The sequence below is a fragment of the Siphateles boraxobius genome, unplaced genomic scaffold, assembly GCF_051911475.1.
Source record: "Siphateles boraxobius isolate OS27281-9 unplaced genomic scaffold, OSU_SipBor_1 12, whole genome shotgun sequence".
Classification (NCBI taxonomy): Eukaryota; Metazoa; Chordata; class Actinopteri; order Cypriniformes; family Leuciscidae; genus Siphateles; species Siphateles boraxobius.
Window position 1 is genome coordinate 21178967 of NW_027508722.1, and position 215180 is coordinate 21394146.

Here is a 215180-nt window from a genome sequence, read left to right on the forward strand (position 1 = left end):
ATCTGGCCATCGTATTAGAAGGTCTTTCCCTAGCTCCTCTTGAACCTATCGAAGAAGTTCCTGAGAAGTTTCTCATGTTTAAGACTATCTTTCTTCTTGCTATCTCCTCACTAAAGAGAATCGGAGATTTGCAGGCTCTGTCGGTTTCACCCTCGTGCCTGGAATTTTCGCCTGGCATGGTTAAGGCTTTTCTGCATCCTAGACCAGGTTACGTTCCCAAGGTCCCTACTAATGTTGTTAGACCTACAGTTCTGCAGGCCTTTTGTCCTCCTCCATTTCTGTCGTCTGACCAGGAGAAACTTAATTTACTCTGCCCTGTTAGGGCGTTAGACGCCTATGTCCACAGAACTGCCCTGTGGAGGAAGTCAGAACAACTATTTGTGTGCTTTGGGCCACCCAAGAAGGGGTGTCCCACGTCTAAACAGAGAATGAGCAAGTGGGTGGTCGAGGCTATCTCACTTGCCTATGAGTCGGCTGGTCAGCCTTTATCTTTGGCTGTACGAGCCCACTCTACCAGGAGTATGGCGGCTTCTAAAGCCTTACTGTCAGGAGTTTCCCTCAGTGACGTTTGTGATGCGGCTGGATGGTCTTCACCGCATACTTTCATTAGGTTCTACGACCTAGACTTAAGTTCTACCCCTGGGGCACAGGTGCTCTCGTCCTCTGTGCGCTAGTTCTCACATGGCGGTCACTTGGTCCTATGGCGACGTGGGTATTAGCGTTCCCACAGCGTTTGACGCAGCTCGAGTTCCCTTGAAAGGGAACGTCTCGGTTACGTATGTAACCCTAGTTCCCTGATAGGGAACGAGACGCTGCGTCATTCCACCATACTCCCGGCATTCCCGCTAGCGCTTCCTTCAGGCCTATCAGAAGCTGTTGCGCTTGTGTTCATGGGGTGCTTTATAGTTTCCTAGTCGATGACGTCATCCGCCTATGACGTTCCATCTCTCCATTGGGCTGATTCCATACGTGCTTCATGACGCACAACGCAGGGGCGTTCCCACAGCGTTTGACGCAGCGTCTCGTTCCCTATCAGGGAACTAGGGTTACATACGTAACCGAGACGATTGTCACATTTGTCATATTGATACATAGGTTGGAAGAGGATGCAATGAGCCTATTGTCATCACTTATTTGAGTGCAAAAACAAATTGGACTGGAGAGTTTCGAGATAATAAAAATAATAATTACATACCCCAAAGTTGACTTGGTATTATGTTTATTCTTCCAGTTTTTTTTATTCATTATTGATAGTGCACTCAACTGTCATGCTAGGCCTATATAATGAGATAAGTGAATGAGGGAACTAGTAAATGATTCTGATCATTAGCTTCTCACTTCTAAATTACGTTTTCCTTTTTCAAGATGCGCTAAAAAAAAGTCATTAGTTTTAGAAATGACAAGAATTCTTATTTTGATAGTCTCTCATGTCTAATCTCAGAACACTTAACAGTTGAAACTGTTGATGACTATAATTCCATTTTGTCATCTGCTTTGGACGTGTTAGCCGCTAGGAGACAACGTATTGTTTAATTTATTAAATCCAGTGTTGTGCAAGTTACTTCCAAACTGTAATACATTATATATTACTTGTTACTGTTATTTAAAAGTAATTCATTACCTTACAATATTACTGTCTCAGAATTGTAATGCGTTACATTACTCCTGTATTACTTTTGAGTTACTTTCACCAAAATAACTATACAGAAGTAGAACTTAACGTTCTAAAATGACCAGGGCTGTATGCGATATGAAACCGAAATCGCGACACTCAGATTAACGAACCTGCAGAATCGCGACACACCCCTTCCAACTCCCAGCGTTATCCATACCGTCCAGATCCAATGCTACCACATCTTTAAATTACTATTAGTATTATTTGAAGTTAATTATAAAATATGTAGACCTACACCACAAAACTAGTTGAGGATAAATTATTTAAAATTTGGGAATTCCATCCTTATGGACATGGCATTTGCAGACTTGCAGTCAAAACTTATATAATTATATAAATTCTCAGAAAATGCATTAATACCAAAATATTGAAACGTCTGTTTATCCATAGGCTCCTCCCAGAAAGGAGTCCAGACATTAGAAAAATATCAGTCTACACATGCGTTTTTTAATATAGGGAAATCGACAGTCATGTGTGACAAAAAAAAATCTTTAACTTTTAGGAGGCAACGATTTTTGGTTGTAATTCTGTGAATTACACTGCGCAAATCTAATGAAGAAGGGCTCTCCACAGAACATAAAATATTCATTTTATTTTATTTTTCGTGTTCGCATTTATGAGGAAAAAACAATGTTACAGACGTGACAGTTCTCCGTTACTGACGCGACCGCTCTGAAGCGGCACTAAAAGACTGCTTTAAAACTTTCACAGACACCTTACACAGAAGACACGAAGCCTTTCTTTAAAGTGAATTTCGTTTTGTATTAATTGTACGGACCTGAAAAATATATCTATATTGAAATGTCTACTTGTAAACAGAACAATTCAAAACGAAAGAAAACAGACTGCTCTCTGCTTATGAAATTAAATGTGCATCTCTCTCTGGTGCATTCACTACTGCGAAGATCGGGAGTCAGCATCGTCAACTTCATCTTGACTTTATTAATAAACAATCAACATGTCTCCTTGCTATATTTGACATATTCATAATCATTGCTTTTGCCGGTTCTTTGTGACAGCTTTTAGGTGCTTCATCGGCAGCGCCGCCGCCCTTACATGAACGCGTCACCACGGCATCAAAAACATGATTGCGTGATGAAAACATGAAAAATACCACATAAACATAGCCTAACTGTTTATAAAGAAAACACAGAACGAATAGCCTAATGCTCATACGTCCATCTCGCGAATGTATAGTCTTCTTCATGCCACCTTCACCATTAGCCGCTTTTCCTCTGGCCAGCGCGAGCACAGAGGCCGAAATCATACCTCACGGCACTCCTGTAAAAAATAAATCGCTATACAAATATATCAGCCGCTGCCATTTAGTCTTTAATTACAGACTTGGACACCACACGCGGCTATTGACTGACCACGAACAGGTAATTTAGCCTACTTGCATCTTTCATTCGTTAATGTCTGGCGGTCTTGCTGTTTTTTTTTTTTTGGTTTTTTTTTGGTTTGTTTTACAATTAAAACTAAAAGTCTGTTGTAACGCAAGCCTTACCGAACATGTACCGAGTAAAATATTACTGAAAATTGATTAGTAATGCCTTACATTACTGCGTTACAGCAAAACGTAATATGTTACTGTAATGCATTACTTTTGTAACGCGTTACTCCCAACACTGATTAAATCTCCCCCTTGGTACACCACTGAGCTCAGGGCTCTTAAGGTGAAACGTAGGAAGCTTGAACGTCAATACAATAAATCAGATTTACGGTCCATAAGCTTGTGTATGATGAACATTTGAGTTAATACACTAATGCCCTTAAAGCAGCCAGAAGAACTAGGCCTACTTCTCTTCTATCATTAGTAATGGTGCTGCAAACCCCAACAAGATTTTTAAGACGATCAACAATATTCTTGCACCAATAAGCCATTCCTCTGTGCAGGAGTGTAACAAGGTTATTAGTTTCTTTATGGGAAAAAAAATCAGTCTATCATAGGCGGTGACGTCATAGACCAGGAAGCTATAAAGCACACCAGAAAACAGACCGCGACAGCTTCTGTTGCCTTCAGCAAGCGATCTGTGTATTCTGTCCTTGTCATATTTATTGTTGTCTGTCAAGTTGCAATATATATATATTATGGCAAAAGAGAGCAAGCAGCTTTTGTGTTGTTCCCTGCCCACGTTATATCACGGGTGGGGACACACACATCAGCTTTTTGTTACTATTTGGGAGTGGAGCATGCCACAGTCAGTTCTCGAGGGGGCTGACTGTGAGCATTGCGAGAAACTGTCCGTGAGGACGCTCCGCTCCCGCCGGGCGTTCTTTGAGGAGGACGGTTCAGTTCGCGCTCCCCGCGCGGGTCCCGCTGTTGCCGATGCACGGCGGCGACTCGCATTTTGGGGTTCGCAAACGGATCTGACAGCGGGGGTTGGGACGGGCTCTGCCCTATCTCAGCTTTCACCTGCCAGATCCAGTGCTGGCGATTTCCAGTTCCCAGGAATTGGTATCGTTAGTGTTTTGTTTAGAAAAAGAGAACAAAACAAATAAAGATATTAAGAAAAGGCAGATGTTTGAGTTTTCAATAAATGAATAAATAAGTCAGCTCATAACTGTTGAATAAAGAGGAGCTTTAAAAGGAGGTTTATCTAGTGTTGTTGCTAGTTAAATATTTTCTGGCCAGCTGAACTTTATGAGAGTGAAAATAAGGAGTTTATTAGATTAAATAAATCTAAAAACAGAAAAACTCTGTATCTCAGCCTCCTCGTCGGGGACTGCCGTTTTTCCCTATCTCCACACCACACTGAGGTGTCAAGATCGTGGAATAAGTCGGTTTCTATTTTATGTGTTTAATGCCCTACGTCTAACTATAGTAATGCTATGGGTATTAAGTATCATGGTATGACAGTGCCTCGGGTTAAAGAGACGCTTGCTAGCTTTCTCTCTCCCGAGTCGGCGTCATAATTTTTAACCCCGACGTTACCCACCAGCCATCTAAATAAAAAAATGTTTAGGCAACGCTGGTGGGTAAATTATAAAGACATGGATGAATGTGAGGTTGTCAGCACTGACGCTATTCGAGAATTGCGTCGTGCAAAAACAGATAAACTATACTGGGGAGGGACGGTTTCGAGAAATCGTTTCTCCTCTGCGTCCTCTGGGTGGCGACTCTCTGAGGAGGGTCGCACACGGCCAGTTCGGTTGTTTTCCTGCTGGTGGCCACGGACTGATATATATATATATATATATATATATATATATATATATATATATATATATATATATATATACGTTTTTCTGATTTAAAAGTAAAGAAAAATAAGATAAAATTATGTCTGTTCTTCTGGATGCTCCGCTTTCAAGAAACTAAGAATAAACCATTCAGCGGCGCTCCAGAGGTTTCTTCCTCACCAATCTATGTTCCTGAGACTGCTGGGCGGAGCAGTCTCAGTCTACTAAGCTCCTCGCAGCACAGCGAGCATCGCCATTTGGGCTCCTCCACAATCAAAGGGGACTTGGGTGGCGGTAGCAGTCTAGCCAGTTAGAGATATGCAAGATCTGAGGACTATTTTATCTCTAAAAAAGCTTGGACAATAGGAAGCCCTGATGCCGAGGCTATCAGGCTTCAAAAGGGTTGTCCCCTCCGGGGTAGGGATGGTTTTTGAGAAAATCGTTTCTCCTCGGCGCCCTCTGGGGTGCGACTCTCTGAGGAGGGTCGCAGCGCTGCCAGTTCGGTTTTCCTGCCGGTTCGCCGTTCAGGACACCAAGGTGTCAGTGTCCCCAAACGATCCTCCGAGGGGGGTCGTAGAGCAGTCAGTTCGGTTTCCCTGCCGGTTCGCCATTTCAGGGTGCCGAGGTGCCTGCTTTTTCCAATGATCCTCCGAGGAGGGTCATTGGAACTAAGTTATTTAAAGGGAGGCAAGATCTGAGGACTGTCATCTCTAATAAAGCTTCTGAGGGCTCCTCCGGGGCAGGGACGGTTTTGAGAAATCGTTTCTCCTCTGCGCCCTCTGGGGTGCGACTCTCTGAGGAGGGTCGCAGCGCTGCCAGTTCGGTTGTTCCCTGCCGGTTCGCCGTTCAGGGCACCGAGGTGTCAGCGTCCCCATACGATCCTCCGAGGAGGGTCGTAGAACGGTCAGTTCGGTTGTTCCCTGCCGGTTCGCCGCTTCAGGGCACCGTACTGACTGTTCAACCAAATCCAGAGGCCAGTCTTGAGAGACTGGTTCCCCTAGTAGAATTTCTGGCAGCGTGGAAACTACTGCCACATATTTCTCGGTGGGTCCTGCACACTATAGAAAAGGGTTCAGAATTCGGTTCTTGTCCGCCCAGATTTCTAGGGGTCCTCCCCACTGTGGTGGACCCCGAGCAGGCTTTGGTTATGGAGCAGGAAGTACTGACACTTCTGCAAAAGGAGCTGTAGAAGGGGTTCCTCCTCCCGGCAGACAGTCAGGGTTTTACTGCCATTACTTCATTGTTCCGAAAGAGGATGAGGGGTTGCGTCCTACTCTAGACCTGCGTCAATTAAACAGCATATTATGCTTACGCTAAATATGATTGTGTCACAGATTCAGTCCGAGGACTGGTTTGTCACAATAGAGTTAAAGGACGCTTACTTATCTATCCATCCTCATCACAGGAGGTTCCTGAGGTTTGCTTTCAGGGGCGAAGCATACCAGTATCGGGTTCTTCCATTCGGCCTAGGTTATCACCCCACACCTTTTACAATATGCGTGGATGCAGCTCTGGCTCCTCTGAGATTCCAGGGCATTCGCGTATTAAATTATATCGACGATTGGTTGATTTTTAGCTCAGTCCGAGCTTTTGGCAGTTCAACATCGAGATGTCGTTCTGTCCCACATAAGGAGGTTGGGGTTGCGGCTCCACACCAAAAAGAGTGTACTCCTCCCAGCTTGAGGACCACTTTCTAGGTGTATTATGGGATTCAACAACAATCCAAGCACATCTGTCTCCTGCACGTATTTCTGCGATTCTCACAGCCGTAAAGAATGTAAAACTAGGTCAGTCACTCACTGCAAACAGTCTCTGAGACTGTTGGGGCTCATGGTAGTTGCGTCTAACGTAGTTACTTTTGGCCTTCTGTACATGAGACCCCTGCAGTGGTGGCTCGGGACCAAGGGGTTTTCTCCGAGGGGAAATCCGTTTTTCGCATGATCAATGTCACGCGGCTATGCCTTCGTGCCTCGGTCATGTGGAAGAAACCTTGGTTCCTCGCCCAGGGCCCAGGGCCCAGTGCTGGGTGCTTCTTGTCGACGCGTCACGCTATCGACGGATGCTTCCCTCACAGGAGGGGGGGCGGTCATGAGTGGCCGCTCGGTGAACGGTCTTTGGCTGGGGCTCATGGCAGTTGCGTCCAACGTAGTTACTTTTGGCCTTCTGTACATGAGACCCCTGCAGTGGTGGCTCGGGACCAAGGGGTTTTCTCCGAGGGGAAATCCGTTTTCGCATGATCAAGGTCACGCGGCTATGCCTTCGTGCCTCGGTCATGTGGAAGAACCTTGTTTCCTCGCCCAGGCCCAGTGTTGGGGGCTTCTTGTCGACGCATAATGCTATCGACGGATGTTTCCCTCACAAGTCGGGGGCAATCATGAGTGGTTGGTCGGCGAAGGGTCCGGACAACACACTGATGGTCTCGTATATCAGAGCAGATATCCTGTTGAGGCAGGGGCTGTGGCCCGGGGAATGGAGACTTCACCCCGAGGTGGTGGAGCTTCTTAGGGAGAACTTCGGTCAAACTACAAGTCGACCTTTCGCATCGCTTGTACAATGCATTGCCCTTGTGTTTCTCCCTCACGCATCCAGCTCCGCTTGGAATGGATGTAATAGGTGTGGTTGCCACTACACCTATACGCTTTTCCCGATATCTTTGCTCCTGGGAGCTCTGGAGTTGTGGATTCTGTGGGCTCGGCCTCTGAGGGGGCCCAGCTCATAGATTCAGGTTTCTCGACCGAGGTCGTGGAGACCATACTCCAGTCTAGAGCTCCCTCCACGAGAAGACTAATATGCTGTTCTCTGCCTGGTGCAGAGAACGCCTTCTGAATCTCGATCCGCCCTTTTTGGTACAGTACCTGATTTCTGTAATGAATGTTTCTTTGCTGGGCTATCTCTGAGGAGAGATCCCTAATTTCGTCTACTCCGTGGTACATGAGGCTGAGGCCTGCACGTACTTGGATTTGCACCTGGTTGGTGGTAGTATTTCTTCACCCCAGATCGGGTTGTATTTCTAGGTCCCTACTAAATGTGCGGTCATTTGTGCTCCAGGCCTTCTGTCCTCCACCTTTAATACCCCAGATCAGGAAAATCTTAAATCTGTTATGCCCTGCCCGGGCTTTGGATGCTTAGGTCCACAGAGCTGCTCAGTGGCGTTTATCAGAACAATTATTTGGCTGCTTCGGGTAACCTAAGATAGGTTGCCCTGCATCTAAACAGATAATGAGCAAGTGGGTAGTTGAGGCTATCTCACTTGCTTATGAAGCGGCCGGACAGCGTTCACCTGTGGCTGTTCAGGCCCATTCTACTAGGAGTATGGCTGCCTCTAGGCTTTAATTTCGGGTGTTTCCCTTCAGAATATTTGTAATGCGGCAGGCTGGTCCTCACCTCATACATTTGTCAGATTTTATGACCTACACCTCTCCACTCCCGGGGCTAGGTTGCTTGCTTCTAGTGTGCGCAAGGACTTCACACAGAACGGGCATTTGTCTTATGGCGTAGTGGGTATGGGGTTCCCACCGCGTCTCAACGCAGCTCGAGTTCCCTTGAAAGGGAACGTCTCAGGTTACGTAAGTAACCCTGGTTCCCTGAGAGGGAACGAGACGCTGCGTTCTCCCGCCATACTTCCTGCATGCCCTGATCGACTTGCTTCAGGCTTTTTCAGAAGCTGTCACGGTCTGTTTTCTTGTGTGCTTTATAGCTTCCTGGTCTATGACGTCACCGCCTATGACGTCTCGCTCTTCCATTGGACTGATTATACACGTGCTTCACGACGCAATCACGCAGAGCGTTCCCACCGCGTCTCAACGCAGCGTCTCGTTCCCTCTCAGGGAACCAGGGTTACATACGTAACCTGAGATGTTTGGTCCCTTGCTCCAAAATTCCTGAGACCTATCCACTTAGTTTTCCTGAAACTGCATTCTCTAGCTTCAACATAGTCACTATTGATTGTATTTTGAAATTAGTGATGGCAATGAATACAACTACATGTACACTCGACCCAATCCCAGCATCTGTTCTTAAGGGGTGTCTCTCTTCAATTAGTCCCCTCATTTTGAACATTAAGAACATCTCAAGCTTACTACTGATATTGTTCAGAAAGCCCTTAAGGTTGCAGTGTTTACACCAGTCCTGGATATGATAAGTCTGAACTGTCAAATTACAGGCCTATCTCAAATCTATCCTTTCTTGCTAAGGTTTTGGAACGTGTCATTGTGGCACAACTCAACTCACTCTTGTCATCCAACAAGCTTTTTGAACCTTTTCAGTCTGTTTAGAAAGGGACACAGTACTGAGACAGCCTTGGTTCGAGTTATGAACGACCTGCTTGTTTCAGCTGACTCTGGAGCCTCTACCATCTTGGTCTTGTTAGATCTCAGTGGAGCATTTGACACAGTGTGCTGTGCCATCCACCATTCCATCCTGCTAAATAGACTAGAGAGTTGGCTTGGTGTCACTTGTAATGTGCTTAGCTGGTTTAAATCTTACCTTACTGATCGTTCCCAGTTTGTTGTCTTGGGAAACAACAATTCTGAAATTGGACAGGTCTGCCATGGTGTTCCTCAGGAATGTTAGGATTGGTGTTCCTCTTGGGTCCTACGTCGTTTCGAGTTTATATGCTTCCTTTGGGGCAAATCATTAGGACATATGGTTTAGGGTATACTTTTATGCTGATGATACCAAAATTTACATCAGCTCCAAATCTGACCATACTGTCACCTCTACAATTCTCTCGTGTGTGCAAGAAATAAAAATGTGGATGCACCTTAATTTTTAAAAGTTGAATTGTTCCAAGACAGAGGTTGTACTTATTGGCACATCAGCGGCTTTTCACAAAGGTAGCTATTTTAATTTGATTATAAATGATAGTGTCATATCCCCATCTACTCAAGCTTGAAACCTTGGTGTGATTTTTTTCTCACTCATCTGACACTAGTCTCACTTATCAAGAGTATTACAAAATCTGCTTTCCATCATCTAAGAAACATTGCTAGAATTAAGCCTTACCTCACTCTGCATGATGCTGAAAGGCTTAGTCATGTATTTGTTACATCCAGGATTCATTATTGTAATGACCTAGTTGTTGGATTACCTGCTAAATCACTCAAACGGCTCAGTATATCCAGAATTCAGCAGCACATGTTCTTACATATACTCTACTCCATCATGTCAGTACATCACAGGCATGCTTTACAGTTTGCATTGGCTTCCTGTTCAATCGGGTATTGCTTTTAAAACTCTCACACCAATATACAAAGATATGCTTCTTATATCTGTGATCGCTGCACCCAGGTTATGGAATGCACTTCCTCTCACTGTTGCTCCCACATTAGCCAGTTTCAAGAAGTTGCTAAAAACTCATCTTTTTAAAATTGCTTACACAGATTTACGCACAACCCACAGATTTCGTCACCGGGTGACGAAGGCGGAACTAAAAATCAGCGCGTGATTCCTTTGGCGAGCACTTCGGGGTAACACCAGGCCGGTTTCGGTTCGCTGTCATGGCCGACCAGAAAGGTAAACAGGGAAATTAGCAGCAGCTGCACTAAATCGGAGTTGATTATGGTGGCGATTAGGACGCGCATTTCCAGAGGGGATATAAAAGCAGAGATTTGAGATTCTAAAAGGGAGCGAGTGAGTGAGAATACCAGAGCTGGCTGGGAAGAAGATTGTCATTCTGAGTGTGAAGACCATCATCTGGAAAGAAGTTAAGTACATGATTCCGAATTGTTTTAGAAGCACCGTGTCTGTGTTCATGGAGGCATTATGATATATTGGAGGGCTCATACCTGTATGCTGTTTCTCTCTTTTGTATGGTTGAAGTTGGTGATTGGAAAGCGCGTTCATTTCCTCGTATAAAGCTCCATGCAGTCATAATAATGTTATACCCCCTCCTGTCTGAATGCGAGCTGCTGGTGGAATGATCCAGGCCAAATGGAGTGACGGCTTAAATCCACTGTGAGGTATTTGTAGAGTTGCAATGCTTACGAATTGAAGTGTTCACGTGTGGGATTGTGGAGGGATTGATATATGCACAAGTGTGAGGAAGATTTAAATATTCCGCCGCTCCAAATCTTCCATGGGATCGTCCAGCCCCGTGGGGTGTGGGGAGTGTTTTTCAATTTGACTGTGTATAGATGTGTGCAGGTGCCCATTCACTCCCATATTTAAGAAACAGAAAACCAGTCACTCACACCGCCTTGAGTTCACCGACCTCGAAGACCGCCACATCTTGAGCTTCCTGGTAGTTCCAAAGACCCCGCACCTCAGGTATTTCGAGCTCCATTGCTGTATTGAAGAAAAAGAGAAAACCAGTCACTCACGCCACTCTGAGTTACTTACCGGAAGGCCCTCGTAGTCTGATCATTCTGAACTCCACCGTGATCCTGAAGAAGAGCAAGCCAGCTCCTCCTGCTGTTCTAGGTTACTCACCTGAAGATCCTCGTAGTCCGAGCATTCTGAACTCTACCGCTGTCCTGAGGAAATGGAGAAAGCAGTCACTCGCGTTGCTGTGAACTACTCGCCTGAAGATCCTCATAGTCCGAGCATCCTGAACTCTACCGCTGTTCTGAAGAAGCAGAGCAAACCAGCTCCTCCTTCTGTTCTGGGTTACGCACCTAAAGATCCTCTTCGTCCGAGTATTCTGAGCCCCACCGCTGTCCTGAGGAAATAGAGAAAGCAGTCACTCACGTTGCTCTGAGTTATCCACTTTAAGATCCTTGTATTCCGAGTACCCAGAGCTCCACTGCTGTCCTGAGGAAATAGAGAAAGCCAGTCACTCACGGTGCTCTGGGTTACTTACCTGAAGACCCTCATAGTCTGCTTCAGGACAACGGTAGAGTTCAGAATGATCAGAGTAAGCCAACCCTTCCTGCTGTTCTGGGTTACTCACCTGAAGATCCTCTTAGTCCGAGTATTCTGAGCTCCACCACTGTCCTGAGGAAATAGAGCAAGCCATTCACTCGCGTTGCTCTGAACTACTCGCCTGAAGATCCTCGTAGTCCGAGCATCCTGAACTCTACCGCTGTCCTGAAGAAGTAGAGCAAGCCAGCTCCTCCTGCTTTTCTGGGTTACACACCTGAATATCCTCTTAGTCCGAGTGTTCTGAGGCCCACCGTAGTGCTGGGCGGTTTGACCAAAAATATATATCACTTTTTTTCAAAATTATGCCGGTTTTTCCGGTTTATGACGGGTTTTTTTCATGCATAATCAGGTGTTCAGGTATTCATAAAGATTCTAAGAATCCTCTCAGAAAACTCTTAATTTAGCTTAATAACTTTTATGTAGGAGTCTTAGCTTAAGAGCGATTCGGGACCGATCTGAGAGCAACTCTGAGTAAGGAAAAGACAAAAACTTTTATACTAAATAGCACACATACAACTTATAGGGGATTTTTGCGTCATATATGAATACTGTAAAAAGTCTTATATGAGTTGTACATGTCAAAAGTATGCAATGGTGTATGGTATTAGTAGAAAACACCCGATATTCATATACAAATCATTTAAAGTTCTTATATTGAATCATATGCTAGTCAAATTAAAGTCATATAGGATTTATACACATTTTGTGTCATTTTTTTATACGTGTTATATAAAGTGTATCATACAGATTTCATGTTTAGATGACCAACATCACTTATATGAAGTTTGCAAATTTGGAAATTGTACGGTGCAGAAGCTGGTTGGAGGATGTAGTGTCAAAATATCTCTGATCTCTGATCTTTATGAGGACTGGTCATTTTCCTTCAGGATTTGGACAGTACATTTGAAATCTCAACACTTTCAAAAGTGTTTCCTCTCGCAACACTGACACAGTGTTACAATATGAACACTAATGGCGCTTTTCCACTACACAGTACCAGCTCGCCTTGGCTCGGCTCGGCTCGACTCGACTCGCCTTTGTTTGGTTTTCCACTGTGTAAAAGTTGTACCTGTACCTGCTTTTGGGTACTTTTTTTCGTACCACCTCCGGCGAGGTTCTAAACGAGCTAAGGCGATACTAAAATGTGACGTAATACAATGCCGACTGCTGATTGGTCAGAGAGAATCGTCACTATTCACTGCGTCATCATTGCACGCGGCAGACGGAGTATCCAGAATAACCAGAGAATAACCCCGCCATTTTTAAATAGTTTGCCCAGATATACTAAACTTACTATTATGGCAACTCGGAAGAATACGCCATGGTCAAACGAGGAGGTGCAGACTTTTCTATGTTTGGTTGCCGAAGAAAGGATCCAGCGAGAGCTTGATGGGGCAACGAGAAACGAAAAAGTTTATCAAGAAATCTCCGAACTGCTGTCCACACATGGCTACAACAGGACTTTCCAGCAATGTAGGGAAAAGTTAAAAAAACTGAAAAGTGACTACAGAGCTGTAAAGGACCACAACGGCCGCAGTGGTTCAAACCGAAAAAGCTGGAAGTGGTACGAACAGATGGACGGTATCTACGGCCATAGACCGGCGAGCAACGGGAGGGAGGGTGGACTTGACTCGGCCACCAGTTTGTTGGAGTCGCTGATGGAGGATGGTAAGTGTTTAAAATTTACATTACATTAATCATGTAGGCGCACTCTGCTTGAGAGTTTTGTTCTCTGTAGGCTGGCTTTTGAAAAGCTGAAGCTCACTTATAACATCGAAGACTGTAAACTTGTGTCGCAGATAACAATTGCTGCTACCGCTAACTATCTGCCATTGCTATTTTCGTATTGTGTTGACTTTTGTATGATCTTTCTATCTAGATTCCTTTTCGACGAGCGAGAATGGTTCAGTGACTCCCACTGATGCCACGTCGGCACCGGAACCAGCGGCACCATCGACACCAACAAGATCAGCAGCGTCGACACAGAGACCCGCAGCAGCGTCGACACCGGCAACCGGTTAGTATAATTGGAGAAAAAGTAAACTCTTCTAGCCTGTTGTCTGTGAATCTATACACACTTTTTAATATATCATTAATCGTATCAATAACTCATTAATATAACGTAAACGTACTTGCATAACAACAGTCAGCATTCCCAGTTATGGGAATGCAGGATTCATTAATAAACCTGTTCAGTATTTTTATAACTTTCCAGACGTACACCTATACTGTACACATGGTATTTTAAAGTTGACATTTACTAAAATAGTTGGGCTCAGATGTTAAGTCGTTATATACTATATAAGTAATAGTAATTTGTGGGCTTGTCTTTTTTTATGTAGAAGCTGTAATGATAATACATGTGAACAATTTACAACACACACAACCTTTGAATGAAACGTGACTTGTCCGTTTTTCTTTATAACTCATTCATTGTAATTATTTTTTTGGCCAGGACGGAGGAAACGAAAGAGGGAACAGGAGCATCTGACTGTCCTGAGGGAGATGCAGACATCGGATGTCGAGCAGCTGGAATTGAACCGGGCACAGCGGGAGCGCCATTTACAGATGGCACTCGATGATGCAGCACATGCCCGAGAACTAGAAGCGGCTTTAAGGAGAGAGGAGATGGCTGCAATGTCGTCCTTCAACCAGGCCTTTCTGGGAACCCTGAGCCAGCTTGTCCAGGCACTGAACCGGCGGGATGCTGTTCCACCGCCCCTGGACTGAAACCCCTTTGTTTATTTTAATTTAATGTTTGCACTACATGTAACATATGTATATAGTTGGATGTGTGAATTTATATTAATATTATATTTTTTTCTATTTGTATGCGTGTTTAAATAAAACCTTTTTGAAACTTATTACAAACACTGTCTTTTTTTGATGGTTTGCTTTTTTACAAGGGTTTAAACAAGTATTTTCAGATTTTATACTGTGATAACCTTTAATGAAAAACAGCAGAGACAACATATTTAATGATAATGTATTTATTTAGCAATTAAAATAACGCATCAGACCCTCCCGTACATCTCTGCCCTCCTCCTCAACACCCTGTGCCACTGGCACCACAGGCTCTGCTGCTGCAGGTGCATCCCAGTCATCGTCATAGTCCTCTCCATGACTCTCACAAAGGTTATGCAAAGCACAGCAAGTAAGAATCATATATTTCACGATTGTAACATCACAGTCATTTCTTTTCATGAGGCAACGCCACCTTCCCTTCAGTCTACCAAAAGCGTTTTCAACCACTACCCGTGCTCGACATATTTTCTTGTTGTAGATCTGCTGTTCTACTGTCAGCCGTCCAGTGTCAGTGAATGGCTTTAGGAGCCAGTTCTGCAGGGGATAGGCAGAATCTCCCAGGATGTAGTAGGCAACATTCACCCCACCAATATTTCTGGTGTAAGCTGGAAAGTGGTTGCCACGGCTGGCCAACTCCCACAATGTGGACAGTCTTAAAACACGAGCATCGTGCAAGCTGCCAGGCAGTCCTGCAAACACGTCCCAGAACCGTCCTTTTCCATCTACAACACCTTGAAGGACGATGGAGTGCCAACCTTTACGGTTGAAATAGTCACAGTGGTACTCCTGTGGTGCCAAAATGGGTATGTGTGACCCATCAATAGCACCAACACACTGCGGGAGCCCCCATCTGTTCTCAATGTAGGCAGCCATTTCTTCAAACTTCTCCTGGTCTGGGTAACGGATTTGTTCGGGAACCAACAACGTTTCTGCAGCAGCAGTGAACTCTTGAACACACCGGCAAACAGTTGTTATGCTTACTCCGAAAAGATGGCCGACAGTTCTGTACTCTGAACCGGTCGCAAGCTTCCATAAAGCGATGGCCACTCTCTTCTTTAGAGGAACACACTTGCGGAAGCTTGTGTCTTGTCTCTCCATCACTGGACGCAGTTTGTTGTACAAATATATGAATGTTTCTTCCGACATTCTGAAGTTCTGAACCCACTGCGCGTTTGTGAAACCAGGAACAATAACATCCCACCACTCGGTAGCTCGGTTGAAAGCCCAAACAGACGGTTTGCCGCGGCGACTTTGCAAAGCTAAACAGATCTGAAACACATAAACCATGCACATTTTAGTACGTAATACTGGTAGCTATAAAGTTGATTAAATACTTTGCATATAGTATAGTATTTACACATATGCAAACGTTAGCTATGTTAGCATAACTTACCCTCTTGCGTCGGCTTTGAACAACCGGATTCGTCTCGTAGTCTGAACTCTGTAGTAATTCCCAAACTCTCCTGTTTTTTTCAGCAGTGTTTCGTTTTTCTGCCCTCAGCCTCTCATGAAACAACGTTTGTCTTCTTGCTGTGAGAAACAGCCACATCCCGAGGATCAAAAACAGCATACACTCGATTTCCTCCATTGTCCTGTGTGTGTGGGTAGCGGATGTGTGTCGCGTATAAGATTACGTCACGGCAGTTTCCTGCGGCGTCGCTATGACTACCGGGTACTATTTGTGGCGGTACTATCTGCAATGGAAAACGGAGCGAAAAGCGAGCCGAGTCGAGGCGAGCCGAGGCGAGTCGAGCCGAGTCGAGCTGGTACTGGTAATGGAAAAGCGCCATAAGAGTAAAATATGACCACCAATGCAGAGAACAAAAACACTGTCACAGAGCTGGGTGCAGCTTTGTAGCAAACACTGGCAGAGTTACAATTCTACACTGTTCGGGTGTCGACCTAACACTTTAAAAGAAGATGAAAATCATTCATCATGGAATTCTTCTCAGCCTTAGGAGTCGAGTATTACACCATCCTGGTGTTGATAGAACACCTTTTTACAAAGAAAAACAACATTAAAGGAGTTACCAGTTTCCTTTCGTTGTCACTCCGAGTTACGTCGGATGACGACGAATGGGGTTTCGCTTAGAAAGCCTATCAACTTCGAGTATTACAAAACGAGCCAATGGCAAGGAAATGCCATGGGTCTGCGGAATTTGCATGGCGTAACTCCGCCCCACCTCGTGGGTATAAAAGGAGGAAGCCGGCAGCAAGCAGATATGTTTTCGCTTCGGAGCCAAGTGTATTCTTCTCTCCACAAGCCATCTCTGAATTGTCAGCTTTACAAACGAGTACCTCGAGTGTTGGTGTGACGGCGATCTACGGCGAGAGCGTGCTTCCTGCTGATCTGTTGCAGTGGTCTGCCAGTCGGTGCGTTTCTCCCCGGGTGCTTCAACACTTGAGTTTTCTCTCACTAAAAGAGCTTACACGTGGCACGTCTTTTTAAAGATGTCTCGCCCTTGTACTTCTGGTTGCGGCAGATTGGTATCGGACTCTGATGGGCACGAGCGTTGCATAGTATGTCTGGGCATTGATCATGCTAGAGCAGCGCTCGTGGATGACTCATGTTCTCTCTGTGGGAACATGACCATCGCGTCATTACGGTCGAGACTCCGTGAACTCGCAAGAGTGAGAGTCCCCTCATCCAGCCCCCGTCCTGCGGCTGGTGGCCAGGGTGACCTGAGGGTTACGGTCTGGAACAAGGCGCCGACTATGTGTCCGCGACCCCAGCCCCCCTCTTCAATGACGGTGCCCGCTAGTGAACTGCTGATTCCCGCGGGTCTACCCTCTGGTGGCCCGCGTGCTTCAGTTGAAGCTACAGAGGAAGATGCCATGTCTGTTGCAGCATCACTAGGCGGGTTTGACTCTTCTGGAAGTGAGGGCTCGTCACAGCTGCCACCTTCCGGTGTGCATACGGCTGTGCTCGAGTCTGATCCGGAGATGACGGCCATGCTTTCCCGGGCAGCCGCGAGCATCGGACTTGAGTGGAGGCCTCCACCCTGTCCTGAGCGCTCGCGGCTGGACGATTGGTTTTTGGGTAAGGCCGCCGACCCTCGTCCTCGGCAAACCCCAATACCTTTCTTCCCGGATGTGCATGATGAGATCTCGAAGTCCTGGAAGACCCCCCTGTCTTCTCGGGACCGCTCGCTGGTCTCATCCGCCTTTCCTCCCCTCGATGAGGCAGCTGCCCGTGGGTACACTGGGCTTCCCCCGGTTGAACGCTCTGTTGCCATGCAACTATGTCCTCAGAGTGCTTCTTCTCGGGGCGAGCCTAAGCACCCATCCAAAGCCTGTAGATTTTCGTCGACCCTGGTGGCGAAGTCTTACAGAGCGGCGGGACAGGCGGCTGCTTCACTGCATGCTATGGCCACTCTGCAGGTCTACCAGGCCCAGATGCTCAGAGACATGCACGAGGGTAGGACAAACCCAAGGCTCTTTGATGAGCTGCGCGCCGCGACCGACCTTGCTCTCCGGGCGACGAAGGTTACCGTGCGCTCCCTGGGTTTGGTGATGTCCACAGCTGTGGTCCAGGAGCGACATCTGTGGCTGAACCTGGCTGACATGCGGGACGCTGAGCGGACCCGTCTGCTTAACGCCCCCTTGTCCCAGGCCGGCCTCTTCGGCGGTGCAGTTGTAGACTTTCCCCAACAGTTTTCAACTGCCCAGAAACAGACCGAGGCCATCAGACACATTCTGCCCCGCCGGCCCGCTGCTGCCTCCACCTTGCCGGCCGGGCAGACGCCTCGACCTGTTTCCCGCCGAGGGCGCCCTCCTGCGGCTCCCGCCCCTCCCGCCCGGACCACGCAGCAGCCTCCACCCAGGGCCGGTCGCGGAGGAAGCCGTAAGAAGGCGCCACAGCCCTCTCCTGCCCCGCCCCCCGCTAAACGCCGGGCCAAGCGGCGCTCCTGAGACGGGCTGCTCAGGGATGATGGTTGTTTCTCAGGAGGTGGTAGCAGGACCACTCCTTCCCCCGGTGGAGGGCCGGGGGAGAATCTTTTGTTCTCCACTCCCCGCTGCTCACCCACGGGTGGGCAGCACCCTAATGTGGTTAAAGTCAGAAACAATCCCCTCTTCCCTGAGCTCACAGAGTTCTCGGGCGACACAGAGCGCCGCCCACAAGCCGTGCTCTCCTCGCCCTCCTCGCTGTCCCAGAGGCGGTTGACACGGCGTGCCGTCCACGGACCGCTTCGCCCCTGTCCCCCTCTGTCGCCAGACCCCTGGCAGAGCAGGCCCCCGCGGGACGACCAGCCTGGTCCTCCCCTGGCCCCCTCTGCCAGGGCGCGGTTGCTAACTGTGCCCCCTCTCCGGGCCGCTATGCCGTCCACATCTGGGCCAGTTACTCCGCTTCGCTGCCCCTCCGGGGGGACGCCTGTGGCTCGCATGATCCCGTTGGTTCAGTTCCTGGGAGCCTGGCTAGAGCTTCCCCGTCTGTCCCACTGGATCGCGCGTACCGTCAGGCTCGGCTATGCGATTCAGTTCGCACGGTCTCCTCCCCGCTTCAGGGGAGTCCGCTCCACTTTGGTCGGTGGCAATGCCCCTATCATGAGAGCAGAGATTGCCACCCTGCTGGCGAAGGGTGCAATCGAGACTGTCCCTCCAGCCGAGATGAGGTCCGGCTTCTACAGCCCCTACTTCATTGTCCCCAAGAAAACCGGTGGGTTACGGCCAATCCTGGACTTGCGCGTTTTGAACCGCTCCCTTCACAGGATGCCGTTCAAGATGCTCACCGCCAAACGCGTTTTCGAATGCATACGGCCCCAGGATTGGTTTGCAGCAATCGACCTGAAGGACGCCTACTTTCATGTCTCCATTCTTCCTCGACACAGACCGTTCCTCCGGTTTGCTTTCGAGGGGCAGGCATACCAGTACGCGGTTCTCCCTTTCGGGCTAGCCCTGTCTCCTCGCATCTTCACGAAGGTCGTCGAGGCGGCCCTTGTTCCCCTGCGAGAACAAGGGGTTCGCATCCTGAGTTATATCGACGACTGGCTGATCCTAGCTCACTCTCGAGATCAGGTTTGCGAACACAGGGACCTAGTGCTTCGGCACCTAGCCCGTCTGGGCCTTCGGGTCAACTGGGAGAAGAGCAAACTTTGCCCCGTGCAGAGGATCTCTTTTCTCGGTATGGACATCGACTCGGTCGCCATGTCCGCGCAGCTTACGAGCGAGCGCGCGCAGTCACTGCTGACTTGCCTAAGACAATTCGAGGGCAAGAGTGCGGTTCCACTGAAACTTTTTCAGAGGCTCCTGGGGCATATGGCATCTGCAGCCGCGGTCACGCCGCTCGGATTGCTTCATATGAGACCGCTTCAGCTTTGGCTTCGCGACCGAGTCCCGAGGTGGGCATGGCAACACGGCACGTAACTGTGCAACCGACGAGCTCTCACGGCTTCAGCCCCTCCCTGGAGAATGGCGACTCCATCCCCAGTCGGTTCAGCTGATTTGGGACCAGTTCGGGGACGCGCAGATAGATCTGTTTGCCTCTCACGACTCGACCCATTGCGCCCAGTTCTATTCCCTGACCGAGGGCACGCTCGGCACGGATGCTCTGGCGCACAGCTGGCCGCAGGGCCGCAAGTATGCGTTTCCCCCAGTGAGCCTTCTTGCGCACACTTTGCGCAAGGTCAGGGAGGACGAGGAGCAGGTCATTCTGGTTGCCCCTTACTGGCCCAACCGGACCTGGTTCCCCGAACTAGTACTCCTTGCGACAGCACCTCCCTGGCCGATCCCTCTGAGGAAGAACCTTCTTTCTCAGAGACGGGGCACCCTATGGCACCCTCGTCCCGATCTTTGGAACCTCCACGTGTGGCTCCTGGATGGGACGAGGCAGGTTTGAGTACCCTACCACCAGCGGTGGTGGCTACCATCACTTCCGCTAGAGCGTCGTCCACGAGACACGTCTATGCGTTGAAGTGGAACCTCTTCGTCAACTGGTGCTCTTCTCACCGAGAAGACCCCCGGAGATGCTCGATCAGTGTTGTGCTTTCCTTCCTTCAACAGGGGCTGGAGCGAAGGCTGTCTCCCTCCACCCTGAAGGTCTATGTTGCCGCCATTGCCGCACATCATGACCTCATCGAAGGTAAGTCGGTGGGGAAGCACGACCTGGTCATCAGGTTCCTGAGAGGAGCGAGGAGACTAAATCCTCCTCGTCCTCCTCTCGTTCCCTCTTGGGACCTCTCAGTGGTTCTAACTGCCCTGAAGAGTGCTCCCTTTGAGCCCCTGCAATCAGTCGAGCTTAAGTTCCTGTCTATGAAGACAGCGCTCCTGGTTGCACTGGCCTCCATCAAGAGGGTTGGGGACCTGCACGCATTCTCCGTTGACGAAGCGTGCCTGGAATTTGGGCCGGCTTCCTCTCACGTGATCCTGAGACCCCGGCCTGGATACGTGCCCAATGTTCCTACCACTCCCTTTCGGGACCAGGTGGTGAACCTGCAAGCGCTGCCCTCGGAGGAGGCAGACCCAGCCTTGGCACTGCTCTGTCCAGTACGCGCTCTCCGCGCCTATGTAGACAGAACGCAGTGTTTCAGGACCTCAGACCAGCTCTTTGTCTGTTATGGTGGGAAGCTGAAGGGAAAGGCTCTCTCCAAGCAAAGGTTGTCTCACTGGATAGTGGACACCATTGCTTTGGCTTACCAGCAGCAAGGTCGACCGTGCCCCCTTGGTGTGACTGCCCACTCCACCCGGAGTGTGGCGTCCTCTTGGGCTCTAGCGCATGGCGCCTCGCTAACAGACATCTGCAGAGCTGCAGGCTGGGCGACACCTAACACATTCGCCAAATTCTATAATCTCCGAGTGGAGCCTGTGTCCTCTCGTGTACTCGCTTCAACCAGCTAGTACCGGACCCGCTCAGGTGTCTTCGCTTGCTCGCCATTCCACTCCACGGACTGGATACGTGCGATATTTTCCTCAGGTGAGCTTCTCCGAAAGCCCTGAGCTCCTCCAGCACTCCTGACGTCGGCGCCAGTGTCTATTGCCTGCGCGTCGGCTAGGTGCCTCCCGTGTGCATGGTCCCTCCTCTGAGCGACCCCCACATGTGTATTTCCACTGTAAGCCTCTCTGAGCGTGTGTCTTTCCCTTGGCAAGCCACCTTGCCACCCCTGGGGTTGAAATATTCCACCTGCGGCTGGACACCCCAGTGTTTTCCATATGCTTCCTTCGGGTCATATGTGTATTCTCTAAGTCCCCCCCCTCCGGGCTGGCATTAATTGCATACTTCCCCTAAGCTTGGGATATGCTTCCCAGTGTACCTTGGTATTCCTGTGATAAATGGAGTCCTTTGTCCAGGCTGACAGGGATCTCGATTTACGCAGGGCACTGGAAGACAGCTGAGAAGGTGGCGTGATTAGACTGGTAACCCCATTTGTCGTCATCCGACGTAACTCGGAGTGACAACGAAAGGGAACGTCTACGGTTACGTATGTAACCCTCGTTCCCTGAGTAGGGAACGGAGACGTTACGTCTGCCTGCCACTTTCCGCTGTACCGCGGGGATCGCCTGAGCTCAGTCTTGGCTCCTCAGCGAAGAAACATATCTGCTTGCTGCCGGCTTCCTCCTTTTATACCCACGAGGTGGGGCGGAGTTACGCCATGCAAATTCCGCAGACCCATGGCATTTCCTTGCCATTGGCTCGTTTTGTAATACTCGAAGTTGATAGGCTTTCTAAGCGAAACCCCATTTGTCGTCATCCGACGTAACGTAATGTAAATGTAGGGTTACATACGTAACCGTAGACGTTTTTCTTATTAGGGCTCTGCATTACCTACTTTAAAGAACTGTAAAATAAATTGACAAATCATTTAATCTGAAAAGAATAAATTCACTTTGAAATAAACATCACTCTATATTACTCTTTCAAAACTTTATTTCAAAACAATCCATAAAGTTAAATCGTAACCTTAGTCTGGGATTATAGCGGAATTCTGTTCATTGTAAAGTAAAAAATAAAGGCAAAATGCAAACAGTGGTTTTAACAAACTATTTATTTTATTAACGAACAAGCCCTTTACATCATAGGTTAACCTTTAAAATAAAAAATGAATGCACACTATAGGCATTTCTGTCATCAGAATTATATGAAAGCTGCTTATCAAATGGTCTGTAATACTTCAAATCCTGAACATGTCAGTGAATGTAAGTCCTGTGTCAGTGAAGTTGATTCAGTACCTTCGACTCTGCAACAGTACAGCAGTGCTCGAGTCAACAACATTCAGCAGATGAAGAACAATAGCAGGATACGAGTGGATCAGTTGCAGGATACGAGTGGATCAGTTGCAGGATACAAGTGGATCAGTTGTGTCCATTGAACAGACGCGACAGTCTCAGGCGAAGCCTTCTAGTGGTAAGACTGATCTGAGGACAGTCATTATGGCTAGGAAGGCTTCGTCTAAGAAGTCCTGACGCCACTGGTGTCAGGATGCTGAGGGTGGTCCCCACCGTGAGAGGGAGGTGTTCACCGCTTCAGACGGTGCCCGTTCTCTCACGGTGCCCTCAGGGGTCCCTTCTGCCAACCCCGCCTTCGTGTCGGGGCACAGACGGGCCCAGTGAGCGCTTTCCCGAGGGACGCTCGCCCCCTCTGAGGAGGGGTTTAGAGCAGTCAGACCAGTTGTCCCCTGCCGGTGCGCCGTTACAGGGCACTGTGTCTGCTGTTCAAAATATTCCAGAGGCCAGCCTCGAGAGGCTGGTACCCTTAGTAGATTTTCTGGCAGAGTGGAAAGGTCTTCCAAAAATATCTCAGTGGGTTCTGCATTTGATAGAAAGGGGTTATGCCATTCAGTTCAGATCTCCTCCTCCTCGATTCAACGGGGTCCTGCCCACCGTGGTGGGCCCCGAGCAGGCTCTGGAAATGGAACAAGAGGTGAAAACGCTCCTTCGAAAGGAGGCTATAGAACGGGTTCCTCCTCCCAGCGAGGAGTCAGGTTATTACAGCCGATATTTCATCGTTCCAAAGAAGGATGGGGGTTTGCGTCCAATTTTAGATCTGCGCCTATTAAATGGTGCTGTAGCCAAGCTCAAATTCAAGATGCTTACGCTAAAGCAAATCGTGTCACAAATCAGGTCCGAGGACTGGTTTGTCACGATAGATCTGAAGGACACATACTTCCACATCTCCATCCTTCCGCAACACAGGAAGTTCCTGAGGTTCGCTTTTGGGGGCGAAGCGTACAAATATCGTGTTCTTCCTTTTGGCCTAGCTTTATCTCCCCGCACGTTCACAAAGTGCATAGACGCAGCACTAGTCCCGCTGCAGCTCCAGGGCGTTCGTATACTGAACTACATAGACGATTGGTTGATTCTCGCTCAATCGCAGCAGCAAGCGGCTCGGCATCGAGATGTCGTCCTCGCACACATCAAAAAATTGGGGTTGAGGCTGAATGCCAAAAAGAGTGTTCTATCTCCATCACAGATAACATCTTTTCTGGAGGTACTATGGGATTCTGTGGCAATGCGGGCTCGCCTGTCGCCTGCCCGCATCGCTTCGATTCTCTCAGCTGTAAAAAGAGTAAAGCTAGGCCAGTTGCTCACTGTAAAGCAGTTCCAGAGACTGCTGGGTCTGATGGCAGCAGCGTCCAGTGTTATACCCTGCGGCCTGCTTTACATGAGACCATTACAGTGGTGGCTCAGGACCAAGGGGTTCTCCCCGAGGGGAAACCCCCTCCGCGTGATCAAAGTTACACGGAGTTGTCTCCGTGCTCTGGTCATGTGGAGGGATCCTTGGTTTCTGTCCCAGGGACCTGTGTTGGGAGCTCTTTGTCGTCGTGTAACGCTAACGACAGATGCTTCCCTCACAGGCTGGGGGGCGATCATGAGTGGTCGCCCAGCCCAGGGTCTGTGGCAGGACCATCATCGATTTTGGCATATAAATTGTTTAGAGATGTTGGCAGTGTTTCAGGCTCTGAAGCACTTCCTGCCAGACCTGAGAGGTCATCACGTTCTTGTCCGGTCCGACAACACATTGGTGGTCTCTTACATAAACCATCAGGGGGGTCTGCGCTCTCGCCCGTTATACAATCTGGCTCGCCGGATCCTTCTATGGTCCCAGGGGAAGCTTCTCTCATTGAGGGCGATTTATCTCCCAGGGTATTTAAATCAGGGAGCGGACATCCTGTAGAGGCAGGGGCCGAGGCCCGGGGAATGGAGACTCCACCCCGAGGTGGTGGAGCTCCTTTGGATGCAGTATGGTCGTGCCGAGGTAGACCTATTTGCGTCCAGGGAGACATCACACTGTCCACTGTGGTTTTCTCTCAGTCATCCAGCCCCGCTGGGGTTGGACGCTATGGTGCAGGCGTGGCCGAGGTCACGCCTGTACGCCTTTCCCCCGATCGCTCTGCTCCCAGGAATTCTGGAGAGGGTTCGCCGGGACGGGGTCAGTTTATTATTGGTAGCCCCGTTTTGGCCGGCCCGAGTATGGTTCACGGACCTAGTGTCTCTTCTAGACGGCTCTCCTCTGGAGATTCCGATCAGGAGGGACCTTCTCTCTCAGGCGAGCGGGTTGATACTTCACCCCCGCCCAGAGTTGTGGAAGCTATGGGCTTGGCCTCTGAGGGGGCCCAGTTCGTAGGGGCTGGTCTCTCAACCGAGGTTGTTGAGACCATCCATCATTCCAGAGCTCCTTCCACGAGGAGGTTATATGCCTTGAAGTGGAGGCTCTTCACTTCTTGGTGTGGAGAACACCTGTTGGACCCAGTTAACTGCCCAGTGGGTGCAGTGCTGGAGTTCCTGCAGGAGCGTTTCTCCTCAGGGCTATCCCCCTCCACACTAAAGGTGTATGTGGCGGCACTTGCTGCTTACCATGTCCCTTTCAGTGGAGTCTCTCTGGGGAGACACCCATTTATAACTTGCTTTCTTCGTGGTACTTTGAGGCTGAGGCCTGTAGTCCGCACGAGGGTGCCAGCATGGGACTTAGCTATCGCCCTAGAAGGTCTTTCCCTAGCTCCCTTTGAGCCTATTGAAGAAGTTGCTGATAAGTTTATTACTTTGAAGACTATTTTTCTCCTTGCCATTTCTTCTCTTAAGAGAATCGGAGATATTCAGGCTCTCTCGGTTGCTCCTTCGTGTTTGGAGTTTTCACCTGGGATGGTGAAGGCTTTTCTCCACCCCAGGCCAGGTTATGTCCCTAAGGTTCCTACCAATGTGGCCAGACCTATAGTTCTGCAGGCCTTCTGTCCTCCTCCTTTTACATCATCTGATCAGGAAAAACTTAATCTGCTCTGCCCTGTTCGGGCTTTAGATGCTTACGTCCACAGAGCTGCCCTGTGGAGAAAATCAGAACAGCTGTTTGTTTGTTTTGGACCACCTAAGAAGGGGTCCCCAGTGTCTAAGCAGAGGATGAGCAAGTGGGTGGTTGAGGCCATCTCACTTGCCTATGAGTCGGTTGGTCAGCCTTCACCTTTGGCTGTCCGAGCTCACTCTACCAGGAGTATGGCGGCTTCCAAAGCCTTATTGTCAGGAGTCTCCCTCCAGGACTTTTGTGATGCGGCAGGCTGGTCCTCACCGCATACTTTCGTCAGGTTTTATGACCTAGACCTCAGCTCCACCCCTGGGGCGCAGGTGCTTTCGGCTGAATTTAATCTTTGATTCACACAGTCGGTCACTTGCTCTTATGGCGACGTGGGTATTAGCGTTCCCGCAGCGTTTCACGCAGATCGACGTTCCTGAAAGTGAACGTCCTGGGTTACGTATGTAACCCTAGTTCCCTGAAGGAACGAGACGCTGCGAGTCGTTGCCATACTCCCGGCATTCCCTTGATCGACTTGCTTCAGACTTTTTCCAGAAGCTGTCGCCATTGTGTTCAGGGGTGTGCTTTATAGTTTCCTGGTCGATGACGTCACTCGTGACGTTCCGTCTCGCCATTGGGCTGATTCCATACGTGCTTCATGACGCACAACGCAAGAGGTGTTCCCGCAGCGTTTCACGCAGCGTCTCGTTCCTTCAGGGAACTAGGGTTACATACGTAACCCGGGACGATATATAGCTTTCATTTTATAGTAATTTTATAGTAAAAAATATTTTGTAAAATATTTTATTTTATATTAAAAATATATATATTAATAAAGTATATTTGATTTACTGTAAATTTTTACTTCCATAACTTTTTCATACTTTAATTTTTTGAAGTGCTTTCACTTCAGTAATAATCTGCTGATTGTTTTCTTTAAAACAAGACCAAACTTAGGTCTATACTCCAAAGCATTCTTGAATTACAACCATTTAGGTTTGTATAGTGCATTTTAATGTCAATTATCAAAAGGGGGGGTGACAGCTATTAAACACCAAGCCTGGTTAGCCTTAGCCACTCGCTGCATCATAGAAATGCTCCTAGCAAACACAAATAGCTAAATCAATAAATTTAAACATGAAAGCATAACCACCAAACATCAATCAAAAGTTATTCTGATAAGTACATTTTGTATAAATATTTAATCTGAAAGAATTAATTACCCATTATAAGAAAATAGGTCCTCCAAAAAAGGAAATAAAGTGACAATTTCACGTGCATTGTTGGTCTGCTGTTTGTGGAGTTGTTCTTCTGTTTTTCAGTTATACTAGGTGTGCTGGTAAACGAGAGTAAAAGATAGTTTGAGGATAAATACATACTTTTAATATTTGCACATCACAAATATTGTCATAAAACTATATAAAACACGTATTGTAATGAGTTAAAACACTTACTATTTGTTTTTACTGTTAAAAGCAAAATCCGTGTCAGCACTGTGTCACGACTCAAAGAAGATGCAGGCCTAGTCGTCTATGGGCCTAGTCTGTGAGAAAGGTTTAGGCGCGCACATCACATACATATCGTTACAAAACAATATAATGCCATGAAATACATGTTGTAAATTAGGTTAAAAACACTTACTTTCGGTGTTTTTCCTGTTAACGTTACAAGCCAACCTCCCCGTCGTCAGCTCCGTATTGAGTCCAAGAAGATCGTCGCCTTTGAGAAAAGTTTCGGCTCGTTTAAGCGCGCAAAGCATTTAAATATCGCTATAAATCAATATATTATAAAAAACATATTGTAAATTAGATAAAACACCTACTTTCGCCGTTTTCCTGTTAAAAAGCAAACCCATCCTGGTCTGATCTGCATCGCGCGTCAACGGAAATGCCCCCCTGAGAGCGGTTTAGCCGTGCACAGCACATACACATTGTTATAAAACAATAAGACGTTATAAAGTTCATATTTAAATGCGATAAAACACTTAATCCATGCATTTTCCATCATCGTATGCCTTGCATCGCAAATCAAAGAAAATGGCATCTGTGAAAAGAGTCTCAGCTCGTTTCGTCGCGCTCAGCGCGTAAATGTCCCGGATGTAACTCATCAGAGTGTTATTTAGATCAGAGGGTGCGGCAAATTAACAAAGTTGAGTCAAATATGTTTCTAGAACAGTGAATAAAATGTTGAAAATTGGCTGGAATATATTTTTGTATATGTGACATGAACTCTGGTGGTGATATTGTAAAGCCTATATGGTGCACATTAAAATGTCCAACCCAGTTGTCGTTTCAATTCAATTTATTGACAATCACATAAATAGGTTTAGATGGCAGGAAGTTGACAAGTTAAAAGGGTTCATACACCTAAGTAAATCAGTGCAGACCTTCATTATTTGACTTGACTTTAGGTAATTCAAAACAGTGACAAAGACCAGCTCCTAAAACAGAGCCAGAAAAACACCCTTATTATTTGTGCTAATAATATTCACAAACAAAACATTTTTTAAAACAACATTCCTCAAAAACACACATTCATTAAAACAAACATACATTTCAACCATACATCACGTACCTGGCAACAGCTTACAATAACTATTTTCCAAACCAGGAACAAACCATCACTACAACCTGCACAATATTTAGATACACATGATTATCATGCATTTAAAACCCATTAAATCAAACATAGCTGATGAAAGTTTGATTTACCTCCAAAAAGGAAAATCCCTGCCACCTATCCGGCATTATTGTACCATGCAACAGCTACAGCTTACAACAACTGTTTTGCAATTTAGGCACATACTCACTGTCTGCACAAAATATTTGAATACACATGATTGTACAAAATATTGCATTAGAAACAGATACATCAAACATAATCAATGAGAGTTTGATTTACCTCAAAGACAGAAATCTCAGCAGCCTATCTGGCGTTGTCTGTTCAGCGTGCACGCCGCCATTACTACTGAACTAACTACTCCATTCATAAAGGGGACATCGGATCGGAAACTACCGTATTCACCCTACCACAAAGGACTACCGTAAATACTATAGTGGTTACAGCCTTCACCTCATCACAATATGCTTAAGAATCACTTCGACATTAAGGAAAGTTTTATGTTTGTACTAGGTTAAGGATACTATCTTGGTACTGTGATAAAGTTTAGAGAAATAGTCACAAATGAAAATGAAATCTGGTGATGCAGAATTTAAAATAAAAAACTATTGATATGTAAAATATTCAACTGTATCTTGTAGAATACACTCTAATAATTACTTTTTGTAATTAAAATGTGTGCTTGTGTGTGTAGTTTTAAATATTGTGTTTCATCTAATGTTGATAAACAGTATATGACCATGATTGACTAGGCAGAGGACTCCACTTAGGGCTCCACAAGATAAGAGCAAGAGCATGAGTGAACTGCAGCCTTACACTGATTGGTAAACTGCACTGTGTTTTATTAGTTCACTTTCAAAAAAAAAAAACATTCTGATAACTTACTCACCCTGATGTCATCAAAGATATCCATGTCTTTCTTTCTTCAGTCGAAAATTAATTAAGGTTTTTGAGGAAAACATTCCAGGATTTTTCTACACAGAATGGACTTCAATGGTAACCAAATATTCAAATGTTCAAAGAAGATTCAAATGTCCATCTCAATGTAGCTTCAAAGTCTCGACACGATCCTAGTCGAGAAATAAGGGTCTTATCTAGTGAAACGATCGGCCATTTTCTAAAAAAAAAAAATATATATAGACTATACATTTGAAACTTTTGAAACTTCTTTGAACATTTGAATAGTTGGTTGCCATTGAAGTCCATTCTGTGTATAAAAATTTTAAGAAAGAGAGACATGGATATCTTGGATGACATCAGGGTGAGTTTGAAAGTGAGCTAATATACGAGCGTATGGGACACTCAAAGGGTTCGGTTAAGCACTAGTAGAAATGGTATTAGAAGTTTCCGGTTAGAGAAACTGGAGCAAGAGAGAGGGGGTCCCAGCAGAAGGATTTTATTCAGATTATTTTGGCCTGTATTAAGTATTACAGGTATACAGTATGTGTGTGTGTGGTTTCTTAATCAATCACTCACAGGAACAACAAACATGCATCAGTCCGCTTTGTGTAAGAAGCAGTCAGTCTCTCAACCTATGTACTGTATATGAACTGCCCTCTTATCCTAGTTCAGACATGCCCTGACTTGTCCATGCCCGTGCAAGCACCAAAGTCACATACATAAATATACCTACAGGGGGCATTGTTGGGCTTTCGTACATAGCCGCCCCAAAATGTTGCGCGCAACATTTGAACCTGGTAGAAAGCCCATCCTAAGTGACAGGATTGGCGTTGTCATCATCCATAAGTTCGGGAAGTGGAATTAACCGAGCCACGGGTCTAACATAAGTCCAATCTTGAACCTGAACTGCAACAGTCCTTTTACGTCCATCAGGTCCAGGGAAAGTACGGGTCACCTTGCCCACTGGCCAGAGGGCTCGTGGAAGTTGTGGGTCAATGATGAGTACTACCTGGTCAACCCTGAGCTGGTCAGTATCCTTTAACCATTTTTCCCTTTCCTGGAGACTTGGCATATAATGACTAATAAATCTAGCCCGGAATTGGTCTGCAAGTGTTTGGCTGTGCCTCCATCTCCTTGTTCCCAAAAGATTGCTGGAGTCATACATTACTGGTGGGAGAGAGGAGTCATGGCGACCCATGAGCAGAATGCTGGGTGTGATTGGGTCTGGGTCTGCGATATCTGATGATACGTAGCCTAATGGCCTGGCATTCATGATGCCCTCCACCTCAATCAGACCAGTGCGGAGGACAGTTTCAGGGACTGTCTGTTCCTTTAGAATGACTTTCAGGGCTTGTTTCACTGATTTGACTTCTCTCTCCCATATACCACCAAAATGCGGAGCACTGGGAGGATTAAATCTGCAAGGATTTTCTGTTTGGCTAATTGCTCCTTTAATCGGGGTGCCATAGCTTCATATACTTCTTTAATTTCTCTGTTCCCTCCAACAAAGTTGGTACCATTATCAGAGAAGAGCTCGAAGGGCTTGCCTCTTCTAGCTATAAATCTCCGTAGAGACATCAAGAAGGCATCAGTGTCGAGACTCTCAAGTAGATCCAGATGGAGGCATCGGGTGGTCATACATTTGGAGACTATCCCCCATCTCTTTTCAGTTCGTCGTCCTATTTTTACTGTGAATGGGCCAAAACAGTCCATTCCAGTGGAATAGAAGGGGGGCTTGTAAAGCCTAAGACGAGCTGGGGGGAGATCTGCCATCTTGGGGATGCTAGGCTGGGCACACCACTTTTGACATTCAATACAGCTGAGTTGATGTTTCCTGATAGCTGCTCTGCCTCTCAGAATCCAATAGTGCCGTCTGAGCTCTGCAAGGACTCTTTCTGGCCCAGGATGAAGGAGATTGGCATCATATTCCTTGATAAGGAGTTTTGTTATTTGCTGATTAGGATCGAGAACTATGGGATGAAGGGCATTCTTGTCTGTATATGTTCAGCACGACGTAGTCTCCCTCCAACCCTAATTAGTCCAGCATCTTTATCATACTCGGGAGACAAAGACATTAACGGGCTATTTGATGGTAAGGGTCGGTTTGATGAGAGAACCTTAACCTCCTCTGGAAATGAATCTCTTTGGGATTGTTGGAGAAGGAGCCTTTCTGCAGTAACATAGTGCTCAGCTACGTCTGCTTGAAATGTGGAAGATTGAGCCGCCCCGTGTTGGTACGCCACTGCGGCCTTTACCAAGTCTTTCCAGGTGTTATACTGCTTTGCGTCTGGGAGTTGTATATCAGGACTAGTGCGTATGTGCAGGCTGTAAGGGGTGTACAGTTAAAGACCCAGAACCAGATATGAAGAATGAAGACCCAGAGTCAGAATTATAAAAAATTAAAGAAAATATTTACTGAAGATATTTTGCAGTTTCATCAGCAGAAGTCAGCTTCAATACTCGCACAGGAGTTCGTAGGCCGCCCCCCTTACAGTTACAAAGATCACAGCAGTTATACGATTTCCAAGGTCTAAGCTACGCCATTGCTTACAGGATGAATGATTCTCATTGGCTATGAAATAGATAAACACAGTAATTTTCCACACATATACAGATAGACTGAAGCATATCTCCATCGATTATGCAGCTGAAGTTAGGCACTTCATGACCTTCCAGGTCGCAGATTTGGGTTGCTGGGCGCCAGCATGTCCAGAACAACAACTCAGTCAATGTCCAATAATGCCAGTGGTTCCTTAACCTGTAACCAAGAAGACTAACACACACACCGACACACAGCTTTTCCAAGGTTGGATTTGGCCAGGCTCTCACTATAAACAGGAGAGTCCTCTCAAAACATCAAGATAATGCGTTCTTTCTCTCAAAGATAGCTAAACTTTAGTCTAACTGGAAAGAAAGGCTTTAACAAAGAAATGGTCCCTTAAACTATTGGCTTCAATGACCCCTATATGTTTAAACGCATTGAAGACCTTTCTCAAACACAAAACAAGTCCCTATTTCATTTCTGGAAGCTGGGTTAAATAAGCAAGCACTGCATTCAGATATCAAATACAGACATTAAAGAATACATGAAAAGAACATTTCAGTAATCACAATGGTAACTTGTATAAATAAAGTAAAATGAAGGAAAAATATTGATTAATACCTTAATTATAATCAATCATTACATATACATTGAAGCAGCAGTGGATTCCAATCCACCGCCTTCAAGGCAGAGTGCTGACTTCTTTAATTCAGTATCTGGTTCAGGGTCAGCAACTAGCATGATTGGCCAGAATGCTTCTGATTGATACAAGAAGTCAGGTCCCTTAGCCCAACGGTATGATTGTGTCAACTCCTTTAAAGACTTTCCGCGGGTAATGTCGTCTGCTGGGTTATTGCCAGAATCCACATACCTCCAGGAATTAACATCTGTGAGGGACTGAATTTCAGCAACTCGAGTTCCCACAAAGACCTTATACCTGCAGGAGTCAGCCAGCAGCCAGCGAAGGACAGTGGTGGAATCTGACCAGAGAATGACTTGCCTGATGGTTACTGTGAGTTCTGTTTGGAGAACTTTAGCTAATTGTGCTCCAATAAATGCTGCACTCAACTCAAGTCGTGGCATTGACATTTGTTTCCTAGGGGCTTAAATTTAGAGCAAGAGTTCAGGAAATGGTCCTTATTGTTGCAATATGGACAGTACGGTTGAAACTTGGGTGTCTTGATTCCTGCTTGTCCTTGAACAGGTGATGTACTGTTAGTGGAGTAAAGGATTGAGGTGGATCTGTCCTTGGTACGATAAGGTGTGCGTGGATCCTTCTTAGTGGTCCTGGTTACCTCACTTTGATAAAGTGCTGCTTTGTTTGAAATGCGCTTAGCCTGAGACTTAAGCTGTAGCCATGCATTGAAATCAGATAAGGTGCGGCACCGATAGGTGCGGTCTGTGCCAGTCTGGAGAATGCCATGGCTAAAAAAGTACTCCACAAAACTGTCACGGTATGATGGTGGCATTTTGCTCAAAAGGCGATCAACATGAGATCCACATCTTAACTCATATCCATTCGGGCCCTCCAGAGTCCTGAGCATCCCCACAAACGAATGTATTGATAATGCGAAGTCGTCGAAAGTTTCAGCATCTCCGAACTTTACAGCAGGAGCATTCAGAATGGCACCTAGCTCACACTGGACTAGTTGGCGTGGTTGACCATATTTATCTTGCAGTGCTTGTAATGCAACTGTGTATGGCCTGGGATCGTGCATGTATGCCTTTGCAAGCTGGAGAGCACTGGGAAGCTTTAAGTGACCCAGAAGCACTTGATACTTGTACTGTTCACTTAAGTGTTGTTGGTTGTTCATTAGATTGTCCAGTGCCATTTAGAGCAGTGCAAAGTCACTTTCACGTCCAGATTCAAAAGTCGGTATGACAGGTTTTGGGACACCATAGGCAGAAGAAGCTAACATCTCTATCCCTGGCGGCTGGGCTTGAGGGATATACATTGTTGTCTGAGCTGGAAAGGCATGAGATGGAACTGGATGAGTGGCTGGGAATTCCATTTGAGTATGAGGATACAGTACTTGGTATGGTTGAGGATGTACTGAAGCCCCTAAGGTTACAGGGTCCGGAGGTGATGCTATTGTTGGAGGCACACTGACAGCTGGTATCTGATGGTGGGTTACAGTGTTGACAGGAGGGGTTGGCTGCACTGTAACTGTAGATGGGTAAATGGGTGCAGAAAAAGTGAGAGCAGTTCTAGACTCTGAAGTGGGCTGAGCTGCTGCAAGAGGGGGTGATGACCATGTCACTATGTTAGGATAGCGCACCTCAGGAGTAAAGTCTGGAGCACTGATGGAAGTTTCAGTTGCTAATGCTGTGGTTGGTAACACATGTGGTGCTGGAGGAGGCAATACTGATGCATCGGATGTAAGAAAGACAGGTTATGGCATGGAATGTGCCTGCATTTCCTGGTCAAAGGATATGAAAATATCACTAGTAGAGGCTCTCTGTTGAGTTGGGGTTGCTTCAGGTAAGTTACTGGTAATGTTAATTTTTGTTCCAGATTTGCTAAGATCATGGGTGTCCTGTTTAAGTAGTGAGGTGACTAGCTTGGCAACCTCAAGCTCATTTTGTACTTTCTTGAGACGCCTTCGTGTAGTGATTTGTTTAGCCAAGACTTCTCTGGCCTTGAGTGCTTCTCTGGCTTGATCATCAAGTCTCTGACATTCTTCATCTGCTGTAGTATCCTCTGCGACCTGACGTTGTAGTTCCTCTAGTTCAAGAGCCTTTAATCTCTCCTCTAGCATCGCAGCTTGGATGTCAGAGAGGGCGTGTCTTGGAGATCTACTTAATGCACTGTGGCGTGATCTGGACGTATCGTTGGAGGGTGTACCAGAGGAAATGGACTTAGAGGAATGTCTAGAAGGTCTCTGTGAAGAGGCGTCAGCGGAAGGTGGAGCTGAGTGCAGGTGTGCAGGGAGCTGGACTTCATATAATCCTCAAGATGGGCTGGGAGATGTCGCTCTCTTTGTGTGCGGGGTCGGGCCGCGGGATCTGCTGTGCTGGCAGTATCAGGATTCATCTCTACTGAAGTACATCCGGCTCGAAGGACCATATACGAGCGTATGGGACACTCAAAGGGTTCAGTTAAGCACTAGTAGAAATGGTATTAGAAGTTTCCGGTTAGAGAAACTGGAGCAAGAGAGAGGGGGTCCCAGCAGAAGGATTTTATTCATATTATTTCGGCCTGTATGAAGTATTACTGGTATATGTGTGTGTGTGGTTTCTTAATCAATCACTCACAGGAACAACAAACATGCATCAGTCCGCTTTGTGTAAGAAGCAGTCAGTCTCTCAACCTATGTACTGTATATGAACTGCCCTCTTATCCTAGTTCAGACATGCCCTGACTTGTCAATGCCCGTGCAAGCGCCAAAGTCACATACATAAATATACCTACAGGGGGCATTGTTGGGCTTTCGTACAGCTAATACTTTAATACTTTAAGATATATGCTGGACATGAATATTAAATTTGCATTATTTTCCTACATTTTTACATCAATAAAAAATGGCTTTTGTACATAGGACATACAGTATATGACATATATGATTAAAAATACATTAATATTAAGCAATTTATATATGTGGATTTTGCAGCATATATGTCCCTTACAATATTCTGTTGGAACATATAAGAATCACAGGTGTTTTTAGCAAACCTTTTCCATATGAGATTCGCGATTGCACTGAACACGTTTGAAGTGCAGGATTCTCTGAGCGAGCCCAGAGAAAATAGAACTGTATCTGAGAGCCCGACACATTATATTTCGCGCGCGGGCAAAGAGATTCGCGCTCGCGCATTATATTAATGTACTTTCGCGCTACAATAATGCGCTCTCGACATTTGACAGGAAAATAACGCCATAGTTCTGCAGCATCCATCTTAGAAGTGGGCGATATAGCCTCAAAATTCTATCACGATATTTCAAGAATATTTGCGATAATGATATTTATGACGATATAGACATTTTTTTGTTGTTGTTGAAAATTTTCTTATTATGTTTATCTCGCCTAAATGTTTGCTCACTCATTGCGTTTTTACAATGTGGTAATTTTGTTGTTAAGAGTTTACACAACACAAGGAAGCTAGTCTTTTAGGTGTGTTTCCTGATTAAATTAAATTCATAGGCTAATAATTCTCATTCATTACAATTAAAGCTATCTTTTGTTGTTTTGACGACAACATTAATGACAGACGCATAGCCTATGGCTGCTGTCACTTTTACAGCCAGTGCATGGATCCATTACTGTTTTCATTATAGCCTACTGTCTGTCACACTGTCACATGCGTTTTATACATAACCGACTCTGTTTATGAGTATACTTACCAAGACCGGAAGTTTTACACAATTTTGCGGTTTTACCCCCATTAAAGCGATATAATCCGCGAAAAATAACTTTAGTTTCTCGCGAGCTGTAGTCTTTGAATGCACGCAGTGCAACTCTCTCAGAGAGTGCGCGAGTAGCTTACTGGATAGTTTAAAATCGCTTGAATGTTTAAACTGATAAGAATTAAGAAGACTTTAAAATTATAAACTTTAGTTACGATGCACTGATGGCCCGATTGTGCCAGAGACCATTCAGTCATGTCCCGACTCCTAAACGCGCGCGAGAGAAGACGCGCGTTGGCAGCCCCGCTAAACACTCAAGTTGTTTGTGAATTTGCTAAATCTTCATCGGAGGCTGACAGGCTGCTCTCGCGCTCAGACAGGTGTTGTTGTTGTGCGCATAGACATCATATAGGTAGACGCCCTATCGACCGCTACTGCCTATTGGCACGGACGAGAATTGGAGCCACCATCTTAAACCGGTCACCCGCTCCGCTCAGTGTAATCTGAATGGCAGGTGAAATGAGCTGTCAGCGCATTAAATTAATCATATCTCACTGAATACTGTACTGATTTTCACGCGTTTTTTTTTGCTGCAAAGGTCATTAATTTAGCTATGATACAGGACACATGGTTCGGCGTATTTTAATATCTATAGTAGGCTTAACAGTAATATAATATTCTGATATAAGATATAAAGTGACCAGACACATGTGTGATGAAGGATATAATGTATTTTATAAATCACACACTATAAATATAATAAAGAAGCAGAAACAGATAGTTGCAGTAAAGTAAGATATTTTAATAAATTGAAGAAACAATTTATGATTTGTGACACGCACATATACACGAACAGACACACAAACAAACACGAACAGACACACACACACACTCTCTCTCTCTCTCTCTCTCTCTCTCTCTCTCTCTCTCTCTCTCTCTCTCTCTCTCTCACTCACACACATACACTTTCACACACAGAACGCAGCCACCGAATCCACCAAACGCAGCCACTTGTAATAAAAATTGAGAAGAAGCTTTTCAACGTGTTTTCATCAGTAATTTCTAAAAATTTAATTCGGACAACATTAAGCCTATACTTTTTTTATTGTATGTGGATGTGGGAGGGGAAAATGTCGAGACTAAAGCCCTATTCGGATTAACTTTACAAGGGTAGATGGAGTAAGTTAATAATGTAATTTTACCACAGGACTTCTGTAATATCAATAGCCAAATCGCATGTGATAAGATATAGGTTATCAATAACACTAGAAGTTGGAGGGGTAACTCAATTTGCGCATCGCTGTCATGCGTGTATTACATTGCTTCCTGATATCATGTGCGCAAACACAAATAACCTATACAACAGGGCAGTTGAATGCTTTTCTGATAACCTAGAAGCTCTTGTAATTATTACTTTAACAGTTACCCCACCTCTCCATGCCGGGTGAACACCGGCTGTTGCAGTAAACCGCATTTCACAACGATTTCAGTACAGTAATAGCAAATATCCTAGCTCCTTCTCGATTATCTGGTAATATTCTATTCACAAAATACAACCAATAGTACGGTAATTTTAAGACTTACTTGTGAAAAGCCCTATTTTGGATGGTCCGGCGATTAGAACAGGAAAATGCTCCACAATGCTCTGGCATCTTATCTGTTGCCACGCAACGAAACTAGGAATACGACCGATTCAAGATGGCGGCCGGATTTCTCGGTTTCCAGCGGCCAATAGGGTATCTAGTCTCTATATGATATCTATGGTTGTGCATGCTAGGGAACGTAAATGTGCCATACGTCATCGCGTCGCTATATCATTGAAATCGCGATATGACACTTTTTTATCATGTTAAAATGTATACCGGTATTATCGTGGACGGTATGATATGGCACACCCCTAATCCATCTTCCCTGTAACATAACACCAGAGCACTGCTGTTTACCCTCACCTCGCAGTCGCTGCTTAGAAGTGCAACATTGTAAAGGGTCTGAAACAGTTTCGCACGGTGCAGCGTAACGTTCGTTCCGAACGTTGTGCAATTAAATACATCGGTATGGCGGTATATAAAAAATTAATATCACAACAAAAATATACACCGGTTTTCGGTATGAACCGGTATACCACCCAGCACTAGCCCACCACTGTTTTGAGGAAATAGAGAAAGCATCTGACTGCAAGTAGTATGATCATTTTGAGTTTTTAACTGCTGTCTTGAAGAAACCGCGCAAGCCAGCTTCTCCCGCTGCTCTGGGTTACTCGCATCCTGAGCACCCTGGTCGCTCGTAAGAATAGAAAGAGTTCAGTTTTCCATGCTGATACTATTTTAAGTATGTTTTAATATCTAATAAAGACAACTCATTTAACTTATCTCGTGTCCAGCCTCGTGCTGTTGCCTCGGTGTAGCTCCTCAGAGTGGTAGTTGGTACGGGTGGTGGGCTACTGGGCTCTGCCCCCACCCCGGCCGGTGACATTTACATGATTGGTATTGTGTTGTTTAGTTGTATTGTATTGATTAGTATTTTATGATGTATAGTTTCTTTGTATTGTTTATTTTTGTACCTCTATGTTTTGTTTTATTTGCTACTGTTTGTAGCGTTTTGGATTTTAGAAAAGCACATTATAAATCAAATGTATTATTATTATTTGAACATAACTTTTTTGACACAAGCTTTTAAACCCTATTGTCAGCTGTCACATCACTGTTGTGCTGTAACTTCAAGTGGCATGTGCCAGCCTCAAAATTCAGCTGAATAGGCCACAACTTCCAGTGGCACGTACCTCTCAAAACTAGGTATGTCACCGGAGATGCCACAACTTCCAACAGCATCTGCCAGTGGCACCAATACAGAAGTTACAGTACCACCAAATGTTAAAATCCGATTAATCTTTGATTTAATTCTCACTTTAGATATCCATAAGAAAACTTAGGTTATTTTCTTGATTATCTGTTACATGTGAAAAGTTGTTTTGTCTCTAGATAAGTGGCAGCACTACCATATACCACTAGATATCGTCAAAATATTTCAATAATTTGGCATAGCTATTGCAACATTTTAAATCAAACCTTAAAAGAGAGAGTGTTTGTAACATTAAATAGAAATATACATGTAATCATTAAATTTAGAGTTAAGATTAATGTTGATTGCCTTATCACAGGCAAGTGAATATAGATGCATTCTGTGTAAAGAGCTTAATTAAAATGCACATTCAAATGCACATTACCCCTGTGATGGACTGGCCATCCATCCAGGGTGTTTCCCTGCTTATGACCTGAGATTCTGGGATGAGCAACAAAAAGGTATAGGCAATAATGTCATGCTCCATTCATGTGGGCCATCAGTTTGACCAATCCTCGATGTAGATTTGTGGAAACACCAGACTCCACTTAATCTACAGGTCATAATGATTTCAGAAGCATACAGAATAAATCAAATATAACATTTTATTTGTCAGGTAAAAATGTATCATGCCAATTACACAATTAAATAAACAATTAGAATGCAATTCAAAAATGATAATGTAATTGCGAATCACATTGTAGCCACCTGGCAATTATATGCTCCTGTCCATGGTTTTACTGCAGCTATATAGCAAATGGCAGTGTTCCACATACAAGACAAACAAATTCAACATAGTCACTCGTGTAACTTAAAATTGATGGGCAATGCCAATGTTAAAGCCAATTCACACCCCACAGAAAACGCCAACAAACAAGTTGACAGATGGATTTAGACTTTTCTAAAAAATAACTCATGTTCACACTGCCCAAACTGACACGACAAACGTTGATTGAAAATGTGTAGTCAGGTGAAAACAAACCCCGACCAAGGCCAACAGGGTAACACACTGATCCGTTTTGTCTGTGCGGTGTGAATTGGCCTTTACATTTATTCCAATTTACACAAGAAACATGGTCTATAGAATGCATAGCATCCACAACCTTTAACCTAAGTACTGCATACAACACTTACAGTAAAGCAGTGGTGTGTTTTAAAGAATACACTCAACTACTCTATGTGTACATGTAGTATCACAAACAACTATAATGTGTGTCCTATGAGCACAATGTGTTTAACACAATTACACGTTTGAAAATACAAAGAAATGCATACATGACAGCGGGGAGACACACAGTGGTACAGTATGCGAGTTCTAAAGACTCAATTTCCCAATGACTGTTCTGCCAATTTCCCTTATACCCAGACCAGAACAAAAGAGTTATAAATATTTACTACACCAATTCTATATTATGGATTTGTTGAACCTACTCTCGTGCCCCAAATGAGCCATGATTATCAGATATCTTGAGGAGACACCACCCAAAGGAGAACAGAATCTTTCAATCTTTCACATAATGTGAAATTGAGACCATTTTACTAATCACAAGAAGACATTTAAAATGATACCGAGCATGAAAGGGAAAAACAAAAGATTCACAAGATACATCATGTGTTTTATATCGCCATTTTTGGTGTACTTTCAGTGACTTTAGTCAGGGGGAAAGCAGGGGAGTAGGAAGAAGGGGATGAATAGATAAGTGAGGAGAGAAGTCTGGGCAAGGCGGTGTCCTATACTCTTTCTTTGAGATCTCTCCAGATTAATGAGCTTTATTGTTTTATTACAGGTTTGGATTCTCAAGTTCAGTCTTAGTGGAAATCCAGCCTTACAATAGATGCAGGGCTTTGACAATGACTACTACTCTTGTTTAGTCAGACGGCAGTGATTAATAGTGGCTTCTCATTTTTAATTCACCAGCAAAAGTAAACAAACCAACAAGAGGATCAGAGAAGAAACAGTCTTGGCACTGGAATTACGAAATTCGCTAAAAGAGGAGAGAAATACAGATGTGATAATACATACAATAAATTCAAAACACTCCCTTCCTACACAATAGCCCCTCAATGGAAAATATTCATTTGATTGCATATATTTTGATACTGTACAGTTCATACTTAACCCTCAAGTGGTGTTCGGGTCATTTTGACCTGGAGAGGATTTTCTTTTTCCGGAAAATGCTAGTTAACGTTACTGTATTTGAGCACCCATTGAAATTGAATGGGGGAAATCGAAAATAAGAGATATATTTAGTGTTCAGGAGCATGTTTGTCATGCTCATGTTCTCACACACACACACACACACACACACACACACACACACACACACACACACACACACACACACACACACACACACACACACACACACACACACACACACACACACACACACACACACACACAAAAGAGTTAATACGCTGAATACACTTTGATATGGAAACCCTAAAGGGACATTTTTAAAAGCAAAAAGCTTTTAACGAGAAAGTTTGCATTCGCTCGCAAAACTTTATTTGTTCTCTCACAAAGATATTTGCGTTTGCTTGAAAAACTTCTGCTTTTTCTCGCAAACCCTGTTGTGTTCTCTCGCAAAACGTGTGTTCTTGTGAGAGACTTTCCTTTGCAAAAACCTTTGCCTTCTCCTGAGAAACTTTGCGTTCGCTTGCAAAACGTTTGTGTTCCCTCGCAAAACATATGTGAAAGAACACAAAAGCATTTTACTTTTGATTAAAATTTTGATTATTTTTCCTCCCATCTTCTTCTGCAGTTTTATTCTTCTGCTGGAGGACCAAAAGTTATATAGTGTAGCTTTAATGTTTTGTGGTAACCGTTTTATAAAAGCTACTATTCACTTGTTTTGCTTTACTGTATTATGAATATAGCCACAGCTGAAGGGTTTCTGCACATTGATGATTATATTCACACAAATATATATTCACCTTGTAGCACATGGTTCCTGCTGGGCACTTGCATGAGGAAAAATGTTGAAGTTCTTCACTGTCACTTTAGAGCAGGGTAGAGAGTCATTCTGAAGGAGCCCTGAGATATCTATGAAAAGGTATTCAGGATTAGTACAACATTTATTAGGGGTGTGACGATAAAATTAGCTCACGAGACGATAAACGTTATTGGGTCCACGAGAACAAGACAAGACGATATTTTAAGACTTTTTTAAAGAAATCTTTAATGACAAAATATGTGACTGAAAGTCACAAAATGCAAAACAATTATGGTGTATTTCGAAATGTTTGAATTGATCTAGGGCTATCATGAATGATTATTTTGGTAATCGAGTAATCGATCGATTATTTTGATTGAGTAATTGGATAATATTTTTTTGTGGTAATAAATATAGACCTATGTAGACATTAGCCTTTAAAATTATTTTAAATAGGCTACATATATACTTTTTTTTAAATATTGTCTGAACTAACTTAAAGTAGACATTACATTTGTTTTTCTGTAGTAGAATATTGTTCCAAATATAAGGCGACCCTGAATATAAGAAGACCCCCCCTTTTCAAGATGTACCTTTTGGAAAAAGGCTTTTTGATACCAAATCTTGTCTTTTAAAGAAAATACTTTATTTGAAACATATTTTTTCATATTTATTTATTTTTATTTTAAACACTTTATGGCATAGCTAAGTTCTCATTCAGTAGATTTAACTATGACAGATTTCTCACCTTTTTTATGCACAGTGACAGAGGCTGGCATTATCCGCATTGCCTGTAACCTATCTGATCCAGGGGGGATATGAATGTTTTTGGGCATGCCATCTTAACATTACACTCTGACACCATATTTCTTGGCTTAATGAGAGTTGTTTGATGACTCGTATTGACACGTATATTGGCTCCCTACTGCTGCAGGTGTAGGCTATTATTGACATGTAAAAGCTAAATCCCGAATATAAGATGACCCCATTTTTTCAGATGTACTTCAATGAAAAAAACATCGTCTTGTATTCTGAACAATAATCAAGCTTACCGTTAGTTCTGGCAGGTCACGTTAGTCAAGCTCGAATCAGCCGACTCTCAGCTGATCCACGTCTACCTACGACGCCTATCACAGCATTCATTTAGCTCTTTCAGTATTATCAGCAGCTATCGCGTTTCTCGGGCGCTAATTACCCTCCTCCATCCCCATCTCCTCGTCTCGTCAGTCAGGATATGGCATTCTGATTCCCCTCTGAATCAGACTAAATTCTCGAAATATGTTGTACATTAAAATATTGAATTAATCTGCAATACATTCATGTTGCTCTCCCTGCTCTTATCCATGCTAGGCTGCATGGATGCGCAGGGAGTTCTTGCCCAGAACAGAACTATACCGCCAATCCAAACTGTTTGCTAACTGTCAATCGAATTTGCCGATAGAGGTCCTGACAGAATGATTTTTACTTCACCACATAATTATTTTTTTATCAGATTATGAATGCAATCTGGGCTGCGTCTAATTTCATTTTTTATGCCCTTCCCTCGCTAACTTCCCTCCGTTTCATTCACTCAGATGTACAGTGCTTAGCATAAATGAATACACCCATGCTAAAGTTGACCAAAAAGAGGAATAAAAAAAAATCATCTTTTGGAAATTGATCTTAATGTCTTAAAGCTGCTGTAGGTAACTTTTGTAAAAAAATTTTTTAACATATTTGTTCAACCTGACATTATGCCCTGACAGTAGAATATGAGACAGATAATCTGTGAAAAAAATCAAGCTCCTCTGGCTCCTCCAAGTGGTCCCATTGCCATTTGCAGAAATACACTGCTCCCGGTCGTCAGAAACAACCAATCAGAGCCAGGAGCCTGGTTCACACGGCAGGATAATAAGGCCGATTTTAGCCCCGATTTACCCCTTCCGACAAACTTAAGGATGCTCCGATTATCGTAAAATAATCTGATCAGACATTCCTGCCGTGTGTGATGTGTTAAGACTGCTCTTGTCTGCTCGGAAGGACATCAGGACCGCTCCGATCTCAAATTGGGGATATCCAACATGTTGGGTTTTTTTGGCTCGATTTCTCCTCGTGTGTGACAAACGAGCACGCAGCCTGTGGACTGTGGCGTGTAGCCAATCAGAAAGCAAGGTGACGAGGCGCAGAGGAAGCACCGGGAAAAAAAATCAAAACAGCCAGCGGCATGGCGCACCAGAAAGTCTGGTGGACGTCGGAGATGGATTCGGTTAAAAACAAACTACAAACTATCGCCACTGCATCCTTTTCGTCCGCCATGATTGTTTACTCTGAAGTCACGTTTGATCTGAAAGGATTTTGCGAGATTTTCCGTCTGACCTAGGAATGCTCCAGAGTCAAATCGTTTTTTGTGTGATGTGTTGATTTTGCCGTGTGGCTGCGCACCACACACTGTACGACCAAAACTGTTAGACCCGTGATTTTTTATCGCCGTGTGTGGAGACTCTTAGGTTTGGAAAAATCGGGCCGACAATTTTAAAATCGTCTCGTGTGAACCAGGCAGTGTCAATCATCGGTCTTTTTCCTTTTACCTCTTTGTTTTATGAGCAGGTGCCACTCGAGAAATTGCCAGTTTAGGTTGTTTCTCCGCCATTAGCACAGCTGCAGCACACCGGCAATCTTGAGTTTGAACGACGGTACGCACTGTGCAAGAGAGGGGTGTGATCACAGCGCGTACACAAGCGTTTGTGTACGCGCTGTGATCACACCCCTCTCCGAGTGGCACCTGCTCATAAAACAAAGAGGTAAAAGGAAAAAGACCGATGATGATAAACAAGCGAAAAAGAAAGAATTAGACAGCCCATTGACTCGGTGTCAAAACTCTAGACGCATAACATGTTGATAAAATGTATTGCAAAATACATAATGATTTGAGGACCAAGTTTGTAGTCAAAGTATGGGCAGGCTATAGTCAATGTAAAGCATATTGTTGATGTTTCTTCCCTATTATTGAATGTGCCATAACTGTTTATCCGCCGTACTCGATGGCCTGCTTACTAGCCTGCTCGTTCACGACAGGCTCTGATGTGGGGGAGGAGCTGGGGAAGGAAGGGCTGTAGCGCAGCAGAGAGCAAGGGGGTGGGACCTGTAAGTGGTGCTTGTTCAAAATTTCAGGCTAAGTCAACGTTGTCTCAAAACTGTCTATTGCAGCTTTAATTTAAAAAAATTAGGAAAATTCCTACCTTTAAGGACACCAATTTTCTTTGTGAAAGAATAATGTATCGTACATAATAAAATGTTCTTCCTTAAGATACAGGGTGCATAAGTCAGTACACCCCTATTTTAAATTCCCATAAAGGCAGGCAGATTTTCATTTTTAAAGGCCAGTTATTTCATGGATCCAGGATACTATGCATCCTGATAAAGTTCCCTTGGCCTTTGGAATTAAAATAGCCCCACATCATAACATACCCTTCACCATACCTAGAGATTGGCATGGGGTACTTTCCATAAGATCATCTCTCAATGCAAATCAAACTAGCTATTAGGCTAACTGAAATAAAACAATGCAAATCTCTAGGTATGGTGAAGGGTGTGTGATGTCCGTAAAGGTTGGATTTTTCCTCATTTTTTAAATTAAGTCATTTAGATAAATTTCCAAAAGATGATTTTTTATTCCTCTTTTTAGTCAACTTTACCATGGGTGTATTCACTTATGCTAAGCACTGTACGTCACTGCCTAAGTTGCACAAGTGCCCACTACTGACGGAACCCTTGAAATGTGTTTAAATGTGTTTAAATCACTTGGAATCCGATATGGAGCTCATTTGTTATTTATAGTTTTTTTTCCTTAAAAGTTTGTTTACGCAGCATCCTATAGGCCAGTATGTATGCTTGGGCTGTTAAAATATATATAAACAGATATGAAATATTAATATATTTATATTTAATATTAAATATAAAAAATACACAAACAAAAATGATAATAATACAATAAACTCTCTGTGTTTAAAGTGCCCCTAATATGCTATTTTAAAGGCTCCTAATTTTGTTTTGGAGGTCTCCTACAACAGGTTTACATCCAAGGTAATTTCACATCACCACATTTTTCAATGATTCTCAAACAACTCAATGGATGAATCAGTCTCTCCAAACCCTTCCTTTCCACGAGCCTACTCTGCTCTGATGGGCCAGATGGCACAGTCTGTTGTGATTGGTCTATCTATAACCTCCATCGCAAGGATGACTTACTCTATACCCTACTAGGTCTAAGGTATATTATGAGATGTTGCAACTGTAATTCCATACCATCAGCATTAACAGGTTCAACAAACCTATGTGTATATTTCGAATTTATTGCGGTGTATATCCGGGATCTGTATCAATAACAGCGCACTAACATGAATGATTGATGTAACATTGTACAACAAATCTTCCTCCATCCTTTATCTTTACTCAAAGTAGTAAGAAAGACAGATAATCTGCATTAGAAACAGTTTAAGGTCATAGTGGCCCACAACTGATTAGGCATAGATAAAAAGTTTGGTTCCGGTTGGTTGTCAGTTGAGGTCATGGGTCGGTAGGGACATTTTTTTTTTTTTGTCCAGTGGCAGCAAGGGATAGGAAAGAAATTATTAATTTTTTTTTTCAATTTTTATTTACAGTAGCGATGGAAAAGCTACTTAATTTTTTCATAACATAGCCTACCTGTACATGTACTCTACCACCTTGTGTGTCCCAGCATGTTACACACACACACGCTGATTTTAAATGTGTGCGCGGGGGCAAACGGGACGTCAGACGTCTCGTGAGTTCAGTGTGGCTGCAATTCATTAAAACTAATCGGTTCAAATGCGTAATTAGTTCGCGAATTGGACGTGTCATTATCGGACGTGTGCGCGTTGTGTGATTTCCCGGCGGTTAGGACATCCCACAAGATTTGTCATCACAGAAAACATTTCATCACAGGATAGTTTTTTCGTTTATTTAAAGTGTGGTTTATATATCAGCTGAATGTGTGGAACGCTTTTCAGAGAAGATAAGGCAACGTATTTTAGCACGATTCCCACCCAGCGGTAATTTAGGAAAAAAGAAATCTCCGAATGCTCCACATGAAACTTCAGTCTGCCGACCTTGCCATCGTGTCGATTTATTTTGATTAATATGTGCGAGGGAGAGAGAGCAAGACAGTGCTCAGTTTTGAGACGGTGAAGCCTATACTTTCACCTGGCTCCACAGAGAGACCGCGCGCGCGTGACCGGGGCTCTCTCTCTATCTCTGCTCGTTCAGTTCATGCACCCTGTCACAAGCGCAGCAGTGCATCTACATGAAAACAACGATGTGTGAACGCCCATGGCTGCCTCGTTTGTTCGCATTGCTGGAGGACAACAGGCTATACAAATACTGTGCTGTACAAAAACATAAATTATAGTTCGCCTCAGAGTTTTTTATTTGTGTATTTATTTAATTTGTATTATTTCTTCCCCTAGCTCATAAAATAAATTTGGGTCGCACATAAATTGACAGGGTCGGTGGTAAACCGTAATCAAACAATTTTTTTTCTTATGCCTTAGCAGAAGTATTTCAGAAAGACAGAAATAACATGAGTTAGCTGGTTAGCCGGAAACTTAGACAATATAAAACACAAAACGTCCCGGGTTACGTATGCAACCCTAGTTCCCCGAAGGGACGGATGCTGTGTGTAATCGCAGTGGGAACGCCCCCCAGCGTAACGCATCTGAAGCATGAATGAAATCAGTCAAAGGAGAAAATGGAGCGTCACAGCAAGTGACGTCATTGACCAGGAAGCTATAAATATCCCCTGAATACACAAGCCGCCAGCTTCTAATGTTACTGAAGCAAGCGACCCAAGGGGACGCCGGGAGTATGGCAGGACACTCAGCGTCCGTCCCTTCGGGGAACTAGGGTTACATACGTAACCCGGGACGTTCCCCTTCAGGGACTACCGCTGCGTGTAATCGCAGTGGGAACGCAATACCCACATCCCCATACGAACAGGTCCCCGTAGTGTATGACTAGAAGACACAAGCCGAAGAGAGAACCTGAAGCCCAGGAGTGGAGCTAAAATCGAGAGAATAAAACCTGACGAAAGTGTGCGGTGAGGACCAGCCTGCCGCATCACAAACGTCCTGAAGAGAAGCCCCTGAAAGAAGAGCTGTAGAGGCAGCCATACTCCTGGTAGAATGGGCCCTGACAGCCAAAGGTGAAGTTTCACGGCCGAAACGTAAGCGAGTGAGATGGCCTCGACCACCCACTTGCTCATCCTTTGCTTAGATGCAGGACACCCCTTCTTAGGTGACCCGAAACAGACGAACAACTGTTCCGATTTCCTCCACAGGGCAGCTCTGTGGACATAAGCATCTAAAGCCCTAACGGGACATAGCAAATTCAATTTTTCCTGGTCTGACGTCAAAAAAGGCGGAGGACAGAAGGCCTGCAGTACTATAGGTCTAACGGAAGTGGTTGGCACCTTAGGAACATACCCTGGTCTAGGACAGAGAAAAGCCTTAACCGAACCAGGAGCAAATTCCAGGCAGAAGGGAGCCACCGAGAGTGCTTGAATATCTCCAATTCTTTTTAGAGACGAGATAGCCAGAAGAAGGATAGTCTTAAGTGTAAGGAACTTTTCCGAAACTTCCTCTATGGGCTCGAAGGGAGCTAGGGAGAGACCCTCTAAGACAATGGCCAGATCCCAAGATGGTACCCTCGTGCGAACTGCAGGCCTCAGCCTCAGGGCGCCACGAAGGAAGCGAGATACAAGTGGGTGTCTCCCGAGAGATCCTCCGCTTAAAGGAGCGTGGTAAGCAGCTAAGGCCGCCACGTACACCTTCAGTGTGGAGTGGGATAACCCTGTGGAGAGACGGTCCTGCAGGAAATCCAGCACTGTACCAACTGGGCAGTTAACTGGGTCCTGCTGGCGCTCTCTGCACCAAGAGGTGAAAAGTTTCCACCTTGCGGCATATAACTTCCTTGTGGCGGGAGCTCTGGATTGGAGGATGGTCTCAACGACCTCAGTCAAGAGACCAGAGTCTACGAGCTGGGCCCCCTCAGAGGCCAAACCCACAGCCTCCATAGTTCTGGGCGGGGGTGAAGGATCGACCCACTCGCCTGAGAGAGTAGATCTCTCCTGATCGGTATCTCTAGGGGAGAGCCGTCGAGGAGAGACACTAGGTCCGCAAACCATGCTCGGGCCGGCCAGAACGGGGCTATTAACAGAAGACTGAGCCCGTCCCGGCGAACCCTCTCCAGAACTCCCGGGAGCAGAGCGATCGGGGGAAAAGCGTACAAGCGTGACCTCGGCCACGGATGTACCGTCGCGTCCAACCCCAGAGGGGCTGGTTGGCTGAGAGAGAACCATAGTGGACAGTGAGATGTCTCTCGGGAAGCAAATAGGTCTACCTCGGCACGACCGAAATGCTCCCATAGGAGCTCCACCACCTCGGGGTGGAGACTCCATTCCCCGGGCCTCGGCCCCTGTCTCGACAGGATGTCTGCCCCCTGATTTAAATACCCCGGGAGATAAATAGCTAGAAAATAGAAAGAATTTTATAGAATAAATAGAAAGAATTTTCCCCTGGGACCATAGAAGGATCTGACGTGCCAGTTTGTACAGCGGGCGAGAACGCAGACCCCCCTGATGGTTGATATAAGAGACCACCGACGTGTTGTCTGTTCGGACAAGGACGTGGTGGCCCCTTAGGTCTGGGAGGAAGTGTTTCAGAGCCTGAAATACTGCCAACATCTCTAGACAATTTATGTGCCATAGACGCTGATGGTCCTTCCACAGACCCCGAGCTGGGCGACCACTCAGGATCGCTCCCCAACCCGTGAGAGAGGCATCTGTCGTTCGCAAAACGCGACGACAAGGAGCTCCCAACACAGGTCCTTGGGACAGAAAGCAAGGATCTTTCCACATAACCAGGGCGCGACGACACCGTCGCGAACTCATGATCATGCGAAAAGGATCTCCCCTCGGGGAGAAACCCTTGGTTCTGAGCCACCACTGTAATGGTCTCATGTGCAGGAGGCCAAAGGGTATCACGTTGGACGCAGCCGCCATGAGACCTAACAGTCTCTGGAACTGTTTTACGGTGGAGGAGTGGCCTAGCCTGACCTGATATACTAAAGGTGGTTCTCTGTAATGGAGAAAGAACACTCTTCTTGGCGTTGAGCCTCAACCCCAATCTTTTGATGTGAGCAAGAACAGCATCTCGATGCCGGACCGCCTGCTGTTCAGACTGAGCTAAAATTAACCAATCGTCTATATAGTTCAGAATACGGATGCCCTGCAGCATGAGCGGAGCTATAGCAGCATCCATACACTTCGTGAACGTGCGGGGTGACAGTGCTAGGCCAAACGGAAGAACCCGATATTGGTACGCTTCGCCCCCGAAAGCGAACCTCAGGAACTTCCTGTGTTGAGTGAGGATTGAAACATGGAAGTAGGCGTCCTTTAGATCTATCGTGACAAACCAGTCCTGGAATCTGATTTGTGACACGATCTGCTTGAGAGTGACCATTTTGAATTTGAGCTTCCCAACAGTGCGATTTAAGAGACGCAGATCTAGAATGGGACGCAGCCCTCCATCTTTTTTCGGAACGATGAAGTACCGGCTGTAATAACCTAACTCCCTGCTGGGTGGAGGAATCCGTTCTATAGCCTCTTTCTGCAGCAGAGTTTTTACCTCCTGTTCTAATACCAGAGCCTGCTCGGGGCCCAGCACAGTAGGCAGAACCCCTCTGAACCGAGGTGGACGCGTTCTGAACTGAATAGCGTACCCGTTCTTTATGATATTCAGGACCCACTGAGAAATATTGGGAAGCATTTCCCATTCCGCCAGGAACTCCACTAAGGGAACCAGCCTCTCGAGGCTGGCCTCTGGATGAACATCCCGAGTGACAGACGCAGCGCCCTGTAACATACTGGCAGGAAACAGCTGGTCTGAGCACTTCACAACCCTCCTCAGAGGGGGCGAGCGTCCCTCGGGAAACCGCTCGCCGAGTCTCTCTACGCCCTGTATAGGCAGGGTTAGTAGAACAGACCCCTGAGGGCATCGAGAAAGACAGGGCACCGTGATCTTGTGCGGTTTAACTCAAGTCTTTCCCGATGGGGACCACCCTCAGAGTCCTGACGTTCACCACGTCAGGATTTTTTCGACGCGGCCTTCCTAGCGACAATGACTGTCCTCAGATCAGTCCTGCCCCGAGACGGCCGCGCCGGAGAGCGCCCCGCCTCGTCCCTCCAGTCTCTCTGCGGGGGGGCACGAGACGCAACACTCCGTTTCTGCTGTGCTCTTTTGGAGGTCGAACTCGACGGCTGGGACTGCCCACGTTCAGCAGCCCCAGTGACACGCACTTTAAGAGGGATGTATTTATGAAAAGCAGCTGCCTGTTTTTTCTCTTCCTGGAACCTCTCCGTGACAGAAAGAAGAGCGTCACCGAAGAGGCCCGCAGGCGAAACGGGAGCATTTAAAAGGAGAGATTTGTCTTTCTCTTTCATGGAGGTCTGACTCAACCATAAGTGCCTTTCTGTGGCCACCATGGCTGCCATAGACCGACCGATAGATTTTGCGGTCTCTCTGGTAGCACGAAGAGTGAGATCGGCAGTCTGCCAGAGTTCGCTAATCATATCAGCGGAAATTTCCCCCCCCTCGCACGCATCTTTTAGCAGGTCGGCCTGATAAGCCTGCATAATAGCCATCGTATGTAGACAAGCAGCCGCCTGCCCAGCCGCCGAGTAAGCCTTGCCCACCAGCACAGAGGTATTTTTTAGTGGTCTCGATGGAAGAGCCGGTGCTTTAAGTGAAGATGACGAAGCCGGCGAGAGATAGCTCGCGAGCGTCTCCTCTGCCTTCGGCATCGTAACATAACCAACAGATTTAGCACCAGAAATGTTACCATAGGCATTAGACTGATTAGTGTAAATCCTGCTAGAAACCGGTCTAACCCAGGACTTTGAAAACTCAGCATGAAGGTCTGGGAAGAACGGTAGGCACCGGCGAGAAGGTTGAGGTGATGCAGACAGAAATCTATCGTCTAGTTTACTTTTATTTCTAGACTGCTGTCTATCAGCTGGCCAATCGATACTAAGTTTTTCAACAGCCCGAGATAACACATCCATCAAACCTTCATCATTTGCAGTATAATGTGGCAAACTAGTTTCCTCAGATGCAAAGCTTTCGACATCCAGCTCCTCAGAACTGGACAATCTTAAATCAACATCATCATGTGCCTCCACCCGGGCAGAAGTAACCGCCGCAGCGCGTGCTTCCAGAGCCGGGTGAGAGGCACTGGATCCCGCCGGAGAAAGCTGAGATAGGGCGGGGCCCGTCTCAACGTCGCCGGTGAGATCCATCTGCGAGCCCCAAGACAAACACAGCCGCTTTGCCTCAACAGAAGCGGGACCCGAGCCTCGGGGTGCTCGCAGCATACCGCTCTCCTCGAAGAGCGATCGCCGCGAGCGCAGAGTTCTCAGAGGAAAACGCTCACAATGCTCACAATCGACTCCCTCGAGAGCCGACTGGGCATGCTGAACTCCCAAACAAGCCACACATAGCTGGTGTGAATCCCCACCCGTGATGTATCGTGTACAGGGGGAAACACACTTCTTATACTGCTCGCTCATATTCTTGGTTTTTTATATATATATATATATAGTGATAAACTCCTGACAGAACAGACAAACACAATCGAGATTTCAGTTCACACACACAGAGCGCTGCTGAAGTAACAGAAGCTGGCGGCTTGTGTATTTAGGGGATATTTATAGCTTCCTGGTCAATGACGTCACTTGCTGTGAAGCTCCATTTTCTCCTTTGACTGATTTCATTCATGCTTCAGACGCGTTACGCTGGGGGGCGTTCCCACTGCGATTACACGCAGCGGTAGTCCCTGAAGGGGAACTACGTATTTTGAACACCAGATATACAATATATACATCAATGATTATCCATACTTACAACGTATAACACTGGCGGGCATTATGCAAATGTATTTTCTAGTGACGTAGAACCGTAAGGCAGTAGGATTCGAAACACAAACGACTCGTTAAGGTGGTTCAGGGTCAGTTCTTTCTTTTGGGAGAGAATAAATGTATTTATCATGCATTTTCAACTTTACAGAACGTTTACATTCAGAAACAGCTATATTAAACACTTCATGAAAGGGAATATTCGAAAAACCATAATAGTGGCACTAAAGTCAACTTAAGGTACAAGTATTAAACATGGTTAAATGTCAAAATAACACCATCTAGACTAGAATTGTTGGGGTTGGGAGTAAATTAAGCGCAAACTGCTTTGACATCACAATCATGGTACATTATGGTCTATGGATCTGCCTGAAGTGTACATGTTGAGTAGGCTCCCTCAATCAAAATCGAGAGGTCAAGTGTCTGTGCAAATAAATTATCCTCGTCCATTTGACGAATTTGAACATCCTTCAAAATGGCGGTGAGGATTCCCCATGAGGGGAATTGCTTAGGGAAATTTGCGAGTGTTCTAAAAGTGGAGTTAAAAACGCAGCCCAGGACTACATTATCATGTGACCTACCAGCATCAATTGTGTCTCATCAACACTTTTCACAAATCCTCTCCTGTGGCCTCATCATATGCACCACAGTATGCACACTTCAGAATCTTGCCGGAAGAAATAGGTCATCCGGGTACTTTTTGTCTGCTCTTTTATGAGTAGGCTACTGTGAATTCAGAAATATTTTTTTTGTCAAATACTGTTTTTCGCCTACTATATAGTAGGGAAGTATGTGAGTTCGGGTGCAGCCCATCTCTGACTCAACTCCTTTGTGCTGATATCACAAGACAGCTTTCACCTCGACGAAAAATGTCATCACGATTTAATATCGCAGAATATTTCAGCTGCTGAATATCACAGCCGCCCATTTCAATTCTTGTCATCATAGCCTCACACAGAACGTGTTCATGAAGTGCAAAATAAGTGGAAAAGACCAGTTTAAAGATGATGAATATCTTTTTGATATGAGCATGGCATTAATGCTCAAAGTGTGGAAAAAGCAGTGAGATACAGAGGTCACAGTCATTTGTCTAGCACGTTTCCATTTAAAAAAAAAAAGAGTGTTAGGCCCATTTTGTTCTTAAAACAAGGTTTCTCTGAGGTTACTTAATAAAACATACCTTGCATGCTGAAGAGAAATATGATGTCACCACCCTTGATAAACTCTCTTAGAGTCAGATCATCTTTCATAATGACATATGGATAGTCCGAAAAAATACCCACATATACAGTCTCACTGCCAATGGTGACTCGAGTTCCATTATTTCGAGGATTGTCCCAGTAAAATCTGCCATCTGTTACAACAAAATGTGTCTTTTAAAGAGCCATTTAAAGTTAGAGATAACAATGTATTTGATCTTTAGCCAAGTAAAATTCTGCAAATAAACACATGTGACAGAAAAATAATCAAATTCTCACTGGGAGATGCCGAAGCAGGGTCAGTGGTAATGCTTTGTTCTAAGGACATGCGTTTCTGCATGTGTGGATTCTGGTCAAGCATCTGGAAGGTTATTTGTCTCCATCGACAAGGCCACTGCAACTGGTCATCATGTGCACCAGATACCAGACGAACAAACATGGCAAGAAAATTCTGATCCACCACTAATGCAGCCTGAAATCGATAACCATCACTGGAGTAATACAATGGACTCGCAAATATCCCGTTGTTCAAAACCTTTTCAGAGTCCCTTATCTGCCATGTGTGGGGACACTCCGTCTCTGAAATATTGATATCATCCAGTGAGAAGCCTCCACTGGAGTTTCCAGCTCCTTTACGGACTTCAAATACAACTTGGAAGGTTTTATTTGCATTCAGTGACACATGATGCAGTTTCCAGTAATTACCAGGGAGTTCTGCAAGAAATTAAAATATAAAATTAAACATTTTAGGAACATTTTAAAAGCAAGGTCAACTCGTGTTTTTTCCCCTTTAATATTACAGTACTTGTTACAGGAAGAGACAGACCTGTGATCTGATCCATAAGTCTGAGAGTTCCTCTGTTGTCTGTTTCATTCTGGTACTCTCGGATCCAGATGTTGAGCTGGTCAGACTCATTGCCACTGTGATAGTAGTAGAACTGCAGGCACTGGACTTTGCAGTCTCTTTTAGGGGTCATTGTCTTGCTATCAATTCTTGCTGTGTCCCCTTCCTTTCTCCCCTCAGCGCTGAAGTGCATGAAAAAAGACGTCTCTGCAGACATGAAAACAGGAGTATAGTTGTGTGGAACTGGGTGGTACAGTGACTGCAACTGTGGATGGAAGTGAAGCATTTCTTTTTGGGCAATTAGTATAGTAAATAGTAAAGTATAGTTGTAGCAATGTTCAGGGAAGAAGGAGGCGGGAACCGGCAAAGATTCTAACAAACTTTATTTAAAATAAAACAAACAAACCAAAATACCGCCAGCAGCCCTTCGCTGACGACTGCTGGCAACCGAAAATAAACATAACTGCCAGCAGCCCCTCGCGGATGACTGCTGGCTAAAATAAAATACAAATACAAAAACCAAAACACAACGTAAAACCAGGCCTGTTCCTCTCTCGATCATCAACGTCGCTCCTCCTTTATGCTTCCGCTCCTCCGTGAGAGATGCGAGACCGGTGTGCTTCACAGGTGTTGCTCATTAGCAATCGCACCACCGGCCTCGCGCCGTTCTCTCACGTACCTCGGCCATCCTGTTCGCCACAATAGTATTAAAGTCTCTTCCTGTGATGTCAAAACCGACCTTTTCCATTTATTGACTGACTGACTGTAACGGATCTCACCATTTTGTTCTTTGCTCAAGTAGGTGTGGTCAGTCACATCGATGCCACTCACTGACTCAACTCTCTGCCAGCCATAAACAGCAGAACATACACTCATCTGACACAGAGATTCATCATCAAAACTGCAGTGTTCAAGGAAAGAGATGGAGGAAGCTGTAATGTAAACAGACAAACACTGAGACAAAATCAATTCATTACAACTTCCCATTCATGATGACATGTTTCCCTGGTCTCCCTTACATCAGACTTCAAGCTCTACTGAAATATTTAACAACCACAAACTGCAAAATGAAACCAATGTGTGTAAAATACTCACTGCATTTATAGAGTTTGTTGAGGTCAATCGCATCATATTCACTGATGTCCAGGCGTTGACCAATCACATCTTGGAACTCAGGAAGCTTGGTAATGATTGTGGATCCATTACCATTACTGAAGGCATTTTTATCATAATGCATCACAGAGTAATAGTCATATGGGGAGGTGGTAAAATTATCGCTGTTTTTATTGAAATCTGTCACATGCCCTGAAAATAAAGACTCTTGCCGTTATTAATGTAATTGTTCATAAAGAATGGCTTATTTAAATGCTGATAGTTAATTGGGCACTGCAGTCAGTATGTTAGTGTATGTCTGTATATAACTGTTTTACTCTTTTCCTTAAAAACAAATAAAGTTAAAAACAAAATAGTAAAAATACATGGCAACCTTTTATGATATTTTTAAAGTTGATGGTCACATAATCATCTCTGTCATATCTTGACTGCTCATGCCAAAATCCTAGTGCATGGAGAAACTCATGCTCGACAATGCCTTTTTTTCCACAGTTATTTCCAATGGAAAGAGTCTGGCCTCCAGGAGATAAGCGGCCGACATATGACCAACACCTGCAAAATAAGCGAGAGATAGCGGTACATTCACGCAGAACATGGTGCATTAATATTTTGACTGGTAGTGTAAAAGAGTTTATTAACTCATGAATGTTTTATACTATACATTATAGTTTAGGCTGTATCAGAGAACAGTGTATAATACCACATAATAAAAATAAATAAAATATATATAAGAAGCCAAAACTGATAGATGGATTCAATAAATATACAACTATATTGCTTGTTCAATTACAAAAAAAAAAGGCTGTATTACTGTAATAGCTAACATTATTTTGCAACATATTGTATTGTTGCCACAATTGATAACTTTTGTCTTTTTTTCTTATAATATGTTTTACTATACTATTAGAGATGTAATTTCTGTTTCTCGTTTTTTCAGCCAATATATTCAATCTTTACTATCAAAGATTTCAGGTACCATCCAAATGTAAGGGATTTAAATTACTGTAATAAAACCTAAAAATAAATGTGGATTACTAACTGGAAGCATACTTTACCCTTGAAGACTCTCCACAGAGATGTAAAATTCTTCTGCTGCTCTGGGCTTGAAGTCAATACATGATTTCAGTCTGAACTGCTCAAAAGCTCTCAGAATGACTCCTTTATAGTTCATACCTACACAATCAAAAATACATGACGGATGAAAAAAAGTCTAACTAATTTAAAAGCTAATTTATTAAACTGTAAGTGAGAAATCCATGTTTTCTTACTGAGATTCACACTCAGCTCATAGGGGACGGGAATATCCCACCGGTACTCATTCCCAAGAACGGCACTCTTTTGATTAGGCTTTAAAGCAGATTTTTTTTAAGTATCCTGAGAAATATTATAATTTTTCTGAATTATCCAATATTCAATGTACTTTGAGAATTTCTTAGAACAGAACTCACCACCATGATGTCTCCTTCTCTGAGATTTAAACCTAGCATTCAGTTTTAAGTAAATATGCTTGCATTCAGTTTACAGTATTCAATTTAGAATAATGATTTATGAACAAAAACAGAAACTATGTTAGCTTACTGCTAATATAAATGTACTCTAGTTCTTGATATGATATAGTAGTTTTACCTTTGTTTATATCTGGAATGTCCTTCCATTCCTGAGTTCCTTTGAGAAAAATATAATGAAGAAAACAAGACGACAGAGAGGAAGTCCAAAAATAGAATTGAGTGCTAGACAAAAACATAAATTTAGTGAAACAGTCTGAAAGTTAAATGAGAAAAAAAGAGCAACCAAAAATTTCAGACTGTAATCACAACAGGATCTTTTACACTGTGCAAGACATATTACAATAACATACAACAGATTCATCTCAGTGATTGTGCTGTACTTACCATTTATATCAGATTGTGGCTGAGAACATGAGATATGAAAACAATACTCAGACATCAAGAAAAGTGTTTTTAAAAATCAACAACTGCATCACCTTTAAAACGACAATGTATTATAACATAAACCTATCCAACCTACCATTGGTGATGCAACACAAAGTGCCAAAGCCAAACTCAGCAGAAGAAAATCACATAACTGCATTTTTCCTGGGAACCATAATGATCACGTTTTATGAATGATGTTTTATTATTTGCATTAAAAATTGCAAGCAAAATGCAAGGGATACCCAAAGTATTTAATAGCGTTGATTAAATCTCAATTACATTAAAGACCACGAAATTACGTGATTAAAAAATAAAAGGGAAATACATACCAGTTTTCGGTCATTAACGACTCAAGTTAAAACATAAAACTGCTTGACCACTGAGCTTGGCAGGTAAATACCAAGTCAGTGTCGCTTGAAGTCTGACAGGTTATTTAAACACGCAGTTTTATTTTGTTCTTCCTTATACTGAGCTCCCATTGGAAGCCAGACACACACGCATGCATACGCATGTAGCTACGCACACGCCCGCACATACACACACGCACGTACACGTCACAAAATGTCAGAACAGTGCATTCATAGGCTTAATTTGCGGGTGGGACATGTCCCCACCACTTTTTGCCAGGGTCGATTGTTTCCCCACCACTTTTGAAACATCTCGCGGCACGGATGTACCAATACAAATAAATGAAACGTTTCCAGTTAACTCCAGTAGAGCATTCATTTTGTTCGTTTTTTAAATAAGAGGCGATCTGACATGTGTTGTTTTTAAAATCAAGTGACCAAAGTGCTTGTTGCCGCTGCTATCAGTGGCGCGGATCCAGTGTTCTGTTGTGACTCGTGTAGCCTATACAGTCTTCACACGGACGCGCGCTTCATCCGCTGCGGAAAGACTCTCTGTTCCAGGGGTCACCAACCTTTTTCATTTGAGAGCTACTTTTAAAAAAAGATAGTGGCCGAGAGCTACTCATGTAATAAACCTCTTAAATAATGTTCATAACTCTAATATTAAAAACTAGCTGAATCTAAACTGTAGACCTAAAATAGTTTGTGTTGGCCTATAGGCCTATGTTACCCTTAAATGTCAGAGAAAATAACCGAATCAGAGATTAATGTTTTTTAAAGAAAATTGTACTTTGCATATTAGGCTATACTGTAAAAACACAATTATAGTTGATTTTATAGTGCATCTTAACTAGAGATGAGATGGCATGAAAAATTAATTTCATGATTATAGTGACCAAAATTATCACGGTTATCACAGAATCCTGTTCAAAAAGTACAAATACTACACAATAAAATCAATTTACCATGTCACAAACCCCCAAATAACAAATATAATTACCATTAATATGCACTTTTTGTTTACATAAACATTAAAATAACAACATTAAAAATGATGGACAGATTTTAAAGGAGTGTCTTGCATATGCGGAGTTTGACATTCGAGCCAGGGGGGGCAAAAAAAAAAAAAAATCATTGTAGCAGCTGGGACCTGCATGGCCTATCAATTGGGGAACTCAGCACTAGCACATATTGACAAAACAAACATGCTAAATAAACACATATTTATTTTTAACCCAAGAAAAAACAGTACAACAATACAATCATATTTGTAAACAGGCAGAACTTGGCATAAACAGCCACTTGACTTCGCATCGCATCTTCGTTCGGACACAATTAGGATCAATGAAATGTGGACCACTTTTGCACTGTTAAAATATTATCTATATTATCTATTAAACGAAAATATTTTTTTAAGTTTTTCTTTCCTTTTTTCAAAACATTGTGGCAATGAGAGTGATTAAAAAAACAAGCTATATTTCGCATTTTGTTGTAGGCCTACTTCATGAAACATTTAAAACATTTTGAGAGGAAAAAAATTAACAGTCACACAATACTTTCAACTTTTGAAACACATTGTGGCAAAGTTAGGCTATATTTCACATTTTGTTGTAGCCTACTTCATGAAACATTCAAAACATTTTGAGACACGGGGAATGAACAGTCACACAATATAGTCTCCACATTTGAAACACATTGTGGAAATGAGAGCGATTAAAAAAACAAGTTATATTTCGCATTTTGTTGTAACCTATTTCATGGAACATTTAAAACATTTTGAGACAAGGGAAAAATGACTGTTGTTTGTGTTGTAGCCTTTAGATCCCGATGACTGACTATTTAGCGCCTTTCACACACCGCGTTGATCCCGGGAAAGTGCCGGTGTCGTGCCGAAAAGTGATGGTCCGCCGAAAATTGATGGCCGGCCGCGGGAGCGCGCGCAGCGTGTTAAAGATGTATCGCCCATTCTCTTTACGAATGCAGTTGCTTTTATGTGGATCAAACAGACATAACGTGCAAATAAACATCACTCACCCAGTACTTTTTACCTATTAAAACACCTGTAAAGGGCCAATACAACCATTATAATGCAGTATTTCACCTGCCAAAAAGTGATTGAAGCCTCTACTTATTTATTGAAAGGTTATTCCTTTACATAATTCCCTGAAATTAGTTGATTATAATCATGAGGGTTAAATCTGACTGATTATAACTCACCTACTACTTTTTACCTATTAAAATACCTGTAAAGGGCCAATAAAACCAGCAGTATTTCACCTGCTAAAAAGTGATTGAAGCCTCTACTTATTGATTGAAAGGTTATTTCTGCCCACAGCTGTGACAACAAGCTTGGCCCCCCTTGTGGTCCCCCTAAATGTGGAGTTTGAAATAATTTTTACAAAACGGTTTTTTTCCTATCGTTGTTATCGTTGTATGCGTATTATTTTTTTTATTATTCTATCTTTGTGGATTTGCTTGTTCACGTGTCAATTAGGATCACATTCGCGGGAATCGCGGCAGAATAATGTCTGTCTCCCTGCACGCGAGAGAGGAGAGAAGGAGAAAGCTGGTAAATGTCAGTTCAGTTGCAAGTTCATTCTTTATGTGCGTATCTGGTGTGCGATGTATATTGTCTATTATGATATTGTTATCAATGTTTTAACAGTATACGAGGCACTATGAGCTGAAATCGCATTTGTCTATCGTCCTTTCACTGCTGTGTGCGGTTCATAGGTAGGCTATGTCCCCAAATTAGTTTATGTCTTATATTTATATCATATTATGTTCTTATATTAGAATATCATATCAGCAAGAGTTCCGTTTTCCCGTGCACAATTGCAACTGTGAATTTGATCTTATACAACAGTTAAATTAACAACAAGTTAACATTGTGAGTTACTTTTTAGACACAATATTGTCAATATTGTTTGTTTTCCCTTTATTTCGCCGACTAGAATTTCAAAATGAAACCGTAGCAGAGTCTCAATGCAACAGACAGCGATGATTTATTGACTGAAATCCGCGTTTTGAAGGAATCACTTGCTCCTTTCCCGAATGAATCAGCCGTTTGAACAAATCGGTTGAATGAATGAATCCCTCAACTCGCTTATTAAGACTGTGACTTGCCGCCGCCTACTGGCCGTTTTAGTTTCATATTTAAAGTACCCTTTAAAGGTTGTATCAGTGATTTCTGGCCCAAAAATAAATGTCTAATCTTTCCTAACGATCCCGCTAGCTGCTCGCCCCATAAGCATGCCGTCCAAAAACCGCGTCTCTGTAGGCAGCCTAGGCTCTGAGATCTGCACACAAACAAATGGGTACAACCACCACTCAAAACCAAAATAAACAGTGTTCCAACCAATCACTGACAGGGGCGGGTGTTGCTCCGATTTCGCGTCCAGCCGTGCACGAGCGCAAAACCTCACAACACCCGCCCCTGTCAGTGATTATTTTGGTTTTGAGTGGTGGTTGTACACATTTGTTTTTGTGTGCAGATCTCAGAGCCTAGACTGCCTACAGAGACGCGGTTTTTGGACGGCATGCTTATGGGGCGAGCAGCTAGCGGATCGTTAGGAAAGATTAGACATTTATTTTTGGGGCTGAAATCACTGATACAACCTTTAATTAAAACGTTAAAATTAGAAATCATTTCATATTTAAATATTGATTTAAAAAAAATCTCATAGCTTTATTTATGCAATTGTAAATGGAGTGTAAATATATTAATGTCGCTTCTGCGTCACCTCTAGACTGCACTGCAAAGATGGATTTTGATTGAATGAATTAATTTGACTGGTAACAGTGGTACTTTATAATTATTGTATAATTAAGTATTATTGTATAAATAAGTATAATTACTGTATAATTTGAATGTTAGTATTTGACATAAAAGGTGATTCATAAATCCAAATAAGTTTAGAAAGAATGTCCATATATAGGTGAAAATGCCGATGGAAATCAATTTAAGGTGGCAAATTAAAATAATTAAAAATTAATTAAAAAAATAATTTCGGTCCCTGCTGTTTACTGACCACTGCATAGAATATCAAAAAATATGAATATCTTTGTGAGTCTGCTGTCAACAACAGGCCTATACCAGCCATGGCACCAGCACAAAAACACAATCAGTAAAATATCATCTAATTATCAACAAAACATTGAAAATATTGATATATATTTTTGTCAATATTGCACACCCCTAATGTACGGTATGAATTTTGATTTCTTCAGGTCTTAAAAAGCCTTAAATTTGACCTTAAAAAGTGTGCAGGAACCCTGTAAACGGTTAGACATAGTCAGTTATTTTCAGTAAATTAATTAATAAGCTGCTTGGTCCCCATTGCTTTTGCTCTATAGTTCTCTCCAAAATGAAGAGAAAGAAGGACATCATGTCAATTACAGTTACTGTGACTAATACTGAATATGTAATGCAAATGTAAAAATATAATGGAAATGCAAATACATTGTTGAATGATTAGAAACATGGTATTTTGCCTGTTAATGCCTGCAGTGCAGTGCAGTGCAGTGCAGAAAATGATATGACAACAATAAGGTCTATATGTAACTGGCCCCTCTAACAGTAGGCTACAACTGGCCCCAGCTTGGCCCCCCCAGTTCAAATGGTCTAGAAACGCCACTGATGATGACGCTGAAGTGAAGTGAAAAGCAGGCGAGTGAAACGGTATAGCCTACGTAATGCGCTAGTTTATGATCGAATCAGAGAAAAAATGCACAGGGGTGGTTTCTCGAGATAGAAATCGCAGCTCATAAGCAAAGACGTTGCGACATTACATGTCACATCGATGTCGACTCACGTGTCTTTACGGGATTTTTACGGTTTGTGTGTGAACGCACTCTCTTATTCCGGAAAATCACTGGCAGTGTGAATGAACCAAAGTCAAACGAACCCAGGTCGAATCCCGGGTCACTTTATCCGTGTATTTTCCGGAATCTCTCGTCCCCCGCACTTTTTCATAGGGCAAGTGTTTCAACGACAAGCTGAGGTTTTCACGGGTGTGTATACATCGATATTTAAAATCAAAAGAGTCAAGGATAGTCTATACGTGACTTTCACGTTTCCATGGTAATCAGTCACTCGTGCATTAGCTTACGACACGCCCGCATCCGCGCCGAATCCATCAGTTTCGTAGAGTTCAAAATGGCAAAAAACTCTTCACTCCTTTTTCACGAAAAAGTCAAGCACTGTAAGTAAGTTGTCATGTAGTATCTAAATTGTGTTGCACAATAATGAATAACTCCGCCTATTTCGCTTGTTGAATAATTAACAGGTTTTGTTGTAAATTCACTACCCGAACAAACATGCAATATTTTCAATCTTTTTTTTACTCGTAATGCATTTTATTTTCACAGATATGTTATCAAAGCCCTTCAATTTAGAATAAACATGTTGAATGTTAATGCTGAATTTGTATTTTCATGCATTAACAGCCATGATCTGCTTGAATCAGGCAGCGTTGTAACATGTGTACATGATGTTTATCATAATTTGGTAACACTTTACAATTAGATAAAAAAAGTTTGTAGACAAACATTAAGTTCTCTTGAAAAAGCCTAACTAGAAAGTTTGTTTTAAAAGCTTGAAGTTTGAAGGTTTTCAATAGGAAAGTTTTAGTTTAGTAAAACAGACTTTGTTTAGGCTAGTAAGAAAATGTAATTTTGCCAAAAGAAGAACTAGAAGTTATTAGTAAAGAAGTTATTTTTAAATCAGCTTCAGTGTGATATTTAACCATATTATCATGCTTAACACTGACAATTTGAATAATTGTAATGCGATGATCAGATATCTAAATCAGAGAATATCATATGTTTGGGCAGTTGGATTATTTATTTTTAACAGCGGATTCGAGGCACTCAAAGTCCACCAGATTAGTCAATTTATCTTTAAAATGTACAAAATCTTCTTTCAGGGGGGCATGCCCCCGGACCCCCTAGAGGTACAGAGATCCACCTACGAAAATACTGTGGTAAAACAGTAGACTATATGATGGTCTATGAAAAATACACATTTTATTATCTTATTAAAATACATGATCAGGATTTTACCACCTTCGCCTAGTTTTAAGCCAGGAAAAACCCTGCATGTGCAATATAAAGTACTTGTCAACTTTCTTTCTTTTTTTCTGCTTTATTGCTTTAAAATAAATAGCATATTAAGCCAATTAAGCAAAAATCTGTCAACAAAAGTCTGAAGAAAAATAAAACTGGTATTACACTTGACATTCTGCCCCCCTCACTTTTGAAATGATGGCTACGGCCCTGGGCTTTTGTGTCATTTGGAGCACGACGTTTTAAAAATCTCCTTATGTCCATATTCTGGTGTAACGAGTCCGACCAGACCGACCAGATAACTACAACGCTATTACATGTTAGTTGAGAATCGCTGGACTTACGTTAGCCTGTCACTTGTCACATGACCCAGAGCCCTGAATTTTTTTTTTTACTAAAGCAGTATATAAAATCGGATGTATTACCTACCACCATGTAGTTGTTTTGTGTTATTTAAAATGTTTATAATATATCTTTTTTTTAAACAATGCAATTTTTTTGTTGTTGAAAAAATGCAATTACCCCTTTCAGACAATACGGGGGGGGGAGCAATGCTTCCCCTGAACCCCCCCCCCAAACTCCACGCCTAGTGTCTTGCGACATTTTATCTACTTTTCCACTTCATGGTACAGCTCGGCGCGGCACGGTTCGGCTCGCTTCGCTTTTCCACTGCGTGGTATGACTCGGCGCGGCACGGCTTGGTTGGCTTTAGCTCGGTTGCTTTTCCAATGCAGTTAGTACCGCTTCAAAGTGGGTGGGATTATGACTGATCGTTATCATCCGCTCCTCAGCAACCAACAATAGGAACGTCTGCTCTGCTCGTCCACTGACCACGATTCAGCCATTTCTTTTTTGGAAGTTTTATTTTCTTCAAGCAAGTAGTTTTAAAACAGGTGCTACAGCGGTGGCTGTTACTGGCTATTTAAATCCAGCGGGTTTGATGTCTCGCAAATACAATGACGCTATTCGGGATGATTTTGTCCAATCACTGATCTGCAGTGTTTTCACGTCACAATTTAGTATCGGTACGGTATGCTTTGAACCTCAACAGAGGTGGTACCATTTAAAACGAGCCGAAACGAGCCGTACCGTACCGTACCATGCAGTGGAAAAGCGCCTCAAGTGAGCCGTACCAAGCCGAGCTGTACCGTACCATGCAGTGGAAAAGCGCCAAAGCGTGCCGTACCGAACCGTACCGCACCATGCAGTGGAAAAGCGCCATAACATGTCTAGCCTACAAGTTCAAATAAAGTTTGAGCATATTTCAGCCTTTAATTCATTTTTTATAAAAAAGAATGAGTCAAAAAAGATAAATTACTGACATTTACAATGCACATTAGCTTATCTTTTATTATTAATAGTAAAATTCTGTCCGATTTTCCCGTGGCATCTGTCGCAACCATGCACTTCGCTCTCCACAATGACAAAGAAGTTTTAGTAGCTAATGGATTTTTCATCTCGTTGCACCTGGAAAAAATGAGCGCGTCGCTTCAATAATGAGCTTTCTACATTTTAAATAACGAACTTGAGCGAGCAAAAGACGCGATATGATAACGACTTGGCGAGCTACCTCCAATCAGGCAACGTGTTGGAGACCCCTGCTCTATATGTTACGGTGAAATCACAAAACATAATGCACAAAACAAACATGTCCATGCTTGATATACAACCTCTAATAAACAATTGGTTTTAATGAGGGGAAAAAAAACGATAGCCTACTACCAGAGAATGTCTAATATGGGGAGAACGTTCACTCATTTAACTTCCGGCTTCTGAGCTGGTTGCAGTTCCATCCTGGTTCCATATGGGGGCGCTCACAGGACGAGTGCAGAATGAATGGAGGTCTATGGAGCTATAACCCTCAAAATCCCCTTTTCTCAGAATACAATTTTTGGTCTAGTAATTTGAATGTTGTATTCGAAAGGAGATGCAAAGAAATTACTCATTGCTTGGTGTTAGATTTTTTAGAGTCACTCATTTGCTTTAAAAGGTCTTTTAAAATGTCAGTAAAGTCATACACATCGTTCCACCAGAAATACGGCTTTACGGCAATCCTTCAGTCACTTTGGTGCTTTCGCACTTTCTTTTCTCTCGAGGCATCGACAACACAGCTGACACAGGTAAATATACGTGCTAGAAGCGTTTTTGTTTTTTTTGTTTTAAAAGACCACGCCAAAAATACACACACATTCTTCTCCTGCTTCGGATGCAATGATGCCATCAAGCGGTATCTCTGGTTGTAATCAGTCCTTCACCTACCAATCAGCGTTCATTAGCAGAATGCTAGCGTGTAATGGGCAACAACAACTCAACCTCTAAGAAATCGAAAGGACATAAGTACTCGTTCATTCAACTTTCGACCTATAACCCATGTTGAACTTGCAAAATCTACAATCAAATCTGAGATTTATCAATGGCAATCGGGTGCAAGAGACAAATTTAACCTTCTAGCTCCATAGACTCCCATTCATTTTGCACTCAGGGCGTTCGCCCCCCAGTGGAACTCTGGTGGAACTACAACCCAAATTCGGTACAATAGGACTTAATAGGGAGTGGCCAGGCTTTCCGTAGACGGGCTTTACTACTACTTTGTGCGGATTAGAATCCAGAAACTCTGACACACTTGGCAAAGGTTCTGCCACTGGACCATTAAAGTACATGGGGATAACAGTCGGATCTATCTATTTATTCACGTGAAAATTCTCGCCACTAACAAAATGTATTAGATCTCATTAAACGACAAATTAAACACAATGTACTATTGTAGGCTATACTATGTACCACCACCCCCCAACCACACACACACACACACACACACACACACACACACACACACACACACACACACACACACACACACACACACACACACACACACACACACACACACACACACTTTTTAAAACAAAGTTACGACATTGAGTCCATTATTATTATTATTATTATTATTATTATTATTATTATTATTATTATTATTTTTAAAATGCTTCCATAAGTGGTAGCCTACCTGATGTCCACTCAGTGAAACCATTCACTCATGTACCTAATCTTCAGACCAAGTCTGCAAAACTGCAGGCATAAAGACTCAATTGTATGCAATTGTGCAATTGTAAAACAAACTTTTTTTTTGCAAAACGCTAAACACAGTTCCTAGACACATCATTCAAAACTAACAGCTCTTTTTTTTTCATTTGGGAAACACTGCCATTTAAATGCCACATTAATTTACCAATTACCTACACACAATGATCATGTATTAAAAAGCTAATACATAATTTGTTCACTTAGAAATCAAAACTCAGACAAACAAAGAAAATGTTCACTCTTTTTTGTTTATTTTGTAAATATATACTGAATATACATAAAAGCTGCCTTTATTTCTATAGCGCTTTATATAATACAGATATTTTCAAAGCAGCTTTATAATAGTGAACATTTCAAATTCTGCTGTAAATCAGCTATAATAAGCCAATAGTGGCATTATACAGCTGAAGTCAATTCAGTGTTGATTCAGTCCAGTTTAATAACTCTAAAGTTCATAAATTGTGCACACATACTGTATATGCATTACAGTTTTTTAATATTGCTGTAGGACTCTGGTTTTCATGCTCTCACCCTGACTCAAGTCCTTAAAACAACAACCAACTATGAGTCTATGGTTTCTTCCATTTCATGTTTGTTATTTTAAATGTCTCACTGTGATTGGTAAAATGGTCTCAAGTTCACAGCCGTGAATAATCATGTACTAATATCTGAATTAATACTATTAATTTTATATTACCCGCTTTATTAATTCACCAGTCACCTCATTAATTATAGCATTAGTTCTAGTCTATTTATATCCAGAGTTTTAGTCCTTTATCTGGTCTCATCTATGATTTACGTGGTTGTGTTCTCCTGTATTTGAATTGTTTATTAAAATACTATTTCCTTGTACTATTCCTGTCGTGTGCTGCATTCAACACACCGTAGAGTGACACATGTTAGTACATGTTTGATAGTCAATGCATTAATTAACATTTAGGGGTAATCTAAATCAATCAGGCTCCATAAGTGTTACGGATCAGAGACTCACAACAAGGATAAGGTTCATAAACAGTTTATTTGAGATCGGCAGGTATACGGACATAAAACAGGTATGCATCACTGATGTTGACAAACAGGAATAATGAACGAGATACTGACAGTTTGTGTTGTAGAAGGACGAGGGAGACGATGAAGATAGAGGATGCAGGTAGACGGAAAACGTAAACAAAACAAACAACACTGGAGGTAAGTGAACATAAATGAGAGTCCTTACTCAAACAAACCAGACAATGTCACGATGTGTGTGCTTATATGCTGCCTTTGGTGATGAGATGATGATGTGCAGGTGATCATAAATGATTTGCAGGTGCAGGTGATGATTAGTAGGCTAGTCAGGTGATAGCGCTCTCTGTGATTGGTGGAGCCTGACTGATCCCTGTCAATAAGGGATATTTTGACTAAAATAAATTTAAACATTTTATCATGGTCATAATTTAAACAACTGACATCTGCAGCTTTGTCATTAACAAATGGTACTGGATTAGCTTGTCATTTGTTTCACTGATCCTCCTTATCAAATGTAGAAAATACTAAATCCACTAATTGAACTTAAAGGTCGTTGGAGTTTTTGCCACCTGCTTTTTAAACCGCTTACGGTGCATGTGTAGGCGTTTTTACACTTCACTTTAAAACCAAATCTTCCGCCATCAAATTGTCAGTCAAGAGTGAGGTGAAATCTGACTCCTGCTGTTGACCTGTGCTGTGACTCTTGTTCGGTCCATGCTGAATTAAGCAGTTTTTAATTGTATGTTCTCTCACTGAACTAAATGATTTTTATTACTATTAAAAATCAAAACGATGGTGCTGTGGTAGGCAAGTGATGTAACCGGTGTGCGGCTGAACATCTTATAACACTGACTATTGCAGCAAGCCGAGTAGAAACACAACTAACGCACCAATAAAGTACATAGAGTGTGCCACTAATGAGTTTCCCACCAGAAACAAACCCTATTGTAGTTTCAGGATGAAAGTAGCTATGAATAAACATAAATGACCAATTGAAATCAGAAAACGGTTGAGATCAAATTACATTTATAAGTGATAATTATTAGTCTATATGCCACATTTGATTAGAGTCTCATCAAATGTGACAAACAAACAGGGGTTCTCAAAGTCTACATTCAAAGGTCCAAATCTGAATTTTCATAAGTGACAAAGGTCCGGAACTATTGGTTATTACAAAACTTATTTTTAATAAACATGCATAACAAATCAACACTCATTTTATGAAAAAATAAGGTGCTTTTTGCATTCAAAATACATTAATAACAAGTTCAAAAGTGGCAAAACAATTAATTTGTGTCAGCATTTTTCTTAAAAAAACACAACAAGAGGTAGGCCAAAAGTCCCGTCTCTCCTTTCCCTCAAACAAAGCATCTGCTATCCCCACTAAACACTCCTTAACTATATCTGCATCGGAGAATGTCTACTTGTTCCCTTTCAAGGGAACTCGAGCTGCGTTGAGACGCGGTGGGAACGCTCTGCGTGATTGCGTCGTGAAGCACGTGTATAATCAGTCCAATGGAAGAGCGAGACGTCATAGGCGGTGACGTCATAGACCAGGAAGCTATAAAGCACACCAGAAAACAGACCGCGACAGCTTCTGTTGCCTTCAGCAAGCGATCTGTGTATTCTGTCCTTGTCATATTTATTGTTGTCTGTCAAGTTGCAATATATATATATATATATTATGGCAAAAGAGAGCAAGCAGCTTTTGTGTTGTTCCCTGCCCACGTTATATCACGGGTGGGGACACACACATCAGCTTTTTGTTACTATTTGGGAGTGGAGCATGCCACAGTCAGTTCTCGAGGGGGCTGACTGTGAGCATTGCGAGAAACTGTCCGTGAGGACGCTCCGCTCCCGCCGGGCGTTCTTCGAGGAGGACGGTTCGGTTCGCGCTCCCCGCGCGGGTCCCGCTGTTGCCGATGCACGGCGGCGACTCGCATTTTGGGGTTCGCAAACGGATCTGACAGCGGGGGTTGGGACGGGCTCTGCCCTATCTCAGCTTTCACCTGCCAGATCCAGTGCTGGCGATTTCCAGTTCCGAGGAATTGGTATCGTTAGTGTTTTGTTTAGAAAAAGAGAACAAAACAAATAAAGATATTAAGAAAAGGCAGATGTTTGAGTTTTCAATAAATGAAATAAGTCAGCTCATAACTCTGTTGAATAAAGAGGAGCTTTAAAAGGAGGTTTATCTAGTGTTGTTGCTAGTTAAATATTTTCTGGCCAGCTGAACTTTATGAGAGTGAAAATAAGGAGTTTATTAGATGAAATAAATCTAAAAACCGAAAAACTCTGTATCTCAGCCTCCTCGTCGGGGACTGCCGTTTTTCCCTATCTCCACACCATACTGAGGTGTCAAGATCGTGGAATAAGTCGGTTTCTATTTTATGTGTTTAATGCCCTACGTCTAACTATAGTAATGCTATGGGTATTAAGTATCATGGTATGACAGTGCCTCGGGTTAAAGAGACGCTTGCTAGCTTTCTCTCTCCCGAGTCGGCGTCATAATTTTTAACCCCGACGTTACCCACCAGCCATCTAAATAAAAAAATTTTTAGGCAACGCTGGTGGGTAAATTATAAAGACATGGATGAATGTGAGGTTGTCAGCACTGACGCTATTCGAGAATTGCGTCGTGCAAAAACAGATAAACTATACTGGGGAGGGACGGTTTCGAGAAATCGTTTCTCCTCTGCGTCCTCTGGGTGGCGACTCTCTGAGGAGGGTCGCACACGGCCAGTTCGGTTGTTTTCCTGCTGGTGGCCACGGACTGATATATATATATATATATATATATATGTTTTTCTGATTTAAAAGTAAAGAAAAATAAGATAAAATTATGTCTGTTCTTCTGGATGCTCCGCTTTCAAGAAACTAAGAATAAACCGTTCAGCGGCGTTCCAGAGGTTTCTTCCTCACCAATCTATGTTCCTGAGACTGCTGGGCGGAGCAGTCTCAGTCTACTAAGCTCCTCGCAGCACAGCGAGCATCGCCATTTGGGCTCCTCCACAATCAAAGGGGACTTGGGTGGCGGTAGCAGTCTAGCCAGTTAGAGATATGCAAGATCTGAGGACTATTTTATCTCTAAAAAAGCTTGGACAATAGGAAGCCCTGATGCCGAGGCTATCAGGCTTCTAAAGGGTGGTCCCCTCCGGGGTAGGGATGGTTTTTGAGAAAATCGTTTCTCCTCGGCGCCCTCTGGGGTGCGACTCTCTGAGGAGGGTCGCAGCGCTGCCAGTTCGGTTTTCCTGCCGGTTCGCCGTTCAGGACACCAAGGTGTCAGTGTCCCCAAACGATCCTCCGAGGGGGGTCGTAGAGCAGTCAGTTCGGTTTCCCTGCCGGTTCGCCGTTTCAGGGTGCCGAGGTGCCTGCTTTTTCCAATGATCCTCCGAGGAGGGTCATTGGAACTAAGTTATTTAAAGGGAGGCAAGATCTGAGGACTGTCATCTCTAATAAAGCTTCTGAGGGCTCCTCCGGGGCAGGGACGGTTTTGAGAAATCGTTTCTCCTCGGCGCCCTCTGGGGTGCGACTCTCTGAGGAGGGTCGCAGCGCTGCCAGTTCGGTTGTTCCCTGCCGGTTCGCCGTTCAGGGCACCGAGGTGTCAGCGTCCCCATACGATCCTCCGAGGAGGGTCGTAGAACGGTCAGTTCGGTTGTTCCCTGCCGGTTCGCCGCTTCAGGGCACCGTACTGACTGTTCAACCAAATCCAGAGGCCAGTCTTGAGAGACTGGTTCCCCTAGTAGAATTTCTGGCAGCGTGGAAACTACTGCCACATATTTCTCGGTGGGTCCTGCACACTAAAGAAAAGGGTTCAGAATTCGGTTCTTGTCCGCCCAGATTTCTAGGGGTCCTCCCCACTGTGGTGGACCCCGAGCAGGCTTTGGTTATGGAGCAGGAAGTACTGACACTTCTGCAAAAGGAGCTGTAGAAGGGGTTCCTCCTCCCGGCAGACAGTCAGGGTTTTACTGCCATTACTTCATTGTTCCGAAAGAGGATGAGGGGTTGCGTCCTACTCTAGACCTGCGTCAATTAAACAGCATATTATGCTTACGCTAAATATGATTGTGTCACAGATTCAGTCCGAGGACTGGTTTGTCACAATAGAGTTAAAGGACGCTTACTTATCTATCCATCCTCATCACAGGAGGTTCCTGAGGTTTGCTTTCAGGGGCGAAGCATACCAGTATCGGGTTCTTCCATTCGGCCTAGGTTATCACCCCACACCTTTTACAATATGCGTGGATGCAGCTCTGGCTCCTCTGAGATTCCAGGGCATTCGCGTATTAAATTATATCGACGATTGGTTGATTTTTAGCTCAGTCCGAGCTTTTGGCAGTTCAACATCGAGATGTCGTTCTGTCCCACATAAGGAGGTTGGGGTTGCGGCTCAACACCAAAAAGAGTGTACTCCTCCCAGCTTGAGGACCACTTTCTAGGTGTATTATGGGATTCGACAACAATGCAAGCACGTCTGTCTCCTGCACGTATTTCTGCGATTCTCACAGCCGTAAAGAATGTAAAACTAGGTCAGTCACTCACTGCAAACAGTCTCTGAGACTGTTGGGGCTCATGGTAGTTGCGTCTAACGTAGTTACTTTTGGCCTTCTGTACATGAGACCCCTGCAGTGGTGGCTCGGGACCAAGGGGTTTTCTCCGAGGGGAAATCCGTTTTTCGCATGATCAAGGTCATGCGGCTATGCCTTCGTGCCTCGGTCATGTGGAAGAAACCTTGGTTCCTCGCCCAGGGCCCAGTGCTGGGTGCTTCTTGTCGACGCGTCACGCTATCGACGGATGCTTCCCTCACAGGATGGGGGGCGGTCATGAGTGGCCGCTCGGTGAACGGTCTTTGGCTGGGGCTCATGGCAGTTGCGTCCAACGTAGTTACTTTTGGCCTTCTGTACATGAGACCCCTGCAGTGGTGGCTCGGGACCAAGGGGTTTTCTCCGAGGGGAAATCCGTTTTCGCATGATCAAGGTCACGCGGCTATGCCTTCGTGCCTCGGTCATGTGGAAGAACCTTGGTTCCTCGCCCAGGCCCAGTGTTGGGGGCTTCTTGACGACGCATAATGCTATCGACGGATGTTTCCCTCACAAGTCGGGGGCAATCATGAGTGGTTGGTCGGCGAAGGGTCCGGACAACACACTGATGGTCTCGTATATCAGAGCAGATATCCTGTTGAGGCAGGGGCTGTGGCCCGGGGAATGGAGACTTCACCCCGAGGTGGTGGAGCTTCTTAGGGAGAACTTCGGTCAAACTACAAGTCGACCTTTCGCATCGCTTGTACAATGCATTGCCCTTGTGTTTCTCCCTCACGCATCCAGCTCCGCTTGGACTGGATGTAATGTAATAGGTGTGGTTGCCACTACACCTATACGCTTTTCCCGATATCTTTGCTCCTGGGAGCTCTGGAGTTGTGGATACTGTGGGCTCGGCCTCTGAGGGGGCCCAGCTCATAGATTCAGGTTTCTCGACCGAGGTCGTGGAGACCATACTCCAGTCTAGAGCTCCCTCCACGAGAAGACTAATATGCTGTTCTCTGCCTGGTGCAGAGAACGCCTTCTGAATCTCGTTTCTGCCCTTTTTGGTACAGTACTTGATTTCTGTAATGAATGTTTCTTTCTGGGCTATCTCTGAGGAGAGATCCCTAATTTCGTCTTCTCCGTGGTACATGAGGCTGAGGCCTGCACGTTCTTGGATTTGCACCTGGTTGGTGGTAGTATTTCTTCACCCCAGATCGGGTTGTATTTCTAGGTCCCTACTAAATGTGCGGTCATTTGTGCTCCAGGCCTTCTGTCCTCCACCTTTAATACCCCAGATCAGGAAAATCTTAAATCTGTTATGCCCTGTCCGGGCTTTGGATGCTTAGGTCCACAGAGCTGCTCAGTGGCGTTTATCAGAACAATTATTTGTCTGCTTCGGGTAACCTAAGATAGGTTGCCCTGCATCTAAACAGATAATGAGCAAGTGGGTAGTTGAGGCTATCTCACTTGCTTATGAAGCGGCCGGACAGCGTTCACCTGTGGCTGTTCAGGCCCATTCTACTAGGAGTATGGCTGCCTCTAGGCTTTAATTTCGGGTGTTTCCCTTCAGGATATTTGTAATGCGGCAGGCTGGTCCTCACCTCATACATTTGTCAGATTTTATGACCTGCACCTCTCCACTCCCGGGGCTAGGTTGCTTGCTTCTAGTGTGCGCAAGGACTTCACACAGAACGGGCATTTGTCTTATGGCGTAGTGGGTATGGGGTTCCCACCGCGTCTCAACGCAGCTCGAGTTCCCTTGAAAGGCAACGTCTCAGGTTACGTATGTAACCCTGGTTCCCTGAGAGGGAACGAGACGCTGCGTTCTCCCGCCATACTTCCTGCATGCCCTGATCGACTTGCTTCAGGCTTTTTCAGAAGCTGTCGCGGTCTGTTTTCTGGTGTGCTTTATAGCTTCCTGGTCTATGACGTCACCGCCTATGACGTCTCGCTCTTCCATTGGACTGATTATACACGTGCTTCACGACGCAATCACGCAGAGCGTTCCCACCGCGTCTCAACGCAGCGTCTCGTTCCCTCTCAGGGAACCAGGGTTACATACGTAACCTGAGACGTTTTTGCCTAGTAAGTTACCCAGGCCACTCGGAAAGATCCTTCTGTAGCTCTCTCTTGCTGTATCACAGCTCTCACAAGCAGTTTTTTGTTGATACATACGAAGACTTTAGCTGTCGTAGTTTTACTGTCCGTTCCTCTGTATTTTTTGGATATTGCCATTCAGAATGTCTGCATTTTGTTTCATAATGTCGTTTGACATTTCCACTCTTCACAACTCCAACTGTCTCGTTACAAATCAAACAGAATGGCTTCGTGCTGGATTGTGGCAAAATGGACGCTTAGCTCTCTGTCCAATCATCTTTGAAAACACTATTTTCTTCGTCAACTTTTCTTTTCCTGGACAATGACATCCTCCACACCCATTCAAACGCTTACACCCGTTTCACACATACTCCGTGTGCAGTGCGTGTTGCGGTGCGTATACGGTACAGGAGCAGCACGTGCTATAGTGCCTTCACATATGCTTGGTAACACTTTAGAATACGGTTCCTTCGTTAATGAATAACTACACAAGAACCAATGAGTAACACAATATTAACAATCTACTAATAAACTATTATTAACTAACAAGAAACTCTGATTAACGAACTGGTAAGTAATAGCACAGATGAAAGTGGTAGTTCACTATTAACTAATCAATAACTACTATATTTTTTATGCTTCCCAGAGAACTACTGAAAAATTTCATAATTCATAAAAAACTAATCAATAACCAATGCATGATAAATGACTAGCACTACATTAACATGTGAACTGCTACTGTAAACGAATACACAAGGTTGTTTACATTATCCATATGTAATAGCACAGCAGAATTATGATGTTAATAATTGGCCTATGCTGTCTATTTATCAACTGAATAATTTTAAAGAAATGGATTTTTAAATACAGTAGTCTGGACCTTACTTGTCCTGTGGCCAATTTTCCGGCATTCCTCTGGACTGGCATTGAATCAGAGTCACGGTGACGACTGGAACATATTGAGTCATCAGCCATCCAAATACCATATAGAGTGAATTTATAATTTAACTTACCTCACAAAAAAATATGTTGTTATGTATGTCTCCTAGCTCATATATATATATATATATATGTGTGTGTGTGTGTGTGTATATCTTGTGAGTGAGAAGATTCTACACTTTATTGGCTTTTCATTAGTAACCAGGGGCGTAGCACCAAATTCTGGGCCCTGTATACTCTCAATGTCAGTGGGCCCCCTACACATGCCATTGTACGATGCGGGTTAGCAAAATGAAAAATCAATTTTGAATGAATTTTTTTTTTAATTATTTGAATATAAACAAGTATAAATAGTGTTTAAATCTATAATCAAATCAGATTACTTATCAGACCGTTACCATTTTGTCTGTTTAAATGGGGAAAAATCAAAGATAACGTCAGTAGACTATGGAGTGCCGCAAGGATCGGTGTTAGGCCCTCTGCTATTCTCAATATACATGCTGCCACTTGGTAATATTATAAGAAAACATGGAATTAATTTCCACTGTTATGCTGATGACACTCAATTATATATCTCATCACGACCAGATGAAAACACTAACTTATCTAAATTGACAGAGTGTCTAAATGATATAAAATGCTGGATGACGTGTAATTTCCTTCTATTAAATTCAGATAAAACGGAGGTACTACTTATTGGTCCAAAAAACTACCCACAAAATCCCTTACAATACAACTTTAATTTAGAAGGATGTCCTTTTACTTTATCCACTACAGTAAAAGACCTGGGTGTTATACTAGACCGCAACTTGACTTTCGAAAATCATATTTCATTACAAGAACAGCCTTTTTCCACCTTAGAAACATTGCTAAGCTACATAACATGCTATCTGTTTCTGATGCAGAAAAGTTAGTTCATGCATTCATGACCTCGAGACTAGATTACTGTAATGCTTTATTAGCTGGTTGTCCTGCATCCTCAATAAACAAGCTACAGTTAGTGCAAAATGCAGCCGCTAGAGTTCTTACTAGATCAAGAAAATATGATCATATAACACCTATTTTATCATCTCTACACTGGTTACCTATTAAGTTACGTATCAATTACAAAGTATTCCTACTGACCTATAAAGCCCTAAATGGTTTAGCTCCTGTGTATTTAACAGACCTTCTATCGGCATTCAATCCATCGCGCTCTTTAAGATCACTAAATTCGAGGCTTCTGGTCATTCCTAGGATATCTAAGTCCACTAAAGGAGGGAGGGCGTTCTCACATTTAGCTCCTAAACTCTGGAATAGCCTTCCTGATATTGTTCGAGACTCAGACTCGCTGTCCCAGTTTAAAACTAGATTAAAGACGCATCTCTTTAACCAAGCATTCACTTAATGCTTAACCTTTAATACTACTGCTGAATCAGTTCGAATGCATTAACATTATGAAAATCAGCTATGCTAATTATTTCCCATCTGCCTTTCTGCTGTTATCTCGGGACGCTAGTCCTGAGGTAAATAGCGTTCGTCAGCTCCAGTTTGTATCCAGCCTCTCACGGAGACTTCAGATGCCCCAACGCCTGTGAAGAGACGACTATACGCCTGTGAAGAGACGACTCAAAGCCGGCGATATGTTATGCCATAAATTAATACATGATTAACTGACTGTATTTTTCTATGTACATTTCCGAAATGCACTTTCTGTAAAGCTGCTTTGAGACAATGTGTATTGTGAAAAGCGCTATACAAATAAATTTTAATTGAATTGAATTGAATTATAGTAATGACTGGTTCTTTCATTCACCACCTGAATTGATGCATTTGGCCTACTTGTGCTCAAATACCTTTAAACCTTAGGCTACATCGGGTTTGTGTACTAACATTTTGATCCATGATACTGATGCAAGTTTTAAATTAAAAACATTTATTTTTGAACAGGAGATCACGAGAGACAACTGTACCCTTAAAAAACCAATCAAATAAGTTAAGCCTGCCATAATGAAAAAAAAAAGTAAATTACAAAAAAATAAAAGTTAAATGAGATGTAATCTACATCCTAGTAAATCCACACTGACGAGTCTTTTTGTTTGCGAAATCAGTGATGAGATCTGTAAAGTCCAACTGTTTGGCCAATTGGCTTTCAATTGACAGAATGGCAAGTCTGTTTAGTCTATCCTGGCCCATTGTTGATCTCAGGTATTTTTTTTTACCAGTTCTTACTTGCTGAAAGCCCGTTCAGCTCCTGCAACTGTGACAGGAAGTGTGCAGAAAATCCTTAAAACAATGCAAAGCTCTCCAAAAATGCTCTGCAGCTGCATCTTCCAGATGGCATTGAGGAGCTCAAGAGAGGACAGAGTTTTTGAAAATGTAGCATCATAAATGGTGCGGAAGTGTAGCACTTCATTTTCAAATTTTTCTGAGAGTTTTTTTGACAGTGTCTGGCATGCTTCTTTTATTTACTCTGCAGTCATATCTGTCAGCTTCAGAATAGGTGCAAATGTTTCACATATCTTTGCTGTGATCTGAAATCTGACACTCAATGCACTGATGATGCTATCCATTGCAACAAAAAATATTTTGTTCCTGAATGCATTTTCAGCACTGTCTTCAGTAGTTGCATCTTCTTGTGTCATCGCATCAGGCATGCGTTTCCTTTTGAGCTTCCGTCTCTTTTCAGTCCGAAAATGATCAGGGACATCCATTGTTTGCGGTACTAGGTAGGCCTCTGCAAGCAGTCTATCTATCAGCCCATCTATTACGAAGAGCCTGCATTTCCTCTTGTAGTGCCTTGATGTTTGCAGCCTGAACATCCAGAGAAATATCTCCTGCCTGAAGAATTACATTTCGGTTTTCAATGCACTGCAAAATCTTTACCCACACATTGAGCAGGACGATAGCGTCAAAGGTCTTGAAATAACTTATCAAACCATTTGCCTCAGACTTGGCTTCACTTGCTAAACTACAGGTGGCTAAGACACATTCCAGTGCCTCAAGGATGGAGGGCAAGTGCACTGCCACAACTCATACTGCAGCAATGCGGGCACTCCATTGAGTGTCAGAGAGACGATGAAGAGAGAACCCTGTCTTTTCTTTCAGGATTGCCCATCACTCTGGGCTAGCACTGAAAAGATTATAGAGACGGTTTACAGAGCCAAAAAATGTTGCAACCTCTGGACATTACTCAGCTGCATGGACACCAACCAGGTTGAGGGTGTGGGAAGCACAGGGAGAGAGTGTAGCAAGCAGATTGACTTTTAAAATCTGAGATTGTACTCCTTTCACGTTTCCAGACATGTTGGCTCCATTATCATAGCCTTGTCCTCTACAGTCTTGTAAAGGTATGCAATTGGACTGCAACACTTCTAGAATCATTTCAGAAATTTCCTGGCCTGTCTTTTTGTGATCTTTGAATTCAATAAACCTCTAACTATCTTCCAAACATCGCTGTCTTCTTTGTCTTGATGTACATATCGTATCAATAGCACATTCTGTTCTGTATGAGATATGTCTGGTGTTGAGTCACATATGACAGAGTAATATATTGCATCTTCTCTTTCTTTCAGGATAGTGTTGAGCACTCTCTTGCCACAGATCTCAATGAACTCGTTCTGGGTGTCTGGACTTAGGTAGTGAGTTAAACGTGACCCTTTCTTTTTTTGCCCTACTTTTTCTAAGTGCTCTTGTAAGAGGGGATCATAATGGGCCAACAACTCAAGAGTTCCAAGAAAATTTCTTTCTATAAATTTTTTGCCATTTGATGTCTGCCAACTTAAGTCCATCCTTGCTGTTCAGTGCACTTTTAGATGGCCTAGTCTGCTCATGTGAGAACAGAAGGCATGGGATACAGAATAGAGCATTTGCACTGTCATTGTGAATCAGCCAGTCCCTCCCAATCTTCTCCCGCCCATTGGCCGACTTAACGTATTGAAGATAGCTAGGGAATGCTTTGCCGTCCTTGTCTTTGGGTGCAACTTTGGTCAGGTCTGCACTTTGACTAGCCAGTCTGCAAACTAGAGTATCCCTCTGCTGAGCAGTTAGCTTCTCTGGCCACAGTCCTGGGTCCTCTGACAACTCCTCTTCATTTCCCTCACTTTGCCCTTCCTTTTCTCTCTCCCCAGTCTCTTCATTTCCCTCACTTTGCCCTTCCTTTTCTCACTCCCCAGTCTCTTCATTTCCCTCACTTTGCCCTTCCTTTTCTCTCTCCCCAGTCTCTTCATTTCCCTCACTTTGCCCTTCCTTTTCTCTCTCCCCAGTCTCTTCATTTCCCTCACTTTGTCCTTCCTTTTCTCTCTCCCCAGCCTCCTCACTACTCTCAAATACATCTACAAGCATGAAATATACATTATTTATGTTAGCCTCAACCTCATTGTAGTCTCACATGTAATAATTCATCCTACTTGATAATAGTACTATAATAGTAGTATAATAATATTAGTAGTATGTAGTAGTATGATAGTAGTATGATAATAGTAGACTGCTGCTCATTTCAGTTGAAACTGCTGCAGCACATGATTGCTGGTAATAACTTAAAGTTGCCTCTATGAGCTAACCTTCTCTCACATCATCAGACTCGCACCCTGCCTTGTCTCCTGCATCAAGTGTAGAACTATCTTCATCAACAAGGACAGAAAATAGGTATTAGCCTCTTAACGTACAAAAAAACCAACCTACTTGTTAAAGAAAGCTCACTTTGTATTCCAAGAGCCATTTCAGTGCAAGATAAAGCGCTAAAAATAATTAAACATGTGATCAAGCATTGCGTATTATGTTGACAGTTTGGACTAAGCTTTAGGCTGTCAACCATTGTCCAAGTACCCACAATAGGGCGCTTAACAGAGCTTGAAATCTACCATTACGAACAAGTAAAAAGATAACATAACTATTAATTGGTAGGGTTGCAAAGGGTAGGAACATTTCCGGTAAACTTCCAGTAAATTTCCAGAAACTTTCCATGGGAAGTTAAGCTGGGGAATTTTGGAAATATTCAAATTTGAAAACTTTCCACAAAAATGATGGGAAGTAAAGGAAAATAATAGAAATTAACTGGTATTTGGTGATAATTTCAACAAACTATCATATCCAAACATAAATTAAAAAAATATTTTTTTAAATAGTAAAACAATGTAAACAACATGATCTTTTATCAGATTTATTTTAGAGTAGAACTTTAAAACTTTAACTCTCGTACTGATCCATTAATTGTTCCACGGAATAACAAAAACATGAATGTTGAGTAAAATATTACTCATCATTACACTTTATGTAGTTTGCAAGCTCAAGTGTTTCCTCACTCTCAGTACTCCAGGGTTGAATAAATCATCAGTGCATGTGATGGAGGAATGCACAGTGCATGTAGGGGGCTTGGCCTCAGTAGCCCTGCAGTGTGCATGAGATTTAATCGCAGAGATATTTAAGTGTGCTGCATTAAATCTGCTTGTTTTAGCCAAGATTATGCTACAATATATTTTCCTCAACTATATTTAAGTTCCCTGTTAAAGGAATAACCTTTCAGTTTTGTAAATTCCCATTAAATTCCCTTATATTCCTGTTAACTCCCATGGAAATTGAACTCCCACTCAACTGAGACTGCCCTGCTCCCAGTAATTGAAGCTCTGAGACTGGCAAGAGCAGCTTCCAAATCCTCAGTCCTCATCCTGCTGGATCTGTCTGCTGCTTTTGACACAGTTAACCACCAGATCCTCCTGTCAATCCTAAAGATGAAGGGCATCTCGGGAACTGCACTCCAATGGTTCGAGTCTTACCTCTCAGGTAGGTCCTTTAGGGTGTCATGGAGAGGTGTGGCATCTAAGACCCAACATCTAGCTACTGGGGTGCCTCAGGGCTCAGTGCTTGGACCACTCCTCTTCTCCATCTACATGACATCACTAGGATCTGTGATTCAGAAACATGGCTTTTCCTATCATTGCTATGCTGATGACACACAACTCTACCTCTCATTCCAGCCTGACGATCCAACGGTAGCTGCTCGTATCTCAGCTTGCCTAACAGACATTTCTGGCTGGATGAAGGACCACCACCTTCAACTAAACCTTCCGAAGACAGAGCTACTTGTGGTCCCGGCCAACCCAACACTTCATCACAACTTCTCCATTCAGCTAGGCTCGTCATCCATAACGCCATCAAGGTCAGTTAGGAACCTTGGGGTTGTAATTGATGATCAGTTAAAATTCACAGACCACATTGCTAGAACTGCCCGGTCCTGCAGATTTGCCTTGCACAACATTAGGAGGATCAGGCCCTTCCTTACAGAGCATGCTACACAACTCCTTGTCCAAGCACTTGTTTTATCCAGACTGGACTATTGCAATGCTCTCCTGGCTGGTCTTCCAGTTTGCTCTGTCAAACCTCTACAATTGATCCAGAATGCTGCAGCCAGAGTAGTCTTTAATGAGCCAAAGAGAGCACACGTCACTCCTCTCCTCACTAAATTGCACTGGTTGCCAGTTGCCGCTCGCATTAAATTCAAGGCACTGACGTTTGCCTACAGAACAACCACTGGCACTGCTCCATCTTACCTAAACTCATTACTTCAGACTTACGTGCCATCCAGAAACTTGCGCTCTGCTAGCGAATGTCGTCTTGTGGTACCATCTCAAAGAGGCACAAAATCTCTTTCTCGGACCTTTACCATGACTGTTCCCTGTTGGTGGAATGATCTGCCTAACTCAACCAGAGCTTCTGAGTCAGTAGCCACTTTCAAGAAACTGCTGAAGACGTATCTTTTTCGACAGCACTTGATTCAGTAGTACTAACACTTTCTCTTCACTTTCTCTTCTCTTCTATTCTATAAAAAAAAAATGCACTAAAGTTAAACTGAGAGGGGTTATAGCACTTGCGTATTGTTGTCCTACTGTTAGTTTAACTGCTTCTATTGTTCTCATTTGTAAGTCGCTTTGGATAAAAGCGTCTGCTAAATGAATAAATGTAAATGTAATGTAAAATGGAAATCTTCCAACTTTGAAAATTCCCACAATTTTGGAACCCTGTTCATTGGCTTTGATAACATCATGCATTTATTGATCATTGACTATAGCTTTTAAGCACAGCACTGTGCTGCAATGCTAGGGCTTTTCAACAAACAAAAATGATAATTTGCTTTATTGCTCGAATCAATATTACCTGTGTGCACTTGAGAACACAGTGATATTGGTAGGCACATCTACATGTGCAGAAATATAGGTAGATAATTTATTAAGGAGTTTGAGAATATATCACACGTTATAAGCAATAGTAGGGCTAGTAACTTTACACTGTGCTGCCACTATTTCCACCACTCCAATAGCACTAGGCAATAGCACACACATTGAATCAAAAGGCTTACTTATTTAAGGTAAACAACTCATAATTAGGAAGCAAGGGGGAGCTCGCCCTTTGAGCAATGATGTCACCTTGTCTTACCGCATTTCTGATCTCAGTCTCAGCCTCATCTCCAGAACAGCAGCCAGGACTGGCCAGTGCTGCTACTGCTGGTGTGTCAGAAGAACCACTGGTTGTTTCTGAAACTGGTTAATGTTGGCAATCTGACGTTAGCTGGCCTGGCCCATAATTTACTTAAGCAGCCTGGTTGACAAACTAAGCTAAAGATCTAACATTAGCATACATACATTAGCAGCAGCTGTCTGGAGTTGACTACGTTAACTTTAATTGGATGTAGGTGCATAACAAGCAAACTCAGTTCACCTTTTGTAAAGAAAGCAGTCATCAGCTGCTTCCCCTCATTCTGCCTCCTTTCTTTTTCCTTCCTGTCTTTCTTTTTGCGCAGCTGTGTTACTTGTTTGCCACCGGCTGCCGTCTGTGGGCGGACGAGGACTAAACCATTTGGAAGGGGGGGGGGGGGGTGTCCAGAGTGTCTGGCACTGAGTTCGTTCTCTCAGTTGGTGTTATCAGTATATGTTGAAATGAGTAATGACATCAATTGGAGGGCCCAATTAATTCGAATTAGGTTACAAAATTAAAATTAAAAAAAAAAAAAAAATTTGATGGGATTTCAAAGGGCCCTCTCCCTAGACGGGGCCCTGGGTAGTCAGGTCAACTTTTCCCCCCACTACCACGCCCCTGTTAGTAACTACTGTAAGAATCATGGGAACAAACTAGTAATGACTCAAGTGTTACTACATACTTCTATGGGTATTACTAATTATTTGGATCCGTATTCTAAAGTGAAGATCATGGGAACTAACTAGAAATGACTCAAGTGTTACTATACTTCTAAAGAAATTTTCTAAAAGTATATATACTAAAGTTCACCAAAAATCTCAAACGCTTGAAATGACTTTTGTGTTTGGTTGCACAAATCATGACTATGTAGTAACACTTGAGTCATTACTAGTTAGTTCCCATGATCTTCACTTTAGAATACGGATCCGAATAATTAGTAATTCCCATAGAAGTATGAAGTACCACTTTCATCTGTGCACTATTACTTCCTAATTCGTTAATCAGAGTTTCTTTTTAGTTAATAGTAGTTACTAGATTGTTAATAAACTTTTTCAGTAGTTCTCTGGGAAGCATTAAAAAAATAGTAGTTATTGATTAGCTAATAGTGAACTACCATTTTCATCTGTGCGCTATTACTTACTAGTTCGTTAATCAGAGTTTCTTGTTAGTCAATAATGGTTACTAGATTGTTAATATTGATTTACTCATTGGTTCTTGTGTAGTTATTCATTAACGAAGGAACCGTATTCTAAAGTGTTACCATATGCTGCGTTTGCAGTGCGCAACTTATCTGCAGTTTCTGTGTGCCACTAAATCAAAAATGGCTAAGTAATTTTGATTTTAAATCTAAGCCTTAACTTTGACATTGTTTAAGACATTGAAACAGTATGAAAATTTTAATCATTGTGATTCTTTGTTTTACATGTAGTTTCACCCCATCCCCTCCCCAAAATATATATCATTTATTTTTTGAGGGGAAAAAAATCCTATATCATGGCATTTTGCAACTTTTGAGACTATAATCATACTTTTTTGTTTTTCTTGACCCTGTAATTCAGTAACTGTAGAACACATTAACTGCAATTGTGCGTATATGATGAAATTATTACAGTTTCTTGTTAATCTATGGCTATTTTAACCTTCATATTGTCTTCGTTTCCTGTTTACAAATCTTGGCTTTGGGGTCCATATGACCCCAACAATTGATAGAGTAGGCTAATTGTACAAAAAATATACATTTTTAATCATACAAATAATATATAAAAAATTTTTTGTTTACTTCTCATCTATTCATTAATGTGAACAATCCACTCCCACTTTAATTCAGTGCGGTGCAGCACAGCAAAAATAGACTCGGTGGGGAAACGATCGCTGCACTGCTGTATACGCACCGCACCTAGAACGGATCGCCGGACCGCACCCGCTTGCAGTGTGAAATCTCTAAACTGTTAACATGGGTACGTAAAAAAAATACGCACCGCATACGCACTGCAAACGGAGTATGTGTGAAACGGGCGTGACCCCTTATTTACACTGCACAAGTCTGTGGCGTATTACGGCCCCGACAAGGTTTTATTCCATTCTTCACGCGGTACCAACTCACACCAGGAGCATTTCAGAAGCGAAACGAATGCGCGAGACCACGTGATTTGCCTATCCGACGTGTTTTTATTTTTGGGTTTCTACCTTACATTCTATAGCTTCTTGCAAGGGATATATTGGTGTGCAATACAATTGGAAGTCTGCACAAGGTGTTTATTTTGAAATTGACAGTGTTTTTTTACTTTTATTTTGTATTTACGGTGTGGCTTGGACGCGGCGTCAGTCGAATATAGACTAGGCGCCTATCTTTAGCGAAGCATCTAAGGGGTGGAGATGGGTAGGATTAGGGGAGGGTTTAGGGATCAGGGGGTGGAGATGGGTAGGATTAGGTGTGGGTTTAGGGATCAGGGGTGGAGATGGGTAGGTTTAGATGTAAGGTGGGAGGAGTTGGATCTGGATCCAACTCCTCCCCCTGGATTTCATGTTCTGCTCCCCGATTACGTCAAAAGTCATACACTCACTGGATGCCATGGCAACTAAATCACGGAGGAAAACTTTAAAAATCTCACCTTCGCTTTAATTTCGGACCATCTCAAAAAAGACAAAAAATTAAACAAATGATCTTAACATGCGTTTATCAAAGTAGGAAAGGGCATAACAGATTAAGTTTTTCCTGATCTGGGGTATTAAAGGTGGAGGACAGAAGGCCTGGAGCACAAATGACCCGCACATTTAGTAGGGAACTAAGAAATACAACCCGACCTGGGGTGAAGAAATACTACCACCAAACCAGGTGCAAATTCAAGTACGTGCAGGCCTCAGCGTCATGTACCACGGGATCTCTCCTCAGAGATAACCCAGCAAAGAAACATTCATTATAGAAATCAAGTACTGTACCAACAGGGCAGAAACAAGATTCAGAAGGCGTTCTCTGCACCAGTCAGAGAACAGTTTCCATGTCAATGCATATTTAGTTTTCTCGTGGAGGGAGCTCTGGACTGGAGTATGGTCTCCACGACCTCGGTCGAGAGACCTGAATCTATGAGCTGGGCCCCCTCAGAGGCCGAGCCCACAGTATCCATAACTCCAGAGCTCCCAGGAGCAAAGATATCGGGAATGCGTACAGGTGTAGCGTCAACCACACCTATTACATCACGTCCAGTCCAAGCGGAGCTGGATGCGTGAGGGAGAACCACAAAGGGCAATGCATTGTACAAATGATGCGAAAGGTCGACTTGAGTTGACCGAAGTTCTCCCTAAGAAGCTCCACCACCTCGGGGTGAAGTCTCAATTCCCCGGGCCACAGCCCCTGCCTCAACAGGAAATCTGCTCTGATATACGAGACCATCAGTGTGTTGTCCGGACCCTTCGCCGATCGACCACTCATGATTGCCCCCATCCTGTGAGGGAAACATCCGTCGATAGCGTGACGCGTCGACAAGAAGCCCCCAGCACTGGGCCCTGGGCGAGGAATCAAGGTTTCTTCCACATGACCGAGGCACGAAGGCATAGCCGCGTGACATTGATCATGCGAAAACGGATTTTCCCTCGGAGAAAACCCCTTGGTCCCGAGCCACCACTGCAGGGGGCTCATGTACAGAAGGCCAAAAGTAACTACGTTGGACGCAACTACCATGGGCCCCAACACTCTCAGAGACTGTTTTGTAGTGAATGACTGACCTAGTTTACATTCTTTACGGCTGAGAAACGCAGAAATACGTGCAGGAGACAGATGTGCTTGCATGTTGTCGAATCCCATATTACACCTAGAAAAGTGGTCCTCTGAGCTGGGAGGAGTACACCTCTTGGTGTTGAGCCGCAACCCCAACCTCCTTATGTGGGACAGAACGACATCTCGATGTTGAACTGCCAAAAGCTCGGACTGAGCTAAAATCAACCAATCGTTGATATAATTTAATACGCGAATGCCCTGGAATCTCAGAGGAGCCAGAGCTGCATCCAAGCATATTGTAAAGGTGCGGGGTGATAACCTAGGCCGAATGGAAGAACCCGATACTGGTATGCTTCGCCCCTGAAAGCAAACCTCAAGAACCTCCTGTGATGAGGATGGATAGATAAGTAAGTGTCCTTTAAGTCTATTGTGACAAACCAGTCCTCGGACTGAGTCTGTAACACAATCATATTTAACATAAGCATACTTTGAACTTAAAATTCTGAAACCTGCTGTTTAAATGACGTAGGTCTAGAGTAGGATGCAACCCCTCATCTTCTTTCGGAACAATGAAGTAATGGCCGTAAAACCCTGACTGTCTGCCGGGAGGAGGAACCCCTTCTACAGCTCCTTTTGCAGAAGTGTAAGTACTTCCTGCTCCATAACCAAAGCCTGCTCGGGGTCCACCACAGTGGGGAGGACCCCTAGAAATCTGGGCGGACAAGAACCGAATTCTGAACCCTTTCCTATAGTGTGCAGGACCCACTGAGAAATATGTGGCAGTAGTTTCCACGCTGCCAGAAATTCTACTAAGGGAACCAGTCTCTCAAGACTGGCCTCTGGATTTGGTTGAACAGTCACTATGGTGCCCTGAAGTGGCGAACCGGCAGGGAACAACCGAACTGACCGTTCTACGACCCTCCTCGGAGGATCGTATGGGGACGCTGACACCTCGGTGCCCTGAACGGCGAACCGGCAGGGAACAACCGAACTGGCAGTGCTGCGACCCTCCTCAGAGAGTTGCACCCCACAGGGCACCGAGGAGAAACGATTTCTCAAAACCGTCCCTCCCCCGGAGGAGCCCTCAGAAGCCTGATAGCCTTGTTTTTTGCGACAGGACTTCCTGTCTAAGCTTTATTAGAGATAACGATAATCCTCAGATCTGGCCTACCTCTAAATAGCTTAGTTCCTACGACCCTCCTCGGAGGATCATTGGAAAAAGCAGGCACCTCGGCACCCTGAAACGGTGAACTGGCAGGGAAACCGAACTGACTGCTCCACGACCCCCCTCGGAGGATCGTTTGGGGACACCGGCAGGAAAACTCTCCTCCTCAGAGAGTCGCACCCCAGAGGGCGCCGAGGAGAAACGATTTCTCAATACCATCCCTACCCCGGAGGGGACCACCCATAGAAGCCTGATAGCCTCTGCGTCAGGGCTTCCTCTTTGTCCAAGCTATTTTAGAGATAAAACAGTCCTCAGATCTTGCATATCTCTAACTAGCTAGACTGCTACCGCCACCCAGGTCCCCCTCGATTGTGGAAGAGCCCAAATGGTGATGCTCGTTTTGCACTCTGTGCTGCGAGGAGCTTAGTAGACCGAGACTGCTCCCGCCCAGCAGTCTCGGGAACATTAGTTTGGTGAGGAAGAAACCTCTGGAACGCCGCTGAATGGTTTATTTCTTAGTTTTTTTGAAAGCGGAGCGTCCAGAAGAACAGACATAATTTATCTTATCTTTCTTTATTTTTAAATCAGAAAAACGTATATATATATATATATATATATATATATGTCTTCTCTGGCACAAACGGTTCTTGAGATATAAGCAAAATAGTGCAATTCTATTGTTTTTTGCGCTATAGCGCCACCTATGGGCCAATCAGGCTCATACTTTGATAACCTCTCCTCGATTTTTGTACTACCATCTGACAAACTTTCAAGTCTCTAGCACTTACGGTTTGGGCTGCACGATGCATTTTACGGCAGAATAATAATAATAATAATAACAATTAAAGCTGCAAGCAGCATTTAGCGGTGTTCAAGCAGTTAAGGCAGTTAAGGCATTTAAGCTCAAAAGCATCAAAATACATCAAGTTTCATGTAGCAAGCATTTAACCACTGACATCATAGATTTACCATGATATACCAAATTTTAGTGTGATTTTTCATGATTTACCATATTTCAGTATGATTTACCATGAATCTAGCATGATTTACCATAGTTTACCATGATATACCAAGTTCTAGTATGATTCACCATGATTTACCCTGCTCTAACAAGGTTTACCACAATTGAACACATTCTAGTATGATTTAATATGATTCTAGCATGATTTACCATGTTATAGGATGATTTACCATGATATACCACATTCTAGAATTATTTAAGATGGTTTTGAACATTATGATATGAACATTATATGATCGTAGATGGAAAATACCATTTACTAATACAGGCAATTTACCATAGGAAATACATGGTTTTGTACTCTCTGAGGAGGGTCGCAGCACGGCCAGTTCGGTTGTTTTCCTGCTGGTGGCCACCAGCAGGAAAACAACCGAACTTGCCTATAACATGGTAAATCATGCTAGAATCATATTAAATCATACTAGAATGTGTTCAATTGTGGTAAACCGTATTAGTGGCTGGTGGCCACGGAGTGATATATTTAGTATAGTTTATCTGTTTTCGCACAACGCAATTCTCGAATAGCCTCAGTGCTGACATCCTCACATTCATCCATGTCCTTATACTTTAAAAGGTTAAAAACGATGACGCCGACTTGGGAGAGAGAAAGCTCGCAAGCGTCTCTTTAACCCGAGGCACTGTCATACCATGATACTTAATACCCAAAGCATTACTATAGTTAGACGTTTGGGCATTAAACACATAAAATAGAAACCAGCTTATTCCACGATCTCGACACCTCAGTGTGGAGCTAGGGAAAAACAGCAGTCCCCGACGAGGAGGCTGAGATACAGAGTTTTTCTGTTTTTAGATATATTTCATCTAATAAACTCTTTTTATTTTCACTCTCATAATGTTCAGCTGGCCAGTAATTATTTAACTAGCAACAGCACTAGATAAACCTCATTGTAAAGCTCCTCTTTATTCAACAGAGTTATGAGCTGACTTATTTATTTATTTATTGAAAACTCAAACATCTGCCTTTTTCTTAATATCTTTATTTGTTTTGTTCTCTTTTTTTAAACAAAACACTAACGATACCAATTCCTCTGAACTGCAAATCACCAGCACTGGATTTGACAGGTGAAAGCTGAGATAGGGCGGAGCCCGTCCCAACCCCCGCTATCAGATCCGTCCCAAAATGCGAGTCGCCGCCGTGCCTCGGCAACCACAGGACCCGCGCGGGGAGTGAACCGAACCGTCCTCCTTGAAGAACGCCCGGCGGGAGCGGAGCGTCCTCACGGACAGCTTCTCGCAATGCTCACAGTCAGCCCACTCGAGAACTGACTGTGGCATGCTCCACTCCCAAATAGTAACAAAAAGCTGATGTGTGTGTCCCCACCCGTGATATAACGTGGGCAGGGAACAACACAAAGCTGCTTGCTCTCTTTTGCCATAATATATATATATATATATATATATATATATATATATATATATATATACATATATATATATTGCAACTTGACAGACAACAATAAATATGACAAGGACAGAATACACAGATCGCTTGCTGAAGGCACAGAAGCTGTCGCGGTCTGTTTTCTGATGTGCTTTATAGCTTCCTGGTCTATGACGTCATCCGCCTATGACGTCTCGCTCTTCCATTAGACTGATTATACACGTGCTTCACGACGCAATCACGCAGAGCGTTCCCACCGCGTCTCAACGCAGCTAGAGTTCCCTTGAAAGGGAACCACACTTTTAATCCCTTACACACAATTAGTGCTCTTAAAATACGAGGTGGGTCCGGATTGAATTCGGATTGAAGTCCGGATTTTGAGAAGTAGCCTACTGGATTAGACCATTGGTTCCCAACAGGGGGGTCTCAGCCCACAAGGGGTCTCAGCGCTCTTTGGGGGATTGCGTCATATTTTGAAAAGTGTTGAAAAGTGAGAACAGGGCCAGACTTACCCTTGAGGATGATCTGTCTAAGATCTCTCCACGCATTGACCAAATTACTCACTGCCAGCAGCAATCCTCACACTGATTGATAAAGCCTCACAAATAACATGCAAGTATTGAGGTCCCAGACACCAGTCATTTTGTAATAGCTAGCTATTAAAGGTGCAATGTGTAATATTTCTGAGGATCCATTGACAGAAATGCAATATAAGATCCATAACTATGTTTTCAGTGGTGTATAAAGACCTTGCATAATGAACCCTTATGTTTTACTACCTTAGAATGAGACATTTATATCTCCACAACCGCGGGCACCCCCTTCTATGGAGGTTGATATGTTGTGTTGTCATGTTTCTAATGTAGCTGGCAGCGAACAAACAGCGCTACAGAGCGTGTTTCGTCACTACCTTGAAAAATAAGTTTTCAGTGGTGTACAAAGACCTTTCTTAATGAACCGTTATATTTGTATTACCATTGAATGAGCAGTTTCTATTTACATACACCGCGGATCCCTTTACATTGAAATGCGCCGACATGTTTCTACTGTTACAGTAGCCCTAAATCCTGCTGGATCTGTCTGCTGCTTTTGACACAGTTAACCACCAGATCCTCCTGTCAATCCTAAAGATGAAGGGCATCTCGGGAACTGCACTCCAATGGTTCGAGTCTTACCTCTCAGGTAGGTCCTTTAGGGTGTCATGGAGAGGTGTGGCATCTAAGACCCAACATCTAGCTACTGGGGTGCCTCAGGGCTCAGTGCTTGGACCACTCCTCTTCTCCATCTACATGACATCACTAGGATCTGTGATTCAGAAACATGGCTTTTCCTATCATTGCTATGCTGATGACACACAACTCTACCTCTCATTCCAGCCTGACGATCCAACGGTAGCTGCTCGTATCTCAGCTTGCCTAACAGACATTTCTGGCTGGATGAAGGACCACCACCTTCAACTAAACCTTCCGAAGACAGAGCTACTTGTGGTCCCGGCCAACCCAACACTTCATCACAACTTCTCCATTCAGCTAGGCTCGTCATCCATAACGCCATCAAGGTCAGTTAGGAACCTTGGGGTTGTAATTGATGATCAGTTGAAATTCACAGACCACATTGCTAGAACTGCCCGGTCCTGCAGATTTGCCTTGCACAACATTAGGAGGATCAGGCCCTTCCTTACAGAGCATGCTACACAACTCCTTGTCCAAGCACTTGTTTTATCCAGACTGGACTATTGTAATGCTCTCCTGGCTGGTCTTCCAGATTGCTCTGTCAAACCTCTACAATTGATCCAGAATGCTGCAGCCAGAGTAGTCTTTAATGAGCCAAAGAGAGCACACGTCACTCCTCTCCTCACTAAATTGCACTGGTTGCCAGTTGCCGCTCGCATTAAATTCAAGGCACTGACGTTTGCCTACAGAACAACCACTGGCACTGCTCCATCTTACCTAAACTCATTACTTCAGACTTACGTGCCATCCAGAAACTTGCGCTCTGCTAGCGAATGTCGTCTTGTGGTACCATCTCAAAGAGGCACAAAATCTCTTTCTCGGACCTTTACCATGACTGTTCCCTGTTGGTGGAATGATCTGCCTAACTCAACCAGAGCTTCTGAGTCAGTAGCCACTTTCAAGAAACTGCTGAAGACGTATCTTTTTCGACAGCACTTGATTCAGTAGTACTAACACTTTCTCTTCACTTTCTCTTCTCTTCTATTCTATAAAAAAAAAATGCACTAAAGTTAAACTGAGAGGGGTTATAGCACTTGCGTATTGTTGTCCTACTGTTAGTTTAACTGCTTCTATTGTTCTCATTTGTAAGTCGCTTTGGATAAAAGCGTCTGCTAAATGAATAAATGTAAATGTAATGTAAAATGGAAATCTTCCAACTTTGAAAATTCCCACAATTTTGGAACCCTGTTCATTGGCTTTGATAACATCATGCATTTATTGATCATTGACTATAGCTTTTAAGCACAGCACTGTGCTGCAATGCTAGGGCTTTTCAACAAACAAAAATGATAATTTGCTTTATTGCTCGAATCAATATTACCTGTGTGCACTTGAGAACACAGTGATATTGGTAGGCACATCTACATGTGCAGAAATATAGGTAGATAATTTATTAAGGAGTTTGAGAATATATCACACGTTATAAGCAATAGTAGGGCTAGTAACTTTACACTGTGCTGCCACTATTTCCACCACTCCAATAGCACTAGGCAATAGCACACACATTGAATCAAAAGGCTTACTTATTTAAGGTAAACAACTCATAATTAGGAAGCAAGGGGGAGCTCGCCCTTTGAGCAATGATGTCACCTTGTCTTACCGCATTTCTGATCTCAGTCTCAGCCTCATCTCCAGAACAGCAGCCAGGACTGGCCAGTGCTGCTACTGCTGGTGTGTCAGAAGAACCACTGGTTGTTTCTGAAACTGGTTAATGTTGGCAATCTGACGTTAGCTGGCCTGGCCCATAATTTACTTAAGCAGCCTGGTTGACAAACTAAGCTAAAGATCTAACATTAGCATACATACATTAGCAGCAGCTGTCTGGAGTTGACTACGTTAACTTTAATTGGATGTAGGTGCATAACAAGCAAACTCAGTTCACCTTTTGTAAAGAAAGCAGTCATCAGCTGCTTCCCCTCATTCTGCCTCCTTTCTTTTTCCTTCCTGTCTTTCTTTTTGCGCAGCTGTGTTACTTGTTTGCCACCGGCTGCCGTCTGTGGGCGGACGAGGACTAAACCATTTGGAAGGGGGGGGGGGGGGGGTGTCCAGAGTGTCTGGCACTGAGTTCGTTCTCTCAGTTGGTGTTATCAGTATATGTTGAAATGAGTAATGACATCAATTGGAGGGCCCAATTAATTCGAATTAGGTTACAAAATTAAAATTAAAAAAAAAAAAAAAATTTGATGGGATTTCAAAGGGCCCTCTCCCTAGACGGGGCCCTGGGTAGTCAGGTCAACTTTTCCCCCCACTACCACGCCCCTGTTAGTAACTACTGTAAGAATCATGGGAACAAACTAGTAATGACTCAAGTGTTACTACATACTTCTATGGGTATTACTAATTATTTGGATCCGTATTCTAAAGTGAAGATCATGGGAACTAACTAGAAATGACTCAAGTGTTACTATACTTCTAAAGAAATTTTCTAAAAGTATATATACTAAAGTTCACCAAAAATCTCAAACGCTTGAAATGACTTTTGTGTTTGGTTGCACAAATCATGACTATGTAGTAACACTTGAGTCATTACTAGTTAGTTCCCATGATCTTCACTTTAGAATACGGATCCGAATAATTAGTAATTCCCATAGAAGTATGAAGTACCACTTTCATCTGTGCACTATTACTTCCTAATTCGTTAATCAGAGTTTCTTTTTAGTTAATAGTAGTTACTAGATTGTTAATAAACTTTTTCAGTAGTTCTCTGGGAAGCATTAAAAAAATAGTAGTTATTGATTAGCTAATAGTGAACTACCATTTTCATCTGTGCGCTATTACTTACTAGTTCGTTAATCAGAGTTTCTTGTTAGTCAATAATGGTTACTAGATTGTTAATATTGATTTACTCATTGGTTCTTGTGTAGTTATTCATTAACGAAGGAACCGTATTCTAAAGTGTTACCATATGCTGCGTTTGCAGTGCGCAACTTATCTGCAGTTTCTGTGTGCCACTAAATCAAAAATGGCTAAGTAATTTTGATTTTAAATCTAAGCCTTAACTTTGACATTGTTTAAGACATTGAAACAGTATGAAAATTTTAATCATTGTGATTCTTTGTTTTACATGTAGTTTCACCCCATCCCCTCCCCAAAATATATATCATTTATTTTTTGAGGGGAAAAAAATCCTATATCATGGCATTTTGCAACTTTTGAGACTATAATCATACTTTTTTGTTTTTCTTGACCCTGTAATTCAGTAACTGTAGAACACATTAACTGCAATTGTGCGTATATGATGAAATTATTACAGTTCCCTTTCGTAGTCACTCCGAGTTACGTCGGATGACGACGAATGGGGGTTTCGCTTAGAACACCTATCGACTTCGAGTATTACAAAACGAGCCAATGGCGATGAAATGCCATGGGTCTGCGGAATTTGCATAGCGTATCTCCGCCCCACCGCGTGGGTATAAAGGAGGACGCCGGCAACATGCAGGTATGTTTTCGCTTCGGAGCCAAGAATATTTCTTCACTCCACAATCATCTCTGACTTCGCTCTATGAGACGAGCTTCTCTCTCCGGTGTTGGTGTGACGGCGATCTGCAGCGAGCTCACAGTGCCTGCTGATCTGTGCAGTGATCTGCCAGTGTGTGTGTGTCTCCCTGTGCGCTTCAACATCGCGGAGTTTTTTTCTCCTCTCATAAAAGAGCTCGCACGCGGCACGTCTTTTTAAAGACGGCTCGCCCGTGCATTTCTGGTTGCAGCGGACTGGTATCGGACTCTGATGGGCACGAGCGCTGTCTAGTGTGTTTGGGCTTTGATCATGCTTGAACAGCGCTCGTGGATGACTCATGTTCTCTCTGGGAACGTGATCATCGCGTCATATATAGGTCGAGACTCGGTGAACTCGCAAGAGTGAGAGTCCCCTCATCCACTACCCGATCTTCGGCTGGTGGACAGGGTGACCTGAGGGTGTTGGTCTGGAACAAGGCGCCGACTCTGTGTCCACGCCCCAGCCCCCCCTCTTTAATGACGGTGCCCGCTAGCGAACTGATGATTCCACGAGTCTACCCACGGGTGGCCCGTGTGTTTTCATTTGAAGCTACAGAGGATGATGCTGTGTCTGTAGCAGCATCACTAGGTGGGCTTGATTCTTCTGGAAATGACGACTCTTCACAGCTGCCACCCCTTGGTGTGCATACGGCTGTGCCTGAGTCTGATCCGGAGATGATGGCCATGCTTTCCCGGGACGATTGGTTTTTGGGTGAGGCCGCCGACGCGTCCACGGCATACCCCAATATCTTTCCTCCCGGACGTGCATGATGAGTTCACGGGTCCTCTCGTTGGTCTCATCCGCCTTTCCTCCCCTCAGGGGCCGCTGCCCATGGGTACACTGGGGTTCCCCCGGTTGAACGCTCTGTTGCCATGCTACTGTGTCCTCAGAGTGCTTCCCGGCGCAATCCTAAGCACCCGTCCAAGCCTGTAGTTCTTTTCGTCACAGTAATCTGTGGCGAAATCCTATAGTGCCACAGGACAGGCAGCTGCCTCACTGCATCCCATGACCGTTCTGCTGGTCTACCTGACCCAGACGCTCATGGACATGCAGGAGGGCGGGACTGACCCGAGGCTCTTCAGTGAGCTGCGCGCCGCCACTGACCTTGCTCTCCGAGCGACGAAAGTGGCCGTACGCTCTCGGAGTCAGGTGATGTTCACCAGTTTGGGGCTGACCGGTCTGATGTGCAAGATGTCGGGCGGACCCGTCTGCTCGACACCCCATCTCCCAGGTCGGCCTCTTCGGCGGTGCGGTTGAGTGCTTCTGCCCACAGTTCTCAACCGCCCGTGAGCAGATTGAGGTTATTCTGCCCGACGGCCCGCCGTCCGCTCAGATCCCTCAGTCTGCCCACCGCCGAAGGCTCCCTCCCACGGTTCCAACCCCGCCCGTCCACCCGGGCCTGGCTCTGGAAGACCGTAGGGGGATGCCTCAGCCCTCTCCAGCCCCGCACCCCGCTAAACGCCGGGTTAAGCGGCACTTTTGAGATGGGCTGCTCAGAGATGAGACTCAGTTCTTTCCAGGAGTTGGTAGCAGGGCCACTCCTTTCCCCGGTGGAGGGCTGGGGAAGAATCCTTATTCAGGAAGAACTGACTCTCTCCTCTCTGAGCATACAGAGTTCTCGGACGACACAGAGCGCCGCCCACAAGCCGTGCTCTCCTCTTCCCCCTCTGCCCCAGAGGTGGTTGACACGGCGTGCCGTCCACGGACCGTTTCGCCCCTGTCCCCCTCTGTCGCCAGACCCCTGACAGAGCAGGCCCCCGTGGAACGCTGGTCCTTCCCTGGCCTCCTCTGTCAGGGTGCGGTTATGACCTTGCCCCCACACCGGGCCGCTATGCCGCCCTCGTCTGGGCTGGTCATTTCCGCTTCGCTGCACCACCGGGGGGACGTCTGTGGTTCTTCACTCCGCTGGCACAGTTGGGAGCCTGCACTAGAGCTCCCTATCTGTTCCGCTGGGTCGTGCGAACCATCGGCTCGGCTATGCGATTCAGTTCGCACGGTCTCCTCCCGTCTTCACGGGAGTCCGCTCCACTTTCGTCGGTGGCTATGCCCCTATCATGAGAGCGGAGGTTGCTCCCTACTGGCGAAGGGTGCGATTGAGACTGTCCCTCCAGCCGAGATGAGGTCCGGGTTAACAGTCCCTACCTCATTGTCCCGGAGAAGTCTGGTGGGTTACGGCCAATCCTGGACCTATGCATCTGAACCGCTCCCTTCTCAGGCTGCCGTTCAAGATGCTCCTGGCCAAACGCATTTCTGGATGTGTGCGGCCACAGGATTGGTTTGCAGCGATCGACCTGAAGGACGCCTACTCTTATGTCTCCGTTCTCCTTCGACTCAGACCGTACCTACGTTCTGCTGTCAGGGCGCGCGCATGTCAGTACGCTGTTCTCCCATTCGGGCTAGCCCTGTCTCCTCGCGCCTTCACAAGGTTGTTGAGGCAGCCCTTGTTCCTCCATGGGAGCACGGGGTTCGCATCCTGAACTATCTCGGTGACTGGCTGTCTTAAGCTCACTCCTGAGACCAGGTTTGTGAATACAGGGACCCAGTGCTCCGGCACCTAGCTCGTCTGGGCCTTCGGGTCAACTGGGAAAGGAGTAAACTTTGCCCCGTGCAGGGGAGCTCTTTTCTCGGCATGGACTTGGTCGCCTTCTCCACTCAGCCATTAAACAAGAGTGCGGTCCCACTGAAATTGTTTCAGAGGCTCCTGGGGCATATGGCATCTGCAGCTGCGGCAACGCCGCTCGGATTGCTTCATATGAGACCGCTTCAGCTGTGGCTTCGCGATCGAGTCCCGAGGTGGGCATGGCATCATGGCACGCTCCGAGTTACAGTAACTCCGACCTGTCGTCAGACCTTCACCCCGTGGTGGAACCTCAGTTTCTACGGGCCGGTGTTCCCCTAGAACGAGTTTCCAGGCATGTTGTTGTCTCCACAGATGCCTCTTCCACGGGCTGAGGCGCCATGTGCAACGGACATGCTGCCGCGGGCTCCTGGACAGGACCCCAGCGCCTTCTGCTTGTCAATTGCCTCGAGTTGCTGGCAGTACGCCTTGCCCTGCACCGTTTCCTCACGTTGCTCAGGGGTCAACACGTACTAGTCCGTTCAGACAATACCGCGACTGTAGCGTACATCAACCGTCAGGGTGGTCTACGCTCCCGCCGTATGTCGCAACTCGCACGCCACCTCCTCTTATGGAGTCAGAAGCACCTGAGGTCCCTTCGTGCTATCTACATTCCGGGAGATCGGAACTTTGCAGCCGACGAGCTGTCACGGTTTCGGCCCATCTCCTGCGAATGGAGACTCCATCCCCAGTCGGTTCAGCTGATTTGGGACCAGTTCGGGGACGCACAGATAGATCTGTTTGCCTCTCACGACTCGACCCATTGCGCCCTGTTCTATCCCCTGACTGAGGGCTCTCTCGGCACGGATGCACTGGCGCACAGCTGGCCGCGGGGCCTACGCAAATATGCGTTTCCCCCAGTGAGCCTTCTCGCACAGACCTTGTGCAAGATCAAGGAGGACGAGGAGCAGCTCATTCTGGTTGCGCCGTATTGGCCCACCCGGACCTGGTTCTCCGAACTGGTACTCCTCGCGACAGTACCTCCTTGGCCAATTCCTCTGAGGAAGGATCTCCTTTCTCAGAGACGGGGCACCCTTTGGCACCCTCGACCCGATCTCTGGAGGCTCCACGTGTGGCTCCTGGACGGGACGAGTCAGGTTTGAGTTCCCTGCCACCAGCGGTGGCGGCTACCATCACTTCCGCTAGAGCATCGTCCACGGGACATGTCTATGCGTTGAAGTGGAACCTCTTCGTCAACTGGTGCTCTTCTCGTCGAGAAGACCCCAGGAGATGCTCGATCTCTGTCGTGCTTTCCTTCCTGCAAGATGGGTTGGAGCGAAGGCTGTCTCCCTCCACCCTGAAGGTGTATGTGGCCGCTATCGCCGCATATCACGAAGCAGTTCAAGGTAAGTCTCTGGGGAAGCACGACCTGATCGTCAGGTTCCTGAGAGGAGCGAGGAGACTGAATCCTCCTCGCCCTCCTCTCGTTCCCTCTTGGGACCTCTCAGTGGTCTTAAATGCCCTGCAGAGGGCTCCCTTTGAGCCTCTGCAACCAGTTGAGCTTAAGTTCCTGTCTATGAAGACAGCGCTCCTGGTTGCATTGGCCTCCATCAAGAGGGTAGGGGACCTGCACGCATTCTCCGTTGACGAAGCGTGCCTGGAATTCGGGCCCGGTCACTCTCACGTGATCCTGAGACCCCGGCCTGGATATGTGCCCAAGGTTCCCACCACTCCCCTCCGGGACCAGGTGGTGGACCTGCAAGCGCTGCCCCGGGAGGAGGCAGACCCAGCCTTGGCACTGCTCTGTCCAGTACGCGCTCTCCGCGCTTACGTAGACAGAACGCAGTGTTTCAGGACCTCAGACCAGCTCTTTGTCTGTTATGGTGGGAGACTGAAGGGAAAGGCTCTCTCAAAGCAGAGGTTGTCTCACTGGATAGTGGACGCCATTGCTTTGGCTTACCAACAGCAAGGCCGACCGTGCCCCCTTGGTGTGACAGCCCACTCCACTCGGAGTGTGGCTTCCTCTTGGGCTCTAGCACATGGCGCCTCGCTGGCAGACATTTGTAGAGCTGCAGGCTGGGCGACACCCAACACATTCGCCAGATTCTATAATCTCCGAGTGGAGCCTGTGTCCTCTCGTGCTGGACCCGCTCAGGTGTCTTCGCTTGCTCGCCATTCCACTCCACGGACTGGATACGTGCGATTATTCCTTAGGTGAGCCTTCCTCTTTGAAGCCCTGAGTTCCTCCTGCACTGTTGACGCTGGCGCCAGTGTCTATTGCCTGGGCGTCGGCTAGGTGCCTCCGTGTGCATGGTTCCTCCCTGAGTAACCCCCACATGTGTATTTCCACTGTAAGCCTCCTTGAGCATGTGTCTTTCCCTTGGCAAGCCATCTTGCCCTCCTGGAGTTGAAAGTTGCCACCCCTCGGGCTGGTCACTTCAGTGTTCACCCATATGTAGCCCTCCGGCCATATGTGTATCTTAAGTCCTCCCTACGGGTAGGCATGCTGCGGCATATCTCCTCTGAGATATGCTTCCCAGTGTACCTTGGTATTCCTGTGTTAAGTAGGACTCCTTCGTCTGTGCCAGTATCACGACAAGGGGATCAGACTTTCGCAGGGCACTGGAAGACAGCTGTGAAGGTGGCGTGATTTCACGGGGACCCCCATTCGTCGTCATCCGACGTAACTCGGAGTGACTACGAAAGGGAACGTCTCGGTTACGTATGTAACCCTCGTTCCCTGAGTAGGGAACGGAGACGTTACGTCTCCCTGCCACTTCCGCTGTACCGCTGGGCAGACGCCTGAGTTCAGTCTCGGCTCCTCAGCGAAGACATACCTGCATGTTGCCGGCGTCCTCCTTTATACCCACGCGGTGGGGCGGAGATACGCTATGCAAATTCCGCAGACCCATGGCATTTCATCGCCATTGGCTCGTTTTGTAATACTCGAAGTCGATAGGTGTTCTAAGCGAAACCCCCATTCGTCGTCATCCGACGTAACGTCTCCGTTCCCTACTCAGGGAACGAGGGTTACATACGTAACCGAGACGTTTCTTGTTAATCTATGGCTATTTTAACCTTCATATTGTCTTCGTTTCCTGTTTACAAATCTTGGCTTTGGGGTCCATATGACCCCAACAATTGATAGAGTAGGCTAATTGTACAAAAAATATACATTTTTAATCATACAAATAATATATAAAAAATTTTTTGTTTACTTCTCATCTATTTATTAATGTGAACAATCCACTCCCACTTTAATTCAGTGCGGTGCAGCACAGCAAAAATAGACTCGGTGGGGAAACGATCGCTGCACTGCTGTATACGCACCGCACCTAGAACGGATCGCCGGACCGCACCCGCGTGCAGTGTGAAATCTCTAAACTGTTAACATGGGTACGTAAAAAAAATACGCACCGCATACGCACTGCAAACGGAGTATGTGTGAAACGGGCGTGACCCCTTATTTACACTGCACAAGTCTGTGGCGTATTACGGCCCCGACAAGGTTTTATTCCATTCTTCACGCGGTACCAACTCACACCAGGAGCATTTCAGAAGCGAAACGAATGCGCGAGACCACGTGATTTGCCTATCCGACGTGTTTTTATTTTTGGGTTTCTACCTTACATTCTATAGCTTCTTGCAAGGGATATATTGGTGTGCAATACAATTGGAAGTCTGCACAAGGTGTTTATTTTGAAATTGACAGTGTTTTTTTACTTTTATTTTGTATTTACGGTGTGGCTTGGACGCGGCGTCAGTCGAATATAGACTAGGCGCCTATCTTTAGCGAAGCATCTAAGGGGTGGAGATGGGTAGGATTAGGGGAGGGTTTAGGGATCAGGGGGTGGAGATGGGTAGGATTAGGTGTGGGTTTAGGGATCAGGGGTGGAGATGGGTAGGTTTAGATGTAAGGTGGGAGGAGTTGGATCTGGATCCAACTCCTCCCCCTGGATTTCATGTTCTGCTCCCCGATTACGTCAAAAGTCATACACTCACTGGATGCCATGGCAACTAAATCACGGAGGAAAACTTTAAAAATCTCACCTTCGCTTTAATTTCGGACCATCTCAAAAAAGACAAAAAATTAAACAAATGATCTTAACATGCGTTTATCAAAGTAGGAAAGGGCATAACAGATTAAGTTTTTCCTGATCTGGGGTATTAAAGGTGGAGGACAGAAGGCCTGGAGCACAAATGACCCGCACATTTAGTAGGGAACTAAGAAATACAACCCGACCTGGGGTGAAGAAATACTACCACCAAACCAGGTGCAAATTCAAGTACGTGCAGGCCTCAGCGTCATGTACCACGGGATCTCTCCTCAGAGATAACCCAGCAAAGAAACATTCATTATAGAAATCAAGTACTGTACCAACAGGGCAGAAACAAGATTCAGAAGGCGTTCTCTGCACCAGTCAGAGAACAGTTTCCATGTCAATGCATATTTAGTTTTCTCGTGGAGGGAGCTCTGGACTGGAGTATGGTCTCCACGACCTCGGTCGAGAGACCTGAATCTATGAGCTGGGCCCCCTCAGAGGCCGAGCCCACAGTATCCATAACTCCAGAGCTCCCAGGAGCAAAGATATCGGGAATGCGTACAGGTGTAGCGTCAACCACACCTATTACATCACGTCCAGTCCAAGCGGAGCTGGATGCGTGAGGGAGAACCACAAAGGGCAATGCATTGTACAAACGATGCGAAAGGTCGACTTGAGTTGACCGAAGTTCTCCCTAAGAAGCTCCACCACCTCGGGGTGAAGTCTCAATTCCCCGGGCCACAGCCCCTGCCTCAACAGGAAATCTGCTCTGATATACGAGACCATCAGTGTGTTGTCCGGACCCTTCGCCGATCGACCACTCATGATTGCCCCCATCCTGTGAGGGAAACATCCGTCGATAGCGTGACGCGTCGACAAGAAGCCCCCAGCACTGGGCCCTGGGCGAGGAATCAAGGTTTCTTCCACATGACCGAGGCACGAAGGCATAGCCGCGTGACATTGATCATGCGAAAACGGATTTTCCCTCGGAGAAAACCCCTTGGTCCCGAGCCACCACTGCAGGGGGCTCATGTACAGAAGGCCAAAAGTAACTACGTTGGACGCAACTACCATGAGCCCCAACACTCTCAGAGACTGTTTTGTAGTGAATGACTGACCTAGTTTACATTCTTTACGGCTGAGAAACGCAGAAATACGTGCAGGAGACAGATGTGCTTGCATGTTGTCGAATCCCATATTACACCTAGAAAAGTGGTCCTCTGAGCTGGGAGGAGTACACTTCTTGGTGTTGAGCCGCAACCCCAACCTCCTTATGTGGGACAGAACGACATCTCGATGTTGAACTGCCAAAAGCTCGGACTGAGCTAAAATCAACCAATCGTTGATATAATTTAATACGCGAATGCCCTGGAATCTCAGAGGAGCCAGAGCTGCATCCAAGCATATTGTAAAGGTGCGGGGTGATAACCTAGGCCGAATGGAAGAACCCGATACTGGTATGCTTCGCCCCTGAAAGCAAACCTCAAGAACCTCCTGTGATGAGGATGGATAGATAAGTAAGTGTCCTTTAAGTCTATTGTGACAAACCAGTCCTCGGACTGAGTCTGTAACACAATCATATTTAACATAAGCATACTTTGAACTTAAAATTCTGAAACCTGCTGTTTAAATGACGTAGGTCTAGAGTAGGATGCAACCCCTCATCTTCTTTCGGAACAATGAAGTAATGGCCGTAAAACCCTGACTGTCTGCCGGGAGGAGGAACCCCTTCTACAGCTCCTTTTGCAGAAGTGTAAGTACTTCCTGCTCCATAACCAAAGCCTGCTCGGGGTCCACCACAGTGGGGAGGACCCCTAGAAATCTGGGCGGACAAGAACCGAATTCTGAACCCTTTCCTATAGTGTGCAGGACCCACTGAGAAATATGTGGCAGTAGTTTCCACGCTGCCAGAAATTCTACTAAGGGAACCAGTCTCTCAAGACTGGCCTCTGGATTTGGTTGAACAGTCACTATGGTGCCCTGAAGTGGCGAACCGGCAGGGAACAACCGAACTGACCGTTCTACGACCCTCCTCGGAGGATCGTATGGGGACGCTGACACCTCGGTGCCCTGAACGGCGAACCGGCAGGGAACAACCGAACTGGCAGTGCTGCGACCCTCCTCAGAGAGTTGCACCCCACAGGGCACCGAGGAGAAACGATTTCTCAAAACCGTCCCTCCCCCGGAGGAGCCCTCAGAAGCCTGATAGCCTTGTTTTTTGCGACAGGACTACCTGTCTAAGCTTTATTAGAGATAACGATAATCCTCAGATCTGGCCTACCTCTAAATAGCTTAGTTCCTACGACCCTCCTCGGAGGATCATTGGAAAAAGCAGGCACCTCGGCACCCTGAAACGGTGAACTGGCAGGGAAACCGAACTGACTGCTCCACGACCCCCCTCGGAGGATCGTTTGGGGACACCGGCAGGAAAACTCTCCTCCTCAGAGAGTCGCACCCCAGAGGGCGCCGAGGAGAAACGATTTCTCAATACCATCCCTACCCCGGAGGGGACCACCCATAGAAGCCTGATAGCCTCTGCGTCAGGGCTTCCTCTTTGTCCAAGCTATTTTAGAGATAAAACAGTCCTCAGATCTTGCATATCTCTAACTAGCTAGACTGCTACCGCCACCCAGGTCCCCCTCGATTGTGGAAGAGCCCAAATGGTGATGCTCGTTTTGCACTCTGTGCTGCGAGGAGCTTAGTAGACCGAGACTGCTCCCGCCCAGCAGTCTCGGGAACATTAGTTTGGTGAGGAAGAAACCTCTGGAACGCCGCTGAATGGTTTATTTCTTAGTTTTTTTGAAAGCGGAGCGTCCAGAAGAACAGACATAATTTATCTTATCTTTCTTTATTTTTAAATCAGAAAAACGTATATATATATATATATATATGTCTTCTCTGGAACAAACGGTTCTTGAGATATAAGCAAAATAGTGCAATTCTATTGTTTTTTGCGCTATAGCGCCACCTATGGGCCAATCAGGCTCATACTTTGATAACCTCTCCTCGATTTTTGTACTACCATCTGACAAACTTTCAAGTCTCTAGCACTTACGGTTTGGGCTGCACGATGCATTTTACGGCAGAATAATAATAATAATAATAACAATTAAAGCTGCAAGCAGCATTTAGCGGTGTTCAAGCAGTTAAGGCAGTTAAGGCATTTAAGCTCAAAAGCATCAAAATACATCAAGTTTCATGTAGCAAGCATTTAACCACTGACATCATAGATTTACCATGATATACCAAATTTTAGTGTGATTTTTCATGATTTACCATATTTCAGTATGATTTACCATGAATCTAGCATGATTTACCATAGTTTACCATGATATACCAAGTTCTAGTATGATTCACCATGATTTACCCTGCTCTAACAAGGTTTACCACAATTGAACACATTCTAGTATGATTTAATATGATTCTAGCATGATTTACCATGTTATAGGATGATTTACCATGATATACCACATTCTAGAATTATTTAAGATGGTTTTGAACATTATGATATGAACATTATATGATCGTAGATGGAAAATACCATTTACTAATACAGGCAATTTACCATAGGAAATACATGGTTTTGTACTCTCTGAGGAGGGTCGCAGCACGGCCAGTTCGGTTGTTTTCCTGCTGGTGGCCACCAGCAGGAAAACAACCGAACTTGCCTATAACATGGTAAATCATGCTAGAATCATATTAAATCATACTAGAATGTGTTCAATTGTGGTAAACCGTATTAGTGGCTGGTGGCCACGGAGTGATATATTTAGTATAGTTTATCTGTTTTCGCACAACGCAATTCTCGAATAGCCTCAGTGCTGACATCCTCACATTCATCCATGTCCTTATACTTTAAAAGGTTAAAAACGATGACGCCGACTTGGGAGAGAGAAAGCTCGCAAGCGTCTCTTTAACCCGAGGCACTGTCATACCATGATACTTAATACCCAAAGCATTACTATAGTTAGACGTTTGGGCATTAAACACATAAAATAGAAACCAGCTTATTCCACGATCTCGACACCTCAGTGTGGAGCTAGGGAAAAACAGCAGTCCCCGACGAGGAGGCTGAGATACAGAGTTTTTCTGTTTTTAGATATATTTCATCTAATAAACTCTTTTTATTTTCACTCTCATAATGTTCAGCTGGCCAGTAATTATTTAACTAGCAACAGCACTAGATAAACCTCATTGTAAAGCTCCTCTTTATTCAACAGAGTTATGAGCTGACTTATTTATTTATTTATTGAAAACTCAAACATCTGCCTTTTTCTTAATATCTTTATTTGTTTTGTTCTCTTTTTTTAAACAAAACACTAACGATACCAATTCCTCTGAACTGCAAATCACCAGCACTGGATTTGACAGGTGAAAGCTGAGATAGGGCGGAGCCCGTCCCAACCCCCGCTATCAGATCCGTCCCAAAATGCGAGTCGCCGCCGTGCCTCGGCAACCACAGGACCCGCGCGGGGAGTGAACCGAACCGTCCTCCTTGAAGAACGCCCGGCGGGAGCGGAGCGTCCTCACGGACAGCTTCTCGCAATGCTCACAGTCAGCCCACTCGAGAACTGACTGTGGCATGCTCCACTCCCAAATAGTAACAAAAAGCTGATGTGTGTGTCCCCACCCGTGATATAACGTGGGCAGGGAACAACACAAAGCTGCTTGCTCTCTTTTGCCATAATATATATATATATATATATATATATATATATATATATATACATATATATATATTGCAACTTGACAGACAACAATAAATATGACAAGGACAGAATACACAGATCGCTTGCTGAAGGCACAGAAGCTGTCGCGGTCTGTTTTCTGATGTGCTTTATAGCTTCCTGGTCTATGACGTCATCCGCCTATGACGTCTCGCTCTTCCATTAGACTGATTATACACGTGCTTCACGACGCAATCACGCAGAGCGTTCCCACCGCGTCTCAACGCAGCTAGAGTTCCCTTGAAAGGGAACCACACTTTTAATCCCTTACACACAATTAGTGCTCTTAAAATACGAGGTGGGTCCGGATTGAATTCGGATTGAAGTCCGGATTTTGAGAAGTAGCCTACTAGATTAGACCATTGGTTCCCAACAGGGGGGTCTCAGCCCACAAGGGGTCTCAGCGCTCTTTGGGGGATTGCGTCATATTTTGAAAAGTGTTGAAAAGTGAGAACAGTTGAACAGTCAGTAACTTTTTTTGTGTTCAAAATTTACTAAATTTATATAATGAGCGAGTACATCATGAATCCATTTTCCAAACCGTGTTTTTGTCTTATCCTGAGTCACTGTGGTACACCTATAATAAGTGTTTATATTGGGACTATTTTACACTGGTTCGGGTTGTACCGCTGCGGTGTAGCCTAGTGCCTGCGTGACTCGTCATAGACATAAACAGAGAAGAGTAGCTGCGGCTACAATGTTCTTGGGCAAGACGCATTATTCTGTTAATAAACGAGTGTTTATTAATCGCTAGAGCGCCAAACGTTACGGACTGCAGCTTTAAGGAGAACGATCATATTACATCAGCTTATTTTATTCACAATCCCCTGGCTCACCAAAAAATGGGGTTTCAACCATGATAGCCCTTAAAACCAAATACAGGGCCAGACTTACCCTTGAGGATGATCTGTCTAAGATCTCTCCACGCATTGACCAAATTACTCACTGCCAGCAGCAATCCTCACACTGATTGATAAAGCCTCACAAATAACATGCAAGTATTGAGGTCCCAGACACCAGTCATTTTGTAATAGCTAGCTATTAAAGGTGCAATGTGTAATATTTCTGAGGATCCATTGACAGAAATGCAATATAAGATCCATAACTATGTTTTCAGTGGTGTATAAAGACCTTGCATAATGAACCCTTATGTTTTACTACCTTAGAATGAGACATTTATATCTCCACAACCGCGGGCACCCCCTTCTATGGAGGTTGATATGTTGTGTTGTCATGTTTCTAATGTAGCTGGCAGCGAACAAACAGCGCTACAGAGCGTGTTTCGTCACTACCTTGAAAAATAAGTTTTCAGTGGTGTACAAAGACCTTTCTTAATGAACCGTTATATTTGTATTACCATTGAATGAGCAGTTTCTATTTACATACACCGCGGATCCCTTTACATTGAAATGCGCCGACATGTTTCTACTGTTACAGTAGCCCTAAACGGACAAACGTGTTTCGTTACTATGTTGCTCTTCGTGCAGGGAAGCAAGCTTAGTTCAGCGAATAAAACACTGAACAATGATGAACAAGTAACAATAATATTCGCAATAACATATAGTTTTACTGAATAATTAAGTAAACATATTTTCTTAATTTATCCTTGTAAAGAAACCTCATTGCTGAACTGGCTACTCTCTGCTGTCTCAGACAATGACATATTTTCCAGTCAGCCACCGTAACTTTTGTTGGTTGCAATTCGTAACCTCACCACTAGATGCCGCTAAAAATCACACACTGGACCTTTAATTCTTTTTTTCCCCACACACCAGTGTGAATCTACTGATATTTTTGTTATTGCATTTCAAAAGGGCCATTTAATAGGTTACCCATAGGCTTACGTTTTTAAATTACAAATGGCCTACTGATGTTTTTGTTATAGTATTTTCAATATTATATGCTATTATTTGTGCATAAACATATCTGGTATTAGTAATGAACATACTGTTTGTTTAAAACAAAACATTTTGTCATCCTCGCTGAAAGCTTACAAGAGTGACAATATTATTAAATGTGAAGGGGGGCCCTAATATATTTTCTTGGGGAAAAGGGGGTCTCAGACAAAAAAAGGTTGGGAACCACTGGATTAGACGGATCTATGTAATTAATGGCTAAATAACCGTGTGCCATTCCAATTATTTGTGACAAAGCAGCAGACAGCAGATTATGATATTACAGTTGAAATTATGACAGTATTAATTCACATGTTTAATTTAAAGTCAGAGTAGGTTAGGCTACTTCTTATTTTTTCTTATGGAGTTTAATTTAGTTTACCCCTAAATGTTATTTAATGCTTAACTATCCAGACTATCTAATAGTAACTATCAAACATGTGCGAACATGCTATGGCTGCTGTTATGCATTAATCCTTATCCCAGACAGCAAACTGACATAGAATCAACTTTCTTTTGGCATCGGAACAATTAACGTTGATTTCCGACGTCGATCCAGCATCGCTTTGCTCATCGAAGTAATGTTAAACCAACGTCAAACACAGCTTTCAAAACTATCAGTGAAACGACGAATCAATGCATATTCAACATAAAATCGACCTAATTGGTTATCTTGCATAACATTTAAACGATATTGATTTCAGTTAGGTAAAATTCTGTTATACAATATAGTAATTTTCTACTTGTTTTAAAAATCTTAAATACTTAATACTAATAGATAAAATAGCCTGCATGTAGGCTAATCATTTATTAAACATCACATTCAGTTATCATTGCTTTATTATGTATAGTCAAGTCAAGTCATCCTCATTTATATAGCGCTTTTAACAATGTAGATTGTTTCAAAGCAACTTTACAGAGATAAACATATAATTTAAGGTAACAGAAATTGGTTTAGTTTTATAGTGGTTCTTGAAAAATGTTTTTTCCAGCTAAAGTTAGTTTTGATTGATTCACTTCCGTCTAAATGATAGTTTGTTATTAAATTAGGGGCCGCTAAGACGACACCGTTCTCTCTAAATAGACTTTAAACGGGAACCTGTGATAGACGCTGATGGCGTTCACATGCGCATTAAGAATTGATTCTATAGTTATGTGCGTTTGAATATATGTGCGCAGGTTTGTAATTCCTTACAAACCAGGCCTAAACAAAATACTTATCTTGTCTATACATTTTGATGCAGAATTTTATTTTATCTTATCACTTCGGGTAGGTACGCAAACCAAAAAAATCCACAACGCTTTATCTGTAGAGTGGTATAGGGATCCTCTATAGGGAGAGGCTAGTTGGCACTTCAGCACTGCATTGTCATCGGCTCCAGGCGAAAGTCCTTCGTCAGATCTGGAAACGGCCTGGATCCGGCAGGCTGCGGGAAAACCTCGGGATAAACAAAGACACTAAAATTAGCGTAGATGCCATTCTTCTTATGATGTAACGAGTACATCAGGATTTAAGGGAAGTGTTCCCAGTTCCGGCTGACCTAATCTAAGCAGCCTAATATTGAATTATTGAAGTCTATAGAGTGTTATGTGAATGCTAGGTCAAAGAGATGTGTTTTTAGTCTAGCTTTGAACTCACAGACTGTGTCTGCTTCCCGGACAATGTTAGGAAGATTGTTCCAAAGTTTTGGTGCTAAATAGGAAAAGGATCTACCGCCAACAGTCGATTTAGATATCTCAAGAACTTTGAGATCGCAATAGACGTGAAGGACTATAATGCGTTAAGAGCTCGCTCAAGTACTGGGGAGCTAAACCATTTAGTGATTTGTAAGTAATCAGCAATATTTTAAAATTTATACGATGTTTAATAGGGAGCCAATGCAGTGTTGACAGAACGGGGCTAATATGGTCGTACTTCCTGGTTCTGGTAAGAACTCTAGCGGCTGCGTTTTGAACTAGCTGTAGTTTGTTTATTAAGCGTGCAGGGCAACCACCCAGTAGAGCATTACAATAATCAAGCCTTGATGTCATGAACGCATGAACTAGTTGTTCCGCATTTGTCAATGAGAGCATATGACGTAATTTAGATATATTTTTAAGATGGAAAAATGCGGTTTTACAGACACTAGACACGTGACTTTCAAATGAAAGATTGGTATCAAAGAGCACACCCAGGTTCCTAACTGACGACGAAGACTTAACAGAGCAGCCATAAAGTGTTAAACAGTATTCTAAGTTATTACGTGTGGAAGTTTTTTGTCCAATAATTAGAATCTCTGTTTTTTCAGAATTTAGTAGTAGGAAATTACTAGTCATCCAATTTTTTATATCAACTATACATTCCGATAATTTTGTGAATTGGTGAGTTTCGTTAGTTTTGGAAGAAATATAGAGCTGAGTATCATCAGCATAACAGTGAAAGCAAATTCCATGTTTCCTAATGATATCTCCTAAAGGTAGCATGAACAGAGTGAAAAGCAGCGGTCCGAGAACTTAGCCTTGTTGTACGCCATACTGAACTTGTGATCGATAAGACATCTCTTCATTTACTGCTACAAACTGATAGCGGTCAGATAAATATGATTTAAACTATGCTAATGCAATTCCACTAATGCCAACATAGGTTTTTAGTCTATTTAAGAGAATGTTGTGGTCAATGGTGTCAAATGCAGCACTAAGATCAAGTAACACTAATAGAGAGATACAACCACGATCGGATGATAAGAGCAAATCATTTGTGACTCTAATGAGAGCTGTCTCAGTGCTATGGTGCGGTCTAAATCCTGACTGGAAATCCTCGCAGATATCATTTCCTTCAAGAAAGGAACACAGTTGTGAGGATACTGCTTTTTCTAATATCTTTGATAGAAAAGGTAGATTTGAGATCGGCCTGTAATTGACTAATTCTGTAGGATCAAGTTGCGTTTTTTTAACAAGTGGTTTAATCATAGCCAGCTTAAAGGTTTTTGGTACGTATCCTAGAGACAAAGACGAATTAATGATGTTAAGAAGAGGATCTATGACTTCTGGAAGCATCTCTTTCAATAGTTTAGTCGGTATAGGGTCTAACATACATGTTGTCGATTTAGATGAATTAACGAGTTTGCAAAATTCTTCCTCTCCTATGGCAATTAATGAATAAAATTTTACCTCAGGGAGACTATAATGCACTCCCTGATGCGATGCTGTAGTAGACGGTTGCATAGTTATAATTTTGTCCCTAAAATTGTCAATCTTATAAGTGAAGAAGTTCATAAAGTCATTACTGCTGTGTTTCTTGGAAACTTCTGGGCTTGAAGCTTTCTTTTCCGTTAGTGTAGCCACTTTTTCAAATAAATACCTAGGAATATGTTTATTTTCTTCTAATAGGGTTGAAAAATAAGCAGATCTAGCAGCTTTTAAAGCCTCTCTGTAAGCAATCGAGCTCTCCTTCCATGAAATCCGAAATACCTCTAGTTTTGTTTTCTTCCAGTTGCGCTCCATTTTTCTGGCTGCTCTCTTAAGGGCCCGGGTGTGCTCGTTGTACCACGGCGTTGGACTATTTTCTTTAATCTTCTTTAAGCGCAACGGAGCAACTGTGTCTAAAGTGCTGGAAAGGAGAGAGTTGCTGAGATGATGAAACTGATTAGGACGATTATTGATAAAGCAATCTTTAGTGGCAGAAGTGATAGGTCTAACATACTTGTAACACGGAGTTGGCTTTGCAGCCTTGGCTAAATGTAATTTACATGAGACTAGATAATGATCTGAGATGTCGTCGCTCTGCTGCATAATTTGAACAGCATCAACATTGAATCCATGTGATAATATTAGATCTAGAGTATGATTACGACAATGAGTAGGTCCTGACACGTGTTGTCTAACTCAAATAGAGTTAAGAATGTCTTTAATGCCAATCCCATTGCATCTTTTTCATTATCTACATGCATATTAAAATCACCAACAATTAGGACTTTATCTGCAGTCAATACTAATTCTGATAGAAAGTCAGCAAATTCTTTGATAAAATCTTTATGGTGCCCTGGTGGCCTGTATACAGTTGCCAGCAGAATTCTTAAACTTGATTTATCGTTTACATTATATATTTTTACATTAAGCACCAACACTTCAAAATAAGTATATTTAAAACTAGATTTGTTTAGTGGTATTGAAAATATTAATATAAATTACAGCAACATCTCACCCTTTGCCTTTCAGGCGAGGTTCATGTTTATAACAGTAATCATGGGAGGTGGACTCATTTAAAGTAATGTAATCGTTTGGTTTTAGCCAGGATTCTGTCATACACAGCACATATAGGTTATAATCTGAAATCATATCATTAACTATGAGCGCTTTTGAAGTAAGGGATCGGATATTCAGCAACCCAAGCTTTATCGTTTGTTCATCTCTATTATATCTATTTATTATTTGTTGAATATCAATTACATTTTAACCTTAGATCGGTTTGGAAGTTTTTTGGATTTCCAAATTCGGGGAACAGACACAGTCTCTATATGACTGTATTTGTAACTGTATACAAAATATACAGTTACAGATACATATTTAGAGCATATTGTGTACAAAACTTAAGACTAATATAAATGCATGTACACTCAAATACACAAAAAGATATAAAAGCAAATTATAGGTTAATATAAATAGTCTCAAGTTACAAAGCAATAATAATCCCAAATTAAACTGGTCTTGGTATTTTGTTCCAAAATTTTTGAATACAAAATACTATTTGACCATTTGCGTGATTCATGTATAGCCTAGCCCTAGATCCAGTGAGTTTTTGAAATTGTGAGTAGAAAGTAGTAAAAATAGTATTAACTCAGTTTAGGTACACGCTGAACTCGACTGCTTTCGAATGCCCCTGTGCGCATATTTGTGTTCACGCTCTGATTTCCATTTACAATGTGTTTTTGCAGCATTCAGTAAGCTATTGTAGCTTATCACAGTTTGTCTGTGAAAAGCATTGGCCAATCAGAGGTGTTTAAGTTATTCAGAAACTTTACTGATTGAGTCCTACATGCTTGCAAATCCTCTCATAAAAAAGTGTAGACTCAATGTGAAAAAGAAATTCATTGTGCAAAACATGTAGAGACATGTAATGGCATAAAATGGAAAATAAGCTAATGAGTGATCCTCTGCTGCCATCTACTGGTTTGGCTGTAATGGTCCTCGCACCAACTGTTCATTTTCATGCGGATCCATGATCACAAACTCTCCAATCTGGTCAAAAACCAGAGGTTATGGCTAAAACAATTTAATAATGCCACCCATGCTTGCTATTGTTAAAAGGTACACATTTAGCCCACAGTCACCTATAACAACTTTGTTAAAGCCCAAACAATAATCAGAGGTTATGGCTAGTAAATCAAGATAATGCCACCTCAATGCTTGCTATCTCAATAGTATTTTTTATCTTGCCCCCTATAATTAATAGTTTAACTATATAACAACTTGAATAAGGCTAGAACAATAATCAGAGGTTATGGCTAGTAGCCTACATTAAGATAATGCTGCTCCCATGCTTGCTATTACCTCAATAGTATTTTGTTTATCTAGCCCCCTATAGTAAATGATACTGCATAACAATTTAGTTAAACTCAAGCAGCTAGTCAGGAATCTAGAATCTCAACAGATGAGCCCCATTCTCCATACAACCTGAGATCTACTTAACCCTGAATGCATGCTTTGCGGTAACAATGGATACAGCGTAGGTTAATCTACTAAAGTTAATAATTTTAGAGTAAGTCAAAATAAAATCAAATGTAACAATTTATTATAAGTCAGGTAAATGTATCATGCCAATTACTTAATTCAAAGATAATCAATCCAATAACATTGAATGCTCAGAGATAAAGAATAAGTAATAATAAATTAATATGATAATAATAATAAAAATACCTGACATTAGAAAAAATACATAACACTGAGCGTTCCAGGACATTCAGCATTACGGGCTGATCTGACTACAAATCTAGCAGACCCTCTTGAAACATTTCTTTAAATAATCAGACCAAGTCAGAAACCTCTTTCAAATGGAAACATGAGCTAACAATGGGAATCTGCATTAATCAAGGTCCCAGACCTGGGCAGTTTACAACTTACTGAGGACAGAGGTCAATTTGCATTACCCACCCACCACAGTTGACAAGGTATCTCCAAACTCTTAAAACATTTAGGTTTATTTTTGTAGGGATGAGACATTTGACAAATGATACCAAACATATAGTGTGATCATTGTTCACATTAAACCATACAGATGTTTGGGTGAATTTCAGGTGATCTCAGCATGAAAGAGAGAAGAGATGGGGAAAGAGGGGGTGATGATGAGACTGTAAGGTTGAGGTGTGAACTGCTCGTCTCGGATGGTGTTGTTACTTATGCAAGAGAGAGTTCAAATGTTAATTTCCTTTGTTTTCTCAGAGAGAGTAGCTTCCAGTTCTTCCAGTTTCTCCAGTCTTACAAAAATGTGGGTTACATCATCTGCCAGGTGATAACCATTAGCAGTGGTGTAGTCAGGGCCATTCGCACGTATACGGCGTATGATTACTATTTGCCCAGGGCTGTTTGCGCAGTGGCGGTTCTAGACCACAGGTTTTGTGCTTTTAGGGGGCACACCTTTAACATTCATCTTAACCTATTTCAGTATTATTTAAAGTCATTTTTCACCATGTCATGCATTACTACAATCTCTAGAAGTAAGGTAATAAACAATTTCAACTCAAGTAAATGTTTCATAATGTTTCCTTTATTTGACAAGTATTTTTCTATTGTAGTGTGATATAATGATCAATTATGATAACTATATATCTAGGCACTTTTTTACATCTGTAAACTATGACACATATACTTATATAACACAAACCAAACATACCCAACTGTGATACTTTTATTCTCATATATTTATATTTTTTATTCTTATAATTTGTACTATTATGTTTCTTGTTGTATTTATATTTGTATATGTCCACTGGAAACCTCAGTACCAAAACAAATTCCTTGTGCGTGTAAGCACACTTGGCAATAAAGCTCTTTCTGATTCTGATTCTGATATCCACAAATCAACTTAGGCAGTCATCTGAAAATGTGTTTATGATAATCTGTAACATTATCATGTATTCATAAAAGCTGTATTCTGCAGTTTTTGTGGTTCCTTGCAAACACATCAACAAATTCTTCAAGATTCAAATTATTTGCACGCTTTGATTAAATACTCAAAGATAGGGTCTCTGCATACCTTGTTTTATTTTCCTGTCTAGAATCCTTCTGAACTGATGTATTTCATGCTCCATGTCCTTTGGGTTTTTTTTCTCTTCATTTTAACTACAAAGGGGAAAAGGATAAAAATGTAAATGAAATGCTAAATGAAAAGAGAAGATCCCTCAAAAACCCCATCATTACAAGCCGTCTCAAACCCATTTGACTTTCTGTCGATATAATGACCAGGAAACTATATCGACCAGGAAACTATAAAGCACCCCAAAAACACAACCGCGACAGCTTCTGTGTCTTCAGTAAGCGCTCTGTGTGTGAATTCTGTCCAAGTGTTTTTTGTCTGTCATTTAGTGTCTACTAGGCAGGAGTTTTCACTATACAAAAAAAAAAATCATATATATATATATATATATATATATATATATATATATATATATATATATATATATATATATATATATATATCCCCACGACAAGCAGCGGCGCTTGTCGTGGGGATCGCGAATGGATCTGACAGCGGGGTTTGAGACGGGCTCTGCCCTATCTCAGCCTTCAGCTGTCAGATCCAGTGCCTCAGTCACACTGAGGTGTTGAAGTCATGGAAAACAACGGTCTCATTTCGTATTTTTTGTCCCCAGACTTCCACTTATTCTAATATTGCGGGGGCTAAACTTTATGGTTATGGGGCGATGCCTAAGGCAGAGGAAGCACTCGCAAGTCATCTTTCCTCTGCATCATCTCTTAAGGCACCGGCTTTGCCCTCCAAGCCTCTTAGAAATACTTCGGTTTTGGTGGGCAAAGCATATTCGGCGGCAGGTCAAGCCAGCGCATCCCTGCACACTATGTCAATCCTGCAGGCTTATCAGGCGGATCTATTAAAGGATGTGAGTGAGAGTGAGGAGGTCAGTTCTGACGTGATTCGAGAATTACGTCAGGCTGTTGATTTATCTCTGCGTGCCACCAAGGAGTCGGCCAAACTAATGGGCCGTACTATGGCAGCCCTGGTGGCCGCAGAGAGACATCTTGGGCTAAAACTCTCTGACATTAAAGAGAAAGAGAAAGCTTTTGTTTTGGATGCTCCGCTGTCTCCCTCTGGCTTATTTGGTGACGCTGTTAACACTGTCATTGGTAAATTTCAAGAAGAGAAAAAACAGTCTGCAGCATTTAAAAAATTCCTCCCACTCAAAATTCACGTCCCAGGGACTGCTGGGCGGGGTCAGTCCAGGCCGTCGACAAGCTCCTCGCACAGGGCGCAACAAAAGCAGAGTGTCACGTCTCGTGCTCCCCCTTCTAAACAGCGGGACCAGACGCGGCAGACTCAGGTGAAGTCTTCTGGTGCTAAAACTGATCTGAGGACAGTTATTATGGCCAAGAAGGCTTCGTCTAAGAAGAAAAAAGTATCTCAGTGGGTCCTGCAGTCGATAGAGAAAGGTTATGCTATCCAGTTCAGTTCTCGTCCACCTCGATTCAGCGGGGTCCTGCCCAACGTGGTGGGCCCCGAGCGGGCTCTGGTAATGGAACAGGGGGTGAAAACGCTCCTGCAAAAGGAGGCTATAGAACGGGTTCCTCCTCCCAGCAGAGAGTCAGGTTATTACAGCCGATATTTCATCGTTCCAAAGAAGGATGGGGGGTTGCGTCCAATTTTAGATCTGCGCCTGTTAAAACGCTCAGTAGGGAAGCTCAAGTTCAAGATGCTCACTCTCAAGCAGATCGTGTCACAAATCAGATCCGAGGACTGGTTTGTCACGATAGATCTAAAGGACGCGTACTTCCACATTTCCATCCTTCCACAACACAGGAAGTTCCTGAGGTTCGCTTTCGGGGGCGAAGCGTACCAATATCGGGTTCTTCCGTTCGGTCTGGCTTTGTCACCCCGCACATTCACGAAATGCATGGATGCAGCGTTAGTTCCACTGCGCCTCCAGGGCATTTGTATCCTGAATTATATAGACGATTGGCTGATTTTAGCTCAATCGGAGCATCAGGCGGTTCGGCATCGAGATGTCGTTCTCGCTCATATCAGGAGGTTGGGGCTGAGGCTGAACTCCAAGAAAAGCGTGTTAAGGGTCTCATGTCCTGCTGTACATGAGACCGTTACAGTGGTGGCTCAGGGCCAAGGGGTTCTCCCCGAGGGGAAACCCACTTCGCATGATCAAAGTCACACGGCGCTGCCTTCGTGCTTTGGTCATGTGGAAAGAACCTTGGTTCCTGTCCCAATGACCCGTGTTGGGAGCTCTTTGTCGTTGTGTAACGCTAACGACAGATGCTTCCCTCATGGGCTGGGGGGTGATCCATGAGTAGTCGCCCAGCCCAAGGTCTGTGGCAGGACCATCATCTCTCGTGGCATATAAACTGTCTAGAAATGTTGGCGGTGTTTCAGGCCCTGAAATACTTCCTCCCAGACCTGATGGGCCACCATTTGCTTGTTCGGTCAGACAACACAGCGGTGGTCTCTTATATAAACCATCAAGGAGGTCTGCGTTCGCGCCCGTTATACAAGCTGGCTCGCCAGATCCTCCTATGGACCCAGGGGAAGCTACTTTTATTGAGGGCAATTTATATCCCAGGGTATCTAAATCAGGGGGCAAACATCCTGTCGAGGCAAGGGCCGAGGCCCGGTGAATGGAGACTCCACCCCGAGGTGGTGGAGCTCCTCTGGGAGAGTTTCGGTCGTGCCGAGGTGGACCTATTCGCTTCCAGGGAGACATCACATTGTCCACTGTGGTTCTCCCTCAGTCATCCAGCCCCTCTGGGGTTGGACGCTATGGTGCAGGCGTGGCCGAGGTCACGTCTGTACGCTTTTCCCCCGATTGCTCTGCTCCCAGGAGTTCTGGAGAGGGTTCGCCGGGACGGGGTCAGTCTACTGTTGGTAGCCCCGTACTGGCTGGCCCGAGTATGGTTTGCGGACCTAGTTTCTCTCCTCGACGGCTCTCCTCTGGAGATTCCAATCAGGAGGGACCTACTCTCTCAGGCGAGTGGGTTGGTCCTTCACCCCCACCCAGAACTATGGAAACTGTGGGCTTGGCCTCTGAGGGGGCCCAGCTCATAAGTTCAGGTCTCTCAACCGAGGTTGTTGAGACCATCCTTCACTCCAGAGCTCCTTCCACAAGGAAGTTATATGCTTTGAAGTGGAAATTATTCACTTCTTGGTGTGGAGAACACCGGCTAGACCCAGTTAACTGCCCAGTGGATGCAGTGCTGTAGTTCCTGCAGGAGCGTTTCTCCACAGGGTTATCCCCCTCCACACTGAAGGTGTACGTGGCGGCACTAGCTGCTTACGATGTCCCTTTGAGTGGAGACACCCACTTATAACAAGCTTCCTTCGTGTTACTCTCAGGCAGAGGCCAGCAGTTCGCACGAGGGTGCCGACCTGGGATTTGGCTATTGTACTAGCTCCTTTCGAGCCCATTGAAGTAGTTTCTGAGAAGTTCATCACCTTTAAAACCATCTTTCATCTCGCTATCTCGTCTCTTAAAAGAATTGGAGACATTCAAGCACTCTCGGTTGCTCCCTCGTGTCTGGAATTTTTGCCTGGTATGGTGAAGGCCTTCCTCCATCCTAGGCGAGGTTATGTTCCTAAGGTCCCTACCAATGTTGTTAGACCGATTGTACTGCAGGCTTTCTGTCCTCCTCCTTTTATGTCGTCAGACCAGGAACAACTTAATTTACTCTGCCCTGTCAGGGCTTTAGATGCTTATGTCCACAGAGCTGCCTTGTGGAGGAAAGCTGAACAGTTGTTCGTTTGCTTTGGGTCAACCAGGAAGGGGTGTCCTGCATCTAAACAGAGGATGAGTAAGTGGGTGGTCGAGGCCATATCACTTGCTTATGAGTCGGCTGGTCAGCCTTCACCTTTGGCTGTACGAGCTCACTCTACTAGGAGTATGGCTGCTTCCAAAGCTCTTTTGTCAGGAGTTTCCCTTCATGACGTTTGTTATGCGGCAGGCTGGTCCTCACTGTATACATTTGTTAGGTTTTACGACCTAGACCTCAGCTCCACTCCTGGGGCGCGGGTGCTTTTGGCTGAATGTGCACTTTGATTTCATACAGTCGGGCACTTGCTCTTATGGCGTCGTGGGTATTAGCCTTCCCACAGCGTTTGACGCAGCTCGAGTTCCCTTGAAAGGGAACGACTCGGTTACGTATGTAACCATAGTTCCCTGAATAGGGAACGAGACGCTGCATCGTTCTGCCATACTCCGACTTGCTTCAGGCCTATCAGAAGCTGTTGTGGTTGCTTTTTGGGATGCTTTATAGTTTCCTGGTCGATGTCGTTTCCCGCCTATGATGTTCTGTCTCGCCGTTGGACTGATTTTATACGTGCTTCATGGCGCACTCACGCAGGGGCATTCCCACAGCGTTTGACGCAGCGTCTCGTTCCCTATTCAGTGAACTAAGGTTACATACGTAACCGATGCGTTTTTTCTTAGGATTTATAGGCTTTTGAGTGTATTTTGCCACACTGATTTTCTAAATTGCCCTGTTCTAGCCCTCCAAATGCAAAAGTTCAACTTTTTTTTTGATAATTATTGATCTAGAGAGTCCAGAGAATTGTCCTAGATTAGTTTGGTTCCGATCGGGTGAAAAACCTAGGACTAGTTCGCAAAAGTAGGTTTTTAACATAATTTTGAGTATTTAATGAACGCTTTGATTGACAGCAATGGTTCTTGAGGCATACTCCTCATACTGAAGTTGTTCACAGGCCGGGGGGTACAGGCCGGGGGGTACCCCGCTCCCGGGGGGCCGGGGGGTACCCCGCTCCCTCCCGGACGGCAGCGGCCCCTCCAACTCCCAGGCTGCCGGCAGCGAACTCGGCCGTCCCCCCGGCAACTCTCTCCAGCGCACCGCCTTGAGCGTCCATGGCCACTCCTCCCCCGCTCCCTGCCCCTCCCCTGCCCGGCGGATGGCAGCAGGCTCCAGCCCACGGCGAGCGGCGGCGACTCGAGCACCATGCTCGATGGCACCGCGAATTCCCCACAGCAGCGAGGACTCTCTGACAGCACGTTCCTCCCTCTTCCCGGGATTCGGCACCAGTGTTCAGGGAAGAAGGAGGCGGGAACCGGTGAACAATCAAAGAAACTTTATTTAAAATAAAACAAACAAACCAAAATACCGCCAGCAGCCCCTCGCGGACGACTGCTGGCTACCGAAATTAAACATAAAGAACTGCCAGCAGCCCCATGCGGACGACTGCTGGCTAAAATAAAATACAAATACAAAAACCAAACACAACTAAAACAAAAGGCTGTTCCTCTCTCGATCATCAACGTCGTCGCTCCTCCTTTATGCTTCCGCTCCTCCGTGACAGATGCGAGACCGGTGTGCTTCACAGGTGTTGCTCATTAGCAATCGCACCACCGGCCTCGCGCCGTTCTCTCACGTCCCTCGGCCATCCTGTTCGCCACACTGGCCTGTGATTTTTTTTTCTTTTCTCATACAACACTGTCCAGACACGAACTATGTTCTTGCCCTAAAGTATGTTGGTTGTCTTTACATTAGAATAATAATAATGTTTTATATAATCTATATTAGATATGGAATAAATAGCATTCAATACAAAATTAATGTCTCATATATTAAAATCAAGTTTTTATGTGATCAAATATTTACTTCACCACGTGACAGCAGCAAGCAGGCTCCTGATTGGTTAACGCGGCGCGAACTGACGCAGAAGTTCAGATTTTTCAACTCGGGCGCAAGACGCAAATTCGCGTCAAAAGCTTTCATACAACACTGTCCAGACACGAACTATGTTCTTGCACGAAAGTATGTTGGTTGTCTTTACATTAGAATAATAATACTAATGTTTTATATAATCTATATTAGATATGGAATAAATAGCATTCAATACAAAATTAATGTCTCATATATTAAAATCAAGTTTTTATGTGATCAAATATTTACTTCACCACGTGACAGCAGCAAGCAGGCTCCTGATTGGTTAACGCGGCGCGAACTGACGCAGAAGTTCAGATTTTTCAACTCGGGCGCAAGACGCAAATTCGCGTCAAACGCGTGAATTCACAAAAAGCACTAAATAAAATAATTTGTGCGTAACGCGCCAGACGCTCAATTCGCGCCATTCACGCGAACTTGACGAGCGAATGAGGTGAATTCACGTCTAATGCGCCGCGCTCTACGCCTCATTCATGCCGCAGGAATTTTTTACGCATGCAACGCGTCTTTGCATTGACTTAACTTTGAAATCACTCGCGCCAGACACTCTATTCGCGTCTTGTGTGAACGCAACATAATAGGATAGCCTAGCGGTGAAAAAAATTACATATTGTAGTTTGAATATTTTAATCATTATTAAAACCGCATTTGATTGCCAGAATAAAAGGTAAATTGCCTACTGTCCAGTGGGGTCCGTGGTCCTTGTAGACGACCTTAGGATATAATATGTATTCTCGTTTTGGTCTTCTAAACGGTAAAATGAAGAAACTTGTCATTTATCACAAATTCATCCCTTCTCATGCACATAAATAAACAAATCTTGCGTCGTTTTTTCATATTTTTTATTTTTGTTCTAGTCCGTCAAATGGAAACACAATTAAAAAAACACGTTGATTGGTCAACCAAAGATCAAGCCGTGCTGTCATCAGTTAGCCAGTTTAGGCACACATTTTGAGAGTTGATCAGTTTAATAAAACAGGCAGTGTGCCAAATACGTAGGTTAGGGGTAGTTGTGAGAGCCGATGCCACGTAAATTATTATTTAATACGATAAATTAGTATTTCACGGCAATAATAATCCGTAATAATGTAATAATGTAATAATCCGTACAACTGTATCAGAGCTGTTGTGCGGAGCTGAGAATTGATGACAGTAAGGCTTGATCTTTGGTTGACCAATAAACGGAAAGGGGCGTTTCATTCCTGCCCATGTAGAGAACGAATATTCAAGCTGTTTATTGATTTTGGTTTTATTGTGTTTCAATTTGACGGATTAGAAAAAAGTGTGATGAAAATAAAAATTTGATAAAACTACGCGATATTTGTTTAGCTATTTATGTTCATGAGAAGGGTCGAATATGTGATAAAATAGTGGTTTCTTCATTTTTCCGTTTAGAAGACAAAATCCATTATTCTGTTGCGTGGAACTTAGAAAGAACTGATGACTGCACGGTTTGATCTTCTCTCCACGCTGTCCAGTGCTTCGTGCTGCTTCAGCAGAATCGGCACACATATTTTGAGAATTGGTCAGCTAAATTAAACAGCAATGTGCCAAATACGTAGGAGAGCAGGGGCGAAAATAATTTTTAAAAGATTTAAATTTTAAATTTTAAAAGATTCATTTTAAAAGAGAATTTTTTTGAACAGAGATATAGGCTATTAAAAGTATGAGTTGTCTGGTTAGAGATAGTGTATTTATATATGAGTACATGTCCATGGATAGAATGTGAAGACAGACATATATGACATAGAAACAAATACAGTACAGTATGACAAAAGTTAGTTGAAGATCTCCATATGGAATAGGATCCATTGTGTTTAAACATGGTGTTTAAACTTGGTGTTTAAAGGGCAGTTTTTAGATAATCACTATGGTTTTACAGCACCAGGTTTGGTGCCTTCGATAAGTTGCAATGGTGCCCTGTAGGATAGAGCAGGATGAATGAAACTGGGGCAACTCAGAAATTCCCTATGTTTCCTTTATTTCCTTCCTAACTACTATTGGGTCTTGAAGTAGGGATATTGCTCCCATTTGGATGGTTGCTCGACTAGGGCCTGGCTTTGACAGTACTAATAAGTACAGGAACTTCGCTTGTGGGCATCTCTCCTTGTTATCGATAATATCGTAAAAAGCGCTAGCTTTAATGGGCCTTATGGTAAGTGCCTTAGTGGCCATACTGGAGTCTTGAAGAAGAACCTAAGATCCCCTGCGATTCCCTGCGGGTTTTAGGGTCTTGTTGATATGAGTAGTGGGCACACTGCATTGCTCTCTTTTCCCCTCTTTTCCTGAGTAGAAGTAAGGATTTAGGCTTCCTCTGAATGGGCAGCAATAGTGAAGTTTGTAACCTGAAAGGCTAATAACTATACAGATTTAGCACTTTGCATGCTCCCTTTTTTAGCTACTCTGAAGATACCCTTTAGGATAGAGCAGGGAATTGTGTGAAGTACTCAAGCAAAATTCCCTTAGTTTCGTTTGTCCTCTCCCCAACTATGGTTAGATCTTGAAGTAGGGCTGTATGTGGCTGGGTATTGTGCAAAGTCTGTACTTCTAATAAGGTGAAGGGCTTATTCTCCCCCTTGGAAGAAGTGGTAGGTTTAAGTTGTATATACTCCCTTTGATAAGCTACTCCCTAAGGTCCAGATTTATCAGAGTTTTTGCTCTTGAGGCCTTTAAGGCTCCTGCCTTCCCTGCGAGGGAGGGAGGAAGTTTGCACTGGACGGCACTTCCCTGGCAGGAGAAACGTCTCGGTTACATATGGTAACCCTCTTTCCCTGAAAGAGGGAACGGAGACGAAGGTCATGACCGACCAATCGGAATCTCGTTAGAGAGGCAATCTACTTCGAGTGAAACTAAAACAAGCCAAAACACATTGGCGTGCAATCATTTGCATCAGCTTCGCGCCCTCGTTAGCGTGGGTATAAACGAGCAGCTGGTGGATTGCACTTCAGTTTTTGCTGAGGATAAAACCTGATAAGCTGGCTGTCCTGGCAGGAGACAGCAGATGTGGGGACGGAACCTACATCTCCGTTCCCTCCTTCAGGGAACGAGGGTTACCATATGTAACCCAGACGTTCCCTATCAGTCGGTCACTACAACGTAGGTCATGACCGACCAATAGGAATCCCTACCAAAGTGCCACAGCTCCAGAACCCCATCCAGCGCTCTGAGCAAGCCTTCTACCCCTTCTTGCCTGGAAGGACAATAGGAGGAAGCTTACACAGAGTGTACCCGACATTGTTGTTCCGTGACAACCCATACAGTGAGACATTGGATAACACTGGGAAAGCGTGCCCTCTCAGTTTAGGAAGGCGAATGCTGCGGAAGCCACTTCTTCAAAGAGTTATATGGAAAATATGGACGTATGGACTAAACCGAGGTTGTACTGCATACGAAATAATGGGTGACTTAGCCCAAGGGAAAGACACGGGCTTCCGATTGGAGCATCCTAGGAAAATATACACATTTGGGATCCCCGTAGGGTCACACATATGGAACCCAGCCCAGATCCGGCTCTCAAGGATTCAGCGGATAAAGGCCTGGCACTGGACGCTCCGCCATGTCCGGGCCGAGGGTTTTGGAGGACTCGACAGGTTTTTCACTCTGGAGCAATAAGGGTGCACGGTAGCATGCAGCAAACCGACAGAGCCGGGCCTCTCTGTGCTTCTACCCGTTTAGGGTGAGAACACGGGAGGAGACCGGCTCTACACGTAGGCTATAAAATCTAGCGAACGTGTTAGGTTTTGCCCAGCCCGCCGCTCTACAGATGGTCTGGACGCGGGTGCCATAGGGTGCCCCGTCTCTGAGTCAGAAGATCCTTCCTCAGAGGAATGGGCCAGGGAGGGACTGTCACAAGGAGCATGAGTTCTGGGAACCATGTCCGGGTGGGCCAGTAAGGCGCCACCAGATGGACCTGCTCCTCGTCCTCCCTGACTTTGCACAGTGTCTGCGCTAGTGGGCTCACTGGGGGAAACGCATATTTGTGGAGGCCCGGGCCCGCTGTGGGCCAGTGCATCTGTGCCGAGTGTTCCCTCGGTCAGGGAGTAAAACAGATGGCAGTGGGAGGTCTCTGAGGAGGCAAACAGGTCTACCTGAGCCTCCCCGAACTCTCTCCAAATCAGCTGAACCACCTGGGGGTGGAGTCGCCATTCTCCCGGAAGCACAGCTCGTGATAGCTCGTCGGCCACACCTTTGAGCTCGCCGGGGACATACATGGCTCGAAGCGACCTCAGATGCTTCTGACTCCAGAGGAGGAGATGGCGGGCGAGTTGCGACGGGAGCATATGTTGTGCCCTTAAAAAGGGGAAAAGAACGGGAGAAGGTTGAAGAAACACACACACGCAGCTCTCGCCTTCACTCGTCTGTATTGAATGAGTTTTTGAACAATGTATACAAAAAACATACATTTCAATATGCATGCACTCATCAGATTCAGAACCACAGTCACAAGTATCTTCTTAATGCATTCTAAATCATCCTTTCAACTAAATTACCATATGCAATGTGAATTGTTTTAAACAAAGTTATCAAATTACATAATACTCCTTTTTAAATGAGTTCTCACATAAAACTAAAATGGATTATATATTTTTAACAGTATTCATTGTCTCAGCATGAAATGAACTCGGCCTTATAGTGATAAATACACAATGAATCTTACAGCAAAAATGTGACGTACCAGTAGCTAACTTAAACACCAACGACAAAGTGTACACTAGTATATGGCGAGACTCGGGCACGATGGAGTCTTCTGCTGCTAGCATAACGTTACTCTGTTAGCACGAAACTCTTTAAACAGTGCAAAAACGTCTCTTTTCTCAATTAAAACCACAGTAACATAACGAAATGTATTACCAACATGTGTTCGAGTTTACATTGCTTTGTTAGTGGCAAATACCTTAAAAAGGGGAAAAGAACGGGAGAAGGTTGAAGAAACACACACACGCAGCTCTCGCCTTCACTCGTCTGTATTGAATGAGGAAGAGAAGCGCGCGCGCGATCCCCCTACTAAAACCCCAAGGCATTACCAACAGATCGACGAATAATTAACCCATACAGACGAAGATCCGCATTAACTGTATTCAACTTCTTAATATTACTCGTTGTCTAATTCTAACCAATGACAAAACTTAATATGCATTCTAATATAACAGACTATTGTAAATGCATTAATGATTTATGAACTATAATTTCACATACCACTTGTCACACTCACTTGTCACATACTCCCCCTCAAAATAGATGTTGTCCCCAACATCCTAATGTAACCTTTGACCTTTAGTGCAAATAAGGGTTAAACCATTAATCAATACACAATGCACCATTATTTCAGATCAATACCTCTGCTACATTTTATCTTATATAGTGCAGTATTACAGACTGGAACTCTTTTCATACATTCCTTCAAGCACAGGTAAATACCCAATATCCTTTAATGTCTTTGATTTGTGTCCACTTAGACACATTACTGCCTTGTTAACAGTTCTGTTCGTGCAACATGGTCAAGTCAATTACACTCTCCTTTAACAAAGGTCCATGAGTGTGGTGTGATTGACTGCAACAGTGTCATATAAATGTGTATGTAGAGTGCAACCACAGTCCATCTTATGTTCAACAGTCCATTTGAATGTGCAGTCTGTGCTGGACAGTCCATTTTTTTTGTGTGTAATGTGTATGCATTTACTCAGTTCAGCTTCCACCTTTCATGTCCTTAGTGTCGGAAGTGTTGGAAGTGATGTGGCTGCACAGTGTATGTTCATGGCAACATCCAGTTTTGTTGTTGTAATGACCTAATGTTGTGGCAAGCTGGTGAGCCAAGCCTATCATATGTGAAAACCTTGGACCGTCTGTGCTGTCGTCTGGGCCGCCGAAGCTCCTCACCACTGGGGTCACTTGAAACAAGCAAAGGGACAGCTTCCTCCAAAGGCATATCCTCGACAGAACTGTCCTCTCTCTTCAGAGAGTTTTCCATTTGGTTTGTCACTCCTTGTTCTCTATCTGGTTCAGATGACATGTTTTCCTCCGACTGTATGCATTCGAGCTCCGGAGGTGTGCTACACACAGGGTTAATTGGCTCAGGTGGGCAGGGTTCAGATTGCTGCTGAAGTGGCACTGGATAATACTCATCTCCATCGTCCTCTTCTTCTGACTGCTCTGCTTCCTCAATTTGCTCCACATTTATTTTCCTTGCTCGTGGTTGCACTGACGTTTCAAGTGGCAGGTGGTCACATGGGAGGAGAAGATTACAATGTAAAATCCTTGATCTCCCTTTTCCTTTCTCAGGTCTGAGTTCATACACAGGAATATCTGGACTCACTTGACGCACAACTGTGTGGATAGTATCCTCCCAGTGGTTTCTCAATTTTCCTGGACCACCACGGGGTGTCATGTTCCTGATTAAGACACGATCTCCAGGTTGTAACACTGAGCTTTTAACTTTACTGTCATAATGTCTCTTACTTCTGATCGTAGCTTTGTGAGCATTCTTTCTTGTGATCTAATAAGCTTCCTCCATGCCTTGCTTCCACTTCTCCATGTAGTGATGGTGATTACGGTTTCCTTGTTCTGAGGTCAAGTTGAATAACATGTCAACTGGCAACCGTGGGGAGCGTCCATGCAACAAGTAGAAGGGGGAAAACCCAGTCACTTCGCTGCGAGTACAATTGTATGCGTAGATCAGTTTGTTTAGTGAGTCTTTCCAGTTACTCTTTTGTCTCTCTGTGAGTGTCTTTAACATCTGAAGTAGTGTTCGGTTAAACCGCTCTACCTGACCGTTCCCTTGGGGGTGGTAGGGAGTAGTTCTCGACCCAGCAACTCCACAGTACTTTTTCAGTTGTTTGAACAGTTGGTTTTCAAATTCACCACCCTGGTCGTGGTGTATTCTTGTTGGGAAGCCAAATCTCAGTGCATAGTCATTAAAGATTTTGTCTGCAGCTGTTTTTCCTGATTTCGAAGTTGTGGCGTATGCGGGCAAAACGTGTAAAGTGGTCAATGATTACAAGAATATATTCATAGCCACCTTTACATTTGTCAAGGTGCAAGAAATCCACTGAGACAAGTTCGAACGGTTGAGTGGTGACAATGCTCGTCAGCGGGGCTCTTGTCTCATGGCTTGGCTTCTTGTGTTTGAGACATACACACTTCCTTGCGACATAATCTTCTATCTCTCGTTGCATATAGGGCCAGTAAAACCGGTCCCGTATCAGTGACGTAGTCCTGTCTACACCTTGGTGGCCCATTTCGTTGTGCAGCTCCTTTAACACAGTACTTTTATGTTTTTCTGGAAGCACCAGTTGCTTTCTGCTTGAAGTTTTTCTGTACAATACTCCACTTTCATTCATTTCCAGCTTGTCCCACTCTCTAAGAAGGCATGTAATCTGTGGACTGAGCTTTCTTAGTTCGTGACCTGATGGTTTACCTCCTGCCAGTTTGAACTGGACCACAGGTCCAACAGTGGGGTCATTTCTCTGGTCATGTTTAACTTGTCCTGCTGTTAGTGGAATGAGTAATGTGTCTGTAGCTAACGTTGCACATTTAGCTGAGATACCCATGGACCAAGATACGCTAGACTCATCTTGACTTTCCACCGCTTGTGTCGCTGCTCCAATCACATCATATGACATATCCTCTGAACACTCTTTCATAAACATCTCCACATCCAAAGGAATTCTGGACAGACTGTCTGCATCAACATTTTCTTTACCAGGGCGGTATTTTATTATGAAATGGAAATCTGCCAGTTCTGCTACCCAGCGGCAACTTGTTGCATTCAATTTAGCAGTAGACAGCACATATGTAAGTGGATTATTGTCACTGTAGACGGTGAAGAATGGTGCATAATATAGGTAATCACGAAATTTCTCTGTGATCGCCCACTTAAGGGCTAGAAACTCTAACTTGTCTGAGTGCAAATGGTAATTTTTTTCGGCTGCAGTCAAAGTACGGGAGCCATAAGCAATCACACGTAGCTTTCCATTCTGTCTTTGGTATAATACCGCACCTAACCCCTGGTTGGAGGCGTCAGTATGGAGGATGAACGGCTGTGAAAACTCTGGGAAACCTATAACAGGAGGCTGAATGAGACAGTCTATCAACAATTCCAATATTGTCTGATGCACATCAGTCCACTTAATGGGTGTGTTGGATGGAACTCCTCTACTGTTTTGTTTTGTTTGCCACTTTCTCTTTTTGTTTTGCGGGGTCTCAGTCTCGACAGGAGCTTTAAACAGGTCATACAAGGGGCTGGCAATACGTGAAAAATCCTTGATATACTGCCGGTAATAACTCAACAGTCCTAAAATTGCTCTCAACTCACCAACAGTACCTGGCTTCTTATCTTTCAGGGCTCTTACTGCAGCAGTATCGGCAGGGTCTATTCTGTTTCCTTCAGCAGACACAATTCTCCCGAGGTACCGCACTTCTGTCTTAAACAGGTCACATTTTCTGGGTTTCAGTTTTATCCCATGCTCCCTCAGTCGTTGCAGCACCTTTCTGACGTCACTGACATGATCCTCAAACGTCCTGCTAAACACAAGAACATCATCGAGATACGGCACACATATTTCATCCCTTAAGCCTTCTAAACACTGTTCCATGCAACGCTGAAATGCTGCAGGTGCATTCATGAGCCCGAACGGGATCCGGACCCACTCATATAGGCCCCACGGGGTCACAAAAGCTGTCAAATGTCTACTTCCCTTTGCCATGAATCCCTGGTGGTACGCCTTACCCTGGTCCAGCAGTGAAAAGAAGGTGTTTCCTCCCAGGGTGTCTATAATGTCCTGCACTCTGGGGATGGCGTGGCGATCTGGATGAGTTTTCTTGTTGAGCTCCCTGTAGTCAATGCATAAGCGCAGAGTACCATCTTTTTTTCTCACACAAACAACTGGAGAGGAGTAGGAAGAGGTCGACTTTTCAACCCACCCTTGTGCTATCAAGTCTTGTAAATAGTCTTTCATCTCTCTATATAAGGGTTTTGGAACAGAGAGGTACGTTTTTGACACGGGCTCACCATCTTTTAGTGAAATGTCCATTTGCAGGTTTTTCACACAGCCTATGTCATTATCAGACCTGGAGAATGCCTCTGACTCTTCTCTTAACATCCGACTTACTGTCTGCCTCTGATGTTCATTAAGGTGAGTCAAATCAACAGGAGGTTCCCATTGTTCTTGGGTAGGGGTGCTTTCACTAGGGTTCTGAGCCTGGACATGGTGAATGGATGCAGTTGGTAGGAGATCTGTTTTAAATATGTTGGCAGCATACACTGATCTGACTGACTGTACAGTTCCAATAACAGTCCTTCCTGGCAGCATAATGTCATGACTTGTAGGATTTTGCACACTGACAATAATTTTTGGGGTCATCCCTGCCTTCACTGACACAAGACTGTCACAAAACTCTAGTCCTTCAGGCCAACATGGGTTTTCGTCAGGTTCAAAGATAAGAGTCTTGTCCTCTCTGAAAGGTGAGACCTGTACTCGACACTCGATTTGGATGGAGGTACGTTTAGACACATTGACTCTCTCATTTGCTGTCCTCACATTATGTTCACATGTCTGTCCTACACTCACTGCATTAATAAAGGTTTTTGCTTTGTTTTTCCTGAGATGAGGAAAAGCCATTTTTACTGCCTTCACAAGTTTGTCTTTATCCACATGCTTTGTTTGGTCTTGCAGGCCATCTAGGACAAGGCGCTCGATGACATTAAAACCAATAATAGGACATTGTTGTTGTTTGCCTTTTAGCACTAACATGGGTATTAGCAGCTCATTATCACTAGCAGTAAGTTTAAAGGATACTTCGAGCCATCCGACGTATGGCATTTCTGTTCCATTGGCTGCTTCGATTTGCAAAGGGTCAAGAGGGTCAACTAGCTCTGATACATCTCTGAGAGGAACATCAGGTAAATTGCTTTTTTTCCATACCTCATCTATAGCACAAACTTGTGAACCTGTATCCCAAAGTGCCTGGGTTTTCTGGTTGTGCAGGAAACATCTGATGACACACTTCTTTCCTACTAACTCAGTTACAGTAGGTGTTTTCTCTGGGGCACCATTTTCCTTGCACTTGACTTTATCACGTGACTGAGTTGCCTGCTTCTTGATACCTGAACATGCATATGGCTTACAAAGTCTTTTGTGTGTGAGCCAATGGTTTCCCTGACACTCCTTTGAGCAGTATCGAGTGATTTTACAAACTGAACAACATTTTAGTTCCTCACTTCTTTTCTCTTCTTCACAACCTGCACAATATTGGGACTTATCAATATCACTGGTTGCTCCATGTCCCGTGGGAGCAACCCCTCTTAGTTTAAAGGGATTCTCCGAGCGGGCTCTACTGGTCTCTGTGCTTTACAGCCTGCTCTAAAGTGTTCACTGCTTCCACACCTAAAGCAATGCTGACAGTACTCCTCACCTGCTTGAGTACATGAGAGACACCTTGGCTGAGGGCGTCGTGCTGGGTAAAACCTCTGCGGTGCAAACCTCTGCTGGAACTGGGTCGTTTCTCTCAATCGCCTAGGGCAGAATGCTGGTCGATATTCCTGCACTGCTGTTGGTGACTGCTGGTGGTAGAATGATATGTCATTTGACTCAGTCTTATAAGGTGAGGATTGTGGGGGTGAAAACACTGGGTAAGGGGAAGGCACAGTTGCTGGTTCTCTGCTTGGTGGGAGGTACTGTGGCGGTGCAAGTGTGGGTCTTTGGATGGTTTCCCTGATTTGGTAGATCTCAGCTTTCAAATCTTTCAATACCACCATGTCAGAGCGCATTTCTTTGATTTCAGCGAGCAGATCGGGGGGAAGTGTAGCTGGACTTTGTGAGATGGCGCTTTTCTTTTCCACCGGAGCTTCACTTGACTGAACTGTATTCACATTAGTCACACGTGATGGGGCAGCATGTTTCTTTTTGTCCTGACTCTCTTTTTCATTGGCACATGAAATGTTCAGTTTCTCCAATAACAGCTCATCTAAGGTATCCGTTTGTAGGAGGTAGGGCTGCAGGTCACCTTTAATATTGTCACTCTGGAGGCCAGTTAGGATTGTATGCATAAACAGACTCTGGACTAGTACTGGGTCATATTTTAGACTTGAATCAGCTTCCTGAGAAGCAAAAAGGATTTTTTGTCTCAAGTCCATTGCCCTTATCAGGAAGTTTTGGGGCGTCTCTTTACTGTTTTGAACCTCAGAAGTGAGTTGTTTATATAACTCTGTGGCGCCTCTCTCCTGGTAATGACACCTGAGGATTCTACGAAGGGCAGGCAGTGTTAATTTGTCTTTCCCTTCAAGGTAACTTCGTAACTGCAGGCCTGGTGTGATAGCACGGATTACAGCATCAATAATCTCTGACTCTGGATAACCTTTGCTGAGCCCACTTTCAATTTGCTTGGCCAGACTGGAAAATGTTAGCCTATCTTTTTGGCCTGGCTCGCCTATCTGGCCAGATATCTTAAAATCTTTGCGCCACATGGAGCCATTAGGGGGTGCTGGGGCCATATTGTTTTCTGGCTTGCTGGAACTGGCAGGGGGGTTCGTGCTTGTTTTCATTAGGTCATACATTGCGTTCTCTTTTTCTTTCAACGACAGCCTTAGAGCTTCTACCTCTTTCTGGAGGTTTTCCTGTAACTCAGTTTGACTGGAGATCTCCCATTCACTTACGTTTGTTGCCGTATCGATTTAGTCTATTATGTCGTATACGCTAAGGAGGTCTGACATACCCTCATCCTCTAGGTCGGCCAATTCTTCCCGTTCAAGATACTTTATTACATGTGAATCACTTGACTGCGAGTTTTACCAGTTACATATTCTTTCCCCGTTCCTGAAATCTGCAGTGCATTGCATACTTTAATCAGCTGTTCGACAGTCAGTTTGTACAACGCTCCTTTAATCTCCAGTTGCAGCTTCTCCAATTCGGACTCCATTTTATCAGAGAGGGTATAAGCAGTAAAAATGATTGTAAATCTGACTTAATTGGCCTCTTGCTGCTCCCTAGTGGTCAGTTTTGCTCACTTTAGGATACAAGGTGCCAGGTTCGTCTGAAGACCACTTCCACTGCCTTGCTGAACTTTTTTCTCTGATACCTGGGTTGTTTGAAGGGATGATCGACGCAAGGACTCCACTTACAGCTCAGGGGTGATCCTCAAGCCAAACATCCCAGCGGTGCCTCCAAATGTTGTGCCCTTAAAAAGGGGAAAAGAACGGGAGAAGGTTGAAGAAACACACACACGCAGCTCTCGCCTTCACTCGTCTGTATTGAATGAGTTTTTGAACAATGTATACAAAAAACATACATTTCAATATGCATGCACTCATCAGATTCAGAACCACAGTCACAAGTATCTTCTTAATGCATTCTAAATCATCCTTTCAACTAAATTACCATATGCAATGTGAATTGTTTTAAACAAAGTTATCAAATTACATAATACTCCTTTTTAAATGAGTTCTCACATAAAACTAAAATGGATTATATATTTTTAACAGTATTCATTGTCTCAGCATGAAATGAACTCGGCCTTATAGTGATAAATACACAATGAATCTTACAGCAAAAATGTGACGTACCAGTAGCTAACTTAAACACCAACGACAAAGTGTACACTAGTATATGGCGAGACTCGGGCACGACGGAGCCATGAGGTCTTCTGCTGCTAGCATAACGTTACACATTTTCTCTGTTAGCACGAAACTCTTTAAACAGTGCAAAAACGTCTCTTTTCTCATATAAAACCACAGTAACATAACGAAATGTATTACCAACATGTGTTCGAGTTTACATTGCTTTGTTAGTGGCAAATACCTTAAAAAGGGGAAAAGAACGGGAGAAGGTTGAAGAAACACACACACGCAGCTCTCGCCTTCACTCGTCTGTATTGAATGAGGAAGAGAAGCGCGCGCGCGATCCCCCTACTGAAACCCCAAGGCATTACCAACAGATCGACGAATAATTAACCCATACAGACGAAGATCCGCATTAACTGTATTCAACTTCTTAATATTACTCGTTGTCTAATTCTAACCAGTGACAAAACTTAATATGCATTCTAATATAACAGACTATTGTAAATGTATTAATGATTTATGAACTATAATTTCACATACCACTTGTCACACTCACTTGTCACACATAGACCACCTTGTCGGGTGATGTACACAACGGTCGCAGTGTTGTCCGTACGGACCAGCACGTCCCTGCCCTGTAGCCGTCTTTTCAAGCGGGTCAGGGCAAGATGTCCTGCCATATGCCCAAGGAGCCTATGAAAGAATTTCAGTGGGACCGCCGTCCTGCCTTTGAACGTGTTCAAGCAGTTCAGCACCGACTGGGCACACTGCTCCGTGAGGCGCGCTGTCTGTGTGACCGACTCCAACTCCATACCGAGAAAAGAGATCCTCTGCACAGGGGAGAGTTTTCTCTTTTCCCAGTTGACCTGAAGACCCAGCTGGCTGAGGTGCCTGAGCACGAGGTCCCTGTGTTCGCAAAGCTGATTTCGAGAGTGTGCTAGAATTAGCCAGTCGTCGAGATAGTTGAGGATGCGAACGCCCTGTTCTCTCATGGGAACAAGGGCCCCCTCCGTGACTTTCGTGAAGACACGGGGGGACAGGGACAGCCCGGAGGGTAAGACCTTGTACTGATATGCTCGACTCTCGAACGCAAAGTGCAGGAACGGCCTGTGTTGAGGAAGAATCGAGACATGAAAGTACGCGTCCTTCAGGTCGACCGCTGCAAACCAATCTTGGGGACGGATGCATACGGAAATGCGTATCTGCATGAGCATTTTGAACGGTAGCTTGTGAAGGCTCGGATTCAAAACTCGCAGGTCCAAAATCGGTCGCAACCCACCACCTTTCTTGGGTACAATGAAGTAGGGACTGTAATGCCCTGACCTCATATCGGCTGGAGGGACCGGCTCTATCGCGTCCCTCGCAAGTAGGACTGCGGTCTCCGCACACAAGACATGGGCATCGGCTGCTCTCACTGTAGTGGAGTGGATGGCCCGAAACTTGGTGGGACGCCGGGCGAACTGAATCGCATAGCTGAGCATGATGGTCCGAATGAGCCAGCGAGACGGCATGGGAAGCGCTAACCAGGCTCTCAGAGACCGTACAAGCGGGACCAAAGGGACCGTAGGCATCCCGGAGTGGGGCAGCGAGGTGGAACACAGGGACACGGCACGGGCTCTCTCTCTGGGAGGCGGCTGGTAGCGGCGTCTGAGTGTGCTGTGCAGCACTTACCTGGTTCCACGGGGCAGGGGGGGCAGGAGGCAGCTTGGTGGCATTCTTGGACCGCACACAGCTGCCCACTGGCGACAGAGGAGGCGGAAGAGAGTGGAGAGGATTCTGTCCCTCCACTACTCTCCGGGTCCTCTTTGGACCCAGAGATGAAAGAAACTGCTCTTTTATTGAAAATTTGGGTACCGCAGGTTTTAGGCCAGCGGCAGAGCACAAAGAAAACGAAACACAGGATTTTCCAGGGGGAAAATTGATTCCGGGGGATGGAGCGATGCGGTCGAAGTTCCTCGAGAACTTGTGGATTGTGACCACCCTCGTGCAGTCCCTTAAGTGCCTTGGCCTGATGGACCTGCAGCAACGCCATAGCGTGCATGGCAGAGGCAGCTTCCCCGCAGGCTCTGTAAGCTCTGTACTTACAGGCCCGGGAAGGAAGACACGGTTCTCCGCGCCAAGTGGAGTTAGGGCACAGTTGCATGGCAACGGCCCGTTCCACTGTCGGGATACGTGTGTATCCCTTAGCTGCCCCGCCATCAAGGGTGGTGAGGGAGGAGGAGCCACTGGAACGGTTTCTGGCAGTGAAAGGTGCCTGTCCACGTCCCTGTGAGCTCCTCATGCACCTCCGGGAAGGAAGGCAGTGGGATGGGTTGCTGTGAACCAGCACGCGCCACCCCGAGATACCAATCGTCCAGCCTTGAGGGTTCGGGACACAGTGGAGGGTTCCACACGAGCCCAACCCTGTTGGCGGCCCGAGAATAGCATGGCCATCATTTTCGGGTCCGACTCGGGCACCGCTGGCACACCCGAAGGAGGCAGCGGGTCCGAGCCGTCGTCCGCAGAGACTTCTGACCCACCCTCCGATGCAGCGATCGACATCTGGTCGTCGCGGGGAGCACCAAAATTAACAACTGGTACACACCTCGAGGGTCGTCCAGCCCGTTCATCTGGTAGCTCAACTGGCTGCGGAGCATGGGAGGGGTGAGGGTTCCTAGGGGGTTGGTTCCCCGAAGGAAGCGTGCTCACCGTAATCCTCAGGTCACCCGTATCACTGCCCGTAGCAACCCTCTGGGGACGATTGGAACGAGGCAGAGGCACAGGGACTCCGCCCTTTTGCAGGAACAAGAGTCTCGACCTCAGCTCCGAGATTTTTCATCTTCCCACAATGGGTACATGACTCATCCACGAACGCTGCCACAGCTTGTTCGAGGCCCAGACACACGAGGCAGCGAGAATGACCATCCCGTGACCAGCTGTTAAAACAGCTTTTTATTGCTCTGAGAGAGAAGGCTGTTCATGCTGAAGTGCCGTCACACCCGCACCAAAAGAGAAGCAGTCAGCAAGAAAGGCTTGTAATACTTGTAGCAGCATCGAAGTGTTGGCGAAAAAACTGCGAAAAAACTGAAGTGCAATCCACCAGCTGCTCGTTTATACCCGTTGTAGTGACAATGAGAATGAACCAAACACAATTGAAGCTTTTAGGTGACTGTTCATACATAATCCCACAAAGAGTCTTCACATTCCAGAATCAAATCACCAGACCCAGAGCCATAGGCTCCAGATAATCTGCAACCAGAAGGACCTTTTATTGTTTAAATAAAGGAAGAACGTTGTCAATGTTTTATAATTTGGCAAAACAGATCTGTTCAGAAATGGTGAAACAAGAGGCCCTAACAAGAGGTCACCTGACCCCTGCGACTAACAGACTACGTCTTTCTTAAGGACCAAGGTCCCATGACAGAGATGTAAAACAGACTTCCCCCTTCTTGAAGACCTTTGAATGACCTCATTGTTGAGACCTCGTAAAAACCACAGAGACAAGAGACTTTTCATATAAAAATGCATACAATCATCACAAAACAATTATTGACGAACTTATAATCAAACATCGTTCAACTACATAATTCTATAGTGTGTCTATGACCCCTGTATGTGTCTATTATGCTTAATCACATATAAGTCATCTAATTGTTGTAACTATTACCTGTGTGAATGAAAGGGTATTGTGTTTCCTATCATTATGCTCATATAATTCAGAAGGTGGCTTGATTGAAATCTGTGTAAAAATGTTTATGTTCTTAAAATGGAAATTATGTCTAAACTGAATCCTCTGTTCGAGCTGATGAGTAAGCAGACCACACAGATAACACATGATTCACAATGAGAGAAAGGGGGGGATAGAAAAGACCCCCTTCTCAAATAACCATATAGTATCTTATTGTCCGAATTCCAAATTCCTCCAGGAGGCGGGACAAAACACTTGAGTTTAAAACCTTAGACCCGAACAGGAATTTAGTAGAATAATGCGCTAGAAGAATAGAACAGAGGTCTGGCGGGCTCTCTCTCGAAGAAGGTCTCGGCAGAACAACAAGTCGGGTGGAGCAGACGATGGTTATAGTAACCATGTAGACGCGTAGAGACGAAGAACCCAAATTAAGATCAGAAGAACGGGTTCAACAGCTTCATTCAAGCCATCATCATCTACTCTCGTCTCAATTTTCTTTCTTTCTAAGTTTTTCTTTATTTTCTCGTTAAAAGTCTCGGTTCTAAGTTAAGTTTTACTGCAAAGTTTCGTTTTAACGTTTCAACTGCAAAACCAGCTTCCAACTTCACAGACTTTCGTTCATCCGCGCCAAAACACCACGTGACTGGCTGTCCAAGATCTATCCAGGCACACGAGAAGATCAGCCAAACGAACGGACCGGGAAACCCCCTTTACTACGGAAAAGGAATCCCCAAAAGCAACGCAAGGACAAGCAAATAGCCTCCAGACTGAACTGGTGTATATTGATAAAATTGCATAACCCGCCTAAGAAACGATAGAAGGGTTACATTAATGATTGATGGTTCGTTCAGGTCATGTCTTATAAGTGCATATAGAAACTTGGGATTTCACCATCTCACTCTTAAAACTCATTCTTTCCTCACTCTCTTCTTTCTGCAACTCGTATGAATGTTTGTGTGCGTGTGTTTACTTTAGATATTAGTTTTATGTTCTAGGATAATCAATAAAGTCTTGTTCATATTTTAAACATAATTGTCTTGTGTTATGTGCTTGCAGATTTATTGTCTTGAACTGCGATCTAAAGCTACCTGTGCTTTTACCCTTGAATTATTTCTAAATTTAGCTGTTAGCTGGGAATTAGTCTTTCTTGGCCAGGAATATATAATATTTCCTAGAATTTATAATTGTTTATGCTTTCCGTTCATTGGATGAACTGATAAAATGATCATACTATTGATTCTGCTACAGTAAATTCTGAAAATAATTAAATTATGAATTACTGATCATAATCCGTTATGAATAATAATTAGTTATATTTATACGGGCGTATAAACGCTACACCGTGCTAACGAGGGCGCGCAGCTGATGCAAATGATTGCACACCAATGTGTATTTGCTTGTTTTAGTTTCACTCGAAGTAGATTGCTTCTCTAATGAGATTCCTATTGGTCGGTCATGACCTACGTTGTAGTGACCGACTCATAGGGAACTAGAAGCCTGGTTAACTTCTCTTGCTATTTGAGATATTGGGCTTATGGAGTGGCTCCACTAAGGAATGTGCTGCATTTGCGCCCTGGGGATTAACACGCTCTGACTCCAAAGTAATCTGTAGAGTCAATTTATGCTTTTCCCATTATGTTTGTGCATACTCACAACTTAGTGATGCAGGCATCCCCTCAGCATGGCATTGTGTGTATTTGTTCCCCATAGCGTCATTGTCGACGCAGCGTTGAAGTTCCACTTTGAAAGGAAGCGTCTTAGGTACAATATGTAACCTTGTTTCCCTGAGAAGGGGAATGACACGCTGTGTCTCGTTGCCATGCATCCGGTTTGCCTGCACATCTCCTTCAGACAAAAGAGTGGATGACATCTCGTCATTTGGCAGTGCAAGACACAGATTGTTTAAGTTAAACTGCTTGTGTATTTGACAAATGAATGGTACTCAGATCAGATCTTTGATCTTACCCACAATATTACGAGACAAAAACATGTAAATTATGTTTATGATAAACAGGTATAATTTTTTTAAAATTCCTTGTAACTTGTTCTATTTGCATGCATTTGTGGGTCATCCTGCATAAAGTCTGGTTTAAATTAAGATGTTTTACTTTTTAGTTCTTTGTGGACAATGAAACATAGGCTACATGAAACCTCATGAAAATAGGTTTACACTATGTTTACAAAAAATAGCACATTCTCATAAGAGAGTGACAAAGATTGCATGTTTTTTTTTTCTGTACTCTGAATTCCTAAGGCTACAGTAAATGTTTTATGTGTGGAGGAAATCAGATATACAGTAAAAGTGTTGTAAGCGGACTCTGCCCCTCCACGCTGGCTGGATGACGAGAGAGGTCTGGTTTTGGGTTTTACAGAACGTGTATAATAATGCTGAATGAGCCACTTAGTGTAAACTTTATAGCTTGATTTATGTGAAAACAACAACTCTTACTTGCAAATCAAAGCTCAACACAAATGATCACATCAAATTATGTACACTGAAAATATACAATCTAAGTGAATGTGGGGAGCTCAAGTCTCTAAAGTACTAATAAAAGCATTTAAAGAATCTTTGGAATACAGTTATTAGTGTTATAGAATCACAAAAGCATTTGGTCAAAATCCACATGTAATGTTTTCAACAAAATCTACTCAACAAAAGCACCATTGTCCTTGAGCAGACCTATTGATCTTATTTTTTTTTTTTTTTAATTCAAAACCACTATTGTCTTAAAGGCACAGTTTACCCCAAAATTAATATTAATTTACCCTCTTGTTATTATCCAAACCTTTACTATAATCAGAATCAGAATAAGATTCGACTTTCTTTATTGTGTGGAACACAAAAATGAGAATTTGTGAATAATGAACTGTTCTCCCTTTTTTATGTAATTTCAATAGATGTACGCTGAGGCTTTCAAACCTCAAAAATGACTAAATGTAAAAAAAACAAAAAAATTCTAAATCACAATAATAAATTATTATTTTTGGTGATTGTCACATAAACATATCACATGGCTTGAGAAAATGACAACGGAAATTAATAAATCCAAAACTTACATAAACTAGACAATGACTTTCTTCTATAGCTGCTGTACAGCCGCATTCATTTTCTATTATCACTGTAAAGCTGCTTTGAAAAAAATCTTTATTGTTAAAAGCGCTATGTAAATGAAGGTGACTTGACTTGAGACTTGCAACAGCCTGCATACAGTCCCAATTGATTAGAAACATTTTAAAAGCACTCTTTCAAGTCATATGTTTTCTACAGAATGTATCATGACAAAATGTATACTTATTCTTAATTTTCACATTATATATAATCTTAATTTTATAGTCTAGTAAAAGTAAATTGCAAAAGAAAAGTTTACAATAACAAACAGACATAAAGGTGACAACTTTAAGACAACTGCCTCTCAGTTGAAAGTTTACATCCTAATCTGAACTATAAATACTGTGAAGACACAAAGGTCATAACTCTATAGTGCTTGATTAAAAATATTAAATACAAATTAAGAGAAATAACATTTTCTACCCATTTGCTTATAAAAGTATTCTTATTTGTGAATTCAAAACATGTATTAATTTCAAAGATCTCATTATCCAAAGCTTACAACAGAGATTGAGTTAAATTCCCACTAAATACACCATGGCTCTTGCTAGAGTCAAGAGAAAGGTTGTCTAAAGCGATTCATTTGTAGATTCATTATCAGTAGGTTCAAAGCACAACATCATGTTACAGCAGGTTGTGGGGGGAGTGACACTGACAGCATGGCACTAGATGCTGGACTTTGATTCTCTTCTGTAGATTATTTAACTGTGCACACACACACACACACACACACACACACACACACACACACACACACACACACACACACACACACACACACACACACACACACACACACACACACACACACACACACACACACATATATATAAAGCCTCAGACTGTCTGGACTCACAGAGAGTTACTGGACTAAGCAATACCTGGGGACTTGAAGGTAATTTTTTAAAAGATTAACAGTCTATAATAAATTATTATAATACTATAACAAATATCATTTTAGTGTCAGTAAAAAACATTGTGCAAAACAATATTAAATGTTTTAAACATGCAAATGTGAATAACATTTATTTTTTACTCCTTTTTAGCAAACAACTGTGAAGATGAAACTGTATCTGATTCTTGCCTGTGTGGCATTCACCGGTAAATCATGTTGTTGTCTTTTGTGACCAAGAAGCTGAAACGCCTTACCTATTTATCAACACATTTTGTAATATTACGTCGATAAAGCCTATGTCAAGAATTCAAGACTTCCATTGAATTTTAGTCTTTAATTTCATGTTGAAATACCATACCAAATATATACTGCAATATTTAGCTGTTTGAGTAGATTAGAAACTGTCTGGTGGACTTAAAATTATTTGTATTTTTTTTCCAGGTTGCCAAGCCAACCTTTTTTATGCTGATGAGCCCAAGCCACAGCTTGAGCAGTTGACTGATGCATTCTGGAGCTATGTTGCCCAGGCCACACGCACCGCAGAGGACACCCTGAAAATGATCAGAGAATCTCAACTGGGTCAGGAAGTCAAGTAAGTAATGTCCATAAGTCTCAGTTTATGTTTGAAAAACTAAAATCTTGCGCTTCATTAACATAAATAAATATTTCAACTTTTCACATCTCAGTACTAGACTGACCCAGAGTGCCGATGTGGCCAGCGAATATGCTGTCACCCTCAAGAAACAGATGGATCCCCTGGCTGAAGAGCTTATGACCAGAATCACCAAAGAGACTGAAGTGTTGAGGGAGCGTTTGGGCCAAGACCTGATCACTGTGAGAGACCAGCTGGAGCCCTATGCTGACAACCTCAAGAGCCAGATCCAGCAGAGAGTGGAGGAGCTCAGGACAGCCATGACTCCATATGCAGAATCCCTGGATGCTGAGACCCTGAAGGCCACTCTGCTCCAGAAGAGTGAGGAGCTGAGAGGAAACCTGGAGCAGAGCGTGAAGGAGCTGCAGGCTCAGCTGGAGCCCTACACCGCTGAAATCAAGGAGAAGGTTGACCAGCGTCTGCAGGAGTTCCAGAAGACCGTGACCCCTCTGGCTGAGGATCTTCAGGCCCAGATTAGAGAGAGAGCCCAGATGGTCCAGCAGAGTCTCACACCCTACGCTGAAGACCTGAAGGAAAAGCTGGACCCCTACGCACAGGACCTGAAGGACCAGCTCACCTCCCTGTATGAGTCCTTCATCAAGAGAAATTAGATGCTTCAAAGACTTCTTCCTTTGTCACTAACAGAACTGTTTGTCCTTCCATGAGAATCGTGACTCCAAAATCCCTCATATCTCCCATAACCATGACCTAAATCATACTAATAGGCATCAACAAGATGTCTTACAGTTGATAGGCCAAACACTAATATATAGGAAAAGTGATTTTTTACTAAAATCCTGTTGTTTACATCTTAACCATTCATCTATATAGATACAGAAATGTTGCTCTCTTTCTGTAAAAACTATTGTGTATTTATTTCAGTTTAGCAACTCTTTATTACCTCTGACAGAAAATGTGTTGCTTCTTGCAAATTTATAAATGCCAAGTGTATCATTTGTCTTATTTATCAACAATAAAACACCTGCCATTTATTAACAGTGTTTCTGAATATTATGTCCAGTAACGTAGATCAGCATAGCTGAATTATCATTCAAAATATAATTTTTTTTTCATCTAATTAAGTAGCACTCAGAAAATGCACAAGGCTAATATGACATATTTTTTTATAAAAATCACCAGACAAAACAGGAGTTATAAATGGCCGTGTTATCTATCCATGAGAAGTGTGGCATTCAACACTATATAATATATATATATATATATATATATATATATATATATATATATATATATATATATATATATACTCAGACAATACTCACAATACTCAGACAGATTAATACAAAATGTGTAAAAGTTTGTAGGAGTGATGAAAGATTATTTAAATAAAGCAACTCTATAACATATATGGATATGCAGAAATTATGAAGGTCATAATGATTAGATAAGGTTGAGAACTTTCCAAAAATTGACCTTTTCTAGTCACTTCTAGCTGTAATAATGAAAGATCATACATTATGTTAATGTCTGTACTCCATTATCAGTGCTGACGCAGGTGTACGCAGTAACTCATTGACCCGGTCCTTTCAAATGACGTACAGATCTGCACATATTGTCACACAGAGTGTGTAGTCACAACATATCTAAGTAAAAACATCCACTGGATAATAAAATAACACTCCCAATACTATTTAAATACAGAAACGAAACAGTCATCACCACACATGCTATTCACACTGGACAGTCTAAATTAAATCATACTGACAAAGGTAAGAAGAGACTTATCCTATATACCAGTTTAAAAATTGTTTTATATAAAATGTTCTACATTATATTAAACTGTTTAAATAAAAAATGTGTTGTTATTTTACAGGCTACGCCCTGAAAACTATGAAGGCTCTTGTGATTTTTGCATTGGCTGTTTTTACAGGTTAGCTATATAACCATTGATATAAAGTACTGAAAAAAGAAGAAGAAAAAAAGGTTCCAAATTCCAAACAGGATATTAAATCAGGTCCTACCAGTCAAAAGTTTGGATACATTATACATTCGTTTCTTGTGATCTTAAAACACTTTTGATCTAGGCTTGTGAGTAGAAGCTTGACTATAGTTTTGAAGGAACATCCTACTTCTACACTGTTTGAAGAAGCTAAATTATAAGAAAACATATGTTAAAAATATGCTATTCCAACCCTGTAGGGCTTTCTCTCCTCTGTGCACAAATTGTAATTTTCTGTTTACCTCCAAAATGACATTTGAACCAACTGATATTTTCAATTCCCACAACAGGCTGCAAAGCCAACTTATCTAATGAAGAGAAGCCAAATCCACATCTGGAACACTTAATAAATGCATTCTGGAACTATATTGCCCAAGCAGTGCATACTACTGATGAAACTTCCCAGCTGGGACAGGAAGTCAAGTAAGTCATATTTATCAGCAATATTATTTTTTATTATAATTAGAAATATTTTCTGTTACCAAACATAAATTACACCTTTCCCCTCCACATCCCCACACTAGACTAACACAGACTCCTCCATCTGAAGATATGATGACCAAAATCACAGAGGAGACTGAAGTGTTGAGGGAGCGTTTGGGCCAGGACCTCAACACCTTGAGAGAGAAACTGGAGCCCTATGCTGACAACCTCAAGAGCCAGATCCAGCAGAGAGTGGAGGAGCTCAGGTCAGCCATGACTCCATATGCAGAATCCCTGGATGCTGAGACCCTGAAGGCCACTCTGCTCCAGAAGAGTGAGGAGCTGAGAGGAAACCTGGAGCAGAGCGTGAAGGAGCTGCAGGCTCAGCTGGAGCCCTACACTGCTGAAATCAAGGAGAATGTGGACCAAAATCTGCAGGAAATGAAAAAATATTTTGCTGCATCTACTGAAGATCTCCCATCCCAGATTTAATCTGCAGAGTTATTATTGAGTTTTCATATTTGTGAAATATATTTCATATATTATATTGTTTCTAGCATTTGTTCTTGTTATTGCAACAATAAAACATCTGCCATATTTTATTATTTGTCACTGATATGTAGGAGATAAGTAGAAAATGTGAACATTTTTCTTCAACTGTTTCATGTGAGGTTGACCTTTCACTTCAGGCTTGATTTTTTCTAAATGCTGATGTACTCTTAGCACATGAGCTATCTAGTGGTAAGAAATGCATTATTCCACTCATCTCTCATTCAAATTAGATTATAGGTAGGCCTATTTCTCATCAACTTTGGTGAACATGAATTATATGATAAAGTGACAAATTATTTTCTTGTAGTTTAACCAGCCAAATATTGTTATTGAATAATTAAACAGCTTTCTGTTCTTTCATCCCTGTAGTTGGGATCACGACAGTTCCATGGGATACAGAATCAGTTTATGTGGAGTCTATTTACTTTGAAACACTTTATGTTTTACTTAATAAATGGCAAATTATTATCATTGTTAATAAAGTTAACTCCTAGATTGAAAGCTAAATGACAAGAGTAAAAATGCTTAAGACCAGCAGCCACCAAATCAAGAGGCTTTGGGTGATGTGTCAGATCTTATCAGGTTGTGCAGAACGTCTTTTATCATTTGTTGTTTTATTAGGTCAAATGTTCAAATGTGGGGCTCTGTCTGGTTTTAGTACCTAATATGGACTTTAAATAATTGGATTTTTCTGGATAGCTCAGTTTAGGCTTTAAGATTTTAATTAAATTAATGTTGCAGTTATGTATACTTTTCATGTTTGTTTTAGGAAGTAGGGGAATTCTAGATTCACTTCCCTTTAATGACATCACTGTAATGTTAAGTGATAAGCCATAGAAATATTTTATGTATTTTCATTTTGGCACAACTAGAACTTCATCAAAAAATGTATTACTGCTTTTAAAGACGAAGTTCCACTGTTACCATTATCTGTGCTGAATCTGAAAGTCTGTGTGGTTGAAGGTACAGTCAGGGCATTATGATGTGGAGTAGTGACAGCAAGGCACTACCCACTGGACTTTGGGTTTCCACTATGGCAATCACCTCTCTATGCTATATAAATACAGATGTGAAGCAGAAACCTTCACACTTGTTTTTCAGACAGGACAGCTTCAATTAAACCAGACTGACACGGGTAAGAACTTTCACACTTTTTTGTAAATTCAAAATAGAGCACTATTTACATTTATGTAAAAGACAGAGACATTCATTAAAAGTGTTTTCTTTTAACTTATAGACTGAAACTGAACACCATGAAGGTTCTTGTGGTTCTTGCACTTGCTGTGTTTACAGGTGAGAAATTCAGAGAAAATTACTATGTGAAAATGTTTTAATGCTTGAAAAATTGACAGAATCTATTAACAATACCATGTGATCAAACTGAAATGCTCCATCAACAGGTTGCCAGGCTAACCTATTCTCTGCTGATGAGCCCAAACCACAGCTGGAGCAGCTGACCGATGCATTCTGGAGCTATGTTTCAAAGGCAACACAAACCGCAGAGGAAACCGTCAAGATGATCAGGTCTTCCCAACTGGGACAGGACGTCAAGTAAGTCAAGAATATTTACCTGCATGACACTGTTATTTAGACTATTTCTTGTGCCCTGATATGAAACTCAAATGTCCTTCTCCATTTAACAGTGCTAGACTGACCCAGAGTGCCGATGTGGCCAGCGAATATGCTGTCACCCTCAAGAAACAGATGGATCCCCTGGCTGAAGAGCTTATGACCAGAATCACCAAAGAGACTGAAGTGTTGAGGGAGCGTTTGGGCCAAGACCTGATCACTGTGAGAGACCAGCTGGAGCCCTATGCTGACAACCTCAAGAGCCAGATCCAGCAGAGAGTGGAGGAGCTCTGGACAGCCATGACTCCATATGCAGAATCCCTGGATGCTGAGACCCTGAAGGCCACTCTGCTCCAGAAGAGTGAGGAGCTGAGAGGAAACCTGGAGCAGAGCGTGAAGGAGCTGCAGGCTCAACTGGAGCCCTACACCGCTGAAATCAAGGAGAAGGTTGACCAGCGTCTGCAGGAGTTCCAGAAGACCGTGACCCCTCTGGCTGAGGATCTTCAGGCCCAGATTAGAGAGAGAGCCCAGATGGTCCAGCAGAGTCTCACACCCTACGCTGAAGACCTGAAGGAAAAGCTGGACCCCTACGCACAGGACCTGAAGGACCAGCTCACCTCCCTGTATGAGTCCTTCATCAAGAGAAATTAGATGCTTCAAAGACTTCTTCCTTTGTCACTAACAGAACTGTTTGTTCTTCCATGAGAATTGTGACTCCAAAATCTCTCATATCTCCCGTAACCATGACCTAAATCATACTATTTGGCATCAACAAGATGTCTTACAGTTGATAGGCCAAACACTAATATATAGGAAAAGTGATTTTTTACTAAAATCCTGTTGTTTACATCTTAACCATTCATCTATATAGATGCAGACATTTTACTCTCATTCTGTAAAAACTATTGTGTATTTATTTCAGTTTAGCAACTCTTTATTACCTCTGACAGAAAATGTGTTGCTTCTGGCAAATTTATAAATGCTAAGTGTATCATTTGTCTTATTTATCAACAATAAAACACCTGCCATTTATTAACAATGTTTCTCAATACTATGTCCAGACAATCATCAGACAAAACAGGAGTTATAGATGGCCTCGTTATCTACCAATGAGAAGTGTGGCATTTTACACTATATACAATACTCAGATAATACTCAGACAGATTAATACAATATTTCTAAAAGTCTGTAAAAGTGACAAAGATTATTAAACAAAGCAACTCTATAACATATATGGACATGCAGAAATGATAAAGGTCATCTCAACTGATTTCTTGTAACACATAATAAAGATTAAAAAAGGTTGAGAACTTTCTAAAAATTGACATTTTCCTGATATGTAGAAGATTGCCATATCCAATTCAGAAAAAAAAAAACATGAGTTTAATAATTCACTGCTTACAGTGTTGATTATGCTAGACTATGTGTTGTGGACCTTAGTGGTTATCTTGCACTGAATGAGAGTGCAAAATTATTCTAATAAAATACATTCCCCCGGTTTCACAGACATGGCTGAAGTCTAGTTCCAGATTAAAATGCATGTTTGAGCTGCTTTAACTGAAAGCAACTTGCACTGACATATCTGAAAATATGTCTGTGCCATAGTTGTGTCTGAAGATGCACACCAATATTGTTTTTTTTTTATAAGGCACGTTTATAAAAGCTACTTAAATGCTCAAATGAACTGATGTGTAATCCTGGCTTAGTCTAAGCCCTGTCTATGAAACCAGACCATTATGTATTATAATACAATATAGGTGACTGATTAAAAACAACAGTTAATTTTATCACATCACATATTTGAAGAGGCTCAGCCTGTCTTAACTCCTTGGACCAGTGGCATTTTATGAACGGGATTCCTTTTGATCCTTCAATAATTTAGAATTTCTTTTGCCATATCAACTGAAGATCTCCCGTCCCAGATTTAATCTGCATAGTTATTTCTGAGTTTTCATATTTGTGAAATATATTTAATATATTGTATTGTTTCTAGCATTTGTTCTTGTTATTGCAACAATAAAACATCTGCCATATTTTATTATTTGTCACTGATATGTAGAAGATAAGTAAAAAATGTGAACATTTTTCTTCAACTGTTTCATGTGAGGTTGACTTTTCACTTCAGGCTTGATTTTTACTAAATGCTGATGTACTCTTAGCACATGATAAATGTTTTGCTCCTTGCAGGAAGTGATAAGATCGTTATTAATGTAAACAATTATTTAAAAAAATATTGATAAAGTGTAAACTAACCCATATACTGTAGCTTCACTAATGGCAGTGCTATCTAGTGGTGAGAAATGCATTATTCCACTCATCTCTCATTCAAATTAGATTATAGGTAGGCCTATTTCTCATCAACTTTGGTGAACATGAATTATATGATAAAGTGACAAATTATTTTCTTGTAGTTTAACCAGCCAAATATTGTTATTGAATAATTAAACAGCTTTCTGTTCTTTCATCCCTGTAGTTGGGATCACGACAGTTCCATGGGATACAGAATCAGTTTATGTGGAGTCTATTTACTTTGAAACACTTTATGTTTTACTTAATAAATGGCAAATTATTATCATTGTTAATAAAGTTAACTCCTAGATTGAAAGCTAAATGACAAGAGTAAAAATGCTTAAGACCAGCAGCCACCAAATCAAGAGGCTTTGGGTGATGTGTCAGATCTTATCAGGTTGTGCAGAACGTCTTTTATCATTTGTTGTTTTATTAGGTCAAATGTTCAAATGTGGGGCTCTGTCTGGTTTTAGTACCTAATATGGACTTTAAATAATTGGATTTTTCTGGATAGCTCAGTTTTGGCTTTAAGATTTTAATTAAATTAATGTTGCCGTTATGTATACTTTTCATGTTTGTTTTAGGAAGTAGGGGAATTCTAGATAAACTTCCCTTTAATGACATCACTGTAATGTTAAGTGATAAGCCATAGAAATATTTTATGTATTTTCATTTTGGCACAACTAAAACTTCATCAAAAAATGTATTACTGCTTTTAAAGACGAAGTTCCACTGTTACCATTATCTGTGCTGAATCTGAAAGTCTGTGTGGTTGAAGGTACAGTCAGGGCATTATGATGTGGAGTAGTGACAGCAAGGCACTACCCACTGGACTTTGGGTTTCCACTATGGCAATCACCTCTCTATGCTATATAAATACAGATGTGAAGCAGAAACCTTCACACTTGTTTTTCAGACAGGACAGCTTCAATTAAACCAGACTGACACGGGTAAGAACTTTCACACTTTTTTGTAAATTCAAAATAGAGCACTATTTACATTTATGTAAAAGACAGAGACATTCATTAAAAGTGTTTTCTTTTAACTTATAGACTGAAACTGAACACCATGAAGGTTCTTGTGGTTCTTGCACTTGCTGTGTTTACAGGTGAGAAATTCAGAGAAAATTACTATGTGAAAATGTTTTAAGGCTTGAAAAATTGACAGAATCTATTAATAATACCATGTGATCAAACTGAAATGCTCCATCAACAGGTTGCCAGGCCAACCTATTCTCTGCTGATGAGCCAAAACCACAGCTGGAGCAGCTGACCGATGCATTCTGGAGCTATGTTTCAAAGGCAACACAAACCGCAGAGGAAACCGTCAAGATGATCAGGTCTTCCCAACTGGGACAGGACGTCAAGTAAGTCAAGAATATTTACCTGCAGGACACTGTTATTTAAACAATTTCTTGTGCCCTGATATGCAACTCAAATGTCCTTCTCCATTTAACAGTGCTAGACTGACCCAGAGTGCCGATGTGGCCAGCGAATATGCCGTCACCCTCAAGAAACAGATGGATCCCCTGGCTGAAGAGCTTATGACCAGAATCACCAAAGAGACTGAAGTGTTGAGGGAGCGTTTGGGCCAGGACCTGATCACTGTGAGAGACCAGCTGGAGCCCTATGCTGACAACCTCAAGAGCCAGATCCAGCAGAGAGTGGAGGAGCTCAGGACAGCCATGACTCCATATGCAGAATCCCTGGATGCTGAGACCCTGAAGGCCACTCTGCTCCAGAAGAGTGAGGAGCTGAGAGGAAACCTGGAGCAGAGCGTGAAGGAGCTGCAGGCTCAGCTGGAGCCCTACACCGCTGAAATCAAGGAGAAGGTTGACCAGCGTCTGCAGGAGTTCCAGAAGACCGTGACCCCTCTGGCTGAGGATCTTCAGGCCCAGATTAGAGAGAGAGCCCAGATGGTCCAGCAGAGTCTCACACCCTACGCTGAAGACCTGAAGGAAAAGCTGGACCCCTACGCACAGGACCTGAAGGACCAGCTCACCTCCCTGTATGAGTCCTTCATCAAGAGAAATTAGATGCTTCAAAGACTTCTTCCTTTGTCACTAACAGAACTGTTTGTCCTTCCATGAGAATTGTGACTCCAAAATCTCTCATATCTCCCATAACCATGACCTAAATCATACTATTAGGCATCAACAAGATGTCTTACAGTTGATAGGCCAAACACTAATATATAGGAAAAGTGATTTTTTACTAAAATCCTGTTGTTTACATCTTAACCATTCATCTATATAGATGCAGAAATTTTACTCTCATTCTGTAAAAACTATTGTGTATTTATTTCAGTTTAGCAACTCTTTATTACCTCTGACAGAAAATGTGTTGCTTCTGGCAAATTTTTAAATGCTAAGTGTATCATTTGTCTTATTTATCAACAATAAAACACCTGCCATTTATTAACAATGTTTCCCAATACTATGTCCAGTAACGTAGATCAGCATAGCTGAATTATCATTCTAAATATTCATTTTTTTTATCTAATTGATTAGCCCTCATAAAATGCACATGGCTCATATGACATATTTTTTAATAAAATCACCAGACAAAACAGGAGTTATAGATGGCCTTGTTATCTACCAATGAGAAGTGTGGCATTTTACACTATATACAATACTCAGATAATACTCAGACAGATTAATACAATATTTCTAAAAGTCTGTAAAAATGACAAAAGATTCTTAAACAAAGCAACTCTATAACATATATGGACATGCAGAAATGATAAAGGTCATCTCAACTGATTTCTTGTAACACATAATAAAGATTAAAAAAGGTTGAGAACTTTCTAAAAATTGACATTTTCCTGATATGTAGAAGATTGCCATATCCAATTCAGAAAAAAAACACATGAGTTTAATAATTCACTGTTTACACTGTTGATTATGCTAGACTATGTGTTGTGGACCTTAGTGGTTATCTTGCACTGAATGAGAGTGCAAAATTATTCTAATAAAATACATTCCCCCGGTTTCACAGACATGGCTGAAGTCTAGTTCCAGATTAAAATGCATGTTTGAGCTGCTTTAACTGAAAGCAACTTGCACTGACATATCTGAAAATATGTCTGTGCCATAGTTGTGTCTGAAGATGCACACCAGTATTGTTTTTTTTTATAAGGCACGTTTATAAAAGCTACTTAAATGCTTCAAATGAACTGATGTGTAATCCTGGCTTAGTCTAAGCCCTGTCTATGAAACCAGACCATTATGTATTATAATACAATATGTATAATAGGTGACTGATTAAAAACAACAGTTAATTTTATCACATCACATATTTGAAGAGGCTCAGCCTGTCTTAACTCCTTGGACCAGTGGCATTTTATGAACGGGATTCCTTTTGATCCTTCAATAATTTAGAATTTCTTTTGCCATATCAACTGAAAATCTCCCGTCCCAGATTTAATCTGCATAGTTATTTCTGAGTTTTCATATTTGTGAAATATATTTAATATATTGTATTGTTTCTAGCATTTGTTCTTGTTATTGCAACAATAAAACATCTGCCATATTTTATTATTTGTCACTGATATGTAGAAGATAAGTAAAAAATGTGAACATTTTTCTTCAACTGTTTCATGTGAGGTTGACTTTTCACTTCAGGCTTGATTTTTACTAAATGCTGATGTACTCTTAGCACATGATACATGTTTTGCTCCTTGCAGGAAGTGATAAGATCGTTATTAATGTAAACAATTATTCAAAAAAATATTGATAAAGTGTTACTAACCCATATACTGTAGCTTCACTAATGGCAGTGCTATCTAGTGGTGAGAAATGCATTATTCCACTCATCTCTCACTCATCTCTCATTCAAATTAGATTTTAGGTAGGCCTATTTCTAATTCTTTGGTGAACATGAATTATATGATAAAGTGACAAATTATTTTCTTGTAGATTAACCAGCCAAATATTGTTATTGAATAATTAAACAGCTTTCTGTTCTTTCATCCCTGTAGTTGGGATCACGACAGTTCCATGGGATACAGAATCAGTTTATGTGGAGTCTATTTACTTTGAAACACTTTATGTTTTACTTAATAAATGGCAAATTATTATCATTGTTAATAAAGTTAACTCCTAGATTGAAAGCTAAATGACAAGAGTAAAAATGCTTAAGACCAGCAGCCACCAAATCAAGAGGCTTTGGGTGATGTGTCAGATCTTATCAGGTTGTGCAGAACGTCTTTTATCATTTGTTGTTTTATTAGGTCAAATGTTCAAATGTGGGGCTCTGTCTAGTTTTAGTACCTAATATGGACTTTAAATAATTGGATTTTTCTGGATAACTCAGTTTAGGCTTTAAGATTTTAATTAAATTAATGTTGCCGTTATGTATACTTTTCATGTTTGTTTTAGGAAGTAGGGGAATTCTAGATAAACTTCCCTTTAATGACATCACTGTAATGTTAAGTGATAAGCCATAGAAATATTTTATGTATTTTCATTTTGGCACAACTAAAACTTCATCAAAAAATGTATTACTGCTTTTAAAGACGAAGTTCCACTGTTACCATTATCTGTGCTGAATCTGAAAGTCTGTGTGGTTGAAGGTACAGTCAGGGCATTATGATGTGGAGTAGTGACAGCAAGGCACTACCCACTGGACTTTGGGTTTCCACTATGGCAATCACCTCTCTATGCTATATAAATACAGATGTGAAGCAGAAACCTTCACACTTGTTTTTCAGACAGGACAGCTTCAATTAAACCAGACTGACACGGGTAAGAACTTTCACACTTTTTTGTAAATTCAAAATAGAGCACTATTTACATTTATGTAAAAGACAGAGACATTCATTAAAAGTGTTTTCTTTTAACTTATAGACTAAAACTGAACACCATGAAGGTTCTTGTGGTTCTTGCACTTGCTGTGTTTACAGGTGAGAAATTCAGAGAAAATTACTATGTGAAAATGTTTTAAGGCTTGAAAAATGGACAGAATCTATTAACAATACCATGTGATCAAACTGAAATGCTCCATCAACAGGTTGCCAGGCTAAGCTATTCTCTGCTGATGAGCCAAAACCACAGCTGGAGCAGCTGACCGATGCATTCTGGAGCTATGTTTCAAAGGCAACACAAACCGCAGAGGAAACCGTCAAGATGATCAGGTCTTCCCAACTGGGACAGGACGTCAAGTAAGTCAAGAATATTTACCTACAGGACACTGTTATTTAAACAATTTCTTGTGCCCTGATATGCAACTCAAATGTCCTTCTCCATTTAACAGTGCTAGACTGACCCAGAGTGCCGATGTGGCCAGCGAATATGCCGTCACCCTCAAGAAACAGATGGATCCCCTGGCTGAAGAGCTTATGACCAGAATCACCAAAGAGACTGAAGTGTTGAGGGAGCGTTTGGGCCAGGACCTGATCACTGTGAGAGACCAGCTGGAGCCCTATGCTGACAACCTCAAGAGCCAGATCCAGCAGAGAGTGGAGGAGCTCAGGACAGCCATGACTCCATATGCAGAATCCCTGGATGCTGAGACCCTGAAGGCCACTCTGCTCCAGAAGAGTGAGGAGCTGAGAGGAAACCTGGAGCAGAGCGTGAAGGAGCTGCAGGCTCAGCTGGAGCCCTACACCGCTGAAATCAAGGAGAAGGTTGACCAGCGTCTGCAGGAGTTCCAGAAGACCGTGACCCCTCTGGCTGAGGATCTTCAGGCCCAGATTAGAGAGAGAGCCCAGATGGTCCAGCAGAGTCTCACACCCTACGCTGAAGACCTGAAGGAAAAGCTGGACCCGTACGCACAGGACCTGAAGGACCAGCTCACCTCCCTGTATGAGTCCTTCATCAAGAGAAATTAGATGCTTCAAAGACTTCTTCCTTTGTCACTAACAGAACTACAGAATTACTCTTTTTGACATATTTGATCCGTGTTTTCCTCCATTCATTCAACCTACCATCCCTTACACTAAAGCCAAAAAAAGGTTTGATACAGTCTCATAAATTACAGTATGCATGTCCTTTACATTTGCAAATTCTCTTTTTTTGTGTGTCGGATATTTATTTAGAATAAATATGAAACTTTCAGATTTTCCTGTTTCTTGCAAGTTTAGAAATGCCCCATTTTATTTTAGATATGAATCAATAAAAAATAAACAAATAATTATAAACAACATTTACAAAATTGTAATTTCATTGAAAGGAGTATATGAGATGCATATAAGTAAATCAAATAGCAAAAAAAGAAGAAAAAAAAAGAATATCAAACAAAAAAACAGTAAAAATTGAGGAGGCAAACCCAAGGGACATTTTTGGAAGGGCAATCTTGACAACAGCCCTAAATTAAACAACAACATAAAATATAGTCCTAGATAAGTGTCAAACAATCATCGTCCTCCTCCAATCTAAAAAATAAATTGGCCCACAAACATGTAAATTCGGCTAAAATACCAGTTATTTTTGTGACGTGACATCAAAGGACGTAACTTGTTTTTAAGTGTCCATAACTTTTAGCTACACAGTTTTGCAATCTTTTATGGTTTGCTTTGAACGTGAGGATCGGTTGTGACAAAAAGTCCCAATCAGGAAATTTTTATACAGAGTAATCATGACAGTCTAGTACTACCGACTGGACTTTGAGTTTCTATTCCGACAATCTCTTCTCTCTGATATAAATGGAGATATGCAACCACTACCTTCACAATACCACTTCAGATTGAACAGCATGAATATAAATACACTGACGCAGGATGTTCGTAATTATTATTTTATATATATTTGATATTTATTCATTTTATTTTATTTAACCAGTAATTAATGTAAGGGACTCAGATCTGTAATTTCCTTACAGGCAAAAACTGAAATATATTTTATATGAACAGAAATATATTTTCTGTATTTAAATATATTATGTGCATCCTTTTCATATTCTGTTTTCTTGTGCAAGGCAGACAATTTGTGAATAAAATGGATTGTTCACCAAATTAAAATTCTGCCATCATTTACTCACTTTCATGTTGTTCCAAATGACTTTCTTCTGAGAATGGGTAGAAGTATAGCTGGAATCAAATGCAGAGTAAGATTTAAATGAAACGAGAGCTAACATCAACAATTAAGACTAATGAACACAGGGAACCAATTAAAAAGGCTCAAACATGGCACAAGAGCAAGAAGTCCAGGGTCAAACACAGGGAACATGCAACAGAAACTTAATAGAAAATATTTTGAAGAATGCTGGTAACCAAACTGTTTTGGTGACCATTGACTTCCATTGTATTGAAAAAAATAGAGACACCTCTCAAAATATCTTAATTCCACAGAAAAAAAAGAAAATAATACAGGTTTGGTTATGAATTGAGGGTGAGACACAGCTGGAAAAGCTGACTGAAGCACCCAAGAGCTATGTTACACACGGACCGCAGAGCAGTACCTACAGCATTTCTAATGCAATGAACTAACAATGATAGACTAACAAAAAATGTCGATATGGCCAGCAAGTACACCATCAACCTGAAGGAACAGATGGATCCATAGGCTAAAGATCTGATGACCAAAATCACTAGGTGCTGATGTTCTGAGGGAGAGTATAGAAGAGGAAGTGAGCACTGTGAGGTGTGTACTGTTGTAGATTTTTCCCTAAACCTAACAGCGTACCTGGAACCTAATTATTTTAATTGAACACTATCACTTGGGATTGGTAGTAAGGTCTCTAGTGCTCTTAAATTTATTTGGGGTGCCCAGCCATCACCTAAGCGTCACGTGGACACTTAATAAATATCTGGGGCGTCTACACATCGACACCCAAGCGTTTACCGTGGACACTTAAAATCTGGGGTGTCTACCGTGGACACCCAATAACCTTTATACTCTAGCTCTTGCGTCTTCCGTCGACAACTGGCCGAGTTCCCTAAACTCTAACTTACTTACTTGGTTCCCTAGTCTAACATGTTGCGCAACAGAAAATAACAGACAGACCTCAGCAAATGTCCTTTAAATGCTTTAATCACGGCCAGGAGAGTTCTCGAGTTCTCAGAGAATCTCCCTAGAAGAAGCAAGGCCGGTGATCTCAGACAAATCCCATTGAGAATCACACCAGTAAACACGAATACAACAGTTTTTATAATGTAACATGATTCATCACCACGAGTTCTTAAACCCAGACATCTCAAAACAGAATCACCATGACTAACATGTCACACTCTGCAAGTCCCCCCTTTCATTACCCTTTGTTAGTAACATCAGCAAAAATATCCTGTATCATCAAAAACATTGTGAGGGGTTAATATTTTAATCAATCATTTCACAATATAACGGTTAGTCCAATTTCAAAGTTCCTTTTACCAAAGTTATATTAAGTCAAATGTTTAGGAGGTTAGAGTTCGTCTGCTACATCCTAGAAGAAAAAGCAAGTAAGCTCAATCTAGATTTATTGTTAGAATCAGGAATGGAAGTTTTAGTCATCTTCAGACATAGGACCAAAGGAAGTGTTAGAACTTATCACACGATGTTAGTATAATTCATATCTTTATGGTTAGATGTTATGGTTAATTTAATATTCAGTTTAAAATCTCCACCACAGTACTAAAGCCCTACTTTGAATATGTGACCAGTCCATTTCAGCGGGGAGCGGATTACATTAGAGAATCCCTGGATTTTGAGGACCTAAAGTCCACACTTCTCCAGAAGAAATGGGAGCTATAGAAAGCCTGTAGCAGAGTGAGAATGATCTGCGGGCTAAGCAGAAACCCTCTACCTGAGAGAAAAGCTGGATCTCTATTCTCAGGACCCAAAGACCCAGATCACTGGCCAGTTTGGATGATTTGATTTGTTTTATTATAAAGATGTCCAAAATCAAAGTGGTCATGCTTTTTTTATCCAGCACTAACCACTCAAACAGGCCAAAATGTAGATTTCCTCCAAACATCTGATGGTCTGTTACTGAAAGCTAGAAGGCAAATACATATGCAGAAAACATCTGAACATTTTAATGTAATATGTCCATTTATTTTGGAATCATGTACATTCAAAGTTGCCTTGATTATCCTTTTCTTATCTATAAATGGAGTTGTAGAATGTACAAAATGTATTTGTTTTAGAAAGTAATGACAGAGAGATTTCTTGTAAGAGTTTTTAATTTTCGTTACATCAGAAGAGACCATAATGTTTTAACGCTAAATATACTACACTATATAAGCACAATAAATTCTCTAGAAAAATATACATGATTCTTTTTTAAGGTGACCAGATTTCTTTAATGAAAACTATAACATTCTTAGAACATGACAAAGGACAGACTCACCAATGATAAATTTGACCACAAGCACTTACAGGAAGCATTAAACAAAAGCAGCCATTTATTTAAGAACAAAAATATATTCACAACATAAAACGCACTAGTTTTGTTAAAATGATGATAAAGTGGTATCAGTCTAACTTATGAATAAAACAAACTACCTCACATTCATAACTGGAGTCTGGATGTATAGCTGACGTTCGACCAGGAAGCTTAACGACCTATTTGCTAAAATGAATACTAATGAGGTGCAGAATAAAGAAATTATATTATGGAACTGGATAAATGGTATCTATTAATCATGTTGATTTTAATTAAGGGGAAATTGCCAGTTGCGCCACACAATTAATATTCACGTGTTCATTTCTTAGCTTCATCTAAGGGCGTAGCCTACTACATACATGCATTTTTAGCTCAAGCTACTGTCAAGCAAGGTAAGAGAACACAAGGGCACCAAAGGGCAAGGCGCGTTTGAAATATTTTCAATTTGACACTCTTAAAAACGATTTATTACAAAAGACACTGACAAAAAGACATCCCTGTGGATTAAAAAGTTTTTTTTAAAAAAAGTGCAAGAACGAGTCCTGTGTGGACCTGCTGTTCACCTGATTGAAAGCAACGTAAAGCAGCCAATCGCAGTGTGGAAAAGGTGACCCATGCGTTTATGTGATATGCTCCTTTCTTGGCAGTTGATAAGGATCGATGGCATGATGATAATACATTCGTTCCCTCAGATCAAATTTTCAGTGGCAAAAATAAACAAGTGCGGACAATTCATTAGGAAGACCAATCATAATTGAATTATTTAAAACTGTCATGGCAAGCAGCGCTCTCTATTGGCCGAGCCAATAAACAGCATGCGAAAGATTATGCTTGGCACGTTTTATGGTGCGTACAAGTCCTCCTGGGAAGGTTAGTATTAGATGGGAAGTCGTGTTTACGAGGGCAGCTGTGCGTTTAAGATGGCGGTGTAGGCTATACTTTCTCTTAATTAACTACTCAAAAATACAGCAAGCTTTTTAAACCCTGCTTCTTGTAAATGAAGAACAAAGAAATGTGGTCAGGTGTGTTTTACTTTTTATGTTTTTAATTAATTTAGTATAATAGGCTACATTTTACTGTCACTCCCACAGCCGCTCTATTGGAAACACCCTCACAGTTAACTAGTTTTTTTTTTTTTTTGATGCAAAGTAGGGGCTAATATAATAAAAAGTATAGTGATATATCTACATACATTTACTATGCTGATGACCATTAAAACGATTCATCACAATCTGTGAAAAGGCTCCATCACTTTGATAGTGTTGCTATAGACACGTATAATTCTGTGTCAGCGGACGTGAACAGCTCAGAGTAGAACGCCACAGGTTGTTATCTCGTAATTAGGCTATAGTAATTATGACGTGGCAGAAATGCACCTAGAGCAAACAAACAGGTGTACTTTGTGTACCGGAAGGTGGGACTACAGCTGCCTTATTTAGCGTTAAAACAATCTCTGGTACTATTTCATTTTGTGGGCTGTTTGAACATCCATAAAAACAGGGACTCTTTAAAGATGAAATTTTGATTTGCTCATGGTGGTAAAAACAAACGAATAATGGAAAAACATGTTGCATTTGTACTGTCACAGTCTCTTCAAATTTTCAACGGTAAATTATACGTGCATAATCAATATTCGGTTCAACCTACATCTAGTTGTAACCTTCTAAGTTTACAAGTAAGCTATTATGGCTTATTTAAGGCCTACTCATAACCATTAGTGAAACAGATTTTAGGTCTTTCATTTAGCCAAAGGAAAATGAAACTTCACTAGACAAACCTAACAGATTATCCCTGAAAGTCATCAGAGTCAACTTTTAGGAGTTAAGATGCTCTTTAAGTTACTCTAATAGCATTGAAAAATGTTAACTTGGCCTTCTGTAAGCCATTTTGTTTGAGCTCTCTTTACCTAAAAAAATGCAAGTTCCCATGTAGTCTGCATTTTTAAAATGTTAGGAAGGTCATACATCCTTCAGCAGCAGTAGCGTGGTTCTATGTCAAACAGCCCCCCTTATCTATAGGTGTTTAGCAGGCTTGTGTAACCTAGACAGAGTGTTACGTGTATAGTCCCTGACTCTGATAATAACTCCTCCTAAGAATCACTTGAGGTCAGTTTATAGCTCTGGACAGGTTAATTAAAATGTAATGAACTGAAAGGACTTACTGCAAACTTTTAAGACATAAGAGTAGGAAATATATCCATCTACTTAAAATGAATTTATAGAGCTCAACAATTCATCCAGGATCAAAAACATATATCTTTGAGTGATGTGTCAAATCTTATCAGGAATCGAACAAAGTCTGGTATCATTTGTTACTGTTATTAGTTCAAAGGTTCAACATCAGCTTCTGTCTGGTTTTATGGTTTAAATAAATAGAGGTATTCAAAACTTGTTTATGTGAAAATTTAATTACAATGAGATTGTCTGTGTTGAATCCCCTGTATTTTTTTTTTTTTTTTAAAAAGACAACTAAGAGTCTACAGAAACATTTCCCGAAATACTATTATTCCTTTATTGAGAAACCTCTTTTACTTTGATATTTTACGAATAGTCTTATGTGTTCATCTAAAACAATATTTATATTGGCATTTAGTACAATTTACTGTTCAATAGTTATCACAGTCTGTATTGAATTCAGGAATCTTTGGTGATAATACAGTCAGGGCATTATGATGTGGAGTAGTGACAGCAAGGCACTACCCTCTGGACTTTGGGTTTCCACTATGGCAATCACCTCTCTATGCTATATAAATACAGATGTGAAACAGCAACCTTCACACTTGTTCTTCAGACAGGACAGCGTCAATCAAAACACACTGACACAGGTAGGAACTTTAACACTTTTTAGTAAATTCAAAATACAGCACATTGTACATTTATGTAAAAGACAAAGACATTCATTAAATGTGTTTTTTACTTATAGACTAAAACTGAACACCATGAAGGTTCTTGTGGTTCTTGCAATTGCTGTATTTACAGGTGAGAATTTCAGAGAAAATTACTATATGAAAATGTTTTAAGGCTTGAAAAATTGACAGAATCTATTAACAATACCATGTGATCAAACTGAAATGTTCCATCAACAGGTTGCCAGGCCAACCTATTCTCTGCTGATGAGCCCAAACCACAGCTGGAGCAGCTGACTGATGCATTCTGGAGCTATGTTTCAAAGGCAACACAAACCGCAGAGGAAACCGTCAAGATGATCAGGTCTTCCCAACTGGGACAGGACGTCAAGTAAGTCAAGAATATTTACCTGCAGGACACTGTTATTTAGAATATTTCTTGTGCCCTGATATGAAACTCAAATGTCCTTCACCATTTAACAGTGCTAGACTGACCCAGAGTGCCGATGTGGCCAGCGAATATGCCGTCACCCTCAAGAAACAGATGGATCCCCTGGCTGAAGAGCTGATGACCAGAATCACCAAAGAGACTGAAGTGTTGAGGGAGCGTTTGGGCCAGGACCTGATCACTGTGAGAGACCAGCTGGAGCCCTATGCTGACAACCTCAAGAGCCAGATCCAGCAGAGAGTGGAGGAGCTCAGGACAGCCATGACTCCATATGCAGAATCCCTGGATGCTGAGACCCTGAAGGCCACTCTGCTCCAGAAGAGTGAGGAGCTGAGAGGAAACCTGGAGCAGAGTGTGAAGGAGATGCAGGCTCAGCTGGAGCCCTACACCGCTGAAATCAAGGAGAAGGTTGACCAGCGTCTGCAGGAGTTCCAGAAGACCGTGACCCCTCTGGCTGAGGATCTTCAGGCCCAGATTAGAGAGAGAGCCCAGATGGTCCAGCAGAGTCTCACACCCTACACTGAAGACTTGAAGGAAAAGCTGGACCCCTATGCACAGGACCTGAAGGACCAGCTCACCTCCCTGTATGAGTCCTTCATCAAGAGAAATTAGATTCTACCAACAGACTTTTGCCAATTGCTGCTAATGTAATTAGATCTTAGATACAGTTAAATGTGAAAGTGTGTTCTTCACTTTCTGTGGTTGACATTAACAACTGCTGCTGACATTACAGTGACCTGATGGAAGTATTTATTTACAGCCATGAAACAAAACACAAAGGTCCTATGAAAAACGTGTATCTACATTTGCACAATAATTTTATGTAATATTTGAAACTAATTACTTTAAATGAAATAAATATTTTGTTAAAGGACTTATGTTTCAAATGTTTCTTTACCAGTTACAGGGTGACAGAAGGACAGATGTATGGCAAGTTTTAATACCCATGTTTATGTTATGTTATGTTTACTCTACCATTCTCATTTTCAAATATATGAGGAAAGGTATTATGTCTTATATCATATATTAACAAAAAACTTTCAACATTTCTTTCAACTTTTGGGGCCCTTACATGCTCAAAAACTCTTGAGACTTTGCACACACATTGGAATCAGAGTCGGGCACAAGTTAAAGTGTGTGTGTGGGGGGGTCTGGTGCACACTTATATGTGACCCTGGATCACAAAACCAGTCATAAGTCACACGGGTATATTTGTGGCAATAGCAAACAATACATTTTTTTTATGCCAAAAATCAGTAGGATATTAAGTAACGATCATGTTCCCTGAAGATATTTTGTAAATTTCCTACCGTACATATATAAAACATGTATTTTTGTGAGTGAATGCAGCCCAATCGCCAGAGGTGTCAATTCCAGGGGTCAGAAAGTAAAAGTCCTGCCATATGTTTATTCCACCCATTAACTCAGCCAGCTGATTTAACTAATTAGTTATATCTCCTGGCTGAAAAACGTCTCAGGTTACGTATGTAACCCTGGTTCCCTGAGAGGGTCGCTGCGTTGAGACGGACAAGAGGCCTGGAGAACCAATGACCCGCACATTTAGTAGGGACCTAGAAATACAACCCGACCTGGGGTGAAGAAATACTACCACCAAACCCGGTGCAAATCCAAGTACGTGCAGGCCTCAGCCTCATGTACCATGGAGAAGACGAAATTAAGGATCTCTCCTCAGAGATAACCCAGCAAAGAAACATTCATTACAGAAATCAAGTACTGTACCAACAGGGCAGAAACAAGATTCAGAAGGCGTTCTCTGCACCAGGCAGAGAACAGTTTCCATATTAATGCATATTTAGTCTTCTCGTTGAGGGAGCTCTAGACTGGAGTATGGTCTCCACGACCTCGGTTGAGAGACCTAAATCTATGAGCTGGGCCCCCTCAGAGGCCGAGCCCACAGTATCCATAACTCCAGAGCTCCCAAGAGCAAAGATATCGGGAAAAGCGTACAGGTGTAGCGTCAACCACACCTACTACATCACATCCAGTCCAAGCAGAGCTGGATGCGTGAGGGAGAACCACAAAGGGGAATGCATTGTACAAACGATGCAAAAGGTCGACTTGAGTCGACTTTTGACAGAAATACGTGCAGGAGACAGACGTGCTTGCATTGTTGTCGAATCGCATATTACTCCTAGAAAAGTGGTCCTCTACACTCTTTTTGGTGTTGAGCCGCAACCCCAACCTCCTTATGTGGGACAGAACGACATCTCGATGTCGAACTGCCAAAAGCTCGGACTGAGCTAAAATCAACCAATCGTCGATATAATTTAATACGCAAATGCCCTGGAGTCTCAGAGGAGCCAGCTGCATGCACGCATATTGTAAAGGTGCGGGGTGATAACCTAGGCCGAATGGAAGAACCCGATACTGGTATGCTTCGCGAATTCTGAACCCATTCCTATAGTGTGCAGCACCCACTGAGAAATATGTGGCAGTAGTTTCCACGTTGCCAGAAATTCTACTAGGGGAACCAGTCTCTCAAGACTGGCCTCAGGATTTGGTTGAACAGTCACTACGGTGCCCTGAAGCGGCGAACCGGCAGGGAACAACCGAACTGACCGTTCTAAGACCCTCCTCGGAGGATTGCATGGGGACGCTGCCACCTCGGTGCCCTGAACGGCGAACTGGCAGGGAACAACCGAACTGGCAGCGCTGCGACCCTCCTCAGAGAGTCGCACCCCAGAGGGCGCTGAGGAGAAATGATTTCTCAAAACCGTCCCTGCCCCGGAGGAGTCCTCAGAAGCCTGATAGCCTAGTTTTTTGCGACAGGACTTCCTGTCTAAGCTTTATTAGGGATGACGACAGTCCTCAGATCTTGCCTACCTCTAAGTAGCTTAGTTTCTACGACCCTCCTCGGAGGATCGTTGGAAAAAGCAGGCATCTCAGCACCCTGAAATGGCGAACCGGCAGGGAAACCGAACTGAATGCTCTACGACCCCCCTCGGAGGATCGTTTGGGGACACTGACACCTTGGTGCCCTGAACGGCGAACCGGCAGGAAAACCGAACTGGCAGCACTGCGACCCTCCTCAGAGAGTCGCACCCCAGAGGGCGCCGTGGAGAAACGATTTCTCAAAACCATCCCTAACCCGGAAGGGACCACCTTTAGAAGCCAGATAGCCTCTGCGTCAGGGCTTCCTCTTTGTCCAAGCTATTTTAGAGATAAAACAGTCCTCAGATCTTGCATATCTCTAACTGGCTAGACTGCTACCTCCACCCAGGTCCCCCTCGATTGTGGAGGACCCCAAATGGCGATACTCGTTTTGCACTCTGTGCTGCGAGGAGCTTAGTAGACCGAGACTGCTCCCGCCCAGCAGTCTCAGGAACATTAGATTAGTGAGGAAGAACCCTCTGGAACGCAGCTGAAAAATGTATATATATATATATACACTCACCTAAAGGATTATTAGGAACACCATACCAATACTGTGTTTGACCCCCTTTCGCCTTCAGAACTGCCTTAATTCTACGTGGCATTGATTCAACAAGGTGCTGAAAGCATTCTTTAGAAATGTTGGTCCATATTGATAGGATAGCATCTTGCAGTTGATGGAGATTTATGGGATGACATCCAGGGCACGAAGCTCCCGTTCCACCACATCCCAAAGATGCTCTATTGGGTTGAGATCTGCTGACTGTGGGGGCCATTTTAGTACAGTGAACTCATTGTCATGTTCAAGAACCAATTTGAAATGATTCGAGCTTTGTGCTTTGTGCACATGGTGCATTATCCTGCTGGAAGTAGCCATCAGAGGATGGGTACATGGTGGCCATAAAGGGATGGACATGGCCAGAAACAATGCTCAGGTAGGCCGTGGCATTTAAACGATGCCCAATTGGCACTAAGGGGCCTAAAGTGTTCCAAGAAAACATCCCCCACACCATTACACCACCACTACCAGCCTGCACAGTGGTAACAAGGCATGATGGATCCATGTTCTCATTCTGTTTACGCCAAATTCTGACTATACCATCTGAATGTCTCAACAGAAATCGAGACTCATCAGACCAGGCAACATTTTTCCAGTCTTCAACTGTCCAATTTTGGTTAGCTCTTGCAAACTGTAGCCTCTTTTTCCTATTTGTAGTGGAGATGAGCAGCACACCTTGGTGGGGTCTTCTGCTGTTGTAGCCCATCTGCCTCAAGGTGTGTGTTGTGGCTTCACAAAATGCTTTGCTGCATACCTTGGTTGTAACGAGTGGTTATTTCAGTCAAAGTTGCTCTTCTATCAGCTTGAATCAGTCGGCCCATTCTCCTCTGGCCTCTAGCATCAACAAGGCATTTTCCCCACAGGACTGCCACATACTGGATGTTTTTCCCTTTTCACACCATTCTTTGTAAACCCTAGAAATGGTTGTGCATGAAAATCCCAGTAACTGAGCAGATTGTGAAATACTCAGACCGGCCCATCTGTCACCAACAACCAAATAACTTTTTAGTGTTCAATAAAAAGTACCGTCAGATGAAATCCTGCAGGTGTCAGTGCTTTCTCTTCGTCCCTTAAATGTGGATTTCTAGTGCATTACTTGAACTTCTTAGGTAATATCTATCAGAATTTATATATAATAAAGCTCTCTACGAACTTGACGTGCGATGCCACGCTGACTGACATGTATGCGCATGAATCACTGTCACACACACGCTCAGAGTAAAATTTGGAAGTTACTGCATGAGAATAATAATGCATCACAATACACATAGTCTCACGTTTAGTTGTGTCTTTTAACTATTATAGTATTTCAAAGGGCAAAAACAGGAAATTTAATTATTGGCTTCAGGTCTACTTCTTCAAGTCAGCTGTCACTTTAGCGCGAGGCCAGTAGCACATTAGCTCCTTACAATCACATCGAGCACCTCAACTCCACCCACGTCCCGCCTTTTTGCCCATTTTCGTTTATCCGCGAGTGACGCACTGTGACGCGCTTCCAAGATGGCGACGAGCGCTCTTCAGAAACCTACGGGTGACGTCATGGACACTACGTCCATATTTTTTTACAGTCTATGGTCCCCACCCATGATATAACGTTGGCAGGGAACAACACAAAGCTGCTTGCTCTCTTTTGCCATAATATATATATATTGCAACTTGACAGACAACAATAAATATGACAAGGACAGAATACACAGATCGCTTGCTGAAGGCGCAGAAGCTGTCGCGGTCTGTTTCCAGGTGTGCTTTATAGCTTCCTGGTCTATGACATCACCCGCCTATGACGTCTCGCTCTTCCATTGGACTGATTATACACGTGCTTCACGACGCAATCACGCAGAGCGTTCCCACCGCGTCTCAACGCAGCTCGAGTTCCCTTGAAAGGGAACTGTGCTAATTAGCAAATCCAGGTGATTGGAACAAAATACTGAGGAGGAATTTTACTTTCTGAACCTGGACTTGACACCTCTCACAATCGCAAACATAAATGGACAAATTTAAAGGAGATTTTCTCAATGTTTCGATTTTTTTTGCACCCTCAGATTCCAGATTTTCAAATAGTTGTATCTCTGCCAAATATTGTCATATCCTAACAAACCATAAATCAATGGAAAGCTTTTTCATTCAGCTTTCATGTGATATATACATCTCAATTTTAGAAAATGGACCCATGTGTCACATTCATCACCTAGTTGTCTTCGCCTTTGTCATTATCACTGTCATCATCACTGTCTAGTGTTTATCCCTGTCTGGACTACAGCTCCCAACATCCTCCTCGGTCCACACCTGCACCCCATTCCCGACACCTGCAACCCATTATCATCTGTGTCACCTGGGCTCTCTTAATCTGTGTTCATTAGGGTGTGTATTTAAGGTCCTCTCAGTTCTGTGTTTGGTGTTGGTTATTGTTTTTTTGTATGGTGCATACTGTATCGCATGTTGGCTTTTTTGTTAATTAAACTGTTTATTGCATCTTCGTCTTCTGTGGATTCCTAAACATTATGTGACTGTTTTGAGATCCAGAGTCACATATGGTTGTATTTGAGGGGCTCTATACGCTTATTTCACGCAGCCGTTATTTTGAAATCTAAAGCAAGGCTCCAGTGGGAAGAAAACAGGAAGTGTCGTCTTTAATCATAGGAGAGTCACGAATGCGAAGGCGTATTGTTGTGTTTAATGTAGAAATTAGTTATTGTAAAAACGTACATACATTTCTTTCATACTTTAGACACTATACAGTGAAATTCATTTATAAATATTTTTTTTCCAGAAAGTAAAAAAAGAAGCAGGAACGAACTATATACATATCCTATATTGGATATTAACATCCAATAGTGTAAATCGTGGCAGCAGCTTCAGGTTGGTAGTCCAAGGCATTGTTGTTTATCTTTACTTCCGGGATTCTTCCCACCGGAGCCTCGCTTTCGATTTCAAAATAACGGCTGCGTGAAACAAGCGTATAGTGCACCCCTTTTCACCTAAAGTAACCAAACTTCATACACTTAAAGATCTTACCGAACAACTTTTGCACTCTTATACACTCTTATATTATCATTTACGCCACAAGTCATTAACGCCAGCCCAACAGGAAGTCAGCTATTATGGGTTGTTTTGAAAAACACACTTGAATTTGATACTCTTCATAGGGGATTCAGCAAATTCGGTCAGCACGAAGTCAAGACATTGAGTACACTAAATTCCCAGTGGATTTTTGATATCTCAAACAGGTTGGTCATGGTGAGGCAACAAATTTATGGTGAAAGAAATTAAACAGGAAGTGTGTTATAGCTTCTGCATACATACATTGACTGATTTTGATGAAATCTCAGCTAAATGTTCATTGTAAGCGGCGGATCACATGGATGGGACTATTGTGAGTCAAATTAATAGCACCAGCACCTGGCAGCAGGAAGTGTGTCACTTTCAAAATACTTTGAAACCGCCCTCTTTTTTGCCCATTTGCTTCAAACTTCGCTAGAATAATCTCAAGACACCACACATGTAGACCTGTGAAAGAATTTTTGATATCTTGAATACTTATTCTGGTTAATATTAACTAATATTAAGCTATTAATATTAAGCTAATATTCTTTTTAGGTGTTTTTGAGACTCTTTGCATGCTTTAAATTGCATGAAACTCAACACACACAGCAGAGTTGTAAGAGTTTTTTTTCATGTTGTTGAATTTTATGGCTCAACTAACTGGCAAGCAGTCTCCAACTTAGCCTTTGATCTCAATCTGCCTCTAAAGCTAACTTATGCATAAAAATCTATTTATTATACTTAAATTTCCACACAAAAAAACAAAACTCATGACATCAGTAAATACAGCATTGTTACATAAGTTAAATATTACCGCTTTAAGATCGCAACAAACTTCTAAGGTTCTGCTGATGTTTGGATATATATGCTACCATTCAAATGTTTGAAGAAGCCTCTGATGCTCACCATATATTTATTTATTTGATCAAAAATACAGTAAATATTGTCAAATATTATTACATTTTAAAAATAACAGTTCTCTATTTTAATATATTTTAAAATGTAATTTATTCCTGTCATGGCAAAGCTGAATTTACGCTAATTAAAGCTCCATTACGCTATTTCTTACATTTACATTTATTCATTTAGCTGACTCTTTTATCCAAAGCGACTTACAATTGCTGTATATGTCAGAGGTCGCACGCCTCTGGAGCAACTAGGGGTTAGGTGTCTTGCTCAGGAACACATTGGTGTCTCACAGTGGATTCGAATCCGGGTCTCTCACATCAAAGGCATGTGTCTTATCCATTGCGCCATCACCACCCACGCAATGGAGCCATTGATTCTTATTATCAATGTTGAAAACAATTGTGCTGCTTAACATCTGTGGAAACTAAGATGCAGGTTTTTTTTGATGAATAGAACGTTAAATAAAAACAGCAGCATTTATTTGAAATATAACTTTTTTTGTAAAGTTGTCAATGTCTTTACTGTCACTTTTGATCAATTTAATGCAGCCTTGCTGAATAAAATATTAATTTCTTTAAAAAACAAATCTTACTTACATCAACATTTTAAACTGTAGTGTAGTTAGTATACTTGTAATTATTTATAAGTCAGGATATAAAATTATAGACTATAAAATTAAATGCCATTAATAGTTGTATACAATTAGTAAGGATCATGGGACACTATCATTTGTCTTAACAGTGACATGATTGGATAATACAGTCTTTCAAATCTAGTAAGTGAAAAACAATAGCATTATTCCACAATAAAGGTTTTTTTTTTTTTTGCCCAAAGGCCTATTTGACAATGGACCTCTGGAACTATAGGTCATTAGAACAATGGCCTATTTATAAAAATAAGAGCTGCACCAGTCACTAAGTTATTATGTGGACAATGGTGCTGCCATGTACTATGTACTAGTTTTGTGCACCACACATGCCACCTAGTGGATGCCCACTATCATTTCAAATCACAACAAAAATAAGATGATTAAGATTTACAGGTTCCTTTATAATGGATGCATTGAGACACATGTGCGCTGCCAGAAAATTATAAACACTCACATCATGGTCAACACATAAAAATCCCACATAAATGCCAGCGACAACATGTCGAGAGCTGCCCTTGCAGGTTTGTAAAAGTACATGTTCTGCCATTTCCAAGAGTCTCCCACACACTCTAATAAAAAACAAAACAAAACAAAGCAACAAAAAAAACTTCATCTTCCACCTCACACAAAGAAGTTAATCCTCACATTTAAGAGTTCATTCAAGCATGTCATCATTATCAAGACACAACCTTCCTGGAAAAACAGCTGTAACCAGCCTAAGCTGGTTACTAGTTGCTCTAACTGGTCTTACAGTCTGTATGCACAGAGGATGAGGGTCCTATTAAACCAGAAAACCAGAGCTAGTAAGACCATCAGGTTGGATTAAACTAAATTTTTCAGCAGTAGAGATGGTGCAAAACCATGGTTATATTTAATTGCCAGTGAAGGCCTAAACAGACTCTTTAAAAGCATCTGCTAAATGTGTAAACTGAAGTTACCTTAAACAGAAAAGGAACCTGATACAGTGAACAAAAACTCTTGTTTAATTTGCATTACTATTAGTACACTTTTACATTTAAGTTAACTGAATTTTAATCACAAGTCTAATGGTATGTAGTAGTCTATTTGCTTGTTATTTATATAGTTTTGTGGGTCACATTCTGCACTGATATTGGGAAAACAAATTGATTTGAACATAGTAGGAATTGTTAAACATGACTGAGAGTACTGCATTCTTATTGGTAACTGGAAGCATTATCAAATTAGCCAAAACATTTCATTTTAAAAAACTGCAAGGGTGGGAGGGGATTTGTAGAAGTTTGTGAACGTTGATTGTTCCAGTTCTGCATGTGTGCCTGGTTATTTGTACTTTAGCAGCACAAGATAACTGGTCCCATTTTATATTGAGTGTAATGTAATAACATTTAAATTAATAATTTGATTCTGCAGATACATGTTTTTACATTATTTTAAAAAAATACCTGCATGTAATTACAGCTGTAATTAATTTCTGTAATTACATCTATAATTGCACTGTTTACCCTTCTCCTACAAGGGTCATACCTAACTATACCACAAAACCAGTCCCTGACCTTACCTATATCCCACCTTAATAGCAGCAAATGTGTTTTGCAATACAACATGAACACAATCAGTACATCGTAACTAACCACTTTTTTTATTTAAGTACAGTTAAAGACATCTAATATAAAGTGTGACCAAATAACTTTTTGCACAGAGACAAGGGGGGTTAAGACAGATTAAAATACAGATGACTGATTTCTCCGACACAAAGCAGCTGAGAGGCCTTTGACCTGGAATGCCTGAATGTTGAAAACAATGACTAATGTAGACAATCTTACCCAATGACACAACTTAATCACAAACCACAGAAAGCAAGAAAAGAGAAAAACATTAGAGTCTCTAGAGTTCATCCACCCTCATTTTAGAGTAGGCCTACTTGTGCTGTTTGTGTTGGATAAATACAGTCAGTGTCCAGTCAGTCATCTGCTTGAGTCATGGCTATGATGAAGAATAGATGTTATCAGCGCACAGATCCTCTCACACCGGACCTAGCAGCCCCATTCTGCTAAATGATGAGTTGGCCGAGATTACATGCGTTCATTGCTTATGCTTCACTATTCACCTTTCACACATTTATCCAAAAATCACATGGGACATAAACAACCAAGGCCTTTCATGAGCTTATAATTAAATCATCAAGCTAAATTAATTTTTTGTTGGTTTTGAAAACAGGATAGTCATAATTTTTCAACCACGTTTTCTCCAATTTCATTCTTCATGAGATGCAACACCAAATAATTAAATACTCACTCTGGTGAAACCACATGTCAAATTCTTCATGAGGAAAATTCAGTCAAAGAAAAAAAAAAAATGTGTTCACTCCTACCTAATTGTAAACCCATGGAAAATGTTTTGTCCAACACTTGGCACCGATCTTCCCCTTATGAATGAACTGTTATCAAAAACAGAAAAAGAATTACAGAGAGAGCACTGTCTGCAATGCTTTCCTCAAACTAATCCATTAAGAGGGTAATACAAAAGCATAAGAAGGGTCTGAAGCAACCATAACAGTCATAAATCTTTTTTAATCTTGCCTTTCTTTTCTTTCATAGTCAGTTAAAATGTCTTTCTTGTATACACTGTCAGTCATAGTTTTCAGTATTCATATGTTGTTGCTATACTGTCCATTTCAAAAAAAGGTTTATAAATATTTAAATTAAATTAAATATATTCGCAGAAGGATCAATAGTAGATTGTACGTACAGAAGAGTATAAATAATAGCGGAAGTCTGCATGTGCAGTGATCATACTGGGCCCTCTGTATACTAAAGCCATGTTTGTTTTCATCAGCTGCAGACAGAGCTGAGCCAGAAGAAGAGGACAAGTTGGGACAAGAGGCAAAAGATCCCCGAATAGGTGGAATCAAATTGAGGGTGACAAGGTTGTCTTACGTTGTCGCGAAAAAAAACATAATTACCCAAGGCTTTTTGGCCCGAAAAAAATATTAGTTTTACACACACACAAAAAAACTCGATCGTGTTGGGTGGTTTTATGTTCAGAATAGGACCGCTGAAACAAATTATAGGGCTGTATATTAACTCTTTACAGAGAATACTAAGGAATGTATTTATCTTTTAAGATAAACACTATGCCATTTAGACATGGAGGACATTGTGATCAAACGGGTTGCAATCAGCAGTTTGAAATTTATGACATCACTTGCCTACATAGGCTATTACACCATAACATCATAAAATAACTAGCCCATATTGTAACTAGAATTACAAGGAAGGCAGATTTTATAAATAAACATTTGTTTTTCCTTGTATGATATAAAATGTTCTGTGGTTGTTACTACCACAATTGCCGTTGCTCATATGAATGCTAATCCGAATGTGTGAAGTGAGCAATAGTATATAGCCTGTGGCCAATAGGTCTCTATAAAAATGCAAATAGGCTCATCCATGTTGATTTGCAGTGGGCTATACGAGCATCAAGTTGGCGCCTGCAAAAAAGTTTGCCTTTAGGCTCAATTGTCTCTTTAATCACGAGGAATCTGTACAACATGGAACATTTACAGTTGTCTCACTAAACTCCCTTTGAGGACAAAACTTCGATTTTTATCCACGCAGCAATAGGCTACTGAAACTAAATAATTAAATAAAAACAATACAAATACAATATTAGGCCTACTACTGAAGACAATAATAAATATTTTGTATTCAATGTAGGCTATGTACTGCCAACGATATTCTTTTGGCTATTTAGGTTACTATAGGCTACACTTATTAAGGGACGCAAAGTTGCTGCAACCAGACCATATGAGCAATTCCCGAACATAATATCAAAAGGAAATGTGCCCTTAACATTTTATATAAAAAGAAATTATATAAATTGCGCAATGTATCTCCACCTGGTTCGAAAAGATGCGGACTTCGCACACTTGCTGCAGTCAGTGACGCGTGGGATGATGCGCGAACGCCGAACAAAGGCGAAATCACGTGGCAGCGATTGTGAAGACAGCGGGTGCGTCCCGGGACTGTATAAAAGACCTAACGTCCCCACTACTTCTACACGGAGGAAAATCACACTTCTCAGGTGAGTAAAGCTCGCTCTTCACTAATGAAGTAGGCTAATCAACAACGTTTTACCTAACCGTTTACAGGATAACCAGTTTGTCAGTAAAACTATTGCTTAGCCTACTAAACTTCCAGTTAACGGTCACTGAGTATTGAACGCGTATTAGTGAAGCAAATCCTGCATGCATACTCGTATCTTCAGATGCGGTTTTGTTTTGTGTGCATTTTTAGAAGGAGCTTTTAAAGAATACTGTTCGGATTTTAATTAATAGCCTACATGAGAATTAATACGTTTAAATTTCCAATTTCCAAATGTTATACTTTCTGTTGACGTTGATCTGATTTGTTTCTCTTTAAAGATCTTATTATTATTATTATTATTATTATTATTATTATTATTATTTTGTGCCAGTGGTTTAAGATATTGATTTTTTTCTTGTGTTGGTCTTTCCTCAGGTGTAACTTGTCTGTCCATCAAAATGAGGTCTCTGGTGTTTATCTTTGCTCTGGCAGTTTTTACTGGTATGGGAAATACAATCTCCATTCACTCATGGTTTAGTTTTTCTATCTGTTTTGAATATCAGTGCACAATTAAATTTTTTATAGTGCATCTTATCAACTACTAGATCACATAATTTCTAAATGTCATCTTCTAAGCTTTGTAATCACTGTAAATTATCTAGTTCTCTCATTTGTGAATAACTTAATATGGCATTAAGTTAACGGCCTCTTCACACCCCTTGTAGGCTGCCATGCTCGTAGCCTGTTCCAGGCTGATGCCCCTCAACCCAGGTGGGAGGAGATGGTGGACCGCTTCTGGCAGTATGTGTCGGAACTCAACACACATGCTAACGGTGTGGTGCTGAACATCAAGGAATCCCAACTCAGCAGAGAGCTTGAGTAAATTCAGCAGCCATTTTAACATCTATCTACAGCACCATCATACTCATCCTCACATTATCAAATAGCATATTGTTGAAGCATTGTATGTGACCAGTGTTTTTTGTTTGTTTGTTTTCCAGTACCCTAATTGCTGACACCATGACTGAGTTAGGCTCATACAGTGAAAATCTTCAAACCCAGCTGTCTCCATACGCCTCTGACGCTGCTGGTCAGCTGACCAAAGACCTCCAACTCCTGGCTGGCAAACTGCAAACTGACATGACCGATGCCAAGGAACGTTCCACTCAGTACGTGCAAGAGCTGAAGACCATGGTGGAGCAGAACGCAGATGATGTGAAAGCCCGTGTCAACACATACACACGCAAACTAAAGAAACGCCTGAACAAGGACACTGAGGAGATCCGCACGTAAGTCTGGATGTTATTTCAGGTGGTCTGAAAGAATTGCAAGTGGGACTACTTGGGTCAAATGCAAGCTAAAAAAAATGTGGATAAAGCATTTAACTAATGAAAACATCGGTAATTATTTAAAGATATTAAATCTTCACTTTCTACAGCACTGTGGCAACCTACATGGGTGAGCTGCAGTCTCGTGCTTCCCAAAACGCTGATGCCGTGAAGGACCGTTTAGAGCCATACCTCACCCAGGCCCAGGATGGTGCCAACCAGAAATTGGGTGCCATTAACGAGCTGATGAAGTCCCAGGCGCAGGAGATGAGCGAGCAGTTGGAGGTCCAGGCTGGAGCTCTGAAGGAGAAGCTGGAAAAGACCGCAGAGGAACTGCGCACCTCCCTAGAAGGCCGCATGGATGAGCTGACCAGCCTCCTCGCCCCCTACTCCGAGAAGATCCGTGAGCAGCTGCAGATTGTCATGGACAAGATCAAGGAGGCCGCAGCAGCTCTTCCCACTCAAGCTTAAGAGCTCCACACTTATCTAGTGTTAACACCAAACAGAAACAGGAAGGGAGGTTTTGTGTTACTGAAATGTGCTTTTTTCCTTCTGTGAGAGGTTGATAAGTGGTTAAGAACCGGAGTCGACTGGACTAGCACTGTCCATTATTGGACAAAAGAATACCATGTACTCACCATGTTCACTTTCTCAGTATTAACCCACTGTCTGAGGATATACTTTCCATAATGTCTTTACAGTAGAGTCATTTTAAGATCAATCAACTTGTCATGGAAGTTATCTAAGAGATTTTTTTTCTAGTAAGTGGGGCCAACCTGGCACCATTCAAAATAAAACTCAAAAGTGCCTTCATCTGCTGAACTAAATCAGAATATATGCAAAGATAGCATTATTTTGTTAGCCTCAAATCCTCATATAAATGCTCATTTACTTTACATGCTTGTTCACCACTGTGTTTGAATGTGTTTGCAATAAATGTGCGTCCTACTACACAACTAGTTTCTCATTTGATTCTTGTCAAGTGTATTGCAAAGTTTATTTCTGTTCCAAGTTCCCACCAAACTCATTTTAACAATCCCACACACATCCCCAACACTAGAAAATGAAATAAAAAACACTTTTAAAGAAATGTAAACTTTTATTCAGTAAGGATGCATTAAATTGACCAAAGTGACAGTAGACATTAATAATTTTACAAAAATGTCTATTTCAAATAAATGCTGTTCTTTATGTTCATCAAAGAATCAATATAAAATATATCACTTTTTTTCACAAAAAATAACACAACTGTTTTTAACATTGATAATAAGAAGAAATGTTTCTTGAGCACCAAATCAGCATATTAGAATGATTTCTGAAGGATCATGTGACACTGAAGACTGGAGTAATGATGCTGAAAATTCCATCACATAGATTAAATTTTTTAAAATAGAATACATTAATTTCACATTGTAATAATATTTCACAATATTGCCGTTTTACGGCAGCCTTGGTGAACATAAAAGTGGAAGCTTGTTTCCAACACAAAATAAAATATATATATATCAGTAATAAATCAGTAATAATGCTGAAAAGTCCATCACAGGTATAGATTAAATTTTTAAAAATAGAATACATTAATTTCACATTGTAATAATTTCACAATATTGCCGTTTTACGGCAACCTTGGTGAACATAAAAGTGGAAGCTTGTTTCCGACACAAAATAAAAAAGGTAATGATGACTTTTTATCTCACAATTCTGACTTTATAATTCGCAATTCTTGATTATGAGATTTAAACTTTTGTTAGATAAAAAGCAATTGTTAGATAAAAAGTCGCAATTATCTTTTGAATGGTACCCCAGACTTTTGAACGTCTGCAACGTTTGCATCTTACAAATCAATGTAAGCTGGTTTGCATGTTATGTTAGCATGGTCTCACATTTCAGTGTTTGTATGTTTAGACTTGACTGCTCCACTTTTTATCAGTGTTTGCTATTTCGATGTAAACTTTGGATTCTATTCACCCCCTTATTCCCTCATTTCTAACTTCAGCTCACTGTCACGCATCTCTCTGGCTCCTCCTGCTTTTTCAATAGGACTTGTGTGGGCAAGATCAATCTGGTCACAGCTTTCCTTCTCCAGTAACCAGAGATTTAAACCATTCCTCAGTTCTGGAGTTCAAGGAAAGGTCTGTTGATGTTGGATTTTTAAATGCATTTTAATACATTATTATCAATTAGGTCCAAATAAAACCTTTTTTTTCATAGTGTGTGTGTTAATGTGTGTGTGTGTGTGTGTGTGTGTGTGTGTGTGTGTGTGTGTGTGTGTGTGTGTGTGTGTGTGTGTGTGTGTGTGTGTGTGTGTGTGTGTGTGTGTGTGTGTGTGTGTGTGTGTGTGTGTGTGTGTGTGTGTGTGTGCGTGCGTGCGTGTGTGTGTGTGTGTGTGTGTGTGTGTAGAATTGGGTTAACTCGTGAGCACAACTCATAACACTCTAAAGGCAAAGGTAAACTCTAAATTTGCATCCAAAGGGAATGTTTGAGACTAGAATATATGGAATTCGGCAGACCTAATCAGAAGAATTTTCACTGTTGTTCATTTACAAGAAAAACACAACAAAACAAACTATCCACTGGCCAAGACAGCTTATATGCACATTTTACTTTTCACGACTTGCATTGACAGAAACATTTGTTTTACATGATCCTTAATGAAAAAAATAAAAACGGGTAAAAAAAACCCATTATAAACACTTCCTTTCACCTTTTGAGAAGGATCCACATTTTCTGTTTTTTCTAGTAAACACTCTCCTCAAACTCTTGATGTACATAACTTTTTACTCGTAGATCCATGTTTCTCAGCTTTGATTGTCTCATGATCAAAGGGTCTGTTCTCAAACCGCTATCCTGTTTCTCTCTCCTGTCTCCCTGTCTCTATCTCTCTCTCCTGCTGCTTTGAATCTCAAGCAAGACATGTTGAGATCTGTTGCCAAATTCCATTTATTTGCCTGCGGGACTGCTGCATAAAGGGACATGCTGTGTCCCTGGTTATGTTCACTGTCTTTGTTTTTCCTTTTTAATCTCTGCTATCTTGTACTCACATCTGGATAAGCAACACACACAACAACAACATATGCATTGAGACTGCAAATAATGCACTACCAAACAAACAGTTTCATCTGTCTAGTAGTTGGATGTACATTTTACCAGAAGATTTCACCTTTCATTTCCCTCTCTCTCTTTTTTATTTTTTATTATTTATATCATTATAGTTTCAGTCTTTGTAACCTATATTGCTGTTTCCAATTTCTTATTTTGATCAAGTCCGTGTAGCTAATAAAATACTGAAAATTATAATAAGAAAGAAAATATTACATAACCAGGTTATTAAGCACCACTCCTGAAAAGATCTGCCATAATCCTGGTTACTCCCTGTTTTCCAAGGAAAAAGAGTCCCTTTCTTCACTATAGATGGATGGATTTGGTAGTTAGCTTGTGGTGAAAGAGAAATACCGCAACATTGCTTTAAAGTAGCAAACTGTGTCTCGATCTGAAGATTTTAGCTTTTAATCATGCAGCTGGTCTGGCAGTTTTATGCAGTCTTTCACAAACTAGCCCTGAAACACATCTATTATCTCAAAGGTCAAACAATGAACCTGAGATGGCACAGCATGTCGCCGACTATAGACACTAGGATGAGTCCTTCTATTCTCACATTAAATGAAAGACTGCGGTCCATCGAATATGTGAAACAAAGAAAAAGAAGTGGCAAATTATGCATGCATGCATGACAAGGAAAGCTGTAAGCTGTTAACAGGATTGTTTGAATGGCTTTGGTCTAAAAGGTGCAGCAAAGATTGCAAATTACTAAGAAAAGAACCCCCCCCCCCCAGACTATATGACTGATCAGATGTCAGCAGAGGTAACTGCAGATCACTGCTTCTTGGTGTGATCCCACATAAACATGATGTCCTCAATTGCACAGAGCCTCACTTCCCCTTTTTTGAGTCTAGACACTTTCAACACTTTGCATGCTGCACTTGAGCACTTTGAACACTTTTCTCCGTCAGCATTTTCTATCCCGATCAAGTCTTTTAATAGATGTACCATAGTACAAGAAAGCATGTTATTTTGCAAAAAAAGAGAAAAAAAAAATCAATAAAAGGGCAGAGATATCTTCTTGACCGAGAGAATAAAAAATACAGTTCACTGGCCGTTGCTCATCAAGACCTGCTGAGTTTGTGTGTGTACTTGGTATTCCTAACATTATGGGGACCAAACTTCCCTACAAGGAAAGTTATACCAGTAAATTTTGACCTTATGGAGACATTTTTTCAGTTTTTCAGGACAGATTTAAGATCAGTGACAAGATTGTAACTCTTTGCTTAGGAACTTAAAATGTAAAAATGCATACTATTTTAATAAATGCTAACATAATAAGTGAAATTAATAATTTAAGATATTTTAATGTTTTTGAAAAGAAATTCACTTATTTAATCAAAAATACAGTAAAAATAATAATACTGTAATAAAGGGGAAATATTAATACAATTAAATGGTTATATTTTTATATATAAAAAGTGAAATATTAACATACATAAAATATATTTTCTATTGTAATATATTTAACAAAATTATTCCACAGCAATTATACTGCAGCAGTCATTTACTCCAGTCTTCAGTGTCACATGATCTTTCAGAAATGATTCTAATATTCATGAAACATTTCTTATAGTTGTATATGTTGAAACATTATTTAATATGTTTGGAAACTGCAAACTGATACACATTTTTAAGGATCATTTGATTAATATAAAGTAAAAAATAACAGCATTTATGTTTTTCCAACAATTTGGACAACTGTCACTATTGACTAATTTAATGCATCCCAAATAAAAATATTTTCTATCAACAACAAAAAAATCATACAGACCTAAATGGTTTTAGTCTATGTACATGTGTCTATATTTCACAGTAAGAAAGTAAGTAAATAAATAAATCGATACATTTCCAGACCTGTAGCTTCATGAAAATGAAGTAAAACTTGGCATAAGGTGATGTGTTTGGGCATTTTAGCACAGTATGTATATGGCATAAAAACTCTACAGCATTGAACATGCAATACTTTATTTAATGCAATTAAGAAGGCTAGTGCATGACACTGGGTCAATAAAGTTGACTAGAGATCTAATCATCTTGCTGACCTAAAATCCAAAGGTGGGTTCAAAGCAGGCAATCCTGCATCTTTGTTATGCCATAGGTATGAAGCAAGGTTATGCAACTACACTGAGATAAACAACTTCAATTTACTTTAGTCCAAATCCAGTCTGTCTATCTCATGTTATGATGTGGCTAAAAGGTTAAAGAGCTGCAGAGTAAATCAGTGTGTCCTTACATCAAACAACAAAGCCTCCAGATACAAAACACACTGTTAGATTGACAGAAGTATGCTTTTAATACTGATAAACAACTAAAGCTAGTATTACAGCATTAGCTTTGCTTTACAGTCAGGAAGAATCTCTTTGCAGATATGTTCAGACATCCCGGGTGTCCAGAAAGATACATCATCATGTGGACACCCTTACAAAAAAGTATACTTCAAGTTAATTTTATGAAGTATAATTAAGTAATGTACAAGTATATTTGTAAGTATACTTTATGTAGTAAGTATACTAATATCAATGTGTACTTGTAGTAAACTTGTAAGTGTAGCCTATTTCAATACTGTTTGGGACTAAATTGGCCTACTAGTATATAAAACGTATATAAAAGTGTACGTTTAAGTGTAGGCTACTATAAGTGTAACAGTAGTAAACTTTAAGTAGACTACACAACTAGGTTTCTCATTTGTAATGCATCTGTACTACAAGTGAACTTATAAGTATAACAGTAGTTTACTAATTTAATACAAGTAGTATTTTTTTGTTTATGAAAGTACACACTTAAGTGTACTCTCAGTAAACTACCAGTTTAGTAGTTTATCTATAAGTATACTTGTAGGTTTTCATTAAGTGAACATAACATTTATAGTTATACTTATAGTTTACTATTTATATATTATTTTTGCAATTGCAGTATACTACTATCTTTAAATGTTGATATAATTTTTTTATACTTGAAAAATACCTTTAACTGTACTTTAATTTAAAAAAAAAATAGCTTCATGTATCCTTTTTTTAGCAACACTTGAATGTCGGTAAGTTTCAAAAATAAAGGCAACATTTTAAACAAAAAAATTTTGAACTTCAAGAAAATCACATTTTTGTCAAAGACTAACGTTGAGTTACACCTTGATCAGATTCAGAACGATGATCAAAACACAGATGGAGTAGCTCGAGTCCAACACCCCCAAAGCTTCACAGTAGTTTTCTCTTCATGAGTTCGACATTTCGTTTGGTAACATTAAGCTGTTTTGATTTACATGCTGTTTAATGTTTGATGATCACGTTATCTTACATTTGCGTGAACAATCTTCTATCACTTGTTTCAGCTTCTTCTTCTCCTGTGTTTTGGTCCTGAGATTATGTACTAGATGATGTGGCATAGCGCCCCCTACCGTATAACAGTGAAAACATGGATAGCTGGAAAATTCGGTCAATGGTGGGGAAAGTAGAATTAAAGTAGATCCCTATGTACATTAGCTACCAGTGGACTAGGGGACTGTTCGTTATTTATTTAAGGGGCCACCGGAGGAGTTTTGAGATCTGTAGTCAAAAAAGACATCGACCCTCCCTTCGCCAGTAATACATTTTTCTATGACCCTCCAAAACCCTGCGCTTGGCAAAGATGTTCAGATAGCCATTGTTTTTTTACAACCATGACTAACGACTAAACACCTGCTTTCTCATCTTACTAAGGCTGTAACGATAGACCAAACCTACAATTCGGTTCGTATCATATTTTTTTATTTTAGATTTAAAAAATATAATAATCATGTTTTCGGTGCTGATGCAGTGGTGACGCGTTCATGTAACAAGGGTGGCGCTCCCAATAAAGTAAAGCTGCCACAAAGAACCGGCAAAAGTAATGATTATGAATATGTCAAATATAGCAAGGAGAGATTTTAATTGTTTATTAATAAACAACTGTGTCAGTGTGTCGGCTTCAAGATTAAGTTGACGATGCGATGCTGACTCGCGATCTTCACAGTAACGCGCCAGAGAGAAATGCAGATTTCTTACGGATTACATAAGCATAGAGCAGTCTGTTTTTCGTTTTTAAATGTTCTGTTTAAAAGTAGTATTATCATTAAAAAAGTTTATGTTCTGTGGAGGCCGACCCTTCTTCATCCGGTTATTAGCATACTTTTGTTTTGCGCAGTGTAGCCTAATTTGTAGTATTATTGAAAAATATTTTGCCACCTAAAAGTTAAAGATTTGTTGTGTCACGTCACATGTGTATTTTGCTCATATTAAATATAAAACGCATGTGTAGACTGATATTTTTCTAATGTCTTGACTCCATTAAGGGGGTATGGATATATAAACAGATTCAGTATTAAATGCATTTTCTGATAATTTATATTTCAAGTTTTGACTGCAAATGTCACGTCCATAACGCTGGAATTGCCCAATTTTAAAGAATTTATCCTCAACTATTTTTTTTGGTGTAGGTCTGCGTATTTTATTATGTTAACTTAAAATAATTATAATAGTAATTTAAAAATGTGGTAGCCCTACGTCTAACACATCACACTCCACTGTTATGGTGGCAATTTCAGTAGATTTACTCACTAACATTGTTGTGGAAACGGCGCCTCAGTCCCAATACACTCAACGCACATTCATATCACATGCCGCGGTAGAGTTACACTCACAGGACACTGCACTTATTCGCAATCACAAAAGTACATTATTTGCTCGTGCTTTATAGCTATGCCGGGTAAACATTTCATTGGCGTTCTGTACATGGTGTACTTTTTCTGAGCGCGTACTGAAGTGTGCGCGCACTGTCAGACAGCGCCAAACTGGATTTTTGTTTGGTCAGACCCATCTGATAGCGATGGGGGACCGAGACCGAGAGAGCTGCATAAAGCTACATAGAAAAAAATATTCACCAAACAAGCCACTTTGAAAAATTGGCTGTTTTCATGAATACAAAAGTTGGGTGACCCTCCCCCTAGACTAAAAAAAGTTGAATGACCCTCCCCTCAACAAAGAATAAAAAGACGTGACCCTCCCCTATTTTCCTCCGGTGGCCCTTTCCTTAAATACCGCATGGTCCCTAGCCTACACAAAAATTCAGATACACAGAATTAGAAACATATCTGTTTTATATCAATATTCTAATCAAAATTTTCAAACAATGTAAGTTTCATCAAACTATATATAAAAAAACTTAAAAAAGTAGGCTATATTTAATAGACTACTCGATCAAAAGAGTTAACACAACTACAACCCAAGTATACTTTGAATATTTAATTATACTTTTAAGTATATCTCGATCAAAAGGTTGAGTACAAGTACAGGACAAATATACTTGGACTTTTCTCTCAGTATTCAAGTACACTTAAGTGTAATTTTAAGTATATTTCTGAGAAGTAGCCTACATAAAGTATATTTGTGAGAAGTACTGTATATAAAATGTAGAATGAAAGTATACTTTCTTATTTTTAGTTTAAAAGGAGTATACTAATAGTACACTTGAATAAACCTCTTTGTCTTAAGGACAGTCAATTTTTTATCTTCTGGAAAAGGAATTGACAGCAATGTGGATGGTGAAGGTATGCCATCTTAGCATGACGTGACATGCTATCTGTTTGCACTTCCCAAATGTTAGCATTTTACCCACTTCCTCTCTTTCCTCACCTGGTACAAGGCCTCCTTATAGACATAAAGAAATGGTGCATTCTCTATTACAGAAAAGAGGTTTCTTCCAAGCATTAGTTCCAGTTTTAGCCATACATGCAATAGCATAACATTACCATTATTGAACACTTTAAATAGATAGTACTGAAATCGATATTAACAAAACTGCTCTCAGCTACAATGGGAACTAAAGATTTAGATCCTTTTTTTATCTAGTATATTCAATAAGTAATGACTTTGCCAATGAAGCACAATACTATTTTAGGTTTATGTTTTGTTTATTTTTTTTTTATTTAACTGAGAAAATATTAATTGAATTTATAGTCCACATACACTGTTGTTTTGACTTTCAGAAGAGTTCAGAAAGTATGTAAGTGTAGAAAAGAGCATGTAAGCAGTTGTAAAATCCCTGAATATGAATTAACTTTCTAACAAACAGTGACTGTGCACCAGAGTACCAGATAAAGAAAATGCCTTGTTTTGCAACATTGTTTCATTTGTGACTGTTTTAAATGGCACTGATATTCATTAATGTTATGTATCAGGAATAACTGAAAAAAAAGAGAATGCAGCTTTTATGGCAAACAGTTTACTAAGATGTTTACTAAAGCCATTTGCGACATGGCAAAACAGAAAGAAGAACAACAGAGATGTAGGCCTACGGGAAGAGTGAATGATCGCAGGAGGTCTTGATAGGTCAGAGGTGGCGTTATCACACTATACGTCAGCTCAGTCCAGCTATAAAGGGCCAAGCCATCTGTGGGTCATCACAATCTCAACCCAATTCTTTTGAGGACTACAAGCAAGGTATGACAATTTCGGCTACATTAAATTTATTCTTCTCGTGAAAACTTTCCAAACTTTTAAACAGAGTAAGGAGCGAATCTAGCGAGCTTTTCAGTGGAGCAATAAGTAAATTAATAGTATATTGGCGACATCTAGGCGTCATTCCTTGTCAGCATCTATACATTCAGCAGTTTTAAGTTTATGTCCCATGTTAATTAAAAACTGTAGGCTATTTAACAATTACAATGCTTTGAAAATATGGACAAACAAGCATTAGAATAAGCGCAAGAAGCATATTTTTGAAATTATTTATTTAGTATTGTTTTGCATCTTCATTTGGATTGGTTTCCAAAAGCGAACGTCTTCGTGTATTCAGCACATAAATTATCATATAGGTTGTTTCAGCTCTTCTCGTTGAAGCAGATCGTTCTTTAAAAGTGTACTATATCATTTTATAAAATATATTTCGCTCAAAACAGTTACGAAGTACATAATAACAAACGGAAAAAACGTCAAGTTTGTGACTTGTTCGTTCGTGACGTAGCCTAATAATCGATCTTAAATCGGTCGAAAGGACCACTGTCCGTAATCGTTGGTTCTCTACTCGTTTTATTTCTCTGTGTGTTACAGAAAAGACTGAAACGATGAAACTGTACCTGGCTGCAGCCGTGCTGATGCTTGTACTTGCTGTACACACAGGTTTGTCCAAATGATATTTAAGATCAAATATTCTCAAGACATATTAAACATCAGTTCTTAGTATATATAATGCTAATTCACATCAAACGAGATTTATGCATTTACAATGTTTACCTGAAATTTAAACAGAGGCCCAGGATGAGCCCACACTGGAGCAACGTTTCGCCACTTTCCAGACCCAGGTGAAGGAGATTGCAGAGGACCTGACAGAGAAGACCAAGACCACCTTTCAACAGTTGGATCAGAGCGAGTTTGCTACTAAAACCAAGTAAGATTATCATAATTCATAATTTCGTTTTTAATAAAATATAACTTAACTTTACATCTTATATTATTTATAAAATGCATTATTAAAATGGTCATGTTGTATTTGTACTGGCATAGAAGCTGCTTCACATTTCTGTGGCTTTTTCTAACATGGATTTTTGTTTTTGTCTTGGCAGGAGCTGGTTTAGTGAGCAGTATGAGAAGATGAAGCAGAAGATGTCTGAAACCTTCCAATAAAATAAAAACAGATGACCATACCCTTCATCTCTGCAACCCTGCAATTACTTTGTCATATGTGATATCATCCCCACCCTGTTGTGCCAACTGGTGCATTTGTTACAGTTTAAAATGACATCAGACTGTGATGATCTGCTTGTCATTTGTGTAATCTGTAAAGTATTTTACAATTTTGTGGGATGCTGTTAAATATTATGGAAAATTTTGAAATCTAAAACTTCATTCTGATTTTTTTTCAAAACAATAAACAGTGAAAAAAGAACCAGTTTGTGTTTGTTTCATTTGAAATGTGTTCATATTAACAATGAAATATTGAATTATTTTAAATATAATTTTGAATTCATTTTTTGTATCAACCTACATAACAGGAATATGCTTCATTTTATAAATCAATTTTAGTAGTTTAGTCAGTCATTTCTAAAAGCAGATAAACTGATAAAAAGCAATATACAGGCACACACTTTCTATAAATGATGCCATAGTATCAATATAATACCAATCAATAAAGGGTCAATCAATATATATTATATAAACCAGTATGCAAAGTTGCAAATCATAGGTGAAAGGGCTTCTAGCATCAGACTACATCTGGCTAAAGTTACTGTTTGCCCTTATAGTTAATGATCATTACATTCCCATGATTAATATCAACCCATGCAGTTCAGCAGTCAAGAGGACTGACTAACTGACCCCTTTTCTTTGAATTACATCCCACTATTGAATTTCTCTGGCCTAAATGCAACAAATGTAAACTTGTTTTTTTGTTTAGTATCTCAAAGGACCAAGGTTGATACATCATTCATATGTGCTAACAGTCATTGAAAAACTGTCAACAGGAATCATGCTTATATAATAATCTAATATTTTTAGACCTTTTGTGGAAGGCTTTGCTGTGCATCTACACTTAACAGGAATATAGACCAATATACTACCAATATACTATTGTTCAAATATAAATTATTGTAACAATAATACAGGATATATGTAGTTGTTACCAGATGAGTTCAACAGCATGAAGGTTGCTTTATGCGTTGCTGAACCAAAAACCATCATGCAACTGATCTGGTAATGATACTGCATATTATTCTCCGTATCTTTCTTGCATTTTCTTTGGCAAAAACCAATTAAAATATCATAAGATTAATGGAGAAAGTGAAATGGATCAGGGCCATATGGAGCCCAATCCCACCTTCAAGTGAACACCCCACAAACGAAACCCATAATACGAAATATATATATATATATATATATATATATATATATATAGTTACAGACAGCCACTAATATATATATATATATATATATATAAGCTTATATAATTATTTAGATAAGTTTATAAATATAAAATTGTACCCCAAACTCCACAAAGGCTTGTTTTTGCTAAGTAAACAGCAGACAGTGCCTACTCAGAAATGGTGTGATCTGTTTCTCTGAATTGATACAAATACAGCATTGCTGGAGCAAGTTGTCACTCTTCAAAGAAAACACTGAACCAAAGACAACCTCATCGCAAAAGCCTCAGAAAAACAACAGTGCATCTGGCAAACAGTTCTTCTGAAGAAGAAAATATTACATCTATTTCTCCACTTCTACATTAACTCTAAAGGTACATATGTACTATATATGTTTAAGTTTTACTTGTTACCGCCACACTGTAATAATGTATATGTAAGCAATTCCAAATCTATTATTACCAATTGATGAACTCAACTGATTGTTCTGCCAGATGTCCAGATTGATGCTCTTTGTTCTGGTGGTGATGTTGCAAGGTCTGTCTATGCATGTATATATTTTATTAATCACTGCTTTTGATATAAAAGACTGAAGATATATAGATTTAAAAAATCAATGGAAATATCTATCATGCAACTTATTTTAAAATCTGTTAATTTATGGCCCCCCCCTAGTGTGTTTGACATTGTCCAACCCGTTGCCTTCTGCTGCTCCAGACAACGCTGGGCTTCTTCAAAGAGCACAGCAGGTGTACAGGTAGCTACTAAATATTGTTTATTCACTGCTAAAAGTTAGTGTGGACATGCTATTTTATTTTATTTATGTTTGTTTGTGCGTCTGACTGATACAGGGACACAAAGACTAAAGTTCTAAATGTTGGCAGCACAGCTGCTGGGTTCGTTGGCATGTACTTTGAGGACCATCTCAAACCTGTAGCTGACTCTTACATGGAGTGGGCTAAAGACGGTGCAAGTTCCCTTTGGCAGAGACTGAAAGGAAAAGTGCCCACCTTCAGATCAACCCAAGATAAATAAGCAGAACACACCTTTAGGGAACAAAAAGACTCCCGATCAAACCTTTAACTATACTGATATTGTTGAATTAATGCACTGAATCATACCACCAATGTAGTCATTCCACTGCAATAATGCAAACATGACGTAATGTAAAAAGTGCAACTAAACTGTAACTAATAAATTGTAACCTAACTAATAAAAGTGCTGGATAATATCACAGAACAAATGGATTGTGGAATCTTTGAATGAGAAACAGTGGATGGAGTAGGAAATAGGAAAATAATTTAGGAAGAAAATGAGAGACAAAAATGCTAAATTAATAGAATGTGAATAATATTCTTATAAATAATATTTAATCTAATAAAACATTTTTTTTTTTTTAAAGGCCCACGAGTTGTAGATTAGACACGTTATGTTCCAAAGTGGAAAGTTCACTGGGTCTAATTCTGTCAATTTGGCATGTTGAAAGCTTTTCACAACCTTTGGACAGCCTTTGCTCAACCGTTATTAGTTTATGTACATTAAAGTCAAGAATATTGATTCTGGCACTCAAGCAAGAAAAAAAAAATGTAATTGCTGTCCAAGCACAATCAGTAAATTTAGTGCTGAATAGGTTAAGAAAATGTGTAAGAAAATGAGAAATGTTTATTTTAATGTCTAAAAACTGTAAAAATGCATTATTTAGCCTTTCAGATTGCATAGAGACTTCTGTGTTGAGAAGTATATTCAAATATTTAATATATTAAAATGTATTTCTTTTTATTTAAAAAAGCCATCATGTGCAATTTATGATTGCAACTGTTACAAAAATGTCTCTTTTGTCTCATCTTTGTGTTCCTGTAACTCAACTAGAGCATGGTGGTAGCAACGCCAAGATTTTGGGATTAAACCCCGGGGAAATACGTAGCCTACTAATAAAATGTGTACTTTACATGCAGGACTTTTTGAAACTGTGGTAGGGTCACCCAAGTCAATGGAAAACCAGTGAAATATTTTAAGACTCCTAAAACAACAGGATTGTGAAAAGCACTATACAAATAAATTTAAATTGAATAAAATGTTTCTCTCTAGGTTTATACGTCTCACATCACTCTAATAATGGGTAGAAAAGAAAGGATATGGCTAATAAAAAAATATATATTTTCAAGATAATATTTAATAGTTTGTTGGGATATATACCAACAAATGATAAAAAACTTATGTGGAAGATATTTACTTTTTTTATTAACCATATCCTTTCGTTTATATACAGTATTTATACTATATATAAATGAAGCTTTGCTTTTCTTTTTCTTTTTGCATTGCTTTTTTTTTCTTCTTCTTTTTATGCTGCTTTGTATAAAAGTGCCTGCTAAAGTGTATACATTTATCCTTAATGTATCTTTAAACACTCACATCAACGTCTTTAATAAATAAGAGGTCACAGAAGGTTTCTAGAGGGTCAATGAAAAACCAGTGAAATATTTTAGGTCTCCCAAAACTATAACAACAGTATTGTGAAAGGCGCTATGCATATAAATTTGAATTGAACTGAAATGTTTCTCTCTAGGGTTATACATCTAACATCACTCTAATAATGGGTAGAAAAGAAAGGATATTGTAAATAAAAAACTAATATATATATATATATATATATATATATATATATATATATAAAGCTTTGCTTTTCTTTTTGCATTGCTTTGCTCTCGAGGCATCTTTGTATAACATTACCTGCTAAGTGTATACATTTATCCTTAATGCATCTTTAAACACTCAGAGCACATAAACATCTTTAATTTGTGATTTCATAAGTATAATCTCGTGCCTTATTAATACACATACAGGGAACAGTGGACTTTGAGTGGACAAACCATGCCGTACATGTTTGCCCTGTAGGAACAGTAAGTCCACCCGCGTGGGTGTGTATACATGCAGCATGAGTGTGTGATTGATTGTGAGTTATTGAGTGTGTGTGTGTGTGTGTGTGATGACGTTTGTTTGGTCAAGCGGTCAGGCAGATATAGGGATGGACGGCAGACAATATAACTGCAGACTCAGCTGGTGCAGTTGACTCCAGTCCTTTATTTCTCTCTACAGGAATCTCACTAGCACAAGGTAAAGTGAGTCTTCAGTATGTTGCTCTTATTTATACATGCATTCATGCATTAACATGGGGATAAACTACTTACAATGCCTCACTATTTTAAAAAGAATTTAAATGCATGTCTCCTTTTTTCTCGCAAATGCAAAACAAGGCATATTGCATTATAAATATATTTTCTTGACTGTTTATACATTTGAATTTTTGGTTTGTGCATGTTTTGTAAATACATGTATGAGTATTCACATGTATTCCAAGCATATCATGTCTAAATTTCTGTCTCCTTTCCTAGATGAAGCTGACATTTGCTCTCATCCTTGCACTCCAAGGTAAAAACTAGTTCTTAAAAATTGGATCTCTTTGATAACTGGTGCACAACTGGACAAAAGAAAGATATTTTAGAACAGAAGGGCTGTTCATTTCATTTGCTCATCAAGAATATGACCCACATGGAAGTTTTAGGCAGATTTAATTCAAACAAGAAGTAAAATAAGTCACAAGTCTATTTGCATTTAGTGTTATAGTTACCTGTAAGTGGCATCTCAGCATGTAGACATGTTACGATGAACAGAAGTTTACCAGGTGCACATAATCGAGCAGACCTTTCTCTGGTCCAAACTCTGTTTTCACACATATTAACCAGAAATTATTCAATGAATGAGGGTAAGCATGCTGTTTTAGGTGGGCACAGTGCTCTTTTATATCATTCTCAAGGTCTTTTCTTACTCTTGTAGTGTCGGTGTGTGTCTGGGCACAGCAATGGCCCGAGCCTGACAAGGAGTTAGTTGAGAAATATGAGGGACTGAAGGCAGTTTTCATTAAGAGGATTGTCACTGCTTGGGAAAAGGTCAAACACTCAACTCAGCCAATGCTAGAGAGCTCACCAAAAGGAGCCCAGGAGATTTATGATGAACTTAAGCAAAGCCCAAGAGTGGAAAGCGCCGTCAAAATTATCAGGTGAGGGCTGTCTCAAACTAGTCATATGGCTCTTACGGCATCATATGAGGAAACTGTGAGTAAATCCATGTATGCTTCTTCCAGCGGTCTGGCCAGTGAGCTGGAGCCTGTGGTGGACAAAGCTCGCTTGGCTCTTCTCGGCGCTTATGGCCATTACCTCCGGCCCTACGTTGGCGAACACCTGGACAAAGCAATCACCAGCATCAAGCCAGTGCTGGATACCGTCCTGCCTCATGAGGCTTAGAGTCCACTGCTCATCAAACACTGACTACTTCAACCAAGCAAACATGCATTTCCATTGCTTCAATAATAGATCCAAATCTGAAACAATCTGACAGCTGTGTGTCCAGCACAGTCAACATGTCAGTACAGTTTATTTGCATGTATATACTGTATCTGTGTATTTGATACCGTTCTGTTTAGTGCAGAGAAAAAAATTACATCCGGTCATGAGATTTTGTGTGCCTCATAAAGAAACAAGACTCATTCCAAATAAAAAAACCTCTGGAAAATGCAAACCCTGGTTTTGGATGTGATTAACTAATGTGTACTGAAGCACAAAACTAAAACATACGTACATTAATGTAAACATGATGTATTTATTTAAACACCTGAAAGGAAAATTTTCACACATGCATTGAACACTTGTGTAATGACCACTGATAAGGTCCACAGTCCCGCTCTGACCTGAACATAAGAATTAGACTCTAGAAGAAATGTGTTATTCAACAGAATAGAAATCAAATAATATGCTAAAAAGCAACTACTGTATACCCGACTCATTCTGTCCATCACTGATAAAAACCTATTTTCATACAATTTTCACCTTTAGCTTTTGGATTATAGAAATTTAGTGTCAACGGCAGTGACCCAGTGGTTCATGTAGGTTGTCTACAAACCGTAAGGTTGGTGGTTCGATCCCCAGTTCCACCTGACCAAGTGTCGAGGTGTCCCTAAGCAAGACGCTGCTCCCGACGAGCTGGATGGCGCCTTGCATGGCTGACACCGCCGTCGGTGTATGAATGGGTGAATGTGAGGCAAAAAATGTAAAGCGCTTTAGTGAAAGCGCTATATAAATGCAGTCCATTTACCATACATCTAACAGAACCTGCAAAATGTTAATTTGAACAAAATAAGGGGATCATACAAAATGCATGTAATTTTTTATTTAGTACTGTCCTGATCAAGATATTTTAAATACAGTCCACAAGACAAAAAATAGCTGAATCAATGAAAATGACCCTGTTCAAAAGTTTGCATACCCTTGATTCTTAATAGTGTGTCATTACATGGATGATCCACGACTGTTTTTTGTTTGTTTTGTGATGGTTGTACTTGAGTCCCTTGTTAGTCCTGAGCAATTAAACTGCCCAATGTTCTTCAGAAAAATCTAAAATCTTTGATTTTGAGATCTATCTTTCCACACTGAGGACAACTGAGGGACTCAAACACAACTATTAAAAAAGGTTAATTCACTGATGCTCCAGAATGAAAACAAAATGGGGGTGCCGGGGGGTGAAAACTTTTTGAATTTGAAAATCAAGGTAAATTGTACTGTTGCTTCTACTGTTGTACTGTTGCTTCTGAACGGCAGTACAAAATGAAAATATATATTTAAACAAAATAATACAAATTGGAACATCTTCATCCTGCTTTGTTCGAAGTTCAGTATGGAGTACCACAAGGCTCAGTACTAGGACCGTTTCTGTCACTCTGTACATAGGTACACTAGGAAGCATGGGATTAGTCTTCACTGTTATGCCGATGATACTCAGCTCTATATCTCTTCGTGCCCCGATGGAACTTGCCAATTCAAGAAATTAACGGAATGCATAGCAGATATAAAAATTTGGATCGCTAGTAATTTCCTATTACTCAATTCTGAAAAAACTGACTTTCTAATGATTGGGCCAAAAACGCCTGCACGTACTAACCTAGAATACTGACTAACAATCGATGGCTGCTCTGTCAAGTCTTCGTTGTTGGTTAGAAACCTGGGTGTGCTCTTTGATGCCAATCTTTCATTTGAAAGCCATGTTTCTACATCTGTAAAACCACATTCTTCCATTTTAAAAATATATCTAAGTTACGACATACGCTTTCAATGGAAAAAAATACTTGAGTGAGCTCATAGCGCATTATAGTCCTTCACGTCTATTGTGATCTCAAAACTCTGGCCAGTTGATAATACTTAGAATATCAAAATCGACTGCTGGCTGTAGATCCTTTTCCTATTTAGCACCTAAACTCGGTGTCTTCCCAACATTGTCCAGGAAGCAGACATTCCTGTCAGTTTAAATCTAGACTAAAAACACATCTCTTTAACCTGGCATACACATAGAAAATTATATATTCCTATTATTCAAATCAGTTAAATGATTATTAGGCTGCATAAATTAGGTCAGCCGGAACCAGGAACACTTCCTATAACACCCGATGTACCCGTTACATCATAAGAAGAATGGCATCTACACTATGTTAGTCTTTCTGCTTATTCCGAGGTTCACTGTAATCAGCTGGATTCAGACCGTATCCAGATCAGATGGTGGACCTGCGCCTGGACTAGTGTTGTCACGATACTAGAATTTCTAACTTCGATACGATACCTTGAAAAATATCGATATTCGATACCATTTTCGATACCACAGAGAAAAAAACTGCAACAATATTAAGGGGGTCTTTTTTATTTAAAGCTAAATATAACAAGTCTAGAAAATGACAATGAGGTATATTTTACATGAACAAAAATGTCCTGAGTTTTATCTGTTAATATTTTTTCATTGGACCAGAGCTAACATGATCCGTTGTGTTTTTATTACCTACTGTTATCAAAGATTAAAATATACTGTAACAAATGCATTGTTCGTTGGTCATAAATGCTGGTTAATACATTAACGTAATTTGATGAACAGATTTAAACGCAAACGTGCGTGCATCAAACACGGAAACAATGCTCACTGGATCGGCATGAAGTCAAGTCACCTTTATTTATATATTGGTTTTAACAATACAGATTGTGTCAAAGCACTTAAGCAGTATCAAATTGGAGGATAGAGTGTCAGTAATGTATAATAATAAGATTAAACATTCAATTTTCAGTTAAAGGCATTTCATTATTGAATTCAGAGATGCCATTGTCTAGCTCAGTTTAGTTTAATTAGTATCGGTGTAATCAAATTGAAGATAATCGCTAATGAAGGCAAAATTGCAGAATTAAATAATAATTTTTAAAAAAAGTTAAATAGACACAAGTTAATTTACATTTGACCACAGTTACAATATTTACTTGTCTATGATTCCTCAGTAAGATGTTAACTTTAAGAATTACGGTGAAAAAAACGAGACAACACAGACTCATTATCAACAACAATACTAGGCCATCTTGGTTAATGTTTCAGAAAAGTTAAAATGAGAAGAGTTACAGTGTTTCTTTTAGGATTTTTTTAGCAGTGGGGGCAGGTCAGTTCTTTTGCTATTTAACCAGAGCGAATGAGACGTGCGTGTGTGGTGTTTGTCAACGCGCCTTTGGAGAGAATTAGTGACCGCTCGGCTATATCGATACATCAGGTAATAAGTATTGGTACCGTTCAGATATTTCAGTATCGATATTTATCGAAATAGATAGTCAGTAGAGATTGTGTCGACTCGCACCTGTGAAGGCCTCATCGACACGACAGCCATCAGCACTGATCCTTAACAATCTCATCCCATGCCGGCGTGACTCCGATCTTCAACCAGATGGAACTGGGTAATATTCTAATTGTTCCAAACCAATCTGACTTCTGACCTATAATGCTGCCTGAATCATAATCAAACACTGTTCGGTCATTGGCCAGAGGAGAACTGGCCCCCCGACTGAGCCCGGGTTCTCCCAAGGTTTTTTTTCTCCATTCTGCCACCTGATGGAGTTTTGGTTCCTTACCACTGTCGCCTTTTCCCACCTTTGTTGCCGCTGGCTTTTGGCTTGCTTAGCTGGGGACATTAAATTTAACATTTAATCTAATATTCAAAAATAATATTGATCTGCCTGCATAGACACTATTATACAAGAACTGAACTGAGCTGGACGATTACATCACGGTTTACTCCAATGCAGCCATATATATATAAATGAACCAAAAAAACTTTTTTTAAACAAAAATAAAACATCACTGAACTTACTTAAGCTGGACTGTAACGCTATTTTATTCTGAAAACTTTTTTTTGCATTATTTTCCTGTTATCTCTGTAAAGCTGCTTTGAAACAATCTGTATTGTAAAAAGCGCTATAGAAATAAAAGTGACTTGACTTGACTTGACTGACTTTGCTGAAAAACTGAAGAATTTGCAGGACCAGAAGCATTTTTCTGAAGAACATTGGACAGTTTAACTGCTCAGGACCTTCAAGGGACTCAAAAACAACCATCACACACACACACACACACACACACACACACACACACACACACACACACACACACACACACACACACACACACACACACACACACACAGACACACACACACACACACACACACACACACACACACACACACACACACACACACACACACACACACACACACACACACACACACACACACACACACACAGACACACACACACACACAAACACACACACACACACACACACACACTCTTCAGGAAATTAAAATAAAATGACACCTTAAATTAATGTCTGTAGATCAAAATTTCATAGATCAAATCATCTAAATTTGAAAAAGCTCTGCTGCCACCTATTGATGAAAATGTCTTTTCTCATCTAAAAGTTTATGCAAGTAAAAGTAATATATTTTGCTTGAATACATTTCAGAGTAATATTGATGCTGTTTTGTTTTGATTTGTTAGAAAATAATGTGTTTTCTTGCATCACACTGGCTTTTGCTGTAGTTCATGTAAATGATGATTATTTTGAATATTGATTATTAATGAAAAATCAAAAATGAGGGTGTAAATGTAGTAATAGCATGGTAAAAACATGGCAACATTCAAAACTTAAAACATTGGTTTTAGTTGAAAAATATTACATTTTTATAAGCTTCCTTTTTGGGAATGCAACACAGCTTTAAATGCATTACAAGGGTTAATGTGTCAATAGAATGATCTGACTGAAGCATTGCCTTTCTCCAATGTAATAATGTAATATTGCATAACACATGCATTTCTCTCTCTCTCTCTCTCTCTCTCTCTCTCTCTCTCTCTCTCTCTCTCTCTCTCTCTCTCTCTCTCTCTCTCTCACATGTACAAGAGTAAAGAATTTCAACTATTTACAGTTTTTTTCGATTGCTAATCGACAACGACAGAGAGCACAACTGGAGCTACATGTGCAAAACTCTAACTACAGTCTGCACAGCAGCAGTTCATGTGGACCAAACTCTAGTTCGTTTTTCATTGCTTGAACACAGTTTTCAAAACTCTACACACTTATACCATGACTTAAACCACAACCTGCACAACACTGTGGATTTGCAGCACATTGCTCAAATGCTAACACATTGCTGTCAAAACTGTGAACCACACATTCAAAACAGAATAGATTTCAGCCTTGTGCTTTTCAAACACTGCTGACTGCAATTTCAGCTGTGTCAGCAGTGTCTTGTTTATTATTGGTTCAAATTACAGTATGTACTTTTAGTTTTCATTACTGTAATTCTGTAAATTACTACAGATTACTGTATTGAAGCAAACTGCTAATTTTCATTTACAGTTTTTTTCAATTGCTAAACGTCAGTGAGCACAACTGGAGCTACATGTGCAAAACTCTAACTACAGTCTGCACATTAGCAGTTAATGTAGACCAAACTCTAGTTCGTTTTTCATTGCTTGAACACAGTTTTCAAAACTCTACACACTTATCCCATGACTTTAACCACAACCTGCACAACACTGTTGATTTACAGCACTTTGTTCAAATGCTAACACACTGCTGTCAAAACTATGAACCACACATTCAAAACAGAATAGATTTCAGCCTTGTGCTTTTCAAACACTGATGATTGCAATTTCAGCTGAAAGGCTAAGCAGGTCTTGTTTGTTATTTGTTCGAATTACAGTATGTACTTTTAGTTTCTACATATTTTTTCATTACTGTAATTCCGTAAATTGCTACAGACTATTGAAGCAAACTGCTAATTTTCATTTACCTTAAAGAATTATGTTCTAAAAATTTAAATAAATCATGTGAAAGAATGTCACTCTTTTCTTTGAAGAAAATATTACTTTGTATGAAGTCACTGAAATTGTTCAAACTGTAAAGATGAAAAGTTTCTATTTTCTGTATTTGTGTTTGATGCTAGTGTTTTTAATCTCAGTGTGTTCTGAGTGACAGTGTGTGTTATCTCAGTGAGGGTTGTGTAGTGTTTGGCTGCACTGAGCCTGTTTTGAGCCGTGTGTAAAGAGTTGTGTTGCTTGGAATGAGTTTTGCAGGTGATGTGAACTGTTTAGCTCAGGTGACTGTTGGTAGTGCAGACTGTAGTTAGAGTTTTGCACATGTAGCTCCAGTTGTGCTCACTGTCGTTTAGCAATCGAAAAAAAACCTGTAATATAATATGGGTTTTGGGCATTTTCAAGCAACACAGAACACCTAATATCCATCTAAGGGACAACAGAGTCACGATTATGATTAAAGTTCATAGAAACCTGACTGTGATTTCTCAATTTTCATATCTTTCCATGTTGTTTAAGAATATCATAATATTTCCACAGCATGATATTATACAACTATGTTTGGGAGGAAATTGATTTCACAAACTCGAAAACATCTCACCTTGATTCCATATACAAACACACTTTTACACAAATAACCTGAAGTAGCCTTAACAGGCTGACGTGTCTATGGTGAAACAGACTTAGGACTTTATTTAGAAACGTGTTGAAGTTCAATTACGTAAGACAAGAGCCTGTGAGCATTTATCTGTCTGCTGATGAATGGGGCACAGAATATAAAAGACGCTATCGTGGCGTATTATCATAATAAAAGAGATCAGGTATGAGCTTTCCTTAGTCTTTAATGTCAGACTGTTAATCAAAGCCAGCACGTTTGTATAATGTGATTAATCATTATGTTTCTTCATGTGAAGAGCAATATCTTTTTAACAAGTAATCTCATTTTAGTCTTTCTTATCTTACAACAAACCCAAGCAAAAAGCACAGCTCCACACACACACACACACACACACACACACACACACACACACACACACACACACACACACACACACACACACACACACACACACACACACACACACACACACACCATTTATCTGAGACGGTTGCACTTTGGCACTTGGGTTATCAGGTCAATAAATCTGCAACCATATATATAAGATAGGCCAAAGTGTGTTTGCCTCTAACCCATCTGACACACTTTCCGCAGAAGAGAAACTGTGAGTACAGCCATATTTTTCCTCTTGTATTAATTAAAGGGCATTATAAAAATGTTCAGAACAGATTATATGATGCTTGACTGGTTAGCACCTATGAATCCATAAATCTGCTGAATTCCTATAACGCACATGTCGCAAGTCTTTATGGAGGACTATACAAGGAATATTTTAAAAAAGCATGAAAAAAGGTTAAGGTTTTAGGTTAAGTAAATGCTTTCTTACAAAAATAAAGTAAAATAATTGAAAATGAATTGTTTATATACTACTAAAACTGCTTGTATTGTTCAGCAACACAAGACATAATCTAGTGTAACAGAATATATATACTTTTTATAGCTTATTGATGACTTACGTAATTGAGTTTGTCACAAGGGATAAAATACTGCCCTCTTGTGGTCATATTTTTATTATCATTCTTGTGCTGTCATTATCTGACCAGTGCTTTACTGAATCCCTCATACCTACCTGGCATTATGAACAAGCTTCTGGCGATCACACTGCTCATTGCTTTCCTTGCTTTGGGTATGTAAACAACACACACACTATTAGATTATTATTATGTCCCCTTTGCTGCTAATAGTGTAAAATGACAATAAAGCATCGGGCAAACTTTCCCTCCCCTGCAGGAACGGAGAGCTTCCGTGTGCCCAGGCAGGCAGAGGAGGAGGAGAAGAAGGGAACCATTGCCACTGTGGTGGACAGCCTGAAGTCATACTACGACCAGAGCATTGACACTGCCAGCAGCTATGTAGAGAGCATCAAGGGCTATAAGCTGGAAGCGAAAGCCAAGTAAGTCCAATTGTACCCTAGTCCGTACTCACAAACATTCCCTTTATTAACTCCTCTGGGCTTTTAGACAGTTACATGGTCAATAAAGAGCTTTTAATTTTCACAACACCCTGACCATGACGACCCATTATCCATTTTGTTCTGACATTTTCTTTCCTCCCTCATCAAGAAACCTGTATGACGAGACAGTTCGTGCCGTCAGCACCTACGCCGGCATCTTCAACGACCAGCTGTACCACATTTTGTACCCTCAAGACAGCTCTTAAGTTACATAGTATCAGACCTCAACACCGCTCCATCTGTTTCTGGTCCTGAGTCTGTCACTACGCTGGAATCACAATTACATGCATCCCGCAAGAAGACGGCACAGTCTGGGGTGAAAATATGACTTTTGAAATCTTATCTCCCAATGGCCAGTTACCACTGCCCTGTCAATATACTGCAAAAGCACCCTGACACACATCAGTGGAAAAGTATGATGTGAAGTAAAATCAGGTATAATGCTCAACCACATGCTGTTTTTGGATGAAGATCAGAGATTCTACGCTACTGACTGTTACCTGGTCACCTCTAACACGCGTCTAGGTTAAAACAATCATCGACTGTTTCATTGTAGTCTGTATAGATTAAATAAAATCCTTGTATGATATCAACTTTTAGTGGTTCTGTGTCCATGAGCATTAACACATTAATAAAATGTGCAATAAAAATCCAGCAATAAAAATCCACATTTGTAGAAAAACAAGCAATTTTCTTTGCTTGTGGGCCTTTGCGTAAGTAATACCAGATCGAAAATATGAACACTCTAATTAATCATTTGGAAGCATAAGTGCTACAAAATGTGCAAGTTTACACACTGCCATGAAGAATTACTTTTAATTGGATTCATTTCCATTGCATCTGCAAATAGAAGTCTTTTTAGAGGGATCAAAGGATGCACCTGTTTACATTAGGCCTTATGACAGAAAGCAAACAATCTCTCTCTTTCTCTCTCTCTCTCACTCTCTCTCTATCTCTCTGGAGACTGGTTAATCAGTTAAGTACAATTTGTCACGACTAGAATTAAGGAATTTCAATATAATGAGCTTAATAAATTAAGTAACCTTTTAGCAGCATAAGATGATCGTCTTCGTTTAATAATTCAAAGATGTAAATATTTCACAAAATAAGTCTATCCATAAGACATTGATGAAACTTATACGCTGTAACATATAATTATCATGCAACGTTAAATTAACTTTTTCAACCATTAACTATATTGGCAATGGAACAACAAAACCTTCCTCAAGTAGCCATATCTGTGAAAAATAGGTTCCAAGACTGAGAATTATTTTGATTTATTTACTTACTTTACAGACTGTTCCGTCACATTTCATATAAGATATTCAGTTTATTGAATGAGTCTCCAATAAAGCATACACTACCGTTCAAAATGTTTTTGAGACTTTTGAAAAGTATTTTATCCACACCAAGGCTGCATTTTTTATCATAAATACTGTAAAACTGTAATAATGTGAAATATTATCACTTGTTTTCTATTTTATTTTTAAAATGTAATTTATTCTGTGATGTCATTCTAGCATCATTACTCCAGTCTTCAGTGTCACATGATCCTTCAGAAACCATTCTAATATGCTTATTGTTGAATACAATTGTGCTACTTTAATATTTTTGTTGATAATAATTTCTACCTAACTGCATCATTACAATCATTTAGACTGATTTAAATATGTATCACCTGCATAACACTACAGTTATATCTGACCATAAACCGGTTGTGGTTTCGGGCAGAAGATTATCAGGGAATAACAACTTAAATTTCAGGCCGTTCTTAGAAGAGTTGGAATTTAGTAATTGAGTTCAATTTCGTCCTTTTTAGGATTGACAGATGTGGTCGTTATGATCACTGTATGGTTCAAGAGCTGGTTAGAAAAAGAAAAAAAAGAAAGAAAAAGTTTGGCACAACACAAGGAAGAGTCATGACCCCATATGAACACTACAACCATAGTCATGCTCTCTATACAGACTGATTTTAGGTTTAAATATTTATAAATCAGCAGGTTTGCACAAACAGAGCTAGTGGCAGAGAGAAAAGGGTCGGCCGTGGCACACAGCAGGCAGTGTACTTTGCTCCAGGGCAACAGCTGAATTCAGACGAAAGGCTTTCTGAAAGGAATTCAAAACAACAACCTTGTTTAACCACCTGCCACATCGAAAATAGAATAAACTCATCTATACTTTCTGCTGAGAATTGATTGATTTCAGATCTCCGTTAACAATTATAATGTCAAAATATAAGCGTCTTATTGATGTAATTCTGTTGACAATATTCCTAAATCTGTTTAAATAATACTGTAAACTGTTTATAGACTGTAGATAGAGTTTTACACGTAATGTGAAATTCATTGACTAAGCCTGATAAGAAAAACAAACGTGAATGTACTCTGATAATATTGTGCAAAAGTGACAATCAATTATTAACTGATGTTATTTACCATCTTGTTGGCAAAACTATCGCCTGGCCTTCACATAGCATAAAAAAAGGGTGAAACGTCAGCAAAAAGTTAACGATGATGTCGATTTGCACTATTTAGTCATCTCTTTTGACACATTATTTATTTATTTATTCATTATTTATATTTATTCAGGTTACAAATGGCTGGTTAAGATAATAAATATATTATACTGGGGCTTCCCTATTTAAAAAAACAAAACAATATCTGGCACATTAATTTTAAAATAGACTTAGCATTCCCAATTTGAGTGTGGATGGAATATAGAAATATGGCAAATACAAGAAGTGAACACACACCCATTTCATGTTTTATGTTTTCACATTTTGCCCCTATAAAGTGGGATTTACCAGGACAGACAGACAGACAGACAGATAGAGAAACAATCATTTACTTATGGGGGGCATTAGATAGACTTCTACTAGTAATTCCCATAGAAAACCTTCTGCATTTTTATAACTTTAAGAAAAAGTTTACCTAATTATTGTTTTGTTAAAACTCACAAGGTGGTTATATCAGATTTAGCTTACTTCTGGGTACAAATTTGCCCCCAAAATATGGTTAAGTAGAAACACACACACACACACACACACACACACACACACGCGTAACATTATTACTCACTTCTGTCCAGATGGTGAAAGTCTTTAATGACTGCTCTGGGTTCTAGACCTAAGGTCACAGTGATGAATTAGGAAAGACTGATTCGATCATCATGGCCCTCAAGGTTCCCCTCAGGATTCACACAGGTGCTCAAGTACAATAATGAAGACAGACTAATTTTTGACAACCACAGAGTGTCCAGTTATTTACTCTTAATTTTGATCTGTATATTAAAGAGGGCATTTTCACGACACCGTTTTCAACTAAAAACGTATGCGTTTTACCCATTAACTTACAAGACAACAGCGTTTTGGGGGCTAGAAAACACAAACTTTTGAAAATGTTTTTTAAAGTGCACATTTTTGAAAATGATCCCGTTATTGTCTCCACGTAAACAACAAATCCACACAAATTTGTGAAAACGGTGACGTCATGCACATACGTATTACATGTTCAGTCAACAGACCCTAGAAGAATAGACATACTAAGATGTGATTATAGTATATAGTTTATACTCTTTATATTATACAGAAATTGACCATGTTTAACATATTTAGACAGTTTATGAACGGTTTTGTTTTCAGACAGTTTACAGTTTTTTACAATCGCTATGACAATTTTTTCAATTCTAAACTTTTAACACAGTTAGCACTACATCCATCTGTGTAAGCTATACTATTAACACATTTCTTGTTGCTTTAACACAAAATGCATACAATTAACACAAATTTAAAATGCTAGAACTTCTTTTACACAAAAGCTCAAACAACACCAAAACAATGGATTTTTACTGGCAAATTTACCAATGCTTTAACACTGTATGTCAGAACAGAAAACACCATGTTCTAAACCTAACCCAGGCTAAAGTCAAGGTGAACAGCTGTTTATATTGTAAATTGAAACCGAAATATATCCCCTGTATTTTATTCTATTGTTACTGAGAAACAGCCGATTGAATTTCTGCAGCAAAAGACCTAAACCCAACAAAACAAAAATGTAGAGAGGCTTCAAAAGAAACTGCAGTGCAAAACACAATCTATGATCAATGCAATATACTGTGTGTTGTATAAGGGCATACCTGACACATATAAAATAATGCAGTTTCTGTAATTCCATCTGATGCTCGTGTTTTTATGACATTGTGCTATGATTGACTAAATCTTCCTGTTGGACGAGAGCATATGTTAGTGTTTTGAAAAATTATTTGATTTTGAGACATGTTTGCAGTGTTTTGGTAGACATAGTGTATTGTTGCTAGTGTATTATTGTATGTTGGAGTTTAGTTGACAATGTGTGATTTTGAGCATGAAATTAACTGTTTTACCAATTGTGTGTTGTAGGTGTGTTGGTACGTTAAGAGTTTAGGAAATTTGTGAAAGACATTGAAAAAATTGTCATGGCGACTGTAAAAAACTGTAATATCCACCTTTTTCCTGGTTAGCGAATTTACCCATGATTCATTGCGGGTTTGAACCGGAAGCCGGTTGTCCTTTTCCGGTTCGAAGCTTTATGAAGATTAAGCGCCGCTTGCTCAGAACGTCGCAGTGATGTGCTGGTTAGAAAATATGTGAAATAAGTAGGGCTGCCCCTGCCCGTGCACGACTGAAGTTGGGTTGGAAGTTATGTATACTATATGGGAGAGAATGCTAAACCATAATGAGCGTTTTCGTAATATATTGCCCATTTCTGCTCGTTTTTAATTATTTTGTTTAAAAGTACACATTTCAAGCTTTCTAGAGATATACTTATCATGAATGTGAGGCAAGTAACTTATACGCTGAGTTTCGTTGATTAATAAGAAGCGCTCCGTGTCCTGCATATCTACTATTTGTGCTTCTTATTTATTACTCCAGGCAATTTGTTGATAAAACATTGATACAAATGAAGATACAATTTATACTAAACGAAATTCACTTTAAAGAAAGGCTTTCTACAATACAAAACTTGATAAGTGGTCAAAATCATGTCTGAGCCATTCCAAATGTTTTCCGATCTTATGCGTTCCCTTTTCATATAATCAACATAGATTAAATACATTTTAAAAAAACATTATATGGTGAAACTTAAATATAAAACGTATGTTTAGTTATTTTTTGTTTAACTTATATTTAAGCGTCACACTGCTCCGCTTTGCTCATGTGCTCTGGTGTGTAGCCTATGCATGTGTGTGTGATGTGATGGAGGGGTGCGATTCTCGAATATTAATTGCATAATACCCAGCGATCTTCGAATATTATTTTTGCTTGAAATGCCCATCCCTACTGGTAACGTATTACAAATTTTTCGTTGGATGCTTCAGTTTTAGCGCATCTAACCAAAAACGTCTAGGCTACTCTCTGGTATTGAATGTAGCTGATACGAACCGGACATAGGTATTCTCTCCTTTTTATGTTATGCTCAAAGCACCCAGTTTCTAAAAAGTTTTTATCTTCTTTGAATTGTTAAAACAACCAACAACAGCACATGTAGAGCCTGAACTCATTCTCTCACTGCTAATACAGTACAAACCGGAAGTAGGCAACCGGAGTCGTCGTCATGGCGGCGCCCATTGTTTAGAGCAGAATAAGGTGGATAACTTTCAAAAAACAAACGTACAAACGTTACTGTCACATCAACAGCAGCTGCCACAGTTGCTAGGCGACAAGAACAGTCCTCCGTAAGCTATAGACCGTCCCATTTAACAATGCTCAGTATACAACCTTCGAAGGATGCAGCCTTTGAATCAGCACATAGCCAAAGTGATCAAAGAGGGCGTTGGGTGACAGATATTTAAGAAATCTCACTCCTTTCATAAACATTTTTAGTCGTTTTTGAAAACAAAAAAATCAGTCTTTAATTTTTACATTTTCCATCTCCATGAAGAAAACAGCTTATAAATCATACAAAATATTTATTTTTTCTTGAAAACGTGAAAAAAATGCAGAAAGTTCTGTGAGGGTTGTGTTTAACGATATGGTTATTATGGGATAAATTTTTTTTGTTTGTACAGAATAAAATCAACTGAATCTTACAGATCTCCACCCTTCCTCTCTTCTCTGTATTTACCAATCTATCCATCACTTTCTTTCTCTGAGAATCTGAGATTCTCTGTGGCTCTATGTGATCGCATAAATAAACTTGTTCTCCTTGCAGACAGCACCTGAAAAAATATATAAATAATAACCAGGAAAATCAAACAATAAAGTTATGCTAATGTGTCCTTTCTTTAATGGGTTCTTTATCTGGAGGAGTGTCTCCAGGCCAATTTTCTGCTCTCAGGTGTTGAGCGAGTGTTTTACATTCCTCTATTTTTTCCATTGATGTGCAGTCCACTGGGATACCTCAGGTTTTCTATTCTTCATGCCTAATTCACTTTGATAAAAGCCATTAATGCTGCATGAGGCACACACAGAGAGAGAGAGAGAGAGAGAGAGAGAGAGAGAGAGAGAGAGAGAGAGAGAGAGAGAGAGAGAGAGAGAGAGAGAGAGAGAGAGAGAGGTATTGATATTGAATTAATCTTCGGTTTTAATGAGTTCACTAAAAAAATTGTCCAGTGTTAATTACATGACCAACGCACGTTAAATCTGTGCTGTTTCCTTTATTAGCACTAGATGGCAGAATATGTATATTATTATTTTATGACTCCAAGGCCTCCCATTATCTTTTTTAGGTCTAGTTCACATATCAAATATTCTAGTTTTCCAAGACTGGAAACCCTGGTTCTTCAAAGAAAAAGAAAAAAGTTTAAAAAAAAGAAAATACTTTTGAGGGGTGCATTACAATATGAAATATTTTCCACTTTAGCTGTTTTACCTCGTTTTGAAACTTGTTTTGTCTTCTTTTAAATCCTTATAGGTCATCTTGAGGTCTCCTTTGATGTTTGTCGAGGACCCTAGTGGGCCCCTTATTGAGAATCACTGGTCTATAATAGCCTACCTCTGTCAGCATTCATGTTCATAATAAATTAATAAAATGTAATAAATGTAGTAAAAAAAAAATTTTTGTATATATTTAAATAATTAAACGCAATGGTCTCTTCATCTAAACATGTTAAACATCTAATATAATATAATGAAATACACTATATATTTTGCTTGAATATTATAATATAATCTATAATATTATTATTAAATACTATTAATATTATTCAGTTGCAGCTCATACAGAACGCTGCTGCCAGGATTCTGAGCAGAACCAGAAAATATTACTGGTATATAAATCATTCAATGGCCAAGGACCTCAATACATTGCACATATGCTTACTGAATGTAAACCCAACAGATCACTCAGATCATTAGGATCACATCAGCTAGAAATACCAAGGGTTCACTCTAGGTATTGCGAGTCCGCTTTTAGCTACTATGCCAGTCGCAGCTGGAACCAGCTTCCAGAAGAGATCAGATGTGCTCCTACAGTATAACATTCAAATCCAGACTTAGAACACATCTGTTTAGCTGTGCATTTACTGAATGTGCACTGTGCCACTGTGCGGCCGACTGTTTGTACTGTATTTTATTTTCTTTCTTTATTCTAAACTGTTTTAATTATTCTTATTTCGTTTGATTATTTTAATTTCTTCTAAGTAAAGCACTTTGAATTACCATTGTGTATGAAATGTGCTATATAAATAAAGTTGCCTTGCCTCGCCTTGAATATATATATATATATATATATATATATATATGGCAAAATTTGAAAACGGATTCATCAAAATAAAAAAGAGAATGAAAATCAAATGTTTCAAATTCTTATTTTTAGGAGTGTTAGTAATATTCACGCACGTCTGTGGGGCAGTTGCACATGCAGTGATTGTAATGTCAGAGAGTGCTTGAAGGATGGGTAAGTTGGGCCGCACACAAATATCAGCACACCAGAATCTGAAATACTGACGCTGTTACACCGTGTTTAAACTGGACGAGACCATTACAGCTGTTTACAGCTGTTTACACTGGACATGACAGACCATTGCAAGTCCATTTGTCCTTCATAACAGAAGTAGCGCAAGAGCTCGGAGTACGTCAGAAATAGAGTAAGGCATCAGTTTACTGTCGGGGTTTTGTTGTGTCGTGTAGCATTCTGTCACATCAGTGTTGTATCACTGATTATAATGCGTTCTAGTTTAACATAATGATAGATTTGCAAATCATTAGCTAATGATTAATTAAAGCAGACAACTGGAAGTTGAAGTGCATAGCTTTGACTAATTGTGGTAATTAACACATTAATTTACACTATTAGTTAATAAAATATGTTATTAAGGAATTAATACATGATGACATGTTTAATTAATAGCAATTCATGTATTACTTTATCTATTATTCAAATAGACTCTTTATTAGTTGCTGATGCAGTAATAATTAATTAATGGTTTAGTTCTTCATGAGTCATACATTAACTCATGATTATCTGTGCATTAGTTAAGTATGAATTAATGCTTATTACTGCACCCGTATTGTAAAGTGTTACCAACCATCTTACCCCTTTCTTTCTTTCCATTGTTGCAATCCACCTGCATATCTTTCATTTATTCTCATTTACACAGACCGGTGCACTTGTTTTTTAAACACTCCAGTTATTGAACAATCTCTCACACATTAAATTAAATTCCTCTCCGTTTATCTGAATTTCAAGCTACAATAGAGATGGAAAGCAGACGTATTACTGTACCAGGACGCACATTCCCCTGCATGTGATGGACATCATTCAACAGACCCCACACACTGCATGCTTTCTACTTCTCATTTTCCATTTATCTATCTCATGTGTCTGGTCTTTAACAATAAACTGAAGCACATTAGCAACATATTTCTAAAGAGAACATACTTTTCATGTAGAGCAAATGCTTCTGCAGTATAAATGGTCTTTTCTTTCTATTTGTCTTTGCCATCTCAAACTAAATACTCTACATAAAAAATTCCTCTGTATCTCAGTAAGAGCTTTTCATCGCACTTTATCTTATCTCCCTGTCTGCTCTCTTTTCGTTTCCCCTAAATCAGCTACAACAATGTATTTGGATTCCATTTCTGTCTAATTACACGTGCCTCATTCAGCACGTTAAACGGTTGCAACAGACTACAGTGTAAATTATGCTGGATTTTGTCGGCCTTTTGCATAGCAGGTGGATAGATGGTCCACCCACCTCTGTTTATGTGGCTGTGTAAACTCTCTGTGGTCATTTGCTCCATGCCACCCCTCCTTCCTCCATTGTTTCCCCAGGCCGCTAAGTGAGTGCTGATTCTCTGTTCTAATGGTTTCATTGAAGGGCTTTTAATACAGACTGAGTGATCTAGAGTCTTCAACAGCCACCATATTGATCTCAAGTGTGTTGAGATAAAGGGACACCTGTGTTTCATAATAACAGCATTCATTCAAGCTCAAGGTTTAGGCCTACCAACATAATAATATGTTTGGTGATAAGTGGATAATGCATCACGATCGTTTGCCTGTTATGCTAATAATAATCCACACACTGAAATGGCTTTTTGTTTTTGCTAAAAGTTAATTGGCTAAATACAACTCTCGTCCTTTCTGAATATTTTAGATTACAGCACCATTTCCGAGTGAGATATTGTAATACAACGTTTTAAGTAAAAGTAATTAAGATTAAACTTTAAAGTTATTAATTAGTAACTTACACTTCACACAGAACTTGGTGGGCAGATAGTTGGTTATTTCTTCTCCGCTAACGAAAATGGTTATTTATCACTCGGCTGTATGAATTCCACTCCGGGTTTTCCATTTTCCACATCGAGCGCGATGTTGACAAAAACAAAACAAAACAAAAAAAACCACTTAAACATCTCCGTTCCCGCTCGTGATAAAACAAAGATCATAATGGCCACGCCCTTACAGGGTTGTGTTTAACTGTTAAAATCGTTTTCGTTAATTGAAATAAAACATAACATATTCAATAAATAAAAACACAAATAATTTAAATTAAACAAAACATAAATATTAGATGAAAAGCGTTCCAACTGAAATAATGTAAGCCTACTAAAATTAGCTACTAAAAATAGAAAACATATTTTTAAAATTACAAAAACACCTACAAATTACTATAAACGTTAAGATGAAAATATGTAAAATAAAAGCTGATTAAAAATATTAATAAATACTATTTAAATCATACTAAAATAACACTGACTCCCAGAACACAATAAGCAGAAAAGACTGCATTTTTTCAGTGTCTTTAAAAAGATAAATAATAATAATAATAATAATAATAATAATAATAATAATAATAATAATAATAATAATAGTTGAAACACACCCTATTAAAAACATTTTGGTCAAATTAAACCAAAAATGTATCAAAACATATTTTTTGATAACTTAATATTTACATATGGCCCAATTATGAATATTTTTGTCAGACATAAAAACTGTACAATTAGGGCTGGGCGATATGGCCTTTTATAAATACCGCGATATTTTTAGGCCATGTCACGATACGCGATATACATCTCGATATTTTGCCTTAGCCTTGAATTAAAACTTTGATGCATACAATCACACCAGTATGATGATTCTATATGTCTACATTAAAACATTCTTGTTCAAACTGTATAATCCATAAATAATAATCCACCCGCCAACCACACATATTCTTTGATTTAGATATCTGCATCTGATCATCACATTACAATTATTCAATTAAGCATGATAATATGGTAACATATCACACAATTAACATTTATTTAAATTAAAAGTTCTTCTTTTGGCAAAATTACATTTTCTTTATAGCCTAAACAGAGGCTTTACTCCCTTTAAACTTATTGTCAATGTTTCATTTTTGAAAATATTCTTATCAGCACAATTTTTTGTACCTTTATAAAGGGCATTTTCCCCTCTAATTTTATTTAATGTATGCTCTAAATTTCATTTCAAATTCTTACATTTTATCAATACATTCAATTAAAATAATAAGACAGGCTGTTACCAATCAAATTAAATAATTTACATTGAAAAATTATAACTGTATTAAATGAGATTATGAGATTGTTTTGAATATTTTTTGAATATACAAATAAGGAATGTTGAAAAGAATGATACTTTGAAACTAAACCGCCAGTAGGAGGCGGCAGGCGGCCGTCTTAATGAGCGAGTCATTGAGTCATTAATGTAAACGATTCGTTCAAACGGCTGATTGATTCAGAATGAGGCGGTTTAATAATGGGCAATTGAATCTTTGACTCAAGCGATTAACTGTTAGTTCAAAACGCTGAATGATTCAGTAATGAATCATGGATGAGTGTTGCTGTGAGACGCGATATGGTTCTGTTGTTTGGAACTATTTTCGCTGCTAAAACAGAACAAAAACAGTCTAAAAATGTAAGTAACTTAATTTTAACTATTTGTTTATTGAACTGTTACGAAATTAATATCTCGGTTTCAATCGTGATGGCATTCAGGAAAACAGCACTCTGGTCGTGTGTAGCCTATATTGTTTCTTAACTATAATTAATGTTATAAATAACTGCGCGAGACTCAACAGCGCAAATTCCGTACATTAGGTAACATTATAAGAGTTCCGTGTCTTTATTACACTCATTAGCTGTCATCCACCCTCGATTGAATGGAATGTTTTTATTACTCGGCCCGCTCGACCCGCGGATTATGATCCGTGCAGCACTATCGGCAAACTACACGTTAGAGAATGGACACAAGCGGGAATCGCGACAGAACTGTCACGGTGGAAAAAGTGTATATGAGCACGTGACTGTCTGTCCGAGTTTTGTCGAGAGGCGGAGGCGGCACGAAATTTGACGGAGGCGGCCGCCTCATAATTGTCTATGCAGGAAAAACCCTGAAGGTAATCATTATGCTTGCGCTTTGATGATGGACAGGACAAGAGGGGGGAAAACAAAGGAAAAAAATGTCCGCGAGTTTCAGGATATAGTAATTTTCTACATCGCACGGACTACAAGCCGCGATATATCAAGTATATTCGATATATCGCCCAGCCCTATGTACAATATCACAAAACTGCATGAGCAATCTAATTGCAAGTGGAGGTTCACCTCTGGATTGAGTGGAATTTTGAACTACTCAGTCTTGCTGCTTTTGCATTCAATTGGCTTTTTTTGCTGGTAGAGGATCCAGAGAGATCCAACGATTTTACAATAAATGTAGCTGAAGAGGACCTGTAATGAAAACAGCGGCCTCACATCTCAAATCGACCACTGTGATAGTAGCACTGTATTTCCTGCTGCCACAAATATTTATTTACCCACCATTTTATCGCATACCAATAGCAGTAGACAAATTTAGTCTACAAAGCAAATTTTGAATTCAAATACAAAACTCCCCCTCTTTCTTGTTTTAAACTGTTTTCTTTTTCAATTTATTTGAACCACTGCCAATGAATCTGAACCATATTGATGAATTCAACTTAAGCAGAGGCAACTTCAGATGAGACAAAATGACAGAATAGTATAGAACAAACTGCCTATAGTGTTTGTGTGTGTGTGTGTGTGTGTGTGTTTGTGTGTGTGTGTGTGTGTGTGTGTGTGTGTGTGTGTGTGTGTGTGTGTGTGTGTGTGTGTGTGTGTGTGTGTCAATCGAGAAATTAGAATACATTGCTAAAAGGCATGACAGCGTGCATAGGCTACTATAGATACAGATGTGTGTACACACATCCAGTGTGTTCAAAAGACCCAACATTTCCTTTTTACAACACCTGTGTGTTTTTTTCTAGTACACAACATAAAAGAATGCTGAAGGGAACTTGTAGCCTGAGGACATACAAAACTGTCACACACTTTTAAATACCAACATAAAATACCAAGAATATTTTTACTTAACATAACAAAACAATTGTTCAAGAAAAAGGCAGGAACGATTAAATATACTCCACAGGTTATTTACACACGTGCGCACAAACAGTACATGAAAATTTAAAAAGAACTGACAATACATGTCATCAGCTTTTTATAATGGCACTTACAGGAATTCACATCTTAAAAGCACTTTTCATGGCATTGCAAACAGAACGTCCTGGTTGCGTATGCAACCCACCGCTCCCTGAAGGAGGGAACAGAGGACGTAGTCGACGGTCGACTGAATGGGGATCTCGCTAGAGAGCCTATCCTCTTCGAGTACTATTGAACGAACCAATGTAATTGGCGTGCGTGATTCGCATCACACACTCCGCCCCCGCGGCGCGGGTATAAATACGGAGGTGGATGCACGCACTAGTAGCTTTTCGCTGAGGAGCCGAGAGTAACCCGGGGTCAGCGGTGGTCCAGCGGTAGTGGCAAGGGGACTACGTACTCCGTTCCCTCGTTCAGGGAACGGTGGGTTGCATACGCAACCAGGACGTTCCCTTTCAGGGGATAACGTCAGACGTAGTCGAGGGTCGACTGAATGGGGATAACCTTTGAAAACGCCACTAACGCTGCCACCTTCCAGTGCCTAAACCAAAGCCTCCTGATGCCCCCGCAAATTTAAGGCGGGGAAGGACAGGGCTTAGGCCAGGGAAGTCACTGCTGTTCCTACAGGACCACTGGGAAAGCGTTCCCCGTACATTGGAAGGAAGGGACGCTGCGGAAGCCACATCCAACCCAGAGGGAGGTAACGTGGAGAATACACATATGAAATGGGCGGAAACCGGGCAGTCTAACATATGGAATGTCACTGGGGTGGCTCCAGCCTAAGACGGGGGGAGACACACCGGACAGTGACGGCAGAGAGACTCTGCCGAGGGAAGACACGGGCTCGCCGCAGGGAGCCGTATCGTGGAAGAATACACATATGGGGTCGCCGTAGGGACCGCAACATATGGACCCAGCCTAACAGGTTCCACACTGCTTACGAGTGGTAGGCCTAACACCAGACGTTCCGCACATCCGACGTCGGAGGGGTGTGGAGGAACTCAACAGGGTTCAATTTTAAGGGAACTCAACTGGAGTAGAAAGGCGCACGTATCCAGTCCATAGGAGGGGAATGGCGCAGCAAGCCGACACTTGAACCGGGCTCACGGTGAAACTGGCTTCATGAGAAGGGAGCCCACGGGAAGCAGAGGTTCAACTAGGTGTCGTCCAGCCCCCAACTCTAGAATCTATTTAGCAAAGCATATCGTCAACGCCCAGGCGGAGCACTTTACACTCATCATAGAGGAGCTCAACACCTAAGTTGACATGTTGCATCTCGGATTTTTATCGAAATGAAGGCAAGCACTAAGTGCAACTTTGCATGGAAACAGCCTTCCCTCTCTGCTGAGTTCCAACAGATATTTGTAGAGCTGGTCTGAGGTCTATGGCTTGCATTCTGTACACGTCCAAGCGAACGGACAGAGAAGCCAGGGCTGGATCTGCCTCCTCCAGGGCAGCGCTTGCAGGCTCACCACCTGCTCCTATTACGGGAGAGGTAGGAACCTTGGGCACAATCCGAGCCGGGGTCTCAGCTTGTGAGAGTTAGCCGGCCCCGACTCCAGGCACAATACGTTGACCGAAAGCGAGCAAGTCCCTACCCTCTAGTAGAGACCACGCGAGCAGGAGAACTGATATAACAGAATTTCTAACTCACTGCCTGCAGTGGCTCGGGGCGGTCTCTGCAGTGCAGTCGCACCAGGGACAAGGCCCAAGAAGATAAAGAGGGATGCAAGGATTTACAAGACCTTGCTCCTCAGGAACCTGCCGACCAGAACGTGCTTCTGCACACTTCTGCAACACGATGAGCGTCGTTTAAACACCGAGGCAACATCATTTTGAGGGTGAAGGAAAACAGCCTACTCCAACCCATTTTGCAGGAAAGAGAGCACTGAAGTGATCGAAAGCTTTCAGGATCTCCTCTGGAGAGAAGACGCACTCAACGACTAGGTTCCACTTCTAAAGGCGTAAGCACGCTACCCATTTCTAGGGGGTGCTCGCAGAAGTGATGGTAACTATCACATGTCCCTGTGATAGCCACCTGAACCTCCGCGTTCAGATGTAAGACCGCCCGGAATCTCCGGGGGAAGAACGCGGGTGCCATCGTGCCCCGTCCCTGAAAGAGTTTTCAGGGGAAGTCAGGAAGGCTGTCGATGGGAACCAGGTCTAGTTGGGCCAATAAGGGGCAACTATGAAGACCTGTTCCTCTCCTGACTTGGCACGTAGGTGCAAGCGACGGGCGCAAAAAGACAGGAGCATTGCTCAACACAACATGTGAAGATCACTGGGCTTCAGGAGCATTTTCTGCTCAGCACTTGAGTGTGATAAGTTCACTGAGCTTCAGGAGCATTCCTGCTCAACACCTGAGTGTGATAAACTCACTGAGCTTCAGGAGCATTTCTGCTCAACACTTGAGTGCGAAGAACTTCACTGAGCACCAGGAGCATTTCTGCTCAGCACTGCGTGTGAGGAATTCACTGAGCTACAGGAGCATTTCTGCTCAACACCTGAGTGTGATGAACTCACTGAGCTACAGGAGCATTGCTGCTCAACACCTGAGTGCGATGAACTTCACTGAGTTTCAGGAGCATTTCTGCTCAACATGAAGTGTGATGAATTCACTGACTTGAGCAGGCGCAAGGCGACCATGAGTCGCAGTCGCTTTTAGAAGGCTCACTGGGGTTAA

General features: G+C 41.7%; 10 protein-coding genes across 17 annotated transcripts; 9 read left to right on the forward strand and 1 right to left on the reverse strand.

Moving 5' to 3' along the window:
* Positions 1-34942: 34942 nt before the first annotated feature.
* Positions 34943-200183, forward strand: apoc2 (apolipoprotein C-II). 3 transcript variants are annotated; one of them, XM_077211687.1, is made up of 7 exons: positions 144131-144226; positions 144331-144387; positions 144747-144879; positions 144981-145088; positions 199181-199263; positions 199368-199530; positions 199700-200183. In XM_077211687.1, the coding sequence occupies exons 2-7, from the start codon at positions 144348-144350 to the stop codon at positions 199794-199796; spliced, it is 624 nt and encodes a 207-aa protein (XP_077067802.1). In that variant the 5' UTR covers positions 144131-144226; positions 144331-144347; the 3' UTR covers positions 199797-200183. The 3 variants fall into 3 exon arrangements, with proteins under 3 accessions (XP_077067794.1, XP_077067802.1, XP_077067786.1); XM_077211679.1 differs by lacking the exons at positions 144131-144226; positions 144331-144387; positions 144747-144879; positions 144981-145088 and adding an exon at positions 34943-34946; XM_077211671.1 differs by lacking the exons at positions 144131-144226; positions 144331-144387; positions 144747-144879; positions 144981-145088 and adding an exon at positions 198610-198741.
* Positions 39483-58398, reverse strand: LOC143714412 (meprin A subunit beta-like). The gene is made up of 16 exons (XM_077205559.1): positions 58305-58398; positions 58070-58137; positions 57934-57952; positions 57668-57706; positions 57490-57521; positions 57310-57388; positions 57097-57214; positions 56415-56593; positions 56024-56233; positions 55708-55860; positions 54911-55135; positions 54364-54798; positions 54066-54239; positions 41921-42029; positions 40917-40968; positions 39483-39536 (listed from the first exon to the last, which is right to left on the reverse strand). Exons 2-16 carry the CDS (start codon positions 58130-58132, stop codon positions 39483-39485), a joined length of 1941 nt encoding a protein of 646 aa, XP_077061674.1. The 5' UTR covers positions 58133-58137; positions 58305-58398.
* On the forward strand, positions 141767-143492 carry LOC143721183 (uncharacterized). The gene is made up of 4 exons (XM_077211430.1): positions 141767-141844; positions 141996-142050; positions 142286-142436; positions 142531-143492. The coding sequence occupies exons 2-4, from the start codon at positions 142011-142013 to the stop codon at positions 143105-143107; spliced, it is 768 nt and encodes a 255-aa protein (XP_077067545.1). The 5' UTR covers positions 141767-141844; positions 141996-142010; the 3' UTR covers positions 143108-143492.
* On the forward strand, positions 146673-148039 carry LOC143721340 (uncharacterized). The gene is made up of 3 exons (XM_077211635.1): positions 146673-146724; positions 146832-146982; positions 147075-148039. Exons 1-3 carry the CDS (start codon positions 146685-146687, stop codon positions 147649-147651), a joined length of 768 nt encoding a protein of 255 aa, XP_077067750.1. The 5' UTR covers positions 146673-146684; the 3' UTR covers positions 147652-148039.
* Positions 150346-151712, forward strand: LOC143721193 (uncharacterized). The gene is made up of 3 exons (XM_077211444.1): positions 150346-150397; positions 150505-150655; positions 150748-151712. Exons 1-3 carry the CDS (start codon positions 150358-150360, stop codon positions 151322-151324), a joined length of 768 nt encoding a protein of 255 aa, XP_077067559.1. The 5' UTR covers positions 150346-150357; the 3' UTR covers positions 151325-151712.
* Positions 154119-155192, forward strand: LOC143713997 (uncharacterized). The gene is made up of 3 exons (XM_077204915.1): positions 154119-154191; positions 154299-154449; positions 154542-155192. The coding sequence occupies exons 1-3, from the start codon at positions 154152-154154 to the stop codon at positions 155116-155118; spliced, it is 768 nt and encodes a 255-aa protein (XP_077061030.1). The 5' UTR covers positions 154119-154151; the 3' UTR covers positions 155119-155192.
* Positions 158929-162758, forward strand: LOC143721311 (uncharacterized). Of its 5 annotated transcripts, none has more exons than XM_077211591.1 (5): positions 158929-159198; positions 161229-161415; positions 161514-161569; positions 161677-161827; positions 161920-162758. In XM_077211591.1, exons 3-5 carry the CDS (start codon positions 161530-161532, stop codon positions 162494-162496), a joined length of 768 nt encoding a protein of 255 aa, XP_077067706.1. In that variant the 5' UTR covers positions 158929-159198; positions 161229-161415; positions 161514-161529; the 3' UTR covers positions 162497-162758. The 5 variants fall into 5 exon arrangements, with proteins under 5 accessions (XP_077067706.1, XP_077067722.1, XP_077067730.1 ...); XM_077211607.1 differs by having other exon boundaries at positions 161254-161415; XM_077211615.1 differs by having other exon boundaries at positions 161348-161415.
* Positions 173820-176280, forward strand: apoeb (apolipoprotein Eb). 2 transcript variants are annotated; one of them, XM_077211454.1, is made up of 5 exons: positions 173820-173997; positions 174435-174500; positions 174725-174878; positions 175001-175288; positions 175438-176280. In XM_077211454.1, exons 2-5 carry the CDS (start codon positions 174458-174460, stop codon positions 175796-175798), a joined length of 846 nt encoding a protein of 281 aa, XP_077067569.1. In that variant the 5' UTR covers positions 173820-173997; positions 174435-174457; the 3' UTR covers positions 175799-176280. The 2 variants fall into 2 exon arrangements, with proteins under 2 accessions (XP_077067569.1, XP_077067578.1); XM_077211463.1 differs by having other exon boundaries at positions 173902-174001.
* Positions 184791-186325, forward strand: apoc1 (apolipoprotein C-I). The gene is made up of 4 exons (XM_077211477.1): positions 184791-184881; positions 185491-185559; positions 185689-185827; positions 186003-186325. Exons 2-4 carry the CDS (start codon positions 185505-185507, stop codon positions 186061-186063), a joined length of 255 nt encoding a protein of 84 aa, XP_077067592.1. The 5' UTR covers positions 184791-184881; positions 185491-185504; the 3' UTR covers positions 186064-186325.
* apoa2 (apolipoprotein A-II) lies at positions 190290-191870 on the forward strand. Its single transcript, XM_077211489.1, has 4 exons — positions 190290-190409; positions 190688-190724; positions 191130-191352; positions 191437-191870. Exons 2-4 carry the CDS (start codon positions 190688-190690, stop codon positions 191594-191596), a joined length of 420 nt encoding a protein of 139 aa, XP_077067604.1. The 5' UTR covers positions 190290-190409; the 3' UTR covers positions 191597-191870.
* Positions 200184-215180: the final 14997 nt, after the last annotated feature.

Coding starts and splice junctions, on each gene's coding strand:
- apoc1 (XM_077211477.1), top strand. CDS start 185,505: ATGAAACTGTACCTGGCTGCAGCCGTGCTGATGCTTGTACTTGCTGTA. Junction 185,560..185,688: donor TGTACTTGCTGTACACACAG/GTTTGTCCAAAT, acceptor AAATTTAAACAG/AGGCCCAGGATGAGCCCACA. Junction 185,828..186,002: donor GAGTTTGCTACTAAAACCAA/GTAAGATTATCA, acceptor TTGTCTTGGCAG/GAGCTGGTTTAGTGAGCAGT.
- LOC143721193 (XM_077211444.1), top strand. CDS start 150,358: ATGAAGGTTCTTGTGGTTCTTGCACTTGCTGTGTTTACAG. Junction 150,398..150,504: donor TGCACTTGCTGTGTTTACAG/GTGAGAAATTCA, acceptor CTCCATCAACAG/GTTGCCAGGCCAACCTATTC. Junction 150,656..150,747: donor CAACTGGGACAGGACGTCAA/GTAAGTCAAGAA, acceptor TCCATTTAACAG/TGCTAGACTGACCCAGAGTG.
- LOC143714412 (XM_077205559.1), bottom strand. CDS start 58,132: ATGCAGTTATGTGATTTTCTTCTGCTGAGTTTGGCTTTGGCACTTTGT. Junction 56,594..57,096: donor TCTGTGGAGAGTCTTCAAGG/GTAAAGTATGCT, acceptor CTTATTTTGCAG/GTGTTGGTCATATGTCGGCC. Junction 54,240..54,363: donor CCCTGCTTCGGCATCTCCCA/GTGAGAATTTGA, acceptor TTGTTGTAACAG/ATGGCAGATTTTACTGGGAC.
- apoeb (XM_077211454.1), top strand. CDS start 174,458: ATGAGGTCTCTGGTGTTTATCTTTGCTCTGGCAGTTTTTACTG. Junction 174,879..175,000: donor CAACTCAGCAGAGAGCTTGA/GTAAATTCAGCA, acceptor TTTGTTTTCCAG/TACCCTAATTGCTGACACCA. Junction 175,289..175,437: donor GACACTGAGGAGATCCGCAC/GTAAGTCTGGAT, acceptor CACTTTCTACAG/CACTGTGGCAACCTACATGG.
- LOC143721183 (XM_077211430.1), top strand. CDS start 142,011: ATGAAACTGTATCTGATTCTTGCCTGTGTGGCATTCACCG. Junction 142,051..142,285: donor TGCCTGTGTGGCATTCACCG/GTAAATCATGTT, acceptor TTTTTTTTCCAG/GTTGCCAAGCCAACCTTTTT. Junction 142,437..142,530: donor CAACTGGGTCAGGAAGTCAA/GTAAGTAATGTC, acceptor TTCACATCTCAG/TACTAGACTGACCCAGAGTG.
- LOC143713997 (XM_077204915.1), top strand. CDS start 154,152: ATGAAGGTTCTTGTGGTTCTTGCACTTGCTGTGTTTACAG. Junction 154,192..154,298: donor TGCACTTGCTGTGTTTACAG/GTGAGAAATTCA, acceptor CTCCATCAACAG/GTTGCCAGGCTAAGCTATTC. Junction 154,450..154,541: donor CAACTGGGACAGGACGTCAA/GTAAGTCAAGAA, acceptor TCCATTTAACAG/TGCTAGACTGACCCAGAGTG.
- apoc2 (XM_077211687.1), top strand. CDS start 144,348: ATGAAGGCTCTTGTGATTTTTGCATTGGCTGTTTTTACAG. Junction 145,089..199,180: donor AACACCTTGAGAGAGAAACT/GGAGCCCTATGC, acceptor TTATCTGACCAG/TGCTTTACTGAATCCCTCAT. Junction 199,264..199,367: donor CATTGCTTTCCTTGCTTTGG/GTATGTAAACAA, acceptor CCTCCCCTGCAG/GAACGGAGAGCTTCCGTGTG.
- LOC143721311 (XM_077211591.1), top strand. CDS start 161,530: ATGAAGGTTCTTGTGGTTCTTGCAATTGCTGTATTTACAG. Junction 161,570..161,676: donor TGCAATTGCTGTATTTACAG/GTGAGAATTTCA, acceptor TTCCATCAACAG/GTTGCCAGGCCAACCTATTC. Junction 161,828..161,919: donor CAACTGGGACAGGACGTCAA/GTAAGTCAAGAA, acceptor ACCATTTAACAG/TGCTAGACTGACCCAGAGTG.
- LOC143721340 (XM_077211635.1), top strand. CDS start 146,685: ATGAAGGTTCTTGTGGTTCTTGCACTTGCTGTGTTTACAG. Junction 146,725..146,831: donor TGCACTTGCTGTGTTTACAG/GTGAGAAATTCA, acceptor CTCCATCAACAG/GTTGCCAGGCTAACCTATTC. Junction 146,983..147,074: donor CAACTGGGACAGGACGTCAA/GTAAGTCAAGAA, acceptor TCCATTTAACAG/TGCTAGACTGACCCAGAGTG.
- apoa2 (XM_077211489.1), top strand. CDS start 190,688: ATGAAGCTGACATTTGCTCTCATCCTTGCACTCCAAG. Junction 190,725..191,129: donor TCTCATCCTTGCACTCCAAG/GTAAAAACTAGT, acceptor TTACTCTTGTAG/TGTCGGTGTGTGTCTGGGCA. Junction 191,353..191,436: donor AGCGCCGTCAAAATTATCAG/GTGAGGGCTGTC, acceptor TGCTTCTTCCAG/CGGTCTGGCCAGTGAGCTGG.